General features: G+C 40.2%; 1 protein-coding gene across 1 annotated transcript; it reads right to left on the bottom strand.

Moving 5' to 3' along the window:
• Positions 1-20,879: 20,879 nt before the first annotated feature.
• FBXL7 (F-box and leucine rich repeat protein 7) lies at positions 20,880-214,795 on the bottom strand. The gene is made up of 4 exons (XM_074899537.1): positions 214,127-214,795; positions 169,510-169,599; positions 28,683-29,294; positions 20,880-23,823 (listed from the first exon to the last, which is right to left on the bottom strand). Exons 1-4 carry the CDS (start codon positions 214,161-214,163, stop codon positions 23,087-23,089), a joined length of 1,476 nt encoding a protein of 491 aa, XP_074755638.1. The 5' UTR covers positions 214,164-214,795; the 3' UTR covers positions 20,880-23,086.
• Between the last annotated feature and the right edge of the window lie 28,917 nt (positions 214,796-243,712).

Below are 243,712 nucleotides of genomic sequence, written 5' to 3'. Positions count from 1 at the left end.
GCTTGCAACTGAAGAACATGTACTAACCGCATGGTGAATAATACTCCTGTGCTGGGTTTCTGTGTGGCAGGGTTTTGGTAGTGGGGGAGTGGGATACAGAGGTGGCTCCTGTGAGAAGCTTTTTGAAGCTCCCCCAGCACCAAGTCAGACCCATCTCTAGACAAGGCTGAGCCAATTAGTGATGGTGGCTGCACCTCAGTGATAAAATATTTAAGAAGGGGAACCTGCAAGGAGGAGGAGTTGTGACAGAAATACCTAAGCAAACACCGAGGTCAGTGGAAGAAAGAATGGGGGGAGGTACATCAGAGTAGAGACCCCCCTGCAGCCCATGGAGGTCCACAGTGGAGCAGATGCCCACCTGTAGCCTGTGGAGGACCCCACACCAGAGCAGGTGGCTGTGGCCAAAGAATGACAGGACTCTGAGGGAAGCCCACGCTGGAGCAGACTGTTGCTGGGAGGACTGCAGCCCATGGGAGGGACCCAGACTGGGGCAGTTTGTGAAGAGCTGCAGCCTGTGGGAAGGAGTCATGTTGGAGAAGTTCATGGAGGACTGTCTCCCCATGAGAGGGACCCCGCAGAGTGTGAAGAGTCCTCCCCCCTGAAAAGGAAGAAGCAGAAGAAACAACAGGTGATGAACGGATCATAATCTCATAATCCCCGTTCCCATCCTCCCTGACCCATAGCAGGGGAGGAGGTGGAGAAATCAGGAGCAAAACTGAGCCAGGGAAGAAGGGAGGGGTGGGGGGAAGGTGTTTTTAAGATGTGGTAATGCTTCTCACTGTCCTACTCAGTTTGATTGGTAAATTAAGTGGTGGTGGTGTTCAAATTAAATTGATATTCTTTTTCTTCCCCAGTCAAGTCTGTCTTTTTCCCATTACCATAACTGGTGAGTCATCTCTCCCTGTCCTTGTCTCAATTCCCAAGACTTTTGTTTTATTTTCTTCTCCCCATCCCTGAGGAGGAAGGAGTGAGGGAGTGACTTCATGGTGCTCAGTTGCCCTCTGGGCTTAAACCACAACTCCCTACATATCTTTCTAGATAAGAACCTTATATATGTTATATATATATTATATGCATTTATAGGTATTGTTATAAAGATTCCCAGATGCCAAAACCACAGAGCTGGAAACCACATCTAAAAGTAGAGTCCAAGTGAAAAATACACTGTCAGTAAATTTAAAATAGACACTTGGGATGGTCAGCACACCAGTTTTAGAACATGTATTCTATGGTGAAGTGAAATATTGACATTTAAGCCTACTGTAGTGCATCTTCTTGAGTACTTCACTACATATAAAGAACTGTGCAGTATCCCAGTTTCAATGTTCCATCCATTTATGACTAATAATTTCAGATTGAACAATGGGGTTTTTTTACCACATGTACAGTTTTCACCATGATCCATAATACAGCTTATATCTTCTGGATATGATGCAAGAAAGTCTGTGAATACTCTTAAGGCCCTAGTGCACATGATGTTATTTATCTCGCTTCTTGGTTATCCTCCCTGAACTCAGACATTTCTCTCACTTTAATTCTGAATCAGCTGAAAGAAGGCAGAAATGTTGATTGTGATGGGGAGTGGAAATTCTCTTTCCTTGAAAAAATAAAAGAATGCCTTTTCTGGTTTCCTTTCTTTTGGCTACAATTTGTTAGGATGTACTTCCATTCTTATTTGAAAGTCATTTGATGACTCTATTTTTTTAAAAAAATATCATTCTGTCCTTAACTTTCTAGTAAGGTTTTTGCATATTTACAAAATTGCATATTTATAAAAACTCTCAAGCATGTTGACAGTGTGAATCAACTGGTTGAAAAAATCACGGATAAATCCCAAAGTCTCTTCAGTTCAGTTGTTAAGTGGCCAAGCTAGCACAGGAAAAAAAAAAAGTTATTGGTGGAAGGGGACTCTGGCAAACAGGAGCCTAGGCTTTCATCCTGGCTTTGCTGACGACTTTTCACTCACTTTGCTTCTTCGTGCCTGGATCCCCCTCACTGTCTATGGCCAATCTAAATGTAACATAATGTAATATAACAGCATCCTTGTCTAAATCTCCAGGATAATACTAAACTTGTACTAAATATGTATCCAGCATTTGATGCTGGCTTGAATATAATTAATTTGATGAGTAAAGATACAGTGTAGGAAAACATATGCAGATTCAGTAAGACAGACTTACTGTTTCCAGAAAAATATTTACAGAAATACACAGGTGTATTGAAAATCTGATTCTAGTGCACACAAACACCATCATTTTAATCAAGGGGTAAATTTAAAAGGAAAATATAAAGCCAGTGATCTGAGGCCAGATGTGGTGGGGAGAAAACCCCCAACATTTTTATAGAACCTGTTTCTGAAAAAAACGATCATCCAGACTTTACACAGAAACTTAAGACCTTGTAGCATTTTAGCTTTTGTCAGCCTGGCCTCTCTGCTTACATGAAGTCTCTTTCAAACCGAGCTGCTATTTGCTCTTTCAGATTTTTGTTTTTTCCTTTTGTCCTGTTCAACTCAAATTCTCAAGTGGTTTCACAATGACGAAACTGGTTTACTCAGCCAAAGTGGAGGACAGCCAAAATACCCAGATAAAGAGATTTTCAGATGAGCTGGGGGAAATTCATTATGCTGAAGGTACATCATTATTTTCAGTAGCATTTGGTAAAGTGGAACAGGCAGTAGGTGATTATTAATGATAGAAACATTAGCACTTTGGCTCCTCTATGCAACCTTTTCTCCTCTACTTTAGTATGTTGTTTCTCTGCAGTCACGCTTGCTCTGCACTGTTAGTCTTAGACTTTCACTGCACATGCTATCTCAGCATTGACAGTGATGTAGAAGTTTGCTCTGCAAAACTGAAGCTGAGGATGCTTGGTGTTATACAAAAGCAAGCAATAATGCTATTTTAACTCAGAGCACTGAGAATGCTACAACCCACAAAGCAGAAGTGTTCTAGGATTAAATATTTTTCCACTTGTATAAAAGAGAATCCATTCTCACTTACAGTCTAACCTTTCCTTGGTCTCATCTGCAAGTTAGATAAATTAGCCTTGATGGTATCTGGAAAAGGGGTAAATATACTTATTTATGAGCAGTCACTTATTTGTCCTCTTCTGCAGTGCAAAGTCCACAGACTAATGCCAGTGAATTGCACACTGCTGTTTAAAGGATAAATTATAGCAGAAGAGAGAAATATTATAGAGAAGTTAGATTTTTTTCTGCAGAGCCTTTATTAAAACACAGTAAATTTAAATGCAAGTTAAAGAGGACCAAGTAATACAGAAATCCACCTGTAGGAACCTGAGCTCGGAGCCAGAATCTGACTCTGATCATGAGAAAAGAACAGAAGCATCTCACGCAAGTTTCCCTATGAGTGCACTGCAAATCCACCAGTGATGGTTGGCTGTTGTTTTTGGAGGAAGCTGAAGAATTAAAATACCTGAATCTAGAAGATCATAATGGTGGCATGTACCAGTAGTGACAAACAGGGCACAACTCTGGGTTTTTTAACCCAGAAAATGCTTCCATATGGCTGCCTTGGTAAAAACCATGTCAGACATCTCTAAGTGTCAGAGAAAGCATCAGTTGTTCCTGTTGCAATGAGCTCAGGTTGTAACAACTTTTATCAAGCAGCAATTGTAAAAATCCAGCCACCTTATTCCAGCTACTTTAGGACAGTGAAATACTTGTGCTGCATCAACTATACTATATTTTCTAGGCTTTTTCAACCTACTTACATTAATTTTCCAGAGGTCAAAATTATTAGACCTAGACTGTAATTGCCCTTCTGTCGTTGAAAGCCTATTCTTCTTTCATGCATAGTGGTCAGAGACTGATATGTCCCTATAGAGATCACATTTTAGCAGAGGAAGAGACAAACTAGTAGAAAGCAAGAGACAACAATGTCCTAAGAGTAGATGTGCCTTCCTCCCCTGCACCCATAAACCAGCTGTTTAAACAGACATCTGAATGCCAGGTAGCGTAGATATGAGCTTTGCCAGAGATGGTAGGGGAATGGATAATCTTCCACAAAGGAGCTCCTTTCATTCATACTATTTTTGAATCAAAGTTCAGGCTTTGCAGTCTGTAAGCAGATCAGGTTATTTAATGACCGAGGGGTTCCTCATGAAATCTGGACCGGGCACCCAGTGTGCATGCACACATCTGTTTATCCCTGAAAACTGAAAAAAAAAAAAAAAAAAGAAATCAAACCTTGATAAACCACAATATCCTGCACATTCCCCAGTCCTTTTTCCTGAAAAGAAGAATTAGATCACTATCAGCAATGAGAAAAAACATAGGAGCAACATATTGAAGCAGCACCAGATGAGGTGTACATAAAGTAAAAGAAAGCATATGTGTGCCGAGCTGCTGCATAATACAGGGAGTGGAACCTAATGTTGTAGATTTAGACTTTCTCAAATCACAGTGGGACTGTCTCAGTTAAGACATAGAATTCATTCCCCACCAGCAAAAAAAAAAAAAGGAGAGGATACGTTTTGTCGTTTTTTTTCAAGTGATGATTTTTGATAACAGCTGTGTCTGCTCTCTCCACTGTAAGAGTGCAGGGATAAGTAGAGATGCAAAGACCTGTAAAAAAACAGCTCCTCTCTCCCCCTTCCCTGCATCCCGACTTCCTGTTGCGCGTTGATATCGATGCACAATTTCAGAAGTAGGCAAAGTGATATCCAATTTGTCCGATAAGTGTTTTCTCCTCTAGAGCCAGATGTAATTGAATATTGGGTGCATAAGCAATTCCACTCTCTAAATTGCATGCAATGAATTCTTAAAAAAAAAAAAAAAAAAAAGAAAAAAAGATTCAATTCTGCTGTTGTGCAATGCCCTCTTCAAGTTAGGTTAATTAAGCCAGTACCATTAGTTGCACAGGGAGGAGATTTTTCTGCCTGGAATAAGCAGGGCTGGGAGATTTGGGCCTTATATCTTCTTGGGATGATCAGTTAGAAATGCAAAATCACAAAGGCAGTTAGTGCTTGTCTGCTGTGATTGAACTTAGCTTGACAGCTGGCCAGCCGAATGGTAAATGTGCTAATCACGATAAAAGCAGGGCAATTAATCAGAGCACGGCAAGGACATGGTGTTAACAGTGCTGAAAGCAAGCAAAGGAAACCTTCCTACATTACAATACATAGTTTTCTTCCCTGGGGAGCTTTTGGGATACCTATTATGGAAATGTTTACTTCGGTAACACTAGGGGGGAACTGGTGCAGTGACGCTGCTAATGGTTATAGCCTTGATGTTTTACAAGGTAAGCAAACAGTTATCTATACAGAGGGACAGCAGTAGAAGTATTTCCTACCTCTTCTGTGATGAGTCTCATAAGAAAACTTAAGGCAGAAGTGAATACACAGCATAATTCAGAACCTGACCTAGAAACTGACCCACAGCAAGGTAAGACATTTTCCTATTAAAGTCAGAGGGAACTGCATATGGCTAATAATTAGGATACACCTTTGGGTCAGCTGAAATAATCCACACAGTTAAAAGGATTTTTGTTAAAGCCCAAAAGCTTCCTGCTAATCCTTCAGGCAAAATGTTACCACTGTTGTGCCTTAACCATGCCAGTTTACCAGCTTTTTATTTTTGGTAGAAATACATTATCTACTTAAAAGAAGAAAAATCCTCTTGAAACAAAGGCTTGGAAAGCCTCAGTTCAGTATCCAACTCCTGGGCAGGTCACCAACACAGTTAGAGAAATATCTGGATGTAAGTGTGACATGTGCGTGTGGCAGCCCTTCATGAAGGGCCTGAAGCAGGCTCGATCCCTCCGGGTACTCGTGGGATCCTGCCCTGAGGCCGACCAGTGGCTGGCAGGAGGCCATGTGTGGCATCACCAGCCAGCGAAGAGCTGAATGAGGAAGAGGAGCAGCATAGCCTCCTAGGAAAGGGAAAGGGGCAGAGGTAGGGAGCCCACCTGGGCTTTTAACAGCTGGCTCTTACTCAGCTGGCAAAGCACTGGCTAGGAGAGGATGTGGTTTGAAAACTGAACATCCTGTGTACACGCACTTGTGCTAGCTCAGGATTTTGCTGCCTGTGGATATAAGGACACTGACTTGATAGGTTTGTTGTTTTTCTGAAAAAAATAATTTAGACTGAGACAGCAAATTTACAGTGGTGTTTCATGTTTCACCCAGAGTCACTGGATCTTGGGCTCATGCTAAGTCGTTTGCCAAGCTATAGGAGGATTCCCACGTAAAGAGATCACTGATCTGGATTCATAGCCTCTAAAGCCCAAAGGAATAACTTTCACAAGCCAGGTGGGTATCCTGCAAAGACCAGACTGCAAAATTCAAGTACATGTGTGGGGACCTTGAATAAAACCTCCTTTCTCTTTTATTAACAAGCAACTGAGCTTGGACCTCCTAAAGAAAAAAGATAAATCCAATTAAGATCATCCAGCATGGTAAAGCATGGGACCCTTCACTAGCTGATGACAGAAGTAACAGACAACAGCTATGGAGTGGAGATCTCTGTCCTCAGAAATAAAACACTGACATTTTCATAACAGCAGAAGAGACCCCAGCTATAAGTGAGCCATGTTTCTCCCTCACTGAACAGAGGGATTGTACTTAGCCACATATAAAATCAGAAGTTGACAGCTCGCAGACAAACTACATGAGGTAATAAAAGTAGTAATAAGGAATGGCTTGCTGGATTGTCATGAACAAGAGCTGTGAGAAAGTGTTCACCCTGCTAGGCATGTCCAGGAGCATCAATATTCAGCTGCTCTCCCACTGTAAAACTATCTAGGAATGCCAGCTGCTGCTGCCATCGAGTGACGTTGGACAAACTCAGCCACGGCAGGGGACATGTACAGAAAACATGGTCCTTCTGACAGGTAAAACGCCAAAGGCCCATGCTTTGGAGACAGAGCAGTGTGCACACACACACACAGAAACACTTACAGGAGCATTCCCAATTTGCTCTCACACATGAAATGCTCAGATAATCTGTGCCAGTATTGGTTCCAGGCAAGTCCTAAAGACGTAGTAACTTAAGATCAGTGAAAACAAATACTTACCCACCAGCATCACCACTCCAGTAGCGCCTGCCTTACTTTGCTCAATACTTGAACATGGATTCAGAGAGTTAATTTTTCTGTGTGGGTTTTGCAGGCACTGTATTTTAGTCAAACAGTCATTCACAATTACTCATTTGGAGAAGGAGAAACCCTGAAGGTTTTCCCCTTCTTACAAGAAGGTAACATCCCCTCATCGGGGATGCTGATCCTTTTCCCGCAGATGGAGCCCTTGCTCAAGCAAGCGGCAGCCCTGCGAGCTGGCTGAAGCCCACGCTGGGGGAATGCCAGTCTGCTCCAGAGTCGGGATTTTTTTGTTTGGGTTTTTTTGTTTGATTTTTTTGGTTGGTTGGTTGGTTGGTTTTGTGGTTGGGTTTTGGGTTTTTTTGGTGTTTTGTTTGTTGTTTGTGTTGTGTGGCTTGTTTATTTTTTTTTTTTTTTTTTAAATCCGGGAGATGTACATTAAACGAGCTGGGTTTATTAGCAAATTCCAGGAGAAGCCAGGAGGGTGGGGAAGTGTAGATTGGGACTGCAGCTGACTGCTGGCCTAGCAGGGAGTCAAGATCACAGAGGGACTTGAAAAGGTATTAAAAGTATGTAAGCAGAGTAATCAATTAACCATGTTTTAGGGGCTTTTTTGTTGGGTTTGGTTGGTTGGTTGGTTGGTTGGTTGGGTTTTTGTTTGGTTGGTTTTTTACTCCCAGGAAAAGATCCCATTCTGCAGGAAGCTGTAAAATCTGACAGCATTTTGATCCCATTTGTTATTATTGTTTGTGATTAGCTGTTGACCTTTCTGTAGGATTCATGTATGGATCACTCTGTGCTTGCACAGGTGAGGTGTGTGTTACAGTTTGCCACTGGTTCAGCATAGCAAGCCATGTCTCCTGCAAAGAGCCAATACAAATCTGCAAATGCCATTTTCCCCGAAAACACTGCAGGTTTCAAATTTTGTTTTATCCTGAACTAGGAGAAAACAATTTTAGAAGTGTTTGCAAAGTAGAACTATACATCCAAATGAATCATGCTAACCCCTGTAAAATGATACATGTTGATGAACTCCAAATGTTTTATTTGGAAGCTGCTATCATTTCATTGAATTGTTTTTAAGTATTTTTGTTCGAACAGTGAACAGAGACATTTTTTGAGGGAGGCTGGTCAGGTAGGTCAGGCTCAGAAGGACAGGAATGTAACACAGGTTTTATCCAGCATGAAAAGCCCAACATTTAAAAAAAAGTTTTTAAATTGTTTCAAAAATGTTTTGAGTCTGTGTCAGTGAAACTGATCTCATTTCACAATTCACAGGGAATTAAATAGTTTAATCTAAAAAAATTTTTTTTTAAGAACAAAACCAGCAATATTTTTGATCCCGAAGCACCACATTTCTTGGCTGCCAGTGCAGCAGAGAACTAGATTGTAATACTGAGACAGATGTTATCAATAATAGTATGCCAAGAAATAACTACATATCTCAGTATGAGACAGTCCTCTATATTTTGAATCTGGTCAGGCTATGAGGAAACACAACGGCATTCCAGGAAAATCGAGCGCTGTGACATTAACTAATGTCACTACTCAGAAAATATGATGAAGATAAATGTATGTACTGAATACCCTGCTTTCACACTGGGTGAGCAATGAAGTTCGAGCCCCCACAATTGTGAAACTTTGTGTGATACTACAAAAACATTTAGTTATTCATGATACAGAACCACAAATGCTTCACTGATTTAGAACTGAACCTCCCAGGTTCTCACCAGAACCTCATCTTGAGTGAACCTGACAAAACCTGCATGCTCCTTTTCTTCACAAAACAAAGAAGTCAGATGAACCACTGTGTCCACTCAGCAGAGGAAAGGTGGTTCAGGCTGCAAGGATCCACTCCAGGATCACTGTCTCCAAAGACTGCAGTTCTTTGGAAGAAGTCTCCCTTGCTCTGAGAGTGCTGGTTTTCTCAGCAAGATGCAGGCAGCAGGAGGTCCTCAGACCAACCTTGCAAGATGAAAGAAATATAAACAGTAGAATTTAATTTTCAAAATTGACATGAACACTTCAGAGTGGTGAAACCAGAATACTTCTTATACCTATTATATTTATTATTTGGCACTTGTACAATTTGGTATTTTAAATGTAAGGTCTTTTGTCATGGGTGATTTTTCCTAGTGATCTAAACTTTCCAGTATGAGAATGGACTGTTACAGGAGCCATAGCTTTCAATCTAACACTGTTGTGACAATATGTGACTTTATATAGGGTAGTTTCTACTAGTTAAGTGAAATAAAAACTTGATCGCCTTGTTCATTAAGATAATTTAATATTATTAGAAAGGATGAAGAAGGAGAGATGGGAAATTTTTTCTGCAGAATAAACCCATTAACACCTCCTTCTTAAAATATAAACCAGGATAATCTTTTTGCATGTTATGAGGATAGAAAAGGCCTCCCTACCTTTTTATTTAAATAGGCACTGTTACTTAGCAACAAGAATTTATATTGCCTTCAATGAGTATCACAAACACCTCAATTCAGCACGAACTTTTATCATTTTCACATTAATTGCTCACCTTGGGTAATGATCCAGGATGGCTGTTTTACAGGAAAACATTAATGCACAAAAAAAAGTAAATTAATTTCATGCTGTCATCAGTCGCCAGATTTTTCCACACAAACCAGCCTTTATTTGCAAAGGATCTATCAACTGTTGTAGCTACTGGGAAAAAAAACAAACGAACAAACCAAACCAAAACATTTGGGGGATAGCTTTCAGCATTTAATAGTCTGAAATCATGGAAAGCAATGCTCTAGCTCCTCTTTTATATAAGCAGTTAATGCTTTACGGTAAAATCTTCCTAGTTTGGCCTTTTGAGGGAAAAGTAAAAAAAAAAAAAAAAAAAAAAAGAAAAAAAAAAAAGAAGGATTTCTGAGAGACCTTCAAGGGCATCTGCTAGGTGGAGAGGAAATATGCTGCTTTTAAATCAAAATGAAGCAGGTAGGGTGTGAAAGCCACTGCAGAAGCAGAGAAGATAAGGGAGAAAGAAACACGAAGCAAAAATACCTGAGAAACAAACAGACAGAACAAAGAGACTATTTAATAGCAAATTATTTAGTGTTGAAAAACAGGCAGCAGAGCAAATTGTCATTACCTTGTAGAACATGATGCAGGAAAAGAAACCCAGGACAACAGTTGCAACACCTTAAAGCATCGGGCTATGCTGCAAACAGATGTTACGCAGCCGCTGGCAGCAAAGGCCCCTCAGCACTGGAGCCTGCACTACAGTCCTTGCTTCCAAAACTCAGCTGGGCTTCAGGTCGTCATCCCTCCCTCCCTCTGCTCGCCACTCACACCTGGGATGTACGGAGGAAGAAAGGGAGGAAGAGGGGGACACTGAGCCCTGCTGGAATGTGCCAGTTAGGGATGAGTTAGCACTCTCCTGTGCTAGGCTCAGGGGCTCAAGGCCAGAAGTCAGAGAAGCCCTGCAGGTCTTGCTCAACACCCCATCCCTCGCAGAGCCCTTGGCAAGGCACACCGACCTATGCACCATCCCCTGTGCTGTGTAGGGCTGGAGAGGAGCCCAAACGTAACTGCATAAGTGCAACTAGTTCCACGTGTCTTTCCGTGACCCCAGGGCCCAACATGAGGTGTTGTTTCTTTGGCAGCTAAATGGCAGAACTGAAAGCAGAGCAGGGCTGTATTCTTGCAGCTATTTTAAGTGTTAGGATGTCATCAGTGATTCCTAGACTGTGACTCAACATCCCTTCCACTTCAGCTGGGGATGGAGCCAGTGCTGCAGTTTGAGATGACTTCTTCCTTCAAATCCCAGAGAGGGGCCTAGAGACCTTCAGCAAAGCCCAGACAGTAAGAGCTAAGATGTCTTGTGTTTTTTAATTTATTTTTTTTACATCAGAAACATTTTGGTTTTGAAAAGGAAGCCCAAACTGTCCATTCTCCAAGAATAAATATTTGCACAAAAATTGCAGCAGCCAACATTACAAAAATGATCATACCCTCACATGACAGTCATTTCTATACTTGCTTGCATAGTCAATCATTTGTGGTTTATTTTTTGTGTGTTTGTGGCCCATTGAGCAGCCCATCTGACCTTAACCACAAACATCTTCTCTGTAACTTTCAGAAGCATGTTTGCCTAAGTAAGGACAACTAAAAGCATTTGAGATGCCTGATGGCATCTGCCTGGCCATCCTCTGCTGATGCAAAAGGGCACAAAGTCTTCCTTGGGGACTGTCTTGTCCCTGCCAGCCTTCTGTGGATATCTCAGATGCCTTTGCGCATCTCTAATAGCATCCAATGCCTGTGTTTTGACAACTAAACTGAGCCTTTGGTCTAAAGCTTTTCCTTAAACTCTGGCTCTAATAATGAATAAATGTAGGCCTGGAAATGTGCCAGCAGTCCACAAATGTGTAGATTCCTTCGCAGCGACAGGTATCCCTACAAACTGCTTCTCTACACTGCTATGATCTTCCCCAGTATGAGTCGACATTTACATTAATCTATAAGGGTAATACAGGAAGAACACCTTATTAAAAAAAAGGCAGGCTGAGATTACACAGCAAGGAGTGGTTATTGATTACCACAGAGAAGACCTAGAATATGTTTAAATATCAGTAGTATTGTTTCTACTTTTTATTCATGCACTGTGCGCTAACGGGGCAAATTGAGCAAAGCTCTTAAACACATGAAGTATTGAAGCACTGTAGGCAAATTTTATGGAGAAAATTAAGTGAAGTCCAAAAGCATTTCAAATAGTGTCTCAGTACTCTACATTCAGCACAGTAATTCTGTATGTACATTTTTTTTCCATTTTTTTTGTTTCACATGGGTGACTTCAGACATGTGCAGAGCAAAGACTTGACCCTCTTGTGGTGCCATAGTTCCCTCCTCCCCCTCCTTCCAGGCCTTGCCGATGCTCTGTGCCCTACAGAACAGCACCTCAAGCAACCAAATGTGTCTGTTGGCCTCAGAAGGGAATAAGAAAAAGACATGATTCCCCATCTTCTTAGATCTGCTTTTAACTTAGGTTGATAACGGCCTTGCTTCTCCTATATTTCTCCAGGTTTCCCTAAAAACAATATTAAAGAAAGAGTTAAGTTCTTCAACACTCAAATTGTGGTCCGGTTGTTCGTTTAAGTGAGTGCGTTTGGGGCATTTGTCTGAAAACCTGGGTGTACTTTGACATCCAGCCGTGAAGAGAACGGACTCATTTTTTCCAATCTTGGCAAGACGAGCACTCTTAAATCAAAACAACTTAGTCATATTATGAAAGCTGAGACCCTTGCGAGTTTATATTCCTCACTGTGTTTGGGTATTTGTGTGGGCCCAGAGCCAGAAGAAGGCAAAGGGTTTGAAGAAGCAGAGAAGGGACTTTGCATTGACGATTTGGACAGCATTCTTGCCTCCTCCAGATGAATCTGGGAATCACATCCCCCCATGAACTGCCACTTAGTGATGGTATGGTTTGTACCAAGTCTATGTTCGGTGGTAACTCTCTGGCTTCCAGGCATCTAAAGGGGATTAAGTTTTGATGTCAAGCATCAGAGCCAATTTTTTGAATACTGCTGAATACCCGATGGAGCAGTCAGCTACCCTTATACAGCCTCTTGTGACTGAAATTATCACAACTGGAAGGGCCTTTTAAAAATTAATAAAGGGAAGCAGAGATACTTAAACAGAGGCTTAAAAGCAGAGGCTCCAGGCAAATTCTGGTTTTGATTACAAAGATGCAGCACAGCTGTCTTAAAGAAATCAAGAGGTTTCCCGATTTCCCAAATTCTCCCTATAGATGAGAGAAGTGACAGACCTGAACAAGCAGCATGTTTCCGTGACCAGCATCCTGATTTGCAGGAGTCTGAGGTAGCACAAAATGCACTCCTTCCCCTGCTCTCTCTTTCGTATACAGACACACTTCTGTTGCAGGCTTGTGACAATGGGGCCTAAATATGCAGGGTACCAAGCCCCCGAAAAATTTCAAGTGCTTACACCCCTGATAGTCAATAGATGAGGATGTTAGCTCCTGACAAGATTGGGGTTTCTACTCTGGAGCATAAGGATTTTAGAAAAGAGGGTGCCAAAAAACATTTAATTTGGAGCACCTAGAGCAACTCTTGACTAATGGCATCACAAGTAAGAAGTGAGCGCGTGCTCTGTGTCAGGGATCGGCTGAGACAAATATCAGAATATGAAAACAGCTGCTGACAAAAGGTCCATGTAGCTGAACAGTCTGTTTGACAGTAGCTAAAAACCAGATGCCTAGAGAGAAGCACAAGAATAGAGCAATCGTATTTTCCCAGCGCAGCCTGCCAGCCTCCAACACTTTGTGCCTCAGGCATTTCCCGAGCCAGAGGTTGTCTGTTGTATTTAATAGTTGCACGCAGGCTTCTCCTTCACAAACTTGTCCAGTCTCTTCTTAAATGATGTGAACATTTAGCATACGCAACGCCTTGTGGCAAGAGTCCAAGGCTTCCACACATGGCGAACAAAGAACTACTTTAATTTGCTATGGATCTATTACCTGCTGGCTTCACTTGATGCCGCCTGGTTTTTTTTCCTTTTTTGACTAGTAGTCATGGTAAACATTCAGTCCCTTCATCCCTTAAACTGTCCGTGATTCAGTGACCTTTGCCATACCTGTCATATTCCACCATAGTTCTCTCTTTTCCAGATGAAGCATCCTAGCACACACTGCATTGCCAGACACTGAAGACATCTCAAACCTTTTCTGGTGCCCCAGCACTCTGGCCTGACAGGTATTTGTTGACCCCATGGGAATATTTCCTGTCAAAAAGCTGTGTTCATTCTTCCCTCCTGCCACATTTATCCATGTGTTCACTATATGTAATCTTTATGATAGCTTTCAATTTACCCTCCAGCTTCACAGGACCATACTTGACTCCTGTGGAAGAAAATATCTTTTAAACAAGAGATTACGCATTACTATTTGCAGTTCAGCTTTTAGCCCTGAATATCTTTACTCTCTTTATTGGACATTTTGTTGAAATTTTCTCTTGCTTTTTCTTATTTTTTGGCAGGGGAAGGGAAGGCTGCTTTATCATGCGCTCAAATTTAACCTGCCAGAGGTTTATGAACTCCAAAGTTCAGGCTGCAAGGCCCTCTTGTGCCTTCATCAATTTGCCTTACAAAAAAGTAAACCGATGTTCAGAAACCAGACACCCCTCTGATCTGAAGATAAGCCAGTCTCAGGTTTTTTGAATGAGCTTCCCCTACAGAAAGTAAATACCAATCAACTCTGAAAGATCATTACTTAAAAAAAACCAAAATCAACAAAAAACCCAGCCCCTCCTCTTTTTACAAAAGTAAGCTGGAGAGCCTGGAGTCTCTTCACATGTACCTGTATTGCATCTTCAACAACTCAGTTTATCAGGGCATGGTCATCTCTGCCTTGGCACAGCTCCCTTCGCTGCTTCTGAGCAGTCCCTGCACAGCGTAAACTCTTTGGAGAAAACCAGGCCCATTGGGATGCCAGGAGAGACTCTGCTGCAAAACGCACATTTCTAGAAGGGGCCCCTGAACCCTTTTCTCGCTTCTCTATCCTTGGCTTATGACAGGGCTCCGGCAGCCCCTGCAGTACGGACGCCTCACCAGACCACACCATACCAAGCAGACTTTCCACTCATTCGTGACTCCAGTATCTAACAAACGGCATTAAATTGACCCAAGGTGCCAAGCACCTGACATGAGGCCTGTCATGTCTCACGGCACCCCAGAGCCCCCTCCCAACTGTCCAGAGCTTCCCTCCTTCTCAGACCCGGCTCCACAGGGAAGGATGGCATTTCTTCTTCCTTGTCACTGATGAGATGCTGACAGTGGACTTCTTGCTCTGAGGCTTCACCGTCCCCCTGCACAGAGAACTATGCAACCGCTGTGATGCTACAGCAACATGAACATACTGCTGTGAAACCCTTCCCAGGTTTTCCATTGCATCCCAGGCCCTTCAGGCAGCTGTACTGCCAGGACATTCTTCTCTGTCCTGAAGCGCCTCCCCGCTCCTTCCCTTCCCCTGCTGCACAGCTTTCCCATTACTGTCATAGGCCAGGCACTTCCTCACTTGCTTGGGCTTTCCCTTCCTTCTGGGCTCTGGGGAACACAGTGGGTACCCCCACAGTGGCACCACTGCTCCCTCGCCAGTGCAAAAGGGAGCTGCTTGTGCTCAGTGTACCTCAAAGAAAGGAAAGGGGAGAGACAACCACATTTCAGAGGGAACACCGGCAAGGATTCAAGTTTCATCAATGAGGGAAGCTATCGGCCTGAGTGGGAAGGTGTCAGGAGAGGAGATGATACTTCCTGGACAGATCCTGCTGAGAAAGGGCACTTGGGATGGCTCCCCAGCAGGTCAGCTGGTGAGAGAGAGGACCAGGATATGAGTTCATGGGACATTAAAATGCAAAACACCAAAACTGACCTGTCACCTGGAGAACAGATACAGAGAGAGTAAGTTTGGGTAATTTCGCTGATTTGTAGGTACAGGAATACAACACCACAGAGAAAAAAACCCAACCCGGTGTTGCCCCAGCAGCGTCACTGAGTGATGACTGGCTATGTTATGAAAATTCACCAGCAGCTCAGTCTTACACTGGCAGTGAAAGACATTGTGGCTCATGGTAGGTGTATATCTGATTTTCTACTATGCTACTAAAGGCTGGAGACCTAGAGTCAGAGAGGAGCCTGGGGGTGTTGATTGACAGCCGGCTGAACAGGAGCCAGCAGTGTGACCAGGGGGCCAAGAAGGCCAATGGCATCCTGGCTTGTGTCAGCAATAGCCTGGCCAGCAGGGACAGGGAAGGGATCTGACCCCTGTACTCGGCACTGGTGAGGCCGCACCTCGATTCCTGTGTTCAGTTTTGGGCCCCTCACTACAAAAAGGACATTGAATGACTCGAGCGTGTCCAGAGAAGGGCAACGGAGCTGGTGAAGGCTCTGGAGCACAGGTCGTATGAGGAGCGGCTGAGGGAACTGGGGGTGTTTAGTCTGGAGAAGAGGAGGCTGAGGGGAGACCTCATCGCCCTCTACAGCTACCTGAAAGGAGGCTGCAGAGAGCTGGGGATGAACCTCTTTAACCAAGTGATAAGCTATAGGACAAGAGGGAATGGCCTCAAGTTGCACCGAGAAAGGTTTAGACTAGATATTAGGAAGCATTTCTGTACAGAACGGGTTGTTAGGCGTTGGAATGGGCTGCCCAGGGAGGTGGTGGAGTCCCCATCCCTGGAGGTGTTTAAGAGTCGGGTCGACATAGCGCTGAGGGATCTGGTGTAGTTGGGAACTGTCAGTGTTAGGTTAATGGTTGGACTGGATGATCTTCAAGGTCTTTTCTAACCTAGACAATTCTGTGATTCTGTAAACAATGGATTTTAATTATTTGATTATGTGGACACCCCCCAGCTGCCCAGCTGATTTATCTTTTAAGTTCTACATATCACTGTAAGAACAAGCATTGGAATGCTTGTGTTCATGCATGGACTTCTTACCTACACCGAGAAACGTGAACAAGATTCAGCCACTGAGTGATCACTGATTTGCAGTCCATCTCCTCAGTCCCTCACCCCGGCTGCCTCCCATGTGAATGGCCTTACTCGTCCTATTAATAGTGAGCTGTTTGTATTACCCATGGCTACGCAGGCAGAATACCTCAGGCTCTCTCATGAGCTTGGGTAACTCTCTGAGGGCAGAAAAGAAACAGAAAGGACAGTACGGAGAAAAGGTCACAGCTCTACTACCTTCACCAAAGTAGGTACTGAAGTTAGAGTTTGCTCCTGTGATTGATGCCAAATAAAACAGAAGATGCTTCATGCAGTTAAGGAATGAATCACTACAAAAGTACTGTGGATGGACCCCCAGCAGCCAGTCACACATGAGATCCAAGCTCTGACAACTGTTACATGCCACATACGTCAGGTGTTAGGAAATTCTATTTCCATGCTGAAATGCAAGTAGCCACTTCGCTGTGTCATCTCACAAAAGACACATCAACAACTGCAATACTACATGAAATACATGACCACAGAGTAAATAAATACAGTATAATTCGAGTCCAGAAAAAAGCCCCACTCTTCAAAGTATTTTCACAGCATACCATAGACCAGGAACAGGCAACTAGAGCAAAATCTGGGTGTGAGAAAAATATAATTTCCTATTAATAAATATATAGAAATATATTTTCAGTTGTCCCGATAAAGGCTTAGGATATATCCTTTATATGACTAAGTGATAAAGATGTGAAAACACTTGATAAGGCAAATTATAAACAATAAATTAGCTACACTCATTTTTTATAGCTAGAAATTTAGTTTTCCAAAGGTCTGATATCTATCTGACAACCGTGTGAATGGAGTATATTCAAGAAGTAACGGAAACTTCTCAAGAATGACCATCTACTTGACTTAATAAAAATATTTTAGGAGCCATCAAAGACAGACAATGCAACACGAAACTGTTAAAAATATTCATTCCTTTTGGCACAAATCCCTCTTTGCATTCTCTCATCTTTTTAAGACGACTTTTTCAATTTCCACCATTTATGTGAGCTTGAGGCTACAGCATGCAATGTTTCTTTAAAAAACAAAGGAAAACTAAGCTATTCTAACCCAAAGAACACAGTATCTTTAGCGCTAGAAGGAATGGTTAAGATTTCTGTTTTGCGTTAAAAGTAACAGGGTCATTTATAAAAGCTTGGTTTTTTTATTTTTTTAAAAGGAGCCCTCCTTCTAGTCCCTCTGGTTCTCTCTCTGGTGCCTGTTTAGTAACTTTTATATTTATAATGGCTTAATTTGACATATCTATGGCCAACTGGATTGTTGCACTCATAATATTTTTTTAAAATTTGTATTAGCAGAGCCTGCTTGGAAAAGATTTCCATTAACTAGTTTAAATCTCAGACGTGCCTCTATGATCATCCAGAGGACGAGGGAAAAATGACCTGATGTTTCTGTCCAGTTTTCACAGAAGACAAAAATAGAGGAAAAACCTGCTCTGAAGCATACAGCTGTACAGCAGGGGCGCATGAAAATAAACATCCCTCTGCTATTTTATGGAGAAAACTGATTTAATCTGTTTAATAGCATGCAGTAATGCTGTTCAGTTAAATGTATTTTTGTTAAGCTAAGTTGGAATTCTGATGTCTACTGCCTGGCAGTAACTTGAACCTATTATAATTATGCCCTTTAACAGTCTTCAAAAGGGCACGAATTTGGCTCCATGTTGACGCCTGCACCTTAGCAAAGCCAAACAGCTGGTGTTGCTGAAATACAATACCAAAGGAAGAATAGATGTTACAAACCTGCCTCACCTGTTCTTCTCAGTAAACTACCTTGCACAAAGGTGTTAAGGCAGGAATAAGACACTAAGGCACTAAGGTTGACAATGTCTCAGGCCTCTGTATACATTTGCTGGCAAAGGCAGAAGTTCTCCCTGTAAAGATTTTCTGGCATCAACAAAATATGAAAAAGGGTAGATACTGGATGCATTAAGGGCAAAATTACGATTTAATTTTTGAAAGACTGTTTAAAATTTGAGGCATCCTCACTTAAAGAGTTTGTCAACCTTTCTCAGAGCCTTCACCAAGGGAGTGTACTGTATTTACATGATGTTCAGTTAATTTTCTTCATGTTTCTGCTCCTGCCCCAATTTTCAGTCTTCAGTACTTACACTTTCTTTGGCCCAACTCTCTCTGCTCAACAAGTCATACAAACCCACCTTTTTTAACCTCAGCCCCAGTTTCTTTGCTGAAAATAATTCAATCTCTTTTCATCTCAGCCCCAGTTCCCCTTGCTCGGGAAATTTCTTCACCCTTCTTTTTGTCCCAGTTCTCAAAAATCTCTTCTTTCACTCCTGTCCTGACTTTCCAGGCAGCTTCCATATAATTCAGGTAATTTCCTCCTTCACACTGCCAGCCAGAAGCCTCACCAGACTACAAGCTCCAAAATATCTAAGCGTGCCCCTTTTCTCCCTGGTCATGGATTTAGAGATGTTCGAAGACATGTAATGTAGCTAAATTTGGGTGAATTTTAACTGGGACACATCTTTGTCCCAAAGCTGACCTCATGGCAAGGCTTATACTTTCACGCTGAAGGCCTTAGAGGAGATGAAGAGCAATGAACCGTTTTCAAAGGAAAGGTCAACAGGAGTTTAACATGAGCAAAATGACATTTCCTTCTAGCTTTATTTACAGAACCAGATGAACCATTTCAACTAACATTTTCAAAGCCCAGCATGGGAAGTTTCAGCACGAATAGCTAAACTGACAAAATTATAAAAAACTGAGGGCAGGTTACTTTCCTGAGGAATGCTGGGGGAAGAGGAGCTGTGCACCAGCTCTGTCAGAGAACTTTCTCCTTTAAAACTAACACTGGCAGCTGCAGGGCAGCCAGTCTGCAGTCCAAATGGTCACTACATTTCTTTTTAATGAGAGTTTGGACCTGCTTCAAGCCTAGTGCTAAAATTAGGTCTTTTACTAGCTTTTTAATTTTCCAGTTCAAAGGCTAGACATTTTCAGAAACCGCGTAAGCCACTACTGAAAGTAACAGTCTGGACCACGGTTCTGACTCCAAGACATCCAACAAAAGCTCTTTTGCATTTTGTAGGGAGCCAGATGAGCATAGCTCAAAAAGGCAAGACTGTTGCACTTCACATCAATCTCATGCTGCCAACGGGGAAAATACAGTTCCACTTTTTATGAAAGCCAAGGGAATAAGAAGGATGAACACCTAGGTACAGAGCTTTGGCTGTAATCACAGTGCATGGTAGTTTAGATGTGACTTTTCTAAGAGTCCTCTCTCTACAGGACACAAGTTATTCCAAAGACATAAACAACGTGCCAGCCTGACTGCTGTGATTCATCACTGCTTTCTTTGATGAGATCACCACATGCTATCACAGAGCAAAAGAAGCCTCAGTGCCTGAGCCCAATTTTATGGTTCAAGAATCAACAATGTTTTCGCTCAGGAAATTTATAGTCTTTGCCAACCCCAAACTGGAACGAAGACACATCGGTCACATGTTGCAACCCATCCAGCAAATTCAGCTCCACACGCACTATTTCAGTTTCTTTTCTGGTCATGTCATTTTGCAAGTAGACATAGGAAAAAGGTTAAAAGTCAAAACAGGCAAGCGTATCAATAAGTTAAATTCAAATTTTCTTGAGATAAGTAGCAGTCTCAGAGTGCCAACTCAGATCATGTAAGACTATATACTTTAAAAAATGTTTGGCTTAGAAAAATTACCTTTATTCATTTTCCACCAGTGCCCCCCCAGAGTAGGTTTTTTAGAGCATTCAAAAGGCAACACTGCACCTGTAAGTGCTCTACCCTTTCAGCCATTCTCTTTTACTTTTCACATCAAATATGTTAACTTGCCTTTAAACTGATGCAGAGGCCCTCCTGAAATTTTTATACATGTGCTTTTTATATACTGGGGGTTTTTTGGGTTTTTTTTTTTTTACTTACACTTCCAGTTACTGATTATGTTTCAGGGTCAAGAAGAATCGCATGAGGAAAATCAAATTTTAAAGAGACAGATAGGCAAGGTCATAATCTAAACCAAACTTTTTTTACTGTTTTTTAATACAGTCATCCACCTACCTGATGTGCTGATGTGTTCATTCACCCACCTACCTTTCAAGAAAAGTTTTATAAGTATTAATTCTTTTTCACCAGAAGTTAATCAGTTAGTGCAAATGAAGATGCATGCTCATCAGTTACCAATATATTGCTTTATTTCTTGGTAGCAAATTAAGGCTTTATAGTGAGATTTGTACAGTACAGGCCAATTTAAACATCAGAAACCTTAAAAAACCATGTAGCACTACTCACTCAATTTAGCATAGCCAGAAAAGTAGCTTTTTTTTTTTTTTAATAAACAGTTAAATGTTACTAATGAGGCCTTATATTTCATGAGTGCAAATGGCTCAAAATCCCACCATCGTCAGGAATGGGCTTAACATTTAACTATCCTCGGGGCCATTTTGAGATAAAGGATAAACACAGAGTAGAGCTGGCTCGGATAAAATATACTGTACTAGTTGCTGGAGAAGAATCTCTAATTTTAAAAACACAGAAAGGAAAACCAAAGTGATATTAACTGGCCAAAGGATGGTATCATCCCCTATTAGTCACTGACTAGTAATAGTAGCAAATTTATGACAAATTCATTTTCCACGGCCCTCCTTGCTTTAGTACAATCGGATTTATAATTCAGGGTTGATGACATCCTGTATGTTACGAAACTCAAAACTGGAGGAACATACATAAGTTACAGGAATTTTTGCAGCAGTAGGACAAATTCCCTCTGCAGGGACATGTCCAAACCACTGCTTTTTTTGTAATTGGAGAGAGCCTTGCTACAAGTATTTCCTTAGCAGTTATGTATTTTTTTCAAGCATATGGATTTTCACTTCATATCAATGATTTTATTAGTGTTGTCTGCAGATGATGGAACTACTGCTTATGAAAACCAGACACGGTGCTTCCCTTCTTACGTTCTCTACCGAAATGTTTATAGAGTTTGAGCTGAATGTATGAATTCACCTGTCAGTCAGGCGCAGGGGGCCTGCCTGAAAATATCATCACCCCTAACGTGTCTGGCTTTCAGATCTGAGCATTACATATGAAAATGCACAGAAATGGCTGCCAGAAAATTGTGAAGAAAGTAACCATGTAATGACCACACGCTCTGGGGAAGAAGATAATGAGATGGGGGAAACCCCAAACCACTCTTGCTCTTCCATGATCAAGAGTGACCATGAGACTACAAGGGGCTCCCACTGTCACAGGGCGACACTGACGTTTTAATTCCTTGTTGAATGGCAGCCGTTTCTCCAGCCTAAGGGAACACATACAGACAAGATTTCACAAAATCTAAATCTAATGTGAATAACACTCTAAGCCCCTCCGTCCCCAGGGGTGTTATCTAACATCAGGTTAGTGTCTCTGAAGTCTCAAAATCAGCCACAGGCCCAGAAAAGGGTCCGGTTTCTATGTGTATTGAGGCACATAACGGATTTACATCAATGCACGTGCCTGGTTTGCTCAGGGACTGTCAACTGCAATGCCCCAGCTGCTGAAGAGATACAGTGAAGGAACAAAGACTGACTTTCTGGTGGCAGCTGCTCAGCACAGCAATTGCGACTGCCCCATGCAAGCTGCTCCACAACGCCTGAGTCCCCGGTGTATGACAGCGCATAGACCATACTCAGCTTGTTGCAGAATTACAGCAGCTTCTCAGGCCAACTTGGTGGCTTTTCCCTTTGTCGGGCCACTAGTATCTCATGCTTTCCTTCACTCAAATATGTCACCGCTTATCAGACCCTGAAGTCCCCATCTGCGACCAGGGGATGGTACCACACATGCAGGAGAGGGCAGATTTAGAAATGAGGGCAAGTAGTGATGATGCACATGTGACCTGGAGGTGGGCTTTCCAAGAGAATCCACGCATGGACACAGTCTCCAGACTCTTTACCAGAGTGCTTGGTAATGGCTAGCAGGTCTTATTCCACCTCAGTCAAGTATGTTTAAGAACACTATCTAGTATTTCCTGAGGGATCACAATGGATGACTACCAAAGAGAAACTACTTGGAGACAAGGGGATGTTTTATCAACCATATCGGAAGAATTTGGGGAACACAGACACATATTGCATAGTCAGCTTCATGAGCACAGCTGGAATTCAGATATATTTGATACAGCTTAGTAGCATTTCCAAAGGAGGGATTATGTGCTATTTCCTTTGGAGGTAGCTACTGTAGCCTGGGACAAGATCACGGCTGTTATGGAAACGGCACCCCACTGAGGATGCTGAGCACTCATTGCTTTTGCATTAAGGCAGCGTCTCCATGGAGACCCACCGCACCTTAAAAAGTGATCATATAAAAAGCAAACAAAATAGTCCTCTAGAAACCCCCCTCACCCACAACATACAAGAAAAGCTGACTCCCATAAGCTATAGAAAAGACAGCATTACTGAATATGGGAGCATGTGTTTATACATCAGTGTTTTTAATACTGCATTGTAACAACAGGTTCAGGGTGTCCTTTCAGAAGAAGGCAGGGTTGGTGTGCTCTATAATACAGCGCTTGCAATGTCGTTTAACAAATCGCAGAGCATCCACAGAGACATCGCAGTCCTGCACATTCAACATCTGCAGGTCAAAACAGTTGGCAGCTACAATCTGCAGGCCCTGCCCAGTGATGCTCTCACATGACTTCAGGCTCAGGCGCTTCAGGTTGAAGCAGTTGAGGGCTAGAAATTCCAGGCCGGTGTCTGAGACCAGAGGGCACTTGCCAATATCTAGCGATTTGAGTTTTGTGCAATTTTTGGCGAGGTACTCCACGCCGTGGTCCGTGATGCCCTCGCAGCCCCGCGCATTGAGGTAGCGCAGCTTGCTGCAGTATTTGGCTATGTAACGGATGCCCACGTCTGTGATCCGGCCGCAGTGAGCGATGCTAAGATATCGGAGACGCGACTCCAGCTTGGCAATCTCCCGCATGCCAAAGTCACTGACAAAGCGACAGTCGCTCACGCTCAGTTCCTTAATGGACGTGCAGTAAATCATCAGGTAGCGGAGACCCTCGTCGGTGATGCGGACACAGCGGCGCAGGTACAGGTGGGTCAGTTGAGTGCAGTGAGCGGCAATGGTGTGCAGTCCTTCGTCCTCCAGGACGAAGCAGTCCGTCATGTCCAAGTAGCGAATGGAGATTTGCTTCCCATGTAAGGGAGACAGCTTGATGGAGGCTTCACGGGTCAAACTGATGCATGTTACTTTGGAGCAGCCTAAGTGGAAAAACAGAGCAAATTTAAGCAAGTAATGAAAACAAATCACACAGCAAGACCAGAAAGGTGGGCATGAAATCGCATACTGGATGTGATGAAGATATCTTTGTGTTGCAAGAGCAGAATCATCCTGACTGACTGATCTGGATTCGCTCTGATGGGCCCCGACACCAGAGGAAATGATAAACTCCACTGGTCTCAGTGAGATTGCTTTGGGATTCTGAGCTCCAGCAAAGCAGTGGAGCTGATATTGTCCATAGCCCAAACGTAACACGATGGTCCCAAGTTTATCTAGGGACAGTCTATGATCTGCTACTGCAATATAAACCCAGTGACAATTTGTGAAAATGGTACTTAATGACAACCAACGTAGCTTTTTGATCAGAGGCAGTCTCATTGCTCACTGGCTGAGTTTGTAAACCAACATCAGAGGCCCTTTCACCATCAAACCCCATTATAAAAAAAGACAAACCCCACCCACCCTCCAAAAAGCATTTGGAGAACAGATGTGAATCCAGCCCCAAGCCTGCAATGTGGAAAGGATGCAAAACCATGGCAAGAATATGTGCTTGCACAAGGGTGGAGATTTGGGTAACCTAAGGAGAATGGGGAGAGTCAGCTGGAGCCAACAGACTGGTAAGGGCATGGGAGGACATGGACAGATGCAGAAAAGGACTGTTTCAAGTGAGAAAGTCTGGACATGAATGGAGGTGACTAGACTAGAAGAGAAACACCAGGCCTTGCAAGAAAAGATAAAGGGCTACATTAAAGGGAAAAACACGCTCACAGACTTCCCCCGTTTTTAGCCTCCATTCTGTGCAAGGTGGTGAATGAAAGTTTTTTTTGGAAAGTGCTGTTTCTGCTGCACTGCAAACTGGCAATCATGAGCTCCTGAAGGGAAATTCTTATCTGTGCCAAGTTCAGCTGGGCACATTGCTTTAGCATAGCTAGAAACAGCTGAAAGGAAGAAGGAAGTGTCTACCTGTCAGTGATCAAGGCCCAACAGTTTTAGCCGTAAATGTCCACTCAGACAAATTCTGCAGCTTACGCCTAAAGAGATGTCCTCAGGTAGGGATAAAAAGAGCTTTTGTGTATTGCTGAAGCACTGGCCAATGGTGATGAAGTGACCCATGAAAAGCCAGAAAAGTTAGGATGACGACCTTAATGCTCCATGTATTGGTAATGCTGCAAAATCCTGCAGCCTGGAAGTAAAGAGCATGACAGTGTATGGAGACTACCTCAAAAACCTGAATGACCCAAACCCATACCACTTGATACAACAGGTTCTCATTCAGAGGCTTAGTGGAAGGTATGAATGTGCTTCAGTTCTTAAAAATAAAAAGGAAAAAAAATCCCTTGAGACAATCCAGTGGGCTCACATAAATGCTGTAAGCAGCATGGGATATGGATTTGAAACGTTCTGCCACCTGCAGTTAGATTTCTATATTCATCATTTGAATTTGCAGCTGGATCTTTAATTTAGGCTTCAAAATTGTTTGAACAGATGCAAATTTTACCTTAGGCTTCACATAATGAAATGGGCAAATTGTCCACAGGTCATGCAGAAGCTCTGGGGCCTTGAAGCAAAGCACTTTGTTCGACAAACAACATCGTAAAACTGAATGCTGCTATTTCCTCTTCAGACTGGGTTGCAGATCAATCTATGTCATGGTGCAATCTTTGGAAATATGTTTGCCTTCAAGTAAGTACTATATATGTGCTCAATAGCACAGTGATTTTTCTAAAGGGAAGCAGTACAATGCTAACACTGTAAAAATTTCACCTCTAATAGGTTCTTTGGAGTAGGTGATACAAAACGCACCACAGGAATCCCCATCCTTGAGCTGGGTTTCCACAGAAGAAGTTGGCACCTAGGCAGAGTTCTTTTGGACCTGATGTAGCTGTCGCTATTGTGTTTGCCCAAGGAGGCTGCTGGATTAAGGAGTCGGTCTGGATATTTTACATGCTGACCAGAATTCAATTTTAAGATCTGGCTAAATGAGAATGAAGGGTCCATGAGGCCGAGAAGAACGTTCTGCCTGCTGAGGATCCAAGAAGGGGGAATGCTTTAACGACCGCAATTAGAAAGTGAATGGGTCAGAAGTCTCACAGCAGGGTTGGAGCCGCCTAGATCAGTGTGTGATCACTGTTTTGACGAGCTCAGCATCGCCTTGTCTAGTTACTTTGGCTACACTGTGAAATACTTCATGGGAAGGGTATTCAAAATGGTTTCACCAGAAAAAGAGTCCATGTTAATATAGAACTGCCTGATTTTTAGGCAAAATGACAGGTTCCTGGGTCTGCAACAATTTTTCTGTCCTAAATAATAAAAAATGTAAAAACAAAACTCTTGTAACAGAATTTTCCATAAACCAAGTATAACTGATTTTTAAAAGGGAGGAGAAACTTCCAAACAGATTGAAAAAAAAATGTTGGCTAGAGTGTTAGATAATAACTTTCAGTCAAGCTCAACCAGCTTCTAGAGATATCTCAGACCTGCCCACAAAGTGGATGCTGAGAGTGACAGAACTTACACTGTGGAAAACTCTTAAAGTTAATATGAACATCTGGTTTTGACATTAAAGATTTTGGTACGTTATTTCTGCCAAGTATCCATCCAAGAGGAGAGAGATTCAACTAGATGTACAACTGTGAACTGGGTTTTAATTAACTAGCTACAAATACAGTGTTATCTCCCAGCACATGTACCCAACTTCTCTTGCTCTGTATGAAAACAAACCAGTGAATCACTTCAGTCCTGAGAATTGCTCGAGTGTGTAGGTGGAAGCCTTGACTCCTAACTACAGACAGAAGGAGGGGGAAAATGGAATCCTGCTTCCAAAATATCCTCCAAAATGACCTGCATCAGAATGAAAAAAGTTTACTCAAAACAAGACCCCAGAGATCAATTATCCACGATTCACAGGCAGGCACACGCAGCAAAAGCCACGTCTGAACACAAACACCCTTGACTTCTGACTATTTTCAAACTTCATCTGTTCCAAAAAGAAAACTTTGAAGAGTGTGGGACTAAAATTACCTTCCTGACCCATGAATGAGACAAAATTGAGGGACTCATCCTTCACATACTTTGGACCAAACTGATGAGCTTTTCGGGACAGACACCATCTTCTAGGTCTGAAAGTAACAAGCTTGGGGAAACCACAAATGAAGGCAGACCCCAAAAGAACCTCTTTCAAGACCCGGCATCATCTTTTAATCTTCCCTGCTTTTGAAAAGTCACCTTCATTCTATAGCATATCTATCGATAGGAGCTGTGGATCAAATCATTTCCAGTTACCTACAAGCCCCCAGATGCACTCAGGGTGTCACCAAACAGACTGATGTGACAAGGCAGTTGACCTTCAGCTTAGAATTCTACCTGTCCTGTCTCTCCAGGCCCAGGATGCTTGAGCCACTCAATTCTCCATACCACCCTAGAGGATGTAGTAAGAAAAGCATAAATATGTCAGGGATAGAGCCAACTTTCAAAGTGATATGTAGCTCTAGGTCTAAATCACACAGGCACATTTTCCTCTGGTGCTGGAGATGCTTCAGCTTGAATGTGTGGTTAGCAATCCAGAACTAATGTCAGTATGTACTGAAAATAAGTAATTCATATGCAAGGTCATTGTGAATAGACTCCGTGGGACAGGATACCCCTGCAGCCCCACAAAGACTCTTTATCACCTGGCCATTTCAGAAAGCAATCACAAAAAATGAATAATTCTGATTTATTGCTATGTGTTTTGATGCTTTCCATGACATTCTGCCATCCTAGGAATATTAGGTGATAGAGTTGGATAAATCGGTTAAAAAAACCATAAAAGGCAACAAAAAAGAAAGTAGATCAGTGTACACCAGATAGGCAGCCTTAGAAAAAACAGTTTATCTGGGTACTAGTGACTTAATAGCATTGCTTCCTATGCCCACTTCGTCCTGCTTATTGCCATTAGTACCCCTGCAATGGCAAATCAGGTCTGGCTGACTGATTACAACATTAAACCAATAACAAGTGAGATCACAAAGTAAGTATCAGCATGAGATTTACTTCAGTGTTCTGCTTGGCTACCTCCTTTCCATTAAGTGCCAACCTATTTGCAGAGAGGAAATTCAGTGTGGCTGCCCTTGGGAAAAAACATCTTGTTTCCCCAGAGCAGGTCTGAGGAAAATTGTCTAAAACATTTCTGCTGATCTAAACAGCTGCAGTGATATATTGTAATTGGGTGAGGGGAAAAGCAGAAAGCCACTAAGCAAATATATACACTATTGGGAAAAAAAAAAAAAAAAAAAAAGCCCAAGCTAGCTAAGTCATCTTAAAATAGCAATGGAAACAAGGGGACCTTGAAGTTTAGCTAGGGGTGACAACTGACATTTATACCCAGACAAAAGCCTAGCAGTGATTCTGAGCTCCTCCTCAAGTCACTTATCAGGTTACAGATATATACATTATATATATACTCTACATATAAAATATATATATATATATATATGAAAAAGATAAAACAAATTTTGCCTTAGTAACTAGCCTTCACCATATGATGTAGCACTGACTGCAACGCAGGCCCTTGTAAGGGTGGTCTGTGCAAAAATCTGTAAAAAGTACTCATGCTATTTGAATGGGCCATCTCTGCTAGCTCATCTCCATTGGGGGAGGCCTGGCCACCAAGAGGTGCTGCGGTCATCTTGGGTACTGAGATTCTAGTGGTGCCTATCTCACTTCTACTTTGTCAGGGGACTGGCACTCCTACTTCAAAAGACAACACAGAAAGGGAAAGTGTGTGGTTCTGGGGCCAGGGGTTGGACAAGCACGAGGCGTTTAGAATCAGAGGCATCTGTACTGAAGTTTTTCCCGTTACCTGACACATCCAGGTGTTCCAGGTTTGGGCACAGTGACACGACATCAAAGACCGCCTCATTGGAGATGTTGTAACAGCCAGACACCTCCAGCCTCCTCAGTTCTGGACAGCACTGGGCAATGGTGTAGAGTCCTCTGTCTGTGAGCCGCCTGCAGCCACTAACAATTACCGTCTCCAACATGAGACATACGTTGGGTGTATCCTGACAAAGCCTCCGGGTCAGCACTTTAAGAGCCCTGTCTACGTTGATTGTCTCGCCGGTCAGGCGAATAGTTCTCCAAAGTCGGGGGTCCCAGGCAAGGTTATACCAGCGGCGGCACACACGGGCACAGCGGCACAGCTGGTTGGTGGGCAGGAAGGAGAATATCTGGATCATGGAGTGGTCGGGCAGCCGGTCGATGTTGGCCTGTTCCTTCTGGTGCTTGGACGCCAGCCGGATGAGAGGATGAGTGAGACGAGTTGGCGGCGGCGAGTGGACCATGGCAACAGTTTCCCCAGTGACTGAGGATGAAGATGTCGACGACCCTCTGCCATTCTGGAAACCGGGGGAATTCGGCGGAAATATTAATGCTGGACTGGGTGTGCTGAGCGTCCGCATGCTCAGGTCGGAGTCTGGAAGACAAAACACACAATTTCTGTAAGCAGTGGGTGGATGCAGAGCTCTCTGCACAGCACTGCACCCCACTAGCCCATTTGTTAATGGAGCATGATGGGCTTCAGAGTTTGTTGGGGGTTAAGCAGTCATTTTTACCAGTGAGAGTGAGGAAACACATATTTAAAAATTTATCTTAGAGTATACTCTGAAAACACTCTTCACCTCAGTGTTGGGTACATGACAGAGATGTACCCCTAGCTGTGCTGTCAAAGCCATGCTAGCAGAGGAGTGGCTGCAGGTCTGAGCCCTGTAATGGAAGAGGAGATGGCAGTGGAAGTCCAGGGATTTTAATCCTTTATACTCTCACCTAAACATGGCAAGAAATGAGTACATATGAGTTATACACATGAGGCTTTTTTGACAGCAAGTAACCTTGGCACTACCTAGGCAGCTGTGAACTGTTAGGGGAGAAATACTTGTGGTCCTTCTCCTCTCAGCTCCTTCAGCCTCTCAGTGGGAGGCCAAAGAAGAGCTCACAAGGTTCACAAAACTCCTTCCTTCACCAGACCTGGGCAGATGGGAAAAGCACAACCCTGTACACTTATTTTCATTATGTCATTAAAGAAGTTCATTTTTAAATCATGGAAAATGGAACCAAACAGTTCAACCAAGATCCCAGTGACTAGGAGCGGTTGGCTGTGCCTCTTCATGTGCATGCAGAAAGCACTTATTTCCAGTGGACTGAAGTGAACTTCAGTTGGATTTGAAAAAACAAGCTCAGAAAATCAAGTGGCAAAGAAACAGCATGTCTGGAAATTTGTTACAGAGCTGTTGCACAACATTTACATGCTCTTTTTGCTAGAGTTAATTGTCACACTAGAAGCAGTCAACCCAAAAAACCCCATGCAAAACAATTTGCTGCTTCTTTACCTTCTTTATTTCACTTTACTGGCAGAAAGCAGGCACAAAAAGAAAGGTTCTCTGCTATTAAGAAAGGTTGTCTTTGCCGTAAGATTATTTAAAGTGTTTTCCCTCTGTGCTGACATTGCCACCTATGAGTCATTTCCACTCCTGCTCCCAGTTCTCCAAGCAAAGCAAGTAAAAGGCTGGAAGACATCTAGGGTATAATTTTGATAGTCAAGCAAATGCCATGGGCAATTCATTTAGAGACACTGAGATATTTCAGCAGTACGCTACACAAGATGCAACCAGTTTATGAGAGATGAATGATGCTGCTCAGCACACTCCTGCCATCTCTGACTTCTCAGTACCGATCTCAACAGAAATTATGACGGAAAGCACCATCCAGAGATGGAACACAGGAACCACAATTTAGTGCCCAGTAGAATATCAACTATGATAAATGGAGTAAGAACAATGATTTTAGAGCACCAAGCTTTCTTCGACGTCGCATCTTCTGCTATTACTTCAGTGTTCAGACATTTCAGGGAAGCATGCAAAGCCATCTCCTTAAGCAACACTGACTGTAAAACTCTGGCTGCGACAGCATAGATATGGACTAAGCAGAGTAGAGCCAGAAAAACAAAACTGCCCAAATCTGGATTTAGCAGAGTTTTAAAGTACATTTTAGATGAATTTGATCAGTGTATTACACATAAATTTCCCCATCAAGCTTTTTATTTAGCCCAGCACAGGCATCCTCTGATCTCACTAGCTACAACAGCAGCAACCACAGGCCTGCATTTTCACAGCGTGTCTGCAAGGAGAGAGGCACAACTATTTAGCTGAAGAACCCAAGACACAAAGTCCAACAGCTTGCCCGAGATCATCTAATTCAGTTGCAGAGAGATCAAAATCATCACATCAGACTGTGAAGGAAATACCTACACTACCCAGCTCCTTCCCTCTTCCTCTTCTGTATGTTGTTTTACTGTTAAACAGAAGCTGGATATTTCAGCAAGTGACCAGAAAAACATTTTCTTCAAGGCTCTGAGTCTATGCTATGGCTATGTGGACCGAACCCAGGGATTTGTGTATTTTTGAGCAAGAACCATACCTTAACATAGAGTGGGTTTTGCAGATGCTCTGCTCCCCTTTGAGATCTCCTAATACCCCCCTGGCAGCTATTGCAAATAATTGCATCGAGGAGTGTTATTCAGAAAGTGTCTGGTATACTCCGGTATTTTAAAAATGAGATTTACAGCTGGAGAGAAAGAACCCAAAACACCAGCAGCAGCCAGGCTCTTGCAGACAAGCGCTGACTCCATAGACCACTTAGACAACAGTCCCCTAGATTAATTTTTTGCAAGGACTTACCATATGTTTGACCTCCCTCACATTACCACCAAAACCAATGACAGTGCCTGAAGCTAAACATGTGCCGAAGATAGGGCAGATGTGGAGCAGTTACATTTTGCTCTTTTATTGAGATTTTAAGACAAGGATGCTTCTAATACAAAAGAATACACATTTTTTCAAGTGCTGGATGTGTCTCCCACTACTACATATATTTGGTATTGTGAACTCCTCTCCTTTCCTTTTACTTTTTCATTGGCCTTGGGCTTTTTGTTTGTTTGGTTGTTGCTTGTTTGTTTTTTACACAAACAGGTACAAAAAGAGAAAACAAAATGATATAAATAAAACTCACAGAACAAACTCTTGTTTCTACACTGCAAAATAGATGGAACTAAAATCAAAAGCAAAAAGTTTCATTTTTTAACATCTGTTATAAACAATTTTTAGTACTGTGGGAATGATTAGCACCTGTAAGACAGTCACCTGACATATTTTGAAAACGTACACTTTTAGTCAGTTATTGTTGAAAACACCTAAAAAACTCTGCAGGGTTACATTCTTCCCTACTCTCCATTCCTACTTAAGTACAAAAAAGCATTTAATACTCTATGATTCTTCCCCCACCCCCTGCCCTCGGTGATCAAAGCACCAAACTGATATGGCTCATCTCCATTCCTTTTGGATCAAAAGTGGCATTCCTTCATCACTCCTGGGCACTCTGTGAATAATCTATATCTTAGACATTTTGGATGCATAATGAATTACCAAAATGTGGTTTTTAATTTAGACCCAGAGCTAAAAAAGATTTGACCTTCTGTTTTATGGGTATGCTCCGTGCTTGCTTCGTGCTCTCTTAATCCTCTCATTAATATAGCAGTTCCAGATGTGCTCCTGTATTTCCTTTAGCTTCAGTCCTGAAGGTGCATCATGTGAAACTTGCTCCCTCCACCTTCAGGGCATGGACTTCTAGACAGACACATACACATACGTACACACATAGCCTGTCTGCCCACCTCAAGGTATTTTGGAAAAAGACTGTAGTGTTGTCATTATGTTTAAACAAGCAAGTTGAGAGCGCATTACTGGTCTGCTGAGCCTGTAATGCAATATGCTCTCAGACAGGAATTTTGCTGGTAGCTCAGCTGAACTCTGTACAGAGGTATTCCTGCTTACTGCTCATTGCACAACCCTAAGGGGAAAAGAAAAAAAATAGCAGGTGAGTCCAGGAGCTTTTTGCCAGTAGAAACTTGGAAAGATTTTTGCTAGCCTTTAAAGCTTCAGCAAAACACTTGGTCTACTGTACATTTTCCAGGCTTTTCTAGTATTTTTGGGAGGGGTTTCCTATAGCACTATCTGAACCTTGAAAGGTTTCCTTCAGATTTTGTTCTTCACCATTTATTGAGTGCCAGCTAAGAGGCTGAGACAGGGCAACTTAATGACAGCGTGACATTAATAAACACAACCCTGCAAGTGCAAATGAGGTTACTGATTGGTGTTCTCAATAGATATCTTTACACACACACCCCCTACACAAGCATTTCTTTTCCTGAAAAAAAACAAGCCCGAAACGCAGCTTTACATTTTGGTGATCTTAGAAAGTAAAAAACAAATTACAAACCAGCCCTGTGCTCCCCATCCTACAACCTCTTTTGCCCCTTTCCCTCCCTGATCACCCTGATTCTGTACAAGATGCTTTTTATTAAAGCTTTGTTAGGACTCTGAAAATTGTTTGTTGATGTAAGAGAAAATTTCTTAACAATCTTTAAAGAAATCTCAAAATATGCGTGCCAGAAACAGAACTATAAAAGCTGACACAGAGGGAGAAAATGCACTGGAGGGAGTTTTCTTATTCCATTAGGAATCTGGTTTATTTCAAAGGATTTTTTTCCCCCCCCCAGTTTGTTTCCCAGTTAATACATACATCTGGGGAAAAAGAGCCTTTAAATATATACTATTTAAATCAAGATCTAGTCTCTGTTCCTTCTGGCATTGACAAAAATATGCAGTCTCCAATTTCAGAACCAGAGAAAGAAAACAATGTCGTAGTTTCATTAGTCCAGTGATGCACACTAACACAGGACACTTGATGTCTGGATCCCAGTGCAGACTTTTTAACACTGAACTATTTTCCATGCTTAAAGCACGACTCCAACCGCACCTTCCACTATGGTATTGCAGGTATGCCCTTTTAAAAGTGAAACCTATGCTGAGCATGTCAAGTTAGCAAAATAAAAATGAAAATTTTGGTAAATATAAATTAAACTTCAGATTCTTATCTGGCAAGTAAAAAGGATCCTTCGTGTTGATCTGCTGTCACCACTGATGTTTTTAGCAAAACTAAGGCAAGAATTCAACCAAACTATGTTCAGGCTCTGAAAAGTCAGTAGAGCTGAGAAAACTAAAAAGCTATTGGCATTTTTGTCAAAACGTTATAGGCAAAATCATGTGTTCAAGAAGCATTTACGCATAGTATGGAAATGTCACTTCGCATCTCTTCAGTAACAGTGTTGCATAGATATTACATATTTTACGCAGTGCAATGTGGGTATAGACTTCACATTTTTACCATGATACCATCAATTTCGTGCATGCCAAGGAAGTACTCCTTTTACAGAGACAGGGGAAAGTGGGAGCTTAATGGTTGTAGCAGCTACAGTCTACGTTGCAAAGGGGAACAGAAGCAGCTGACAGGCTTCTGCAAGGGGAACACTGAGGGCTGATTCAAGGAGAGACTTGTGAATTTGACAGACAGATGTCAAATATGGCTGCGTGCCCTTAGAAGAGATTAGGAAAAGGAGTTAGCTAGGACAGCAGGCTACAACAGGGCCATTTGCTTTCTAAGGCCCTGGGCACGACAAAGTCCTAGAGAAAGTGATACCTACAAAAGAGCATCTTCCACATTGCAAACACCCTCAGGTGTTTCAGGCTAAGTCACCCTACTGATCTCCAGCTCCAGGAGGATGGAAGGAAACAGAGAGCCTGTGATAGCGAAGAGACAGTTGGAACAAAACTCACCATGTGAACTTGTATGGGGCTGCAGTGGTCAAGTATGCCAGAGGGAAGGGGTTGCTTCGCGGAGATACGTGATTTTGTAACCTTTTACAATCAAGAACGTACAGAATGAGAAACAGAGTTGGATGAGCTCTCTCATTTCTCTCCAAGTACACCAAGTACACTTAAACCATCACTGATGTGCATGTCTGCCCTGTTCTTAATTTCCAGGGACAGCTATTACTCAGCTCACTGAGGTGCCTGTTCCAGTGTTGTCACCATATCAAGTTTCTAAGTTTTTCCTCTTACCCAACTCATACAAGAAACTGTTTCTTGCCACTCTACTAGTGATTTCAAAGAACGAGAGGTGTCCACTCTTCCTGTAAAGATTTCTCACATGCATTTGCTCAAACTCCAGACCTTTTCCTAGTCACATTACTAATAGTCACAGTTTCTCCTAGTTTTTCCTTTAAATTTTCTCCAATCTGTGATTCTCTTAAAACAAAATGCTCCAAACTGAGCACTGCACACCACCGCACCTCACCAGCAGCAGCTAAAGCGGAGTCCTTCCCACCTATGTTTTACGGAAACAGCATTGTCAGACTTCCAGATTTCAACAGTCTCAGAAGGATGGTGCATTCACTATGTGATTCAACATATTGCCTGGATTCCCATGTGCCATAGAGCTGCCTGGCCATTTATTTTCTTCATCCATGTTTATATAATCTATTCGTCTTCCCCACACCTGTCCCCTTCAGGTAGTATGCTTTCTCTCTCCTTCATCTATTTTTTCAAGAGCATTCTGAATACTGAGCAACCTTCTCAAATTGTGCTCATTTTCAGTTTTCCAAATATACTGCAGGTCCAGTGTCATAATTTTAACCCATTCCTCTGTATATTGATAGTCCTGTGTCTCAATTCAATTCAAACAGATGGCTTCTGGAGAGGGATGTAAAGTCTAGCAACCTATTAACAAATGCTTTAAGGTATAGCAGGGCAGATCCCTAAAGGATATTCTTCTTGAAACATCATCACAGTTGACAAATACTCACTGATAACTACGCAGTATACTTCCCTATCCCTTCAGTGGCCACTTTATGATGATTTCATTTAGTCCGTATTGCACTGGCTTGTTTCCAACACAGATATGCAAAAGTCTAAATAAACCTGGGATAGGTTACAGCTACTGTTACCCTCTCACCAGACAATTTATTCCTCCCAACACAGAAAATTAGATTTAAAAGTAAGGTCAAAGGGACAAAAAAACTTTGGCAAAGATGAAAACTTATTTCTTATCCTGTGAGATCTTGTAGGTCATGCAGCTCTCTTTTTGAGAGCAAAGACCTGTGACAAAGCTCAATTTTTCAGTGTAAGAATGAGCAGCCTTGGAGCTCATGAAGTAATCACATCCACATGCTCCTGGAAGGAATGGTTTGACAGAACTTAAAATAACCTTTTATAGTTTTTAAAAATCTCCCATAGAATGTAATAAGAAACTGTACCTATTGTACAAGACTACGGACATTGTTACAAGACCATGAGGAAGAGGGATATGTTAACTTAAATTTGAAGCCATTTCACAGTAGTTTCTGTGTGACATTTTACACCTTAGATTATACTGGTGTAACTTCCCTGTTATTTTGAGCTCCAGTTTTCCTTAGTCTATAAACTCCTCCACGTACATTTGGAGACCTGATCTTGCATTCCTGGCATATTCACTAGATGCTTAAAGTCAAACAGCACTGCTAGTGAAGTAATCGTTATAGTTTTATTAAGCAAATAATTTTTCCTTACAATGTATTTGTCAAAACTGGAACTAATTTCCCCCTACTGACTTTCTCCCCTGCCACGTGGCAAGAATTAATTTTGCCTCCATATTTTTGAACAGAGCTAAAATATGAAGACTGAGGGGGGGGGGGGGAAGGAACAAAGTAATCCACCTATTAATTTATGGAGTCAAAGCATCTTAATTTTGCCTTCAGTACCACTGATGATACTAGGACCTCAGTTCTGAGAAAAGCATGTCAGTGCATCATTGTTGGGATGGTGCATTTTTTCCACGTTCAGTAAATATCTTACCCCAAAATGAATTCCATACACTCTTAAGTACAAGCCCTTTTTAAAGCCCTTCAGGTCAGATCCTCTCCCAACTCCTTGTGGTAGGCGAGGGAGCTCCTCCAGTTGAACTAGTTTATATCTGCATTAGCAAGGAGTACAGCCCAGAGAGAGGAGCTCTGTGGAGCAAAACTGTTACTGCTGAGAAGCCCAATATCCACAGGCCTGGGAAGTGGGTGTTAGTTTTTGAACAATGTCTAATTTCATCCCCAAACCTGAATGTTCCATAGGGGTTGCCTTTGGTGCTTTAGGTGTCCTGCCAGAACATATTTTTTGCTTTTTTTTTTGCTTTAGTTTCACCTGAGAGTAAGTGGGTTCATACACTTTGTGGTGGTTACTAAAACACGGTAAGCAGAGACTAAGGGGAGAGTTGTTTCAAAAGTAAGTTTTGGATCTGAACAAATATGCTAATGTAGATGAACCCACCAGTCAGTGAAGAACCTCCTCCAAATCCTGAATTACCACCTCCCAACCTAACCTGCACCACCTAGAAGAGAGGCATCCTGTGCCCTGCTCAGTTCTCAGGAGTGGATTATCAATGGGCTGGACAAGTTGCATTTCATCATCTGCCATTTTTATGATTACCACACCTATGGTGATAGGTTCTTTGCTGTTCAATGCATTGCTTTGAAATGTGCAAAACAATGTGATTAAAATGGAAATAAGCATTTACAAGATGCTTATATATAAGCACCTTCTATATGCGTCTATAAAAATGCTTAAGATAAATAAGACAACAAAAAGATAGCAAGTTTAATTTCAAAGTCACACTAAAAAGCCTGCCACCATGTCTCTATCCCCACCTGACAAGCTGTTCTAAAGTCTTAATTAACCCAGAAACTCCATCCTGGTGAATACAAAAAACCTTCCCAATTCATTCAGAGAACGACCTGGTTCAGTGAAACAGGCTTACAACTAAATTCTGCCCCTTCTTTGAGTTAATCTGACATACTCCAAGGTCAAAATTTTGTCAGGTAAAACACTTTTTTGCCTGACTACGCAACTTCTACGTTTCTGTGTTCCACTTCTTTATGCAGTGATCTTCATTTTTCTTTTAAAACCCACTTTACATAAGTGTAGGTAAGAAGAGTGCACATTGCTCAATATTGGGTCTCAAGCTATACATATGTGGTCAGAACCAGTCACTTAGATCGACACTGAGCTGGGGCAAACATATGCTACTCTGACTTTGAATGATATGCTGACATGAAGTTTGTGTTGATGCAAATGTATCTTTGCAATTTATATAGAAAACTGGAACAAATACCTAATGTCTCCCAAATTCAAAATGCAGAAATCGTCAGCTGCTCCAGTCAGGAGTAGCTGCTCCACTATTTCACCTCTCAAACATGGAAGAATTTGAAATAAAACATGTACCAGTTTACATTATTATAGAATGTCAAGATAAGCTGATAGACATAAATTTATGGGATGGAAACATTTTCAAAATCCTCAGTTATTCTGAATCTGCAGAACCCTCAAATGTAGCTCTGGTAGATCTGTGTTGTTCTAAACAGAAAATAATATACAAAGCAAAGGAATGCTTGCCTCTGGGGAAAGCTGACAATATAATCACTTTGTTGTGTAATCAAGATGACTTGTATCCAGTTGGTAGCAAACTCTATGGCAAATAATTCCCCCAAGAATGACTGTTTCCAGCATATGTACCAAAAGTGAATTAACTGTGTAAAATAACATTGTTTTGCATTATCAAATACTGGCATTTTAAAAGGGCACAACTTTCAGAAATGATTGCCTTTTGAATTAACAAGAGATCCAGGATTTGACCTCCAGAACTGAAGAAATAAATGGTAAGCAATAGGCTAAATAGATGAAGGAACAGTAGCAAGAGATTTAAAGCCACAAAGTTGTGCTCTAACACTTAAGTTCAGATGCTAAAGGTTCATAAATCAGTGTAATTTAGAATAGTCCAAATATCCTTCCTAAAACAAATTCAGGCTTTGTAAACAAAGGCTTTGCTGATAATCTGGGAAGATACAACCCACCAAATTACAGAACAGAGTTGTACCTAGCACAAGAAGAGGCCTCTAGATTAAAAATAGAAACAAACACGCAAAACCCAATGAGAAAGTAAAGCCAGTCCCAACTCAGCTTGGGTCAGTCCAGCTCCTTCTGGATTGTCCTGTGAGATACCTCCAAGTGCCCACCCGGTGTCCCAGCTGAAAAGTTGTATGTCAAAGCAGGTGATGTATCCCACGACCAGCTAAATTATCAGTAAGGGAGCAATAATGAAACAACAAAAAATCCTGCCAATAGGAAAGAGAACACAAACCTCCACTGTATTAGTTAACATGTCATTGCTCACTCCATAGCAAGCTTGGTGAGCTCTTTTCAATCCTGTAGAAGAATTGCACTGAGGAGCCTTTACAAATCAGTAGAGCTGTTTAATCCTAGAATAATGCTTTTGCAGACTAGGTAGGATTCCATCAAGAGTCCTGCCTTGGTCTGTAGGATGGACACAGATTACAGAAAATCAGCAGAATTGTGCAAAGTGTAACTGAAGGCTGACCTGCAACACCTGCTCCCGATCAGCTCAGATCCATCTACACTTCAGTTTCCAAAGTTTATTTTCTTTCTCAGGAATGAGATTCCTTCAATAGCACCTGCTAGCATCCTGGCAAGCATTCTCTCGTTTTGTGGGAAAATACCACATTTCTAGGATTGCACCCCGCCTCTCTTTTGATATGTGGCCAAACTGAGAATGTAAAGGTGGTCTCCAGGGCTTTTTGAAGGAATGATAGAAAATTTCACTTAATGCACAGTTTTGCATTTCTTACAAATCCACAATGCTACCACTACACTTACAGACAAAGGAATAAATTCAGCAAAAACCTGGCCAAAGCCAGTTCCCCAAAAACTGCCTTTGCGATGCGTGTGAGAGGAACACTCTGGAAAGCATGAGAGAAAAGAAATGTAGGTCTCCTAAGCAGAAACCCAGGACACTAGAGCAATCTAACTTATCCAACACCTCTCCAACAAAGATACCTAAACTGAGTTTTTTTCCTAAGACTTCATTGCTGTAATAGCCCTGGAGTGACAGACAGCAGTCCCCTCTTGTGCTACAAACACACACAATATCCATACAACAATGCACTGAGCAAGCACATAGTGCTTATTCAGAACAACAAGAATTAAAATTTTGTTTAGGGGAAATTTGAGAGTTAAGCTGGGAAAGAGACGTGGCCACTGGCAGCTTTCTTCTACTAGAAATGTAACTGGCTCATGCCCAAATGCACTCAGTTATGTGGATTCCTGACCACCAGTGTGAAGCAGCCCCAGGCTGTGTCAAAACAGATGGTACTTACAACTGCAAAAGCAGTGCATTAGCCATCCTCTGAAACCCAGCCCTGCCGTCTGAGGTCCCACTTGCTGTGTCTGTGACTTATGATGTATAAATTGCAGATTGCTATTTATACGCAATAGCATATGGTACTCTGACATTTGAGGAGTATCAGATGTACATACATGCAAGTAAATCAAGAATTCAGCACTCTGTATTTATGGCAACTTCAATAACTTCCCAGTCTACTGAATGCCATGACAAATAATTGCCTCATTGTGCATAAAATATTAACTGACTGTAATTATTCCTTCTCAGTTCATTGTGATTTCAATTTACTGAAATGAGATAAACAAAATTACTCACATTGTTTCAATGTCATTTTGATTTCATTAAATCAAAATCAGTATGTTGGAAAAGAAAATGTGATGTTTACATCTACACAACCACTGAAAGAGTTACTATGCAAAGCAAGATCTCTGACATTATCTAAATCCTTCAGCCTCTTATTTTTCATATTAACCTAACCTAATTATATTAAACAACTTCACCGTTTCTTAGCTCTATATGCAATTTCACATTTATCCTCAGTAACATCAGCTTATGGCGATATCTTGGGGAGTATATTAAAGACAGGACAGCAACAGCATTTGGAATCACAAAATATTTGGCATCTTGACAAAAGAGAAAGGCCCTTTTCTTTACAAAACCCGAGAAAAAAGTGAACTTGGGAGGGCAATCTCATCAATACTTATAAATACCTGATGGGAGGGTGTACAGGAGGAGGAGCCAGGCTCTTTTCAGTGGTGCCCAGTAACAGGACAAGAGGCAGTGGGCACAAACTGAAACATAGGAGGGTCCCTCAAAAACACTTCTTACTGTGAGGGTGACCGAGCACTGGCACAGGTGTCCCAGAATAGCTGTGGAGTCTCTGACCTTGGAGATACTCAAAAGCTGTCTGGACACGGTCCCAGTCAACCTGCACTAGGTGGCCCTGCTTGAGCAGGAGGTTGGGGCCAGATGACCTCCAGAGATCCCTTCCAACCTCAACCATTCTGTGATTCTGTGAAATAACTCTAATACACCTCCTGCAAAGAGCACATAGAGTTTGAGTCCCACTTTCAAACAGGCACCATACGAACCTTTGCGCTATGGTTCCAGGCATCTTCAAATCTGATTTCCTATCATGGGGGTCTTGAAGAGTTTGTTTTTTTCATTATACCAACTCAAGCTTCATCTCAACAGGTGCCTGATTCTCCTGTTCAAAGACTGAGATGATAAACAATCACCCTCATTGTTCAGCGTTAAAGCTCAGGCAGGCAAATATTGCCAGCTGATAACACAGCTGTTAATGAGAAATGGTTTAAGGGATACTTGTTCTGCTACATTTGCCCCCAGTCCAGAGAATTCCCTGAAGCTCAGCACTGGCTTTTGATACCTGTAGGAAGGATGGGAAATTTTTGGCTAGAATTCACTGGAAAAGTAGTCTACCTCAAAACTTCCAGTAGCACCCTCATCACATATGACAGTTAATATCAGGTTTACTTGAACATAAAGTTAGTGATTTATGTGTAAAAGAATCTTCTTAAGCTATTATATAAGCATTGTTTCCCGTAATTTCCTTATAAACAAACTGATGAAGTACAGACTAGATAAGTGGATCAGAAGCTGACTGAACTGCTGGGCTCAAAGGGCATCAGAGAACCAAGAGTCCAGCCGAAAGCCAGTCACCACTGGGTGCTGAGGCTAATAACATGTAACCTCTTCATTAATGACCTGGATAATGGGACAGAGTGCACCCTGAGCAAGTTTGCAGATGACACAGAGGTGGGAGGAGTGGCTGATATGCCAGACGGTCGTGCTGCCATCCAGAGGGACCTTGACAGGCTGGAGAAAAATGGACTGACTGGAACATGACAAAGTTCAACAAGGCAAAATGAAAAGTCCTGTACCTGGAGAGAATAACCCTATGTACCAGCACAGCCTAGGGGCCAATGAGCTGGAAAAAACTTGTGAGAAAAGGTTCTCATGGACACCAAGTTGAACATGAACCAGCAGTGTGTCCTCACTGTAACAAAGGGCAAAAGCATCCTAGGCTGCATTAGGAGGAATGTTGTCAGCAGGTCAAAGGAGGTGATGCTTCCCCTCTGCTCAGCACTGGTGAGGTCACACCTGGAATGCCTATGCAGTTCTGGGCTCCCCAGTATAAGAGAGACATGGACATACTAGAGAGAAATGTTGCAGATATGATCAAGAGATTGGAGCATCTGACATATGAGAAGAGGCAGAAAAAATCAGGACTGGTTACCACAGAGAGGAGAAGACTCAGGGGGATCTTATCAATGTGTATAGATACCTGAATGGAGGGTGTAAAGAAGATGGATCCAGGTTCTTCTCAGTGGTATCTAGTAAATGGACAAGAGATGGTAGGTTCAAACTGAAATACTGTAAATTTCTATTTAAACAAAGTTTTCCATGGTAAGAGTGGTCAAACATGGGATCAGGTTGCCCAGAGAGGTGTGGAGTCTCCATCCTTGAAGACAGTGTCCTGGGCAACATCATGTATTTGACCCTGTTTTGAGCTAGAGGTTGGACAATCTCCAGAAGCCTCTTCTAAACTCAACTATTTTGTGATTACCAATTCAACTGAAGCCACTAGGCCTCTTCTCTTTGAGGCCTTGCACAGAAGAACAAATTATGCCTACTTAAAGTATATCAACCCCTCATGAAAATGTCAAAATAAATGTGTTAATTCAGAAACTCTGAGTGAAGAGGTTAAGTGATCTTGACCTGTGTAGCTGAAGATTGAAAAGGATATGCTAATACATACCATTAGCTACAATGTATGTAGAAAGAAGACAGAGGCGATGAAAAGGCTACTGTACTTGAAAAGGTACATAAGAAGGAGCAGTTACAAAGTTTGAGACTAAGAAAAAACATGGTAGTTGAGGGTTAAAAATTATCACACAGTACACAATTAGGTCAAGGCACAGGCTGCCAAGAGGGTGAGTTGGGATTGACATCTAGAGCTTTCTAGGAAGCAGTGAGATAAACCAAACCAAAACAAAACAAAACACAACAGTAGAGGAATTCATCTATGAGGAAAATTCTGCTTTAAGCTGCTGTTTAGACAAAATAACCCAAGAATTTTCCCAGCCTTTATCAACAGCTACCCTGATTTGTCAGCCATCCTTGCTTTTCTAAAACAGAGAAGTAAAACCCTTACTGAAAGAATTTGTTGGGGTGCATGAAAAATGAAAGGACATAATAACAGTGAATAATCAATAGTCATTTTCATCAGTGAAGCTGTGCCACTCTTTTCCATCTGGTTGGCTGAGATATACTGTGTTGAGAAGCAGTGCCCTTGCTACAACTTTCTCAAGGCTGTTTCAGTGCACTTGTTTACAGATTTTGTACTCCTGATTCATAATAGACAGAATATTCTCCAATCTGGGAGAAAAAAGGATGAATTTACTGCAATGTACATGATCCACAGAAGCACATTAAACCCTGCTCATGTGGGCTGATAAGACTGCTGCACTTCAGTGGAGATTCCTCAGGATGCTCTCTTTTTTACCTATAATACAATGAATATACTGAAGATCCTTGTAACTTACAACTTGAGTCTGAAAGCATTTGCTAGCCTCAGTTCTGGGACTCCTGAGTAGCACACTCCATTGTTAGGCTTTCTTCATGCTGTAGAAAAAATAGCATGTGTTCTTCTTCTTTGCAGAGTAGAGGCTACAGTGGGATGAACTATGTTAAGCCCGTGGACAAGGACCACCTGAACTACAAAACTGGCACTGAAGTCCTAGTGAATTCACACTCAGACTACACTCAGACTACCTTCAGTTCAACTGACGCTTTTCCTTCTAAGACCAGCTTCAGAAGTCAGACTAGATGACACAAAGCACGGGTGAAAGTTATGCTCTGTTAAGATGCAGAGAAAGCAAAACAGTGTCCAACTGGTGTACTAGTATTATATTTAAGCTGCAAAGTGATGATAAGGTTGTGTTTATAGGATGTGTGATTTAAATTAAGGTACATGTAATGAGCTTTGGGTTCTAGAAAAGGTATTTAACATTGCGCTACAGTTCCACTAGGTACTGAAGTTTCGGGTGGACAAATTATAGCAATGACTTCATCTTCTCCTTCTTAATTGCACAAGACTTCAAGCAAAAGGCTAACACAAAAAAGAAATTTATACAAATGTATTTCTAGCATTTTTCAGTATAATTTGGAAACATGGAGCACAGCCAATGAAGAGAGATCACAAAGTCACATCTTAAAACTTCTAATGAGGAGGTAAAAAGAATTTATATTAGGAAATGTTTTAGAAACCCTCAGTGACTTCACATTTTCCAGCTCACTGGATTTACAAGCAAAGAGACTGATGCTGCAGTAACTGGATACCGAATATTTCCTGGGATGTGCAGAGTAGCAGTGGCTACTGTACATTCAGAGCAGTCAGCATCTCACAGGATCACAACTCCCCTCACTCCATGCTAAATCTGAAACACTGCCAGGTTTGTTCACTCTCTCTGTTCTATTTGTGGCAAAGAGACTTTTCTAACATCAGTAATTGCCTGAAAAGTATTCCCCTCATTTCATTATACTGAGCTACACTCCACTGAATTTGTGACTATTTATAGCACGTACCACGCATAGTAAGTAATATGACACTGAGAAAGTGTCAGTATGAAAAATGCTGAATTAAGAAGTGAGATGAGATTGCAAACATTAGGCCACCAAGCTACTATAATGCGGTTATAATGATATTTTCTTGCTACTTCATTTTAATTCCATTTACAGAACATGTGAGCCACATGCAAAGCAGTAGTATTACACACAATTCAGGAAAATACTTTTGTAGCCCTGCGGATGATTCAAGAAATAGTACAAAATGTTGAAGCTTTCACTATTTAATATCTTATGTAGTTTGTAAGACAGTGAAAACTGTTGCCAATTCCTGATCATCCTTTAGTTTGTGGGAATAGGTATCTGCATCACAAGGCATCCCTCTTGTTCAGTTTGGATTGACTTTTGACATGGGACATGGAAGCAAACAGAAGTGACAAACGCATTGCTCCTTCTGAAACAGGAGATGTTCAATGACAGGAGTGCACATGGCAGCTTGTGTCTTACAGAGGTCTCTCTAGTCCTAGAGGATTGAAGTCCTTCCATTTGAATCTCAGGAGTTAAATTCTCCCTAGGAGTTAAATTCTCTCTCCATACCACATGAAATGGGTCTTTTGTTCACTGCCTGCTGAAATGGGATGCCTGTATATCAACCTGTAGATGGAAAACAAGCTATCAATGATCTGTCTCTCCCCTGAGCCACATCACACATGGCTTTTGCGGTATTTGAATTCTGCCACTACAGCATCAGGCTGTGATTTACATGCATAAAACCCTAGTATGAAAGTAGCTCATTCTTTACAGAAAGGTGTCTGTACGCAGGGTCCACATTAGCAGAGTGCAAGGCTGATGCACAGACTGCACAATTCACGTGGAGCGTTACCACTTATTGAACAAAACCTGGTCTTGACCATCCTGCCTTTTTAAGGAAATCACCTTATAATGCTTTAAGGTTACTGAAATGATGTAGGAAACACATACCTTGCTGAAGTGGTATTTGACTCACAGGAATTAACGCCGAATGGCCTCTGTTGATTTTGAAATCTCTATTTCATAAACTCTGGAAGGAGAGAAGTCTACATTCCCAAGTGATCTTCTATGTTATAAACCATCCAGAAGCCATTTGAAAACCACACAATAAGAAAAGGCTTCAGAGAGGCATGCAGTGCCTCCACCCACGAGGGCTGATCATGAGGCATGGACATCAGCTTTTCCTTCCTCCAAAACAAAGGTGGGATGCCTGCCTTGGGACTGAGCCATGATTCCTGCACACCCAAGCCAACTGGTCACATTTCTTCATTACTTTTTATATATATACAGCACTCACCAGTGATGCTACTGAGTCTTCTTTACTGAGCATAATGAGTTTCATGCAAGTGTAGCCGTATCTGGGGAATAATTCATGCAGAATAAGCTATTTTAGCTGCCATAGCCCGCTCCTTTGACAAATCGCTTACATCCTTGTAACACAACAAAGCCTCATCTGCCTGCAGCACATTGCAGCAAGCACAGCAGCCTTTCTGTGAACAGTTATTTGATCTTTGAAGGGAATTTAGATTTTTGTTTACAGAAAAACTCCAAAATGTCAAGAACAAAAGGCAACCTTATCACACTTAAAGCGCATTTAGCAGTCTTGCTGTACATAAAGGTATGGATAGAGGGTGTGCTTCTACACCCTGCACGTGCAGCATGAGATTACTGCTGATATCAAAATGAGATCTAGGAACACACAATGATGGCAACCTTGGCAAATGATCAGGGGTATTACCGCCTTTTAAGATAGAATGTGAGTGAACAATTTGCGGTGTGCATGTGTGAAAAACGTATAAAACCAAAGGGTGATTCCCAAAATTGATCATGTTAAAAGGGAAGAAAGTCATCACCCTCCAGTCACCTTTAAGAGGAAGAAAATCATCAGCCAGATAGAGCAGCCTCCCAGTCCATGAGCTGTCTGCCTTCAGGCAGGTTGCTTCAGGCAGAGACCCACACTTCATGGGGTGCATGTGAGCTCCTGGGTGCTGCCTCACCAGCTGCAAGAAGCAGCACAGGGCCCCTGAGGTGAGAGCACCCACATCTCCTGCAGGACACGGGCCCAGCCACAGATGAGGCAGGGGGTGATTGTAACCCACTCATGCTGGTAGAACATGTGTGTGTGTACCTGTGAGAGACTAGAACTTTTGGGGATCAGTTAAAGCTGTTTATCTGTAGGCGCTTATTAACATTTATTCAGTGTTCTGTGTTGTGATTTATCTGTGACATTACTGGTACTGATCCCAAATGCGCAGTTCATTGACTAAGGATTAATTTCATATCATTCTTAAACTGCTTTTATCCTAATTTTAGTTTAAACTATGTGAACGGAATAGTACTGCACTGCAGCACATGGCTGTGATTCATCACTCACTGCTGTTTGTTTCTGTTATATTCTTAAGGATGAGAAAAGTGATATACAGCAGGTGTCGACAAGGGTTTCAAAGTAAAGCTAGGGATTAAAGAGTGTTGTTTAGCCACCTGCAACAAGCCATTGCTTAGAAAAGGTGTGGACAAACTCCAAAAGCAACCTAGATCTGACTGTGTGTTTGGGGAGCACCAGTAGCGCTACATAGTGGAGCAACAGGGAGATGCTGAACACCTGCACCAAGGGATCATGTTCTGCCTTGGCAAGGGCTGTAGCTGGTTCAGACTCAGGTTCTCCAGCAGGGAATCACAACCTTGGTATAATCTAATTATCTCTCCATACATATACCTGTGTTATGTCCACATATAGCTATATTTGGCTGTATCTAAAGGCAGACTACTATAATTACAGATGGCCAAAAATGAAACAGCAGCTCTGAATTTTCTTACTAAGTATGGAAAGTACTGGAAACCGCAGAAGTGCTATGACTGAATGAAAAGCTTACCTTTCATTTACAAAAGTTTGTGCTAGGGAAAACTTAATAATATACAACTAAAATCATTAGGAAATCAAATTAAAGACAATTAAATAAATTATTTAAACATTTTTCTAGAGAAAGATGTCAAATTCTTTATGAGGATACTCCAATCACTCAGTTAAAAACAGAAGGATTTTACCCTATTAACTTTCTCTCTTTTTTATTTTTTTCTTTTAAAATATTTAAGATCAGGAATTGGCACACTACAATAGATGAGTTTCTTTGACGAATTACATATATATGGGAAAAAAAAAGAACAGAGGCACACTGGTAAAGACTAATTTTTAAGCTGAGTTAAATCTAGCTTATTATGCTAAAATTAATTAAAAATTAATTTAGTTAAGCCACAGAATATTTTTCTGACGAACATTTGATATACTTTTACAATAAGGGGTGCTTACAAAGGTTCCATCTGCTATATTTAAAACTGAAACACTTTGTGATAGCACTGCTCAGAAAACAAATAGATATGAGCTGTAAAACTTTAAGAGATTCCAAGTTACTGAAATATTGTAACTGCAAATTTACAACACAAGGGAAACAGCTTTCAGTGTGTTTCCAGTGCATCCCTGTATCTCAGCCAGGCAATGGCCCTTCTTGCTTTCCTGGGAGTAATACTACTTGGAGCTGTACTAACCTATGAGAGGCACAACTACACTATAGTCTTTTCCAGGCTCCTACCCATGTTTTAACTGAATTCCTCCTTATTAAACATGTCTCCTCCTTTAGCAGAGTGGCACAAGCACAGACATGATAAACCCCAAGAACGATTTTTGGTTTTATCTGTTCCTCAGGTGAGCTGCAATCCAGCCGGTGGGGTGATGAAGCCTGGGGACACGCTAACGCAAGTCCAGATCTCCCGACCATGGGAAATGTGGTGCGCGGCCCAGAGCCAGGGGCATCTGTAGCTATGGGAGACATGCTGCAGCAATGGGACAAGTTCCCAAATTACGGTAAGCACAACGGTTTCAGAGGACACCACGTGCACCAAGATGGCATCAGTATGACAGTGTGAAAGTGCTGCCATTTCACTCATTTCCCTTTTGTGTGCCCTCTGTTAAAACCCACAATTCCACTGCACAATATGATGTCAAAAGTGTCATACAGATAATGACAAGTGGAGCCAGGGGATGAAGCCAAACGATTATTCTTATGTTTTAACCAATAGAAACTAGATTAGGAAATAGTTAATTGCATATTGTAAAATAAGCATTTGTAACTATTGCACTAACCTACAAGGAACTCAGATGCTGTTGGACGTCTTGGCAACACTGATGTAAACTCATATTCTGCTTCTTTCAAAAGGCTGTGTATCCAAAAGAAACACTGCATCAAATGTATTGTTAAGACTTTCTCCAACATGTGCTTTGACATCTAGGCATGTTTTATGAGTCAGGGTGGTTAAGAAGCTTAGCAACAGACCTGATGCTGCTGCATCTGACAGATTCACCACTTATAGAAAGTAAGTTGCCTGTCTTCTTTTGACAGCTGAACAGGACATCTCAGCTGCTTGGCTTCATGCTCCCCATCAGTACGCTCGCATCAGCATTCTTCAGCTTCAACACACAACCAGGCATAGCATGCACGAAGCTGAGAGGCCGGCTCTGCAGCTGCCACTTACATGATCCTGGTAACAGGGAAGGAACGAAGGATCCCCAGGGCACTTTGGGACACCCATGCTCTCAAAGCAGCTGACAGGCACCTAAGTGACTTCAATCAACGGTGAGCATGCTACAATATTAACTGCCCCCTGCATTCCCCATTGGCAGCTTACTTCTAGCACACCTAATTAGTCACCAATAATCATTTAGGAGCCTGAGAAGCAGTTCTCAGATGGCAAGCTCAGCCTGGTAGCATAAGAGGTCTGTTTCCTTGAAATTGTACCTTCTGGTACTGGAACATTAAAGGCAAGTGAGGTTGGAATATTATAGGTTTGCATGACCACATGGTGCCACCAACCCAACTGTGTTAGATATCCCATGGAGATCATGCAAAATATGTCAAACTGGAAACCACAGTAAGCAACACACCTAATAGCTGTGCTCACCCTGCCATGCATCTTTCTCTGTGCTGAGGTCCCTCTACTATTCTGAGCATTCAGATATGGCTCCTGAAATGCAATCTGTTGTTTCCCAGCACAAGTAGTAAAAATCATGGAGACAGAGCCAGGTGTAACTAGTAGTGATGCCTGCGAGCGGTTGGTGCCTGTAAGTTGAGGCTTGTAACAACTAGTAATAAGAGAAGCATTCTATCTTATGTGGTTATGTTGTAACCAGCTGTGTATACCTGGAAGTCTCAAAGGGGGGGCACATTAAGAAATTATTTTACCAAACAATGTTTAACTGTATTTAACAAGGCCTGAGTGATTAAAATGCACAGAGAAGATACCCTAACCTTAAGAATAGATACATGCTCAAACAAGACAGATAAGAAAGAACAGCCTGGCCAGACAACAGGGCTGGGAAACATCCACGGAGAAGAAACTGTACTCAAACGACTCGTGACCATAAAAGTGAAAAAGGAGTAGGGGGCTAACCTCCCAAATGACCACCGATGACCACCTGAGACCCCCGCGCATGCATACTGTAGTTTTGCAAGACCTGCATTATGTAAAAGTACTAGATAGGCAGAAAGGTGGAGACTTCTTGGAAAATGTATGAATATTCATGTCTTTAAGGTATATAAAGGATGAACTTTAATTTTCGCGTATGCATGTTAAGTGGAGTGATCCCCCGTACATCCAGTGCTGCAATAAAGAATGTTTGCCTTCTAAAACTTCAAACTAAGTCTTAGAGGGTTCTTTTGAGACCAAATTTACAGTAACAGTAGTGCAGCAGACAAAATCTGTTTATGCAGATACAATCTGTTCTAGTTTAAAGAAAAAAAAAAAATAAAAAGCAAGTAGAGTGCAGGTGCTTGGGAAATAAGCTAATGCATAATATAATACAAATTTCTCAAACACCTTAAGTTAGACATGCTAGCAGGCTTGAAATCCAACTCCGTGGACATACCACCGTACTGTGCAGTTTGGAATCATCAGCATATTGCAAGCAACTCTGAAAAACCTGGCAACCCGAAGGTTCATTATTTGAAATAGTTTCAGTATTCAGTTCAAGTTTTGTTTACCCTTTATGATAGAACATATCCAAGCTGAGACATACTATGAGGATTCTGCTAGTAAATCAGTAATCACAACAAAGTCTATTCAAGAGGAAGATTGTTTAACATTCACTCATTAACTGTTTTGAAATCTTATAAAGAAAGATTTGATGTCACTTAAAAAAAAAAAAAAAAAAAAAAAGGAGGGAAATCAAAACAGGTAAATTAACCAGCCTCCCTTAAAACATGGAGTTACCTACTATCAGAGGCCTGTGGTGAGGGTGAAGTTAAAGCTTTTACCACTGATTTCTACCATCTGTCCAATACATCACACATTTTAGTTTTCTATATACTGTACTATAAACACATACTAGATTTAAGCTTTGTATATGAACCATCCACTGGCAGAACCCAAAATATCCCATTGCACATCACAACAGAGATTTGCCATCCACAGGATGGTTTGTTTGTGCCTCTCTCTGCCACAGAACCCTCCAGCTCCTACAACTCTGCAGAAAAACTCCTAGAGCTTGCTTCTTTGTGCCCCTATCAGCACACACAGCACAGCACTGCTAGCAAGTAAACTTGGCGGAGGCTCACAAAATACACAATTTAACAATCAAGGGCCTTGTTGAGTTGGACCTTTTATTGAACACAATTCTGGCCCTTGTCTCCCCTCTCTGTTTATAAGGCTTACCAAGTATATAAACTATTGCTCTTAAATTATGAGGACCCACATTTATGAGAGCAATTATCCTTTGTTTGTTTAGAAAGGTTATTTGTCTTTCTCCTGTCTCCTAAATGCCTCGCTGCCTCCTTTGCCCAAAACAAAGCAAAATGTTTGGATTTTTATTTGAGGGTGGGCTCCATCTGAAGTTCACTTAACTAGAGGAAATCTCTGCTATAACTATTGGATGGGGAAAGGAGTGGGAGGAAGAGATCAAGCCTTGCTTCAGTTCAAATGAAAGCTAGGCAAGGGAACTGTTTGGAGGATTAAATAAAGTTTTCTGATTTTATACCTCTATAAAATTCATTATAAATTTGGGCTGGTTTTGCTTCAGAAAAAAAAATTTAAAAATCATAGTACACATGAGTTAATAAGTACCTCACTGTCACTGTGCATTAGGGCAGGGTAAGGTTTGGACATTTGACTGGTCGTTCTGCAGCCTGTTCAGATAAGATGGAAAGTAAAAACTCACCGCTGGGAGTTTAAAAAGAGCATGGTATCACTAAAGAATGGGTTAAACTATAACTTCCAAAAGAATAAAATACATCTTTGTAACACTGCTCTATTTGGAATTAATACTGCCAACATAAAATACATTTGAGGTCTGCATGCAAGTGCACTTGGCTGGCTGACTCCGCTTCCCAGCGAGATGTCAAGTAGCAAGCATAGATGGATTTCCTTTAACGGTTTCAGAAAAATGATCCTAAATATCAGCTCTGTCATTTCTGTAACTCCAACAAGACTTTAAGACCTGAACAGCCCTGTGGCCTGTAGCCAACTGGCTATTTACCCTGAGGACTGCTGTTCTTCCTTCCTCACCAGAATTTGCATCACGCGCCCTCTGCTACACAAGGCAACACCCAGACTGAGCCTTTGAAATCATCTACTTAAAGAAAAAGAAAGATAAGTTGCCTGGAAAGCCACAGCAGCGGTAGGGAAAGGAAACAGAGAGGTGATGCAGCTTCCCCTTTTTTCAGCCACACACCTCCTCACTGTCAGTAAGGACTGAAGCTGCGCTTCAATATGAGATGCCCTGTGTAAGGGAAACCCTTCATCATACTTTCAAGCATGAACCTCCATAAAGGTCCTTCTGAGGGAGGAGGATGGGACAGATCTAGAGTCGATGAGCTTCATCTTGGGGAAAAAAAAGAGAGATTTTTAAAACAAGTGCTGCAGAACCGTGTCAACAGAAGGGAGCAACAGGGCTGGCGGGTGCAAGGAAATCTGCTCAGTGAGCAGAGTCATTACCCAACCACCAGTGCTGGAGCACAGAAGAGAAACCCAGCACAGAAAAAGTCTTCCAGAAAAGTGGCAGTTGTTTTGTTCAACAAAGCCTGATAAGAAGATACTTCAGAAGTGCAATGCATTTTCTAAATTAGGGGAATCTTAATTATATGACAGGGAAAACTCATGCCTTTAAGTTCAGTGGTTGTTTTGCTCTCCATGTAGCAGTCACCCATCACCTAGGCAACTTTTATTCACTGAAATTCAATGTTTCAGTGCAGAAAGAGGAAAGCACCAGTCACTTGCAGGCTGAAAGTACATTTTGCTATTTATAAGCAACTGACACACCCTAATACAGTTTCCATATCCAAATATAATTAGCAGAGATCTTGTAATGGGACTTCATGACACCAAGTTATAATAAAGGAGCTTATCTTTCATGATGCAGGATGCTTTACACTCTCAGCAAGGCACATCTGAAATAAAAGCACAAGTTCCCCTTCTTGTAGAACCTGCTTTCAAGGTCATCTTCTGGTAGAAATATGAAGTATTAATCATGAAAAGCATGAAGATGAGATCATACAAGAGCTAATGCCATTCTACTTTCCAGAAGCAGTCTTTTTACTCCCCAATCCTCATTTTTTAATTTTCAATTTTTTTTTTAAACCATCAACAATTGTTTTTATGAAGTAACTTTACGCCATGTCCTAAATATGTATTTTATAGAAAGCTTTTGCTGTAAAAGAGTTGTCTGGTTTGATTAATAGTCATCCAGAACAGGAAATACTTGCATAATGTGAATACATCTTGGACACAGATCTGGCTCACAGTAGGTCTTTTGTGCTGCAGAGACTAACCTGGAACTGTTCCCACTGATACTGCTTTAAACAGTCCTGCTGGACTGCAGGGTGTGGACACCAGCATCTCCTTCTGCAGGTTTTAAGCAATCCAGCTGAACAGGGGAATTTATCCAATATCCACCAGCTATGGACAAAGAAGAGAAACTGCTTGATTACTGAGCTGTATAACCTGGCCTTTCTGTCAGAAAGCTTTTCACGTCTATTGCACAGCTCAGCATCAAGCACTTAGAGACCTCTCAATACAGACAACGAAAATACAGAAAATCTAGGGCTACTTGTAAACTGCCAAACAAAACCTTTGCGGGCAGCAGCCTCAACCAAAAAAGAGTACTAAAAGGACAGAAAAGGATCTGGTGAATATAGTCCACTTGAGTTTTCAGAAGATGCTCGATTAATGTCTACCTGGAAGGTCCTGAGAGACTGGGCAGCTGAAAGGAGATGTGGGAAGATCTCAAAGATGAATATTTATTTATCAGAACAGGAAACAAAGTAAGAGTTATCAGTTGCTTCTTGCCATTAAAGGAAGTATCTAGACAGTTCATTATGCTCATAAGTAATCTAGAAAATGTGGTTAATAGGAAAACAATGAATATGATTGTTGCTACATTAAACTGTTCAAGGAGGTAAAGATGAGGGCTTACTCTGAAGAACTGCAGAAATGTCTAATCATACTCCATTATTGGACATTACATTGTCAAACAATTTAATGTAGATATGAAACTCATTTGGATAAACTTTCAGGCATACACACATAAATATACAATTTTCCATACAAAGCGAAGGAGTTTGAGCTGACCATTGCTAATGAAGAGTAAGATCTTGGGATTGCAACAGACCATCACACACTGTAGTTCCAAGTGTCACTAAAAAGCTATACCACACTTAGTCTCTTGCACTAGAGAACAGAGGAGATACCATTGACAGGCTCAAAACAAATGGATGTAAGGCAGTAATGATCTCTAGCTGGAGGATGGCGGCATTTGCAGAACAAGACTTATCACCTCTCCTCCTATCCTATCCATAATGCTTATACTTCTTGTTCAGCTCCACCACGGTTTTCAATCTCACTCCTTCCTCTCCCACATGTTTTTTCAAATCCTGTAAGAATGCCATATAAGCACTTCCAATAAATATAGGGCTGAAAACACATTATACTGCAAAGTGTTAAGAGCTGCTGTCTCTTCTATATAGAGTATTGCAAACATGATTAAAACTGATGAGTGTTCTCAAGCCCTAAGGGTGACTGGAAGGTGCAATTAAATGTCTCTTTTTATAAGAACAGCTGGAGTCAAATGGTGGTGAAAAACTGGTGAAGGTCATAAGTCAAGAAAGTCAGCTGTGAACTGGGTCAAGAAAAGGTTAAGTTGTAAACAGGCAATCTGGCATTTAGGACTAAAAAAAATTAATGTGCAGCCAATTGCTTAAGTGGGTAAATATTAGGCTTCCTAATAAACATGTCTAAAGGTAAGGGAAAGGAAAAAACACAGCAGGAGAGGTGCATCTTCTGACAGCAGCACAAAGTAAGGTAGACCTAGGTAACACACACAAGAGCTAGTAATCTAACTCAGATGATTGATGTGTGTAGAGCATAAGGGAGCTTCTCTGTTTGCTAGTGCCAGAACTGTGTTAGGGCCTTCCTGAAGTTCAGAAAACGGGAAGACTAATTCTTAGACTAATTTTTGGAAACAGCCTTCCCAGTACTTCCAAGCTTCCTTGGGCCAATGGCTCAAGCTAGCATTACTCCAAATGAATTTTGAGTTCTGCAACGTTGATGGAGTTTTCTTGTCAGATTTTTAAAATTTCAGCCAGACACCATCTGTAAAAATCATACAGTAGAGCTGTGATCCATGTCTGACCACCTGCAGTGTTATACAAGAACTCTGGTGGAAACAAGGGAAATTTTATTTCCCCAGAAGGTCCTGCAAGGCAAAAACATTCAGAAAATGGTTGGTATTTGACACTACTTTTATTAAAATCTAGTCAAGGAAGAAAGTAGAATATTTTCCGAGCTATCCAAGTCTCAAGATGAGTAAACAGAACTGTAGCAGGTATATGGCAAGGAAAGACAAAGTTTAATATTAACGGGATCTAAAAGTTATTGCTTGATATAGTCAGAGAAAAAAAAAAAAAAAAAAAAGTAATAACGAAGAAACAGCTCCCCTCTTCAGGGCATGAGAGGCAACAGAAGCTGAGGAACAGGCTCACACAAGCAGCTCACATTTAGAACCCTCCCCCCTCGGGAATGCCTGATGTGGAAAAATCAATTCATTTCCAGCGACTGAAGAAGCAAAAGCTGCTGTTGTCACCTGAGGAAAGGGAAAAGGTCACTGGCATGGGAAGGAAGAATGATCCTCTAGTTAAAGTTACCACATCTGCTCTGGGACTGCACAGTTATCAGACTGCCTAAGCCACAACAGTTGTGGTGTTTCTGCACAGTTTACAGAGTAACTGTGCAGTGACATTTTCCCAGAGTGTATTTTTCCCCCTTCAGCATCTCTCCACTAGGCACACTCCTGAGCTTCTGCAATAATTAGAGACACACCACCAGGGCCCAGGATACTATACAAAGGCTCCCAGGCCGTACCAAGGCTTGCAGTCATCTGTATTGCATATATCAAATACTGCCCAGCCAAAGCACGATTCATTTTCCTTGAGCATACTTGCGTTAGGTTGTCCTCTTAGTCACATGTAGTTAAAACATCAAGCAACCCTAAGCAGTGCTCAAGTGCAGCATCAGGGAGCTTTTGCTGCCTTACAGCTGTGAGTGCTGCTTTGGAGCGGAGCTGGATTGCTGCTGAAACAGCACAGCAGAGGCCAGGAGCCAGGGAAGCACATGCTTGTCCACGGGTTTAATCCCAGGAAGGGAGAAGTCAACTTGAAGTGAAGCTGCTTCAGTAAATTTTTCATGCTGACCTTCAAGACTGCCCTAATTTTACCAGTGCAGAAAGGTCACTTTTGCAATAATGAGCACTCTATCAAAAACATTATTTTAACAGTAGTGCTGAGAACACAGTGGGTCTGTAATTGATAAAACAAGGAAACTCCACCAAGGTGTATTTAAAGGGTTTGGTTAGAGGAAAAAGGTAAGAAAGCAACTTAATGAAAAAGCAGCAAAACAAAACACATAATGCACAGAGTTCACTGGAGTTCAGTTTTCATATATTTTAAACTTTTTTTTCTACACTATTACTGTTTCTGAAATAGTCTGCTGTACTCTAGGAACAATGAAGAGCCACACAAATAAATAAATGAATAAGCTAAGATCTAAGTTCCCTTCAGGTTATTTGAAAAGGAACAAGTACCACCTGACAACTTTATTACAGCTTTTAAAGTATACTAAACACCTGTAGGGAACAGTGAGAACATTAAAAAAAAAAAAAAAGGGAAGTGAACCAAGCAGAAACAAAGACATTCATAACTTATCATCAGAAAAGGAATTACAAATATGTTCGGATGCTCAGTCTGCATCACTAGAAATAGAGTACCTGTGGTAAGGAGGCACATTGGCATAACATGAAAAAAACCCACTGCCTTCAATGATTTATATGATACATTATCATGAGGTAAATCATCCTGGTCGGGCTGACAGCTGAAGTGTTATCAATGCACAAAAAACAGCTGTAAATTGAGAGAAAACCTATACTGCTCTCCAGAAGGGTATACTGAGCATCAAAATATTACTAATTGACTTTTCTACAGAAAAAATAAAGGTAGATTTCTTGCATCCTCATCTTTTGTCATGCAAACCTTTGGAAGAAAAGCCTCACCACCATCTTTTTAGGAGCTGTGGTGGCCAGCCACCAAAGGCATTCAGCTGCCTTGTAGAACTGCCAGAACCTAGCCAGTCCCATCCTGGAGCTTAACCCTGCTCACTTGACAAGGGTAGCTATAACCCATGCAGTCCCACGTGTGATAGCCAAGATCACTGCCAGCGCACTGAGAGTATAAGCACAAAGGCACATAGCAGAGAAGAACTTCACAAGTTTACCTGCCATTACAGGGGAAAAAAAAAAAATAAATCAATACTGGTAAGTTCCCTCTCACCTCTGAGTCACCACTTACCTTGAGCCTCCTCCCTGCCATTTAAGGCAATGGTCATCTTTATTCTGCACAGTTATTTAAAAACAGTTTACTATTTGTGTGTTTATCTCAGCCTGCTTCATTTGACTAGCTTCATCTTCTGAGTTCCATGCTACCTCTTCTGGCATTTCTTTCTGAAAGACTGCTGTCATATTGTTTAAGCTTGACCATCCAGCTTAAATGTTTATGCAAGTGACTACTCTACCGGTATTCTTACTAATAAAACTCTGCTCAACACCACTGTTTGATTTCCATACCCTCTTCTCTATGACCAGTATATATTTTGAAAGATCTCACCTTAAGAAATTCTTGCCTATTGCCATAATCTTCTGCAGGGTTTTTCCCAATATTCCTCATTTTTCATAGCACCACCCAAGACCTCTGCTTCAAAATAAGTACATGGACATGCTTATCATACCTTTAGTTCCCTATTGCAAATGGATCATGGAATAGACAACAACACTGCCTAATCCCTTAAATTACAGACACTAAATAGAGTTACAGACACTAAATACCATTGCTACTGCACTAGTCTCATCACTGATGCATCTCTGATTCTTTCCAAGTGAACCTCTTCAATCAGGAATGTGACTTTTCCTGGGACAGGATCCTACCATTTGACCTTCTAGACCAAGACTTAGTTTACACATCGCAGGACAGCCTCCATGATCCTCCGCAGACCCCAATGGCCTTGGAGTATAGTTAACGGCCAGTGACCTCCTCACACACTCTGCCTCCCCCTGCCCCCCTTCATGTCTTCAAATAGCATGTCACCCAGAACAAGGGATTAAAAAACTGGATGTGTGTTACCTCATTCTCTGTGTTCCCTAAAGCCCACAGCCCTTTTGCAGTTGCTCTCCACCCCAGCTGAACTTCTAGCATGGAAAAGCAGCCCTGTCTCACTCGGGGACTCTGTCGTTTTGCTTGTGCAGCAGGTAGGTCATCAAGCTTCTCTCATGTGCTCCCTCAGTAGTTTCTCCTATCTCATGGAAAATCCAGTCCTTTTTTCAACATTTATAATTTTAATATTTCTCTGAACCCAGGTGTAGTTCATAGACTAACCAATGGGCAGATTAAGGGAAACTTGTTACTCTCCATCTTAGAAACCGCTCAGGTAACAAAGCTCCAAAGGAGATCTGTATCACTGTTTTATATTCCCACTTCTTTACACTCTAATAGGCTTTCTATAGCCTCCATCACCTTTGCACATTCAGGAAGGAAACAGTACAGAACTGATTGGAGAAACAAAATTACTAAAGAAAAAAGGAGACACTGTCCCAGTTTCTGCAGTAAACATTGTTAACAGCTCCACAAACCCTGAAACAGAGTGTGTCAAATTATGAACCAGTGTAAAAAGAAAAAAAAAAAAAAAAGGGGGGGGGCAAAAAAAAGCCCCCCTAAAACACCCTCAGCCTGGAAAACTTTTTCCTTGTCAGAAACAAAGAGAAGGAAAACAAAGCCAAAAGGTGTGTGATCCAAAGTGCTGGATTCAAAGTCAAATAGCTGTATCTAACCAAAACACTCCACACAATGCCATGCGAGCTGTTGGAGTTTGACTCTCCCGTGTGCCTCTTAGCAGGAAGAGATGGTGTTGTACATCAGTATTAGTCAGCACCCTCTTTATTAAAATACATCTTTAAAGAGACATGCTTAGAGTTTTAGTTTTAGCACCAAAAGTTTCAGTTTGCCTACTGAAGTTAAGCATTCATTGCACACAAGCCTCTTCTGTGTAGCTGGAGGGAAAGTGCACTACAATGTGAAACAAAACGCATTTGATCCTGTCTACAGGAAAATTAAAAAATGTTTTATTTAACAACTTATCTTAAAAGCTGTAAATAGAAAAGAATCAAGGGTTTGATGCAGAGGAGAGCAAAGAATTTAAAACTGAATTTGTTCCTTTCTTAAGTACAAAAATCGGGGATTTAAAAAAAGAAGCTCACAAGCTTATCAATAGCTCAAAATTTAGACATTATTGTGTTGGTTCATTTTATTTTCAAAGAATTCAGACTCATTCTTTACGTGATAGGCTAGAACTACTTAGAAATATTTAATAAGTGGGTTTTATTTTATATATTTGCACAAGACTCACTCAATGCCAATGTAAAACATGTTTTAATCTGGATCTCAGTATTTATACTTGCAACTTCTTCCAAATTTCTGAAGTTTACATTTATACTGCAGAGCGTTCTGAAAGCATTGCTTGTATTATAGAGCGGCAAAACTATTCCATTTTCACTCTGTTTTGATGTGACTGCAAAGTTTTCTTGAATGTAGGCCTTCAATACAGAAACTTTGATCTTTATAAAAATGTAATGAGGAAAGGAAAGGACCTTAACATATAACTGCCTTAACCTAGCCAGCCCAGTATTTAACTTTTTATGTATTTTACTTAAACAAAATGTAAGTGACTCTAGGGAAAGCAACGTTAATAAACATGATCATATAAACTTTACGGTGAAAATTCAATTTTACCTTTAATAGCATCGCTCAAACAGTAAACTTTATTATAAGACCAATAACTTTTAATCAGATCCTAGCACCAAAATCAGGTGTTTCATTTTCAATTTTTAATCAGTTTGTCCAATTGCTTCTTGGAATATTTCATGCCCTAAATAAGATAAAAAATGCCAATGAAAGTGTCAGATTCTGCTGGAAACTGGACTAATGCCTTCACCTTCCTTGGTTCCAGGAAAATTTTTCTTGACCAAGAAAAACATTCCTCTTTGGTTACTTCAAGGTTCCGTATCTGAGAAGCAGAGATGCTAACATAAGAGGAGAAAGACTAGAATTTGTCCAGAAAGCCATTCTGAGAGTTGGGTTTAGTAACACTTTCAGAGTCACATTACTCTCAGATAATTTGGCTCAAATTCTGTCTAATGACAACAAGAAAATAATTGTGATACAAGATGATCATAGGTCTTTATATTTGTTTGTTCAGTTTAAGTCTCCATAATGCCCTACACTGTATTCCTACGCACTATCATCCTCTGCACTTACTGCTAATCTTTCCATTTGAAGTTTCCAGATATGCTCTAGGCCATTTTCACTCTGCCCTCATCACAGCATCTGCAGCACACAAACGTGCATAGCCTGGATTTTCCCATAAGTCTACTTTCTGTTTTAAGACACTATTGTTCTTTACATGCAAACATATAATTTGCCAGACACTAATTTATTTCTCAAGCCATAATGTCTTTAGCATACTTAAAGGCAACTTCACAAACTTTATATGCTAGGTTAGCGCATCATTAACTTATTCAGGGATGATATTTACATCTCTTTCTCAAGAACACATGGAAGAGCTCTTGCCCTTTTGGAAATTCTGTGTGGAGCCAAGTTTTCCATGCTTAGTGCAAGCACTCAGGTTCTTGGGAGCTGTCAGATCTGAACGCTCAGTTTGACTACGCCCAGACTTGCCATAACAGTTGCTTGAGCTTCTGCACTGGGGGATAGGAAAGAGAATGAAGATGCAAGATGCAAGCATAATCTGCTCTACCAGTGGAACATTTCCACCCGCCCATGAAAAAAAAATAATCTTGGCTTTCAACTGCAACTTTGTGAGGCTGAAGATTGTAAATCAAAACAGCAATCTGTGATCCACAAGTGCAGTTTGAAGTCAACTTTTCTGTACAAGCAAAAAGAACACTCCTGCCTCTACAGAGTTGAGGTTGAACATAAGCACAGCACATACAGCACAAGAAAAGAGATCCTTGGGTTCTGCATTGTTAGGATTTTGCCAAAATACAGAAATATTTGAAGGGAAATAAAAGCTGTCATATGCAACTCATGAAATAATGAAGGGCAAGAAACTTCCTGGAAACCTTACTTTGTTATTACTGAATCTTCTGCACTTTTGTCTTGCCGCCAGTTCTGATAATGTTGAAAAAGAGTCCTACAGACTGTGTTGGTGTAACTGCACCCAAGAGCCCGCCCTAAATTTAGTACCTATCCTATGAAAATTCTAATTTAATTTAAATGCAAAGATGTATGGTGGCTATAAAACATGTACATTTTTGTAATGTCATAAAATTATCCTTTCATGTACATTTCAGCCAGCTAAAGCAGCTATTGAAAATTTTTTAATTATTCTAATGAATACTGTACCTATAAAGGGAAAAAAATGCAAGCCAACTGCATCCTCCTTCTCTAAAGCTACTGTAATTTTAAAACCAGACAAAACTTGTGCACAAAGTAGCATATTGATGGCCTTATCTCTGAAGTATACTACACCATTCATGGGCACAAACCAATCCTTTCATGCTCTCTGGAAAGAAATACATGACCAGTTCTTGAGAAATTCCTCCACTCCATTACCTGAGATTTTGGACGACTCGGACATATGTTTCCAGTGCTTCCAATAATTTAACAGGCTCACAGGTTTCCGCATTCTCTTAAGATTACTCAGACTAGAGAAACTATATGCCAAGATGAAGGAATTACAACGGCATTACTTTGGCACACATGGTGACAGAAAGGCTCTCTAAAATCAGGAGCATTAAGGAACAGAAAGCAATTATTCTTACAGAACACAAGCCTGCAGAACTTAACGCAAGCTGAAAGGGACAGACAAGGTGAAATGTTCCAGGGGATTTCTCACTATTAGTAGAACACTTTCTTAGTTTAAGGATCAAAATAGCAGCTGCCCTTGATTAATAGCTTGTTTCTGCTCTTCTGGAGACTGCAAACCTGTCACACTACAGGACAGTTACAAGATGTATTTTCTTCAGTGCCAGGCCAGGCTCAGGAGGTTCCACCCTGTCAAATGGGTTGATGCAACTCCACGTGGAGCCACATCATTCACTGGATTGCAGAAGTGCTGTAGTTGCAAGAGCATCCTATTGTGTCACAGCACTGCATGACTCGCACAGCTGAGTCCCACCGCTCAGAAGTTTGGCTCTAGCTCACGTTTTGGGAAGGCAGCACCACAGTCTCTTCTCTCACATGCCAGAAGAAATGGATCAGTGAACCCCAGGTGGGATGTGCTGTGCTGCAGCCAAAAAGAGGCCAGTTTTAAGAGGCCAAAAGCAGCCCTTTGAAGTGTCAATAGATGTAATGCTCCGCATCATCTCACATACCGGGGAGTTTTCTGCCAGGGGTCACAATGAAACCCAAGGTTTGCTGCACAGAGACATGATCTGTAACTCTGCTGTCATGAGCTCAAGCAAGGTATGACAGCCACTGTGCCTTCATCACCAGTGAGGCATGTTGCAGTTGGAATATATGCAGCAAGAACAAAAAAGGATACAAGACCAGACCCACAAATCAACTAATTGAAGAGACCTGTGGAAAGCTAACTTCATGACAATGAAACTGTAACATGACGGTACTTATAGACATCTGGCAAAGGATTTCCAGTGCTTAACCTTTGCTTTCAAAAACAGAATATCCAGACATTGGGAAAGAGATGAAGGTATAGGTTCTGAACCACTCTCAGCCTCTGCAGGCTTGTAAGATATATGAAATAATATACTTTTGTTCCCAAGCAAATGTCTTTTAAATGAATAGTAGAGAGCCATTGCAAACTATCCACAGGGAGAAATGCCTTAAGTACTCATGCTGTTGCCATATAACTACTCCAAACACTATCCTTGATACTCACAGATGAATTCAATTGTTTAGTTGGTTTAGATGACTGTTAGAATCAACCATTTCTTCTGGTTTTTTTCTTTAAATCTTTATAAAGTCTTCTCCCCTTGTGCCTCCTTCTCATTTTAGTACAAAATATGCTCCCATGTTGAATGTGACTTTAAAGAAAATTACATGGTTTACAACATAATTCAAATTATATGAATAATTTTAAAATTCTGTTTCCTGAAACATGGTATATAAAATCTCAGTTGCTTCAGCAGAATTAAAAGAGCAAACGTGCATAAAAAGCTCAGCATAAAATGCTTAAATCCAGTCTTATTTAGCAAGCACATGTTCTACACTGCTGGATAGATTCTAGAATGAAGCTTCACATTATTTCCAAATAATCTTTACAGCCCTATAAATGGGTCCATTGTATGAACTTTTTGGATTGGACACATAAGCAGATAACAGATTTATTCAATGCTGTAACTGAAAACAGGCATATATCAGTACAAAACTTACCCCAAGATCAAGGATTGCCAAGCGCCTTGGTCAATATAGTAAGAAAATGGGGCAAAATGTTGGGAGTTCCCCCCCAGAAACTAGGCTCCCAACCCCCAAGGCACAGGATCTACCTATTTACATCTTGTCACAAGCTCTTCCACCTCTGAGGGGGGCTTTAAGATATCAAGTCACATTTTATCCTTCTGCTGACTGAGCACCCCACCAGCTTTTATTAAAGATGCTGTAGAATAAAGCAGCACTCGTTGTAAGCAGTTACGCCTTCTTGATTGATGTTGTGAAGAAGGCTCTGTTGCACCTGTTCTCCTTGCAAGATTTCTCTTGGTCAATACAACCAACTGATTTGATGCACAGCATAATCAGGTCAAAAAGAAGGAGGCAAAAAGTGGATGTGTCGCCCCGAACTCCATCAAACAAGTGAACTACTCCCATGCAAATCTGGGGGCTACAACCCTGCATTCAAGTGCTCTTATAACTCTTCTGCCTAGAGTACAGTGCAAGGTACAACCCACCTGGGTTATATTAGCTCATACTCTACAAGAGGTAAGTCAGATGCATGATTACTGTTGCGGGATATCTGAAATGGTACTTCATAAAACGAAGGTCCTAGCTTTGAGGTGGACCACAAATAGTGATAATTCACCTTCCCATTCTCCAGAAGAAGGAAGAAAAGGGACTATGTAGCACTTTTCTTCATTGCCTACTTGGCCTAGTTTGGGGGCTCTGGTCTGTGCCTCATCACACTTGTACTAGTTACAGAATGACTGTAAGTACCTGATTGAGCAACACTCATTTCTTGTATCACCTTTCCAAACACTTAAAACAAAAAATCTTTTATTAAGTTGATTCGTATTTATTTCTTTTGCCAGAGACACCTCTGGAGTGCAACCTCTACAGTGGTTCTGTGGCAATAGGAAACGCTCAAGTAATGGCCACTGTTTCCCTATGGAAAGTCAGGGTGCAGCCATTTGCATAGCATTACCCAAGGGTACCACATAACTCTCACACCATTAACTTCTGCTCCTTGTGCATTTACATTCATGCTTCTGTAGTCACTGGATGAAATAGCAATCAACTGCTAGATGAGTAAAAGCTATCATAGCAGCAAGCTCCTCAGCTGGCAGAGGCTAGATGAAGTCCCTCCACAACTTGCCTACAGAGAACTGAATGGAATACAGGAGAAAACAGAATTTGCTAAATGATAACAATAATACAATTTATAATAATATTCTGTCTATAGCACAGAAGTGGGATCGCTGCCTTTGTTTTTCAGCTCCATAGTGTGATAGTTAGTAAATTGTTTGTTCACCAAATTTTATTAAAATAATGGAAACATATGTTGCCACATGAGCCGTGCAAAGCTAATATTGCTACAGTTTGTAAGACTAACCGCAAGTGCTTAGCTGAAAAAACATGATAAAGCAAGACTGTATAGGAGGCATACGGGCACTCCCTTATCAGAACTTTAAGAAACTAAAGAGACCTGTAGAGACAGTTCGCACTCCCTTATCAGAACTTTAACAGCTGAAGAGGCCTGTAGAGACATGTCAAAGAAATACCCTATCAGTTGAATAGGCCTGTAGAGACATGCCAGAGAACTACGGAGGCTGCGCAAAGCTTCGGGGTGAAAAGTTCAACAACGAGGAAGAGGAGATACTTCATCCCTGCGCCCACCGCCCAGGGCTCTGCGACCACCGCCCAGAACTATTGAAGTTTACTACGCAGGCGCAAGTGGGAAGAAACCTCATTATAATACAAAGCGAGAGTAGGCGGGGATAGATCATAAATATGTATAGAAGTCTCATTAATATGTAATACTTGGTAACATATAAGGAAGGTGAGAAGCTACGAAAGGGCGCGCCGTTGGTAGAGTTGCACTCCCCGGCCGCCCAGCGCTGCAATTTGCTTATGCTTTGCTTGCTGTAATTAATAAATTTTAATTGGATATTACTTCAATAAATTATGTGAAGTCTATTTATAACACATAGTATGATATTATTGTATGAGTCAAGTTAGTTCAGAAGACGTCCATTTACATCTTAAGAAAATGAAGACTTAACAAACAAAGAAAACTGGAAAACTTTGTTCATAAGATAAAAGTTTAGCTCACCTTATTAAAAAAAAAAAAAAAAAAGTAACACAGGGACAAGTTTCTGGTCATATTCACATGAATGTAACATGAGACAATAAGAATAGAGTTTAAACATTTTGCTCGCCAAAGTACAGGTACAGTCCCTGCACCGTCTGCTGGATAACTCAAAGGAGGTGATAGCTGGAAAGGAGCAGATTGAACATTTCACCCCTGACTGGCAAAGTGGTGATGTACTGCCAGTTTGCTTCAGCTAAGTTGAACTTCAACCACAATCATACTAGCCTTAAAGAAAGATTTCCTTAGAAACCTTCCTGCACCTCTAATTACACTTTTAACCAAGCCTTCAATTTGCTAAATTCAGAATTCAATTTGCTAATATCAGAAATGTATAAATGCGTTTACAGTATATGTGCCAAAAGGAACTAAACTGTGCTTGGGCTAACATGTTTTTTCCAACACATTTCCACAACCGTGGCAGTAAATCCCCCTCACAACACAATCAGCAACATGACAGGAGCAGAGGCTTGTGCCTCCCAGTAAGTAATACATGTCATCTGGTGGACAAAATGCCCTCAGGGAAACTGTGTGGCTAAGAAACTGCCGCCAGTAGATGCCTGAATGAACTCATAATTGATAAAGGCCAGAAATATCCAGTTACCAGAGGAAAACAGAAAACCAACCCTGTGTTTTCTCAGTCTGGATCCCTTAAAGAAATGTGTAAGATCCCTTTGGAAGAGAATCTGGAAGCAAAAATTCACATAGGTTCTACTGGACACTAAAACATAAAATAAACAAAATTAGACTCAAGAGCAATACTGGTCTTAATGTATTTCCAACTCCTCTGTCTCCTTCCAGACAGCTTCTCCACAATCCACAGGCAGTATAAGTTTCAGGTCATGCTGTTTTCCATAAAAGCCAAGCATTTGTCCACCTTTCCTCCTGCTTTATAGTCACCCATCATTTCCGCTGTCAGGTGGCTGGACGAACACAGTCTATCTACACTCCTAACAGTTGTTAAACTGTTAACGAGCTGTGAAGATTGCTGCAGCTATTTCGGACCTACAGAACAGCTTGTGTGTCCAAAACTTTGTATTCCCGCCACTCATTAATATTATGTTATTCGGTCCAAAAAATAAATTACCTCTCCTCAGAAATCCCGCCTGTGAAACTTGAAGGACACTGCCTACGGCAAAGTAGGGTGCTGCCAAAGCTGCCTCAAGAAGACGCAGCTCAATGTTGCCTTCCAAGCCAGCAGCATCCTTACTTCATCTGCAAACAGCCATTTCTAATTGTTTTCCACCCCTAACTACTTAATGCTGCCAGGCAGGCCCTCCTCAACTCCATGTGATTTACTTAAGCAATGCCCATGATTCATCCTGCACAAGATCTTTAAGGAATGTGGGCTATTTTCTGTGCTCGTATTTACACTAGAAACTTCTCTATTTATATTTCCTTTCACAGCCACCAGACTGTTTATTAAGGCATCAAATATCAACAATGTCCTCCAGACTGGTGCTCTTGGTTAACCATCCTGATCCTGACATGGCCAAACTGTGACTGAACTGGCAAATAAGTCTGTGGTAAGAAAAATTTTAGATCCCTTAGGGAGACACGGCTTATCCAAAAAATGCAATAAATATTTTTTTAATATTTATTTTTTAAAAATTTATTATGTAGTTGCTTAGTTTCATTTAATCTTTTTTTTAAAAAAAACCAATTTGCTGGTTTAAAGAAAGGAATATTGACATATTCTGCCAATTCTTTCTCCCTCATTCATTTATTTCCTTGTTCTGATGTGCTCCAAGTGTCTATTTCACTTGTTAACAATTAAACTTAGAATTTCTACATTTTTAGATGCCTGAGTACAGAGGTAGTATCCACATACCGCAAGAGAGAGTGGATTGTACTGTGCCAGCAATAGAGGCAGTTCCCACCTGGCAAAGTCAATAAAACCCATTCTCTGGTGCTGCAGGTCCTTCTGAGCCCAAGTGAGATATTGCCAAGGTGCTGCCACTGATCCAGCTCAAGCACCTTTGCTCTGCTGTTAAGTTTACCTCTGTTCTGGAATCCTTGCAGTACAGGTAGAAGTGAGTACCAAGGCCATCTGATCCAACTGATGAAACTCAACGTTTCTAAAAGGCATAAGGGAAATCAAGTGCTGTCTGCAGTTGCCTTCAGATGTTCAGGTGGGAAATGGAAGCATCACACATACCAGCATACCCTCTGACATGCAAGACAGGATGCAATCAATTTTCTTTGTTGTTATTGTGGGGTTTTGAGAGTGCGGGGGTAGGGGGTAGGGAGTGTTGTTTGTTTTTTTTTTTAAACCCTCTACATTTCCCTGCCCCCCATCTCCACAGAGAACCTCCACAGCTCATTTCAGAGCCCCTCTCCTCAGTGGAGAAAAAATACTGATTTTAATTCTGAAAGTTCCCAGTCTCTGTCATCAGACAAGGTAGCAGCTGTTGCAAGTGGTCCTCATAAGAAGCTACATTGCCTCTCATAGATCCTAATAACCTTCTTGCCCATGGAACACAACCTGGTAAGGAAGCCCTACAAATATCCCTACACGATACATAAGAGATAAGCATCTTTTACAGACTTCAGTTCAGAGGATTTGCCGTTCAGCCAGAAGTCAATTGCAAAGGTACTGGATTTTTATCCCCCTATTCTGTGGAAAAAGTATATAATCCAATTTTATCATCTTCCATGAGTAACTACAACAGAGTTGTGGTTTGGTATGCGGATAAGGAAATACCAAGCAGGAAGAGAACCCTGTCTCTGTTGGCACTAATGTAACCTCTGCTAGCATACCACACTGCTCTGCTGTCCACAACACAAATATGGAAAAACAGGAGTGAGATCAATAAGAGCCACAAGAATGACTAAAACATATTTCATCAGACTAGGAAAATCAAGAAGCTCAAGATATTTATCTTACAGAGAAGATCCAGGAAAACTGTTTGCAAGTAGGAAAAGGCAGATTTGATAGAGGACTACTCAACTTTGGATCTAAAACATGTAATTATGTATAACACTTGGAAACTGCAATAGACATACTTATTGGAAATAATTTTTTTTTTTTTTCTTTTAAGCATCAAGTCCAACGAAGCTCTGGAACAGCTTATGAGATAGGTTCCCTCTACCCATTTTTCAGCTGATTTTTAGAGTTCTACAAAAGACATACTGTCATATAAGGAAGGAAAGGTCTGTGGCTCCTGTCCATGCAGGAGGTAAAATGCACTCATGACAGTCCCTTCTGGTGTGAGAAATTACTAAATTCATAGAAACTTCAAAGTTATTTTACAACGTCTTCAAAGAGATTATTCTTCTTTCAGAATCACCACCAGTTAGGTCTGGAATGGTAATTACACTGGAATTTGGTTTCGATTTTTAAAGAAAAATTATTTTGTCACCATCTTTGCAACCACTTAAGCAATATCCCTGAATAACTACAAAGAATGAAAGAGGAATGATGGAGAGGAAAACGAAAGCATTATTCAACTGCCTAATGCAAGAGCTAATATACAAGGAGGGCATCTCCCATATCATTAAATGATTTAATTTGCTAATTTTTCCAAAAAAGGAATGAGTACCATTTAATTCACATTATAATTCAGTAATATCTGGAGCTTTTGGTTCCAGGAACCAAAACATCCCCAACACAGATGCCATGCAGTCGTTGTGCATTCTCTCATCTGCTCTTGTAGAGTGCTGCCTTCCCCTCCTGTGAGTGCAGAGTTGCTGCTCTGGAGTATCTGAAGAGCTTTGGTTGCTCATGTACTCTGCACTCACCCAGTGCCATGCAACATCACCATCTGGTGACTAACCCACAGAAAAGGAGTCTGCTCTTCTGGTTTGATCTCCTTCAACTGCACCGAAGCCTGCCAACAGGCCTCCCTCCTTCACGGCCTGATATGCCATGACATGTGTGCAGCACATGAGTCACCTAACCATGGCCTCTGGCGGGGAGAGCAACCACGCTGCTGCTGAAGTTGTGCCTAGTGACTGGCCAGCTGTGAGCCAGTGGCTCCTGAGAGGCAGCCGGCTGCCACAGCCATGGTGCTGGCCTCCCTCAGTCCCTTAGCACAGCAAAAGCACTCCCTGCTTCAAATATGTCCTCACTGGAGGGGAAAATGCTGAGCTTTATACTCACAGGTATAATAGATGGCTCAGAGGCACTATCAATAGCTGAAGCTTGTTTCAAGTTCTGTGGGAAAATAAATCTCAGAGTGAATGCAGAAACTCCTGTCTCTATGGCTAGCACCTGCTGAAATGAAGCTGTTGTCATACAATACACCTCATCAGTCTCTCATTAGATCTTAACAGAATACACTGGCAAAAATCAGAGAGGTCACCAACACACCGGAGAGCTGTCCGTGTTCACAGAGCAGAGCGAAAGGAGGACTTTATACCTGACCAAGCTCTTCAAAGCTCCACAGCATCTAATCAGTGGACTTCCTTTACACCAACAAATTTATTAATAACAGGACCCAAGGCATCAAGCTAACCCAGTGAAGGTTTTGAAACCTATTTATAACAGAAAGGAATACAGGGAAGAAACGTGAAGATGACAAGCAGATGCTCTGCTTTGCTGCATGCACCTTCTCAGGCAGGCTGCAGGCTCATGCCACCTTCCCCTGAGACTCGATGTCCACCCAGGGCAGGAACCTCACCAGTGAGCCACCCAGATATAGCTGTTATCTCCATTCTTCCCAACACATGGAGGAAGTACCCAGCTTGGCACCCCTTTCCAATCTGGGGAGCTTCTTCGCTCAAGTATGAGAAAGGATACCATCACTTGGCAAGGCCTGGCTCTCTTTGAAGACATGCATTGTTATAAAAGATAAAAGGAGACTCCACCGACACCGTGCAAAGCCAGAAGGAGCCCTGTGAAGCCAGCTCCCTGCCAGCACAACGTGGAGCACAGCCCGATGCCACTGACAGAGCAAAGCAGGAGGAGTCTGGAAGAGACCAGAACATACTGCTGGGCAGTTACTGGCTTATAGCTTCATGTGTTAATTAACTTGTAAGAATCCAGAAGGGAAAAGCAGGCCTATGTACGAAGGCATCAACCATCTGTATGTGGAAATTACTTCACCTATTCAGAATCCAATGGACAGTCTGAAGAATACAAACTAAAAAAAAAAAAAACCAAACCAAAAAAAACCCCACCCAACCAAAACCTATGAAATAATCTGGCAACTTTCTGCTCAGGAAAGAGCTGGGGGAAAATATATCCCTGCTGATTATGTGTCTAATAGCTCTAAAAGCTGTGTTCTGTATCAAACAAATCTGTACAGCACAAGGCTGTTTGCAAAAGGGAGAGCAGTTCTTTAATTGACCACTTTCAGAATGATGTAAGAGTTTTACAAAGGAGCAAGAAAAAAGAAAAAACAACACAGCCTGATTTGTGAAATTAAGACATATGCGTTGCAGCTCATAATATAAAAATATACATGCTGTTAAAACCTAGACTGTTCCTTTACCACAGCACTTACACGTGCCAAAGTGTGAGACAGTATGTGATACTGTTGAGCCATGTGAGAAAAAAAACATTGTGCCACGAAAGCCAAAAATATGGAAAGCACAATAGATGTTTCCCTGTTATTGCCCAACAGACCGCTACATTAAGAACATACTGACATAAGAAAATTATTAACCAAGGTCAAAGGCTTCAGAATTTACTTTCATGGTATAATCAGCAAAAAGCCAGAAACATTCATTCTAATCCCAGATCTGACAAAACCCACTTTGTAACTTGGCTTGGCATTTAAATGGCTTGTCTAGCATTAGGCTATCAAAAGCCTGGGTGATGAGTCAGAGTTGACTTTGTATATATCTAGATTTTCCTTAAAAGCCAGGCATAAACACCTATCCTTTGAAGATATAATGATGCTAATTTTTAAATCCTAGTGACTTTTAAAATACTGTAAAATATAGAAACTCCATGTCTCTGAAAAATATGTGGTAAACAAAAGACAGGTTTTTAAGAGTTTAACTTCAGTTTTGTTTCATAATTTAATAAAATGTAAAAATATTCTGTAAAGAAAGATGTCTGAAGAGGTTTTATATAGACTTAATTCTGATTTTGATAATGTAGTAGAGCATAGAAAAACAAAAGCCGTAAAGATATTTCAAAACAAAAACTATTTTGCAGGTGCCAAATATGATTAAAAGTACATTCTCCAGTGTTGTTAGAAACTAATTTTAATTTGCTTCCAAAATCAAAGTGAGAGGTGGGGGAGCATCAGCATCTCATGCTGCACCTTGATTTCAAAGGGAGCAGCATTCTCTGACAGAGAACGGGTCTATCAGAAGGAGCAGCACTTCGGAGGAACACATGGGTTTGCTCCGTGCCTGGATAAGGAGACCTCATGGCTCATTAAGCAGCAGCGGTAAGTACCGCTACTCATCTCAGTGCATCTAATCACACTTACACCGTGTGTGTCTGTGCATTATCAGAAGCTGAGACATGTCTGACTATGGGTTTTAGAGGTCAAACAACTGAGCCTTTAGCAAATAAATGCACATCCAAAATCCTCTAAAATCATTAAGCAGTTGTCTCCTACAGCCCCTGGAGAATCAACAGTTTCTGAAATCAATCGACAGACATGCAGTTCTGCTCCAGGTGGATGCCGGCCAGCTTGAATGAGATGGAAGATTTTCAGCTGGATCTCTTAATTCAACTGACAGGGAGGCAAAACCCAAAGCACTGAAACAACTGAGGTGATGTTCTTTCCTTGGTGCTACTACTGAGTTGTGGAAAAAAATCAAAGTAAAAGCTGATTAAAAGCTTTTACTGCATTTGGGTGCCCTGCTGCCTAAGCCATGCAGTTTTTGATGTTGGTGTCTACAGACACGTCCCAGGGGCTATTCAAGCCCTGTAGTGGCATGGTGCATTTGATACGGAACAGCGGTATACCTAATATGTGACAGGATAAAATGTCTGCTCCTAGCTTCCCTCTCCTCTGTAGCTCCCACAGTTTTGGATGTGTTTCAGGAGACCAAGTGTTTCAGATTTCAGAACCAGCCAGATTACTAGCAGTCACCAACTGGATCAAATGTAACCAGCAACCTGCCTGCAGTGCTTAAGAGAAGAGGCACTCCAATGGAACGGAACAAAGGAACTTCAGCGGGCAGGCTCTAGACCAAAACTAAAATAATGGGTGGCCCTAAGAAAGATCTGTACTTCTGTTGATCACCACGTCTTAGATGAATGAGGACCAAGATCTCCACGTTTTCAATTAAATATTTGCATGATCAAGCCCGCAGTTAAATTATGCAAAATGCAGTGACTCCAGTTAAGAGTTCTACTAAATATTTTATGTTCTCTGTATTTTAAACAAGACCCAAAGACAACGGGAGAAAACCTGTTCTTTTCATACTTAACATTAAATACATCTTAACTGGTATACAGAAAAAAGTTAAAAGCCCTGTAACAATCAATGTAACTTTTCATCCAAAAACTTTCTTTAAGCATACAAGTTCTTCAGTCATGGGGACAACTGTTTCTAAAACCAGATGAACAAAGTGGTTTTAATCCTTCATTTTAAGAACAAAGGCAGTGTAATCTATTCATTAAATATCTGATGATGTAGTTTAATGACATGTGAAAAAAATGCTTTGGAACAGCCTGGGGAACATGTGCTAGCAAGAGCAAAGATTCTCATGTTGCTGTGATGGAATAAAACGCATGCCAGGCCACTAAATGACACTTGCAAAAATTAAGCCTTTAAAAACAGATATCAGATGGCAGAATATCCTAAATTACAGAATCTACATTAGCAATAAAAATATTTTGTGTAAGTTACTAAAGAGAAAAAAAGAAAAAAAATCAAACAAAGAGACATCATAAATGCACGGTAATCTCACAGACGTTTCCCTCCAATTTACTGTTAACTGAAGTGAATGAAAACGAGGGATATAGGAAAAAAAAAAGTTACTGCTAGCCTCATTCATACAGTGGTACCTACAGGCTCTATTCCGCATTATGTATCACTTAATATATCTTATATATCTGCATTATGTAACACTTCAAAGGCTAATATTTGAATAGTAAAAAAAGTGAGCAAGAAAACAAGTAAAGTAGTTATTGGCCACTGAACCATAGGTGAACATGCTATTTCATTAGAAAAATCTTAAGGAATTCTTCTAATTGCTGACCATGCAATTATACTTTCTACTGCTGCTGCAGCTTCATCAGTTGAGTAATTGTGGAAGTGCAAATTTTGGTGATGTACTAAAAACACGATCAGAAATGTAACCTCATGCAATGCATGTCCACACACATGTATTTTTATATATGGCAAATGTGAAAACACTGAAATGCAGAAATATTTAGATGATAGAGCAGGGGTAAGGTCTGTTTGCCATATATAAAAATGCAAAGAGCCAGCACTCCCCAGAAGACTAATTCCTTGCACCAAAACCTGCCTAAGCACAAATGATCAACTGTACCTGAAATAAACTGTTTCCACTTAACTGCAGCCTTTTATTATGTTTTGCCTCCCCTCTCCGTGTTAAACATTTAAAGGACATCCAGGAGAAGCATTTAGAAAGGTTTTAGATTCAGAAAAATCACTGTCTCTAACAGGCATTAAAACCTGCACAATAAAATTACCCCAATACTAGAACTAACACTGATATACTTTTTTTTTTTTTTAAAAATTAGCCACAAGAGGGAGCCAATAGTACTTGAATGCCGACACCACCCCCCCTCCCCCATCAAAAACAAGGCACGGAGTAAAAACAGCAGCTTAAATAAAACACATTCTCAAGCTCCCAGTGAGATTTTTTTTATATGCATTTCAGGAAAATTAGGATCACTAGCTAAAGTGTAAACGGAAAGCTTCAGTTTCTTAATATTTGAATTCATATTCACTTCTTCACATGTGAATTTGAAGGTGAAAAGCATGTTTATGTAAGATAATGATTCAGACAGCACAATAACTTGCAGCAAAGTTTCATTCCATTCAGGGCACCGTCCCACACTCACAGCCTTCAGCAGTGGTACTACCAGTCTGATGTTCATGCTGAATTACATAACACAGCCTCTTCCAGTGACTCAAGACCCATGCACACAACAGCCAGTCCCCCATCCTGTGCAACACTGTACCGGGCACAGAAATAATGCACTTTTGCTCAGTCCCCTGTGGTGTAAAAGCTGTGTGCATCCTTAATGGGATAGGACCAGGACCAGGCAAGCAGGCAGGCCCCAAGCACCCAGAGATCAGCAGCCACACTTACCAGGCTCCTCTGGCACTAGAGGAAATTCTGCTTTTTAGCTTGCATGAAGAGCCAGGGACCTCAGTAAGAGGCCGGCTGGGACACCTCAGAACACTTTACAGTCCACTGTCTGTCCACACCTTCACAGCCTGAGCAACCTGGGGGCTGACTACAAGCTATAGATCTGGCATCCACCTCTATGAAACAGCAATCTCTTAGAAGAAATTAAAATAAAATTAATTGAAGGGTCCGAATGAAAATCAGCTTTGTTCCTCTTTCTGAAGGTAAGGTCAGGACAGGAGTACTTGGCTATTTAGCCTCTTTACCACCTCTTGTATTTTTGCCTTATACATCAGTACTAATCAGATGTAAAAGGCCTTGTTAAAATAATTTTAATCCTCACTAAGCAGAAAGGATTTTTGTGGATAGCTTCTTTAAGTTGGAAATAGTACTCAAACCAAGCAGATGTAGTATCTTCTTCTCTTCCTAATTTGCCTACAGAAACAAATTTTTGCTCTGTCCATTTCTACACTTACACAGGAGCTCCTAAAATACTGAGAACCAGACCAGAAATACATCCTCTGTTTCAATGACTTCATTTCTTTCACTTTGCTTTTCTAATACTCTCTGTCCCACACTACATTTGTGAGAAGGGTAAAACCACCATTCCCATTATGAAGAATATTTATATTCATCTGATAAAACAAACTACTTTCTCAGGATGTCTTTCAATCACACTTCATTTTCACGTTCTACATTTCTATCCAGATGTTCATTTTGTCCTACAAGTCTGCAAACAACCACTACTGACACAAGCACTGAAGATGAGTTTGCGTCAAATGTACTAAAACCTCCCAAACAAACAAAGAAACCAAACACCCCCTGACACACACAAAACAAAACAAAAACAGTTGAGAGTTTCTGCTGGCTGAGGCAATAGAGCAATTTTAGCACTAATAATGTCACAGCACCCAAAATAATTCTGGACATAATTGGTACTTTGAATTGTCTACTAGCCTGGTGATTTATGACATGGGATGGTTTTAAGTCCAGATCCCACTGAAAGACTGCTTTCATAATCATGATTTTTGTTGTGAAACTTCCCAAGTTCCCCCAGCTACAGCAAAGCTACAATAGAAGCTATTAAAAATAAATATTTATCAGTTGTTATTAAGAAGTTGACACAAAAGATCATCTCTATGAATAGAAGGCCACATGACATAGCCCACAATGTGTCTAGGAGGCCAGTGAAGAGAACCATTGGGTACCCATATAGGAGCATCCATTGCATTTAGAAATTCTGTGACATCCCGTTCACACAGAAGAGGACCAAATGAGGCAAGACCCTTTACACATATATTTTCCACACTAGTCTTGTTTCTCCTTTGATTAGCCTTTGAACCAGCAATACGCTGTCAGCACTAAAGGGGCCCTATATCACTGGAGTTTAGTCCTTCTGGGAATGAACTTACCTACCCATTAATGCATTCCTAACACTTAAAGATGAAGACTACAAGAAACACTACCAAATCTTATGCCTGATGACATCAAATGTTCCACTACCTCAGCTAGGAACAGCCTTTTCCCCAGATTACAGCTAAGCATACATACTGGGCACATTTTTCCCCTCCTCCTCAGACCCACCAGAAATATGCCAAGGCTGGGGATAAACGAGCACTCTGTGCTGAAGACAGAAAATCCTTTTTCTTGTGTACCTTGCTAGTATGCTGTGCTTATATAGTCAGAATTATGGCTCCAAGTGTTCCCCTCTCATGGCCTGTGATGCTGGAGGACACACACTGCAACAGACAGCACTGCCAGTGGGAGGGTCAACCCATTGTCCTCTCCTGGAACATCTGCCCTTAGTTCTCTCTCCTGCTTGCCCTGTGCACTGAAAAAATGCCCCAAAAGGCCAAATAAAGACTACAATTAAGATGTCTTCTGTGCTACATAGGATGTTAGTGATGAGCATCATCCTCTTTTTCACAGACCCAATGCAAGGCACTGGAACCTGAACCAATTCAAGCAAGGGAACGACTCATGCAAGGGGGGAAGACCATGTAGGCACAATGTAGGAAGCAGGCCACTCATTTTAGCTGTACTGCTCATTTGGAGCTTAATGCAACTTTGAATTTTTGCCTGGCTAAAAAGCTGAAACCATGTAAAACCGTCAAGTTTTACATGTTTCCATCCACAAAGAATAAACTGACCTAGATTCTCTTTCTTAGATTCCCTCATGGTTCTGGCCAGGTTTTCAGAGGGTTGCTAACCTTGGCTGAGTTAAGGGTTTATAATGAAACACTAAAAACCAAGTACGTTTGAGCTGGTTTGGATTTTATTATGAATGTTTTGGATGGCTGTAATGCTAGAGTCAATTCAGACATTCTGGGTACTTTTCATCCAAAAAAATTGCTGCTTGGAAAAAAAATCCCATGTTTACAATAAATTAAAATCAATCATTATTTTGGGCCTGATTCTCCACTGCACCATTCCAGCACGGCATCTGGTTTAAGACTAAACTCCTGCAGTTGCAGTGAATGTACCTTATTTTTATATCCTCTTACTCACTACTGTAATGAAAATAAAACGTTTGTAGAAAAATCAGCTTGCAACTTCAAAAGAATCAAATGTACAAAGTGACAGACATACGTGTGATGAGTAAAGAAATAAAATAGAGAAAAATCAGACAAAAACAATGCTGGAAATTCAACAGATATCAAAAGTAGTGAAACAATAGTCTACAGCTTAAAAGACAGCATCTTCAAGCTCGTGAGACAACTCACCCACCACCTTGAGACACATATGAAGAGACGCCATTAAGGTAAGGCTCAGGGTAATGGCTTCTCATTTAACCGAGAGCTTCATCCTCAAAAAAGTTTAAGCAGCTACATACCTCAATTGCCAATCTACAGCTCTGGAAGATGCTGAAAGAAACTTATCTGAGGTACTAGGAAAGCAAAGCAACACTTTCAACAGGCTGTTAAAGCAAAAAGGGCCCAGGTCGGACAAACTAGTCATTGAGAATATGAAGGCAAATGAAAACTACTGTGAAGACACCATGCCACAGGCTAAATAATGAAACAAGTATTTTCCATACCTCAAGTTTTTTCATACTTTTCTTGATAGGCTCTCAGATTCTGTCAGCATGTAGTGTAGGTTGATTTTTGCCCTTTGGTCAGAACAGTGATTTCAGGTAAGGATAGAGTAGGACAGAGGGAGAAAAAAGAAAAAAAGGGTGGATGATGCTGACAGAACACTCTTACTTTGGAGTTCTTCAGACATACGACCATGCATATGCTACCTTCAAAGTCTTTTTGCACTTACTGTAATTTTTATTTCTAAAGCAAAATTCTTTCTCCTAAAGAAAAACCTAAAGCTACTCTTCCATGTTCAACTCCCCAAAAATGAGGTTGAAAAAAGTAGTTCCAGAGCAGGAACAAAATATTCTATAGTATGCTAATATTGTGCATACCTTAACAATAGACAGAGCATTCAGAGATGCCTGTTTTCACTTACAAATGGGGATAGAGTAATTCTTGGTTAATTTTGTCTGCACTTTATTGAAATACTTATGAAAGGAGGAAGAAAAAGCATGCTTCAAACTTTGCCAATATCCAAACAAAACAAACAGCAGCAGGGTTTTGTTTTCACTTAAGTTTCATTAAACTTCATATATAGAGAATTAGTGCAACTTAAAACTGTTTTGTATTTAAACCCATGTGTATGACAAGAGTAGCCAACATGGTCATTTGTGAGTGGAAAAGTCTTATTCCTGCCATTATTTCCTAGCGTAATGTGTTTTCATATGTTCTGGGAATCTTTTTCCTAAAACAAAAGTAGACCTTAACAAATTAGCAGACCTGAACCAAAAGCCCAGTCAAGAAATCTGAACTTTAGGGAGTTTGCAACTGGCTTTACGATTCTATGGCTAATGTTCCTCTACTACGATAACTGAACTTGGATAACGGTGGCAAGAGCACGCCAGTCACACAGTGTTGGTCTGGAACTGAGCAAGCCAAACAACCTTGGCAAAGCTTTTGCAACACTCTGAAAACCAAAGAGATAGTCAGGTGCAAGCTGTGTTTTCCTCGTCTGTAGAGGTTACTCAATCAAAAGCTCTTTCTATTCCTTCATGCTGCTTGTGCAGTTTGTCAGCTGAGTCATGTCCTCTTAATTTGTGTTATGGCCCACTGCAGGCAACTGATGTATACAACCTTAACGACAATCAGCAAGGGAAGATAATTAAAAAAATCTCCCAGCCAAAACATGACTGGTGCATTGAATAATCACAGAATCACAGAATCATCTAGGTTGGAAAGGACCCTGGAGATCATCTAGTCCAACCGTTCGCCTAGCACAGTTCCCACCTACAGCATATCCTTAAGCTCTAAATCGACCCGACTCTTTAACAGCTCCAGGGATGGGGACTCCACCACCTCCCTGGGCAGCCCATTCCAACGCCTAAAAACCCCTTCTGTAAAGAAATGCTTCCTAATATCTAGTCTAAACTTTCCCTGGTGCAACAATGCATCTGTGAAGGCTTCGAAGTTATCTAGAAAACATACACACAGGGAGAGGGATTCATTTTGCAAATGTTAGTCCCAAAGTGGGAAATCAAGATGTCAAATCATTTATGGGTGATGTTCAGCAGTTCAAATAAGCAAGCTTAGAAAGAATTAGCATTACATGAAGCAACTAATTAATGCACATTAAAATTCAGACAATTCATGACAGAAAATGCAGGTTCAAACACTGGTTTACTTGTTACCTGCTCTAGTTGCATGAGTATTCCAGTCTTATCCAGAGAAAGATGCTAAGGAGTAAGGTGAATGAAAGGACAATTAGGTTTCCAACTATCAGAGGGAGTGATAGGATTTCTTACTGAAGTGGAAAATACAGGAGAGCTTTCCTGAGTCAGCTTTCTATACTGTGTATATTAACAATTATTCAAGAACTTTTAAGAAGAAATCAGTCAAGAAGCCTCTGTAAAGCAAACATAACCTCAGGCAATCTGATTTAGCAAGGAGTCAGAGGACAGTTTACAACAGTTTAACTTGAAATTCCTCAGTGGTATTTCTGCCATAAATTCATTGTTGAATCATCCAACAAATATTAGATCTCTGTTCCCATAGTTTTCATGCCAATTTGCCAAGCAAGCAAAATATTCCTCAACTTTTCTCCACACTCTGGCCATCTTTCCACCAGAAATCAGACAGCGGAGAGCATAGCCAACGAATATGGTAGGCAACACACGTGACACTAGTCATCACCCTCTGGTTGTAACAAAAGTTGTGAATGTGAGCAGCTAACGCAAAGGCAAAAGGCTCCATGTTTCACGGACACTCCTACAGCACCTGCTGCCTGCCTGCTTGATTAAAAAGAGCAGCAGCAGCAATCTGGGAAGGATTTTCCACAGGCAAAGTGACCATGAAATTTCCATCACACACATGCTTCAGAATGATGCCTCCCTCCCCTAGCTAAAAGTAAAATCTTAAGAGTATAACTTAAACCAGAAAATTACCCTCCTCTCCCCCCCAGCTCATATGGTGGGAACTCCAGAAAGTTTGGGAGGACCAATAACAAAAGACACCTTCCAGTTGTGAAGCAACAGATACGCCACAAAGTGGATGGATATCAGAACAGACACGAAAGGGGAAAAGTGTTAAGACTGAAGAATCAATCACAAAAATGAATTCAAAACTGCCAGAACTTTCACAAGGCTCTTCAGAGATGAGAATAAAATTGTGAGAATGAAGAAGAAAAAAATTAAAATTAGAAAGGGTCTTACAAGAGTACTGGAAGCAGAATGCTATTGAAAAATATTGCTTATAGCCCTGGCACTTAAAAGAAAACATTCAAAACAATAACAAAACCATCACTTTCAAGATACTAATAAACCCTTAGGAGAAACCAAACTCCAACTAAAGAAATGTGCAGGTGATGTTCTCTAGATGACAGCATGCACTATTACAGTCTATAAACATTCGGAAAAAGCAATTTGGTCTCATTTGTTTCCGTTCATTTAATGTCTAAACAGCGAATCTTATCTTCTCAAGCCAAGACTGATGACGAAAGAATGTCTTCAGCCTAATAGGTCAAATGTAAACAGGTTTAAAATTAAACCATTTCCAATACATTAGAAATGACCCTACCCACACAATTGTTCACACTTATTATCTTCCTCAGCTGGAAGACAAAGTCCAGACCTGACTCCAAGTCTCCTACACTGAGTTTTGTTCCTACCCAAAGCAATTACTGTTTAACTGAGTACATGCAATCAATTTATTTGGCAGATTTAATAACACTCAGTGGTAACACTGTGACTGAAAAAGAAGTTGATAGTTGTGTGTTGCTTGAAGAGCCTGAGATACCAAGATTCTCCTTCTCAGGAACTGAATGATGAGTCTGCTACTAATACTGTTTCCAGCCCTACTCCTGCTGCTCCCTTACCATTTGATTCTTCTCTACAATTCTGCATTTTTAACAACAGTTGGGTAAAATCTGTCTCACTTGAAGGTCCTCCAAATATTTATGTTTAGATGTTGTTTCTTCCCCCAAGAGAGTCCTTCACTCTCTTTTTTCCTTGCATAACTATACAACAGTAGCACATTGCTAGGACAGGAGCTAGAATGAATGTTCTGAAATAAAACCTAGACACACACACACACACATATCCCCGACCCCCCAAAAACCCAAACCAGACAAAACCACACACATACAAACCAAAAACCTCATCACCACCACCCCCCACCACCAAACCCACAGGAATAGTTAAATGAATACTGAATCACAATCAAAGAGCATAAGCTCTCAGTGACAGGAACTCTGCCAAAAATCCAGAATGAATCCCAATTAGAAAAAAAAAAAAAATAAGTCAGTGATTATGATAGGTATTTCACAAGGAAATTTACAGATTTGAATGACAGTAGAGATGAGCTATTTTTGGATTAAATTTTAGCCAGAACCTTTCTCTCTATATTTTCTAATTTTGAAGAGCCTGATATACATTTATATATCATACTATTGCTACCAGAGGTTCACAGCCTGCAAATTTCATGGCCACTGAGCTCACTGAACAGCACAAGCAATGAGGTGCCAAATCCTTTCTGAGAAATAATGAAGGATATCAGATTTTTCCTGAATAGTCTCTCTGTACATGCAGTGTATTGCTGGATAAGGCCTTCTATTTCCCCTTCATTAACAAAATGGTATCATTTTGTGTCTCAGCAAATCTGCTGGCTTTAGCATGCTTAGCTACAAAAATGCAAGCTGTATGCAAATAGCCTAATTACTTACCTCTATCCATTAAATCTAGCCTAACCTGAATAAGGACTATCAATTATAGCTTATTTCAGTGTTTTCAGAGGACTTCTGTTTCCAATCAAGTTTTTACATTAGAGCTATCCTTTCATGCCCCAAATACACTAGTGTAATAGATTTTTTTCACTCAAGTTCAGAAAGTTAAAAGCTTTCTAGGAACTATCTAGACCATCAATCGAATCTGCAAAATCCCATTTGAATAGCATGACAATATCAGAAGGTGCTATATAGCTGCTATTTTTATGACTATGTCACTGAACATACCTTTTGGTACAGCTCAAAATACTTCTGGGGTAGTCAGTACTACACAAGTATTAGAAATAGTGATGGGAAGTTGGGCATAATAGGATTTAACTTCTGCTGAGGAAACAACAGCAGAGCCAAGCATTCTCATCTGACAGCCAGTGTGACAACACAAGTTGAGGTTACCCCACCTTACTTAGCAGAAGAGTCTGGCTCCATCTTGTCTTTACTCTTCCATTAAGTAGTTGTAGGCAGCAATAAGATCTCCCCAAAGTTGTCTGTTAAATCAAGACACTGCAAGCAAAACAAGCCTTGTTCCCACAGCCTTTGCTTACAGCTAAGTGCTGCAGCCCTTGACCATCTTTGATGGTGCTTCACTTGACTGACTCCATTAGGCCAATGTCTTTCCTGGAGTGGGGAGCTCAAGCCAAACACAGTATAGCAGGTGTGGCTTCACAGGTGCCAAATTGTCATGGTTTGAGACCAGAGGACAACTGAGCACCATGCAGCTGCTTGCTCACCCCTTCCCCCTCAGGAATGGGAAGGAGAAAATAAAGCAAAAGGCTTGGAATCGAGATAATGACAGTGAGGGATGACTCACCCATTATGATCAGGGCAAAAGACAGACTCCTTAGGGGAAGAAAAAGAACATCAATTTAATTCAAACACCAAACCAGCACTTAACAAAACAGAGTAAGACAGTGAGAAGAATTACTGTATCTTAAAAACACCTTTCCCCCACCCCTCCCTTCTTCCCCAGCTCAGTTTTGCTCCCGATTTCTCTACCTCCTTCAATGTTGTGGCTCAGAGAGACAGGGGATGGGGGGCTGCAGTCAGTCCCACTGCTGCTTCCTCCTCAAGGCAGAGGAAGTCCTCGCACTCTTCCCCTGCTGCAGTGTGGGATCCCTCTCATGGGACACAGTTCTCCATGAACCTTCTCCAATATGAGTCCTTCCCACGGGCTACAGCTCTTCCTGAGCTGCAACAGTGTGGATCCCTCCTGTGTGTTGCAATCCTTCCAGCATCAAACTACAGCAGGAGGGGCTTCCCTCAGAGTCCCGGCCTTCTTCGGGTGCAGCCACCTGCTCTGGTGTGGGGTTCTCCACGGGCTGCAGGTGGGCATCTGCTCCACCGGTGACCTCCATGGGCTGCAGGGGCACAGCCTGACCTCTCACCACGGGCTGCAGGGGGGTCTCTGCTCTGGTGCACCTCCTCCTTTCTTCCACTGACCTTGGTGTTTGCAGAGGTGTCTCCTTCACAACTCCTCCTCACAACTGCCACTCCTCCTTCCAGGTACCCCTTCTTAATTATGTTATCGCAGAGATGGGGCCAGCATGGCTAATTGGGTCGGCCTTGGTGCAGAGACAGGTCCAGCTGGGAGCTGGGGGAGCTTCAAGAAGCTACTCACAGGGGACCACTGCTGTAGCCCCCTCCCATACTACCAAAACCCCCCACCACACACAAATGAGAAGAAAGAACTACTTCCCTCAGTTTGTAGGCCCCCCTTCTGCTAATGCAGCCCAAGATGTTGTTGAGTTTCTTCAGGGCAAGGGCGCATTGCTGCCTCATGTTCAACTTGGCGTCTACCAGGTCCCCCTCTGGCATTTTTCTGCAAAGCTGCTTTTTAGTCAGTTGAGCTCTAGCCTGTACTGTTACACAGGGTTATTCCTTCCCAGGTGCAGGACTCAACTAGACGTTGTGGGTCCTGTTCAGGCCATTTTTCCAGCTGGCTGATGTTTCCCCTGCTCTCAAGTGTATCAATCACTCCACTTAGCTTGGTATTGACCACAAACTTGCTGAGAATACACTCTATACCATCATCTAGGTTATTAACTTGGATATTAAACAGTGTTGGCACCAGTATCAATCCCCAAGGGATACCACTGGTAACTGGCTGCTAGTTGAACTTTGTGCAGCTGATCACCTGCTGATTCAAATTGTAATCACTAACCTTACTGCTGAAATGCATTTTATAGTTTGAAAAAATAATTTTTAAAAGAATTCATTAAAAACCTTCTTTAAGAAAAAACCTCCTAGTGCCTATCCTAACAGAGGCTTGTTTTCCTGAACTACAAGTCCATGTGGCACAAGTTCAGGACTTTGTGTTGCTGTAAATTAACCGGGAAGCACCATATCTCACTGTTGACACAGTTCAGGGAGCGATTTACACCAAGAGCTGCTTAGAGTTGCTTTGTCAGAAGTGCAAGCTCTAGGACAGTCTGTCAAGATTACCACAGAAAGATGAACAGCTTCACAGTCATCCCCAAAAATCATAGCAGTGGCATATGTACGACAGGGATCCCGACTGTCCAGACCCTTAACTGAAGCATGCTTTTTTCTCCACAAGCAGGATGCTGCACGTGCAGAACTTCAGCTCTGTTCCAGACAACCCTACTTACACTCAGTTCCTTCTTCACTGAACATTGCTTGGGACACCTGTATTTGATGTCAAGTATGGGAGGTTCTCACTGAGAAGAAACTCTTTTAATAATGATTAAGTTTTTAATCTTCAAAAATTGACAGACCATGCCTGCAGGGGGTAGGGGGAGCTTATGAATTACCTGGTTAGAAGGCAAAGCTTTCACTTCAGCATTTAATTAAATTTTCTAATCCAGTCCCTCATATACTTATCCTTGAGAGCTTCTTGATGGAATGAATAGCTATTAACTTTGATTATTACCTGTAGTGGATGTTTCTATAGAAATACACTTCTACCATGTACAAACAACATTAGTTTGAGAACCCATGCTATTAGCAAACACTGCTTCGAACTGCAAAGAAAGACATCAGAGGTCTGTGCCTCCAGCAGCAGCAGCAGCACATGAAAGGTGTCTGTCAGTTTGTCTTCGTGTGAGCTATGAAGCAGCAGAAGGAAGCTGCAAGGAAGACAGCTTTTCCTGGAGAGTCTGTCACCTTTGAGCAGTCGGCAACCACTCTTTTGATCTGTGAAATGGGTATAGGCATCTCCACAGCTCATGGCAGCACTGAAACAGATCATGGCTAAGCTTTACTGTGCAGTGCTGTACCTCCTGGGCACCACAGAGATTAGTGGCTCAGCTCCACATCTGCAGCCTTGCTGAAAACACATGTCAAACACATCTTGCATGTCACACACACACAAACATGCCTCTGCTGAGGCATTTAGTGGTGTCTGTTTTCCTGCAAGGTGCTCCTTCCACCCTGGATACTGAGTAATTACAACAAACTATTTAATCAACAGAATATCATTCTACTTCACACTAGGATAAAAACATGTCTCTTCAGAGATGTTTTCCTGAAAAATGGGATTTGATTTACTCAAGGAGAGACTGGATTTGGGTGCATGTCTCCCATGTCTCAGACAAATACCCTTAGTAACTGAACTTCTGGCCATTTTAAAAACAGATGGTACCTCTGCTTCCCCAGATATGTGTATTCCTATTAAAAAGTTTTTATTCCAATAAGTCAGCATTTTCCAAAGGAAAAAAAGTCTCTTATCAGAAACATTCTCAGTGTCAACAGACAGAATAGTCCCCTTGACATTCATCTCTGAAAATGTTACGCTACTTAAGTGCTTTATCTTCCCTTACTAAATTTCAAATGATTAAAGGAAATGGAAAAACAAGAGCCTGGTCCAGCAACACACAGACACACTCTCTTTGAATTGAGATGCTTGTCTTTATCTGCGGCCATGCCTTTGAGTCAAGCCCTAGGATCAAGTACCATAACTTAGCATCCAAACCTTGTATTGTTAAGTCCATCCAGAAGGCAAGAGGCATTTCAGTGTGAACCATCTGCTCTCTTCCATCCCCAGTCCCACAATATATTACTGACAAAGTCAGTATGAATTTTGATAGCATAGGCAATTAAACATATACAACATGTATGCATATAGTTTTTATTTTCAATATACATACATGTATACACACAGCTTATAAATCTTTTGGAAAACCAGGAAGAGGGGAAATTAAAATGCACAGTGTTCTTAAAGGGCATGGATTCAAGCAATGTGAAACCGGATTATACAGAAGAGTTTAAATTCATTAGTTCTGTCAGTCTGTGCTGTGGCAGATGTGGAGAGGACAGTGGAAACACTATTTGCAAGCAGCTTAGTTCACTGCCCACTATAAACAGATGATCTGTGGCAATCACCTGACTTCCATGAAAGTACCAATCGACAGAGACCTTTACTTGCTCAGAACTTATAAAAAAATAAAATAAAAGTTAAAAATAAAAAAGTCCCACCTTTGCAGAGCTGTAGGAAGACCTGGGCTGAGCATAAACACCAGCCCAAACTTCCCAGAGAACTCAAGTTATAAGCACAGTGGAGACCTTCAGACTTAGGAGCAGATGTATTACACAATTTGTGAAGCCTGAGAGATGGCTGAGCAATCCCTGCAGACCTCACCAGCACTGCCCAAAATGCTGGGAAAGGAGCTAAACACGAAGAGATCAGTTTTAGATCTAGCCCTACTTTCTCTGGTGGCTATCTTAAAGGCAAATGTTCTCACACTCACCTAACACTACATAAAGTTCACATCCTTTACCACAAACACATTCTACTTTTTCATTTATTTCCATCCTACCTGCTGGCAGCTGCCACTTAAAATATACTAAGTTGATAAACTCATGTACTGTACACTTAGCTAACAGAAGTTAGCAAGCTCTTTGTACAGCTCAGAAAGAGATATGACCATATTTCTGCACTCACAGGAAAGCACAAGATCTGTAATAAGTCTCCCAACTGCTTCTGTGGCCTCAAGCTGTCACTTTTATGATCTGGGAGATTTAACTACCAGGCCTCTATAGTAAGTTATGCTAACAAAATAACTTGCTGCTACTTAACAGAAGAACCCTTTTCTTCCCTCCCTCACATATCAGATTTCTAATTAAGGAGAGATTAATCCGTCTCCTGCTTTGGTTAAAATATGCATTTAACATGCAACAATCATATCAACATTGTTAACTGACTTAATAAACACACCAGCGTCTCCTTCCCTTATCTACTAGGACCCTTAACGCTTCCTGCAAGCAAGCAACACCTGCTGTAACTCCCCAGGAGGTCCATAGCAATTCACAGCATCAGGCCTTTTAAAGAGTTTAACAAGTCTGCATATATAATGGAGTTAGTGAGGAATGCTCTTTCCACGGAGAAAACAAAGTTATTCCTCATCTGAAAACTGCTCAGTGCTGTTAATTACTGTTTTCTTGCCTCTAAGGGTCATCTCATATTCATTCACATGGTGAGATAAGTAGCTGCAGCAGTGCTGAATGCCAAGGAAGGAAGACAAGGTGTTGTCTCCAGAGGTGATTCCATCTCAGGGAATGCAGCACTGGAACAGAGCACCACACCCGCACAATTATGAGATGTGGCAAGCTAGGGGTCAGGGTGTTTTGGGTTTACTTTGGTTTGGGTTGTTGGGGGGTTTTTTGAGGAACGATTGACAGAAGTTGCAGAAGGGAAGCAGGATCCTCTAACAGACTTTGGGGAAGATTAGAGGGAAAGAACAATAGCTCAGGGAGAACAGAAGAACCGTTTTGTCTGATGCTCTGCCAAGCTTGTGTTAAATAACAAAACAGTTCCTAAAAGAATTTGTTAATATGGCAACAAGTCTCTCCTAGACTGATGAAAGATAAGGCTATGTAAAGCATTACTAATCTATTCGAGCACCAGTTTCTGCTACTCAAGTTAAAGCTATAGATGTTAGCTGTTGGAAGCTTGGTCATTTGTCAGGGTCTCCCTCTCCAGTGTCAGCAAGCCTGCAGCAGTCCTTGACGTGCTGTAAATTCAGCCAAGCAATGTTCAAATCTTTTGAGGACCAACTCTTTCTAAAGTCACAAATTATTATCTGCAGCAGTTTTGGCCTCCCAAACAAAAAATGAGTAGCTAAGTAGAGAAATTAAGATATACCTTGTTAAGATCACACATTTTTTTCAGAATAGTTCTTTCATGCCACTAAAGCAAAGCAAGCAATTAAAAACATTCATGTACTGAAAATCTGCTTTGTCCTGTGAATTATCCATCCATACCTACCCTCCTGATACAGTTATTTATGTTATTTTACAGCACCTCTTTTTAGTGCAGTAGATAGACACAGAAAACACAGGCTCTGGGCCCAGCAAACTTATCCTCTTATTTTAGCCAAGACACAATGAAGTGAGAGGAGGAATAACTGGGAATGTGACAATGAAGCTATATGGTAATAAAATGGTGTAAGGTGAACACATGGGAAGACTGGCAAAGAATTTGTTGAAGGATGCTGCTTTACACAACATACTGTGATACTACAGATTGAAAAGATGAACATAGACAGTTTGGGTATGCCATGGATGAAAAATAGGCAATTAACATAGCTGGATTAGGAAAACAAAGGCAAAATCCTATCTTGAGCACAGCTGTGCAGCTAAATCGGTGCCATGCAAAGCTGCATCCTCAGTTTCCACGAACTGTCAAGAAAATGGATTAAATATAACTTCAGAGCAGTGCCTAAGGAAGGATTTTTACATGCAATTGCTTTCCATGATCATCAACATATGGTTATTGAAAATCATGTTGTTTTGCTCCCTTCCTATAACACAGGTTTCTGATTATGTTTGTCTTCCTTTCTGTTCTAGAGCTGAACTTTTAATGCAAAAAGTCATGAAAAAAGAATCTCTCAACTACAGAGTGTTACATGCCCAAAGCAGCAACTCCCTCCTCTCCTATGAGCATCCCAGGACAGCTTGGACTTATCTTGATCACCAGTGTACATATGCAGCTCAAATCAAGGCTGTGAGGAACTTGGCAGCATTTATCTTCACAGGCTTGCCACTCCCAGAATTTTGTTGCTTTCTGACCTGTGTTACAACACAAAAGAAGCAGCCAGAAATGCCTAGTTTTATTTGACTTAAGGGTCACAAAGATGTGAAAACACACAAGCTTGTATGGTTAAGGTGGAAACCAAACTAGTCACCTAATTTCTCAGAGCTTGACTGAGGCCCAGATCCCATAAAATCATTTTGGAGAAATGGGGATTTTCTGTTCCTAGGCCAAGTTTCAGGTTAGGATTGGAGACCAGACTGATGTTTGTGTTCAATCCCCTCTATGCAGTTCCTTTCAAGTGCAAGGAGAGACAAAAAAAAACAAAAACTGAACTGCCACATTTAAGTAAGTTTAGCAGAATTTTGGGTTTTGGTGTTTATAGCTTACGAAATGAATCTACAAATTTAAAAAGCCTATTTTCTTAAAAACAAAACAAAAAAACTGAACAGATTTTATTTTCTACCATCTACAGACAAAGATAATGATAGGATTTCAGTTTTAACACTCATAAACTTTCAGTGATGTTGCATGACCTTCAAGATTCCAACAACCTTAGGTTAAAAAGAAAAAAAAGAAAAAATAAAACTGTGGTTAGCATTTTACAGAACCACTGCTATCACAGGTCACTAATGGCTCTTAAAAACTCTCAGAAAAACAGAGATGCTGGGAAAACATTTAAAAATAACAAACCTGGCCTCAAAATAAAAACAACAGTACTTGATTAAGACTAAACTGAAGCAGAGATTTCAGTGTCTGTTATCTGCGCACAGAAGGCCAGGGAATTATAAACTGAGCTAGGAAGGGAATATGACAGGACAAAAAGAAGCATAAACCAAAGAGTTCGTATCCTAAACTGTCCCTCTATGGAAACAGAGAAAGTGCTTTAAGGCAGAAATGTGTATGTGAATTCTGGCTGCATCTACTGCTGTGTGCTTCAGCATACAGACACTTGGGGATCTGCCATCACAAATAAAATGAGAAGTTTGCCAACAACATACCAAACATTAGTGGTCTCTAACATAACTACAGGTTTTGCTCATGATAGCGTTGCCAAATGACAGAAGGGTTTTTGTTCAACTGCTTGCTTCACTTTCTCACTGTGGAACTGCCTGCCTAGCTATTGAAAACTATATACTGATAAATATGTTTGTTATATGCATACAGAAAACCCACAAGGTTTCAGACATTAGTATTCAACTCCAGGGCCTTTAATCACACAATCATTTACCAAAACAGTTACTGTGTGAACAGTAGAAAAAAAATGCTATGGTTTCTCACAACATAATACTAACCAACCCAAAACTGAAGAAGGGATTTCCACAGCAATACTCAAAGCATGTTAAAAAGGAAGTTTAAAATCTAGCAGCCCTATGAATTTATTGTCTTGCTTTGATTATTATTTTACAAGCCATGAACTCTGGGTTTAAGTATGGTCTTTTTGTTTCTCTGTGGTCAACCTGTACAGAATCGGTTAAAAATAGACAAAGGCAATGAAAGGTAAAAATGACTGGAGTTACTGTTAGCTTAAGGAGAACAGAATACCGCCCCATACCTCTCCATGACTATATCAAAGTTCAGATGAAAGCAGATGAAGTTTTCTATTAAGACACACAAAGCAGAAAGGCAGGTGCCTTCTTTAGTCAGCTAATCCATATTAAAACCTTGTTAAAGCCCTACTGGAGTAAGAGCACAATATGGGCAAACTGTCTTTTAGGGGCAGAAAAGCAGAAGAGCAGCATCTGTGTGGAGTCTGTTCAGTCACAAATTCTAAGTGGTCTCCTGAAAACCACTGTCAAAGGTAACTAAAGGCCAGTTCAGCATCACTGCAGACAAAGTCCACATCCAAATTGAAAGACCTAGGCAGGACCATATATTAGCATCTTGTCTTTGTCAGTTCTAACAGAGCTGGAAGTAAAATCTTTGCTGTAAAGCAGCATGAAATAATCCAAGCAGGTCTTCTTTCCAGCTACACTGCTCAGACTGGTCAGTTGTCAAAAACCACATAAAACAAACCAAAACAATAAACCCCAATAACAAAGCCCCTCCCATGAAACTCAGCTGTAAGAGATATTCTTTCAGAATTATTAGAAAGTCTTTGCTTGTATTATAAGGTCTTTCTTTTCCCCAAACAAGAATACAACTGCCTGTCACATCCGTGTTTTAGTAGGTGAGCTAACTTCTGCTGATGCACCAAACTTTGCTGTCCTTGAAATGAAACTTAACAGTGGCTGGAGCAGTAAAGGATCAAAAAGTGAAAATTGATAGAAAAAACTTTGAGGACTTGAAAACAAGTAGCAGGAAAGGAAGTGAATGTCGCTTCACTGTTCTATGACTGACTAGGTTGGGCTTTTTGACTGTCTGTCCTGTGGGCCATTCACTTCTCCCTTTGTGCATCTCTTTCAGACATCTAGATATCTCACTAAAATGACAATGCTTGTCTGCACTGGATTTGTATTCATGTGTGCCTATGACAGCCCTGTCAAGCCTGACACAGTCATTTCTCACTCTAACCAAAACAGCAGCCACTTATGTACCACTGCTATGTACATTTTTCCCTACCAACCAACTCAGGAGGACATGAACAAACTGCATGACTGGCCTCATGTTCCCACTGCATAGTCCAGCCCACTCCAAAGATGTTTGAGGACCAGATTAAACATTCACATTTGAAAACTTCCAAAGGCTACAGCAAAAAATACAAAAATGATCCATTAAGTTGGCATAACCAGCTCATTCTCCTAGCAGTGTTAATAATCAGCACACTCAAAAATCAAATAGAAAACCTCCTTAAACAGCGAGACAAGGCCCAAACCTCTTTACTTTTTCCTTCATGAAAAATATTTCTATGCAAAACCACCACAGTTGTTTTTCAAAACCCAACAGGCAATGTTAATGCAGCACTTGCTGTGATGATACAACTCTAATGCCAAGTCAAAAACATTCACTTCCACACATCATACCGGTGGGAGTTGGATGCTATGTCAAATAAATAAAGTGCAACACATAAATTGACATGATGTTTGAAAGGCAACAGCAGTGTGCAAGGAACTGCAGAAACATGGAAAGATCATGAGTGCTGCCTGAAACACTCCTGTAGTCTAAACCAAGTCCTGCCAGCTTAATTTAGAAAAATACAGATAATTTAATCCTGATCCTCCAATATACTGTATTAACTATTCCACTTTGCCCAGTCAAGCTATATAATACAAAGTAAAAGGAACAAGTAAAACAAGTGATTTAATTAATAATTGGAACATACTACTAGCATTTAAATAAATTCCAATGTGAAATTGCTAGCATTATCTAATCTCTTTGCTTGCTAAACCTGATGCTTCCTTTGGCCTTTTCTTTTCCAGATAGCCTAGCATAAACCCCTACAACAGCATTAGGGTCACAATCCACTGCACTGAGATACACCACATTTCAATCAAAATACTTTATCTCAGTAATCCAGTTGTGACAAAGGAAAGTTGCTCAATTCTTACCTTTCCTTCTTTCAAAAGGAAGTGGAACTCAACCCACCAGGCATCAAAAGTAGCATCTTGCTTCTTACATGTTTTGCTGATTTCCACCATTTAATTTTGAACAAAATTTCAGAACTCCTGGGTTAACTCCATGTATATAGAACCATTTAAATTCTCTACATTGCCACTGTTCTCAAAAATGTCACCTTTAAGAGTATTTCTTTACAGTCAAGAATCACTAAGTTAGGTACATTCTGCACCACCCCATATTACATCTGCTTCTTTGAAAGCATTTGACACTGTCCTGCACAACATCCTTGGTTCTGAAATGGAGAGACATGGATTTGAGGGATGGACCACTTGGTGGATAAGGAATTGGCTGGATGGCCACACTCAAAGAGTTGTGGTCAATGCCCAAGTGGAGAGCAGTGATGAGTGGTGTTCCTCAGGGGCTGGTATTGGAACCAGTGATGTTTAATATCTCTGTTGGGGACATGGATGGTGGGACTGATTGCACCCTCAGCAAGTTTGCTAATGACACCAAGCTGTGTGGTGCGGTTGATACTCTAGAGGGAAGGGATGCCATCCAGAGGGACCTTGACAGGTTGGACAGATGAGCCCATATGAACCTCATGGAGTTCAGAAGGCCAAGTGCAAGGTCCTGCAGATGGAGCAAGGCAATCCCAAGCACAAATACAGGCTGGGCAATGAGTGTATTGAGAGCAGCCCTGCGGAGAAGGACTTGGGGGTATTAGTGGATGGAAAACTGACTGTGAGCCAGCAATGTGCGCTTGCAGCCCAGAAAGCTGACTGCATCCTGGTCTGCATCAAGAGAAGTGTGGCCAGCAGATCGAGAGGGGTGATTCTCCCCCTATACTTCACTCTCATGAGATGCCCCCCTAGGGTACTGTATTCAGGTCTGGGGCCCCCAACATAAGAAGGACATGGACATGTGTTGTACGGGGCTTTGAGTAACTTGATCCAGTGGAAGGTGTCCCTGCCCATGGCAGGGGGGCTGGAACTAGATCTTTAAGGTCTCTTCCAATCCAACCATTCTATGATTCTTTGGATGATACATCATGTCCCAGTTTGTGCTGCTGTCCCTTTACCAGTCCGATACATTTAATGGCTGTCAAAAACAAGAAAAATAGGAAGATACAATTTCTCAATGAGAAGAGGTGAATAAGCAGACATTCCAGTGTTTTGCTGTCCACATGCAGCAGTACTTGTCTCTATTTCAAACAAGAATTCAACACTGCTGAAAGTTTGCCCAGTCTTACACCACAGTAACAGAGCAGGAGAAAGGGAAAGCCGTTCTGTTGTGTCCCTTGGTTCATAGGGGAACTGCCAGAACTTCTATCCGTAAATGAACTCTGCCTCTCCTGAAGCATCAGCAAGGGCCAATGGCATGGACCAGTCACTCTGCAGGTAAGGGTGAAAGTGACACCAGAACTCAGTATTCATCTGCATAAACTGCTCCAGCAGTCCGATGAAGCAACAGCAGCCATATGAAGATATCCGACAAATTGGCCTCCTGCCCATGAAGGGAATTAAATCAATACCTCATGATTTCAACTTCCAGAAAACAGCACTGACAGGTATCCATCATCACTTGGCTTATTACATCCCAAGAGGGACAGACTAGGACTCTCTGGCAGCCCGGCCAGTATGTTGCAGTAAGCCAACCACAGCAACATCCATTTGTCTGTAGAGTGCTTGTTGCTCTCCAGTTAGGCTTGAAATGACATTTCAGGAAGCTGAGAAGCAATCTTAGTTCCTTCCAGAAGAAAAACCCTACTTGTCCTTCTGATGCACTTTCTATTTCAGAAGACCTTTCCTTTTCCCATTTCACTATCTCATTGGTAGATTTGTGAATATCCACCTTAAATTCCTTTTGCTGGTGGTTTTCAGGCTAATTCCTAGAATGGGTCTGACTTTTCTCTTTACAAGTTTACAGTGTTTGAATATAAATTTCAGTATAAACTTTCTCCCTGTTTTGGCTACTTTGTTTCCTTCTTCTGGAGCATGCCACCAATTACCTAAAAAAACCCAGCTCTATTGCATTTGGCAGGAATATTTAGATAAAGCAGTATGTAGAGATTAGGGAGTCCGAACCCACTCCTCCAAAACCTAGGAATAACTTCATTACCTAAATTGATATGGGAGGAAGACAGAAAAAGGAAGCTGGGGGAATTGGAACACTGGAAAAACTGCTCTGAAAGATTTTACATTAAAAAAAAGATAATTTTTTAGTGCAGTGGGTATTTCAAATAACATTACTCTATTTCAAGGCATAACGTTGATCAGCTGCAGCTCCTATAAAACAGTGCTGCCAAAGGGCAGCCTGTAGGTACTGTTTAAATAGCCAAAGGCATTCTCCCTTCACACTGTCAGGAACTGTTTGCAATACTTGAACAAAGTGTGTTGGTAAAACTTTGTTATTTACAATAGGCTAAGTTACAGATTGTCTTAATGAAGTGCTTCTAATGAAGTATTATCACCACCATCATTATGTATAATGGGGCACATTCATTTTCCATGCTTTCCTCTAGGAATTAAAATTTCTTCATTATTGTGCCATTATAACATTGACTCAATCTAAGTAGCATTTCTGAGCCTTGTGGATATAACACTCATATACCCAGCATCAAAATTAATATTTTCTATTTTTCTGTTGGAGATGTCAAGAAGGGAAAAAAACCTAACGTGTTTCTAGCTTACTTGGTAATGCAAGACTATTTGCAATATTCAGTATGGTTGACAGCATTTAAAAAAATAAAACCCAAAGTCACCCTTATATCCTAAACATACCAAGTAATATTTTCTAATAAGCAAAAATTCCTAATTTTTCTCACTCTAGGAGTAGCGAACTTCAGGTTCAGTAAGAAATCACTGGTGACTGCAGACTCCCCATAAAGTTGCTATTACTCTCCGTGAAGTAGTATTTTTCTTATGCTTTCAGTACAATAGTACGTCTCTAGAAAAAGTGTCACGTTAGTGCAAGCCATTCAATAAAATTTAGTTTGTGCTAGGAGGCAGACTGTTAACAGCTGTTAAATGTAAACATGTCTGAAGATCATACTACCTGTTGGGCAGGTGATTAAAGACACAAGTCACCTCATCTAGAAAAGGAAGTGTCTACAAGCAAACACACAAGTGTTTGGACAAGAAATTATAGAATAATTGGTTCATTTTTTGTATCATATTTTATATATGTGTGTGTATCTATCTATCTATCCATCCATCCATCCATCCATATATTAACAATAACATAGATTTACATTTTGCTAATACAAGCCCTGGGTCAACACCAGACAATGCTACTGACAACAGAATAAAACGTAGTAAGAGTCCAAACTGGCAATGGCAGGAGGCCAGATGTAACAGTGTAATTTCTGTATCTGCTTTCTCCAACATGTGGATCAATAGTGAAGTCTCAGTCCCACTGCCTGGAGGTGACCCTAGAAGTTACCACACCAGAAATTATATCTCTCCACATGTGGCACTACTCAAGCCTGCCACATAGCCCCTTTGAACTGACGTGGGGGTGAGAGAATGTTAAGTCTGACATTAAATGAAAAAATAAAATAAAAATGGAGTCTAGCCACACTTTTCAGAGTTGTGCTGACCCATAAAAATCAGATTTGACATTTGAGGTAATTTGTTCCATTAATACCTTTCAGGAGTGGATCTTCATAGAAAAGGCTTCATATCCTAATTTACTTCAGTAGAACCTGCCTCCCAGAAGGACTAATATGTACTATTTACTCTACTTTGGCAAGTCCTCAAGTATCTTCTTATTGATGTACACTGCCCCTAACAAGTGTCTAAAGCCCCCTCTATTTGACAGGGGAATGCACATATGCAAAGGCATAGTTGCTCGTCCACTAGGATTTAACATTTCTAAAAACTGAACTGCAACACAGCCTGAAAACCCCTCTGCTTCCAGTGCTAGACTACTCATATCATCAGCTCACATTTAGAAATCTACCCTACCTGATTTTGCGGTTCTGTTAAGTATCTTCTTCAGCCATCAGTAAAACAAGATGAAATGAAAATGCAAACTGGAGAGCCATTTCCAGCAAATAAATTCCTTGCTAGCTCTCCCGCCTGTTGCTAAGTCAGCCTTCTATCTAGAGGAAAGACCTTTGTGATTTTTTTCCTGCTTTATTATTAGGCTGGAAACAATAGCCTTTTTGTTCTATGGCAAAAATACAGGAGCCGAAGCTCCATGCACAATTGTGTGATCATCGCACAGCTCTGTGTCCCAACCTTTCTGAAACACAGCAGGCACAAAGCTATCCAGCTGACTAGTGAGAAGATAAAGGAAGGTCCAAGGGAAACAATGAACAAAATTGTCACTTCCAACAATGCAGAAGGCCACTTCAGTATTCCCACAATCTCTTGCCAATTTTTCTTTCTTTGCATGATTTCCTCCATCAAATAGCTGCTGTCAGTTTTGACTGCTTAAATGATTAATTATTCTGACTGTAAATATTTTTAGGAGAAATGAGAACACTGACCTAGAGCTGGAACATTTATCTGTAATAATAATAACAACTTTAGGTCCCTGAACATGAAGGAGGAGCTGAGACACTGATCAGTTTACTCCCTAAACTCCAAAACCCAGATGCCCTGCTCAGCAACACTGAGGTAGGTCCAGCCTACAGGGGCCAAGCTCCCAGATCACACAGTCCCTGTTGAGGACACCCACATAACAAAACTACTCTACAAACCAGGGCAGAAACATAATTTCAGAAATCAAGAGACTTTTCTAGAAGTATTATTGGCTGGTTACAATATATCTAGAGCCTTCTAGGTATGCAGCAGCAGTAGTCGCTGTGCAGTTTTTCAGCTGGTTTACAGCTGTGCCTGTTCTCTGTAGCATAAAAGGATTTCAGTTAGCTGCTTCACTCAGTCACTAGCAGATATAATGACAATATGCTGTACTTGTGTTTTGTGTTTTCAATGGGTCAGAGTCCCACAGGCAAATAGGAAATTTTGATGGCGTTCATTCATAAGAGCAAATTGTCCCACTTTGGAAAAAATAAAGAGAGAACTAGATGATGCCCACCTTAGGCAACTTTTGGCTAAGGGCTCCTAGAAGACCTATTCCTTCACTTTAAAAAAGTAAACTACACACCAAGCTTAGTGGTGAAACTCTTCACCACAGTTATAAGCCTTTGCTGAAAAGTACATCTGTCACTTCTAGATGAGGAGATGATCATTTTAGGCATGATCTGTTATGCACAGTGACCAATCACACTAAACACTGTATATTCCATTCAGCAAAGCCAAACAGATTAACTGACCAGCAAGAAACCTCAATATACTATAAAAACGAGGCTTGCTTCAGCTCACACTGCTCTACCTTGACAGCTCAGGTGCCTGCGATCCAAAGTAGTCTCTGACTCACATACTGGGGAAGAGAGATTCATCCTAAATTCAGTACAGTTCTAAGATAGATATCACTCAACCTCAGTCTGACTCTCCTTCTTTGAACTCCACGCTGTATTAATTTTATTTGGGAGGGGGTGAGGGCAGGGTGGTATGTCTCCCCTCCCCTTTAAAAAAAAAAAAAGGAAGAGGAACAGGCTAATATTTTCTTCATGTCTCACTTCTTTCCGTTGTAGTACTCCTGCTCTGCAAGACACTAGTGGAACATTTACCTCTTCTATAGTTGATGTTCAGCTATTAAATTATATTTCATATAAAATGTGCTACTGATCTAGTGCACAAAACATGTACCAGAAGTGTATATAAAGCAGTCCTAACACACCTCTGTTCTTAAGACAAAAATCTCCCTCTAAGCACTGAGGTAAAAATAAACAGTTGATATTTGGGAGGAGCACCTCAATTTGCTTCAAAGCATGATCAAATTATAGAAGTTGCCTTGCTATGCATTTAATCAATTAAATATAGACAACCTGCCTGGCAAAACTAACAGCAGAAAAAACCCCAAATGTTGTTAAAACTAAAAGTAGAAATAAGACACTTAAAAACCCCCCAGGACTGGACACGCCCCAGGTTTCTAGACTGCATGTTTCACATGGAAACCTGTCTGCTTCAGCATCCTCATGTTATCACATGCAAATCCATCCACGATCTGGCAAATAAAGGCAGGAAGCAACAGGAGCTGTTAAAAGGAAATCGCCAACCAGATGACAGGATCTTTACAGAAGCTGTGCTAATCGTTAAGAAAACTATATGCAATGGAAGTTTAACTGTGGTATTTTAGTTTCCCTGACTCAGCTTTACCTTTCCCATGTGAATGATAAACTGTTTGGGGAAACACTCTCACTTGTATTACATAGCATTTACCACAATAGGGACCCAAGTATATTTACCAATTTCTGACCCTATGACAGCAGGTGCCACAGTAAGAAATGAATGAGTGAAAGCATTGCCTTTAGAGAACTGAAAGCTAACCTGGCAATGCTTTCATACACAGTTTGTTCCCTGCAGTGACACAGGACATCAGTTATTAACTAGAGCGGTTGTTAGAGGGATCTTATTTACCTCACCAGAAAATGAATTCAAAACACTGGAACATCCTTATTCTCAAATACTATTAAAGTGCCTTTTTCCTTTGAGTGATGACTTTTTAATGCAATCCTTATTCTCAAATAAGGAAAACATTTTTATTCTCAGATACAATTAAAGTACCTTTTTTCTTAGAGTGATGACTTTTGTAATGTGATCCTTGGCACAGAAAGGAACTGGAGAGCAAACAGCATCTCTACAAATACTAGATGTGGTAAATAATCTAGGAAACATCTACATAACTCCCACTGTCAGCCCACTCTGAATGAATTAATATTGCAATTGTAATTTACAAACCTTAATTTTATGAAGTTCAGTTATAAGTAAGTACACCTGAATGCTTGGTGCAAAATAAAAGCTGTTGTCATAAATTCGAAGGATTTATGACCAAATGCACGCTGTTTCTCAGCCTCTCAACTGTTTGCTGTCATAAAACTTATGACAGACACTGAATGAGAGACTTTTTATTGCAAGATCATCCTACTAGAAGTCCAGAGTGCATAAATATGCTGGAAACACTCCCTCTAGTTTCATTTTAAATTCTGTCAATAGTTATATTTCTACAGTTTGCCTAAGCAACTGTTTTACAATAGCTCCCAAGATTCAGCAGCTGCCTCTTGAACTCAGCATTTTCTTGGTTCAGTTTTGCATGGGCATCGTCTCACTATAGTATGGCTGCACTAACTCCACAGTGAAGTAAAAAAAAAAAATCACCTTTCCTTAAAAGACAGTAGAAGTTTAAGGAAGAGTTGACCTCAGGGGATGATACACTGCACAGTGCTAAGACACACTGTTCATAACTTCCACTTCAGTTGTGGCAGAACAGCATGCTGAATTTTGTCCAGTTCTGTCTAGTAATCATTACCCCACATGGCACAGCACACTGACATTGTGAAAACAGACAAAAGGGATCATGAGGACAGAAGCTGCATATAGGAAAAAAAATCATATTTACAGACCAGTGCATTTTTCCTATTCACAGAGAGAAGGCAGAGAATGGATTAGTTTGGACTGAAGTCCTAGTTAGACTGGCACAGGGAAATCTATAGGGAAATAAGCATGCTAGCTGTAACAACCTATATATTACAACAGTTGAGTCGAGAGGGTGACTTCATTACCTAGGAAAAATAAGCACATTGTCATTCACTCCTTGGCAGTAAAACTAGAGTTATCAGTACTATGCTCACATGCACACTAGTGACAGTCAAGAAAGTTAAAAAAAAAGAAGATCCTCTTTTTCTTCACCCTGTTACTCGCTACTAAATTTAAACACTACTATAGTGTAGCCTGATCTCCTCATCATCAAACTAACTACGCAGGTGAGCACAAGCTAGTGGAAACTGCTGCAGACATCTAAGGCACAGCACATCACAGGAAGATCTACAGGTTCAATGGTGAAACTGGGAATAATATTCAACGATGTATGTATGTCAAAGATACATTGCAAGCCAGTGCAAAACTAAGCAAAGGTTTTACATTGCTCTTCTAGAGATCACAGAATCATAGCATAGATTGGGTTGGAAGGGACAACTAGTACAAACCTCCTGCCATGAGCAGGGATATGTTCGACTAGATCAGGTTGCTCAGAGCCCTGTCCAATCTGACCCTGAATGTTTTCAGGGATGGGTCATCTACCACCTCTCTGGGTAACCTGTTCCAGTGTTTTATCAGCCCCATTGTAAAAAATTTCTTCCTTTTATCTAGTCTCAATCTATCCTCTTTTAGTTTAAGAACATTAACCCTTGTCCTATCTCTACAGGCCTTACTAAAAAGTCTGTCCCCATCAGAGAGATGCAGGTCTGTACATGTCAAGAAGCAGCAGGAGGCCGTATAAACTGAATCCTGAGTCTAAGTATACCAGTTTGCGGAGTCCCTCACCACACAGATGTCCGGACATACTTATTTATGTCAGTATTTTAATGAAGTATAAACATACCACATAACTATATAAGCTGACAATAGAAGCTGCAGTCTCCTTCGTACAAGGATTAAATGAATTTATCTGCTGCCTCCTACAGAAAAAAAAAAAATCCTAAAAGTTTGCTAACTTCCTAAATCCTACTTTGTAGTCAAATGTCAACCAGTCAAGAGAGTGAAGAACACTTCCCAATTTCACTAAAACTTCATGTTCCACACTCACTTGGCAAGGACAATGAGAAGTTTTACTAAAAACCAAAAGCTGAAGGCTAAGAGAGGCAACAGATGAAATAACTGGAGTATATTAAACACTTGATCTTTCACTTCAGGGTCTTCTCCCCATCTGACGACCTCTGGGTTAGAAACAGTAGTTGTTTTACTAGGTTGTGGCTCCTAGAGATGTTAGTGCAAGTTATTTGTAGCACTTGTGATGTTAGCCTGTGCTGATACCAGGGGATACGCAGTGATCCTCAAAATAACATAAAGTAATTCTGACAATTCATGACATATATTTAATTGTACTATCAAATTGCAAAAGGGTTTCTCCCAGGCTCATCAGCCTGAAATATAGTGGTCTGACTGTTCTGCACTGGATCCCTCAGCACACCAGCTGTAGCACTTACCACTGCAGCCTAATAGACAAAGCAATAGAAGAGAGTTGGCAGGCAAAAACAAAAATGTGATTTTATGGGCTAGCATATACCCACAAAAACAGTGGTGGACCACAAGCCCAATCAATATAGGACCATGGGGACCCCTGTTTATGTAACGTGAAGCCAGAACACATTAAACTCTCAAGTTCTTTCCAGTGTTAGAGGTTTGCAGCATGCGTTGTACAGACCTTGGAACAATATCTGATTTACTTTGCCAGCAAAAACATTACAGATGGAACTGTCAAGTCTTCTTGTTTAGTGGCGCCTGCTTTTCTAACACGTGACTTTTTTAAATAACAACCGTCACTCATCGGATAAACTCAATGTCTTTTCCAGCACCTGCAAAAAATGCTTTGAGGACAAAGAGTAGACTTCAAGAACTAACAATCTACAATCTTCCCTTCAAAAGGCCATTCTAGGCTGTTTTAAACTTCACGCTTTTCACTATTATAATTCTGGTTTATTGTTAGTGTGTAGGACTGTATCTGCCAATTATTTACAACACATTTCACTATTTCTTCGTTTTTCCACAGTAAGCAAACAGCAGGCACGTGCTAGATAAGATTATCCTTGAAATAAAGTGTATGTGTACACAGTGTAAAAATGGCTGCAACAATCTTAAGACTCCGGTCCTACAAGTCTTGTTCATAATGTATTTTGTCATACCACTCAGAATTCCGTGGAGGCTTAAGGGTATTCTGTCTTGTCAGTGGCAATAGAGGAAAACCAGCACAAGGTGTACTAGAAATGCAGCCTTGGAAGCAGGGCATAGTGAAATTTCACTGCAATCAAATCCTAAAACCAGATGCTGAAAACTAGTTCAAAGTTAGAACTCAGTCTGGCTCCTGCTGCTTTCCTCACTTGTCCTCAGAAGTAAAAACTAAAAAGTCATTGCTACAGTGTATTACATAAAGCAGTCTTTTGTTTAAATACGTTATTACAAAAAGAAACAACCCAAACAAGCTATTTCATAACAAAGAAGACTTTATTATTTCATAACACAGAACCCATAAAAGAATGCTGCAGCCATGCAAGCAGAGAAAGAGTTAATGAATACAGCACAATAAAGTTTTTTTGGGGCCTCCCAAAATTGTGTGGGAAGTTTGCAGAAAAATCACTGCTACCAAATAAAATCATCCAACAATTAATTTTAGACCATAAACTTTCTATTATGAAAACATCAGTAATAAATGCTGTGAAAAAAACCCGGCAGAGCTGTAGTTAATCAGAATACCAGGAAGGGAAAAAGAAAACTTGGAAGAGTGGCACTGGCAGAACCCTTGCTGATAAAAAGGAAGGACCAGGAAGCAGACAGCTTGTGCGATATGGCTTAAGCCATATGTATACAAAGACTTAAAAGATCTACAAGCAGAAAAATGTGTACTTGGTATCAAGAATATACATCACACAAACAGAACAGCAGCATTTATAGAAAGGTCTGGTCAGAACAGGTACTTTGCTTTTTACTATTTAATTGGTTGTTTCTGTGGAAGACGTGTGTTTTTGCAAATTTTGGCTGGTTGAATTACAAGAAACTATTTCACAGTTCCCACTTCACTACAGGTGTGGTATCAAGACCAGAAACTACATTTTTCTTGTAAACTTACAAGTACTTAAGGAGTACCACAAGAAAGATGAGTATAACAAGGTAATTCCTTTAAAAGGTTTTCTAATTCTGCATCGATTGTCCATACTAAATGTAGGTATATTAAAAAGAAACTTTGTGAAAGGTGAAGTTACTTGCTCAGACTGGTAGAACTTGTCTCTCCATATCCAGTCTAGACTTTGATGCATTAGGAAAATCATAACCATTTGGCAAAACCACAAGTGGCATTAGCTATAGCTGTTACTAAAAGCAACTAGACCAAACTTTATACCCTCAGCTTCTCTCAAAACAGGTAGCATATAGCAAAGCACACCTGAAATTTACTCAACAAATAGAGTTTTAATGCATATACTCTAGCACTGAAAGAAAACTGCAGCAACATGTCTCTGTAATAGAGATAACCATTTAATAGGAAGCAACTGTTGACAGTGGTCCATTAGATGCTTACATCTAATTAACTACACACACTAGTCAACACTTCGTTCAAGCGTTCAATATTAATCAGAGCTGCTGGCTAATAAGGGCCTATATGCATACATATCCATATTTATATAAACATGTGGTGTTAAACATGATACTGTCAGTCTCCTTTAAGCGAAGATTTTAAGTTTGTCGGTTCACTCCATGTTTCTTGCAGATGTTTTTGAATGAATGTTTTTTATCATTTCTTTGTTTTAGGGGGGTTTGGGTTTGTTCCTTAGGGAACAGTAATTTGCTTCATATTTTAAGACTGTTCATTCCACCAAGATAATGTTGAGAAATGCTGTTCTGTGGAAAATTTGCATGACAACGTAAACAGAAAAAGACTGATCTCCTGTCTTTCCTACAGCAAAAGAGCAGCAACACCTTAATCACAAACCACCTGTTACTCAACCTGAATGATCGTTTTCTAATCTAATCTTCATTCAGCAGCACAAAGTATTTGCTTTCTTGCAATACAACACTGCATAAGTTCATAGAGCATCCTTGCTTCCCCTGAGGTGCAATGTAACATGTACTTAGCTGGCAAAATGTAATCACAGGAGATTACTATAAGATCTCCATTCCAATAAACTGAATTTCAAATGTTAAACTATATTGCCACTACTTTCCATAATGAAAGTGGCTGTAAATTTCAGTAACCCATGAAGCATTTTCTGAAGGCCCAAAAAACCACCACAGCTTTATCAGTTATGAGGTATCTATCAGATCTAAAATATTCACAAACACGGCACTTTGACAGTGTGGCAAAGTGAGTGATGACATGTCTGAGAATGCAACTGCAGCAGTTGCTCTGCTAAATCCCGAGGTCCTAGGTACACCTCATGATGCCATGGGAGGGTGATGCTCTTAGGCAACCTAGTGCCCGTTTTACTGTAAGGACACAAACAGAGGGCAAGGTCTGAGGCTTCTGCATTCTTTTCTGCACTCCATTTTAACCCAGGAACCATCCAGATTTCCCACCAGCTGAACAAAACAAATTACAAACAATTAATCTTTAACATGCACTAACCTAACATTTAACAACAGTGTTAAGAAGAGCCTTAAAAACACTTTCTTCTTCCCCAAGGCCTTTCTACCTCATGAGCCTCAGGAATTCCCCAGGCAGTAGGAAGCAACTTTTTAAAGTTTTTATGGTTTTAAAAATACTGTCCAAATCACCTTGTTTTCATGAAGGTTTAGAGGTAGGATTTAGGAAGCATCTAAGAGTGCTCAGCTTGGTTGAGACATTCCAACATACAGGTCATGAAGCTCTTGCTCTCCTCCTTATGCATCTAAGGGTGCTGTGATTAACTGACTCCAACCTGCATGCTTCAAGTGCAGCCCCTCACTGAGCAGGTACCCAGACAGCACAGAGGAAATGCAGACCAGACCCTTTCAACCTGACCATACAATGCTTCATTAAAGGTTGCCAGCAACTTACGGAATCAGTTGGTGGCATCTACACTGTCTCTTTGGGCTGGGATTCCCATGTCAGGTTCCTCCATATCCATTTCCTCAGAAGCAGTGATATATCAATCACTGTGCAAACTTTTGACAATCAAGCTGTACACAGCTTGTTAGACACAACCAGAAGAGGAAGGAAAGCTACTAGACAACACTGATCTAATCACCCAGATGCACAAAGGGCCGCAAAGGCAGAGCAAATGGGAATATACCTGAAGCCACTGAAGACTCCAGAGGAGGCTGGAAGTCTGCCAGCCAAAAGGCTTGGTGTGTCCACCCTGGTTATCTTGCTGAAGACCTGAGTAGGAATCAACCATGAATAACATTAGCTCACTTCTGCAATTGCCTTCCCTGAAGAGGGCCAGATTTCTAACACATTCTGGTGCCAAAGCATTTCTGATGAAAGTGGGGTTTTGAGGAGTGAACTTTATGTGGGTTTTTACTTGTTTTGTTTTTTTGTTGGTTTTTTTTGAAGGGGGGGGACACACAAGATTTTTTGTTTGTTAGTTTTGAGTTTATTCAGTTGGCTTGTGGTTTTTTGCTGTGAGTCTTGGAAGGCAGACCTATAGTCAGGAAGAAAATCAAGGAGCCTTCTGGTCAGTCTAGATGATACTTAATAAAAAAAATACTGAAGAAGCCCCATCACTGTATGAGAAAAATTAAATTGGTGTGTACAAGCTATGATCACAGTAAGGTACAGATTTCTATGTGTATGAGCAGGATCTAACATCCCATCACAGATTTAAATTTTCACTCTCTTTCCTATATGAAAGGCAGTAGCAAAGTTGCAGTTTTGAATATAGACATGATTCTTGGGGAAGGGGTACATTTTTATATATGCATACAATAGATTCTGCACCTATGGGAAAAAGATGCACCTGATACTCTATTTTTACTTCATTCATTTTTTTTCCCATTTTCCTCTTCTACTAAGATTCAATTCCTGATGGCCTCCAGCTGGCCAAAGGAAGACAGGCAGATCACCTAGTGACTCAGTGGAACATGTTTGGGGGTTTTTCCCTTTATAAATGATTTGAGATCCATTGATTCACAGGTACCTAGGTTAACATGTTGTCTGTCAAAGCAAGGACAGAAAAATGTCTTTTTCAACATGTGTACGCATGATGTGAGGCATTGGCAAGAGGGAGATGCCTCAATTCTTTTCCCCTCCCCTTTTGATCTCAATGCCTTGGCCACTGCCTGATAAAAAACATATGAAAGAAGCAATGCAACAACAAAAAATTCTCACATTCCAAGCATTAACATCACATATGCTGAGCACCAGACTCAATTATACTTTTAAAATGCATTACAGATGTAGCTCAAACTAAATGGGTGCAAGATGTACAGTCAGATAGGAGTTTACAGATGAGTGTTAGGAAATAGCTGGCAGAAGACAGGCAATGTTGTTTGCATTTTGCCAGCCCAAATCTTCTCCCATTTTCCCTGACCCCCCTTCTTTCTCTTTAGGAGTTTTGGCAGCTATGTCTCAATCTCTTCAAATTACTATTCTAATTGTGTGTTTCTATGGAAACAGACTAGAAGACACAGTACCTCTCCCTTAAAGAACTATAAAAACAAGAGGTGCACCATGAGAAAACAAAAAGGATGAAGAATAATAATATAATGGAAAAAGTTCTTACTAACAATGAGAAACTGTACGGCCTCTAACAGTTTAACAGCACAGGGCAAACCAGGACTGTACTGATGCTGCCAAGTTACCACGTAACTGTGACTCTGCAGGGATGACCTTTGAATGAAACAGTGAGTACTGTTCTGTTTTTCACAGGAAATCACTGCAGGTCCCAAGTACCTGCACTGGTGGCCTTACATAGTCTGTGTCCGATCATATTCTCTGTGATACAAGGTAAGATTCTCTTGCGACTCCTCTCTCTGCAAGCATTTACTTTGACAGCCAGTGCGTTTAGCATCATCTCAGAAGGGAGATCTCCTGGCATGATGTAGCATTCAGAGTGAAGGAGCAGAGAATGCCAGTGCACCCACACTGTACACCATTCCTTAATAAAATGCAGAGATTAGCTCTTTGATCAGTATATGTTTTGTATACCTAAGTGGGTTTTGCAAATTGTCAGGAAAGCTTACTACATTCAACCTCCAGAAGAGCGCTGGTTGCCTATGCTCTAGCGACAGCCACCGAGAAGCTGCAGCAAGACACTGAGAAAACACAAGGTGCTGACACCTCAACAAGGGAGTACAAGATCGTGTACGTATGCCTCACACAATGCCTGGTATCTTGCAGGGGAAAACTTTAATTTTGTCCAATCTGTTAAGGAGTTATCACTGGACAGAAGTTAAGACTTGGTTTCAGTATGTCCAGTCACTGAAAAAAACTTTAAATGTATTAATTAGAAAAAACCTACATTCCAACAACGTCAGATCTGTGGGTCTTAGCACCCAGCCCACCACTTTAGCCCACGATGAATGAGGGAAACAGCAACAGAATTTCCATCACTTCAGATCTTGAGTCTATTGTGAATCAATTAAAAGGCACTGCCTAGTAGTGAAGGAATGTCACAGCAGCTTCAGCTGAAAAGAAAGTGTATTCGAGACTTAATTACATTAAATTACCATATTCCTTTACCACACAACCCATAGCAGGAAGAGAGACCACATGGGTGGGGAAAAAAAAAAAAATAAAATAATCAGTTCTGAAGCATAAAGCAAACTTAAAATTAGAGGCGGGGGGGGGGGGGGGGGGGGGGAATGGACTTAATACTTCATTACTCAAGATGTCTATTTAGCTGAATTTTTTTAGGGTGCGGCTAGGAGTACTCAACAGCTTTGCCAGTGCGAGCTTACTGCAAGACTGGAGTCGTAACAGCAGCATCAGGGCTCTAACAACAGGCCTTTAACATTTTCAAGCCCTCTCACAGAATCCAGTAATGATTTTTATTTGCTTTTAAAACTAGTTCTCAAACATTCCTGTCTGCTTTTAGTGGTACTGAAGACACTAATACCTGGTGAAAATTTCTCCCAAACACTAAAATGCAGTTCTCATTAATACACATCTCTTATAACTAAGGTTACTATCTTCTTCCCTCCAGGATCTTGACTAACTTTTCCAAAATGTACTGTAAAAAGAAGTGCTGCTGGAAATCCAGGGAATTTCTGTCTTTAAACAGTGCCAGCCCTGCTCTCAGCTGTGTCAAGGCAATGGAACCCTATAACTGCACTAGAGTAATGAAGCAGAATTTGTCAATATATTTGGGGGGTGGGGGGTGTTAATGAAGAAATATTACACATATATTACATGCAAGATAGTGATTTATGGTAAAATGAGTAATCTCTACACCATACCTTTTTAAAAAGGAAACATACTAGTTTCCAGCAATCAATGGGATAAAGACAGATTTTATTAAACCCTTGACATTAACAAGTGGTGTTGAGGAGAAATCAGTTATTTTGAACCTTGAATTATAAATCTGAAATCCACTGAAAGTTTTATGCTATTGTAGCGGTGCAGAGTGAAACAATGAAGTATTTTTTTGTTCAAGACCACTTGTCAGGTTGGGTTTTCGTTCAAAATCTTATTAGAAAGCTACACTAAAGACTACTGTATTTATCAGTCCGGTGATTTTTAAACAATATAGTAGTTAAACTGATCTGATCTCACTGTTGCCAGGGCCTAAAAGCTCAAACCAAGGTCCAGGCAGACAACAATAGGTCATGAAGGAAATAAAACATTAAAGTGGCCAGCTGCCAACTGTTGCCTTGGCATCAGCTTATTCTTCACCCACATACTACTCCACCTTTCCCACATACATCTGTTAAAGAGGACAGTGAAATCTGACACATGATCAGAGTTGATAACCCACCCCAGAAGTACAATGCTTCTGGGACACATTTTCCTCTAAAGTATAACTGATACCTCCTCTCACCCCAATGAAGTTTCTACATTCAGAAATACAGCGACAAAGGTATTTTGTAGTTTTTCAATGAACCTTCTACTTAAACGAGCACCAGTTTGTCTCCCTGAAGTGACAGTTATTCCTGCCTGCCTAAGAGGTGCAAAAGTCTGTAACAATTGTCCTGGCAGCAGAAAGCAGTATACTGTAGGTACCTCTTCCTGGCTAGCAGAAAATTTGTACGAAAGGAATATTGCAAATGCTTACACTAACTTGGTAGCAAATCCTTTACTCACAACTTTTGTGTTCTTCTGCTGCCCTGGGAGCACAGGGAAAACCACCACCACCAACAAAATTCAAAATATTCACCCTTTAGAGCACATATGAGCACAAAGCCACGCATAAACAAAGGTATTTTTAAGAACACTGTAATCTGCTATCTCAGCCCTTCAGACAGTCTCGATTTGAGAGAGGCTTACTCATATGTCTTTTGATGAAGAAATGTAGAAAGTGGTTTGGGGGAACAAGAATAATTTAAATTAACTTCTATAGAGGCCTGCATGCTCACCTCATGCTACAAAAAAGATTCACCAAATTTCAAGACAGAGATGACTTTCAAAATTAGGAAAGCTTCTTTTATTTGCCAACTAAATACATTATGTGTGACCAGACAAGAGTTCATCTTTTATGACAGTGGTACAAAGAGCCCTTATTTTCATCAGTTTCTTGGTCACTCATCCTAATTTCCCCAGTGTACTGGGAACTCAAGTTCTTAACATCTGGAGTTCTTGTCTTCATACTGCAAGCTATTTTGTAAGAAAAAAGCTGAAAATAAAACCCCAAATAAGAGATCTAATTATTCATTTTTAAACCCTATTATAATATTCCTCTAATTCTGAGACTATTCTCCTTCCGTGCTCAGCAAAAATCAGTGGCAAATAAATGTTTCTGTGGGACACACTTCCTAGCTCTCTTTAACATGAGGAAAACCACCTGGAATTTCAACAGAATTAAGAAAAGTATCCATTTCCTTTAAACAGATATGAAAAGTGCACAATACTTGCAAAACAATAGACTAATGTAGACTGATTCCTTACTTGAAATTACTTTTAGCAGCCTGTAAGCTTGCTTCTGAGCAAGGCAACATGATTTCATGAAGCTCTGTGCAGCCTCACACAGATGAGGGAACTAACAGTAACTGGTACTGCTCAGCACACACACAAACTGAAGCATTCCAGGGCTCTCACTCAGGCAGTGGGCCAAAGTCATACCTAGATACAACCTGGAGTAGGCTACTGATTTACTATGAAGTCAGCTGGGTTCACTGTCTAGAAAAATGAATGTTTGCGTGCACATTCCAGATAATTCCAGTTATTTCCGATGTAGAAAACAGTTCCCATATAACCCAAGTCCCATTTACACACAACATAAGTAATTCTTGCTGCCACTGTGCTAGACAGCTGTGGTATGTCTTTGCCATTTTCCATCTCAACCCTAGACAGAAAACAGAAACATTTTTGGTGCACGCTCTGCTACAATTATTTTAAAAAGGAGAGAAAAGGAAATTACCTACTTAAAAAATTAATGCTGCGTATTACTCAGCAGCTCACTGGAAAAAAGGAGAGGAAATTGAAGAATCATGTTCCTTCCAACATCAACGCAATATGCAACCTCACATAATATCTTATTCCCTCTGTGTGCACCTTCTGCTGTACCTGCCCAAAACACTGAGCAAAGTAGGGCAGTTTTCAATTCTAGCATTTTAAAGGAGAGATGTGTAATCACATACCAACTGATCCTATTTTCCTGCTTGCATGATCTGCAGTTGTGCACTTTACATTTTCTCTGCGCATCTCCCTGCTTCCTTTGAAAAAAGTAATGGGGAGCAAGCAACAGAGGAACAAGTTCAGTTTGTCCAAGTATGGATGATGCTAGTTCTGGAGTAGGATTTGAGACCATTTGGCACATCTTCACAATCTTCCCAGACAACCATTAATTCTGATCTATTGTTTAATACACAGTTAATATTCTTAAACATCTTGCATCAGGTAAAAGAGACGTTTTTATCAAATATTTAATAAACAAGTTAATAGAGAAATCAAGTCAATACATGCAGATTTTAAACACTAAAGATTTACAGTTTATTGAAGGTTGTTTCTGATGGATTGGGTCTACCAAATCATGAGGGCTGCTTTTAAACTGCCATGAAGTTTGACAGCCCATGCCTTTCTAAGTGTTAGACGTCATTTGCTTCCAACTGTAGTGCATTGAGATGTATTACATTTATACAACAGAATTAAAGCTTACTGGAAGAGTGCTACATATTATGTTTGTTTCTAAAAGGCATCGCTGAGACACTACATGCATTCCAAGCCCTATACAATTATCATTCAGAGCCTAACAAAAATCAGGACCATTCAGGCTTTCTAAGAAACCACAGCTGTTGTTGAGGCAATACACATGACAAGAACTGAATACCATGAATTATCAACTCAAATTTCATTTCAGATACTTACCATTGCATTTCTCTTACACCAACTGATGTAATTATTCAACCATCTAAACTGCAAGTAAGCTTTTTTTATCACATGGAATTGTGACTGAAGTGGTATGAAAAAAAATCTCACAGCAATTGTCCTGCAGGTATATCATGTCTGCAAGCACTGTGGACATACCAAACCAGACTGAGAGCAGCTTGAACAGAAGTGTTCCTATCAGTATGAGTGCAGACATTTCCGCACTGAGATATGGCTGCCTACCTGCCACACACTTTACACTCCACAAATTACTGTCTTGAACCACACACCTTAACAACCTTGAATACATGCAAGAAAAATCTACCTGCAGTTCTACTCAGAATTTAGTATTTCCCTCTGGATAAAAGAAATCCTTGCTCCACATAACTGTACACAAACTAGCTTTCACAGTTTGATAGTCTCAGAGCAGAATGATAAAAATCCAAGATACTGGTAGAGAAAAAGTCATTATTAGGTACCTACATCTGCAAGACCTCTGTCAATTTCTTTGCTTTTCATTATTTCCTTGCATTTCTGCCATTTTCACTCATTTTTGACAGTTTAAGCATCCCATACACTTATCCTAATCTTCTACTGAAGTAAAAAGACAAATTAGTATTTGTTCACCACAGCAGGGAAAACAGAACAAAACAAAAAGCCTGGTAGATAAGCAGGCTGAGGAAAATTTGTCACTTAAAAATTAACTCTCAGTTTCAAATACTTTTTCCTTGGGGGCAAAACTTACCCACAAGTGTGGGTCAACAGTTGGGTGATTATTCCCAATTATTCCCTCTTGGGCTCCTGAAGGCATGACTAGTTGTGCTGGTGATGCTATAAAGTTTACTCAGCATGCGGTACAAATACTGATTTGCTTTAAAAAAGGAAAACAAAGCAAATCACCTGGAGGCAACATGCCATAGCCTTAGATAGGCCATAATCACCGAGCTCATCTAGTTTACCTCAAATCACAGCAGCATTGCCTAGGTTTCACTAGGGGTTTTGCAGAAGGGATTGTTCATATAGGCAGAATTAGCACTGAGGTCTAAGCCTGGAGAGGACTAAACCAGCAGCATCTCTAGAGCAAAAGTTGTGAAGACAGTCACAGCTCCATTTCTGTCCAAAGGTAAATATCAAGATTGAATCTTGTATAAATAATTCATGGAAATGGGTGGAGAGATTTTCTATTAGAGAATTTTAGAGAACAAGAGTAGCTTACTTGCTTAAAACAATTGCATTTTAAAAGCCTGCAATTTTTTTGTTTTTCCTTTATGCAGAACAGTGCCATTTCAACCCTCTAAGCAACTTCAAACAACTCAGCCTGGTATCTTAGGCAACAAGTTGTTGCTTAACATTTGAAAGGACTGTATGTGTGTGTGGGTCTGTGTTTTTTCCAAGAGAAAGAAAAATGGCTGGGCAGGGTGGGGATGAACAGTTTCCTTCATTTCCACAGAAGGCATCGAAGAGTGAAGAACAACCTCAAGCACATGGTACCCTATCAAATCCAATTTTATACTTTCCTAGTAAGCTACAAGGAAACATCACAGTTCATCTGATGGAACAGCAAATATAAACCAGCACCTGCCACAGTTTAAGTGATTCCTCTAAGCTTTGCATAGGCAGGAAATACCTTTTGTTCACTCCTTATAAACACTTATTGCTGCACTGTCACTAAAAATAATGATAAAATTTTGGCAACCAGCTGGCTCTGATTGATGGCATCACATAGGTTAATCACTTAATTTATATTCATCTTATGCTTCACCTGTACTTACATGCAGCATATTGATTCCTCATCTTGAACCAGGCTAAATAATTTAAGATCAAAAGTCTCAAGGGTCAATACCAAGATTAATACTGTACAACATCTTCACTAAGGACCTGGATGATGGGACTTTCAGCAAGTCTCTAGATAGTACCAGTTCAGGGCGAGTAGTCAATGTGCTGGATGTAGTACTGGTATGCAGAAGGATCTTGACAGACTGAAAAAAATGAAAATCTCATCAAGTGCAAACACCAGGTCCTGCCCCACAGATGATAGCACACATGTCCAGAGACGCAGCTTTGCAGAAATTCTAGGCAGTCCAATGCATGACCAGTTCAATACTAGTCAGAGGTGCACCCTTGCAGCAAAGGTGGTTACCCACAGATCACACCATATGAGCCACTGTAGAGTTGGCACAGTGGGGAAAACCACTTTTGCCCTCTGGCCAGCTCTCGTCAGAGCCCACTGGGAGGGCTGAGTCCACTCAGGAGCTTCCCATAACAAGGACATGACCAAGCTGCAATGAGAACCCAAGAGAAACGCCCAGGTGAGCAGGGGGATGGAGCACAGGACCTCCAAAAGGTGACTGATGTGGGTGGCAGATGCAAATGGACTGTCTTCAAAGGTGCACAGTGATAGGAAGAGATGTGATAGGCACAAGTAGCAAAACATGAAATTCCACATAAAAACAGAAGTATTTTTCACCATGAGGGTGGTCAGACATTGGACTGGCTGTGAAATCTTTACCTTTGAAGTAAGATTATCTAGTTGAATTGGCTTTGAGCAGGATGGAGGACTGCATGATCTGCAGATCACTTGCAACTTAAGTTATTGCCTGACTTCTGCCAAAATGGCGCCTTCTGTCAAAAAAAGGACATAAATATATTCCTCCCCCCCCCAAAAAAAAAAACAACAAAAAACCAACTAAAACAAAACAAAAAAAAAACCACCCACCAATCATACGATCCATGTCTTCAGCAGTTTGAACAACCTGGTTCTCTGAAACACATCCCTTGTCTTTCATATCAGAGGACACTAAGATAACTACTTTACATTAGAGTAGCTTTTACAGAATGAATAAAACTGGAGAGGTACAAATCCACAAACACTGTATCAGAAAACTATTGATTACATTTTAATATTAGAAGAGGATAGCTAATCTGATCATAGAAATAATTTGTAAAGAATGCAAGGGGTGTCACTTTGACATCTGAATTATCAATTAGAGGCAATGCATCTGAGTACTTGTTCCAACAATCAACAGATACAGGCAGAAAATAAAACAGATATTATTTACTCACACTCAGATCACGGAGTCACAGGGTGATTAAGGTTGGAAGGAACCTCTGCAGATCATCTAGTCCAAGCTCAAAACATGGCTTTTCAATAAGGTATCTTTAATAGGATTAACCTAATGTTTTTTAGCAGTACCCTAATGGTTAAGAGTTAGAGTGGTAAAATTGTAAGCCTGACACCACAATATCCACAAAAACTACCAGGAAAAAGCATTCCTAGTTTGGCAAATATAAAACTGAAAAAGAAAGGCCTTTTGAGATGAACTCAAAGTTAGATGCTGCTCTTTAAAAGGCAAGCAACAGACCTGGGTGAGTCCAAAGTAGTTAAAAGCTGCCATCTTTATACTTACAATACACATCATTCTGTCACAAGTTTCTTGAGACACCTGAAAGGGTAAGACTAGGTTTGAACTCCAGTGTTGAGACTCAAAACTTGCAGCTGGGAATGCAATAAATCCAGAAGGAACTTCACAACACCAGTTAGTTGGCTAGTTGGTTTTAGTTTTTTTTCTGATTAATTCAATCAGATGAGCATTTGTTGAGCTCTAAGTGTGTTGTTTGAAACATCTGATGTCCTCAAATTTATGCCCAGTCTGTGGTAGGACACTCCTGAAAATCCCAGCAAATCTGCACCAGTTCCCAAACCTCTCTGACAGTATAGGTCACTAGGAAGCGATACTCCCTCTAACACTAGAGCCAACAAGCTCCTATAGCCACCCAGGAAAAAGTGACATGCTCTGAGTCTATCTGGAAGGAGAGTGCTCAGTTTGAAAAGGTACAAACAATGACACAATAAGAGAGTGACTCAGAGACAGCTAACAGAGCAGAGTAGGGCTGGCTAAAATTCAGAAGTGCTTGAACTCAGGAAGTTATCCCACATGGAGTGCCCTGGAGGGAAGGAAGTCTATAAGAAGGGACCACTGATTTCCTTGAAAGATGACATCTAGGCATCTGTCTAGAATACAGAAGGGTGCTGTTAGGGAATAAGAAAACACTAAAGGAAGTACTGATCACAGTCAAGAAACACAGACATAAGGCAGGAACTTAAAAAAAAAAAATCAATTTTAATTAGATCTTGAAAGATTAGAACATCTACAGTAATTTCTTCAGTCATATTAAAAAAAAAGGAAAAATTTCAAAATCTAAGTAGAGGACCTGCTATCTGAAAAGAACTGCAGATGAAGATCATTTAGGAGCAGCCTGATAACTAAGATACAACAGTAAGAGAAGAGCTGTTTTAACTAAAGGGTGTTGCTTAAGAACAAATAGGCATTTTGGCCCTGAACAATTTTAGGCTTTGAATGAAAGAAGTGTTCTGGATCCTCAGAGACATAAAGCTTTGAAATAATCTCCCACAGAAATGAAGGGGAGGGGACAAAGTGCTTTCAAGAAGGGCTCAACAAGTTAATGAAAAAATTACATGAGGCGGTTGCTCCCAACAGCAGATCAGTTGGTCCTAGTGTCCTAAGACATCCTTTCAAATTTTCTGTTCTCCTGCGGAAAAAGCCAGTAAAATCCTTTCCCACTTTTATTACAATTGTCAGCATGACATTCACACACCGTAATGATTTGTAAACCTTTTTTAACCTTATGTTATTTCATCACTATGTACAAAACCAAAATCCAGCTGAAGAAATGATGAGTGTTAGTGTTAAAGAACAAAAGCCTTGAAGCATTGTTCTACATAGCCTTTTCTCCTCCACACATAGTTAATACTTCTTCAAAAATGGATTGATCTTTATGGCATTGAATCAAGGCTGCTAAAATCCCAAATTACTCTAGTACTGAAGAGACTCTGAAAAACATTTTCTCCATCCCTAATGATATTGGTCTCAATTCCGAGACAAGCTTAGGGCACAGATTGTTAACATGTCAATGTTAACTCAGTTTTACAGAAAAATGCCAGGAAAAGTTTCTGTGAAACTACTTTGTTGAGATTTTCCTCTCTTGAAATGAGTTTCTTTCAGAGGACTAGTATAAAGGCCAATCATTTGCCCAATTTTAGGAAGAAGTCAGCACAATATTTGAAGATTTTCAGAAATAAATGTCACTTTTTTCATTGTGAAACTAATGCTTTCTCTTGCATCAAGTATTAGGAAAACAGTATTAAAGTCAAAATAGAGATAAAGTTTAAACTGGCAAGAAAGAACTGAAAATTCTGACAATCAAATGCAAAATTTTAATTGTTTGGAGTAGTCTTATACTGTAAACTACCTTTACAGCAAATTCTGACTTCTGTCTCACTCTTTTATCTATATACCCAGCCTGTATAAACTCCCAATTTTTCTAAACTTGTACTATCCCTTATCACTTTGTAAAAAGTTAAGACAGACATTTGCTTTTATAAAAGTTTACTAGATGTGTTAGAATGACAATACAAATTGAACAGAGAAAAGACCTCTCCCCCCACAGCAAACTTGACTCTCTCAGTCAATTAAATACAGACTTAAATTAGTCAGCTGAATACAGAATTTAGAAGAAAAGCAGAAATGGAGTAAGTCTTCAGGAATGTACTACTATTTCTATTGCAGCAAAAATGGTACAAGGCATATGTAGTTATGATTCAAGTTCAGAGGCAGGAAGAGCTTGGTCTAGGGATTTGCAGCATGTATGTAAAGGGCTTCTTTTCAGCTGCTGGGTGTCAAGTGAAAAACAGAACAATGTAACTGAAGCCTCCATAAATTATATACTATTCTAAACTGCAACTAAGTTGTTCGCTGCTACCATTTTAATAGTCCCTGCTTGGTTTCATCTTCAGCTTTCTGTGGCTTACATTCCTTGCCGGGATACGTCAATCTGTATAAACCACAGCAAAAATTGTTAATACTGCAGTGCCTAGGCAGCTGCGTACACCCAGCCAACAGCAATCAAAAGCATTAAAAAAAATTAAGTCTTCTCTTGCTTGTATTTTTTTTAAAAAAACAACAACAGACTTTATAGGGCCTGTAGAGGAGACAAATTAAGTAAATCACTCATCTCTGCTGGAAATATTAAGTCCCACTTTGGGCACACAAGCACCATGGTGAAAACTGGCATCAACCTTGGAGTCTCAATTGACAGAGCAGATGGGGAAGAGGCTGGGAAGCCAGTGCAGGCTTTGGGGGCATCGGCTTTGTGGGACAGCCTTGCTTGGAGGGCTGCCAGGTGCCACAGCTGAATGGGGATGACACCCCCACTAGAGCACACAGCTGATGCACAGGCCACAGGGGAGAGGGGCTGTGAGGAAGGAGATTCTGAGCAGCCAAAAACCTATTGTTTCCAGGACCTTGTGCTGCATTTAAAACGCAAGGATACCAACAGACGAGGAGGGTGAATACTGCCCCTTTCTAGTGCTGCTGGAACAAAGCCACAGGAGAGCATTGAGAAAGGTCTTGGCAGAAGTTGCAGTGAGCCTGGATGCCTTTGCAGGAAAGCAGCCTCCACACAAGCAAGCGGTGGGGCTAGACCCAGAAGGGGTGAACAACGCTGACAAAGCCAAGTACTGACTATAAGCAACTGAGTGACTGCTGAGGCAATTCTTCATGCCCCCTGAAAGGCAGTAAGAAGAGCTCTGCCAGATATTTAACACGGAAACCACCAGCAAATTCAATAGTTGTTTTGAAAGTTCATCAAAAGATAGTTTCTTGCACTGCACAAAGCATCTTCCAATGTGACATTCCACTGAACGCTTCGGTCAGCCTAGGGTCTGGTATTGGAGTGATGCTTTGTGTCAAAACAATTTGCCTGCTCAGTATTCAGTCCTACTGTGATGTTAATCTGTACTAGCTACAGGAAGCAGGAAAACTCATGGAGTTTTCAGCTCTGTCGATGCATATGAAAATCTCTACACAGCGAAGTCCCTGGCATGAGAAACCACAGCAGAACAATAGTCCTGCAAATAACAACTTCTTGAACTGGGTGCATCCAAATCCTATTAAAGTTACCTCTCCCATCTGAGAGGTGACCCAAATTTCAGAGTTCAAGTGGGCCCCTCCTAGAACCCATCTTTGGGCACACATAAGAAAGTGATTGGAAACAGTCAGCACAGCTTTACCAAGAGGAAATCATCTCACCCACCTGACTGCCTTTAGGTTTTTTTAAACTTTTTAATGCTATCTTTTTCAATGTTGTAACCAAACTGGTACATCAAGATCTGGATGGCTGAACAACCAGATGGGCAAAAAGCTGGTTGAATGATTGGTACCAGGGGGTAGTAATTACTTGGTTGTACTCTACCCAGGCTAGTCACCTGGGGTCAATCCTGGGACCTCTTCTGTTTAACATCTTCATCAATGATCTGGAGGAGATGACAGAGTGCAGGCTCACCAGATTTGCAGATCACACCAAACTGGGGAGAACTATCAGTACACTTGAGGGCAAGGCTGACATCCTTAGGGACCTAGATAGATTGGATGAATGGACCAGTAGGAACCTCACAACATTCATCAAGGACAAATGCGAAGTCCTGCACTGAGCAGGATTAACACTGCAAAATGGTACAAGGCTGGAGACTGCCCAGTTAAGAACTTTCTACTCAGCATCCATGAAACCGTATCTCCAATACGTCCGGTTTTGGACTCCCTGATACCAGAGAGACATTGAAAAACTAGAGCAAGTCCAGCAGAAGGGCCCCCCCCTTATGTACTGGAGCACTCACCTTGTGAGGATAAGGACATGGGCTTCAGCCTGGAGAAGAGACAGCTGGGGGAACTGGTGGGGGGAGAGGGCTAACAGCAGTTTCCTATTCCTACAATAAGATTATCAAGAAGATAGAGCCAGGCACTTCCCAGTGGTGCATAATGCAAGGACAAGAGGCAATGAGCGTAAGTTGAAACAAGGGAAATTCAGATGCTATAAAAGGGAAAGTCTTTTCTACCCAGAGGAAAATCAAGCAGTGGAACTGGATGGTCAGAGCTTGTGCAGCCACTGTCCTTGGAGGTTTACAAAACCCAGTTGCATAAAGACCAGGGAACCTGGTGTGACATAGCTGACCCTGCTCTGAGCAAGCAGTTGGACTTGTCCACTGAAGTTGTCTTCCAACCTGAATTATTGTATAATTTTGTAAAATACTATTTGATTTTTATAGGAAAATATCGCTACAGGATGACATACTCAAAGATAAGACATAATTGCTAGCACAGACCTACGTTTGCTGTATGTACACAAACTTTTCCAAAGCAGCTCTTCCCAGCATGGACAACCTATATCCAATCTAATGAAAAAAATAACACCTAAATTTCCCAGAAGGATCTAGAACTAAAACTCAAGAGTGCCTCATGGCATTAAATCATTCATACTATTGCCCCAAATAAAAAGTTTTTTATATGAAAAGAATGAACCCTCCCAATCATACTGTAGATCAAAAACCAGGAATGAGGTCTGTCCTGTCTGACGCACTGGATTCCACCCTTTATGCTGCATTACAGTCAGCTCTGTCCAAAGGTTTCCTATCAACAGAAGCATTAAGATATCTCTCGCCTCTCTGCTTTTATTAACAAAAAGGTCAAGGCCAGGCAACTACTACCTCACACATGCAGTACTGGACTATATTTAGTACTTCATTCTGCCAGCTATTGAGTGTTGAGTCTTGGTCCCACAGAATACTCTGTTACAAAGTTCATACTACATGTTGTTACAACAACATTAAAGGTGCTTACAGCAAACATGATTAAGCATGAAGTCACTAAGGACAAGTCTACATTCTGGAAGTTAACTAGGAAGACATACGTTGACCACATAAGTCTGGAAGAGACTAAAACAGGCTGTAGCACTTATTTCCAAGTATCATCCTACTGTACTTCTATATGATTCTTTGATTCTTACAGCTTTTAGCAACAGACTATACTATAGCACTTGTTGATATATTGTGCTATCCTAAAATAGAAAATAAATATAGAAACCATATTTTACTCTCACAAGGAAAGTTTTGCCTTTTGAGGCCAGAACAATGTTTTACTTCTACTGGAAATGGGGGAAGGGAAGATCTAGACCAAGGACTTCCAAAAGACTCCTAAGTCTACAGATTTTCCACTTTCATCATCTGCAGTCTTTGACCAACTGCTACAGTTTGGAAGCTATCTAGATAAATTACTCACTTTTGGAATATTCCAGCTGTCACTGATCTCCCAGAAAGACGTCTGAACAAATGAAAACACTTAGCAAGAGACTGATAGCTACAGCCAGAAAACCTCACACCAGTAACTCAGTTTTATTGGAAGTCTCAAGATACTGCTAATATAAATGCACTTTTGTCCCTTGGCTCAAGGAATCAGTATATCTTAATTTTTGAGAAGGCTTCTACTTACCTGTGCTGGTTTTGGCTGGGATAGTGTTAATTTTCTTCACAGTAGCTAGTATGGGGCTATGTTTGGATTTGTGCTGAAAACAGCACTGATAACACAGGGATATTGTAGTTACTGCTGAGCAGTGCTTACACAGCATCAAGGCCTTTTCTGCTTCTCACCCCACCCCACCAGTGAGTAGGCTGGGGGTGCACAAGAAGTTGGGAGGGGACACAGCTGGGACAGCTGACCCCAACTGACCAAAGGGATATCCCACACCATACAACATCACGTTCAGCATATAAAGCTGTGGGAAGAAGGAGGAAAGGGGAGATGTTCAGAGTGATGGTGTTTGTCTTCCCCAGTCACCATTACACATGACGGAGCCCTGCTGTCCTGGAGATAGCTGAGCACCTGCCTGCCCATGGGAAGTGGTGCATGAATTCCTTGTGTTGCTTCAGTTGTGCATGCAGCTTTTGCTTTACCTATTAAACTGTCTTTATCTCAACCCACGAGTTGTCTCACTTTTACTCTTCCGATTCTCTTGCCCATCCCACCAGCAGGGAGTGAGTGAGCAGCTGTGTGTTGCTTAGTTCCAGCTGAGGTTAAACCATGACATCGCCATACCTAACTATGAATTTGTAGAAATTCAGACAGCTGACACTGCTCAGCATTACAGTGAGCACATCTCCCCTGGTGGTTCCTAAAACCCCAACAGTACTTTTGGAATCAGTGTTCTGAAAGCCTGTTTCCAGATTTTTATTCTGCAAAAGGACCTAAATTGCACCTTTAAGTGCAGGTCTGAATGGCAAAAAATGTTTTTTTTGCCACAACTGCATTTGAGCTTAATATTGTATAGCTGCATTTCTGAAATAACATTTAGCTATTCTGTAAGGTTACAAGGTGCCTTTATTTCAGAGCTGCCTATTCTATGCATAAAAACATTCAAAAAACATTACTTCTATCACATGGGAGGGAGAGGGAAGCTTTCAATCATTTGCAGATTCGAGTTACTGCAGATAGTTAAACACCTGATTTATGGGTTCAGGCGCTGTTTGCCTCTGCACATTATGGTAGGACAAATTCACATTTTGTTTTTTGTGGCTCCAATTTTGCTTCAACAAGTCAGTTGTGGGTGGAAGTAACCAAATAGGATGTAAGATGCCAAGTAGAGGCCTCTGCAAACTTGGCCCACAGTGTGCATATTTGTTAGTCTTAAATTTGCTGTTCACATTTTAATCCCCTATGCTTCTAGCATCTGCAAATTGTTTAGCAAATTTAGGTCCTTCATTTATCCACTTACAATCCAGTCTGCTTTCCTGTAATATTTTATCATCAGATTTATGGATCTGCCATTTTTCCACTTGGATGTTAAATGCAGTTGGATAGAAAATGATGCTTTAAGCCACCAAGGTGTGAGTATCAGTAACAGCATGCTGCTTACATAAAATACTGCTGCCACAAATGAGAGGGCAATAGAAAATACTAACAGCAAGTTTGAAGGGGAGTTAAATACGGCCATGTATTTTTCAACTCCATCATATCTCCAACCATACTATTTTATTATTTTATCCCTGCAAATTACACCAGTGATGGGTAAATATTATGTGCTAGTGAGGTGTTAACTACCCTACAAATGATTTAAGATTACTTATATTATTATCTTCAGGTTTTCTCCTAACACAAAAATGATAGGAAAGACCTGCATACCTTGGTATATTCTTGACAAAATTTCCTGTGACACACAAAGTATCTTGCTGGCATATATTTCTATGTTCTTACAACCATTTGACCCATCCTTCAGTTCAGTGATATATCAAGTGAATGGAATTAATGATAGTGTTTCAATGTATTAATAGGATAGTTTTTCCCCCATAGAAAAGAGCGAAGGATAACATGATACTACAGTATAGACAACAGCACTTTCTGGGAAATATGATACAAAACTGTTCATAGTAAAAAAACCCCACACAAACACTGAATAAACAAAAGAATAAAGTTTAGAAGAAGCTCCCCATTTTACCTACCCCCCAAAAAAAAAATAAAAAGAAAAAGAGATAAATAAAAGGGTCTGGCATGCAGTGAAACAAAAAAAAAATAATCTTTCCCTCACTTCAGATTTCAATAAGTTGCACATTTCCAGACAGCTGCTCTGTTTCAAGCAAACAAGCAAAGTCTGTCTCCGGATACTAAAGCTTTTCTATTAATATGGCTTTGGCTAGATAAGGGTAATCTGCCATAGAGTGCCTATATTTGTATATCCTAATGAACTAGGATGTCTCCCATAACTCTAAAAAAAACCAGAAAACCCACACCCAAAACCAAAAACAACCAACCAAACAAACAAACAAACAAAGAAACACACACAGAGAAACCAACAAACCACAAGAACCAAACCAATAAACTCCTAGGAAACAAACTAATATTTTAAGTCAAAAATTTTACAGGTAGCTTTATTGCCATGGCATAGCACTGTTCCTCAAGAGTCTTGTCTTGCAATGAAAGTTCCTCTTGCCTTGCAGATCTTATTTCCAGTTCCTAGATGAATTGCAAAAACAAGTCCCATGGAGTTCTGGGTAATTCACTTGGCTCCCAATGTTCTTCCAGCCCTTCCAAGACTGCAGCCGTTCCAAGGCAAGCACAAAAACCCAAGCATATTTGCCATTTGATGTACTATGTAAGCAAATAACATGTCTTTCTTCTGGAAAGAGATGCAAGTCTGACAACTGTGTAGGGGAGATTGGCCTTACTTCACGCTGCTTAATTTATTTCAGACCTGAACAGCTAAATGACTTAATCTATCTCAGCAGTTGACCACTATGATTTGATGATCACATGTGGCCAAACCCCGAGGGAAAAAGAAGGCTGGAGTTAGCATGACAGCCAAAACTTCTAAATGCACAAACAACAGGTGAGAATACAAAATCATCTGGTTACCCAAGACAGGCAGCTGCAGACATGGAAAAAACAAGACAGCTGCTTGCAGTTGGTAGTGTTGACTGTTGGAAAACTAGTTTTCCTCACAAACTCACATATTTGCAATAGATATCCCCAGGAAGACGTCTGGAAAGGCACACAGGGATCTTAATTCCCTTTAAAAACAAAATTCCATCGTGATTCAGCTTATCTGTAACAGATGCTCATTTAAAGAAAAAAACATGGAGTCTCCATCACAATTCAACTAAAAGATTTGAATGAAAAACTGGATAATTACATGTAATTCATAGCATCTTGGGACAAGATATTGGCCACTGAAACAGCACAGAAGAACGTGCTGCTTGACACAGATGCCAGCTGAGTACTGCCACCAGACAAGAAACTTGGGAATTCAGATAAAAATCTGTGCTTTAAGACTTGAAATCTGCATTTGTTTTGGACAACAAAGAATAAGTCTGTTCCTTCCATGAAAAATGCACGATACTACTCAGAAAAACTGTTCATATCTAACAAAAGGAACAGTAGCTGACTAGTGGGAGAGTTACAGAGTTACTGATACCTGACAAAAAGAAAGCAGTTTAGATATAGAAAACAAACAGCTGCAAAATTACTGTAAGACTTCTTGTTTTACATTTGCCAGAAACAACTTTCCAGTACTGAATTACAGATCTACAATTTTTTTTCTAAAGAGTGAAAGAAAATACAGAATAAGAAAAAGGTTTGAAAAGATTCACTAAATGGGTTTAAAACAACAAATAATAGTGGAGAGTCGACAAATGGCTTAAATATGGTAACATGCTGGAGAGATAATTTTTTGTCAACCATGAAGTGTAATTTGACATGCATGTTATTTCTGGCAATGGGCATCCATAAATAGCATCATCAAGAGTATGCTAGTGTGCCAGAAAAAGCCATTGCCAATTAAACAAAATCAGCCCTTTCTTCTTCCCCCTTTCCCTCATTATATTCAACAGCTCTGCAGCAAGGCACACAGCACTGAATTGTAACTAGCAGCAGCATACTTAGAGAACATCTTCCTGAAACCTCTTGAAGCACAGGGAAAGTGAAAAAGCTGAGGTCTATCAGGGACAAAACTCATCTATCACACCCTTTGGGTGAGACAGACACATGGAATTTATTTTTATTTCATCCACATTGCCCCACAGCTCCATCCTTCATCATGTACAGCAACATTAATATGGAACTTGAGAAGACTTCATTAGAATTACAGTGCCATGGAAGAGCGGTGTTTACCAGCTGCAGCAGTACACCGACCTCACCTGAACTACATTTAGAATTACAGGCAATGGAACCAGAGCACCTCACACAGAAATCAAACACACTCCTTAAAGACCATGAAAGTCAAAAACATGAGGAAGAATCCTTCCTTCCAGTTTGCCTTCCATAGTTCTAGGATTCTCTGTCTAGATCTACCAGATACGGTTAGGTTTTGGTGAGTTAAAATGCAGAGAAAAGCTTTTCTAGGATAAACAAACACGGGTGGACTGGGGGCTGGAAGGAACCATATTTCCATATTTGAGAACAGTAGGTGCTTTTTAAAATTAGTTCATTCCACACAGGAGCAGCACAATTAGGTTAGAACTTTCAAAGCAATCTGAAGTCATTAAATAGTGAAATTCTGTAATAATACAGGCCCACAGGTGAATTATTGTCATCATCAAATCTTTAAGTAGACCAATTGTAAGCTTAATCCTTGTCAAGATGTTTTTATAACATATAACTAACAAGGGCAAAAAAATTTAAGCGATGCTTGGATGCTTGAGTTTACAAACATATGTCAAGGACTTAACTTTTGGCATAGATCATTGAACCAAGTACTCTGAAACTCAATGTCAAGGCTAACAGCTGACCAATCTAAATGTACTCAAATAGAAATATACTGGCACTGTAACAGTTCATTTACATTTAGCTGCTTCTTTTAACAGAGTAGAAGAAAGGATCTGGACTTTGGACTTCATTCACCTGCACTTCTGTCTGACCAGCCAATACTGCAGAGAAATATTTCAGCATAAGGAAACCATTGATCATAACAATATTTATTAGGTCATAAAAATCTGATTATACTGCAACAAGCCAGTCTAAATCAACACTGCCGGGTTTTAATACTGTGTGTGCAGCAAACATAACTTGCTGAGAATTATGATCTACTTTGCTTATGCTCATTTCTCCTCAAATGATTTACAGTTTTATTTTCTCTTTCAAAAGACTCAGTTCCTAGAATTCTTAAACTGTTTAAACTCAATCACTTCCAGATCACCCACTAGATGTTACATTAACCTTGCAATTTTATATTGTCTACTCAGCATTCCTATCACTGGCTCATTTCCATATGGCAAGCAAGTTTTTGACCAGTAATCTAGACCTCGGTTTTGGGGTAAAATAGTTACCTGTATAACGCAACATATTGTCACCAGCCGGGCATCTGGTTTTACAGTATCCTCCCAGGGGCCACTTTAAGACTTGTCAGGAGATTCCAACCTTTAGTCATGCTTAGCCCTGCAGTCTTCAAGCATCCAGTCTCCTTGAAATCCTACATCAATTGAACAATACCAGGAGTGCAAGTAATACTACTGTCTTCCCTCACATTTCTTCCTGACTTATGCAAGATATCTCCTGCCTTAAGGCAGCCTTGCAAAATTCACTCCTCTTCGAGTCAGGAAGAACTTGGAAACAAAACACAGGCTTGACCTGCAAGAAACTAAATTAGAATGTTAATTGCATCCATGTCAACACTGAAAAACTATCCATTCTTCCCAGTACAGTGGGAAGGCATTTACATAAGGCTCTTAAGAAGCCCAAATATTGTTCTCAAAGTCTGAGAGAGAGCAGTCTCCACAAACTAGAAAGACTACTCTCAGTAATGTCAGTAAATACAACCAGAAATATTACGTGAGTGAAATCAGACCCATCGGTCACTACATAGTTTACATATACAGAAATATGCTAGCAATGCACTGCTCAGCCACTTCACAACACATCAAAACAAACTGCATCAGCTGATCAACAGACTATCATTTTACACAGAAAGCAGTGCTTGACTTAGAGTATTAGATCTAGTACATTAAAAAAGGCTAACACTTATCAGTGTCTAAACCCGAAATATACTGTACATTCTTTTAGATATCAGATGGATTTAAGAGACCAATAAACCAATATGTCATTGGGAAATTCCTGCATTAACAAAGTTACACGCACAGAATCCTCTTCTTATGACCACTCGTTGACTATAATACCTATTAGAATAACTTATATATCATTGTTAAATAAATCACAGCTCATTACTGAGTCATATAATTTGCCTTCGTAAGAAACAAAAATGTCATGTACTAGAAAGAATAACTCTTTCTGCCTAACAGCACTTTTCTTCTGCACTATTGTATTTATCACTCATGGTTCCCATCTAATATTTATCTTATACAGTTATAAAATTCATAGCCAATGTTTAGATATATTTTAATTCTTGCAGAGTGAGCGCCATCACCCTGAGGATAAGGGTCAAATTCTGCTCTCACATCAAAGCAACGCCTTGGAAGACCAGAGTTAAACTGAGATAATATGAATAAAACTGAACCAAATAATTTAATATATTGGTGATCAGCCAATAGTCTGCCAGCTGTGCTACTGGAAGAAACTAAATTATCTGCCAATATTTGAGCAGGTATGCACTCTCGACATGAAGAGCCAAGAGTCTTAAAGCCAGAGGATTACGTTTAGATAGCTTCTATACTACTTTCACTAAAGTACATTTTCTCAGGCAGACTATATATGGTCAGAGAGCATTATACAGTTGATGCACATTCAGTAACACAGGCCTCCACGTTAAGACAAAAAGAGTTTTTGTTAGAAATAACACTGACCGAAACCAATTCGTTTACACGCACACTTTATTCCAAGTAGGATTGAACCCTACATGACAAGTCTTTGCGGGGTTAGCATCTTGTACAGCAATTTCTATAAAACATTGAACAATCCCCTGCAAGCAGTGGGTGAGAAAAGAGTTCACAGCTTCTAGATGATCTCAGAGAAAAAAACAACAGGCACAGTCACTAAATTTTTCTTTTATGTTTCCACAAAAGCTAATCCTGCCAAAGTAATCCAAATCATTTTCTAATGTTTCCTTTTTCTAAACTTGCACATTTACAGTGAAAGATAACTTAAGATACCGCCTTTTGCACAAATTGTACTGACAGACTTTCCCCCTAATCCATGGACCAATACTTTGAACATCCCCAGAACAAACTTTGGGTCCATCCCCAGAACAAACTTTGGGTCCATCCCCAGAACAAACTTTGGGTCCATCCCCAGAACAAACTTTGGGTCCATCCCCAGAACAAACTTTGGGTCCATCCCCAGAACAAACTTTGGGTCCATCCCCAGAACAAACTTTGGGTCACACCAATAGCTCGAAATCAAACATGCAACATTTTTGACATTGTAATGTAGCAGAAAGCTTGTTTAAAGACAATATTGCATTAAAATTCTTTAGATCTTTATCCAAGAGTTCAGCTTATTAATACACAAGATTTTCAACTATTTCCTTCTGCTTAAAACACATGCAAATTTCGATTCTTATCAAGCTGATACTGCACTGATATCTGCTGTCACATTCAGAAAAAACATCCATTATGCTGTGCGCAATAGGAGAAGTGATAATAATACAAACAGCATTTCTTCTACACTTACAAGTTGCTGCTGTGCTTTTAGAAAACACACAATGGTAACTTCACATCATAAAGGATAAAGATAGGTTCCAAGCTAAGCCACACATCAAACATTTTACATACAGTATTTCATCTATTAAAAAAATATTGTTCATTTAAACCAAAACAATTTTCTAGTTTTACAACTAAGATATAACTTCAAAATCCATATTAAAGGCCTGAGTCTCAGTTGGGAGTCTTCATGTACAAGTCCCGTTTTGAAAACTAGAGTGTAGATGAGTGCTGATGAATAAAAATTGTTATGCAAGACATTTTTGCAAAGTAATTTTGTATCACTGAAATTCTTTGTGTTTTTACCCTACACTCACTGACAGTTGTGTTCCATCTGATGTACATGAGCATTCCCATTACACTTTGTCACAGTTTCTAGTGAAACATGTCAGTTTCCAGTGGTTCAAGAACTACAGCTGTCAACAATAATTATCATTTAAATCTGCACCCAAATATGACACAAAGTTACTCCAATGTTCCAAAGATATCTTCAAATGAGACTCTTAAATCAGAAAAAATATCCCCACTTTGCATGAGTAATGTCCGTTAGAAACCTCCACTAATGATTAGACGAGATTCTTCAAAGCATTAAAAAAAACGGTCTCAGATTTCAGACTCTAAACTGAGCTAAAACCCCAGAGGCAAACTGCAGGTGTTAGTTGATAATCCACCACAAGAGAGAGCCTCATCATTTTCATTAAGAATATTATCTAGAGAGACATTTGAGAGAGAACTGATGGCTTCCAGACCACAAAGCAATTGACTCCCAAGAACTTACTGTTCTGTCAAATCTCTTAGTCTTCTCTAGGAAAGACACAAGAGCGAATAGCTTATTGTTCCCTGTCAATGCTGCTCAAAATTTTTACTTTTCCTGGCTTGCATGTTTCCTCCTAAATTACACTCATGGATCTGAATGGGAAGCACAACTCAAGCTGACAATGTAATTGCTTAATTATTGCAGCTTACTCACCTTCCAAAACAAACTAGTCCAAAAGACATCAAAGGAAAACAGAAGGCAATTGATTGTGTCTCATGAGCCAGAGCATGGAAAACAGTGGAACAACACAAACAGCATAATGATTAAAAGATATTTTTCTAGTAATATCAACCAGTACCATAGAATTCATCAAAAATTTAAAAAGAGTTTCAGATAAGCATTTGGTAGTTTGTGCTCATGTCTTCATTTTCCCCCATCTTACTCTGTGGCAATGTTGGTCTGGGAAAGCTTTAGCAACCATAGATACTATTACCATTTAAAACTAATAGCGTAAATAGAAAGTTTATTCGTAGGCAACCTAAGTATGTTAATAGTCATTAATGGGCTCCTGCAAATCTTTGACCACAGCGGAACACATCAGGAACAGCATCTTTAGTTCCATCCTGAAAGAGAAACCTCATCCAACCACCACTGCCCGCCAAGACTGAACCCAGGCCAAATGGGAACACAGTTCTTTTGTGCTAAGTGCTTCAGGGAGAACACATTACAGCTACTCACCATTTTTGGCCAATAGCAGTCTGGGGTAAGTTTGAACTGCTGTTTTAAAGAAAGAGCTAAAAAAACCCAAACAACAAACAAACCAACCCACCCAAAAAACAAAAGGCAGCAGCTTTCACCATTTCATGTTAAATAAGGAATATAAACCCCAAAATTAAAAACTGGACTCAGTATGCTTTAATGTGCAAGACCACACTGTGCATGTGTCTTATTTCTTTCTCCTCCCAGGACTTGGAGGGTATTACTTGCAGTAATATTCTTTTGAAGTGCTGCTGTCTACAGAACCATTCTCATTTAACATTTTATTTAAGTTTCTGAAAAGAGAAACTCTGCTGAGTAATTCTTTATTCTCTTATCACACACATAGGTTTAAGTTTTTCAGTCAACTCTGCAAACTAAACCTGTCTGAACACGAAACTGCATTTCTTTATCGTACATCACCTTCAGGAAAGGCCAAGTAAGCTAACATTATGCTCCAAGTAGTGCTTCTGCACAGTCTTTGAAAGCAATAGTCACTGGTTACCTATTAAATACACTTCTGCTGAAAATTGTTCCTTTGTTAGTCTAATAAAAAAAACTGGTAGCACATGCCTGATTAAAGCACCCTTCACAAAATACTTTCACTAGGTCATACTTTGTCATAAGACTTAAGTTGTCTTTGAAAAACATAGTATGGTCTTCCTTTAGAGTAAAGCCACTACCAACACCACCCTACAAGTGGCAGATGGCATAATAACTACCTGTTCTGTTTCAAAACAGCCCCTTCATCAAACATTTCCATTCTTGTTGCCTGAAATGATCAGAAAACCCATTTAACACTGGACCTTCTCACTTGAAGCTCATCCTCTTACGTGGGACAGCAGATTTCCACGCTGCAGTGGCAGGGACCAGAAGGTAACACTGCTCTTGGAACAGGACACTCAGTGGTGGTCTCCAACTGAATTGGAACCACTTCTGTGGGGGGTAGGGGAATTTGAAGAAACCTGACAAATGGTACTCTGACCTTTGATCTTAAAGAAAATAGGGAAAAAAAAAAACAGAAGCCTGAAAATTTCACTGGCTGACACATGTAGTCCCTTTACAGAAAGATTTTTCTCCTTCAATATTGTGTGAACTCAGAGAAAGCAACATGCCAGTGAGGTTTATTGTCCAGCTATCCAATATGGCACACTCACTGGAAGCTTCCACTCTAATTACCGAGTTGCACTTTATTGAGTCACAATACGTTTCTGTAAAATATTTGACTCTACTTGGAAAAAGGCATGAACAGCTGTAGTTCTTGTCACGAAAAAAAGGTACCATCAATAAATGTTAGGCTGCTTTTTAGGAAAAGTGGGACATACAAAATGAACCCAATTGGCAATGTTTTGAAACATCCCACCTTCTGATAGACTGGTGTTTCTCGCATGCTCTCAGAGCACTCTGCAGTTAGTCAGCCCTGAGATAATTACTGCTGCTAAATTATGTCAGTGCAACCAATAAAAGAACTTTTTTGAGGCTTCTGTGTACATGCAGCACTAAGGTGTTTTCCTTTTGAAGAGGCTGCTTAAAAAAGGTATCAGCACAGATTTAGCATTGCTATTAAGAGCTCCTTTTCCAAGCTGGGCTTCTCTGATTGACCTAATGAAATAATTCATCCACAAATGCAAGCAATATTTATGGAATCCCTGTGCAATCTTAACACAAGAGTCATTACTCTTCCACATTTGTAGAACAGAATTGATATTCAATTTAAATACTTAAATGCATTCTCCCTCTTCTTTTTCTTTGAAGGAAAAGCCTGCACAGCTGAAAGCAATAATTTCTAAATGGGAAAACATTTCCAAATGAGAAGCTTCTGATTATCATCATGATGCTAAAGTTATTTTGTTTGGTTTTAGTTTGTTCCCCTCCCCTCTTTCCCAAACAACCATCTGCAAAGAGAGTGAAATTTAACTATGGATAAGGACACACACTTACAGAAAAGTAGTTCTTCAAAGCATTTACAGTTTTTCCAGAAAGCACCATTAATACAGTTCACATTTGACACCGCAAGCATGCTCTTATAGGCCTGTAAGAGTAACAGCACTTTTCTCCTAGCACTTGGGAAAATGAACATCTTTCGAAATCTTATCTATAGAGTAATAGTGACAATCATACTGTTCTTAGAGTCACAAATCAGAAGCTATTTTCTGCAAGAATGATCTTTTCCCTAAATGTTCTTAAAGGCTGAATTGTGTTCACTCAAAAGAGTAGTGCTGGTTTTCTATAGGCTTTTCTCTGCTGCTTGTCCCAAAGCCATTCTTAAGCATCCACCAAGCAGTAATGATATGGTCAAAGATTACCTACAATAAACCAAATCTCTGTTCACAATTCCTGTGCCTACACATATGTAAATGTTCTGAACACCATTCATATCAGAGCAATTGCAAGGATTCCTGCCCTAGTCTAATATCGAAAAGCTTGAATAACTTGGCCAACTGGTATCAGAGGGAAAGGCTCAAAGGATGGAAACATGTCTTGTTGAGCACAGGAGGTTATAAAAATATAGATCGGTTAATATCATGGGAGAAACTGAATACATGAAACTCTCCAGAAAATAATCAGAAGGTTACTTTAACTACAGTTCTCTTCTCTACTTGGCATTTCACCACAATGCCATGACTGCTTTTTCAACTGCTAGGACTTAACTTACATTTTCCTAAATTGAACAGAATCATAGCAAACTGAATTCAGGTAACAACCTCCATAATCATAAAGTGTTGGTTTTCCACTAGATGTCAGGGAAAAACAAAACCCCATTTTCATGGCAAATGAAACGTTCTAGGCAAAACTTTCCAGGTGCAGCCAGACAAAACCAGGATGGGCTGTTACTCCTCCCTTCCTTTCTAGGAGCAATTGAGTTAAACAATTCCTCCATCAGAAGACATCATGGCAAGCTGGTGGACTAAATCCATGTGTTTAAGTCCTAGAGGCAATAATCTCCTCAAAAGTAGAATTGACCATGACTAACAAAAATGCAGTAACAGAAAATGTAGCAGACTATTTTTCCTGTCAGCTCAATTTTATGGGTAACACTACCATCAGCAAGTCATGCATGGCTAAAGTCTTTTAGTGTTTTTATCCCTTCCTTCTGATTGCTATAAAATGGTTACTGTACAAGAGTATATATTATTTTAAGTTAACAGTAGGAAAAGTAATGTCTCTGGACTAATAACTATAATACACTCTTTATCAGATCAGAATTCTTTTCCTACAAGTACAGTCTTCACAGAAGAAACTGCCAGAAGAGCAGCTGTAAGCAGAGTTGACAACAACTCAAGAGTTGCTATTTCCAAGAAAATCTCATTTCTTGACTTAACCCAAAACAAATCTACCAAGAAAGAAGTTTCATAAAGGGGATTCTTAAGACACTGACACACACTTCCAGGCCATTAACTAGATTCATAGATTCAGTTTTACAGACAAAAGAGGGTATTTCAAAAGCTTAAGCACAATCGCTTCTCAATATCCCTAACTACTACTAACAAGAGCCTGATGACCCCATTCCATAGTACACCCATTTCAAAATCATACCCATGACAAGTGGTCCCAAAGAAAAGGAATATATTCACACTGGATAAGAATTCTCTCCACAGTTGGCACAAGGATATGTCACAACTGGAGGCAGAACAGCTACAGGCATTCAGTTTTTCATTGTGGCCATTAAAGCGATATGTGTTTACGTGGAGGATTCTTAACTACCAGGAAAATGAAGAGAAGAAACCAAAAATCATGTTATACTGTAGCATCAGAACCAGCACTATTGAGAAAACAGTTTTACCCACAGATGCCCCATAAAATCCCACCAAACTGCCACCTCCAAAAGAAACCAAATAGAACCGTTGCAGTGAGTACACTGTGCTTGTCACTTCACCAGAAAATCTGGCTATATGTAGCTTCACAAATTCCTGCACAAAAAGAAAAATTGATAAAGAAAGAGAGGCAAGGAGCAGGAACACCACAGAGGAAAGACTCCCTCTGCTCAAGCACCAGCAGTGACTAAACTTTGACTTTAAAAGTTAAAAAGCAATCTTTGTCCCTGAGTGTTAGATCACAGTTAACTGTTTAAATGTCTATTAAAGAAGGGTTGTTTTTAGGGGGTAGAGGGGGTTTGGTGGTGGTGAGGAATCGTTATGGGGAAGTCCTCTGTAAATTTTCTTGATGTCTCACAGCAAAGGATAATGAGAAACAGTACAAGTTGCAGATTGGGGGAAGAAAAAAAAAAGGGGGGGGGGAGGTAGGTATGCACAGGAAATTAAGTTAATTTCTATGGGTATAAAATGGAATGCAGACAAGAGTAAATAAAGTTTGCAGTTTTAAGGATCCAAAAGTGCACAACTAAGTACAGTAAGCATGTGAGATTTAAGTGAGGGAAAAATGCAGGGAAGGACATGAAGACAGAGAAAAGAATGTTACATTCTACTTTTCAATGCCAAGCCTAAATACCTGAAAGCAAGGGTGTGTTTGCCAGAGAGAATGTTTGGTGGTGATGTGAATGACAAGGGGAAGGAAATTCAACATGTGAAACCACTCAGTAGTTTTTACACAGTTAGTAACAATCTTCCCCACCCTAAGTACTCTGTGCAGGTTCCAGTGGAATTAATTCCAACATATTTACAAGCAAGTTACTAGCCAGAGGACACATCCTAACTGGGTTAGGATAAAAGCTGGACTTTGGAAGAATTATGAGCAAGCCCCCTCCACTCTGTCTTGCAACAAATTCTCTGTAGAGTTTTGGAGCTCAGCAGAAGCAGCTCCATTCTCATATTCCCAGGTCCTGAAGATGATCATCACTCCTTTTCTTTCCCTGCATACTAAATGGGAAAACAAGTTTGCCAGTGGGTACCTAGCAACCATTTTGTGGCACATAGTGATACACATACACACAAAGAAACACCTTTCAGTAGACAAGACAGCTGATGGACTATCCCCCACCCTGAAATGTAGCCATAAAATGGGATGTTCCTTACACAGCTGTTGACCCTCATATCACTGATCAGGTTTGATTAAATTTATGACAGAAATTCCATACTTTAAACTGAGCCAAACGTCCCGAGCCTGCAAATATGTTGGTACCAGTGCTTTTTCCACTTCCCCATTAAACCCCTGTAGAAAAGTAAAGAACATGTTCTCAAGAAGTGCAAGTTCTTTAGCTGTAAATGAGGCACTGACCCACTACTACTTACCAACAGGATGGAAAATATGTAAGGGCCCGATTCTTTAAAAAACCTATACATATGTAATATGTGTATACACTCCCATTCCCCCCCTCACTCACTCTCAAACACTAAGCCATCCTCAGATGGTTTCTTCAGATCCTAATAGCATCAAAATATGAATGCACGGGAACTCCAAAGTTCAGATAGAAGATAGTACACAGCCAACACTGGAAAAAATTATTAAATTGGAGCAACACAGCTAAACATCTCTGGTCAGGTTTTACTACACTCATGAATAAAAAAGTCCCGTTTCAGTCAACAGGTTTCTCTGTTCAAATAACATGTTGCAATTATTCAAGGTACCACTGGCAAGGAGTGGTCTTTGTCAGATAAGGAAAGGGAGCATCAAGCTCTCTCCCCTTTTTAACACAGGAGGAGATGCTCTCTTTTAACCCCTGAGAAATATGAGAAGTGATGAATTAGTGCTACCCATGCCCCTAGTGCAGCTTACTAATTTATATGAAATGTCAAGCATGTGGTATTGCTCACAAAGCATTTTAAATATTTTAATATGTTGCACTGTGAAGCAGTATGCTATGTTCAGAGCAAAAACCTCAACCCACAGTGCTAAATACATGAATAAATCGAGGGAAATTAATTTTAAAAAGAGCACAAGGCTAAATCCTAACACTGGATATATGTGCTGTGTTTTCTTGGTGTCACAATGGCATTTTCCATTGTCTAAATAAAGGTGTTACATTTAAGCCTGTCTAATAAAAGCTTACAGATATCACTTTTGTCTTTTACATTACTTCACATTACTATTAGGCAGGTTACTTAATATAAGCATAAAAATATAGGCATTAGTGCTTGTATCAGTGAAACAAAATCATTAATTAAATCCTAAGCAGAACTGCTATGCCGAACAGACATTTTGTCTATGCAAGAAATGTCTAATTATTTTTGTCTACGTAGGTAATGAATAGTCTAAGGGGAAGTCAGTATTACCTAAAACTTCACTGCAGTGGAATAATTCTGAACTCTCTGAAGCAGCGATTCTGTGTACTGATACTCATGTTGACGAGGATGAGTCACAACAATAGGCTTAAGAAATCAATTTAGAACTGAAAAAGAAGTCCCAAAACATTAGACAACACACACCTGCAAAGTTGCAAAGAGTAGGACAAGTTCAACTTACTGCTAACATTGGCTTTAGACATAAGACAACAGTCAGGTAACTGGAACATGCAAGAGAACCTCCTTTTCTGCAAGTCACCATCCATCTTACAGTTGTTGCAGCAACAATAATTGCCCAATCATTTATTCTGCATTAAGAGGATTGAGATTCATGCATACAGTTATGGAAGGAAAACTGCACCAGTGTTAAGAAAGCGCTGTCATGGCTTACAGCCTTAACTAGTTGTCCACACTGCAAGATTCAGCCCTGATATTAATGACTGCACTTCCATTTCACGTAAGTGGAGATCAGGGGAAAACCATTTACTTACAGAGACAGATAAAACTGAGAAGATACAAAATCCTTTTCTCTGCAGAGGCAAGTCATCTTTAGACCCTATACCATGAATACCAGTGAAAAAACAGCTTTTACCATAGTATGACCATAAGTTTCTCAGCCAGCTCCGGAGACTAAAATGCAAAGTTACCTCAGAGCACTAGTAAATCTGAAGTACAGGTGTCAACCTTTGAATTGCTTAGCAGCTTTTCATTTCTTGGGAAAAAAATTAAATAAAATAATGAAGGCAAGGAGATTTTATCACAATTCAGGAATTGCATTTTCTGTTTTGCACCTCTGTAAACCTCTGAATTTGGATAAGGCCAAGGTTTTTTAGCAGCTACCTCCCTAACCTGAAGTCTGATCTCATGCCACTTAAGGTCTCTAACTTGACAGAGGAAAAGAAGAAATCACTGTGAAGTAACTAGATATGATTCTTAATCTTGGGGAAGAGGTTTTCACATTCTAGCTAGGGAAGTGAGGTATCAAAACAAGAACATAACAGATCAAACTCATGGTTGCATACAAGACACCCACAAAATAGCAAGGAATCACTTACTGTTGTGCACAGTAACAGTATGACTATCCTTTTCAGGGTACTTCTCCATTTAAAGGCAAAATGAAAAGTATAATTTTCCCACCACAACTTAATGATCAGTGGGGGAAGAAAACCAAAGACACAGCTGTGCATTCCTCTCCCCAGATATGTGACTAAACCAACATGTTGTTTGAAGTGGATGCATCCTTGTTTAATATTTGCAAGTAGAAGACCCCATACAAGGTATGGGACATCACAGTGATTTCAGTTAACATCCAGCAACAGTGCATATATGGATGCTGACAGGATTAACCTCTCATCATATACAGCCCTGGGATCTTGGCTCTACTTGGGATGTGCCTTCAATTCTAGAGGTACTGACGCAATTTTGCTTTCTTTTCAAGTGCTTCTTGTTTTCAAGTTTCAAGTATTACTTTTATCAATGGGTAACTAGCCGATCATTTGGAAAAGCCAGTCATTTACCTCAGTCATAAATAAGTTAATCTTCAGAGTCAGAAGAACTATCCGGATTTTTAACCTTCTTCTGCTTCTGAACTATCAAGAAACATCACTGACCTTGAAATTTGAACTGATTAAATATTTTCATACTTTGAGGGGGAATGCACTGTATTCAATCACAACCTTTTTCCTAGTTAAAAACAGAATTGTATTCAGAACTTATGTAAAATAGGTTTTTCATATTAAAGAAATAATTATTCAGCAACCAATTTTTCATCTTTGGGCTTAATTTTATCTTTTTAAATATTCGATATTTAAAGGGTACATAAGTCAGGGAGGAAAACTACACTTACATTTTTGCCAAAGAAAAGGTATTCCAAATTCAACACTGCATTCTGCATCTGTATCATAACCCTGAGCCTGATGTAAGCATACTTACGGAGAGTCATAAAATTGTTACAGTGCAATAGTTTCTCAGTATATCATGATACTAATGAATAACACAGTAACTGCAGTGGAGATAAAAAATAAATCTTTTTATCCTTGAGAGATTTTAGCAATCCTTTTTCCCCAAAGTGATTGTACTCGAAGTACAATACTAGAGAAAATCAATACTTTCACTATATGGATCCTTTCAGTCTTTTCCGTTAAGGAGATTTATTACTCAGCGGTTTGAAAAAGTGTTTTTTATTGATCCTGTAGTGAAGATATATTGGAAAGTAAGTTTAAAACCATTTTATTTTTATTAAGCAAATATCCTTCAAGTCAAATTAATAGAAGGTGTAATATCACGCTACCAGAAATACTGTGGCCAACAGAACTAGGGAAGTGATCGTCGATCTGTACTCGGCACTGGTGAGGCCACACATCAAATACTGTGTTCAGTTCTGGGCCCCTCACCACAAAACAGACACTGAGGTGCTGGAGCACTTCCAAAGAAGGGCAACAAAGCTGGGAAAAGGTCTAGAACACAAGTCTTATGTGGAGTGGCTGAGGGAACTGGGGTTGTTTAGTCTGGAGAAAAGATGACTGAGGGGAGACCTTACCACTCTACAACTACCTGAAAGGAGGTTGTAGCGAGGTGAGTGTCGGTCTCTTCTCCCAAGTAACAAGGGATAGGACAAGAGGAAATGGCCTAAAGCTGCACCAGGGGAGGTTCAGATTGGATATTAGGAAAAATTTCTTCACCAACAAGGTTGCCAACACTGGAACAGGCTGCCCAGGGAAACGGTTCAGTTGCCATCCCTGGAGGTATTTAAGACATGTAGATGTGACACTTAGGGACAAAGTTTAGCGGTAGACTTGGCAGTGTTATGTTTATGGTTGGACTTGATGGTCTTTTTTTAGGTCTCTTCCAATCCAAGTGGTTTTATGATTCTACAGCAGCATTCAGGATATCTGCATTTGCTTTTTGTGCATGCTACAAAGCTTTAAAAGTAAATAGTTACCGGGCTTATACACCTAACCTCTTGAGAATAATGTCCTCCAGACAGTTTGGAACACAGTTTTACCACTGTAGAGTTTCAAAACCTTGAAATGAAGAATTTAGAACTAAAATACTGGCAGAACCATATCAATAGTTGCACAAACTGTATGTTTAAGTATAAATCAGTGTATTTATTAAGCTTTCAGTTATACACACTTAGAAAGGATATTGATGTTTTAAATTTATGCACGGCAGATTAAATCCAAATTTTCGGCTGTGTAATTTTGATACCTTTAAACACAAAAATGAAACTAAATCATCTTTTAAGTTCCTATCAAGATATGATATTCACATCAACAGTCTTCAGACAATCCATACAAACAACCAAGATAAAAACCTCTTTTGTTTTTCACTAGAGGTTAAGAAAGCTTCCATTCGGTTTAAAAAGAAACAAAAATAATATCTTAGGATACCCAAAAGTTTATAGTCAAGTATACATTATATTACACTGGTGTCCCACAAACTTTGAGTTGCTTCCTGATTTAAAGAAAATGATTGGCATTAATAATTTAATCCTGCTTCTTGCACACTTTCAGGGATGTGTTTATTCTTAAACCAGTTGTTTCTGAACTATCTGAAATATCAGTAATATTATGGAGAAGCAATTAAAACAAATTAAGAAGGCTTAACGTATTTAAGAGTGATAGATAATCTCAGTATTCAGTTTCAGTGGTACACAAGCCGAGTCCCCCTCCTTCTGTCTTTGACTAAGAGTAAGTCCTTTAAAGGAAACACATTTGGCTTCAGATTTTAACATGGACAGCTAATTTTTCAGTCAACTTGATGCTTCACTTTTCAGAAAGAAATTCCCATTTCCTCTTTTCTCCCCTCTAGTGGAGTCCTCACAAGGAATGACACTGGGCATCCAAAAATACTACTGTTCCCTCTCCTCCACTCCCCAAACATCACTTGGCACATTTGGTGGCAAGTCACTTGCTAATAAGTTTTCTTAATGGAAAGCTCAAGTATTGAGCTTCCATCACTCCAGGGCTGGATGGTGAGCAATAACAAAGTGGGGAGAGGCTTTTCCTGTCCACAACTGCAAGGTTTTACTGGTCATCAGATCACGTGAGCTTAAAACCGACAAATTTACCACTTGAATAAAGCTGTAATATACAGATAGGGAGAGACCATACAGGCGATATAACAAGACAGAATACTGGAATTAAGAGAAAGCATCTCACACCTACCTGTATGTCCTTAGGAACCTTACTGTAAGCCTAGCTCCTGGGACAAAATTTCTGAAGAAATAATTACAAGGATAACTGTTGCTTAATTTTAGAGACTTCAGGATGAATGGGCAAAGAACCAAAATTTAACATGTTCAGGTAATAAGTCAAAATAATCCACATTCTCTCTTGGAAAACTTCACGTTTTCCAAACTAGCTTGTGTTCCCAGAACTCTAAAAGCAGGCATCCACATTCTGCATGAAACATGCTGTTGCCGATGCTTAATTTCTCTTGTTAAATCTCTCCCATTTTATAGCTAATCACATTTTTATAGCAGGCATGAAGCACTCTACAAGGCCCTTGCTGAGCTGTTCCTGTAAATCAAAACCTTATTCCATCGTTCTGCTTGCTGGCAGCAGAGCAAGGTTACTTTTACCATTTATGGTTGTAAAACCCATCCAGCTTTTCCCCCCCTTCAAGTTGCTGCCTTTTTTCCACTATTCTTTCCTTCTCTGTCTTGCTCCAAGAAAGATATTCCAAGTTCAGCTAAACAACTTCAAAACTCATCTTTAAGCTTCTCCTTGTCTTCCAGTACACTTACAACCTCATGAAAACATCTAACAAGAAGACAAGTGAAATATTAATATAGTATTTAGGTCAAGAGCCTCCTTCCCACCTTAAATCACATGAAACAAACCAAAGCCACACAAGAACAGCAGCAGCTCAAAAGCTCTTTATGCTACGGTATCACTATGCGGCCCATACATATACAAGCTCATAAAATAAGGCCCAGATGAGACTGGAGGTGCTCGCAATCACAGTTTAACACTCAGTCCAATGTATGAGCAAGAAGAAAGAAGCAACATAGTTAAGTCTTACTATTAGACCACCTATAAGCAAATACCACATTCTGGAACAAAGTAAGCATAAAAATGAGGGGGAAAAAAAAAATCCCACTTTTAGATATGTTGTCCAATTGCATGCACCCTCCTGGCACACAGGGTATTAAACTGAAATAGCTTCTCTTTACAATGACCACAGACTGAAACACCAGATTCCATTTTTGCCAGGTCTGGTTCTGTTCTTCCCCTCTCCAGCTCAGAGCCAGAGCACCTTGCCACAGAAACAGAAGACTAAAAGAACTGTCTCTGCCTTTCCACAAGTCTGTGCAGGGTACATACCAACACAGCTCTATAAGAAGCTTCTACATTGTATGGAAGAACGACAATGTACACTGGAAACCCCTCAATTTTCATCTAGAAAGGACTCTAGCCCACACTGTGAAAAGGAGCAGTCAGCACACACACAAATCATTACAGGGATGTTACTACAGTAAAACACATCCAGTTACAAAACCAAAACAACCCTTGTTGCTTAGAAATGAAGTTTAAATGCTCTAGTGCTTTTTCCAACTGACTTGAAACCTACACTGCTTTACAGAGATATGGATAGATTGTACGGCCTAAATCTGATTTATCTGAACATCAAGAACAACCTCCTTCTGTTCTAAAATGACCCTTTACAAGGGTCAGTCTACTGTTTAAAATTTTATGTTCAAAAGAAATTTAGGCATAGCTCACTCACATTTAATTCCTACATTCATCTCAGCATGGGATTCACTGAAACAGAAATCAGACCTGAAAAGTTACTGACCTTTAAGCTTAACAACTCCTGAAAGTGAAATCAACAAGCTAGAGAGATCATGAGGTACACATGCACAGAAAAAGGCTTTCCAAGGAGACTATTCTCACATTAACTGGGTGACTCAAGACAACAAACTGGTCTGTGAACCCACATTGCTGCAGTCTGTTCTGCCTCAGCAGAAGTCTGCAAGCAATCAGCAGAAATGATGCAACTACCTGCTTATCAAGTGGGTTTGTTTTTTCTGATTTCTGGAAGCATGCCCTAAATAATGTTGTTCACTTAGAAGACATTTGATTTTGTGCATAATTTATTGTACATATTATATGCAGATGTGAGTATAACTAACTGTTGTTACTATTTTCCACCTGGAAAAGTACAGTGACTATACTGATTAATGGCTCCATGATGATTACATCATTCTTGACTTCAACCTTTGTAGTTAAGCATATTTCCTGAACAATGGAACAGAGGGTGATCAAAGGAAACCAATTTTGAAGGTCGTAAGTTCTTGACACACAGACCACCTGCATGAAGTGCTCAAAATATCTTTGCATCCTGAACTCTTGGGTGCACGATGAGGGAACTGAAGTGTTTTGAGTAAGAGCTGAGTGCTGGGCATTCTAGGAATGGTTGCACATAATGAGAGAAAGGGAGAGAGAGGAGCGTGCAAAACCCTGCTCTGTCTGTGGAAGCTGCCACTCAGTCCTCTAGGCCCAGCAGGACAAGGTACCAAGTACCCAGAGAGGGAGCTGTTGGGAAAGAGCTGCAGAGAACAAAGACTATGAGGATACCTCCATGCTTGTGTTATCTTTTTCATGATCTTCTTCCATAACTTACACTACTACTAAAAAAGACTAAATCAACTCCACCCATCTCCTGTTCACTGGCTGGCACAGAGGCCATCACAGCTGTTACCTTTACCTTCCTGCCAGGAAGAGAAGGTAGGAGAACACCCACTGAAGCACATAAAGAACTGTAGAAAAGACGTTGCCTGCAAAAATTCCTTGCACTTTCTGGTAAGAAACTTTAGCATAGCCATCCTCTCTCATGCTTAACATAATTAACTACAGATGAATGCCTCTGAGAGCTCATCAACAAAAGGAGGAGAAGGAACTCATTATAACCTTTCAGCTTCACAGCCCTCCTATCCCAATAGCTAACCAAATCAAACATGGGTTCTTTGTTCATCAAAAACAGAGGTGAGATTACGATCTCATGAATGGTAAGATGAATAAATATCTGGAGTAACACTATTAAGCCAATGGAGCTACCCTGGATTTGCACACAAAATCTATCTCTTTATATTCCAAATTACTCAAAATGTGGCTGACATCACAACGTAGCACAGTAGCAGAATGATTTGAAGAAAACTCTACTTGGATGTGTTTTTCTGAGCAAAAAGAGCAGAAGGTTAGATTCAAATCCTCCTGTCAACATAGCAAGGGTCAATATTAATATTTTCTTCTCTTATGTAATGAATTGTCAGATCTCAGCTTCACTGCTGTCCTGCTATCTCCTGGGAGGAAGGATAAATTGGTTAATAAAGTTCTTTCCAAAAAAAGCCTTCAAAAGTAGAAACATCTGCTATGTTCATTAGTCACTATTTGGCCTGAGTTCAGTAGTAAGGCAAACTACAAACCCATTGCCTTTCTCTTACCTCGAGAGGTCACAGCAAATGGGAGCCTAGGTTTATGGAAAACATAGGTAACTGGAAGGAAAATGGCTGTGAAGCTTACAAATACACTTTGTTTCATAGAATCATAGAATGATTTAGGTTGGAAGAGACCTTAAAGATCACCTAATTCCAGCCCCCCTGCCATGGGCAGGGACACCTTCCACAAGATCACGTTGCTCAAAGCCCCGTCCAACCTGGCCTTGAACAATTCCATGGAGGGGGCATCCACAGCTTCTCTGGGCAACCTGTTCAAGGGTCTCACCACCCTCACAGGAAAGAATTTCTTCCTGATATCTAATCTAAATTTACCCTCTTTCAGTTTAAAACCATTACCCCTCATCCTATCACTACACTCCCTGACAAAGAGTCCCTCCCCATCTTTCCTGTAGCCCCCTTCAAATACTGGAAGGCTGCTATAAGGTCTCCCCAGAGACTCCTCTTCCCCAGCCTGAATCCACTCAAACTCTCTCAGCCTGTCCTCACAGGGGAGATGCTCCAGCCTTCTGATCATCTTTGCAGTCCACCTCTAGACTCACTTAAGCAGGTCCATGTTCTTCTTATTTTGGGGGCCCAGAGCTGGACACAGTACTCCAGGTGGGGTCTCATGAGAGCAGAGGAGAGAGGGACAATGAAGTCAACCTGCTGGCCACATTTCTCTTGATGTAGCCCAGGATATGGTTGGTTTTCTGGGCTGTGAGTGCACATTGCTGGCTCACAGTCAGTTTTTCATCCACTAGTACTCCCAAGTCCTTCCTCTGCAGGACCGTTCTCAATCCACTCATTGCCCAGCCTGTATTTGTGCTTGGGATTGCCTTGACCCATCTGCAGGACCTTGCACTTGGCCTTGTTGAACTTTGAGGTTTGTACGGGCCGCCTGTCAAGGACTCTCTGGATGGCACATCCCTTCCCTCCAGCATGTTGACTGCACCACACAGCTTGGTGTCATTGGTAAACTTGCTAAGGGTGCAATCAGTCCCACTGTCCATGTCCCCAGTAGAGATATCAAACAGCACTGGTCCCAGTACTGACCCCTGAGAAATGCCACACATCACTGCTCTCCACTTGGACATCAAGCTGTTGACTGCAACTCTTGGAGTGCAACCATCCAGCCAAATCCTTACCAACTAAGTGGTTCATCTGTCAAATCCATGTCTCTTCAACTTAGAGACAAGGATGTTGTGTGGGACAGTGTCAAAGTCTTTGCACAAGTCCAGATAGATTACATCAGTGGCTCTTCCCTTATCTAATAGCAATGCTGCAGCCCTATCGTAGAAGATCACCAAATTTGTCAGGCACAATTTGCCCTGAGTGAAGCCATGTTGGCTGTCACCAGTCACCTCCTTATTTTCCATGTGCCCTAGCATAGTTTCCAGAAGGATCCACTTCATGATCTTGCTGGGCACACAGGTGAGACTGACTAGCCTATAGCTCACCAGGTTTCCTGTTCGTTCACAACAGTGTAAGAATGCATTCACACACACTAGCATCTGATGATCATGCAAACTCACATGATTTATGATAGACAGAGAGATTCAGGTAGCCAAAAAAATTTTAAAAATTTTAAGTGTGGCATTTAAGAAACACAGAAAATATATATATATATATATATATATATATAATTTTTTTTTAAGTACATTAAGAGTTAGTTCAAAAATCTAAGCCTATAACCACATGAAAACTGGGAAGAGTTGAAGAAATTGGGCAACGTGAATCAGCTTGAAACAAAGCTGGAAGCTGAATTCAGGTAGCAGAAGTTTGGGTTTAGCTCTTCTGTTCATTTGCCTGTTGAAATGGACTGAGCAATACTGGAATCATACACTTTCTTTTTTTGCATTTAAAAATACTAGTATGGTTGTAAAGTCAAGCACTCCAGTGCTAGAAAATAAACAGAGGCCTATTAGTTTTTCTTCTTTTCTACTGCATGGGACTACACTAGTAGTCATTTACAAGACAAAATACCAGTTTTTCACTCTTCATTTCAGAGAGAAGTCCACATGACATGCACAAGGCACACTGTCCAAAGAGAACTGTGTAATAAAATTATTAATTAGTAGTAGTAGTAGTTTGTTCACAGCAAAATCCACAACAGGAGTTTGCTCAGCATTACAATACCAGGAGTCTAGATATGCCCTAAAAAAGTCCATAAAGCTGTGGGCCACCATTTTGTACACATGGAATGTGTTTTCACATATTCTTGAGTGCAAGGTAAAAACTTAAGGTTAAAATGCAGAACATTTGAAAATGTCAAAATGACTTTGTTGTTAGATAGATCATCACTGCACCCCCAAGAACTATTAGGCAACAGAGGAGTGGTTACATGCAACCCACCCCAAGTTTTTCTTGGTAGATCAGAAAGATAGTTAAATATGCTGTGAGGACTACATCTGAAATACTGGTACCACAGCGTGACCACAAAATATAAACAGCTGCTCCTTGAATGAGCACCCTCCTGTCTTAATATCAATTGAGGCAGAAAAGCTCTGAAAAGCATGACAAAGATAAAGTTTTACATATTTCCTAATTATACTTGAGTTCAAAGCTGTGACTACTGTAGGTCATGTACCACTTCTAAGTTTAATTTAAAAAATCCAACCTAAAATAAAGCTTGACATTATGACTTGCATTGAAACCTGTTTGTTTCAACAACTGATGATCACCTTCTGATCCACTACACAAACCTTTGCTATTCAAGCAAACAGAGAATTAAAAAATAACAGTTGTCATATACCAGGGCAGAAGGCACAGACGAAGGAGAAGTGACCAATGGATTCTGTAGCATTTACAAACAGAAGACACTAAGAAGCCATCTTCTTTATTGCTTTCCTACCCTGTTCCACTCTTCCTGACCAGGCAAGGGCTCTTACCATTCAGATTTTAATTCTTATCTTCCTTCCCCCTTCAGATACCCAATCAGCTTCCTTTTCACAGACAGTTGTAGAACACAAACACTTCCTCATCCAGTGTCTGCCCCTAATTTCTAGGGTTTGGAGATCTGGGGCATGAATGTGGGAAGGGTGGGGTTTTGTTTTGGTTTTTCTTCTTCACAAGTTGTTTACCCTTGCTTATTTTCTTTCTCTGGTTTCTCAGTCCAAACCACAGCATCTGTGCAAGCAGTATATGGATGACACTGGGGAACTAGGAAGCAGTTTCTTTATCAGCTTTAGTACCTCTGCAAATGACCCTAGGTCATGTTCATGGCGACACCTAAGGTTTTTAAGGCTAAACTCTAACAAGTCTCATTAAACACAGCCAAATGCAATGTTCCAGGGTTTGTAACACAACATAATATGGATCAAGCACCCCAGGGATACATGACAGGGATAGATGGTGACAAACACCACCCTAATTCAAATCGTAGACTCTGTATTTCACAGCTAGAGAAATTAACAATAAAACTCCAGTAAGCATCATAGTACGATTACAAAATATTTTTCTCAGTTAACCTTCACAAAAATAGTTAATCTGCTGCAATGAAAAGGGCTAAAACCAGATGAAGATCAACAGCACACCCCACAGAGACACACCAAGAAGTGATGTAATATAACTACTGTCATCCTTCTGTATAAGTGTTGCACAGGTTAATGGTTGAACAGCTTCACCACACACATTAAAGTGAACGGCTTCAAACTGTAAGAAACTTAACTGTTCCTCTTAAAAGGTCCAAAATTACTTGTTAAAATGAATTATATTTTATCATGTTATTAGATCACCCCATATTTAAAAATGGGGGTTTTGTACACCACCATATAATTTTGTACCTGAAATATTTCAAAACACTTAGTGCTTTCCATGAGAAAATAAAGTTTAATTTCATCTATTACTTTTTTCATATCAAACCTCTTCTTGGTTTCTAGCAGGCCTAGCGGTTTCACAGTTAGACAACATAGCTATGCTTTTTCAAGCAGTAACCTTACTAAAATTGTTAAACACTTCTCTAGACTGAAAAAATGGAAGGACATCTCTGTTTTCTATTATCTATTTTGCTCCTCAAAGTAATCTTGTTCTGTCTACCTTCAGGGATCTTACATATTTATTATTCATGCTCGGCAGTGCTGGCTGATTTCACTTTCAGGAAAGAAACTTTTCAGCTCTTGCTGGTAATCATTCTCACTGTCACTTGCATATATATAGCATCAATGTCAACCGGCACATACACATGTTACATCAGAGCTGAAGAAGGGAGTGGGAGGGAGATTCCACATCTGGAAAATACTCTTAAGTCTACAGTTTTATCAGTTCACAAGAAAACTGAGATGCTTTGAAAAAAAGCTACTACAGATAGCAATCATCACCAAACAAAAGCCAGAATTGTACAGGAATCTACAGGCAACCTCCTATTGCCCCTTCCTACATTGATTATCCTCTCATCCTAAGGTTTAAGGAAGGACTTTAACGTAATAAAGAAAGAAATTATGACATTCATCATCTAGACTTTGGAAGTAAATTCAAACTCTATCAAACTTTACAGTGAGGTTAATGTCCCGAGACATACTCTGTTTTAGTCAGTTGCTGCATCAAAGCTTGTAGGCTCTAAGTACACTTTAACAGGGTTTATAGCAAATAGTGATCCCTTTTATTTACATATCTTTGCTCTAGTAAAATAATTTATTCATCTACCATGCATCATACTTTCAATGAACTCCCAAACCACATTTTCTTATACTTGACTCCTTCCCATGCACCGAGGAACATCTAAATTCTGTTTTATTTAATGTGTTTCTGTGAAGACAGAGGCCAAATATTTTTTTTTCCCCATATGCCCTTATGAAAGATTTTACTATAGTTTTAATGCCTATAAAAGTTGATCCAACAACAGAACAGGTAGATCAAAAGTATTAAAGGCTTCCTGGAGACCCTGTACAAAACCTCTCAGCCATTTCCAATAAAACTACCTTGGGAGTTACATTGCCAGTGATGCTTTTCCAGCCTGTGAGGCAATTCAAATCCCTGTTTTCTTTAGGCTAATATTCTCTAGAGGGAAAATCCAGAATTTCTAGTAAAGCTGGAAGGAAGTTATCTTTCACATAGGCAGGTGGGGTCTGTCCATAGCGTGAATACACTCCTAATTCATAAATGACTATCCGTTTCCAATTTACAGGGTAATGCTAGCACTATCATAAGGAAAATGTTAATTTATGAACAAGTCTGATGTGACAGCAGATAAGGAGTAGAGTCTGAAAAAAGGTCATCAGGAGTGCCTTCTCATCTTTATTTCTTCCATTTCACAGCAGTGTTAGCTGTTAGCTAAGTCCTACAAATATCTAAGCCAATCTTTCTTTCCTTCATGTCTCAGCAGAGACACCAGAACCCACCATTTTCTAGTTCAATGCACACAGGAAAGTTTGATCTAATATTAAAATCTAATTCTCTTATCCATAGCAAATGTGGACAAGATGTTAATGCTTTCTCCTTTCCAGTAAATTCTTCTGTATTTGAAGACATACTTATTTCCTCTTCCCTTCCCAACCTTACCCCACACTAAGGAAATACAGACTTTTCAGTGATCTCCCTTATAGGTCAGGTTTTCTGGACTTCTTTCATTCTTGTTTTCCCTTGAACTTACTCTAAGCATTACACTTCTAATGAAATACACTCAGAAACCCTCAAATCAACTACCAAGATGCATCTTAAAAGTAAACACGCAGCTTAAAACTGAAAGTACTTCAAATTCAGTCTAGAGAGAAAATTATATATTCTAATTTAGTGCATTGCAAGCTGAAGGAAGGCATTTGAAATGCCAACATGAGAGAACTCTGGAAGAACTTCATTTACATAGTTTGCCTTCTGAAGACCCTATAGTACTTGTTGCCACCTATATACATAATAGCAGTTTTTACCTTAAATAGCACAAGCTTCTATGGTGTCAAAACATTATGGTTGACCTTATCTCAATCCCTTCTTCCTTACCAAGATGACTGAAATCCCACCTAAGTGCTGTAGGACACAAACTTCATTCATTACAAAGGTGCTTGTCTCCCGTAACACCCGATGGACCATATATATCTGAGAACGGAAATACCTTTAAAAAGCCCCATGGTGTTAGAAAGTGCAGCACCAGACGAACTAAGCTATTCCACTCAAGTTTCTTTTGGCAGATTTTCAACTCTCTAGTCTATCCTTGCCTTGTTTTCACACACAGGACTTGGAACAATTCCAATTATCAAGTCTACCTAGATGGAGCATTAAGTTGGTCTCCAAAATAAGGCAGGGAGAAAAAGAGGAAAAAGTAAGGCAATTCAATACTGTTAACAATTTTCTCACTGTAGTTTTATGTATGCAGTACAAAAGTGGAAGGTAGATGGGGAAAAAAATCTTATTTGAAATCTGAAGACTCAAAAGACTACTTTTCAAGCCATGCTACTTGACAGAAGACAATGCTAGCTAAATATGAAAACTTGTTTTGTAAAAAAAAATAAATAATCACTGTACAAAAATAATGTTGCAGAATATTTCAGCTAAGATAGAAAAGGGAAATATGCATATTTTCCATAGTTTAAGAGCTTTACTACAACTGTCTAAACCAGATAGTTGCTAGCATTTCTTGTAAGACTGAAGATCTTCCAGTCATGTACATTTTTATTTATATATTAATTAAATGGCTATAAATAAATATACACTATAAATACATACCCTATATCTAGCATACATACACTAATAGGAATATAAAATTATTCTTTCAAGCAAAAGCTACAGTGATTAAAAACCACTTCATTTTACACTGTCCATCGAAGGAAGCTTCTTTTTTACAATAGCAATGTCTGCTTTAGATACTACCAGGAAACAATTACCAAATATGCACACTTGGGTATCTATATAAAGAGCAGCTTTCCAATTGCAGAAGAACTTTTATAACAGATTAGAGGAAAAAAAGAAAAAATAATTCATTGGTTAACCACTGTCATTCACTGAACTTCAAAAATTAAAGTAAAATCCTTATTCTGTTTTAGAATTTAACTTTTGACAAAACCACAACCAAGCTGTGATCAGTTTTAATTACGTTAATGGATTATGAAAAATAAACTACCTCAAATTACACAATTCCTTTTCACTAGGATCTGCATTTAACTTCTACAAACTAGTCTAGTTTGGCAGACAGTAGTATCTACAACATGGTAGGAGCAAGAATACAAAAGCACTGAGAAAGCGCTGCCTACTGACATAACCTTTTCCATCTTAAAAAATTTCTTCATTAGTGAAGAAAATCGTGTCCTTGCAATAATTTTAGCGGTGAAGTTTACAGACCTTTAAGGAAGAAACTGTATTCTTATGATCATGCAATTCCCAAAGCAGCATTCCCAAATCTGTTAGGCATTAAATACTACTGCAAGACCCATGCTACCCTTCCTACTATATTTTGTGCTTTGCTACACAGCTAACTATCAGGTAGAGCACATACTCTGTCAGACTCATGCTCCAGGCTTTTGCTACATAATACAACTTAAGTCGGGTCTTAACTTGATTCAGAGCCGCCACCGAGTATCAAACTGATTGAATAAACAGGTATTAGTATTCAATTAGAAATAAGTATAATACATATAAGACAAAACAAAGTATTGTTAAATGAGTCATTAAGATTATAACTTAACATTCACCATTTATATAAACAAAAAAAAAACCCTCAACGTTTTTACATCTTGCTAAAGTTTACCTTCAATGGCTGATAGCTGCCCTGCTTCACTAGTAGGTGAGGAAATTGACTGAAATTATAAATGACAGCTTCAAAGGACAGGTTCTAAGACTTGCAAGTTTCTTCATTCTCCCCAGAACAGTTCCATTTTCAGCAGATCTCACTACATGAGAAGTTTCTACCTGAGGGTTCAGAACTTTTACTATCCATGATATATATATAAAAAAAAAAAAAAAAAAAAAAAAGAAGAAAGCCTAGGAAAAATTTTGAGGTCTACAGATAAACAAGCTGACATTCACAGTACATCAACTCTGTTAACTGTTTTGGCAAGCGGTCAGTTCTTGTACAGTCATTAAGAAATATAGACAAGAATTCCTACACTCTTCCTTCTAGGTCTACACTACGTGCTTGATTAATAACATCTGAGTTTCACCAGTAACCTAAATCAACACATTTAGCAGGAAAGCCATGGAAAATTGTTTGCCTATCAGTACAATTAACCATACAGAACTTGTACAAAGTTTAAGCTTACACAAGATAGCACAAAGTTTGCAGCAGGACAACACACCAGTAACCTCAACACAGGAGCTCTTCCGGAAAAGCTTTACTATTCTCTGCAAGTCTCATCATGAACAACAGGGAGCAGTGAAGTCTCAGTAACACATAATATTTCAAGACTGAAAGTAGATGCTTTCCTCTGTACTAGCAGGATCAAGCAGGGTATATTTTGAACCTCTGAACTCATCTACATCAGGTGTGTTCATTTTCAAAGTTTTCCCCCAACACAACTCAAGATTAAGCTACTCAGCTACAGCTTTACTTCTCAAAATAATTTAACCAGACATTTAAATTGTACAAGACAACAGTTGAACTGCTCCTAATTCAATAAACTTCAGAGCAAGAAGCAGGTAGATCATGGTGACCACTGATGACATTCTGTATTAGGTTTACAATCCTGAAGCCATTTTAAGCTTATAGAAAAAACAAGCAAGGTTTTTGCTTCCTTCTTGATGTGCACAATATTTACTGAAGACTAGTCTTCATTGTCTCTTCAGCAATCAAGTCTATTTTTCTGCTTGTGGAAGCAGATTATTTACTTTGACTGCCATTACTTGTTAAGCCATTTTTTTCTGAGTAACTATACAACATAGGATATAATTTCATTTCAGGTGAGATTATCAAAATTCAAAGCCTGTAACTCCATAAAAAGAAAAAAGAAAAACATTTTTCTGGATGAAATAGCATTCAAGTCTACTTTGCAATTACACAGAGTTCTGCCATGCAATTCTATTTAATTTTCATCACCTGCAGACAGTACTCACTCCTTTCACCCATGTTTTCCACATGAAAATGGAGTAGGCATTTCAAGAAAGCCATCAGCCACTACTTCACATCTCATCCCATCTGAGGGAGCTGGCATCAAAGCCTTCAAGAGACACCGATTTCTCCTGCTGGCCAGCCCAAACCCAGCATTAAGCCAGAAAGCAGCAGAACAACAGAACTAAGCCAGTCCTCTCAACCAAGAGTAACAAAGTAGGTCTCCAATCTAGCCTTCGTACTATATCCAGAAGTGAAGATTCCAGAGCTTTTTTCAGTCTTAGCTAAGGTGCTTTGACTACATCACATAAAGCAAATACACAGCTCTGAGGGCTCCAGAAACTTGTGATTCATTTGCCTTTAATCTTGTGAACGCAAACTTCCAAGAATGCCCTATGGTTCTATAGTTACCATGGTTTTGCAAAGTGATTTGTCAAGCTGTCATTAAAAAAATCTTAAGGTCTTCATCCTAAGCATCTCCAGCCCAGACAAGCAATGCAATAGAAAGGGGTTGTGCATACCAGTGGCTTCTGACTCCCACATAGCCAACGGTCCCCTCTCACCCTCAACTTGTAAACCTCAGTGCAGCCATTCTTTATACATCCTTGGAGAGGATTAATTTAATTTTGATTTCCTCTCTGTGTTTGCTTTGGAGGTTCGCAGCTTGAGCAATATATATATGACTAGAATTTGGCAGCAAGCAGCCTGTAACATGATGTATATCATTTGAGCCTGGCCAACATACTCATGAAAACAACAAGCTGGCAGTGAGGACAGCTTCATCTCACATTCAGAAAGTGGAAGACTGTTGTAGGAATAAGGAATGACAAGACATTTCCAGGAGCTGAACTTAGGAGGGATAGGGTCCGATATCATCCATGTGACCAAGGGAACACAGTGCCCAGCAAAACAAGCTTTGAGCATGACAGTAGGTGAAGGCAGGTATACAGGTCTTTAAAGCCACGGCCTTTCCATTATCCAACAGGTCTCTAGTATATTGGCTACTGGTATCTTCCAAAGCTTGCCAGAGCAATGGTAAAATCAGGGTCATGCAAAGAAATATTGTTGCCACAGGAAAGCAGACATATAAAAGGATTTTGCTGGTCTGATTTGCAACTTTGAGCATTATGCTAGATTAAAGAAAATGTTAAGTATTTTCTATAAAATTTTCCAATGAGATGCAGAAATTAAACTCTGAACTGTACCATTTCCAATATAAACTTCAGTTAAACATTACAAATTTCAATCTCAACTTCTATTCCATCAAATTGTCCTTCATGAATGTGCTGGGTTTGTGTGTATGGCAGGTTTTTGGTAGCTAGGGAGCGGTCTACAGCAGTGGCCCCCTGTGAAAAGCTTCTCAAAGCTTTCCCAGCTCCAAATCAGACTTGCCTCTGTGCCAAGGACAAGCCACTTAGCCATGGTGGCCACACCTCTGTAATAACATATTTAAGAAGGGGAACCTGGGGAGATGAGTGGCAGTTGTGATGGAGATACTCTACAAACATGGAGGCCATCTGAAGAAAGGAGGAGGACGAAGCAGGGAGGTGTGCCAGAGCAGAGATTCCCCTGCAGCCCGTGGTGAGAGGTCAGGCTGTGCCCCTGCAGCCCATGGAGGTCACCAGTGGAGCAGATGTCCACCTGCAGCCCATGGAGGACCCCACACCAGAGCAGGTGGCTGCACCTGAAGAAGGCCGGGACTCTGAGGGAAGACCCTGCTGCTATAGTTTGGCATTGGGAGAATTGCAACATGTGGGAGGGACCCACACCAGAGCAGTTTAGAAAGAGCTGTGGCCCATGGGAAGGACTCATGTCAGAGAAAATTCATGGAGGACTGTCTCCCATGAGAGGGACCCCACACTGGATCAGGGGAAGAGTGCGACGAGTCCTCCCCCTGAGGTGGAAGGAGCAGCAGGACCGACCGCACCCTTCCATTCCCTGCCCCCTGCACCACTCAGGGGCAGGAGATAGAGGAACTGGAAGAACAAATGAGCCCAGGAAGAACAGAGGTGTGGGTGGAAAGTGTTTTTAAGATGTGGTAATGCTTCTCCACTATCCTACTCTGTTAAGTGTTTTTGTTGTTAGTGTTTGAATTAAACTGATGCTCTTTTTCTTCCCCTAAGGAATCTGTCTTTTGCCCATGACAATAATGGGCAAGCCACTCCTCCCTGTCCTTATCTTGATCCTTGATCCTTTTTTTATTTTTCCTTCCTGTTCCTGAGGGGCAGGGTGTAAACGAATGACTGTGTGGTGCTCAGTTGCCTTCTGGGCTCAAACCATGACAATGAAGGTGTTAAAAGCATGTGTAATATGCTATCCTGTGTATATAATATTCTATTATATTATTCTAACACTGAACAAGTAATGTTCTGTACACAATTAACAAACACCTGGTTTTCCATGGCCTTGTTATGTCAGCCTACAATTCTTTCCTTGAGGAAAGAGAAAATTCTGATTTTTTTTTACTACTTTCAGATGTTAAATGGCAATGGCTCTGACTAGGATACCTGAAGCTTCAAAAGCTTCAGCTAATCTGTACATCCACATTAAGATGACTCATACTAAATGCATCTGACTTGATGAGCTAAGGCATCATGTCACTTTCAGAATTTTGCATAGGATGCCCCAACAAACTGGGGGCAGAAATGTCCTTCATTTGAATCAAATTAACACAGATTTGATGTACAAATGAAGACGTTAAGCTAGTTTGTCAAAAAAACAGCACGGCAGTCTAAAAACTTCCAAGCCTGGTAAAAAACCTAATTCTGAGCTGAGCAAGTCACTCTCAGACCACAACAAGTGTGTCCACAAAACTAGGTCAGAACTGAAAAGAAGATTACTGTCCAAAAAGAAACAAATACTTTCCGTTGATATTTGAATCACATTTGTATTAAAACATGAAGTCAGAATAGAATTCATGTTACTTGTTTAATTTTCAAGAAGAAAACAAGGCAACAAAACCTTTCTAGCTTTTCTAATGAGTAAACATACAAGCTGCAAACTACTGCAACACAGTGTGTAAAGAGATGAGGACTGGCAACATGTTTTCATTTGACCATCCTCTCATGAGAGGTTTCTTGAAAATTTCAATACATGCACAAATGGGAAGAGTTGAAGCTCATCCAAATCTTGAATTTAGTTTCCTGGTCACAAGCAAATAAATGCAAACACAAGTAAGTAGAAAAACCCAACACACAAATAGCACCTTATCACCTAAAATGCACATATTTTTCTTAGAGAGATTAATCTATTCTTCTATAGAGAAATGTGTCAGGACATAAATGGAGACCAGTATCACTGACAACAGTCCATTTCATACAAAGATTACCTTGGTCCTGACGTTAAAATGAAATGACAAACATACCTCAGTTTTTCACTCAAGTTTCAGCTGTATTTTCTTTTTGTAGAGACTTTGTGTAATGGTTTATTAAAAGCTCTAGGGATATTCCTTTATTAAAGGGATATAGAAAAATAATAACTTTTTGATTACTTATTTCAGTCCAGTAACAACTTCTTATGAAGATGGGTGCATTTTTAAATCTGCAAGCCCTCTATTCCAGTGCAAATGAGTTCTTTCAAGAACATCTTAAGTAGTCAAATACTTCAGCTTATAAGGAAATTTTGATGGAATCTATCTGCAAGATTCCATGACTTCCTCAAACATTGAATGAACTCTTCCAAATTTTTCAAAAAATACGGCCTCTGTTAAGACTTGAAGTTAGTAAGCAACACTTACTTTTAGATTTTGACAGAATAAAATTATCATTTAATTCGGGACACTAAGCAACATTTTGGGACTGATACGTGAACTATTTTTTAGAACAGTCACAATCCCAAAATAAATATCAGTAAGTTTCACATACAGTTGATGAGTTATCTTTTGGATCAAGGAAGCTGAAATGCTGGGGTTTCAACCCCAAGCCCCAAATTAAGGTTGACATATGGGTGATTCCCACAGCCCTTCACAGAGGGGGGGTGAGTTTGCCTTTAGGCTTCCCTCCAGGGTGTGGCCGGCCTGGCAGGGAGAGCCATGAGGTAAATGAGCCCCAGGTGTCGGCATTAAGCAACCAAAGGTCAGGTGTCCCACTGAGGGATAAAAGCTGGGACCCCTTGCAGGCAGGGGCAGTGTCTGTCTGTGAGGTGGATGCCCTGTGCAGAGTTTCCTGTTGGGGAAGGACCTCCTGCCTCCCTGGGACTGGACTCCAGTCAGGTCTGGCCTTTGTAAGCGTGGGCTGTGTGGAGATTCAGTGTGTGGCTTCCTTGGTCTGATGTGTTTGGTTTGATTCAGTTGTCTCCTGTCCCTTCTATGGGAAACTGCATGTCACCATTTATTTCACCCATTGTTGGTTGTGCGGTGTTGTTGTTGGGGTCAGTGGGACTGATGTTGATTATGTATGATCTGACTGACTTGTTTGTACCCCCAGCGCTCACCCATGTACTGACCCTTTTGTATCAAATACAATTTGGTTATTGGTTCCTCTTTATGCTGGCTGTGTCCTTTATGCTAGGCCTGATAATTGGCAAAACAGAAGCCTATCTAGTTACTGAAGTAACACGATATATCAGTTTTCCTGGCAGTCACTGAATTCCAGAGTTTCACCATGATTATTACATTTGCCATTAACTAAACTATCCACTACAAAGCACTTGTTTCTCTGGCCTGAATTGGCTAACCATTCACATAAAAAGACAAAAGTTCTATGAAGGGGCCCAAAGGAAACACTCTATCCTTCCAGCAGTATCTGAGCCTGCTAAGTTTCTAAGCATAATATATCATATTGAGCAACAGACAGTAGGACACAAAGGTTTGGTCACTCATACTTTTAACCACATTCTAATTTTTTTATGACTTTGCAGCTAATATGATCTGTTTTTCAGTTTCTTTCACCTAGTTTTAGTGCCTGCAGTTCCCAACTACAATCCTTTCCACCCCCATTTAGGCCAGTATTTCTGTTACTGTTCAGTTACAGTTTCATTATTCTTCCTTCCTAGATAACACAGAATATTACATATTCAAACATGGTTGCTCTAATTTAGAACCCACGTTAAATAGTAACAAGTTCATAGCATATTGTCCTTCTATGCTCATCTTATTTCCAAGATACATGAGGAAAGATCTTTCTCTCTTAGGGATATATAAGGAGTTGCTCTAACATTGTATGTTCCAGTTTCTATGAAATTAGCAGGTGCAATATTTAAGCAGCATAGAACCACTTAAAGTTCTGTGTCAAAGCATGAATGATGGATAATAAAGTTACTCTAATAATCTGGGCATTAATTTATCACCAGATTCAAGAGGATATCCTTGTGCTTTCCCCTTAGGCATCTGTCCAAATCAGAACTAGAATAACCAATAACAGAAGTCTGGACATAAGACAAATGACATCAGTTCTGAGCCTTGTTTTTCAGTTCACATCAGCATTTCTCTGTTGTCTAATTCAAAATGAACATCTACTGGTATTCATGACAAATAGTTTCTCAAGATAGAATCTCACATTTGCTTTTGAAGCCTCCCAGTCTTCTTCTAAGCAATGTTTTTTAAAAGACTGGAACCATCACAGTAACACAGAAAATATTAGGTGGAGGTGAGCATTTCCTGTGTGGCTTGGGCTAATTTAATTTTTTGACTATATACAAATGCACATTCTAAAAAATAATTTACAAAATTAAAAGTATATGAAAGCATTAATACACCAATTCTCTTTCATCCCAAAGAGCTATTTAATTGGATTGGTAAAATCTGAACCCAGTGACTGAATGGTAGTGCTGTTATTTTGATTTGGATACAATTTCATTGGGGGCAACATTCTTTGCATAGTCTAGCAAAATACTCAGATTTCATTAAATGCTACAGGAGTCAGTCTTCCTTAGACACTGACAGAAGTGATCTTTACTAAAAAAATGAAGGATACAAGCAGATTCATCATTCATCCAATGCCACATCAGCAGAAAGAAAAACAAGTGTTCCTCAAGAATTTTTTTCCCCCAAAAAACCATTTGTCAAGTAGCTTGACAAATTAACCACACCAATTGACATCTACTGATGTCTGTTCTTTTTACTGGAAGTAGCTAAAGCAGATTCAAAATATTGTGAATTTTAGCCAGATATTGAATAATTTCCAATTAAAACCAGGCACATCAGCTTCTTGATCAGTCTCGCATGTGTAACATTGCAAAAGGCTTCCAAATACAAATGCAAGGCTGGACAGAAAATGTGTAGTACGACTGAGTCTGAAGTATTAGGGCATTTAAAAATAAGTTTGAGAAAGTTGACTCTACTGGAAGAGCAAAGAGAAAATACACTGACAGATAAAATCGGATTGGACTGTAATTTTACCTCAGATTACAAAAAGTTACTAAAATCTTGTTTCAAAATTGAAAGAAAAGCAAAAGTGTCAAAGAGCATGATGATTTCAGAAAGCAGAGTTCAAGCAAATGGTTTACATCAGCCAAGGATAAAGAAGGACCAAGTAGACAGAGTCCCCCCAAGCTAGGGCCCATTGAAGACAGTCCCATTACAATTTCATCATTTAGGCCACATTTGTTTCTGTTCTACTATAAAAGTCCTTCCTTGTACAAGGTAAACAACTGCTCTGCACAGTGCACAGTTTCTGAGGTTTCAGGTACCACTCAAAGATTTTATTGCTCAAATGGGAGCTAAAGACCTACCTGGAAAGGCTTACAAATGTTTATCTTGCCAGGGGAGTTGCTAAAGAAAAAAAAAAAAAAAAAAAAAAAGAAAAATCTACATTTATGTATGTCTACATGAACATATAAATATCTTCAGAATAAGCAAATCACAAACTTCGTAACTGGGAAGACAAATTTATTCCTACCACCCACATCCTTGAGATCTCTTAAAATTAATGTTTATCTTTGAGAGATTCCTACCTAGCACTATTTACTTATAATGGACAAGTAAAAGACTTCCCACAAAAAATGAATACCTCCTAGTACTGTAAAATTTCACTCTCTTGGATATGCAAGATGGAAATGGACTTAATGTTAGGGAAAAATAAAAGCATTATAGATTAAATTAGACACTGGTACAAACTGAAGTTTCACTATCATGACTGATAATAATTTACAATGGAGATTTACAATATATACAAGTCATTGTAAGAAGCATAACAGGTTACAGTCATTCAGTAAAGCCATCAGGCTTCTCCCCACTCACGCATTCACACCTGTAAGGCAGCATAGACATATCACAGGTCGGCTACATGCCTATGAAAAGTCTCTGCACTTCATTTTGTTGGAGGGTAACTCAAACATGCTGATCTAAATGGACTACCAAATCTTACAAACAAGCATTACAATGCATCTCTAAAGAAATCCTGCCTGCCTTCTAACAAGCCTATGTACCCAGAAGAGGCCGGAGTAGGTGAGTAGAAATCCCCTAGCTGACAGGCTGCTATGGGCACTTGTTTTCCTGTATCAGAAAAAGAAAATAATTAAACCATTAAAACATCAATTATAATTTGATGTTCAAGAGATACAAACTTCTGATTCATTATCACAATCCAAGATGAAAACTAGCTTTAAATACAAAAGGCACTATCACAATGGACAGTTGCTGAACATGCAGCAGGCACAACACCACACCACAAGTTATATGTTCAAGTGTGACTGATTAAGGCTAGAGGAATATGTAGACAGCTAATCACCAGATTATACTCACGCTCACAATTTCTGCTTATACCTCCAGACTAGTCTATTGCAACTGCATAAACCAATGATGAACCAGTAGTCAGAATAACAAGAACACAAGAATTACCATTATCTACTCCTGAACTGCTATTTTTGTCAGCCATTCTCAGTACACACTTCTCAAGGGAAATCTGAGGAATGCTGGCAAAATCAAGGAGGTGCCAAACTTCAGTAAATTGAGAAAAACACAGTAGCAGGCACTAGGGTACAATAGCCAGAAGAACAGAATAAGTCAGCAACTTTATGCAGATATTTCTCAAGCATGCTACTAGTTTTGGCACTGTTGGCAGTATCAGTCCGAAAAATTATACAGCAATTTAACAAACTGACATAAAAAGATAAGATACAGGAAAATAAGTCAGGATATTTTGTGCAATAAACTACAGCATCTTAATAGGGATCGTCAAGTTAAAGGCAAAACCTCACCATTCGAATTTTATTTAATTATTTCAATTAAGTACTAGAATTAATCTGGAGGAGCTTGCTAGTGTCAGTTCATAAACTGTGGTAAACAGATAATCCCAACATACTTAAATATGCATTATCAGGTTGTATATATTCTTCAAACAGTCTTAGAAGACAGTCTAGCATTCAAGAAAGTTGGGTTTTAGACTAGCAAATTTTGGGCAATCCTCAGATACTTCAGAGTGACTTTTCACATTTCAGAGAGAAGGGAACTACTTCAAACAGCTAGCATAGGCAATAACAAAGAACAGTCTAGTGTCAGAACCTCCCTGTGATAACAGTATTTAAGTATTTTGGTACATTTGGGATCTTTGATTCCTTAAAATCAGATTTACATGTAATCACTTCTACCAAACATCAGACCTTATTTTGGAAAAAGCTAATGTCGGGTTTTCAAATTGGGATCATTTCTCTTTAACTGTACTGTAAGTGCATTTGCTCTGGTAGGTCTCACATTTCAGGCAGCAGATCAAGTAAGACTGCAGTTTTATGTACCTTTCCAATTTGTTCCTAGTATTGTTTGGGCAAGTTTTAAACATTTGGCTATAGCAATCCAGTACAAATTAGCCAGAATAACGTAAGGTTTCAATTTGCAGCTTTAACCTTGCCAATGTCCTAACTACTTTTGCCTTGTATTTGAACTCTGATTTAAATGCTGATCGCAATGATATTGTTATAATTAGCAGAACAGCTTTGCAGGAACACCGCCTATTAGATAGCAAAAGCATAACAAGATGTGGTTAAATACAAAAATGGTGCCTAAACACAACCTCTACATCTTTGTACCTCCACATACTGCTCGAGGTGATTATATTTGCTTGTGCATTCAGATATGTTTGTTAAAGGAATTTAAATAGTGAGCTCTGTTTATTCTGCCAAAGTGTTTATAGTTTTGGATTTATTAACTGTCATGCTTCCCACCCCCCTCTTATTCTTCCCCAATTTTTTGGCTTCAAATGATTCTGTTTTGGCCCATTCAGTAATGCAACATTTCACTTTTCTAGAAAAGTCCACTACTAGAAAAGTAACACAAAACCCTAGGAAACCTACCTGATTTTCAGTTTCACTACCAACTCAAAACAGGCACAGTTCACTCAAAGCCAACTGAATCTCAGCCCAGTTCCAAGTAAGCAGGGGCAAATTCAGGCATTCATATCAAATTCAGACATTATTTGGTTCACAAAAAGTCTGCTTAGCAGTACTTCAACAGTAGAACCAAGAGCCCAAATTCTCAGTAAGAGGTGCTGGAAAGAAACAAGGACAGAGATAAAGAGGAAGAAAACTACCGTCAAAAGAATTAGGAATTATGCATGTGCTTGCATTCATCCAGAAAGAATATATATAGGTTTTCATTTCTGATACTGGGTTAGTAAACTTCTAATGTTAAAGAGAAAATGGAAGGAAAAATATTAAAGGAATGAAGTGGGAAAAGATTTCTTAGCAGGTATCTGATGTAGGAAGAGATGAGCTGTGCTGCCAAAAGGATCGTCAAGAAAAACTGGGTGGAAAACAGCATCGCTCTTCAGCAACAGTCTTTTGCCACAATGCTTTATTAGCTCAGTGTCCTGAAGGATACATGAACCCCTCAAAAGTTTCAATGGAACTCCAGTATATTAAACATAGCTACCTACCTTATTATGTGAACCATAAAACACAGAAGGTTTGCCTATTTGCAAACTGGTTCTCTGAGATGTTTATCTGCCTCTGAAATAAAATCAGGATTGCACTCACCTCAATCTCAGTCTGAACTGATTTTCCATCAGGAATCATTTTAAATATGAAAAGCAAAGGACTTGTTCTTACATCTTTCCAAACTTTTTGTAGTGTCCATCATTGTGCAAAATGCAAGGAACATTCATTGAATGAATGAATTATTGAACTTAACCTTTTGAAAGAATGTGATTATGAAGCCAAGAGAAATGAACAGAATTACATCCTCCTTGAAAAAGTCCTGTAAACTGTACTTTTTTCCCCCCACTTGTAAGGTGAAATGAAAGGTACACAACCCAAATAGATCCTTCTGTGTTCAAGAAATGTCACTTAATATTTTCCTGTGTACAGCAGTGATAAACGTTTTCTGATACAGAGCTCAAGTTTTTCTGGAAAATGGATTTTTCTATATAGAGAGCCAAGATATCACTAATCTTCTATACCCTGAGTATGAAAGCCAGGGATAAAGGATCTATCATTCTTAAACACAGTAAAAAAAGAGTCCAAAATGACTGTTTTGAGAGATTTCACGTATTGATAAAGCTCAAGCTGTCTTTCCACAGTTCATAAAAATGTTTCAAAAGTAGCTGCTTGTTTCATTATTCATTGTAGTATTCTAAAATTACTTTAATATCTTCAGCATCAAAGAATGGTATGGCTGAACACTCTCTATTCTTACTTTCCTCAACTAGATATTAATTACACATTAATTCACTTCAATTTGAAAAATAAAATGATGCAGTAGTAATAGTCAAATTCCAGTGGTTTTGAAAGTTACTTGAAAGTTATTTTCTTAAGAAATTATTAGAGGAGTACAGCAAATGCCTGAAGAACTTTTGCTATTATTACATTAATTGAGGCTAACTTCACTTAGAAAAGCTTATCCAACTATGCTTTTTTCATGTAAAGCTGGATATAAATCCAGTTTCAGCTATTTAAGTAGCTGGTATTTCTATAATTAAATAAAACTCAAGCGAATTCCTGTATTTCTATATTCAGAATTGTAGAAGTCCTACTGAGAGCTCCTAAATTCATAAAACTTGCCACCAGCTGTAGCTCTTAGCTCCAGTTTTTTTGTTGGGTTACAGGTTTGGGGTTTTTTTGGGGGTGGGAGTGTGCTGGGTTTTGTGGGGGCTTGGGGAAGGTGTTGTTTCTTTGTTTTTGTCTGGGTTTTGGTGGGTTGGTTTGCTTGCTTTTGGATTGGTTTTGCTTGTTTGTTGGTTTGGTTTTGGTGTTTTGTGGTTTGGGATATTTTTTGGTTGTTTGGGAGGGGTTTTTTTGTTCAGTTTGTTGTTTTTTTTTTTCCCCAAGGACTTCAGCAGATTGAAAGCCTAATGAGAGAAGGCTAGTTCCTCGTTCACAGCCATTCTGGAAATTATCACATGCCAGGGGAAGATGATGGACAGCAGAAATTCCATAGTATAGACCAGCACTCACTAATATACCATCCACTTCAAGAAGCTTCAGCGGTAGGGACCCATCATAAAAGGATGCTGAGGACCACCGTAACACAGCCTGATCAACCTTAGCCAGGTATCATCTTGCACATGGTATAAAAGGAAAACTATTACATGAGTAATTAAAGCATTACATATTTGCAAAATGCTACCTTTTTACATACATGATTTAATCAGTGGAATGGTTCCTAATAGATGTAATTTTCCCAGCCAGGCTATAGGGCCTGCTTCTTTCAGAACAGAATCATTTAGGTTGGAAAAGTCCCTTAAGATCATCGACTCCAACCATTAACCTAACACTACCAAATCCACCAGAACCAATAAGAAGCCCAAATAAAACAGGAAGGCAGATACAACTATGAAAACGGGGAACTTCTCTAGTCTTTTCTAAAGTTCAGAAGTGATACTTCTTCTGTTGAGATGCATACAAACAGGTACTGCCAATACAAATGCACTTGTTCTTCACACTAAACATACATCATAGCACTAACAGGTGAAAAGCTCTCTTAATTAATCTGTTTTCCAAACACAGTCTTTTTAAAGTATATTTAAGGTACATGGAACATCATCTGAGTAAGCCAGACTCTAGAATTCTCAGAGTACTGTAGAAGGAAAACCAAAGGTAAATACTTACTTTCTGAAGGTCCTTAAAAGTCAGCATCACTAAATACAAATATAATTTTGACTTCTGCAGAATACAGCAGCTGACTTCACTGTATTTCAGCAAAATTCAAAATATAAACTTTTAACAGGATATAGTCACAGGTATTTCAGCACTAAGCTCCTCTGCTAAAACAGCATTTTGTTTCAGGCTTAATCCTTCAGTTTGATTTTATAGAAACTGAGAAATAAGTTAGAACTCATACATGTAGCTCATACACGAGCTCTCAGTTTAAAGCTGCCCCTGGATTACTACTTAACAGCCATATACATGAAATGCAAACAGTATTGGTTTTTTTATTTGAAAAACAGTCAAGTTAATATGAAGCACCCAGTCTGGACATAACATTCCACACTCTGCAGGTAAGTGTTAGATGAAAGCTCTCTGATCAAGGTAAGCCCATACAAAAACATTCAGTCTAATATTCTAAATCAAGTTTTAGACAATAATATTCCAGTTGAGACTGTGTCTAGCAAATTGCATTTAAATGGCCCACAAAAACCCATTTAGCCTTTCGTTTGCCAGAAGAGCAATGGGGGTTAGCAAAAACTCATGTGTTCTCAAGTTTCTAACTGTAATTGATTGATGGGATAAAGAATTATAGACAATGTCTGAGACTGGAAAAGAATTAAGAGGCAACGTATATTCAAACCTAAAATAAATTGTATCCTCAGAAGAGAAAAGAGTGTGGAGGCATCAGCATCCATGCACACCCACACTCTACCACACTTCCTTCTGAGTCAAGCTGTAGCCAAAAAAATGGACCTTACAGCATACTCTTATTTACAAGGAGGACCAGACATCTATTTTTTGCCACCTGCCATTTCTGAAGTACAGAAAGTGAAAGCCACCATGAGAACTGGACTTCAGCTTCTGCACCAGTATAGCCTCATCTTTGCATCCTTCTCAAGTGCATCACCGGTTTCTGGATTTAGGAAGTGGCATGGTCTGCCAGCTGCTGCCTGCATTGCTCTACGCAGCAGAAACAGGTTAGTAGTTCCCTCTCCAAGACATCACTGAGTGAAGCTGGTTTGGCTAAGGGTACTAACACGTACTGTCTGTTCTTCACTGGTAGAGGATGTGCAGCTCACCCAGGCACATTTAATAGCATAACCATTTTGCCTCTTTGAAACATATACAATCTCCCTCCACAAGTCTACAGATGCTCAAAATCCACAATGTGAGGGAGGGTACCATATTTTGGCCATAACTGACTGCATCTCCCATTCCCATCAAGAGATTTAACTGATGTTGCCTTAACAGCATATCTAGGACTGAAATATCACATAAACCATTTCTTGTAGTCATCCTATAGAGAAATACTACAGCACTGAAACTTGACAAATGTGGTTGCAGTAGACAAGATGAAGAGTGTGATTCATTTGATTATTCAAACTGATGGCAAGATAACACCTTCTGTCAGATACTACCTGAGATGGTTTGCTCTTTAAAGCAAGAGTCCTGCTGGACACCTTTTTGCAGTCCTTGGGAATTCATACCTGCTTAAGATGTACCTTACATGACTGCTTCTCTGCTGTAGAGTAACACAGAGCTTGTATGACTCAGTCCCAGAGTTTCCTTCCTAGTTGTTTCAAGGCATTTCATTGATTCAACGTCAACAAGTGCTGTGTCAACTGTCTTAAAGAAACAGAAGACATGCTGTGCAGAACTGGATTAGGTCTGTTTTGCAAAGCTGGAAAGCAGAAGCTGTGAAAGGCCTTCAGCCTCAAACACAAATTCTGTACTCTTCATGGAGCTGGGCATTCAGGAATTCAGCTGCCAACAGAAATTCAAGGGATGCAAAGAAGCCATCTGCCCTTTGTTCAATTAAGATCATTTCACATCACCTGCAATGTTTCATATTTCTTCCCCCTCCATACCTAGGACACATACATCTCGCCACACACGTGGCTCATTCATAGAACAGCACAGAGTGCTGCGAATTTACAACACAGGGCTAAAGCAAAGGGCAGAATTGGAACTCTGTCCCTGCAATAAACCAGTCTGAGGGTGAAGACCAAGATACATTTACCAGTCTCTGGGGTGGGTAGGTACTACTGTATCATGTCAAGAAAATACTAGAGCGGTGCTATAAAGGTAAATTCAACTAACAGTTATAGTATATAAACACCCCAATGAAAAGACATGACTTGCCATTCCCTTGCCAGGGACATTGACATTCCCTTGCCAGGGAAGGTTTAGACTGGTTATTAGGAAAATCTTTTTCATTGAAAGGTTTGTCAAGCATTGGTACAGGCTGCCCAGAGAAGTGGTTGAGCCACCATTCCTAGAGATATTTAAGAGACATGTAGTTGTGGCACTCATGGCTTAGGGGTGGTCTTGTTAGTGTTATGTTTATGGTTGAACTCCATGATCTTAATGGTCTTTTCCAACCTAAATGTTTCTATGATTCTATGACTGAACTGCCATTGCTTGCACAGCATCTAACAATCAGGCTCCTGTTCTCAGCTGGTCCCTAGACACTACTCTAACTGAACAGTATAAAAGCATTCAGCCTTATAAGCACAGAATTCTACTCATCTTGCAGAAGGTAGGAGTCTTTCTGTTCATCTGAAACCTCTTACAACATAAGTCTATTGTATATGGGGAAAAGAGGCAGCATCATTAAAAAAAACCAGGCACACACCAGTTGATAAATGTGCCTTCCAGAAACTGCACTGGTTTCAACAGTCCCTGGTTTTCCCCAACACTACTTGCATGTCTCTGTTCTCACTTGCCTTCATAGAACTTTTATGCTCCCTGGTTATGACACTCAAAATATCTGACAGATTATACAGCAATCCACATTAAGACAATTAATACTGAACTGATCCACATTAGTAACTCCTCAGCAGAAAAACTTGATAGGGAATTAGTAAAAATCACAGGCTGAAGAGACAAGTATACTTCCGCTGTTGTCAAAGTAAGTGTCAAATCACACTTACCAGAAAAACTAGGAGGCAATTTCAGATGTGAGCCAAGTACAGAATACATAACTCCACTGCTCTGGACCCTTCCTGAATCTGCACAAGAACTCAAAAACATATCTTTACTACAGCATTTGCTGGCCTGCATTTAAACCTCCCTCACTGGTGAATTAATCAGCTGCAAAACAGTGGTGAAGATTTCAGGGTCAATACTGGTATTCATTAGCTCTACAATAGGCTAGATTAAGAACGTAAATTTTAAAGATTAGTAAAGGATTATTTTGCATTATTTGATTTGAAAATAAGGAAAAAACCATACTTTACTGACTGAAGTAAAACAGAAATTTAAGGCAATTGTTAAGTACTGACTTCAGAGTTTCCACTATTCCTTTGTGGGTTTGTTTTTTTGTTTTTTTTTTTCTTCCTGGCTGTCATACAGAGAACTTAAAACACTTTTATACATTTCCTAAATTTGTGTCTTGGTAATTCACCTCCTTCAGGTACCTCAAAACTTTTGAATCTAAAGGTTAGAGAAACATGAAGTCTACTATTCAACTTCACTCTATTAACCATTTATTAATTTATCATTAAATTTATTGTCTGGACTAAAAAGCAGAGATTCTAAACCAGTATCTTTCATGATACACAGGTGCCAGATCTTCATTGTTGATATGGGATTATGCATGCCTAACAATAAACTCCTGTGATTCATATGGTCATTTATTACTTACATGAACTGCTTCTACTGTACAGATTCTACAGTCAAGCTTGCCAAGCTAGAACTATTCAAAGCCTATGATTTCTTTTAACCATAAGAAATAAAGCCAGACTGAGAGTAAACAGAGCTTTTAACTTAATTTGTAATGACAAAAGTGTAAGAAATCAAGATTATTATTTGATAATTACCAAGTACAACCAACCTATTACGACAGAGTTGAGCAGAAATGCTAGTTAGTCAAGTCACAAATTCATAATTTAAAAAAAAAAAAAATATTTTTTTCATCTTACATCATTAAACTACATATAGATTTAATAATTTCCTCTCAGCCTTCGAAGACACTCCTGTAAAAACTCAGGCCAATATGCTTTCATTTAACAGAGCACACCTACTCACATATAAGGCGGCAGTAGGGAAGAATCAGCATTTCTCTGTTCATAGGCCAGTTAGTAAAACAGTGTATTAATACTGATATGTAAGACATCTCCTTCCCCTAGACATTAAAAATCTAGTCCCGGATGATCACATACTCCAGTAACTGTAGGTGAGGTGTGTCAATCTAATTAAATCCTTGTCAGCTCTTCATGTCCATAGCTACACTTTTGAAAGCTTGCCACAAACAGCTCACATTTTCGTGCTGTTCATAGTACAAAAAGGCTGAGATTTGATCTAGAACACATGCCAAAATGCTTCCATTAAGTATATTCTTAAAAAATATGTTCAAAATCAGATCACATCAAATCTTAAGTATAAAAGCCTTTGCTGAAAAAGTAACATTCAAAACTACTCAAAACCCCCTACATTTTTGTTCTGCAGAAGTATCTTAAATCCTTTGTCACAAGCTTAAATCAGAAACTACAGCAGGTAGGAACTGAAACTATATACAGTAAGAACAACTGTTTTTTAATTTCTAATACACCAATGGTACTATACACAGAAAACAAGGAGGAGGGGTTCCTTTTCTGGCAACTGATTATGTTGGGGGACCTGACCTGGATAATGAGTACCAGCTGCCTACCTTCACTGGTAGCTGCATTCTTCTGGGCTTTGGTGGGTGTGTGATCTGTACTTGAACTCACGTCGGATGAGATGCTTGAGCTGCCTTTGCCTGCAAAGGGAAAAAGAGGTTGAGAGGATGGGAGGGAGAAAGAAAAAACATGAGTATCAACAGCAAAACAGAGAGACCTTCCATATCAGAACCTGGAACAATTCCAGGAAGCTTTAAACTAAGTTTAAAGCAACTGATGTTCATTTTATAAATCCTACCCCAGTGTGTACAACTGCATTATAACTTATAGCATGTGCATCTTTACACGTATTAAGGCTGCAAATGGCTTCCTGTGTTACAGGGGCTCTCATTATGTATTTGCTAAGCTCCATTATAAATAAAAAGTTTTTGATTAACAACCTCTAAACATGGATGAGGACAAATGGACCCTGACCCTCATCAGCATGACATGTTAAATTCAAAATGTGTTAAATTAGTTTAGATTTCTGTTTTATGTGTTCACATCATGCATTCAAGTCACTTGGTCACATGAAAATGAAAGTGAGGTATTTGCCATTTCCTCTACACCATGCTCACTGCTTAATGTAATATACCATCTTAAAACCAACTTCTACAGTTGCTGCTCTTCACCTTTCATTTTTTAACTGTAAATCAGAACCAATGGACATCTCTTATTATTTTCTTCCTTAGAACTTCTTCCAGCATTTCCTACATCAGTGCCTTCAGACCTATATGCAGGATATCAAACCATGTACAAGTTACCAACAGAAGAAATCCAAATACAAAGAACAAAATAATCGAGATAAATCCCTCTGCTCTTCTGTGGTATCTAAATCAAATTTGTCTTTTTGTTTACCTGTGGGCAACTGAGTCGCTTCTGTTTCCCTTCACTCACTCTACTCAATCTCAGTAACTGCTAACGGAGCATACATTCTACTCCTCAGCAGGAACCAGACCAACCACCCAATCAGCAATACATGAGAAAATTTTAGAGAAAGGTAACAAATATTGTTGCATTTTAAAAAGTTACCTATCTCCACAAACACTGCATCAGTGAAGCATTTAGAAGCTATGTTACTTTTTGGACCAAAATTAGGCTGCATGCAGAAAGCTAGCTGACACCATGTTTCTGTCACTTGAGTAAACCTATAATCATAGGAATGTTAGCAAGAGACTTTTCTGATCTGTTATTTCAATCAAGCATTCCTTGGGGTTCTGGGTTACAGTATGCCTGGTTTTCATAACATTTACATGTAAGGAGGAGGTCTGCTTTTTAAAAGTGCCACAACAGAACAAGGATTTAAGTTTTAATGGGAAACGACTGGAGAATGTGCAAACGTAGGTTGCTTCACAACCAAGGTACTGCCACTTAATCCGTCAGCCAGCCCTAGAGAATCATTCTCCACATAAAGTTGCTTAAATTAACATGCTCAGATTTGAGAGATGATTGTGGAGTGAAAGGATATTAAAAAGGCCAGAAGGAAGTAAAAACTATATGGCTAAGGCTAGTAGTTGGGTGGGGTGAAGAGGGAAAAAAAAAAGTATATTTTCAGTGATTCACTAGCTGCTTTTTACATTCCTTTAAAAACTTAAGCAAACCCAAGCAGCGGTGCCTCTAGCATATCGCTTCAATTCTTCTCAAGCTGTGATATGAGTTGGAGTAATGGACTGTGGTCTTTATAAAAATTACTAGCCCTACATAGCTCTCCAGCTAAGGCAACTAGGGTTGTCGTAGGAGAAAAGCAGATGAGAAAAGAGAAGGATAAATGTAAAATGCTCTTTCCCAGGAAGAGGACAGAGAACCTGAAACACTTGCAATAGATAATAATCAAATTATTAATGACAAGAAAAGTATTTAGATGGCATTGCCACTACCAGGCACTCTTCACATACCAAGCACTGCAACTGCAAAGGCAGAAGAACTTCCGAAGAGTATCATCACACCTTAACAGATTAATAGAGAGAAAAAAAATCCAACCAAAATAAAAACAAGACCAACTGGAAAAAACTGTTTCCTCAAAGCAAATAAACATGATTTCCTCTAAAAAAACCCAAATAAACAAACAAACCAACCAAACAACAACCAAAACCAAAAACCAAAAAAAACCCCACCACCTCTTTTTGTGGGAAAAGCAAGTCAGTGATACCAAACACCAGTTAGCTGGTCATTTGTAGCATAGGTTGTTTTCACAAAGTGAATGCTTCCTGTGGCTACATACCTTCCCCACTAACATCAGTAATATTTCTGTGCACACCACAGAAACAAGCCTCCAATAGCACAGCAGAAATATTTTACCCACTGTAGGGTGCTGATTGTCAGTACATCCAACAGCAGCATATTACTTACAATTGAACATTTCTTCAGGAACTGTGACATGGCAGATCTAAGTCTAGATATTTACCATTTAATCTACTTGATCTTTAAAACATTTTAACTCCTTATGAGAAGTTAAAACTAGAAATTAAGAAAAAAGCATCCATAGCGGTTACTGCTTTGTTTGTTCTTCCTGCAATTATATTTTTAATATTTTATGATACCAGAGCCTTCTCTTGCTGTATACAGCTCCAAAACAAGTCTTCTTCCTCATTGTCTACTCTGAAATTCTCCATTCAGGTGGGAGGAAAGCAGGAGATACTTTCTAGTAAGTTTTCAATGTGTTTTAAATAGACAAGCAGATGCTGTTATCAGTGCAAAAGAAAGCCATTCACTTCTACTAGGCTAGATTTGGCTGCTGCACTTATGTGCACATGCAAGAGCTAACACGTAAGTACATCTAAGTATTCTCTAAACAACTTGGGTTTGATAATGGGAGAGAATGCACCCTCAGCAAGTTCCCAGATGATACAAAATATGGAGGAACGGCTGACACACCAAGAGGTTGCTGCCATTCAGAGGGACCTTATCGGGCTGAGAGAAATAGGCTGACAAGAACCTCTGGAAGTTAGTTCAAGAAAAGGAAATGTTAAGTCCTGCATCTGGGGAGGAATAACCTCATGCACCAGTGCATGCTGAGGACTGACCAGTTGGAAAGCATCTTGACAGAGAAAAACCTGGCAATACAGGTAGACACCAGGTTGTACATAAGCCAGTGATAGGCCCCTGTAGCAAAGCTGGCCAAAAGCACCGTAGGCTCCATTAAGAGGAAAGCAGCAAGGAGGTTCAGGGAGGTGATCCTTCCTCACTTCTGCTCAGCACTGGCAAGACATCTGGAATGCTGGGCTCCCACTACAGGATACCTAGGGACAAACTGAAGAGATTCCAGAGAAGGGCCATAAAGATGAAGGGACGCTCCTAAGGCTGAGAGAACTAGAACTGTTCAGCCTGGAGGAGGGAAGGCCTGGAGGGATCTCAGTGTATATAAATACCTGAAAAGGGTGTGAAGAAGAGGGGGCCAGGCTCTTTAAGTGGTGCCCAGTGATAGGCAATGGGTACATATCAAAATATAAGAGATTACATTTAAACCTAAGATTTGTTTACTTGTTTATTTTACTGTGAGGATGGTCAAACACTGGAACAGATTGCACAGATAAACTGTGGAGTCTCCATGCTTGAAGATACTCAAAACCCCAATGGACATGGTCATGAGCAACCCGTTTTAGTTGACCCTGCTTTAAACACAGAGGTTGAACCAGATGATCCAAAAGTCCCCACTTCAACAGCTTTGTAATTTTATAATTCAGGTAACTCTGTGAGGACAGTGTTTTGTGGACTAGTAAGCCGTGTTACTCATCCCCCCATTTCAGCATTTCTATGAAAATATCAATATACAAATGACTTTCCAACTGTTTACACCAGTTTTTACCACACCTTCATTTTTTACCTTTAATAGTAGCAAATTAATAGCAAAATACTAGATCTTACTGCACAACTCACTACAAACTTACATATCCAACAGATATATAAATAGTGCAAAAATAGCTCCCAAAGATGTTGCCTTTTTTTCTTTAGACAATTTATCTTTCTCAAGCTCCTCAAGATAGATTTGCTGTTATTCATTACTAGTGCAGCTGCCTGCAGAAGTAGTAACCACCTTCTATGATCCTTAACATACACCCAAAACTAAAACATGAAAGAAAGTAGGCCTATCATCCAGGGTTCATTCTCTGAAAATCACATCAAGAAGCATTGGAAACAAGCAGGAACTTTTCAGTAAAAATATTTTAAGGAGAAAATACCTGACTAGCTAGAGAAGCCTTTTGCCATGCCACATACTACTTTCAGGGAGCATGTTGCAAGGCAAAGAGGCAAATTATGATTTAGTATATGCGACTGGTGTTGCCAAGCATTCAGCAAGTAGCATGAATTTCCAAGCCCTCACACTCACCTGACCTCATCTGAGGCAGGGTTCTTCTGCAGTGCTTTTCTCAAGGCATTATATGCCTAATATGACATGTAAATTCAAAGACTGCTGATTTCCCTAATGCCATAGGAAAACTTAAAGTGTAGCATAACACTGGTCTTCAGAGATCAGTTCATCTCTTCAATTTAAAAAGTTCACTGAGAAAGTCATAGTGAGTAAATATAACCTGACAGGAGTTCTAGTGGAGTGACAACTAGAAGGACCAAACAGAGGGCAATATTGAAAAGACTACATATTTGACCCTCTGCTGAAACAAATTAAACACCTTCCAAATGCTTCTCCAGCATAACTTGCGATTGTCTAGAGTTTCCTTCATATGATCAACTGGTTTTTATTTTGAAGCCAAAAGAGTAGCAAACCAAACTAAAGCAAAACGCACTATGGTAGTAGTTATATATGGTAGAAGAAAGCAATTTTCCTACAATACAACATAATTCAGGAGCGAAGGTAGGAGGGACTTCACCACACCTGCAAAGAATCACACAGCTACACAGTTGCAATTCAAATCGTGTCTCTGACCTACTTCTGAAGCAACAAGAATATGGATTTTTTTTTTTTTCCATCAGCTAAGGCCAAACTTTTACAATAGTCATAGGAACAAGATCCCAGCCATTTAACCTAGTATGCTATTTCCTACAAATTTTATTTTGATCCTGCTGGAAAGAAAATTAGAATAAAGGTAAGCATATAACAGATACTTCCCCTGAATATTGTCTCTGCCTCCAGTTCTCTGCAGCCCAAGTAGTTTTTTAGTCATAGATGTCTTTGTACTCAATAGCCCTATAGCCCTATTGAGTCCACAAGGTCTCTTTTTGAGGCTATAACTATTAAATCCCTATGTTCCATTTTCTTTTTTATCACAGATGGCTACAGTGACTAAAACATTAGGTTTGTTTTATAAAACTGTTTTTATCTTCAGTTTTGCTGTCAGAACAGAATAAATACCTATATTCATAAAAGAGATGTAACAAACTATCCAGTGAAACACTACTAGAAGGCTGTGCATAGAACTGGGAGGTCTTACTCCATATTTCAATACTGCTAAGAAAAGCCATAGCTTTTCACTGCTGCTTGTATAGCTAGTTATAATCTTTTTTCAAAACCATACTGATTAGAGCTCCAAACACCTCTATCAATGTATTTCAGGCTCTCAAAAACTCGCAGGCAGAATTAAGACTAAACATACACAAGGCACCTTAGCCAAATGGAAGCATTTGATTAACATTGGAAACAGCATGAACCAGTAAAAAACAAACTTTAGATTCTGCCAGTCACATTCGCTGCTGAAAAGTGTGAAAGTCATCACAAGTCAGTCAGGACAGAAGCAATGCAATTTAAACTTACCCAGGAAAGTATAGCCTTTAACTGTCCAAGACTGAAAAAACATTTTCAGAATCACATATGCAAAGCCTGTCCATTACAGACAGTGTTTCTGACTATATGACTGTCACCTCTTCTGTTGCACTTTGTTATTTTCTTCATTGTTATTGCACATCCAGCCAGCATAAACAGAGGCTGCTTGAATTATGTGATGCAAATCAGAAGATACACAGGGCTCATTGACCTGTATGGTAGATGAAGTTGTGTCCTGGCAGTGAGTCCCTTTCACTCTGCTTTGAAACAGTTTTATTAGGTTTTTTTGCAGCACATTCACCCTTGGATTCTGAGGTATCGGCATTTCTGTGCTGTGTTTTACATGCTCTTCTAAGATCTCATACAAACAGACTGACTTCTTATATGCCACCCTGGAAAATACAGCAGTATTACCCTTGAAATCAATTTTTAATTCAACAACACCTGCCTTCAGCAGGCAGTAGGGCCAAATCCACAGTTCACCATGCTGAAGTGAAACATTAGCGAAAAATGTCAAAACAAAACATAATAATTCAAAAAAAAAGAGCAAAAAGCAGTGAAGTCCAGAATAATGAGAGCTATTAATCTTTTTAATTGTTCAAAAGCATTATATTGCAATGACTTTGATATAAAGAAGTCTGAAAAGTTTAGTTAAGCCATCAATTCTTATACAAATGCCATTAGTCAAATTCAACTTCTCAGCATGAAAGGGTGTATGCATATGGCTTTTCTAGCAGATGATCATTATTTTCTCTTTTATATCTTCAGACAAGATTTTTTTAAATCAAATGTATGCCAACTACATCAAGAAGAGATCCAGAAAAAAAACCAATCCAAACCTCAAAGCATCAGAGATCATGCTACAGTAAAGGAAAAGTCTCTTTTCTGTCTCCTGTTTCCATGACACACACTATGCTGGTTCAAGTCTCCAAAACGTCAAACGTATCTCTTCACAATCTGCACCTCCGGAGACCGCAGACTCCTAGTATGTTTTTAAGTATCCCCCATGGAAATCAGCAGCCCAGTGTGATACTTACACTTTGAGGATATACAGCATCCTTTAAAGATGCAATATATCGATTCATTTATCCAAAGTAAAAGCAAAGTTAAACTACACACTTTGGACAATCGTTCTCCTTGGACTTTATATTTCTACCAATGGAAATTACATGTCATAAGACTGGTTTCCATTTACTAACTCTTAACTGCTGAACAAACACTATTTAACATTGAATTTACCTACCTACAAGCATTGTCACTCATTAAACTGCTTTCAGGATAGGTTATACATTAATTTACAAATCCACATTGTCCTTCTGCCCTAAAATCTTAAGAGTAGGGTTCTCAAGTGATTATTATTTTTTTTCCCAAATCCAATTAAAATGTGTGCCAACATAACACACACAGAGGCTCCAAATTTTATTCCACCCAACATTTGCCAGGATATGATAAAACAAACAGTAATCTGCACAAACTCCAACTCTGAGGAAAGGAAATAATCTTCAGTATGCTTCCCGTGAAACATTCGGCTTGAAGAGCTTGCAGATACGTGGTAGCACTGGCACTTTGGGACATTATTTTTTCAAACTTTCAAGAGTCCAATCTGTACAAACATTTTTACCTTATTTTTTATTTTTAAATCATAAGTCCAACCTCCAGGATCACTTGATGTGGTATAACTTAGCAATGAAATAGTATACTTAGTTCTGCAGCACTTCTAAGTTAAATTTCAACTCTGGCCACACAGGCCAATCTGGCCTTTGTTGTTATTCTTCCAGTCACCGCCTTCCTCACCTTTTCAGTTATCACAGAATCATTCAGGTTGGAAAAGACCCTTGGGATCAAGTCGAACCATCAGCCCTACTCTACAAAGTTCTCCCCTACACCATATCCCCCAACATCTCATCCAAACGACCCTTAAACACACCCAGGGATGGTGACTCCACTGCCTCCCTGGGCAGCCTATTCCACTGTCTGACCACTCTTTCTGTGAAAATTTTTTCCCTGATGTCCATTCTGAACCTCCCCTGTTGCAGTTTAAAGCCATTCCTTCTTGTTCTGTCACTAATCATCTGTGAGAAGAGACCAGCACCAACCTCTCTACAATGTCCTTCCAGGTAGCTGTAGAGAGTGATGAGGTCTCCCCTCAGCCTTCTCCTCAAACTGAACAGTCCCAGCTCCTTCAATCACAGCATGCTACAAAATCTCCTGCAAGTGCTAACAGAACGTAACTAGTATACTAAAGTACCTCTTGTAGGGACTCAGTCACCTTAGTTATTTTTAGTACCTTTTAGGAATTTGTACTGGGTGCAGGTGCCCAGATGTTGGCCAAGGGGCTGTGCAGGGCTGACCTCTGTGAGAAGAGACCAGAGGCTGCCCCACGCCGGACACAGCCGGTTCCAGGCGGCTCCAAGGGCCCCAGCGCAGGGCACAGCTGAGCCCCTCAGCCCCGGGCGGGCGCCTCAGAGTGGCAAAGCTTTTTTTTTTAATTAAATCAGTGTTACAAGATTCAACAAGCTAGTTACAATACTGTAATACTGAGGGCAATAAGGATTGGTTTAATTCTGATGTAAATACAACTGTGAAGTTCTACATCTACTAAGACATAATGGTTTATTCGCTATACTGTGAACTGCATGAAAAATGTATATAAAAATGCATATGTGGGATTGAAATTTTCAGAACTGCTTAGCAGAACGATGTTATTGCAAGCAAGCAGGCCTATTCAAAAAGACTGGATTAAAAATGTAAAGCTTAAAGTAAGATTGCTTTTATAGACACAGATTCTACCCACTGTGCTGTGCTGGAAGCCTACTGGGGTTTGTAGTTGTGACATCCTTAACTCACATCTTGGTGCCAAATAATTATGATTTCAGAATGGCTAAAGACTTTATTTAATGAAGTCTTCAAGTGGACTTATCTAATCTAATGATTAAAAAGGGGCAGGGCACATACTTTAGTTTTCTCAAGTAACATGTTTCACTCCTGTACCTTTGCCTCCTCTGTGTAAGAGCTGATGATTTTCCAGAGAATTTCAGCACTCACTGATGAAGCTTGTTAACTAAAAACTAAGTGGGACTACTAAAGTCACCATCATTTTTTAAGACAGTACATCTCTGCTTATAAAAGCATTTCACAATACAGAATGATGAACAGCACATACCACTGCTGAGTCTATAAAGCAGCAATAATGTGTCAAACTACTCCCATACAGGGCCTCGCTTTGAAGCCTACTAAGTAGCCTGTATGCCATAAGGCAATGTTAATTTGCAGCCAAACTTTGCACCCACTCCTAGTGTTAAGCTCTACATTGAAACACTGGTAAAAGCTCATGAACAATTTAGTCTAGAAGATTAATATTAAAGTAATGCTGCCTGAGAAGGAAAGAAAGCAAGTACAGTTCTTACTTGAACTCACAGTGAGAAAACAAGATGAGAAATCTGTAACATCCTCTTTTTATTACTTACCAGGACTAGCATGTCTCATGACTGAGTCTTAAAATACTACTTTTCACTGACATGGCTCAGCCTGTACTCCAAAAGCAGTTCCTACTCCATAGCCTTCTACTTTGCCACAGAAACTGAGAAATACCTTTGCTTCTACCAATCACAGAATTTTCTTAGAAACTTCATTCAATATTGGGCTTTTCATTAAAAATTGTCTTCCTATCACCAACATGTTTTAAAAGGGGTATTTACTCAAGATACGCTGTTCTAAAGTTTAGTTAGACATAACCCTTCCTTAGTATATACACTACCTAAGCTTAACAAACAGCCAAAACCAATTATTAAGCCAACGCAAGAAATTAACAAACACAATCAAGCCAGAACAAAACAAAGACCTTTTTTTTTTTTTTGCTTTATACTAATCACTGAGAATGTCACTTCATTGCCAAGTTCTCCACTAATGGCTGCTTCAAATTTGTTTTCCCCCAACTCCACTGTAATTTAAACACAATTCTAATCCTTTATATTCAGAAACAGCAATGGCTATTCAGTTCAATACCAAGCATAAATTGGTAGAGATTTCGTTTGCACATTACCACATGAGACATGGGAGTGGGTGGAGGTAGCCTGGAAGGATGAAATCCAGTATAGATTCTGAAGTGGCTGCAGAACCTACCATTGCACTGGAATGCATCAGGTATTTGGTATAAGTCTGATCTCATTAGGTAGCAATATACTGTTCAAAGTTAGAATCAAACCCCCCAAATATAGGTTTGTATATCGTAAATAATAGTATTAACACTTAAAATCTGTATATAGATTTTCACAAACAACTAGACACATCATTTGAACACAAAAGGTTAATATTAAACTTGCACTATCAATTTTACTGCTCATTTCACTTATAGCACAGAAGTTGTGATATTCTCAATGATAATTTTCATCCATTTATTAAAACTGCATCCAGTACATGTATCAACATGCAAAGGCCTATTACTGCTGCACAAACAGATGCCCTATGGTCACAGTCAAAAGTAGTCATGAATGTCCAGTATCAAGGTACAGCTACTCTGCTTATAAAACATCATCAATCTCACAGACGGAGTTTTAATCAGCATTTAGAGATGTAACTACAGGGCATGCAGAACCTCTTCTTGAATACAGTGTTAAGTCTCCAGTCATGCCTCATGTCTCCATCTAAAAGGAAGTCTAAAAACAGTTACCCAGTCAGTCTGGCTGCACAGCTCCACTTGCCCATCCATGAGGAGGATCTAAAGCAAGTCCTGGTCCTAATCCACTTCCCAGCTCTCAACCCATTTTCAATAACTGACTTTTATCCCTTCTACTGAACTGTACTACACACTACTCTTAACTTTGCCAGACCTTGCCCTGACTGGCTAAGCTTTCACAAGTCCCTGCTTTTAGCCTCCCTTGCAGACTTGGTTCTTAGCATGACTAATTTGAAGAAGACCACTTAGAAAAGGTTGACAAGTGACGGCAAGTTCTCCAATTTACCAAAAACACAGCAGCAGCAGAGAGCATGAAGACAATTGGTATGACATGTCAAGCTTGACTGAAGTCTAGATTTTTATAGAAGCATTTCTACGCAAATAGGAGCATCTGCAATGTGCTTAAGTCAGGTAATAGATCTTCAAAACCTCTCGCATGGTATCAGTATTCCCACAGCTTACTTTTGAATCTATTATCTAAAATTTAACAAAGTTTGTACACCACGATGAAAATATTCACACAGAAATTTCTACTAAAGTTATTTTACTTTCCTGGTCTGATGATAAAGCGGCACAAGAAGGTTATAACATCGATCACAGAACTGATTAAAAAAGTGATTTCTTCTTCCTCTGCCTTAGTCCTGAGCTGGATCGGCAAACAGGTTCTTCCTATAACTACATGACTGTTAAATCAGGTACAACAGAAGCAGAAGGAATCCACAGCTGGAGGCAGCTGCTGTGGCGGTGCAGAGGGAACAGGTCTTCTGGCATAGGACATAGTAACACCATAACCAATCTCCCAATAGCTCCCAAATTTTCATTTTGAATATTGACAGCTGGTTAAATCAGAGTTAACATTAAAGAGCTGGGGAAGTGAAATACCTTTATCAAGACAACATACAACGTACTCTGGTATCAATGTACACCATAAAAAGTGATGTGAAATTCTTTCATGTGACAACATCAATCTGAAAACCTAAAATGACTTTTTTATGTAAAGAAGAACAAAGGAATCTGACAGCTAAGGAAAAACAGACAAGGATCACTTTACTCCTTTAGATAAGCACAGTCACTTCCAGCTTTTCTTCACTGATGGACACAGGGAGGGGGAGAGAGGGAAAGGGAAGTGGCTGACACAAGGACACAAGTAAGAGGAGACTTGGAAAAATTCTGGGACTAAGAAAACTAAATAAAACAGATTTGTGAAAAAGGCATACAGTGATACAAAGTGGTATCTTAAAGTCAAATAGAAGGAGATAATCTGCACACTTGAAAAATATGCCTATATTTTTTCTGTTGACCATCAAGTTTGACAAAGGTACAAGTCACGTACTGACAGGTTCAGAAGCCAAACTCATCAGCACACATAACTGAATTAAAAACAATTAAGAGTATGAAGAAGCTGCGCTTACAAAAGAAGACTGAATCAAACTAAGGTTTCACAGTACATTTGACAATCAACTTTGAATTTCACAGGATTCAGAGAAAGAGGAGGAAGAAATCTAAAGAAGATCTAACACTGCACTAACCACAGATGTCTGGCAGTGTTAGCAAGCAAAATAAAAAATAAAAGTAAAAACCCCAAACCCAGTAGCTGCCTCATTTTTTCTTAAACACAATTTTAACAGAATTTGTTATAATAGAAATACTTCCATTATTCCTACTGAAAATTCTCTGTAGTTTCAACTGTATAACTTAATCACCTTGTGGTTTTAACTCCATACAGAGACTGTGCACACTGCAATTTTGCTGCTGCAGTCATTGTCTGAACACCAGGAATAGATGCTTATCCAAAACATAGAGGCTCATCTATCCCCAGAATATGAGCAGGATAGTAATTCTCCATAGAAATAATGTGGCTTTCTGTGCCAACTCAGCATTTTTGTTTCTTCTGCAGCATTATCTATATTTCAGCTGTCTTCCACATAAACCTTTCAGAGAACACAAAAACTCTCAGAAGAGTTAAATATAAATGCATCAGCCAGAAAACATTAGAATTTCCTCATCTATTTTAAGCATAGCATACCTCAAGGTATCCTAACAGACTAGCAACAAAAAGGACACTTTTTAGTCTGCTCTATGATCTTCACAAGGGTGCTGGTTTTTTATAACCCATACAGGTATTCAGTGGCAGAAGGGCACATTAAGTCAAAAATCAAGGTATGTCATATCTTAGCATTCATTTTGAACGTTTTTTTTATTCTCACTATTTAGTAATGTGTGCACCACTGACATAAAAATTGGTTATAGTTTGAGGATAAAAAAAAATCCCTTCTGAAGTATATCTGTGACACTCTGACAGAACTGAGTAATTCTGAAATAATTTCAGAATGGCACTGCTTTCAAAAGCGTGTTATCCAGTATCTTTGTGAAAAGACATGCTTCAGACCTCCTTTCCTGCAGTACAGAAATCTGTTCTTAGGTATGGTAAAATCATACTTGTAGTATTCAGTATCAGCACCTCATTAGAAGAAAAAAAAAAAATACTGAAACTATGGTACATCTGCAGCAGAAGTAAAGAGAGTAGAAACAACAGGACAGCCACTAATAGACAGAGACAAGATAAGCAGCTGGAAGAAGAGTAAGGACAGCAACTGTTTAACCTTATTCTGGTACAGCCAGAGTAGCTCACACAGTTCAACTTTAACCAGTCTAGACCTCTTTCATTCAAGACAAAACCAGAAAAGATAATGAGAACTAGATTAGGTCTGTAACATCACAAGAGCCTTTGGCAAAGGTGTAGAATGAGTTGGTCCAGGACACTGGAAGCCAAAAGGGGTTACCCAGATTTACTTACAGTGGGTATGTTGGTGAACATTACACATGACTGCCCAAACGATCTCTTGCTCAGGATTTTCTTGCCTGAATGGTTTCTGGAAACCACCAAGCATACTGGAGGGAAGTCACTACGGTTATGGCCTGGAGGGCACCCTTAGCCCTGTCCATCCATGCCCCTCCCTCTCCCCTTGGGCCTCCTCCCACCTGCCCACAGCCCAGATCTTCACTTGACACCAGATCTTCACCATACCTACTACAGTGTCATGTGAGCACCCTGAAACAGAGTAACTTCAGTAAATCATCTCTGCTTCTTGATCTCACTTGAACGTATATGTTTTAATTAAGTAGTACTAGTAAAAAATAACAGAAGCCACACCACAGAAATGAAAAAAAAAAAAAGGTCTCTAAAGTGATCCAACAAAAATGCTAAGCTTTTTAACAAGTCCCTCAGTTATTACAAGTTCACAAAAGGCATATAAAGTGGTGCAATTGCCTATGGCAATGTAGCAGCAATGATTACAAAACAGTTTATTATCTCAAAAAAATGCTGTCAAGATTCGGGTTGGTAACATATGAATGAAACTAGAAATCCAAATGGAGCTAGCTGTCAACTGATCTGAGGCTAATGGAAAACACAGACCAGGCTCTGTGGTCAACAGGCTAAGGTCCAAGCACACTATCTGTGAGCAACTTCTGGTTCTCTCCTTGCATAAACTTCCACTCAATTATTCACTTTAATGGGTTTTGCATCATCCTGAAACTGACTACACTACCTATGCACAGTGCAAAGAAGAGAGATGAAACAATTGGCTCTACTTAAAGTTTAGCACCCTATTCCTAGTGACTTTGAAAGATGTGGCCTGATGAATCAAATGAAACCAAGCAGAGTTCAGAACAGCAGCCTTTACAGCAGACCTGTTCAACCAGAGTAGCTAAACATAAGTGAATACTTCTGTCATTGAATAAAATACAACTCAACTTTTTCCGGTTCTTTCAGTCTCTCTGGTTAGCTTCATTTTGCTGAAAGCAGTCATCACCGCTAACTTGTTTCTGTGAGAACTACTCCAACTCCTTGACCACAATCTGTCTGAAAAGAAACATTCTCAAAGCAGCTTCCAAGTGTGGAGTAGAGATGTCTGACAATTTAGCCATTTGGGATTTATTTTGCATCTTCCTGCATTTGCTCCAACCTGTCTGATGTTTTCTAGCAACTAGGTTTAATAAAATTTACAATCACATTAGTAAGTTTTTGCTAGCCGCCAGACCAAGTCTGGACTTTTGTATGTAAAAGTAGAGCATGAAGCAGAGAAGTTACATCCTGGGAACTGACGACAGTCATGCATTTCCTCCCACTCTCTCCTTTTTGAAAAATCTTATCTAGTGCTATTTGGCACCTTTCATACCTAAACACTTCCTTAACTAGGAAGCATCTACTTTTGTAGTCGTAGGCAATAGCAAGCTGTGTTTAATTTCCAGGGAAACACATAGTTTACACGAGCCAGAGGGAAACACCTGCATCTCTCTAGTCTTGGTATGCCCATAGCTGCATATCAGATCAAAACATAGCTGATGTCAAAGAGACACAGGTGCAGGAAGCTTGCTCCAGTGCTCATTTCCACAATATCCTTTTAAAAGGACAGCTTATCCTTTGCTAACTACACTTAGGAGAGCTGCTAACTGCTCATATGATTTTTTTTTTTTCCCCTAACATATGTTTTAACTGAATGCCACTATAAAATTACAGTTTAAGAAATACTGCATGCCATGCCAAGAACCTGACTTACTCCTCTTAAAACTTAGTCTTCGGAAACCATCTGTACTGTGACAACAAGGAGCAATACTGCTTGTACAACCCAGTTAGAAGTTTCGCTGATTTATCTCATTCTCCACTATGCTACTCAGTGCTACGTTTGAGGAAAAGTCTATGAGCTAAACCACTGCTTGAAGACAGAAAGGACCTTCAGAAGGTTTCCAAGATACTCTTCTTTAGTATGTTCATTAGTATGTAGTGCAAAATAGAATTGAAATGCAAAAATATTTCCATATATCAGAGAATAATTGCCAATGTGATATATATTAGTACTGAAGCACAAGCACTCACGTACTAAAGCTGACTTCTCCAAAACTATACAACATACCAAAGCCAATACCAAAGCAGCAACTTCTGCCTTTCACATTATCTAAGTATTTTTTTGTGTACTCCTTACTTTTGTTAAGGGAAATCTAAGGCTAGCATTTTTTTAAACATAGGTACAAGCCCTACAGCAGCAGGAAGATCATCACAGTCCTACAGCAGTCTGGAACAATCAAGCCCATGCTAACTTTGTCCAGGGAGAACACTGAGTAGCCAGACCAGGTCTCAGCACAGCAGTAGTCTGTGTTAGAATTACCCTCTTCAGCTATTGCCTCACCTGCCACTGGTGGTAAGCAATACTTGCAACACAAGTGGAGCAGATCTCCTTCTTGCACAGTATCACAGTATATGCCTCAGTGTAAAAATCTGCTATGTTAGCTCAAGCCAGCTCCTGAGGCATTTAAAAAATCAAACAGGCTGATTCTTCCACTTGCACCAATAATTGCATGTTCATCTTAAATGTACTCCCAGCAGGCGTGAGAGAAGGCAAGAATACTTAAAATCATCATACCTGTTTTTCCACTGTCATTGCTGCTTCTTTTGACAAAGGCTAACTGTATTAGATGTTACTTGCTCAAAACATAAGCAGTGACAGTCTGTCGGGGAAGGAAGGATGAAGTGAAGCACACAAGAAAAACTTACCCTATGCCTATGTCAGAAATCAAGTAGGAATATATGTAAAGTGTTGGGTAACAGGTGATGTGATATAAACAAGATTTTCCTAAAAAGCCTCCTATGCTTCCAACAGTGTGGAACAGATGTTTGCATTAATGAAATGATCGTACTACACCTCTCAAATAAAAATCAAAATCTACCCAAAGCTGCTGCAGGAAAATAACTAAGAGCTTTAGACAGTAAAACAGCACTGCTTCTTTTCTAGAAAGATTCCTGCTGCAACTGATCAGCTCAACTGATGATGGCACAACTAGGAATTTTTAGTTAAACCAAAGAATATATGTTATTTGAACATCCATGCTGACTTCAAAACTCAGCTATGGACTTTATTTCTGCATATAAATGCACACACACATGCATACAATAATCAAGAAGAAATGTAATAGTATTTCTGTTTTTCAGATCATTTCAGAAATAGAGGTTGTACAATGCAACAACTGCACCAGTATTACTACTTTGAAACTCATGATTTGTATTTCAGATGCCAGTAAACACCTCACGGCAAGCTTTCTCACTGGGCAGAGTTCTTAAGATGTAATGCTCCTTGACTTTTTCCTTAGCAATACAGCACATTTTTTTTTCCTGAACTGAAAAACAATCTAATTTGAGCTACAGTAGTAATAAAATCTGAAGCTGTAGACAGAGGCATCTATTAATGACAAACTAATAAGTACACTCACAAATGACTGAATGCATTCTGATTCTAAAATCTAAAGCATTTAAAAATATACATAACTATTGAAGATCCTTTGCCAAAGCGGTTTTGGCAAACAAAGGAAGAGATGGATACTGAGCATGCATCCGCTGGACTGGGTCAGACAGAAAGGTTGATCCACCTCAGAGCTCTAGCTGACAACGCCAGACAGCAGACGCCTTTTTGGCACAGTTACCATATCTGACTGAAGAGAAGCACACCTCTCTCAGAAGGGACTAGTATCATGCCCTTATTTTCTCTTAGCTTAAAAGCATGTAACATGTAACAACCATTAGTAAATACCTGTTTGAAAAGGAATCTTTTTTGAGGAATCCATTACATAAAGCTCAATCTGTCACCAGGGTGACCTTTCACGATGTAAAACAATCCCTATTTCAGAGGGATGTCTCAGCTTCAGCTTTCATTACTCCACTACACCAGCTTACAACAGTGTAGAGTAACCTCTGTCAAGTATTTTGCCTGCCTCCCTTTCCAAAATAGGCACCACTTATAAAAAACATCTTATGCAAGAATTCTCTTTGAATGCACTGTTCACTTTAAAAAAATCAACACAATAAAAACTATCCCTAGGCACTACCTCACACAAGGGAGGTATGACTGGTTGATTCAAACTTATTTACTGCTCACTGTACCTATCCTGTCCGTCAGTCAACTAAAACAAGCCAGCCGAACAGCTCGTCCTTCAGAGCCTTCACTGTCATCTATTCCCTAGTGACATCCACAGACACTTTCCCCCAAGGTGCCCTTCAAGCTCATGAAATCTCTTTAAAGCTACCTCCCCCTTTGAGTTCCTCAGCTGAAGTTCTGCGTGACTTAAGCAGTCTGCTAGTAGGTAGGTGATTATCTATCTCGCTAACTAGTATTAAATACTACTTGTTTGCTTAAATCTGTCTTTCTATATCCATCTGACTCAGTCAAAACACAAGACAACAAGCTCTGGAGGACTGAAATTTTATTCTATTGCTGCAGTCAAGCAGCAGGAACAACCAACCCAACCAACATTTCAATTCTGGAAGAGTCCAGGGAAAGCTTTTTCTCCTATTGCTGGCAAGGGCAAACAGTTAATCTTCGAATTTTCACTGAAAAGAACAGCAGGGAATAAAAACTTCTCTGCAAGTTGATCAAGTACCCACTACATTGGGTAAAACAAACTGCCAAGTGACATATAACAGGATCCCTGCAAAGGAATGCAGGGTCATGACACACACTATCTTCCACAATGATTAATTCCTTTTAAAAAGTTGTAAAAATATGGGGATAAAGTAGGTGGTCACGTCACTCTCTTCATCTAACAAGTCTGCACTGATAAGTGCACTGAACTAGATTGACTTTCATGACAGCATTGTCAAAATCCACAAAAGTATCAGTAACTGACGGATGACTGAACTGCGTGCTTGCAAATGACTACTTACTACATACTTCTGCACAAGCAAGAGGAAAAGATTCAGTTCATCCAAAACTTCACAGTACTGAAGATGAGCTTGTCTGCTCCCCATCTGTTCAACCCTTTTTGGCCTCTGTTCAGACTGGAAGAACGCCCTCCGGAGAGCACAATCCCCGTGGCGCATCAGGTTTCTGATCAACTGCTCGGTCAGAGTTTGCCTGTGGAGAATGTTTTAATTACATCATGCTGGAATCTGGCAAGAGTCCTGGTATTTAATTAAACAGCCATTTTTTGTAGCAAAGGCTACAGTAGGGCAGACCAGGAGACACAAAGGCCTCATGATGTGCCTCATAGAAGCTCTTTCCCTATGGCCCAGTACCAACTTTGTGAGCAGCCCTGTTCTACCAGGAATGTAGCATTTCAGATTACTGGGTACCTAAAATCAGGCTAAAGTGTGTGGTCTACATCCAGGAATACAAAAACCACTTAAGTTTTCCAAGAACAATGAAAACAGTAGTTGACTGACTTCAGGCAAATGAAAGCCATACAGCCAGTATTAGGAAAAGATGGTCTGGGTCTTTCCAAATTGCCTTCTCCTGGGAGAAGAGGTCCACAGAGTAGCCATGCCACCTCATTTCCCTACACACTTACAAATGTGAGGCCCAACGGGGAGATAATAAAATAGCAAGCATGATGGTCGGGATTTTTTAGGTACTTTTACCTAAAAAGTGTTTTTTTTCCCCATGTTACAGAGAAAAGTCAGCACCATTGTAACAGTTTAAAGACCTCATGCTTTAACATAGAATCCCTACCCCTGGCTGCCAGGTCTGAAAGATCGTTTTAATATTTAATTCCTGTGATCAAACATTACAACTTCTAATTCCAGCCTTTTCTCCCCCATGACTGATTTATATCCCTTTGAACATTTGTACAGGAACCGAGGATGACTCCCCAGAAGCACACAGAGAATAAGCACATCCACCCAGAACATCTGTTCTGCTTCTGGGAGACAAGACCCGTTTCCAGTTTCACAGTCGAATGTAACAGTCCTAAAGGAAGTCTACATGGATGGTAGAGTTCCCACTTTCTCTAAGCACTCTAATAGCAATTTCCTACAGATTTTCTGGTTTAAATCAGTATTGCCATTCTGTTCCTCTAAATATGATCTTTTACAGGGGTTCTAGTATTCTTTTATCAAAAATATCTTTGCTGATGTACGGTAGCCTTTTCCCTGCCTCGAGCTATATGCTATGCCACACTCATTACACTGTCAGTTTAGACTCAAGCAATACACTCTTGATCCCTCTCCTCAGCTGCCTTCAATCAATGAGATGCCTACTAAAAACTTTACTGTAATGGTCTCCTCCCTGCACTACTCAGCATTTTACACCGCTGAGTTTATGCCATTTCTACTTTTACCACACCACTGTTCTGTCAGTGTGGTATGTTACAGTCCTTCTTCAGTAAGGATGTTTCCCATCATTATTCACAAACTGCTGAAGTGCATCTAGTTCGAAGTCAAAAACGAAACATTAGTCAAGACAGGCTTCTGAGGGAACAACACAGTAACATCTCCATTGTGGTAACTCCCTCTTAAAAACAACTTACTACACTCTTCACAACAGCCAAGCTTTTGTTCATGCAAGGACAAGTCTCATTCCAATCCACTTTTTTTCCCCCCACCAGGAAGCTGTATCAGAGGATATAATTAAATCTACACAGGCAAAGCTAATGCAGTACATGTAATCATCTTACAATTCAACAAGAAACAACCCACCTTTGCCAAGATTGCATCTCTTGTCTGAGTTCACATTTAGCTCTTATGCTTGATCTCTCACTTCAAAAAAATGCACAGAATTCGAGGACATGAAAATCAAGTCAACTACCTGAATCGATTACTTCCCACTAAGTACTGAATTTCTCCCTTCTCCTCTCAAATCACCATCATCTGCCCACCAACCTGAGAGGCTACCAGAAAACTGCTGCTGTACAGTTTTGTTTTCTCTGCAGTTGTTACCCTACAGTAAAGGCATCTTTTGCCCTCAACAACAAATTACCTCCCCAGGCCAGGGGGGGATTCTGAAAGAGAGCTGAAGAGTTACACAGACAAACTGTGTGTGAATTTTGTTTCCTTAAGCCCTTGAAAGGCCTGTGACAGGCAGGATCTGTACATGCTGGCCTCACTACTTGACACAATTTGGTCTACAATGGCAGCAGCGCTTGCATGCTGAGAGGCAAATGCCTCATCCCAGGAGACAGGTTTGCAAGGGCTACTGGTGGTAAGGGGAAAGGAGATGAGGCAGAAAAGAGCAGCAGTGACCCTGTACATACTGGCCAATAGAAAAGACAGTGTCCTTCAGAAGACATACTCCCTTCTGAAATATTAAACAATCCTAAGGCAGAGCTTCCTTTCTTCACGGAACTAAAACAGATATAGGTTTGGTTTTGATATAATTTTACAGTAAAATTCAGCTTGACAAAACAAAAAGATTAAAAATATAACCCCACAGCACCATGTTCAACATGACAACCTTTACCACAAGCATTACAAAAAATGTTACAGCTTCTTATCTGTGAACTGTCAATCATTAAACTTTCTCTGACAGCATTTGGAGAGAAAAGGAAGAGTAAAACACCAAATATGTGGCAGATCCATTCAAAGGTTTCCTCTCCCTTTACCAAACTTATTTCTATCCAAATAAAAAAAAAAAAAAAGTGTAAGAGTTTGCACCAAGAACACAAGGTCAAGTGAAGACTCACAGAGCTGATTTATGGTCAAACCCCATAAAAATAAACTTGAACTTCTAGGCTAGTCAACTAAGATTCATACTTGCACATGCAAAATTGAAAGCTAAGCACCCACAAAACAAAAAAAACCCCACAAGTAAACAAATAACAGCAGTAATACCTACACCTAAAATAACTGAAGTGCTATGAAAGTCAAGCTACTTGCATTAAGTCTAACCCAAGTTTTCAAGAATATCTGATCTTGGTATACAAACACTGCAGTGCTCCAAACATATGAAAAACTTTGTATGTTTGGCCACAGGAACCCATTAAATTGATCCATTTCCAGAGTAACTTCAGGGAAGATGTGAGGTTGGATTGTCTTTACAAGCACACTGCATATTCAAGCAAAAAATTATGGGAATTTGGAACCTTTTAAATGTTTCTCTGATGTATACAACAGCTGCAGCATGGTATTAAGTTGTTCTCATGATGAAACTGGATTTCTATACGTCACAGGAGCAAATACTCAATTTCAAATTTAATCCTATATGATATACCAGGTTTTAAGTTTTTGTCAGAGTTAAAATGATTGTGCATACAAGACAGACATTTTTTTAAAAATAGAAGCTAAAATTCCCCACAAAAATCCAACTACCTAAAAGCTGTCAAAATTCACATGACTGCAGTGATTTCAAAACACAATTAAAGACACCTTGAAAGCTGGTACACAATGTGAACACAATTTCAACTGTCAAGATTAATAAATAAATTGTTTTTCTCTACTGTTTGAAACCAGTACTGTGTTTCCAGGGTCATGGCTATGACTAGGCCAGTAATTTCCATTCTACCTAAGAAAGAGGCAAGGGGAATCCACCCACATTTTAGATTAGGCTTCTGGAATGTGTTTCCACCAAAAACTACTAACTTGCTACATCTGGAGTAGAGAGAAGTACTGTGGCAGACAGGCAAGAAAAGAGCACAGCTGAATTAAAACACAGAAAAGCATCTGCTTATACAAAGCTTATGCCATTGAAGGCCAGCAAGGTAGAGGCATCCTGGCTTGTGTCAGCAATAGCGTGGCCAGCAGGGACAGGGAAGGGATCTGACCCCTGTACTCGGCACTGGTGAGGCCGCCCCTCGATTCCTGTGTTCAGTTTTGGGCCCCTCACTACAAAAAGGACATTGAATGACTCGAGCGTGTCCAGAGAAGGGCAACGAAGCTGGTGCAGGGTCTGGAGCACAGGTCGTACGGGGAGCGGCTGAGGGACCTGGGGGTGTTTAGTCTGGAGAAGAGGAGGCTGAGGGGAGACCTCATCGCCCTCTACAGCTACCTGAAAGGAGGTTGCAGAGAGCTGGGGATGAGCTTATTTTTAACCAAATATAATAAGTGATAGAACAAGAGGTAATGGCCTGAAATTGTGCCAGGGAAGGTTTAGACTGGATGTTAGGAAGCATTTCTTTCCAGAACGGGTTGTTAGGCATTGGAATGGGCTGCCCAGGGAGGTGGTGGAGTCCCCATCCCTGGAGGTGTTTAAGAGTCGGGTCGACATAGCGCTGAGGGATATGGTGTAGTTGGGAACTGCGTTAGGTTAATGGTTGGACTGGGTGATCTTCAAGGTCTTTTCCAACTTAGATGATTCTGTGATTGTCAAATTTTATTTTTAACATAAAGAAGCTATATGCTTATTTTTCTTTCATGTCAAGTGTTTCAGTAGTTTCATTAAAGGTTAGCAATTTTTAAGCAGACTTTTCTAAGCCATAACCACACTACTATATGCCAATTACTGTGACAACTGGTATTACAAACAATTTACAGTCCACATATCCTACAGGAGCTCTGCAACATCATTCACATTAAAAGTTACCCAAGGACACCTGTATAGAACTGAAAACTGTTACAATGAATGCTCAGTGTTTCCTGTAACTATTCTGACTGCCTAGCAGACCTGCTTCAGAAAAATGTACTAATAAGGTAGAGCTCTCTGTCATATTTGTAAATACTGGGGTCCATATAGTTACCCACATCACCATCCTGATCTTCAGACAAAAACATATTTAAAAAAAAAGTGAGACGCAACTATGATTACTAGACAATATTTGATGTGTTGGTCAATTATGCAACTGAATAAGCAAATCCCTGGGAATAACAACAACTTATTAGCAGGTCTTAATACAGACTGCTGTTAGCTCAAACAATAGAGGTCTTAAAGAGCCTAGACAGACTGCTTAAGCTTCTAGTCTTGTGTCTGCTGCAGAGGATTTGCACAAGAATATGAACAAAACCAGAAAACTCATGACAAAAGCAAGCCTCAATGCATGGACATTCTAACAGAAGACATAACTAAGCAGAAAACAAAAGAATTTATTTGATTTGCTGTTAAAAACAAGCAAAATGTTTACCTTGATTCTCTCATGGCAGGAAGTCCAAACGCCTGCTTGGAAAAATTTCTGAAGACCTAGCCACACTGGAAGCACACTCTTATGTATATTTATGCTGTCATTTTCCATATGTTCCTTAACATTTTGAATTTGTGTATGAAGCAAGAACCACATCTTACTATTATGTGTTTGGAACTTATCTTGACAATTGCCATAGTAGTTTTGATTCATACAAAAAATAAAATAAGTTTGAATAAATCAATGACTGGTACATTATGCAAGTACTTTAGCTTTTTTTTTTAAAAAAAAAAGACATAACACTTAACTAAAAAGTAGTTGGATTGCTTCTGTATTTCCAGAATTACACAGTCAACAGTATACCTAAAATTCAGCACATGTAGATCAAGAAACTCATCAGGACTAAGTTTCCTCTCTGCTTACACTTATGCAGAGCAAGTCTCCCTGAAGTGGGTTTCCCCCAGTTTGAATCACCTTTTACACCTGTTTGCTAATTTAAGATGCGGAGGGCCATGGCATACAGAACAGTCAGTGTTTCTAGGTCCTGGTTGCTCTGTTTAATACAGAGCATTAACATGGATTCCCCAATGTGGGAAGCAGAACCATGTTGATATGCCTGCACCTATCTGACATGCAACTACCAGGAGCTATTACTGACAGTAGACACAAAATATGAACAAACAGGCCAAGTAACAAGAATACTCGTTGGAGAAGAGCAGCAGATGCTGACAGTATTCAGCTTTTAGTAAAGTACCTAAAATATTTATAGTACTTAGCACCCTTCTTTTAAGAGCACAGTCCAGGAGAGAATCCTTATTAGTATCTAAAGTGAAATATGACCTACAGAATGAGTCAGAAACAATTAAGCCATTACCAGTGGACATTTGTTTAGATATGGAGCATCCCACCTTGTGATGGGAAAGAACCTCAGTCCTGTATTTAAGGAAATGCTCACCATACAAAAAGCAGTATTCAGGAAAAGCAAATCTAAGCAGGATTAGATAATTACAAACAGAGACATGCAAGTTATGCAGCTTTGAGTCAGAGCTGTTATCAAGCTACAAAATCTGCTTTTTGCAGGATTCAGCCAATAATCACAGATAATAAATGTGTCCATTTGCCTGTCTTCTATCCTTACCAAGGAGGAAACATAGACCCCGCAATCGTATTCCTCTTAAATCCCTGGAATGGCTTCAAGTCCATAAAGGAATTCCGTACAAGTTACTCGAAATTCACAGGACGGATCAACTTTAGAAACTGTTGCTGAACTAGTAACGTCCATTAGCAACAATGTTTCTTCCCATGCAAAGCTCCTACACGGACAAGGATCTCAGTTTATACAATTATACCAGCAATAAATGAACTCTCCAATGGTACTTTACCTGATCTGAGGAAATCATCACAGACTACATTTGAAAATGTTCTTTTCCCAGTATAAGTCTAACTAAAACTAAGAGGGCTTACAGCTATACCTAGTCGTAGATTAGCTCTCACTACATGTTCACCTTCAGTTTTAAAGGTAGTCTCACTTTTTCTGAAATGGACATTTCCAGAAGAACAAGCATACCTTCTGCATGCAAATAGAGGCATAGACTTGCAGGCAGAGTCACTCTCAGTGAAAGCTGTCCCCATCGGACCCATCAAGTCCAAGTCAGGGCTTGAAGCTTGAGCAGTCCCATGTGATACGAGAAAAATATTTGAGAAAAAGCTATTTCAGGGTAAGATGAACTCAAGCAACGATACGCTTCAAAGCTTTTACTGTAAAAATGTTTTATAAAACCCATCCCTTGTTGAGAGCTATTGAAAACAGATGAACAATAAAAATGCTTATACAGGAAAAATAAAAGGCTTGGAAAAAGGCAGCTTTATTTCTCATGGTCCATAAATCCAATAGTTAGGGATGTACTATACATGTGACAAAATTGAATTTCCAGAACCCTAGAAGGGTCCTTCATAGTTCAACACAAATTCATGGAGCTTCAATTAAGCTTCTCATCTCGAGAGGAGTAGGTCACACAACTAGGTTAATACACTGTCACACAACAAGGCTGCACTTCTGGAGCAGAGCTAGAAAAGCAGCATTATACAGCAAGGAGAAAAAGGACTCAGCCTCTCCAACGAAATGTCTCATGTTGCTGCTGTTCAGGGGCTTAACCACAAGGTGTCAGAAACAAATATTTTCAGATAACTGTGGTGATGTAAGATCGCAATTCGCAGGATTTCATTTTTATACACAAAATATGACTGCAGCTTTTTACTTCCACTGACTACTGTAGCTGTAGTATTTCAAGTAAGGAGCAGTGAAGACCTAACACATACCTCAGCCCTGCTTCAAATACCAGTCATACCCCTAAAAAAGCATGTAGTTTCCAGATTCTGTCAACTCTTCATGTGATTCTATCAAACTATTCTTTCTGCAGGATTCACTAAGGTTACTGTGGAAGATAGGACACCAGGCTACAAGGATCTCGCATTCCAGCCAGTACATGTATTCCAGGCACTGTGCAAAGGTACTTCCAGGAATGTCTTTAGAGAGAGCAATCTTGTCCATAAGGCCCTTTTCTTCCAATGCTGACTTCTGCACTGTTGATAATGCCTTCAAGATTTTAATTTATATCATTAACCATTGGACATAGTCACTACACAAGTCCTAAGCTCTCAGCCTTGAGAGATGAGCATCATCTGCACAGTCGATACACAACATTTCTTAGGATAAGAGCAAAGAATTAGTATTAGACACTATGACAGAAATACAACAGTGCAACACAGTGTCTCTCCCTGTCAGAAGCCCTGAAGGACAGCTCTGAAGGACAAACACTCAGATGCCCACATGTTAAAGGAAGGCAAGAAGTCCCACAGCAGCACACTCTCACAGGTCAAGTACATGTTTTGGGTTAGCAGAAAGCATTCTAATGAATCACAAGAAAGCAATCAACATTTGAGGTTGGTATCAACCCAAAATGAAGACATTCAAGTCTAAAGAGCAATTTTACATCACACAGGCGCAAACAACATTAAGACAGAAGTGGTACTTTGCTACAAATGAGGCATAAACTACTTTGCAACAATCTATCTTATTGTCATTAAACATTCAAAGAAGCAGCAATTCTAGTCTGTTTGCCATGGCTAAAAGCTCAGACTTAAAATTTATGTTTGGGGTTTTTTTTTCCACACATCTGTTTAACCTAAATATTGGACAGTTTCTGCAGAAAACAGCAGGCAGAAAACACAAACAACTTTGCCTTGAGGTAAAGGGACTTGCAAACCTGGCAGGCCATTTATCTTTACAGCAATGTAGGTGACATTTTGCCAAGCCTAGAGATTTCCAATTAGCTGAGGCAATACAGGATCATTTGGTATTTTACATCAGTTTCCTCACCCTTAGACAGAATATCTGTCCTTGGCATCTCCCACTACCATCTGCAACTCTAGCAAAAGGAAATCAAGACCATTTATTTTACTAAGTGAAAGTGGAAGAAAAATCCTGCCTACAAACTTGCCTGCAGCTCTAGTATCTACTTGAGATCTCACCTACAGATAGATTTGTGGAGAGAGAAGGAGAAATTTCTCCCTTTTCTACTTGATAATCTGGCTCTGAACCTCTGACTTAATTTCCCCCTCTGCTTTTCTGGAATGAAGGAGCCTTGATCCAGTCCTGTCACTAGATTTATGAGAAATGTGCAACAGAGACCCAGTGGGCAGCAAGGCCCAGTTCTGCCACTCCTAAATTTTCCTTTGCTTCAGAGGAGTTTGCTGACTGCTATAATTTGGTTGGCCTTTCTTATTTCCTGTGCCTCTCACAGACAATAAACAGAAATATTCCAGACATTACTTTTTGTCTGGATCCCAAGAAGCATTTTCAAAACAACACAAGCACTTGCAGTGCCCACTCTCCCACAGTTCTCCTCAAACTACACAGTAGAAGATAAAGACTTGCACTCCTCTGAGAAAGTTAACTGTGCCATTAAGCAATGGAAGGGGATATACAAATCATGTTCTGCTTTTAATGAAGATACTCCTAAAGCTTTTAATACCAGGGAAGGATATGTGTGGATATAAACTTCTAAAAAAACCCAAACAAACAACACTGGTGAAAAAAGGACACCTACATAAAACCCATCAGAGTTGAAAATGCATGCATCTGTTGAATACTACAGATTTTGCCAAAATTTCTTTGTTTCTCAGTCTCACATTAAAGTAGTCAGAAGGCATATCTTTTTCTTTCCTTCTCTGCCGAAGCTATGAAAACATTACGGTAAACTGTTTATGAAAAATGCAATTAGTTGGTTCCTGGTGTGCTGGAAACTGGAATTATCAGGACTCAGTTGATGCATTTCAGAAGATAGCCAGGATTTAATGACTTGCCTGTGCAACTGATGTGGGCTAGACAGTCTCAAGGAAAATACAGCAAGTCTGGCTTCCATTCTCCTTAACACATTTCAATTGTTGTATCACTTGTGCTGAATTGTTTGCATTTGTTTCTTAATACACAACTCAGCACATTTGACTGTCCCTATCAGGATACATTTTAATTTTTTAAAAAGTATTAACAATACAGTTCCATTACTCAAATGAAGTATTTCAGAAATAAGCCAGCCATTTTAGACCACAAAAGTCAATGCTGATCACAGAACACCGAAAATTGTATTCTCAGCTTTAACTCTTCAAAGCCATTTTACTGGAACCAGATTGAGAACTACTTTGGGGATTCTTACTGGAATTTCAGAGCTTGAAATTTTAGAAATTCCATTAACTTAGCACATACATATACTAAGAAGAAACAGAGCCTTGAAGCAAGTTGTGAATGCTTTTAAATACACTACACTGTTTAACTAGAAGGCCAGAATATCAACAACACTGCATAGTGTGAATACACAACATCTGAATTATATACATTGACCTTACAGAACTTAAAGTTTTAAGGCCAGTTTCCTAAAGAATGTTGCTGTTCAGGTATTTCTATTCTCATCACACAGCTTTGCTGTCCAATACATACTATTCATGTTGTATTCTTGTTATCACAAACAGGACTTCAGCTGTCTGACAGGCAAATTCAAAACCTAAACACAAGAATTAGCATATTAAGGTTTGGGATTCTTTTGTTGTTGTTGTTGTTGTGTTTTGTTTGGGATTTTGCAGTTGTGTTTTTTGGGGTGGGGGGGTTTACTTTCCATGAGTCCATCATGAAAGATGATTTTAAAAAAAACTTTAAGTCATTATTTTAAAAAATAAACTTTTTTGAAAAAGCAGTAGGTCTTGTTCCAGATGCACTAGGCTCAGCCATACCATGAGATAGGGTCCCTTTCTCAAAACTGAAGCAAACTCAATTTTGGTATTGCTGTACAAGAGAATAGCAGAGAACACTTCATGAAATTTGCTAATCTTCCATTTTCTGTCATCCTAACACACACATAGTTAAAACCAGGAACACTTCAGTTTACTAAAACAGACAGATCTACTATCTGTAAGGCATTCATTCAAAGGATGTATTTATTAATTTCAGATAATTTTCTGCTGGGTACCTGCTGAACGTATCTCATCTAGTCCAGGAAAGCTTTTTCTCTTAATCCTCAACATATGCATACCTTTCCACTACAACCCCACCAATTTGTGCTTTCAGCTCTAAGACTCAGAAGACTAGAATCTGTAGTTGAGATTACACTGAATTTTTTCCTGAAACTTCCAATTGTCAAGTCTACAGCAAAGAAAAGGTTTTACACAAAAATCCTCACATTGGAATATCTTATGTTGTTACAATGCAGTAAATGCTGGGAAAGGGTAATCTTCAAATCATCTTAGAGCACCTACCATCTGTAAAGTGGGGGAGAAGAGGTAGAACAGTTTTTGTTAGTCTTAGTGTTGACATCCACTGCTACCAACTAAAGAGCAGTCCCTAATTCTCCTACAACCCAACTTGATTTAAGTAGCAACAATCCATATTGGCAACACACATCCGAACATATGAGGAAGGAAAAAGGGTTAGCAGTAATGCTTGCTCATAACAAAAATAATTTTCATTGTTCACTACAGAATCTCAAACCAGATACAGTGTAGTACCTGAAAGAACTATGAAGAAAAAACTATGTATACTTTTTCCTCCTGGGGAAAGGTAAAGCTCTCAAGAGATGGAAGGAATCGCAGAGGGCTTAAGGTACAGTTGGAAAAAGAGTGCAAAGGTATCACTGAGCAGTGTTGCACAATTAACATCCAGTTTCTGGAGAGTACGCTAAATCAAAACAGATTAGAAATCAATTAAAACACTAAGAATTCTTTGCATTTGCCCTTGAGCTTTCACATTGCTCATCTTCCAACACTGCTACCGGTTATAAAATACAAATATCAAAAGCAGATTTGTCACATAAAACTGAAAATAAAACACAGCACAGTTGTTTAAGTGTGGTCAAGGATTTGTGTGAAAGACTGAGGAACTCCAGAGACACCACGCTCTTCCCCACCCCTCTTCCTTACCTGGGTACATAACACATAATCATCAGCCATCTAGGACTACAGGGCTAGATGACTACATACCAATAGGTGATCTTAATCTATCCTATGCATAAGAAAGAGGTTTTGTATTAGACTGTGTTTGTAACTTCTGGAGAATGCTACCTAACTGGAAGAATTTACCATGTGAGAATGAGCCACCAGACTTAAAGGCTCTCTTCACTGGCTGCCCAACAGTCAAGTGCCACCACTTTCAGGCCTTGGTAAATACAGGATTTGTTCAACTACCAAAGAGAAACAAAAAAAACCCCACCACACCAAAAACAGCAACTTAGAAGAATGAGTTCTACTGATCATACAGGGATTTTGTCTGCACTCCACTTGCTATAAGCCAGTATCCACAGGGTTAAAACAAGACTATGTGAGGATTCTTTTTCTCTCAAGTGCATAGTTAGAGACCTGGCCTTGGCTCAAAAATACCTCCTAAATTTTCAGAATCCTTCACAATTTGTCTTACATTTCCTCAAAACCATGGATAGCTAGCATTAGAAACAAGGCAGTTATCAGTATGACTTAATTCACAAGACAGCTAGGCTCTGTGTCCTACCTACCACATTCCTTTCAGCCAAGTGTCAATACCTCTCTTAGGAAGAAAATTGTGGAAAACACAGGTAGGATTAATTGGTGTTTAAAAGGCACAAACAGACAAAACACACCACCACTAACAGCCAAATCTGCTGCATGAAAGGCTCCTGTGTCTGACTAGGCTTGTTCTGGTTTGGATTCTAATCCTGTGGAAGCCAAACTTCACTTTCTAGGAATGTTTTTGCTCATGTAGGGACTTAATGAAGAAATCCTACACCTCAGTGAAGGACACAGAGAGGAGGCATGAATATATTTTCTATAGAAAATGAGGCTTGGCAAAATGAAAGCAGGAAACCCAAAAAGGAACAGGTCTGCAACATTCACTTGTGTCCAACTTCTGCTGCCAAGATTTCTTCCTGTGCTGAAAAACAATAAGCAATAAGGTGGGTTAATTCCACCTTGTTACCTGACCCACGACTAGAGAAGCGTACAATTTTTAAGATGCTGGACAGTCATTCCAGTTCAGGTCTGAGTCAGAAATACAGTTTGACATACTATGTACTTTCACAGTGAGAGGCAAATGACATCATCACCAATTCTTCAATCAATAAATTTGTGGACAACCAAACAGAAACATTCCCCTTACTCCCAACTCCTGCCCTACTTCTTGATAAGCTGTAAACCTATTCACAGTTGGATAATTTCTCAGATATGAGAAAAGCTCTCTTGTATGCAGTCTCTTGAAACCAGAGTCAAAGTGGGAAAAATTAATAATTGTTTGAGGGAGAGGAAGTCTCACATTCACCTTTGTTTCAGCAGTTCCTGGCAAGAGAAATAAACACCCACAAGCATTCGAGTTTCTCCATAAAGACAACCACGCAGTGCAACAAAAGGTACACCCACGGGGGAATAAAGAGCAATAATTTCCCAAGAGAAATGAAGACATAGGCAAAATATTCTGCTCACGTCTAATGAGTGCCAAAGAAAACTTCATACCGGACTGTGCTGTATAGTCTATACATACAAATGGAAAGAAAATCCGTTTTAAAAAAGTCACCCCTAAAATCTTTTATGTTTTAACATTTTAATTCAGGCACTGTGGATATGGTTCTGATCCCAGTATCTTTCATACACCTGATTATGTCACAGGGAATTTAACCTTCCATCTTGCTAGAAAGATACTCCCTCTCCCACACAGAACAAATGTTCAAGGAATAGATAACGTTAACAGGTGAATTAACCTAAAGGTAGCTTTTTGGTACTAAAACCAAAACATAAATTCCATTGCCATGTAGCAATACCCAAAGACGTGTTGTACATGGGTTTAGTTTTAAATAGAAGATTCTAAACTGAGAAGGATCTACTAGCATTTTAGAACATTTAATATTAACTACATTGTCTGGTAATGATTGTTTCTTCTAAACTTGAATATTAACCTACCTTGCTCTATAATTTAAATGAGGGATTTAAATCCTTTTTGATCCATTTTCTAGGAGAGAAAAAAAAACAAAAAACAAAACAAACGTGATCCTGGGCTAGCTGTTCCTTCTGAAACAAGCAAAAGTCTGTTGAAGAAGCTTTTCATAAAAGCACAGACCATTTATTCTGCCAGAAACAGCAACAAAAAAACAGAACCTGATTCTACCACCACAACTCTTAAGAGGGTTCTTCTATTTTATCTGTTGTCTGCCAAAAGAATGAACAGTCATTGAAAAAGTGAGTTTCTTTATACAGTGGAAATGAAGACTTTTTTTAAGACCTTAATAATACAAGGTAAAAATAAATTATAGCTGAAAAACTCCAAACCAGCTGTAGACACAAGTTTACAGAGACACAACTACTGTAAGACAGCCTTAACACTTGCCAGAACTTGCTACAGTTGAACTGTATTGCTTCTGAAAGCCTGGTAGTACCTTTTGTAAACATAAGTAACCAGTAGAAGTACAGGAGGATCAAGTTCAGGAGACATTTAAACAAACCGGACAGACATAATTCATGAAACCTGATGGAATGCACTTCTGAGGGCCGAGTGATCTGGCAAGGCCATGGCAAGGTCATTCTCAATTATCTTAGAAAGGTCATGGCAATCAGGAGAGGTTCTTGAGGGGTGATTTTTGCTTTCCTCCAGTCTTCAAGAAGGGAAGGGAGGAGAATCTAGGGAGCCACAGGCTGGGCAGCTTCACCTCAAGCCAGGAAAAGTGACAGAGCTTCCTGGAAAATATTTCCAAGCCAAGAAGGTGATCAGGAGTCATTAGTATAGATTTACAAATGGAAGTCATGCCTGATGAATCTGACAGACATCAACAATTAAATGACTGGCTCAGTGGACAAGAGGATACAGAGGATGTGGTTTATCCTGACTTCAGTAAGACTTTCCAACTCTGTTTCCCATAGCATCTTCATAGACAAACTGATGGAGTACAGACTAGCTAAATGGATAGTGAGACAAAGTGAAGACTAACCAACCTGCTGGGCACAAATTGTTGTGATCAGCAGCATGAAGTGCACCCAGAGCCCCGTCACTAGTGGTGACCTGAATGATGGTACAGAGTGCACTCTCAACAAGTTCACAGATGATACAAAACTGGGAGGAGTGACTGACACACCAAGGGGTTGCTGCCACTCAGATGGACTTCAAAAGGGTGACAAGTGGGCCAACAAAGAGTCTCAGGAGGATAGTTCAACAGAAGGAAGTGCAGAGTCCTGCACCTGGGGAGGTATAAGCAGCTGGAACACAGCTTGGCAGAAAAGGATCTGGGAGTTCTGGTAGACATCAAGAACATAAGCCAGCAATGTGCCCTTGCAGCAAAGGCAGCCAACTATACCCCAGCCTGCATCACTGTCAGGAAGCACTGTAGCAGATTGAGAGAGTTGTTTCTTCCCCACTACTCAGCACTGGTGAGGCTAAATCTGGAGTGCTGGGTCCAGGTCTGAGCTCCTCAGTACAAGAGAGACATGGACATACTGGAGAGAGTCCAGTAAAAGGTCATAAAGATGATAAATTGATTATAGCATCTGACACATGAAGAGAGGCTTAGAGAGCTGGGACAGTTTACCCAGGAGAAGAGAGGGCTCAAGGGGTCATCTTATCAATGTGCATAAATACCTGGAGGAAGGAGAGAAGTGAGTAAAAGAAGACAGAACCAGACTCTTTTCAGTGACAGCCAGTGAACAGACAAGAGAGAACGGTCACAAACTGAAATATAAGCACTTTCTTTTAAAGATAATAAAGCACCAAAGCACCCTTTTTTTTTTTCTTTAAATCTACAGGTGACTGAACACTGGATAAGGCTGCCCAGGGATGTTGTAACGTTGGAGTTGCTCAAAAATTTGACTGTACGTGGTTCTGGACAACTTGCTCCAGTTGTCTCTGTTTTGAGCAGTGAGTTGGATTAGACATCTCCAGAGATGTCACTTCCAATCTGTAAACTTCAGGCTCTAAAGTAGAAATCAAGATATAGCCAGGAGTTGATTGGAAAATATCCTAATGTAATTTTACTGCCTGTACTGTTCTCCACTCGCAGTCTGGTATTGCAGAACAAGAGAGCAATTCCTCAGCAAGAAGCTCTACAGTAAGAGCACCTATGTTCTCAAACCCCGCTTAAAACAGATGAGGGCCTTCAAGCTTGTTGGCTATGAAATAATACAATCAAACATGAACTCAAGGAGGAAGGTCAGCTACTAGATCTTCTTGACATACAAGAGCATATTGTTAGTTTCAACTTAATGCTAGCATGGCTAACTGGAACTGAAATCCTTCTCTCTGAGGTTTTTATTTATACCTCTTTTAGTAAATCCTAAGGTTCCAAAAATTCTAAAAGCATGTGTTGTAGCAGTATAATATCAACAATTTTCACCACATATTTCAGCAATAGCTTATTGTTTCCATCATCTTAGTTTAAAAAAAAAAAGTTATGTTGATGCCACAAGCAACTTTCTTATAAACTGTCAGAGAAAAGGCAAATGGAATATGGAGAACAGAAATACATTTCACTAGGTACTACAGAAAAGATGATCTGTTCATTACTTCTGTTGGTGACCAGCTATTGTCTTTTGTCTTGCACTCCAGCAGGGCGCTAGATCAAGTACTAACATCGTTGTGTCAGTGACAAAACAACATTTGTCATGGTAAGAGTCATGACCACAGTAAGAAACTCTCAAACACATGTGCTTGCTGTTCATCAGTTCCCACAATAGCTTTACTATCCCTCAATGATAGAATTTAAATGAAATACTAATTCTTTAAGTAATTATTGCACAATTTAAGAAAAAAACCTCCAAGTTCCTCTATCCCATGCAGCCACACTTACACAGAAAGAGGACTGTGTGCAATCTAGTAACAAAGTAGTATCAGAGCCTTAAATAGATGGCCTGCTTCTCTATAATGCGTGAAGTCATACAAGCAATGAAAGTCTGGACTCCCCATGAACTGACAAGATTACACTTGTAATGTGACAACTATGCTTGATCCAAATTCTCCTTTCACTGTCAAACAAGCCTGTGTGACTCTTGATCTTCCTAGTTAACTATCATTGACATTATGCCAATGTTTCTGGCTTCTCCTTTTTCTTTTCTTTCTTAAAACAAACAACAACAAAAGACATCTGACCTCATAACTGTTCCTTTTATAATATCATCTGCAAATCTCATTAGTGTCTTTACTGGAACAAATAATGAAATTGAATATGATAATTTTTAAAATAGATTCACTGTAAAGAGTATTAGAACACATTCCTCCAAGTTAGTGTGCTGTTTGAGAAGACTTCAATATAAATAGCTATTATAGACATTTGTAAACAAAACCCTGAGAAAGAAGCATCACATGATTTAAAATGTTGATATGACAAATTTATGTGTTGTAGACAGGAATTTCCTGATTCAAAACACGGGCATGAAAGAAAACTTCCTGTTTCTCTCTTTACACCAAGAAGGATCTTTGGAAGAGTTTACCACCACAGCCTGACTGGAATACGTTGCTCCAGGTTAAGTACTGTACTGCCATGCACACTACTAAAGCAAGGATACGATTGCAATGTAAGTCTAACTACACGACTCCTCAGCCCAAGAGAGTCACTATCCCACCTGTTTCTGAATGCAAGTTGCTGTATCTGTTCATCTCTCAATTCTGAAAACAGACGTGTTAGAAAACAAACCCTTCCCATTGAGCAAAGGTGCATTAAAATTAGAGCAATAACTGATATGCCACTATAGATTCCTGTTTAAAATCCCATGCACATAAATGAAGACTGAGATTCATTTTCAAACAGTGCTGTTGAGCACAGGAAGGAAAGAGATTCCCAATGCCATGAAGATCCCTACAGTAATTACTCAGTTCAGATACAAAAACGTGCGTTAAACATCCATTTGCTTGAACAAGTAGCCTTACAACAAGGGTTTCAACTTGGTAGGGATGAGGAAATATATATAGGAAAAAAAAAAAAAGCACCCAGCAATTTTTTCTCCATTTACTTGTTTAAGGCAGAGATCACAAAAACGTATAGGGTGAAGAGAGCTACTTTGCCAAGAAATAACTTTTGTTGAGCTTGGATACTCGTACAAAGTTGAAGCCTTTTCCTTAAATATCTGTTCAAACACAGCCAACTCAAGCCTTTCCTTTAAGGCAGTACTTGAAACTGTTTGTGCATATTATCACAGAATAGTTTGGGTTGAAAGGGACCTTTAAAGGTCACCTAGTCCAAGTCCCTTACAAGTAGGGACATCTTCAACTAGATCAGGTTTCTCAGAGCCCTGTCCAATCTGACCTTGAATAGATCCAGGGTTAAGATCTCTTATCACCTCTCTGGGATATTCCAGGTTCTCCTACAGTTCATTCTGTGTAACACAACCACAACAGCACTTGTTCACATCTCCATATGGAGGATATACGAAAGCATTTCTCTGATACAGCACAATTTAGTTCTGTTTGTTTCTGGTTTAGAGCTTCTTGGATTAAAGACCCTTACTCTGGTCAGTGTGCAGACCTTACTACTTTCTTGAGAAGAATGGCCATGGTCCCTGATGACTTCTTCTGTATGGAGAGACATCTACGGATACAGACACCACAGTGGCAAGCATGTAAGATGTGCAGTCTAGGATAACAGGGACTTCTTTAACAATCTACAGCATACCATCAAGATGATAGCACCTCCTCTAAGGACCCCTCACATAAAACTGTCCTTAACATGATGTCTCTGCTAAAAGGTGCACAGGTAGACTTGGAACGAAAGTGAGTGGTACAATCAGATGGAACTAATAGCTTTTCCCCGAGGTCAACTACAACAATACTACTAATACTCAACCTAAATGCTACTTGAGTAACAAAGTCTCTCAGCATGCATATCCAACCACAAGTTGCATATCTGTATTCCTAGAAAATGCTGCATATTTCTTTTCCTTATGAGCAAGGAACAGATTCTACAGAGAGTCCACCATCCATTTTTCAAGTTTTGAAGGTTTTTACTCCTTAATAAAATATCTGCCCTAATTTAGCAAAGCACACATCCTGTGTTAAAGGATACAGACATAGTTGTCTTCAAAATAAAGAACAGAAATAAACCATTTTTGCACTGCAGCTTTCAAATGCCATCACTGTCTGCTGCCAATCACTTTCCTAACACAAACAAGACTCACAAAGAAGCAAACCAACACCTAGTTCAAAATTACTTGCAGAAGTGAAGAATCTAGGAGTAGCCAAAGGAAATGAAAATGCCAGAAAACCAAGTTCTCTGAGGAGATGTTTGGACTAGCAGTTTAGACTTAAAACTGGTAGCCAATCCTGACTACATGTTGATGTTTTTCCACAAGCAACTATAGACTATCAACTTCAGCTTGGATTTTATGAATCTAGCTTGGTGCAATGTATTTCTTCCAAGAAAACAAAAATACCATTTCAGTTTAGGAAAGTTACCAAAGCAATCTCATTTCCTTCCCTGCCCACAGGGAGCAAGTAAAATAAGGACTAGGATGTGCAAGTCCTAAATTCCTACTACCTTAGCTGAGAGGGGTGAGCTAGAAGCTTTCCATGTTGTATCACCAGCATCAAAGTTTATTCAGGCCTCTGACTGGCATCCAATTAATGATTTTTTTTTAATTAAATTGTACAAAAGAAAGAACATCCAGTTACTTTCGCACTGGGCTGAAGCAACCACCCCAAGACAAAGATAATTCCCTAGAGTAGAGTTAGTTAACTCATACTTGTTAACAACGCAACAATAAAATAAAAAGACCCTACCTTCCCCCAGAAGCATTTTAGGAAATGAGTAACATTTATGAAATAACATGGATGTGAGCCATTAAGTTACTTTCTAGAAAGCTACAGATAACATTAACAAACTTTTGAAGCCTAAATCTACCCCACCCCCCCCATGTTACTTTGTATGTGTATATATAAACATACATGCCTGAGTACACACACAGGCAGTTTTGGGGTTTTGGGTTTGTTTTTTTTTTTAAAAAAGAAAGAAAATACTGTATCATATGAAACTGAAAGCAGCACAGCAGCACAGTTAAATGCTGTATCTGACCCTCCTCCTGTTCTTGACATGTGATCTGGACAACAAGCAGCAACATAAGCACTGAGCTTAGAGTCAATTTACTTTTTGGAGACAAACTGAGTAAACATACACACAACCCTTTTGCATTGCTCAGCTGAAACTTAGATTTTAAAAAAAAAAAAGAATGTCATAAGCAGCATTTGTGAAAGTTACTTTTGATTAGCAGCAGTTGGCTACTGTCAGAGGGCAAATTCACTTTCAAAATCAACATTGCTTGAAGGATTGACATTTTGAATGTTGCTTTCTTCCCAGTCCAAATCTTGTTGCTCCTGACTCTCTGAACAGCACCACAAAGCAGAACACAATTATGTAAGTAAGCACAACACAAAAAGTGCTATTGAGCAGCACCATAATACTTAAGAGTAGTTCTATGGAGAGTGTTAAGTTTCAATTGCAGTAATTACACAGTGGGAGGTGTGTAAGAGAATCATAGAATGGTAGGGGACCTTAAAGACCATCTAGTTCCAACCCCCCTGCCATGGGCAGAGACACCTTCCACTGGATCAGGTTGCTCAAAGCCCCGTCCAACCTGGCCTGGAACACTGCCAGGGAGGGGGCAGCCACAGCTTCTCTGGGCAACCTGTTCCAGTGTCTCACCACCATCACAGTAAAGAATTTCTACCTTAGATCTAATTTAAGTCTACACTCTTTCAGTTTAAAACTGTCACCCCTTATCCTATCACTACACTCCCTGATCAAGAGTCCCTCCCCATCTTTCCTGTAGCCCCCTTTAAGTACTGGAAGGCCACTATAAGGTCTCCCCAGAGCCTTCTCTTCTCCAGGCTGAACAACTCCAACTTTCTCAGCCTGTCCTCATAAGAATGCTCCAGCCTTCAGTCATCTTTGTGGCCCTCCCCTGGACTTGCTTGAGCAGGTCCATGTCCTTATATTGGGGGCCCCAGAGCTGGACTCCAGGTGGGATCTCATGAGAGCAGAGGAGAAGGGGAGAATCACCTCTCAACCTGGTGACTACCCTTCTCTTGATGTAGTCCAGGGTATGGTTGGTTTTCTGGGCTGTGGGTGCACATTGCTGGCTCACAGTCAGTTTTCCATACACCATTACCCCCAAGTCCTTCTCTGCAGGGCTGCTCTCAATCCACTCATTGCCCAGCCTGTATTTGTGCTTGGGATTGCCTTGACCCAACTGCAGGACCTTGCACTTGGCCTTGTTGAACTTCAAGAGGTTTACACATGCCCACCTCTCAAGGTCCCTCTGAATGACATCCAGCTAAACTAGGGAAAGAGGTAAAAAATTTAAAAAAAAATTTAAAAAAGACTTCTCCAAGAACAGCAAGACATATTATCTTAACAGATCGCCTGGGAAAGGATCAGAACAGGCACAGACAGCAGTAAAAACTATACACTAAACTTCACATTTAACACATCAGATAGTAACATGTAAATACAACTCAGACATCAAAACAAAGTGGGAATAAACTGAACAGCCTGAGAGCCTATAAGCCATTTAGCACCTAACTTGATGAGACACTTCAGTTGATTCTAGGAATCTTGCAGGGCAGAACAGAAAAAAAAAACCCAAACAAAAAAAAAAAAATCCAACACAGAATCAAAGACTGCCCAGGCTTATAAAGATGTAGCACGTAGAGAAGACATCCCCCACTTCCTTCCTCCAGGGTATCACAATTTTGTATTTACGTAATTCAATAAAAGCTAATTTAGTGTCTTCCCATTCCCTTACACTCATTAAGATAGCCTATGAGGCTCCACAGATTCTAACCACCAGTATAAGCCATTGACAAGCTATTCTGATTTGATTTTTTAAACTAAATAACTTACCCATCTCTAATACTTTTTCTGTAGTGCAAGACCACTACATTATACTGCTTTTCACACCTGACATAAGCACTGCTTGGGAGGTTAATCCACCAGTGCTTTGCAGGGAAACAAATCCTAACAGATGCAAAATCAGTAGGTCCTGAACTAACACAACTTTTGGAGTCAAAAGATTTCCATACACAATGTCTGATGCATCAGAACATTTGCCATCAGTAGATGAACAGAGATCTAGTTTGAAATCAATGGTGGCATTCACAAGGAGCTAATGTGTCCAACAGCAACTTCAAGACAGAGGACACAAGTATGAAATCTTAGGTCTGTAAAGCAGACCTTGACCATTTCCCCTAAGAAAGGGATTTAGGAGAGTAACCTATTCCAGAATGAACACAGACTGACCTATTTCACCACAGTGCTACATAGTGGCAATCAGCTACCGTATACCATCATCATACTTAAAGTCACCTTTGTGAACCATGTTGCCTGTGCTTTGTGGCAACTGTATCCCATGACATAGGCAGGCTTCTGCACTGACATTAGCAAGGACACTTGGATTTACACAGGAATTCTTCCTCCAAGTGGTTTGTGAACAGAAAATGCCACAGATAAAAATCTGGAGAAGGAAAATTTTTCAAAACCAGAGCTGAGTTAAAAGTTATTCCCAAATAGTTTCCATTTAAGTCTTCCAAATCAAATATTCAAATTCAGAAAGAAAAAAAAAATAGTTTGTCAGCAAGGTTATGATTTGGAAAGGATTGCGATTTCCTTGCCTAGGCTGCTGCCATTTCATCTGTTTCTTCCTTGCCATCCTCTGTTCTCCACAGCACCAGGCTCCTGTGTATATCAAGTCTTTCATGATACATTTTAGCTGATCAACCAGAGCTGCTGCATGCTGTCACCAAGCCTCTCTAGACCAGCTTCTGGAAGAAGGTGATGCAAGGAGATATCCAAAGGAAGTTTTATCAACAACTGCGGCAATCTGAATAGTTGACTCTTTAAAAAGACATCCCTTAATAAGGCCTGAACACTGGTGTTGTTAAAATGTTGTACCGTTATTTAGTTGCTCTCAAATTTGATGGTTCTCCAGTCTCATAAGGTAATAAAGAAGTCACTCGGGAAGAGTACAAGTGTTGAAAAGGTACGGTTATTTTGCAAAGCAGCCATTCCACCTCAGTGCCACAGCTTTCTTTTCTATGTAAGAACACAGATTGCTCCTCCAGCTCATGTCACAGCACCAATTTCCTTATAAAACAGAAGCCTGTGATTTTGAAGTCCTCCCCTTGTGGATGCAAAGTTGCCTCAGGTGGTAAGAGGGACAGCATTCAGTCACCTTTCCCCAGAGAAAGCAGGGAGATGTAAGTTGTTCCCCCCTCCAACAGCAGGCTTCATAGCCAGTACCCACCTAGCCTTGTGCCCAGCACACATACGGTTACTCTGCACTGAACTATTATTATAGAAGCAGTGTGCAAAGTAGGAACAGCAACTGCCTAGGCGTCTAATCAACTCAGCAATACTTAAGGGGTGATATACTTCAGCTGAGCCTCCTCATCTGTGACAGTGATTCATGTCTTTTGTCAGCTGCAATTCTCTTCAGCAATACCTTTTAATAAAGGTCCTTGAATAAAAAAGAAAAAAAAAGGTTTTGATACCTTCTACAACAGGCTGCTCCTTCTGCTATCAGACATGATGTAGGCATGACTATGACTCCTCTTATTTAAAAACCAAATCAATGACAGAAAGGTGAATGATTTATCCCTAAAGCAGGAAAGTGAAGGACAATAAGCACTCTTGCAGAGGTAACTGACAATACATTTCCACTGCATAGGTGCTGGCCTTACAAGAACTGCTCCATGATCAAATGGATTTCTTGCTCCAGTAATCTATTAGCTTCAGTCATGCTATTCAAACATGACTGCTGGAACACATTCAGAAAGATTAACTTCAGCTTTAACATGTCAGTCAGGATCTAATGCACACTATGATATGCCTATGCCTGAAATCTCAAGCTCCCTATTTTTCTAGGTAAACAAGCTTTCAGAAACCATCTCCCTTATAGAAACATTTTAAAAGGCCAAATGAAAACTAGGAAAATAAACTTGTATTCAATAATCTACTTCTAAAAAGAGGTAAATTCTTGTAAATTTGGTATAATATTTTTAATTTTTTGTAATGAGTGTTGTGTTCATATTCCATCTTCATGGCATATTTCAGAGAAGCAATTTTATTCACATGTAAGCTTCATTTTGAGCAAGTTTTAGGCTATCTTAGAAAACCCAACTTATGGAAAATAGATATACTCATTAAAGTTGTCAGGAATTATTCACCAGGCTCTGTAAACAAACTAATTTAGACATCTCAAACATCCAGCTCTCCTGTCCATCTTGTCATTACAATTGTACCTTTCAATAAAATTCTATTCAATAAAACCTTGGAGAAGCAATAAATTAATAAAAAGGGTAGTATGGTGTAGTTTATGCTATTAGTTACAAATGGTTAGGACACCTGCCTGAAATAGTTACATACACAGTGTATATGTGAATTTCAAAAAAATTATCTAGTACTAATAAATGTAACAATGTAACAATCCATGCAAAATGTAATTTCCTATTAATAAAGGTTATGTAGTGTGTTAGAAGCGGTATCTTGAGCAGGAGTTATTCTTGCCCTAACGTATCTCTTCAGCTTTGAGATGAGAAGCAATTCAGGCAAATTCCTGAGGTTCCACAGCTTCACAGCAGATGGGAAGACTGTGTGAAAAACAACAGCCATTTTAAAAATAATTTGCATTGTCTTTCTGAAATCCTACCTAAGATACTAGCAAGCGGCAAATGAGAAAGCAGCATTCAAGAAGTTCAGCAAACAATGGTACTTTTCTCCACCCCTAAAATGGCCTATTGTACACAGTGCAACATCAGTCTACAAAGCCAACTATCCCAAAAACTATGTACCGCATACCTAACGACCTATGCCACTCTATGAACTTCAAGCCAGATATTCAGGTTGCTCTTAAAGCACACGGCCATTGAATGTTTCCTCTGAGTGCTACCCCTACACCCAGGACCATAATCACATTCTATTAAAAAGCAACTTTTTATGGTAATTACCTGTTCAATTGTCAACGGCACCAAAAGACCCGGCGGCTTATGAAAAAGAACTCCCTTTATCAGATTTAGAATTGCTCTCCTCTGCATCACCCAGAAAGAAAGTAGCAAACATAAGCTTCTCTAAGTTTCACAGTAATTGATGATGCATAGAAGCTGCCAGGAAACGCAGATCGACGAGTATACTAACAATGCATGGAACGAGTTACCTAAGTTGAAAGATCAAAGTTTTGGCCATGACATTTGGGGATTTTTTTAAAGTTTATTTTTAAACCAGTATTCTACCTATTTCTTAAACAGGTAATGGTCTCTACTGCAAAGATTAATTTACCACGTGTAGCCTGCATTCCCAGCACCCAACCTCCCATCTGAATGGAAGGAAGAAGTGAATTAATTATGAATATCCTAGTTTCACCAATCCTCCTCTTCCTCACAGTTCCTATCAGGTAGTGCTGGAACAGTAGATCTCCCCTCCACTTCACCAAGGACTGCAGAAGACTCAGTGTCCATCCCATTCCTTCCCCAAAATTGTACATTAATTGAAGCAAGCATTCCTCTGAACTCACAGGAAAGCTCGGGGGTGCAGTCATGCCTTCTTATCATCGAGCTAAACACCCCTCAGCACCGTGCTTTTTTGCAAGCGACCAGAACTATCAACATTGACCCTGTCAACTCTGGGAACAAACTTTCAGGAAACTTTCAAACTTTTCCTTTCAGGGGAAATCCAAGGAAGCTTTGATTGCAACTTCCAGGTTCACCCCATTTACGCAGAAGTTATTCTAGTGACAGTATCAACAACAGCGAGAATACTTCTAGCTTAAAGCTTCTGACTTCAAGTCTTCCGAAAGCAGAGCTCATTTGGCAATAAGTGAAAGGAACTGCAGGATCTCTTTGAGAAGTGGTGTTTTTCCCCCTTTCCTTTTGACAATCTTCATGCATATTTTGGATGTGAGAGAGGTGTATTCTTTGGCAGTTGCCTTCTGAACTCCCAAAGAATCGAGCAGACCCACAGGACCATCTCTCTTGCTCCACCCACAGACCCTCAACAACAACAAAAACGGGGGAGATATAGCGATCTTATACGGTTGCCCAGTACTATGAGAGGAAGGCACGTATCCTATACAGTTGCATAAAGACTGTAAAGGCAACACATATACAAGCAGCTAAAAGTAAAAGAAAGCTTACAACTAGCTGGCAGGAAGACAAACTTTCTGTACTTGCCATTGGTTTGCCTGACACCAGCTGACTGTTCCAGTAGTCCTCCACACCAGCAGCAAAGCAGCTGAAATTCATCCCTGATGCAACTCCAGCGAGACTAATAGGTTTCCACAAGAATGAATCAGGCCCTGTATATCTAAAACCAAACCCACTAAAGTTTCACTCAAGCGAAATTGCAGGAGTACAATCTATGGATAACAGCTGGAGAACATTAACTCTCCCCTCCTTTCCTGGGGTTAATTTTTTTTTTTTCTTTTTCTGTTCAGACAGGAAGCAGTCATATACCATACTGCATAATATAGGGAGCTCAGGATAGGGAGACAAGTAGAAAAAGATTACAAAGAACGCTCTAAAAGTTTTTTAGCAAAGTTATGCTGCCGTAACCCCTGAGCTGCCCCCAACGTTTGAAGCCACGCCGCTGCCTCTACATCATGACTTGAGACAGCAGTTACCACCCACTTATTAAGAAAGAAAAAAAAAAAAAAAAAACAAAAAAAAAAAACCACACACACAAAAAAACCACACCACAACGACATAATTGAGGGTATTTTAAAGGTCTCAGCGCAGCAGGAGCCCGAGGGCCGTGTCCTGTTTCCCAGCGGGGGTCACCCCGGCCCGGGGAGGGGCGGGCGGGAGGCGCCGCGGCGCCTCTCGCCCGCCCGCCCCTCCCCGGGCCAGGGTGACCCCCGCCGCTACCTCAGCACCCCTCTTCTCCCCCTCTCGACTCACCCTCGCTGCCGTACTGCTTGCCATTGTTCGCGCCCATCCTGCCGGCTTCATGCTCGCCGCCGCCTCCTCCCGCCGCCGCCGCGCAGCATCTCTACCGCGGGACGCCGAGCGACCGCGGGTGATGATGATGATGAAGCGGAGCCGGGGTGCGGTGAGGGGTGGGAAGGAGATACACCCCTCCACACCCCCCTCCCCGAAGAGGTTTCACGGCGACATGTCCAAAGAAGCCTCGCAACTTCCTCTGCTTCTTCTCGGGTGGCCGATACCCTCCCTTCCCCCCTCAAAAAAAAAAAAAAAAAAAAAAAATAGAGAGAGAGGGAAAGAATAAGAAATGGGATGTATTGGGACGCCTTCCCCGCCCCGGTTTCCAGCCGGGGTGTCAGGGCAGGGGAGGAGGCTCCAGTTATAATCCACAAGCAGGACGGGCGGGACGGCCCCCGGGCACAGGCTCCGCGGCCGGCGCGGGGGCTCCTCCGGTCCTTCAGCGCCGCTGCGCCTTCCTCCTCCTCCTCGCAGCCCCACTACTGCCGCCGCCTCCCCTGGGAAGCCGCCGCCAGCCACTTGTTGCCCGGGGAAGGAGGAAGGGGAGAGCCGCCGCCACCGACTTTTTGTTAGCGGCAGGCGCCTCCTCCCGGCGCCCAGCACCGCTGGGCCGGGAGGAGGGATGAAGGGAGGAGGGAGGGAGGGCTGGAGATCCGACAGCCGGCCCCGGCCTTTAAAGACACAGCGCCCGCCCCGGCGGCTCCCCCTCGCCCCTCGCCTCCGCTGGTGTCGCCCCCCGGCGCGGCGGTGCCCCAGCGCAGCGCCCCGGGGCCGCCCAGCCCGGCCGCCCTCCTCCTGGCCGGCCTCTGCCCCAGCCCCGCCGCCCCCCGGCCCTCCCCAGCTCCCGGCGGCCGGGCCCCGCTGCCGGGCCCGCCCCGGGCTGCCCGGCCGAGCCCCGGAGGCCGCCGCGAAGGCAGCGGGCGCTGCGGAGGGAAGGTCCTCGCTGCCCGCAAGGAGCATCCAGGGCGGGACTGGGAGGTGTTTGCCCGGGTGTCGTTCCCCTGGTCGGGCACCTTCGTGGCACCCTCCAACCGTGAGCAGTTTTCAGAAGTTGCCAGCAAGTCACCGCGTGTACGAGGAAGCCACGCAGGCGGTCTGTTGGCCGGTTGTTCCCCTCTTCTCTGGAGCTTGAGCTGTTTGCTGCTTTGCAAATAGTCTTCCCACAAACCCTCCACTTCGGTGAATCACTCCTGGCCTTTGTCACCACATAGAAGAGAAAGACCAACTGTTTAAACATCCCCAAATTAGTTCTTCAAGTATTCTACAGGGATGGTGCTTTGAGATGAGATGTTTCTATCTAATTCAGCTTTCTTAAAAAACAGCTGCTGCTGCTGCTCCTTCTTCTTTCACCCCAAAAGACAGACTTTAACCCTCAAGACCACAGGATTGGCAGGAAATCAGAAGCCATATATACCCGTTCAGCTGAAACCTCAGGGCTGTTATTACAAAATCTGGTAGGGTCTCACCTACCATTGCCAACGATGTCATCTAACAGAACATTACATACCTGAAACAGTCGAGTATGCTCAGTGGCGTAAGGGACGGCACTGATGGGATAAGGGCCCTCCCCGAGGACAGCCCACCCTAACAACAAAATTGGGAATCACAGTTTTCGCTGTCGTGGGGGCATCCACAGTGCCTCTGCCCAGCAAAAGGGGCTGGATAATAAGAGATGCTCTCGAATGGATGTAAGGGTAAAGGGCTGTGTGTGAACAGGTTAACACCCAAAACTGTTTGCTGGTCCTGAACAGATGCTTTCCCCCAAAAGGCTAACACTAAAACAACAATAACAACAGCAATGAAGTTTGTTCAAGAAAACTATTACACAGATTAAGTAGTAATCAGGGGTTAACAAGAGATTTTTGGAAAACAGATTGAAAAGAAGCAAAAAAGAAGGATATGCTAGCCACCAGTCCAACCTGGTTTGACACTGCCAAAAGTTGCCCAGCTGACATCTCACTTCTGCCTTGGCCTGGAGGCACTGGCTCTCTGCCTGGTGGCAGTTTGGGGTGCAACAAGCAGGGATCTGCACCCCAGGTGTGGGGGGTATTTATGCCACATACATTAGCACAGGGAGCAGCACAGGTACATGTAACTACACCTAAAATGTGGGTTACACAGGTACCTGCAGGAGGTGTGTGAGAATAGGGGGACCCACACTCCCAGAAGAAAGGTATTTGTTTGCAACCTACACAGCCTCAGGGGTGGTGTGGCCACAGCCGTGCGTGCATGAGCCTCAGATGATTTAGGATTAGTTATAGAAGGGTCTTTAGAAGTTTATAGCTGTTTACTAACATTTTGGAAGTATCTACTATTGTGGTTTATGCGTTGTATTGCTGATACTGATCCTCAGCATTCAGCTCACTGATTGCCAGGTCATTACATGTCCTTATTAAAAAGACAAAACCACTTTAATCCTGATTTGATTTAAACCATGAGTTGAGCAGTTTTCCCTGCACCACACTATGATCTTATGTATGGAAAAGCCTGTCTTCCCAAATATATCACAACACATGCAAGACAATCACCACAAGTACAGATAATTCTAAGCAAATTACATCTTTGTCAACAAATGCAAATGGCGTATGAAACTGCAGAGGCAAAAGCATCAACACTGACAGCACTACAGAGGAAGTTTTAAAAACCTGATGTTTTCAGGACAGGAGGCTAACTTATAAAGAAAAAATGTGCATTTTCATTAAGAGGTGGACTAATTACCTGAAGCTGAAAAGAGTACCAGCAGCACAGATGACTGACAAGTAATCAGGCAACATTAGTTAGGCTCTAATCCCATCAGATACTGGTCATTAGTGCTTCTCTTTATGAAAGCGTTTTGGCCCTGGTTCAAGATGACAACACACATCCTTCAATTCTCAAAAATCAGTGAGGGTTTAAGAAAATACTGCTTTCTGGGGTCAGATGCATCAAATGACCATCTTAGATTTTTCAAAAGAAAAAGTGAATTAGTCTAAAAATAGAATTTTCTGTAATCAAAGGTTAATTTCTAACCACTGATATTAAACAACTTTGTACTCCACCAAGGCAGGCAGGCTTTGACACAAGTGTCTGCTTTTAACATCCTCTATTTTCTTTTTGAGGGTTACCTTTTTGGGGGGTGGGTGAGAAGCAGTCTGCTTGTAGAGTTTGAAAAACCCACTCCAAAACACTTGCTAGGTATTCACCTTGGAGGATAGGATGTTAAAAAAAAAAAAAGCTGGGGCTTTCTGTGGTACAGCAGCCTACCTCTGTCACTCAAGCCCTCACCTCTGACTCAGTGGTGGGCAGATGTGGCTGCTACACCCAGCCGTACCATCCTCCCCCCATCAGATACTGTGGGGCAGTGACGGTCCCCAGCTGTGGGAGAGCACACGCAGGCTGAAACTAGCAAGTGTCCGTGCTCCATGTGCAGCCCAGCTGTGCTTAATCTTAGCCTGAAATACAGTGAAGGGAGTAGCCACTGCAGATGACTCCCTGCCAGCCTCGCAGCTCCTCATGTCATGTTGTGTGCTGTGTATCCCATGGTGCTCAACCACCTGAAAGTTTTCCTGTGTGGGTCATAGGGCCAGCAAGGCCAATGATCCCACTTTTAACTCCTAGAAGGTTCTTCATTTGTTGCAGCAGCCTTTCTTGCATATAGGAGAGCAATTTCTTAGACCGATTGGAAACATAATCTCACATAGACCCAACTGCATAGCTGTAAATAAGTAATTTTACACGATTCAGAAAGAAATCTTTGTGAGAAGGAGTACAGCAGTTTCCCTCCAAACTCAAAATCTGATGCACTACAACTAATCCCTTTGCCAAGGAGTATTTTGCTCATCAAGAATAGCACAGACTGTTGCTTCGTGAGCCTTGAAGTTCAGTTCTCAAGGGAGACCTGTAAAGAATAAAGACATTAGATAAACAAGTTACCAGTCTGTCAAGTTTATGACATAAACCCCAGAAATATTCCAACATGACCAGAACCAAAAGGTAAGGAAAATAACCACACAAAAAGGAAAAAATAAAACAACAGAAAAAAAAGCCTAGAGAGGAAAGAACATCTTGCTTTAGGAGATCTGAATTCAGCTTTCAGATGAAGGACTGAATACTTCTGCTGCACATCCCATTGCACTCTCTAGAGGAGAATGAGATGGAGGGCACATGGAGAAGCAGTGAAGTACCAAACTCATTTTTGTACAAAGACATAAAACTCTCATCAGAAATTTATTCATCACTAATGAAACTACTGACAATAGGTAACCGTTTTGTGCAAAGCATTTAGGACAGTCAATCTTGGAGCTTCATAAGCCCAAAAGCATCAACATGAACAAAGAAGCTGGGAAATGCTAGTTCAAGGAGGACCTACAAATTTCAATTAGGACTGAGTCATCTTATAGTCCTTGAGTATTTACCAAATGCTTGGTTCATTGTGGGATTCACTGTGGGAGTCTGGGAGGTCTATTATGTCTAGCCATATGGTTTGGGACTTAGTACCATTATGTACTGTGGATGGGACCTAAGGAGATATTTTCTTTTAACAGTTTCAGAGATGTTTCATTCATTCTTGGAAAAGTTATGTAGTGGTCTTTTTCTTTTCTTTTTTTTTCCTTGTCTTCCAGTTGGTGAGTACTTTATACATTGAGACTATTCAACTTGAACTACAAACATAGTACATTTATATATAAATACAAAGGATTGGTAAGAGTCTCTTGGCTGTGACTGAGCTAAGCTGCCCGAACCACATCATATAATTCTTAGTGAAAGTGTTTACAATAACCCTTTAAGATACCCTAGGCTTCAAAACAGTGCAAAGAGTCTTAAAATGCATCGGTTCCGCCATCCTTTCCATGATCCAAAGGAGATGAAGTGCTTTCTCTAAGGACAAGAATAATTTTCAGGTTTCTTGGCTCTTAATATAGGTAGTATGAGCCCACCTAAGAGCGGAGGAGATGGAGTACTGTCACCTATTGGTTTTGCAAGATTGGGAAAGATTCACTGTTAAACGAAATGTCCTGTATTGCCATTTTCCTTCTTCATGGGGAGACATCAATGCATTTTTCTTAGACTTGTATCCTGTCCCAGTGAGAGGAACTTAGAAATTATTAGAACTGAGGAAGAACAAGAAAGCTATGGGCCAAAATGTTTCTATTTGGATGTGTTGCTACAATCGTTCCTGGGAGTGTTTGTATTACATCTCTATTCATTATGGGCCTCCCTCTGTGGTGCATTACATGTCTCATGATGCACCAGTTTTTTATTCCATGAACAAAGCCACAGTGATTTTGGAAGAAGTAGCCAAACAAAGGGTTCTGGATAAAGAAAATAAATAAATAAATAAATTTGAAAGCAACTGAACTATTTCCATAAGGCATCATCACAGCAATTCCAAGACTAAATATTTTGGCTCTGGAATTTTTGCCACAGTTGTTCTTGGTGGGTTTTTTTCCTTAGTTTTAGTCTAAGCTTTCCTCTGAAAAAAACAATAAACAAAAATCAAAAAACTTCCAGCTACTTCCAACTAGCTTTATGTTGAACCTCTGTTTAAAAGCCATTTGTATTCCAGGCCTTCAAATTCCAGCAACAAAACTCAGACTAGTTTCCTATCTGCTATAGGAAGCTTTGATTTTTCATACCAGAAACATTTTAAGCATTTGTTTTCACAATTTATATTTAAACAAAATTATGAAAAAAAAACCCCAGTATCTTTTTAAAGACAGCAGAAGCCAAGTAATATTTTTCTAATTAATTCTACTTTTACATCATTATGTTCATATGGCTGCATATATTTTGTGAACACTCCACGATAATATCTGTGTTGACTGCTTTTGGGCATTCTAAAGTGAAAAAGAATCCAAAAGAAATTTAACTAATATGTTGCTGGCAACTTAGAGCAATTATCAAAAGCATATTGTTTTATTAACTACAGAATGATCCATTAATACTACCTACCTCCTAAAGGAAAAAAAAATCTAGACTATCTTCATAGTTATGGATAAAAGTTATGGCCTCACCACCATGTGATCTGAGAGTATGTGCCATTTTATCATCAGTAGCCTTAGTTTAACTATGAGTGATTTGATCTACATGGGTAAAAAGCTGCAGGATCTAAGACAGCTCAGATGATTGTATTTTAAGGGGTAGCTTTTAGTAGAGTCTGTTCTGCTGACTGAGAACTCTCACAGCATCCCCTTGCATGAGATCAGGCTCCTCCAGCCAGGCAAAGGCTCTGGTCTCACAATGACTTCAATAGGTCTGGTTAAAATGCATTAAATCAAGGTGGTGCTCAAGTTCTAGGACACTTTGGACTTTAGTTTGTCATATGACAGGTGCTGATGGAATCACAGAACAGATGAAGTACAGGCAGTTCCATCAAATAAAGATCCAGTTTTATTTTAAACTTCTTTCAGATGTTCAACTCATCAAATCTTAAACAAAAAGGTTTTAACCAACCTGAGACTTTAAGACATTTTTGCTGATACTTTTTCAGTTTCACAGGAGAAAATCTTCACTTGGACTTGACTTTTCCCTTCTTCCAAAAACAAAAGCAATAAATAAAGTTCAGACTGTGTTGAAACATGTTTTATATTACATGTAAAATCTGTTGAAAAAAGCAGTGAGTTTGCAAAGTCAAGCTCCTAAGTCTCAAGTGTTAGAAAACACGGGAATGAAGACTGTGTGCAACACAAAAACCACCATCCTGAATTCCCCTGCCTTGTCCACAATACACCTTCCACAACAGACAAGGCTGGGGCCTACAGCCAATGCTGCAAAACCACTTCATTCCCAGAAGCAGTTTGAGATTATGTAAGTTATGGCATTATAATGCATAAGCTCAATGGAGACATAGTAGGACTGTAGAGGCAAAATTAATTCTGGCATTTCATAGCTTATGTCTGACCTTGCAGTTTTAATGTTGGGGTTTTTTGCTTGGTTTAAAACACAGGGTTGTCTGGTGCTTTCTCCAAGAACTAAGCAAAGAATGAACTTAAAAAGATACATTGCCTCATCTCACTGACATCTACAGCGATCATTTGCAGGTTTGGAATCCTGAGCTCTGCTAAGCACACTGCTGTTAGTTGGACTAAGAGAAGCACTGATGGCAACAGAAGACTTTGCAAGCACCGTGGTTGTGTCTGTGCTGTCATTCTCGGTACCCTGGCTGCAGCACACTGTGCAGCTGATGTGGCCAGCTGTTTCCCTTCTGTGAAAAACAGAGCAGGGTGAGATTTGTGCCTGGGTTGTTTGTAGTGGATGCTCACACTGTGGACACTCCCTGAGCAGGAATGTGGACAAGCTCTGGAAACCCCTGTCTAGAAACAGCCTGCAGGAATCAACTTTGGGGAAAGATGAAGCTTTTTTTCAGTGATGTGTACCTTCTCCCAAGAAGCAGCAGGTGCTGTGGGATCACAGGGTGCTGGACAAAGGATGCTGCATTAGAGTGAGCTTCTGACCTGACCACTGCATCTCTATAAGCACTGTTCCTTCTGCTTTGACCCTGGTCCACTACCCCTACAAACAGTGCCACACCACACACACACACCAAAGCCTCATTTCACATCCTTTCTTCACATCTGGCTAGCTGTAGCCTCAGCTTCTTGGGCCTATTTATACCAGATACCTCATTAAACAAAGCTCCCTTCCATAAATCCGATCTTTTCTTCCTGCTTCCTTCCTCTACTGTCTTCCCTCCCAAGGTGATAAGCAGTAACCTCTTGCATTTCTACAGAATTTTTCCCCTCAGTGCTAATCTCCACAAACTTCCCTCTATATTCAATCTTCATTGGTATTCCCTGAACCAGCTACTTTCTTCTGGTCTCTCATTGCTGCTGCCATCAGTTCTATTCTTCTGCCTCAGATTGATATTAATGAAAAATATTGTAAGAAAATTCAAGGGCAGTGGCTCTTGAATTGTTCAGCCCTGACAGGCTCTCTCACAGTTCTTTCTTTATTTCATAAGGAGAGGCAGCACAATTTAGCCACATGAAGGGGAGTTTCACCAAGTTTCTATCAGAAAGTTTTGTTGCCACCTGCATTGTCCAGCCTGCAGCCAAAATGCCTCATTTTCCCTTGGTGGTGTCACTCCCTGAACAGCCAGCCTGGACTTCCTTCAGATCCTGGCTTGACTTCCCTCAGCTTTCAGTGAAGAATTCAGAGATAGCTTTGCACGAGGGTCACTGGGGCAGAAGTCTCTTTGATGCCCCCAGATCTCCTCACGGACCTGGCAGAATCATATCTTTCCCAGTCACTGGGTCACCTGACTCACAGATGGAGCTGAACTAGGTTTCCTCTGAGGCAGCTTGCACCCACTGAGAACAAGATATATGCCCTCTTCCAAAGACGAAGACAGCAAATGGTGCCTCTGTTGTCAGTAACACCAATGCCACTCTATCACCATGTCCTGCACTCTTAACCAAGAACCAGAACTTGCTTTGTAAAGAGCAGTGTGGTACTCTGAGAAAAATGGGTGCTTGAAGAAGCATACGCAAGAAACTCTTTCAGTACTGTAAATTGGACTAGTGTCCTACAGTGCAGGAAAAGCACATGTTTATGTAAACATCAGCATTTACCTGTTGAAGCAAAGCTGTGAACACCAGGCATGAACCCACAGAGGACACTGACGGCAGCTGTCCCAAAGGAACAATTCAAGCACAAGCCCATGAAGGGCACGTATACTTCCCCTTGCACAATAGGACAGTCTTGTTTGTGTGCTCTGCTAAGAGGATTTTTATGTAATAACAGAGCAAGTTTTCTCCGCCTATGGTGAATGTTCCAGCGGAGTGATTCTAGCACGCAGTGCATCAGGTTCAGTGAAGAGGCCCCCTGCCTCCCTCAGTTTTCATCTCCCCACAGACAACTTGCCTTGTCCCATATGTCCGTGACTAATTTGGAAATTTGCCATAAGGACAGTGTCCACATATAAAGAAAACACAATTAGCATGCACTTGATATTTGCAGAAATTTTATAAGCCATCATCTAACAGGCTAATTTCTGGCTCAATTAAATCAGTCAATTGCTTCTGGGAAACATAGTGTCATTGCTTCATTTCTAACATTCAGATCTTTTATTCTAAATATTTTTGCTCATACATATTAAATCACTTGCACATGTCCTTCATAGTTAAGAGAAATATTATAGGGATCTTATTACAAAGTGAGCCAACAGCTGAAGCATTACTTTTTCAATTTGATTTTCATTAATACTTCTGTTTTGTGAGACTCTGCTCTTCACCACACAACATGCCCCTCACTGATGGCTCCAGAAGAAATTTGCCCATTTCATTACCACAAAACTTGGCTCAAAGAGACACCTGATGACAGTGCAAAGAATGCAACAGAAAAGAGTAGATCCTTTCTTTAGAATCTGATGGAACGAAATGAAGAGGAGGCCTTCGTATCAACTGGCAGATTACAGGATCTAGGATCAGCTCCATAACTCATTCCTTTCCTTTGGAGAGAAGATCAAATAGATCAAGCAGATAGGGATAGGAGTAAGTACAGGAGTGGTTGACATAAAACCTTAGATCCCATATTGAAATAATGTCTATTACTAAGGCTCTGGATATTTTCTCTTTAGATGTTTTTTTCCACCCCACTGCCTTCTCTTTATATGTCAAAATCTAATATTATATGGCTTAAAGGAATATCAAAATGAATAGCTTAAGAATGTTTGCTTTCAAAGCTAGCATCTTCCAACCACTACAGAAACTGCTATGAAGAGTTCAAAAGCTTTTAACAGATTTCTTTTGGTAGATTTTGCTCTGTCAGTACCCAATTTTTACCATCCCAAGTTGTGTGTCATCCTGTGTCAGAAGTCACTGCTTTGTAGCCAAAATGGCTTAAAACCTGAGTGCTACTCCTCAGCCACCTCTGGTCAAGGTGCCAGGTATTCACTTAAACCATCAATAAATGCAAATTTGTGTTAGCACACTGGAATGATGGGGTTCTGAGCAAAAAATTCCTTCTGCTTCACATCAGGTTCAGAGCCAATGGATGGACATTACAAATAGGTGAAGGACAGTGGGATATTAAACTCCCACAGCCCTTTGTTGGAGGAGCATGAGCCAGAGTCATAATGTAAAGCAGTTTCTGGGAGAAACAGTGAACTTCAGTTTTCTCCTTCGGGTCATAATACTGCAAGATACTTAAGATATACATCACAAGAGCAAGTCCCAAAATGCAAGCTTATGATGCCTTTAAAGCAGCTATTCTCACCAGAACCAGTGGACCATTAAGGTATTAGCAGCCAAATATGGTCTGCTCCAACAGAGAGCACTTGGGACTGAGCCATTGGTTGGTCAAGGCTCAGAGATCTTCCAGACCCTGACAGCCTTGCCAGCTCAGTCTGTTGCTCCATGAAGCTGCAAGAAGCTGCTGCAACGTCTGTTGCAGGGTTATCACATCTTTGGGAGCATCTCCTTGTGGAGGTTGTGGGTTTTCCTCACATCCCTTCCAGTCTCAAACTGTCTCTGTCAACAAAGGTTTGGGGGTGCCTACAAAAAACACTCCTACTACCCTGATTGCTAGCCATATTCGTGGACACCCAGACAGCTGGCACCATAATCCTTGGTGTTTTCAAGGAACACTTTCCAGGAGAGGCTACTTATGAAGATAGGCTGCTTGTATTGATCGTGGAGTATCTGTCCCACATGTTCAATAGAGTCACTAGCTCTGCCCAAGCACAATATTATTAATTTCTCCATGTTCTTCACAATTCTTATTTCTTCCTTCCTGCCCTCCTTCCCAACAAGTCTTAACTCCTAGATTAAACACAGTGAGTTAATGCAGTTGTTATTGTAACTCCTTGATTTTGTAACTTGCTAATTCTAAAATTTCTCAGATGTTGTGTTAGGCTACAATCACTAGCAGATTTGCTATGGAGAACTTATCAACAGTTCTTTTAAGTCTGGTTTTTGTTTTTTTTTCTAATATGATTTCTAAAAAGAGGAAGCTTGGATTTACCAGTCTTAGAAAAATTACTTTATATGACCAGCTTTAAACCCTGTACCACATAAAATGAGATACACGGTTTATGTACTCTATTTAAGAGGTACCAGGATGCTCAGAGTTGATAACAATCCATACATTGCCTCTCTAAAGGACTCAGAAACCCACTTCAGGGCCAATGTACTCTATAGTCAACAACACTGCTGACCAGTAGAGAAGTCACTCCAGCCTATTCTGGACAGCAGAGCGGTTAATGAGGACATAGTTTACACAGCTGTTTTCTAGAATAATTTAGTTCAAATCCTTGCCTAGTAAATAGGAGGTCAGGTTCAATCCCCAGAGGTACCTCCCACCTAAGCTTTAGCCACAGCACATCACAGCCACAGAACATCTAGATTTTTACAGCAGGGGAAACACCATATGCAAGGAAACAGTTTACCAAGGTGATAAAGCTCATCTGAGATTTCCCTAAATGTGGGAAACTGGACTGCATAGTTTGTGGTGGTAGGGAAGATATGTTCATACTCATCCCCAAGTAAGAAAATAAACCAAATAACCTGCCTTACAACAGCTTGACAGATCTAAATGGCTTTATTTAATTTATCTGGACTAAAATGTAGACAGATGTTTATGTAACCAAGTGCTTGTGCCAGTCACATACCACAGGTCTATTCACACCCTCAGTGTTACTGTTGAAAGGGATCATAGGTACTCTTCTCAAGGTACTTTAGTTTAAAGTCAGCAAGGGGATCTTAACAGCCCACGGTGGTACCCTAAGGTACACCCCAGGTTTTGCCCGAGACCAATTATAGAGCACCCACCCAAACTCTTCACCATCTGCAGCTGCTTATGCAGTTTTCTAGTGCAGCCTACAACAGTGGAGATTCATGTAATTTAATCATTTCCAATATTTCCCATACTGAAAAGCCAAGATACAAATGAAAGATCTCTCCCAAAGTTCCCAGATGTTCCTGTACCCAACCTTACCTAGCTGTAATGAAAGGAAAGGGGGTTACTGGAGCCGTGCAAGAGTACGAGTTGAGAAGTCATACTGTGTGATAGAGAAGAAAGATGGAAAACAAATCTCCGTTCTTTTGTTTACGTGGTATGCTTTTCCTTTTCTTCTTGTATTGATAGATTTTTCCAGCCAGGCTCTCCTTGCAGTAAAAGCTCTAAGAAGTACCAGCCACATCTGGGTTTACCCCAAGTGGATCAATGGTTGACAATATATACATTTTTCTTTCTATATCTGATGAAAATTTTTCTTCCTATTCCTGATGAAAATTACCAGCAGCCTTCAACACGAAGACAGCCTTATATCTATACTCATGTCATTTTCTGTATGGTAAACATTTGGTTTAGGAGAGGGATTTTTCAAATTTTCATTGTATGAATAATCTTTCCATATAGGTTGATTGTCATGTCCTACTCCTTTGCAGCAGCTAAAGCAACAGCTTAATCAAAGGTAAACAGTTCACACTGGTAGCTTTTTGCATGGATGCTCTCCCGTCTTACTAGAGTAAAATCTGGTAATGAACACACACTGTGTCTTGTACAAGCCTGGACACTAGGCCATGGCCTGACCTTCACCTTTGAAGGTTTCACTAGTCTGTGCAGGTTCTCCCTGTGATGGCTTCACACTTCCTTATTTGCCCAGCGGGACATATTTAGGCTAATGGCCAGAACTCAGCCTGGTAGGGCAAGTGTGTAGTGCACACCAACCTTACAGTGAATGTGCTGGACCATCAAACACAATGACTTCGAAGACATATTTTTTTCTGAAAGCTTTCTACCACCACCAAGGCTAAACAGTATCCAAAGTTGCATTTTGTGTAACAGAGGCTTCTGTGACTGTTGTCCTTTTACTGCCCCTGACGGGGATCAAGCTAAAGAGTCTGACGAACTTAAGGCATTTTAAAATACATTTCTTGGCACTTATGAACTCTGGTGATCAGGCTCAGAATGGTTCATTATAATGAATAAATTAATGAATAATTCAGAACCACTCATGGAAGTCACCCTCAGCAATTTTCTTTCAAATGCCATGTACTAAACAGTGAAGACAGCTACAATGGTTCGCTTTATCAGCATGTTAAAGCTGTTACAAGGGTTTAAAAGATAAGAATAGCAGCACATGCAATTTCAAATAGAAGTTACATTATACATGGTGATATCAAGCCAATGTTCTCATGAAAGCATTCATTTAGTGAGCTTAATGAGGGCAATTTGTCAACAATTTCACACACCATTTGCCTAGAATTCTCCAATGCAGCATTTCACTGTGCACTCCTCCCCCCACAAATAAACTGCATGTTGTATACAGTTTTGCCCATCATTAATCATCTTTTCAGCACTGCAAGTTCAATGCTGCTTTCCCAGTAGGAGACTGAGGGAGCAACCTAGCCAAAAGGGGGAAAATTCATGGGAAAAGGGGAATATAAATGTTCACTTAAAGAAAAAAAAAAGACAAGAGCAAAACTCCCAAACTCTAGTAGGACCATCTTCTTGTGCCCACAGTAACTGCTTTAACAGCAACTTCTGGAGCTCCCCTTTTTCCATGAGTTGAGCATACAACTAAGGAAACCAAACGTTGCTTCTTTCAGCTTAAAAGTTCAAAGCAGAGGCTAAGAAAGACCACCAGTCAGTTTAAAATAAAATTAAAAATAAAAGAAATCAAGCAAACCACTCCCCCCTCCCATATTGTCCCCAGCTTCTGGAATTGTTGCATTTTTATTTTTCAACTAGGTCCAGTTCAAAGATGACTCTTTCTGAAAAAAGTCACCCCATGTATTTATTGAAACTGTATCTGCAAAAGGCTTGACTTAATAAATAACTAACTTAAGAAGCCATTACTGTTGATTGTCAGCATTTTTCTGCTAACCAAGATGCCTGAGGGAAAAGCAGATGGAAAGTAATTAATAAGACCGAGAGTGAGGTTTGCTGGATGTAACTGATACTGTTGGTAAATCTGGGACTCATAAATGATTCTTCTCAATGAAGGGAGACAGATGTTTCTGCTATTTCAGCAAGAAGCTAGGAGAGAGCAAGTAAAAATTAAAATAAAAATTTAAAAAAGCAGTGAGCCCATAAATAAGCAGTGCAACTGTTATCACACACTTCCTTCTTTTCTCTGACACTCCTGATAAGGTTGAAGAATTTGAGAAGTGGAAAGAAGGATTCCTCTGAAATTATCTTATTAAAATAATTCAATATGCCAACAACTATAATCTACTGCATTCTATCTGGACTTGTGCAGTAGGAATTGATACAGAGAAATGATTACTTGTTTTATTTACTTATTTACTTATAGAAAACTGTTTAGCAACTTATTTACTTACTTACAGTGTTTTTTTAATATTGCTAAGAATCCTGCTTGCTCAGACTCTTGTGAAATTTTACCAACGACTACAGTGTTCATCAAAACAAAACACTTTACTGTGAAAACCTACCAGGGGCTACAATGTTCAGCAAAATATTATGCTCTGTCCTTGAGGAACAGGTGGCTGGCTCTAACTAGTTGGAATTTTGCTAATGAGTAGAGAGAGTCATAGATGAATGCTTGAAGTTCTATTGGTTCTCTTAGATAAGATAGAAAAATAAACCGGCTGAAAAACACTTTTGTTATTCAAGAAATTGGCCAAGGGAATCTGCGCATGCTCCAAGGAAAAAATAAGGTGAGAAAGACTACGAGCCTTCCTCCCAAAGGCCCCAGAAGACAACCACCAGGAGGCAATGTGCAGGTGCAAAGAGAACATAAACTGCTGACACCAGCCTTTGAACTAACCCAGCCTTGCTCATGCATGTGTATGTTTGTGTTATGTAACCCAATTAATATGGATATCAACACTCTTATCAGTTTTGGTAAAATGTGCGGTGGGTGTGCAAGCTTTGTGGAGAAATCCCCTCGCACCCCAGCTGGAGTAAACATACCTGCTTTATAACTCTCTCCGAGTTGTAGAGTCTTTTTTCCGCGAATCAGAATATGGGCAAAAGCGAGCATTAAGTTTGCTTCTGAGTATCTTCACTTTTAAAGAAGTGTTGGATGAATTGCCATTTCTGCAATATGTTGTATCTTATGCTTAAACAATATTGAAAACCTGAAATGAAGTAAAACAAAAGGGAAATAGGTGGAGCTATATGTTTACCCTCAACATAGGATCCCTCCCTGTTGAGGGAAAGGCATTTTAGGAAGGCTGTGAGGAAGAGGTGGGGGACGGGGAGAGCTGTACCGAGCATGTCTGAAGGGGCAAGGCATGACTCAAGCTACAAAGCATTTCCACCGAGACAAAGTGCTGCTGTCATCTGTATTGGCAGCATTTTCAACCCAGCAGTGCTCTGTTTCATTAACTGTGCTCTCTCCTGCCAAAGCCATCTGAAAGAAGGAGGTTGCTTTCTGAGGTGCAACAAATCAAGATTTTACTCTTTTGGCCTTTGGCAATTATCAACAAAAAGGTTACATGAAATGTGGGTTTGTGTATATGCATATCTGTATGTAGATGACAAACACAAACCTACTCCTTTTAGAATTTTTGTGTATCTGTTTAAAGGTATGTGTGTTCCTCAATATTTAAACCCCTCCAACTTTCAAAACTTTAAAAACACTCTAAAAGGTTTTCTCCAAATATATGATACTGCACCTGAAGGAATTAAGATGTTCCATCTCAGCTCTTGTTACCCTCCAGGCTTCTGAGATATATAGGAAAAAAAGATAAATCCATACCAAAAGATCAGTGATACTTTTTTAGAAAAAATAACATTCTAACCATTCCGATTTTTATTTTATTTTTGTCAACTACTTCTTGAAAACTAAACTGCTAAAGAGCTGTCAATGATTGGGGAAAAAAAAAGTAAAATAGCCTGCCTCTCTGAGCCCAGGTATGAACCTGTTCAGATTAGTCAAACAGAGGCTATTACAGAAAATATACAAATGTTTAGGTTTTTTCTATTTCCATCTAGATTTAACCTCTTTTATGGTTGTAATAATACCCAGTGAGTACCATCACCACTCTCAAATTCAATAAAGAAATTGTTTAGAAGCTCCAGACCTGAGCTTTGAAAATGCACCTCTGGCCATAGTATACAGCATAGTTAGAGTCAGAAAGGTACTGTAAAAATAATGTGAAGATAACGTAATATTGGCAGCCACAGAAAATTCAATTTGCTCAATTAACAAGGTCAAAGGCTTTTTCCTTTTCATTCACTCCCCACAAAATTCAGCATGGCTGAAGGACCGCAAACTGCATTTCTGTGTCAATAGGCACTCTAGGGGAAGAAAGACTGACTTAACATTTTGCTTGTAAAGTCATTCTGTGAACATTTCAGAGCCACCTAGAAAACTCTGGAAGCCTTGAGCTATACTGGCCTTTTATCAGCAGAAACCTGTGTGTGCTCAAATCCTTCTGAAAGGAGGATCTGGGAGAGCCACAGGAATCTCCAGTGGCTGCTCCACCATCAGCCTCTCCTGCCACAGACTGAAGACACTCAGGGCAGTGGCAGAGGCAGGGTCTCTATAGGACTGACTTTGCTCACAGAAAAGAGACCAAGGGTATGCCCATATGGAGGACAATCTTCAATCCATATTGTGAACACTGGATCAAACTCCCTTCAAAAAGTAGAGCTATACCAGGAGCAGTACTCTTCAGTTTCTTCCCTATTATATAACTATTCCTACACCACTCGTCTTCCTGCAGAAGGATGTGATCCTGACCTGAATTAGCTATAGGCACATGTAACACTTATTGCTTAAATACTAAAACCCAGACATCTAGACATATTAAGATGGGAGTGCATCAGTTTTACTTAATACTTTGACTAGTTTTGTTACTACATGGTGAAATATGGACATTATCTTAAGGATCCATCACATGGAAAAAAATGGATAAAAGTCTATGAAGATGCTTCTACGCCCGTGCAGTCTCACTGGGAGCCAGCATAAAGTCTACAGATATGTGCAAATGGAGGGGCAGAAAGAAAACTCCACCCCCAGCAATACACAATTCCAAGCAATTATTTTGAAGTGATCAAGGTTCAGGAACTAAAACTTTCTAGAAAGAAAATCAGAATGGCAGGCTCAGGAATCCCTCTCATGAAAAATCACACCATTCCTCATGTCAGTTTAGTGGAAATTGTTGCCACAGGAGATGGAGACAGACAGCATCAGCGGATTCAGAAAGTATCACAAAATTTATGGACAGCAGGTCCATAAACAAAGGGCACAGGAGGGAACGCACCCTGTAACATCCCTAACCCAACAGTGGTGTACCTGGTGCAATGCAATGGGAATGGACCAGAGGAAACGACTAAGCTTGCACGGTCTCACTAAATAGCAGCTATAGCTATCCGTGCTGCTGAAGAGAAAGTGTACTGGGCTAGATGGCTGGTCTGATTTTGTAGAACATTTAGAGAATTTATGTCCTTCTTCGTAGGCAGTTAAAATCTGTCCTGCTTGCAACTGCATCGTCAGGAATCTCCATGACATTCAGCAGACACGCCTCAAAACTACTGAAGTATGTGATCGTGTTTTCTGTACTGGATAGAGCTGGGTTAACATTGATATATTATGGGCAGCCCTACAATTACATCATTATTTCAGAAGTCCGAAGAAAAACAGCATTGTAGTTTTGTGCTCTTTTATCCGTGCTCTTGTCTGCAATGATGGTGGTGTCAGGCACCAGTCTCCTGCTTAAATCTAGTGTCTCAACCCTGACCACCCCCACATTGCTGTTCCCTAATGCATACTTGTGACAAACTTGGAACAACATCTGACCTTCGAGTCCTCTATCCACTTCCCTGCTGCCTGCCAGCAAATTCTGGCTAACACTTAAAGAAGATATCTCACCACTGACCTGGCACCCTGAGTTATCAGCCTACAGTGAGGGCCCTGACGTTTAGTAAAACAGTGCCCCAAATACCCCAAATACCCCAGGACTCCTAACCTTGCAGGCTCACACCACATGTTTGTCGGAAAAGTGCAACTCAGCTTTATTATCGCATCATTATTAATTTGAAGTATGTGTGCTCTTCTGCCTTAAGAAATAAAAGAAGTCTGAATTCAAACAGTTAGAAAAGTGCAAGAGAATATAAAAAAAATCAGCCTTAACAGTCAAGAGGTCTCTGTAAGCTCTTCATTAATTCACATGGATTGGTGGAGGCAAAGTGACTGGCCTCACAAGCTATCTCAGGACTGGCATGCCCTGAAAAGCTACACCGACACCTAGAGACACATTTCTTCTTATTCAGGATGGCTGTCCCTGCTCCAAGCCTTTCTGATGATGCTGCTAAAATTTTGGTAATTGTATATCTTTAGATAAGACATTTATAAAATTCTTGTAAAATTTAGAAGCTCTCACAAAAAAACAACCTGCACAGTTAACAAATTACAGTAGGACTGGGCGCTTAAGTAGATACCATTGCTTTTTGGCTATGTCACTGCAAGGTTTGAGAAAAAAAAAAAACATGCTATATTATTCAGGTACAGGAAAGCAGAAACTTAGGTTGTCTTCCAACAGTAAACTCAAGGCTGGTAAGAGTCACCTGGGAAAGGCAGGGATTACATAAACTGTTCCTGGCCCATGCTTATATAATCCTGTTGCAAAGACTTACGGTGATGAAGACAACTTCTCCAGTACTTCCATATGCTTGCTGTGAGAAACTTTTTCCTAATATCAAACTTGAATCTTCCTTGCTGCACCTCACCAGATTTTGCTCCACCCACTGTGGATATGAAGTGCTCACATATGTGAGCACAGTTATCATACCTCCCCCTCAGTCTTCCTGTCTCTGAGATGAAAAAACCCCACTTCATTATGCCCTTCCTTGAGAGAAATGTTAAGAGTCCTGTTCATCCTCATGAGTGGTCTCAGATTTTCTCTCCTTAGACTGTAAGCATCTCTAAACACAGCACCCAGAACTAGGCACATTATCCAGGTGAAAACCTTACCAGAACTTCACCATCCCACACAGTGCTGGGGACTACTTCACATGCAAACACCTCTCCATTTCTCCCTCCGGCTGTAGGCTTTGCCTTTTATGCAGCAGCTCGATATTGTTGATTTATGTTCAGCATCTGACTCTCAGAGTCAGAAACTACCAAAAAAAGAAAAAAAGGGAAGGGAAGGGAAGGGAAGGGAAGGGAAGGGAAGGGAAGGGAAGGGAAGGGAAGGGAAGGGAAGGGAAGGGAAGGGAAGGGAAGGGAAGGGAAGGGAAGGGAAGGGGGAAGGGGGAAGGGGGAAGGGGGAAGGGGGAAGGGGGAAGGGGGAAGGGGGAAGGGGGAAGGGGGAAGGGAGAAGGGAAGGAGAAAGGGGAAGGGGGTAAAAGGGGAAAGGGGAAAAAGGGGAAAGGGGGAAGGAAAAAGGAGAAGATAAAAGAGAAGTAGAAAATAATGCAAACAAGGATAGCTGAAAAAAAAGTGATACGATAAAAAATGAGGCCCGTTGGTTAACTTATTCTTTGAATAATTAAGATACTATTTCTTGTAATACATAAACAGAACAATAAAGAACTGTTCACAATATTCTACACTCTTTGAAAACAGGAAAACGAAAAAGTAAAAACATTCTTCAGCTGGAAGAGAAAAACTGCAACGATCTTTACCAAAATACAAAATAGCTACTTTAAAATTACAGTGGTTGTTCACTGCCAATTTTAAAGTTATGGTCAAAAGATTTCCTACATATTTTGGAATTAAACTTTTCCACTATGGTAAATCTGTAAAAAGTTAAATACTAATAGGATTCCTTATGAGAAAAAGAGTAACATGTTAATTGTTACAAGTGGTTGGGGTTTTTTTCAAAATACATAAATCAGAGACTTGCTTAGAGTCAATGTTAAGAAATAAATATCCTTAAGCAGCTCAATTGTACCTGCTTGACATTTCTTATTGATGAGTACTATAGTAAAAAAAAACTAGCTATAAAGTGCACCTCTAAAAAACCCCAGTAAAATTAGAATTTATTCTAACTAAAGCTAGTGTCACGTTTAGTCACTTCCATTAGCCTGACTACCTGTGAGGCTTTTAGTCTGCAAGCAAGCACAGCTCAGGCTAGCTCTGCAAGCGCAGTTGCTGACTTCCAGCACCCATGTAGGCTGAGCTACTCATGAGATCATTCTCATGCTACTAAAATATGACTCTGCTATGACCTGCAGGAATGCAGGAACTGCTTTACAAAAAGGTAAACCATCCATACAGTGGAGTTAGACAGACAATAGAGGAAGAACAGCATCGGACTTCAGCTGAAGTAATCTCTGCTCATGAGTTGGTGACTAACCAAAGACTGCAGGGAGTTCATCATGCCCAGAAGGCAGCAGACTATGGTGCAGCAAAATGAGAGGACTTGCAGTGACGTCATGGCTAAGAAAAAGCCCGCTGTCAGCGTGGCAGGGAAAGCAGACCATGGTGAGTCACAATAACTCAGCAAATCTAAGTAAGAATAGGTGTGTGCTGCAACAGTTGCAGACTGACAATAGTCAGAAAGCAAAAGGTACTTGGTCTTGTGGAGGAGATGCAATTTTACACAGGAAGAATGGGAAGTTTATATGAATTTTGGTGAAGCTGAACTTCCCTCTGCAAGTGATGTCCTTATCAATTATTTCAGACCTAGCTGCCTGCTCTCCATGTTCAGTCTTCTCTTACCATTCACTTTTTTTCAGAGCAGTGAACGGTGGAGTCTGTATGAATACAAGAGAAGGAAAAAGACAAAATCAGTGATGCACTGGTGACTAGCCAAGTAAACAGCATGTGTTTGCTCTTATTATTTTAAACATACTTGTTTAAAAAAATACCCCCAAAATACCCGCATTAATATAAATGATTTACAGGAAACCTCTAACTACTGGACCAACAGCCCACAGAAATAAATAGTCATTACAAAAAAATGGTCCAGTATTCCTTGCACGGCTATTACTATTCTTACAGCAGAGGAGAAGAGCATTCACTCTTTTATTGAAGGAAATTGGCTCTTCATGTCTTTTTTTTTTCTTTTTTCCCTGAAGAAAACTTTTGCTGGACATACTGAATGTTTTGTTTGATTGAAAATTACCTCAGTATTGCTTCTCCTAAGAGCTTATGATTTAAATCACTCTGGACAACTGGCCTAGCGGAAGGCTGTGCTGGCTCTCAGCATCCAGTTCAACACACAGAGCTTCTTTAAATATGGAAAGCATGTTTAATGGACAAAGTCAAGTTGTGTGAGTAAGTGTTCTCCAAGCGTTAGGTGAAGAGGATCTCAGGGTACAACTATTTCAGCCAAACTTTAATCTTCATCCATCTTATTACCACAGAATTAAATGCAACCACACATATCATCAGAAACCTTTCCCTCTATTAAAAACTAGACATCAGACATTGATTCATTGGGCTATACTGTCTCAGTGATGGAAGTGTCAGCAATATGTCTCAGAAAGGGAGCCAAAAGCATGAGGAATAGTTCAACTTACGGGGTGCTGCTGTTAGAAATCTAAGAATTTATGTAAATCAACCCCAGACTTCACTGTGTGGGGAGAGAGGGGAACTTGAACATCACCATGCAAAATGATGTGGTCCTACCGCATACTCAAGCTTGTTCAGTTTACTGTAATACCCAATCTGCCAATATTAATTTCTTAATGAAAAACTTACATCTGCAAAACTACATCACCATCAAAGTGACAAAACCCACATCCTGCTTAAATTTCATTCACTTGAATGACATTTCCATGGAAAATCACTGCAAAAAGAACCAGAGCTACAACAGAAGCAGTCAAGGAAGAAGTACTGTGTTTATTAAAACTAAAAGCATGTCTTTCTTCAAAGAAGAGACTAACATCTTCACAAGGATCTACTCATTTAAAAAACAAGAACAAGAAACCTCAGCACCCCCCCAACAAAATCACACAGAATCACCGAGGTTTTCTTGGTTGAAAATAGAAACCACATTTCTATTGAATATCTCTGATAAAGAAGGTAGTAGGAGTGAAACAGTTAAATTCTAGATATCCTAAATACTCCCACCTTTCCCTGCAGCTGAAGCTGTCTGCACATAATTTGAGAAAGCTGAATTAAAGGAAAAGAATACTGTATACATAGCACGTTAAACTATGAGTATGAAAAGAATGTATGTGAAAATCCTGCATATTTTCTGTTTGCCTTTAATTAGAGATGGATTCCTGATCTTGATTATCCTAAGCAGAAAATCAAGACCAGTCCCTGAAACGAAACAGTCTTCCCTTTGTGGGCCTCCTCTTGATTTATGTAGGGCTTTAAACAACACAAAAAACCCCCAGAGCTGGGGTTACTGTTCTTTCACATTAGATGCTTTTTTTGAGGCTGCAGATGGGCCTGGGTTTTAGGATATTTATTTCTTATTACATCTTACAGTACAAGAAAACAGAGAGCTGGGAAAAACCACTACTGAAAGTGATACACTTTCAAAATCATGTTTTGCTAATCATTTTAAATATCTTTTGATTAATGGTCCACCCATTTTAAGATGCCCCTCATGGAAACCCCTCTTGTTGGTTTGCTGTGCTACTTTTAAGCAAATCAAATCAGTTATTTTGTGATAACTGATCTTGGTTCATTCAAAACTGAAAATAGCACCCAGATACCTTGAATGGATCATTTGACCTGATGAGGCTTCAGTCACTTTGCCACAGGCACTGAGGCAATGATATTTTAGGAGAAGCTGCATTTTCATCTGTGGCACACTCTCAGTAATATGACAAAGTCAGACTGCTGAAGTAGGTTTCCTGTGTGGTTCACAGCTGGCAGGGTGAGGGTTATGAGGAAGGTAAAATGAGAAAGGCAAAATTACAATGCCAGGAACAAACGGCATTAGCATGGTGAATTAAGGGGTTTACCATCACACATTTTAGCTGCATGTTCTCTTCTCGAATGAGGAAATATTTGAGACCTACAGCTCCCCCATAAAACTTTGAAAGATTTAGAATCCTCTTCCTGACCTGTGGCTACATAGAGGAAGACAAGGGAGGCTGAAGCCACACTCCATTGCTATCATCCTCTTAGGTAAAGCAGCCATTGTCCCTACTCTCAGGAGGAGAGAGAGACTGGCTGATCTCAGATGAGCGGCAGTACATAATTACACTGTCATCCAGCCCACTGGAGGGAATGCTGCACAGAAAATGTTGTCCCAAGGGCAGAGGGAACGAGATGTGGCCAAAGCAGGAAACTTAGATCAAGTCAAGACAGAACAGGGGCCTGTCTCAGTGTGTAGTAGGGACTACATTGCCATGAGGGATGTAACAATCTAGAAAGTTGCTAAATTAGATGTATGTTTTGGGTTACAAAAGCCATTACACAAAATAACCAAGTCTCAGTTCTTTTCCAAAATGAGTGAAAATAGCAGGTCAGTATAAGATGAAATGCCTATACCCTGGTCAAATTCTCATTAGCCGAATAAAGAAAAACAGAAAACCTGTTTTGCATTTATGTTTTCTCCTAAAGCCATGGACAAACACATCACTTTATGGCACTGACAATTTCTGAAGTTATCATGAGATCAGCCATTACATCTCATCTTTGTTTTACAACTTTTTCATCTGTTTCACATTTCTCGGCTCTTTTACACGGTACTTTTAACAGAAACCTGACCACTGTAACTACAGTACTATACTGTACAACTAGCTTGCAGGATATTTATGGCTCATCAGCAAGAACATATGAGGAACACAAGTCTTAGCAGACTGACAGAGTCTTTGTCATGGCAGATTTCACTCTGCACAGCAAGATGTGCTATACAAGAGATCTGTACCAATGCCAGCAGAGCAGAGCATACGACTCTCCTTGGCTCAGTTTGCCATAGGTGCCACATTTGCCATTCTGAGGGGTCAGTATGGGCAGTTTCTTCTGGAGCTCCACGGATATCTTGAGACCGGCACTCAAATGTAGTTACCGCACTCCTTAAACTTTTGTGAAGTTGTTGCCTTAATTTCATTTCAGAGACCTGTGGTATGGATTACTTAGCCAGTAAAGAAACTTAACCAAATAATTCTGCATAGAGATAATATTTCATAATTTTTTAAAGTTAGTTGCCATTGCAATTGATTTTATTAAAGCTGTATTTCTGTAGATCCTTAACACTGAAACACTGGATTCTCCCTCAATTAACGAGGTAAGTAGCACCACTAACAACATCCAGGTTAATTCAGTAACCTTGTATAGGCAAGTAACTGAACGCTTATACTGTCTGTCACTTCCTGACATGTATACTACTTAGTCACCTTACAACATGGCTGTGTGAAATAGTTTGTATATGATTAACATATTTGCATGGGTCTTTAGTGATAGAAGAACAATGTTTTACATAATGACTGATGAAAAGAAGGGGAAAAGATTTATTTGGAAAGTGGCACTGAGCTAGGGAAAAACAAGCAAAGTACATCAGAAAAGGGAAGGCACTAGTCATGATCTTCTTTCAAAGTAAAGTTACTATAATCATCAGGAAATTTAAGAGTGAAAACTACAGAATTAGATAATCACAGAATTGTCTATGTTGGAAAAGACCTTGAAGATCATCCAGTCTAACCATTAACCTAACACTGACAGTTCCCAACTACACCACATCCCTAAGCACTATGTCAACCCTACTCTTAAACACCCCCAGGGATGGGGACTCCACCACCTCCCTGGGCAGCACATTCCAACACCTAACAACCCCTTCTGGAAAGAAACGCTTCCTAATATCCAGTCTAAACCTTCCCTGGCACAATTTCAGGCCATTACCTCTTGTTCTATCACTTATTATATTTGGTTAAAAATAAGCTCATCCCCAGCTCTCTGCAACCTCCTTTCAGGTAGCTGTAGAGGGCGATGAGGTCTCCCCTCAGCCTCCTCTTCTCCAGACTAAACACCCCCAGTTCCCTCAGCCGCTCCTCGTATGACCTGCGTTCCAGAGCCTTCACCAGCTCTGTTGCCCTTCTCTGGACACGCTCGAGTCATTCCATGTCCTTTTTGTAGTGAGGGGCCCAAAACTGAACACAGGAATCGAGGGGCGGCCTCACCAGTGCCGAGTACAGGGATCAGATCCCTTCCCTGTCCCTGCTGGCCACGCTATTGCTGACACAAGCCAGGATGCCATTGGCCTTCTTGGCCCCCTGGGCACACTGCTGGCTCCTGTTCAGCCAGCTGTCAATCAACACCCCCAGGTCCCTCTCTGACTGGCAGCTCTCCAGCCACTCCTCCCCAAGCCTGTAGCGCTGCTGGGGGTTGTTGTGGCCCAAATGCAGAACCTGGCATTTAGACTATACCTGACTCCTCTTATGGGCTTACAAATACACACCACATAGCAGAAGGTACAAGAGAGTGATAAAGCACTGCAGAACTGCCTCACAACTTGTATGACCCTGGAAACATTCAAGGTCAAGCTGGTTGGGGCTCTGAGCAACCAGATCTAGTTGAAGGTGTTCTTGCTTATTGCAAGGGGGTTGGACTTTTAAAGGTGCCTTCCCAACCAAAATAATCTATGATTCTGTCACAGGGCTCAAGAACAGAGCATGATCTCAGTTATGGATGCATCAGAGTCTTCTAATTGTATTTTAAGTGTTTCTCTTTCATGAAAAGAAAAAAAAACAAAAAACAAAAACACAACATCTCTAAGAAATGCCAGTGTCATAGATCCTTATTAAGGCAAAGTTTAAATTACCAAGTTGTATTCTGCACTCTTGAAGCATTGTTGAGGTGGATGTTCTCAAAACTCAAACCACCTTCTTTGAGTGATTCCTGTACTGCACATACTTGCTTATCTGCTTTTGAAATTGCATTGAAATGAACTGCATTCACTGTGCTATGACAAATGTCTGAAAAAGCTAGATCCTCTAAATTGCTTCATTCTTAGGGACATGTTGCTATTTAACATCCTGTATTCCCTTACCTCACATTAAATTCACAAACTCATTTCACTACTAACAATCTCCATAGTAAAATAACCTTGTGCAATACTACTGGCATTGTAAAGCCAATGATCTCAAGACGCGACACACAGATGTCCTTTTAATGCACATAGGAGCTGGACAGAAAGGTCCCCCTGAAGAAAGGGATGGTGGACACATAACAACTTTATACCAAACTCAGAACAGGTCCAAGGTGTTCAACATCATCTTTGCATCATCCAGTGCAGGCAGACTTTATATTCCTTTTGTTGGCAACTCAAATGGGCAGGATGGGAGAGAACGGAGAAAAGAAATATGGAGCCACATCATTGCTGTGGTACCTTACCTTCATTTTTCAAAACCCAGAACTGGGTTTTTACCTTGAGTCAGTTTTCCAGAGGTTAGTAGTTGTTAGTAAGAAACCTTGTCTCAGTATGGTCAGTGTCAAAGTCCTTTTTAATGTTGAGTGAAAATGTCTAAAATTTGTCTAGAAGAGAAATACTTTCCTATGAAACAATTAATAGGAGTTTATTTTTACCTAGATGCTTTATTTCAGAGCAGGAGCACTAGAGATCAAAAGATGCATTAAGAGAAATTCTCATCAGAGACTGTTTGGGATCATCTAACTTTCGCTTTGCCTCTAATTACTGAGGAAAAGTAGATTCTTTTAGTAAGTTTTTGTCATGCTGTTTGAAGTAATAGCATGTCGTTAAGGACCCTAACAGCGCAGCAGAGTACACCAAAATCAATACCACACTTTCGTTCAGGGGAGTCTGGTGTGTATTTACAATGCTGTGGATCTAGATGCTGTAAAAGCCTGCTTACCATAATAACAGTGGAGTTAGCACACTGATATACATCTTGGCATTTCGCCATTAGGCCCTCACATATATCCAGTGTTCTTGTGCAAAATTCCTCTGCATGAAGTTCATCTCTTTTTCATTACCATGTTGACAGGATCACCTTTCCCTGTGAACAGGAAAGAGAAGAACAGCTAAAAGACCTATCTGTTGGCGAGGTTCTTCTAGCCTCCTCACTGACTCTAATCAATTGCAAAATATTTGCAACTTGGAAACATTCTTTGTTACCAGGACAATAGGTCTGAGGCAAATCAACTGCTGTACCACTGTTTCCCAGCTTGAAAAATAAAAATTCATCCAAGCACAGTGGGATCAGTAAAGTCTAACGTATGTTTCAAATGTTTATGTATGTATGCTTATGAACAATTTTTCATTTGAGTAGCTTTTTCTTCTTAGGTGAATTCTAAATACATGTGCTACATGCCAAGCACACTGCAAATTATCTATCAGATCTTGTTGCAGATACATATGCACTCACATATTTCAATAACCATTTCAAAATTTGTATATGTGTAGGTGTTTTTAATCACTGAAAGAAATTAACCTGCCTTAAGTCTATTGAAATTATGAGAATGGCATTGATGAAAAGCAAAACAGGAAAGCATCCCCTTTTTTCACTTATTCATACAAAATTCTCTGTATTTTCTTCTTCACATCCTGTTGATCATTTCAGTCAAATTATTTATTGTAATAAAGCTGGTTTGGTGCATCCAGGGTATAAAGGACATTTGTGTAGTTGTCTACTGTGGGAAAGCCAAAGTCTGAGCAACAGGGGACAGGACTCATTAAAATGTTCAGGTTAAACAGCACATATTTGGAGGATTCATTAATGTACAAGATTTTTGTTTAGTCAAAACAGCGCAAAAAGTCGAAGGCTTTGGTCACATTTGTTTCATCTCTCTCTGCAGTCTGTGGTGATCAGTTAGGAAAACAAGATTAAGTTTGTTACTATTAACAGCAAGCTCTAGAGCAGACCTTTTTTGCTGTAAGTTATCTGACTTCCATGGAGTTAGTGCATTTTCATAATAGGAGACATTCTTTTATGCTTCCAGGGCCTCAAATCTTTCAAAGACTACTGGTGGTGGGAAGGGCGGGTTATTAAATTTATGTCCTGGAATCACTGCATTTGCTTTCAGCACAGGCTCTTGCTTCCATAGGATAGATCGGGATTCAAGACTATCTGCAAGTCTTTACAGGAATGGGCATGAAAGGTGAAACCCAAAACCCAGTAAATGTCACAGAGTTGACCATGACAGTCCCTAACTTGTGGGTTGCCTGGTTTCCAAGGAGGGATCCAAAATCTAACTCAGACATTAAGGCTTGTTTCACAGCACACTGTGAGAATTAAATATCTGACAAAGGAACGCAAATCAGTCAGCCTCTAAATCAGAAGCTGCCTGAAATCACACATTGAGTTGAGGTCACTTAAAACTACCTGATAAAGGATACTCAGGAAAGGAACAAATGAAGAGGAGGGGCGGGAGGAGGAGGAAAATGGGCTGCTTTCTGCTGCTCAGATAGCTTGGCATTAGAAGCAGATGGCTGCCTCTTCCCTAGAACTGACCACACGTCTCTCCTGAGGGAGCTGCCTAGCAGGAGCAGAACTCCAGAGCTGGCACTAACTAAATACCAAGTGGTTTCAGGAGTAGGAAGTTGAACACACAACTGCCCCCACCTAGGTGAATGCCCATGTCATCCACAGAGAGCACTGCAGCTCAGATTATTTGTTCTTCGGTGCTGACTGAAGATGTCAGAATTGTCACTCTGCAGCACACCTGACTGCTAAAACAATTGGCAGATTACTTAGGAAATGCAGGTTTCAGCCCCCCTCAGGCCTAGAGGAGTTGAATCAGTTTTCCACTTCCTGAGAGGAGAAATGTTGTAGTCAGTGTCTTGCCCCTCTTTACAGCTCAGCACAGGGAGAACAGCATTCGCTGTTGTATTTGTAGGCTCTTATGGGTTAGGTCTGTTCTCTGAATGTCTACAAAATTAGGGAGTTGGGCAAAGCAGGTATAGTTTATTGATCCTAGATAGCAACCGTAACATAGAAGTTCGCCTGACACTTAGACTTGTATAGACTGAGGTGCTTATGGTCAGTACCAAAACCAAACCGGGGTGAAATACAGCAGTTAAACACAGAGGTTAGGGACACGCTGATCTGGACCTATGTGGACTGATTACCATTTTCCAACTTGAATAGAGTGTAGGGGCACATTTTATTGGGGATGTTGGTAGGGTAATACTGTAGAAAAATTTAATCTCCGTTACACCTATAAAAGCAACCAGAACATCAGACTAGGGAATTACAAATCCACATAATTCACTGGGAATGTATACAGTTGAGCAGTTGCTTGAGATGACCCCCCCAACCAACCTACTGAAGAAAAAGCCTCACCTCAAATCCTAAAGAGGTTTCCAAACGCATTTAAATTTTCTTCAGGTGAGGGAAAAACCTTTTTATTTTATACTGTTCAGCAGCTATTTACAGTTAAGCATCTGACTCTATATAAAATAAACTAATTGATAATTACCAAAGACGACCAGTGAGCACTCCTGTGAAGGTATTCGCAGCTATGAGAAAAATAATGCTAGATATATTAGTAATGTTAGATATTCTAACAGTCCCCAAAATGAGACTATCTAGCAGACTTGGGGAAAGAAAATAAAGGTCAGGACCCTAACTCAAGCAAGCACTGATGACCTGCTGGCAATATACAGAACATGCTGTTTTAATGAATTCCACTGCTGGAACAAAAACTTGGTACAACCGAAAAACCATGTTTGTTTAGCACAGTTGTGGGCTTTTTTGTAATCTGTTCAGAGGTGCAAGAGAAAAAGAGGTCAAAGCATACTGTGTACAGAAATGTAATTTTCATTGTACAAATCCATTCAAATA

This window comes from Athene noctua, chromosome 2 (assembly GCF_965140245.1).
Source record: "Athene noctua chromosome 2, bAthNoc1.hap1.1, whole genome shotgun sequence".
Classification (NCBI taxonomy): Eukaryota; Metazoa; Chordata; class Aves; order Strigiformes; family Strigidae; genus Athene; species Athene noctua.
This window is presented reverse-complemented; position numbering and strand designations above follow the sequence as displayed.

Coding starts and splice junctions, on each gene's coding strand:
- FBXL7 (XM_074899537.1), bottom strand. CDS start 214,163: ATGGGCGCGAACAATGGCAAGCAGTACGGCAGCGAGG. Junction 169,600..214,126: donor CAAGCAGTACGGCAGCGAGG/GTGAGTCGAGAG, acceptor TTCCCTTTGCAG/GCAAAGGCAGCTCAAGCATC. Junction 23,824..28,682: donor GGAACACCTGGATGTGTCAG/GTAACGGGAAAA, acceptor TTTTCCACTTAG/GCTGCTCCAAAGTAACATGC.